Raw genomic sequence first — 288,358 nt, forward strand, 5'->3', positions numbered from 1 at the left:
AATAGGCTGTTTCTACTTGGCAATTTCTGTGCCATTATATTTTTCTTACTCTGTGCGTGTGTGTGTGTGTGTGTGTGTGTATAAGAAGATGCCAGAGAGCATAGAAAAGTTACTACAAGTACCTAAACATGGTACGCTTTCATCTATTACAGAGAGGAATGGAATCTTACATGTAAGGTACTTAGAGAATGAGAAAAACAAAACCTTATGAAGGTAACATTTTTTATAATACAAATTAGATGTTTTCTGCTTCCAAATAAATATTACCATTTTCGTTTAATTTCTATCAAGTTGCTATATGCTAAAAATTACATTCAAATAAAAATAAGTATTCAATTTTTAAAATTTATTTGTAAGTTAGTGAGGACATTTATCTTGGATAATTAATAGGATTAAATAAATAGCAAAATATTGAGTGAAGCAGTGTTTGTTTTAGTTCAATAGCCTTATTATCAGGATATATAGAAGACTTTTTTTCCTTAAGATATATTCACTCTGTTTTCTTTATTGTGCCTAATTTTGTTGTTTACTACCATGCTTATTAAGATGAAAATATTGCCATACATTTTTGACTTGTGGAATGATTAGTGACCTATTCTTGCTCTCCTATTTTATGTTTTTCCTATTTTGTAAATAATTTCAGATTTTTCAGACATTACAATATATACTACAAGTAATTGTTTACTATATTATTTTATTATTTGTTGCTTTCTATTTATCCATTTGTTGTTTCTCTGTCTCCCCAATTCCTGGGGATGTAGTAAATATTAAAGTCTTAAAACTAATCTTCCCCGATTACGCAAAGGGGAAAAACAACAAAAACCAAAGGCCCACTTAATTTCAGATAAATAATGTATTCATTTTCAGTATAAATATGTCCCGTGCAGTATTTGACACCTGCATGATTTTTTTAAAATTATTGTCTAAATTTAAAATTTAACTCAATGTCTTGAGTTTTTCCTGGCAATCCTAAATGATATGGAAGGCCCCTCAAGTCTTCAATGTATCACTCTTTCCTTGTATGACCCCCACCAAATTTTGCCTGGTTTCTCTGTCCCTCTCAGTGGCCCTGTGCCTGGGCCCAGCTTAGATCCACAGCTTCTGGTCAATAATCAAAACAGACAATTAGAAGAGGCAGAACAGAAACTTCAAATTTCTTTCCATGTAAATAAAAATTGTATATGGGCATAGTGACTTAACCTTCTGTAAATATCAAATCCAAACGGACAGTGATACTCTCTACCTATCCTTTTACATAGAGTTTTTTGTGAATGTGAATAACTGGGAAGTAAATTTGGTTAAAACTGTTTAAATTTTATACCTACCTAAAGAATATATTTTTCCCTAGGATGCATTCCACAAAAAACAAGAAGAAAACTAGTGTCAACCCTGTGATTTTAGCAAATGTAAGAAGCAAATATGTGCTGCGATTCTTATAGCACACATTTGTTGTATTATAAATGCATTTGGTAGGTTTGAAATTAAAAATCCATATATTTGAGTAACTAATGTAAGACTTTGGCTGCAGTAAAGTAAAAATCACTAGGAAAAAAAAAAAAGAGGCAGACTGCTTCTAAAGAAAGCTACAATACACCACCTCATTCTTTCTATGGAGGTTTATATGCTTAAATCTTCATTAATGCTTTGGCAATCTATTGCCTTTAAATAAAAAAATTTTCTAATTTGTACAGATTTTTGTTTGTTCTCAATGGGACGGTTGGTCGATTGCAATCTATTCCATACTGTTCAACATCCAATATGATTTTGTATGAGCTATATTTTATTAACTTTTAGCTTAAAATATTTTCTTAATTTTATTATAGCTTCTTGTTTGACCCACAGGTTACTTCAAAGTGCACTTTCAAAATATTTGATATTTTAACACTTTTATATTTAAATATTTGTATGTTATTGAGTTATAACTTAATTATATTTTGGTCAGAGGATATATTCCATAATATTTCGATGTTTGAAACTTTGCATTTTCTTCATGACTCATTACTTGGTCTGGTTTTGTTAATGTTCCATGTGTGTTTAAAATAAATAACTATTTTGCACATCATTTATTCAGTATTCTATATGTCCGTGAGTCAAATATATTCATTAAATTGTTCAAATATTCTACACAAATACAGATTTTGTTTGTTCAATGAATAACAAAAACCAAATTTATAATTTAGTATGCCTTTCCTTTTAATTCTATCAAACTCAATTTAATACAAAATTGAAGCCAAGGTATTAAGTGTAAACCAAATTAAATGTATTATATACTTCTCATTAAGTAAAACTTAATCACTATAAATTGGCCTTCTATATAATTATTTTTTTTTTTTGCCTTATAGTTTTTGTTATACTTGAAGCTGGCTTATCGATATTAAGTATAACAAAAATTATACCTAATTTGCCTGGTATGTTAATTTTTACCTTTTTACTTGACTCTTCTTGTTTCTTAATACTGTAAATATTTTTCTTATATTGCTAGATATGTTTAGCCAGACTGACAATCTATCTTGTAAATGAAGCATTACACATATATTGTATGTATTTTATTTATAGATATAATTGAATATAACAACAGTGTTTTGTTTGATGTCTACAATTTGTTCTTTCACTTTTTTCCCCACTGCTAATTTGCTTTATTTTGTATTTTTTAAAACTATTCCACACATTTCCTTGTATTCATTTGGTAGGTAAAAAGCTCTTTCTATTTCTTTTAGAAATTGACCTACACACTAATCATGAACATTTAACCTATCGAGATCTTATTTAATTGGAATCTTTCATATCTTGTTGAATAATATGAAGATGTTAGAATACTTCATTTACTCCATAAAGACTTTTGTGCCATTATTACTTTAAAATTCTTACTTTTAAATTTAAGTTTATTATTGTTTTACTGTATTATTAATTTTGTTTAGCCAAGCTTTGGTTAATTTTATTTAGGTATGCTTACTTACCACTTTCTAGCTCTTTATTCCTTCTGTATCTCAGGACTTACACATGAGATTATTTTCTTCTTGAATTACATGTCAATAATATCCATCAATGAGAATCTACTTGTGTAAGACCATCTTAGATTTTAGGGTCTGAAAATGACAGGGCATATTATTTTCCTTGAGAACACTGAAAACATCACATCACATAATTTGGCTTTCATGGTTTCCAATGAGGTGTCAGTTTTTGGTTTGCCACTGATTAAAAGTAATATCTTTTTTTTTTTTTTCCAGCTAATTCTAATATCACTGTTTTATGTAGTATTTTGTGATTTCACTATGATATATTCATCTTTGGTTTCCCTTTTATTTATTCTGTTGGCATTTTGTAGTATTCTTTTTATTTTTGATCTGTGGAATTTAGGTGGGTATAATCAAGTAGCATCATAAAACACCAAATATGTAGGAATACATCTAACAAATGATGCACAAAACTTCTGAAAAATAAACTACATGACAATACAGTATTCTAATATCTTTATTCAACAAGGTATGAAAGATACTAATTAAATGAGATTTTAATAGGTTAAACATTCATGAATAGTGTATAAGTCAACTTCTAAAAGCAATATTAACATTAAAATGATCCAAATACGTAGCAGTATATGCCACTAATATAGACTAGAAGACTCAATATTACAAAGATGTGGTTAGTTTTTCTCAAATTGAATTATGTAATGAACATGTCCCCAAAGTCTTCAGGCTTTGTGATAAATGAAAAAATGTCAAACTGATTTAAGTATTTCTATGGAATGCAGTAGGACAAAAATATGTGTTAGGATTTAAAGAAATATGACAAACTTAGGACTTATGCTTCTACATTAAAGTTTACTATAAAAGTACAGTAATAAAGTCAAGATACTACTGGTCAAAAAGAAACAAATGGGCATAAAACCTAATAGGGAATACAAAAACTAACCCACATATGGTCACTGAATTTATGAGTATAGTCCTATAGTAATCAGTGAAAAAAGTATGTTCTTTGAGTACGTGTTGTTGAATCAGGCTAAGACATTATCTTAGCCCATATGTGTTAGTACAATGAAATACCTGAAACTTGGTAATTTATAAAGAATAAAATTTTATTATTTTACAATTTTGGAGGCTAAGAAGTCCAAGACAAAGGCACCGGTATCTGCCTTCTTGCTGTATCATCCCATGCTGGAAGATAGAAAGACAAGAGACAGCAAGAGGTGGCTGAATTTGCCCTTTTATAACTACACCAGTCCTACCTGTGAGCTGAGAACCCTGTGGCCCAATCACCTCTTAAGAGTCTAACTTGTTAATACTGTAACAATGGCAATTGAATATCAACGTAAGTTTTTTAGGGGACAGACATTCAGACTGTAACAACAGTCAAAGTGGGGGGAAATAATCTTGACTCCTAACATATAAGAAATCCAGATGGGTCATAAATCTAAATAAGAAAGGTATAACAATATATCTTCTAAAAAGAACAAAAAACAGGACAGTATCTTTTTATTCTTAGGGAAGGCAAATATTTTTTAAACATCACCCCAAATGTACTAACCACAAAAGAACCTATTGATTAATTTGACTTTATTCAAATTAATAACTTCTGTTAATCAAAAGATCCATTAAGAGATGGTATTACAGAGAAAAAGTTATTTGTAATGCCTATCTATGACAAAGGAGTACTATGAAGAATATGTAAATAACTTCTATAGAGCAATAGAAAGCATCAGGGAACTCTATAAAAAAAATGAGCAAATATTTGAACATTAATTATTTTAAGAGGATATTCTAAATTGATGAATGAGAACAATGTATATTATTCAGGTGATTCATAACCTAAAGATCCTGACTTGACCATTACACAATCTATGCCTGTAATGAAATTGCACTTATACCCCATAAATTTACATAAATATATAGGTATATAAAAAGGTATTCATAACCTTTTTATACATTTATATATAGCAAGCATTGATGAACTGTGAACCAATTTTATCTCTCGTATACTATTTGTAAAACTATAAACGAGTGAAATCACTTACTAAAACTTTTTAACAGTATCCACTAAGGCAGATGCCTTTCCTATGAATAAAAACATTATATATATATTTTATATAGAGAGAGAGAGAATCATGTATCACATAATGACATTTTGGTCAATGATGAACTGCATACATGACAGTCACCCCAAAAGGCTATAATATTAAATTTTTCCTGTTTCATTTCTATGTTTAAATCTATTCAGATACACAAATACTTATTATTTGTTACCATTGCCTACAACTTACAGTATTCAGTACAATAATATGCATAGAGGTTTGTAACCTAGGAACAATAGACTATACCATATGGCTTGGGTGTACAGTAGGCTATACTATCTAGGCTTGTGTAAGTCCAGTCTATGATCACTCAATGACAAAATCAGCTAATGACACATTTCCCAGAACATATCTTCATTGTTAAGTGATGAATGACTGTATTTATATTTACAAATATGTATGAGTGCACCAAAAGAAATGAAATATATATAAGAATTTTCATAACATCATTTATTAGTTCATTCTCAATGTTCATCAATTATAGAAGGGATACAGTGGTCCCAGCTTCTCCATGGAGGATATGTTTCAAGACCTCCAGTTAATGCCTGAAACCATGGATAGTATCAAACCCTATGTATACTATGTTTTTTTTCTATATGGATTTTACCTATGATAAACTTTAGTTTTTAAATTAGGCACAATAAGAATTTAACAACATAGTTAATAATTAAAATAGAAGTATTATTACAATATACTGTAATAAATATTATGTGAATGTCATCTCTGTTTTCCTCTATTTAAATACTGTAATATTTCCAGACTATGATTGGCCACAGGTAACTGAGACTGCAGAACGCAAAACATCAGATAAAGTAGGTACTGCTACATATAAATTGTGGTTTTTTCATACATGAAAGAGTATATAACAACAAGAAATAACCAATTACATTTACAGACAACAGGAATAAAATTCACACACATAATATTAAAGAAAGAATCCATACTCAAATGTGTATCTCTTGTTAAAGCATTTTTGATAAAGTTAGAAAACAACTGTGGTGAAGTAAGCCAGGATGATGGTTATGTCTGGAGAGTGAAGTAACTGGGAAAGGGCATGAGTAGGCTCTGGGTGCTGATAACACTTGATATCTTGATCTGGGTATTAGTTGTGCCAATGTGTTTGAGTTGAGAACAGTCATTGAGCTCTACATTTATGAACTGTGCACTTTTCTGTTTGTAGATTGTAATTATTTTTAAAGGATTTTTAAAGTAAATTAAATGCATAGAAATTACAAATGCATTAAAAAATGAGTAAAACAAATCCTTGACTCAGTAAACATTGCATCAAAATATTGCAAAACATCAGATTCTGAGTTGTTGAAAAATCAAAGACATAAAACAATATTTGTTATGTCATACAGGAATTAGGAAGCCTTACACATTTGTGCCACTCAGCTACTTTGTTTACAAGAATTCTGACATGCCTACACATGTACGCTTTCGAGCATGCCTGAAGAAAATGCCTTTTCAGAAGCTAATTCTTAGTGCCATATCATGATGCAAAGATACCAATAAAGTATCAAATCTGTATTATAAAAATTACCGTAAAATAAAAAGGTTATTTAACTGAAAGTTATTTTTCATCTTCATTTTCTATAATTCATTTATTTTATTGTGAAGTATTTGTTAAGAGGAAACTACTTATTTTCTTCATTAAATATAAACCAGGCATGCACAATTTCACACCTTTGTAATAATGGTTGTGATTCCAGTAGAAAAAATATCAAGACTAAGACAGGAATATATAATGTTAGCGTGCATTTTCTTCTCCGTTAAAGAACATGCTGAACTTGTTTATTTTCAAAACAGTTACTGATCACGGGGTTACAGTATTTGAAATGGACACATCATTAGAACGCATTCCATGTTCTTTTTCCTGAAAAGATCAATAGTGAAAGGAAAAATCTCAGAAATGGGAGTCAAGGTGTCTCCTTGCCTTATTATGGTTTCTAACTATATGAGTTCTGAATGTCATTTGTAATTCTAAAAAGTATAAGAATATAATTTTTCAAAATATTAATATTCTTATAATAAGCATTTCCATTTTAAAGAATTTCAAGTTTATTAAAATGGAAATCTTAGAAGTTTTAAAAATAGCAGCATAAGAATAAATATCATGCAATTTGATAATATGCACGAAAAATATTAAAGTACTCCATGAATGAGAATAAAGGACACATAAATAATTAAATTTTTAAATTATCTTTAATACATATTATTAAAATGAATTTAATTTAAAAGAATGTCTAACAGATACAAGTATAATGAAAATGGAAACCAGAAACAGCAGGGGTTGCAATCCTAGTCTCTGATAAAACAGACTTTAAACCAACAATGATCAAAGAAGAATAATTATGTTTATAGAATATGGCTAGTGCCTTCCAAAATAAGATATTTATTTACTTTATCTTTTGTTATTTTCATGGAATTGCAGCTAAAGAATGCTAAGAAAATTATATTTCTGCTCAGTTCTGAGATTACAAAGAAATTATTTCAATTACATTCTACAAAATAGAACTTCTGAGGTTAATGTAGGACTACAACACTGAATTTGTAAAAAGGCAAATCTGAACAAAATTGTAGTCATTAAAGAAACATTTATTTATGGCTTATGTAGTTAATGTTTTTTTAAGATGGAGACAGTAGTGCTTGAGGTTAAAATAATTCACTGAATTATTGTAACTCCAATATGTATATAGAAGTGAAAACTACAATTTTTTGGCATTTTATTGATTAAGCTGAGAAGAGGAGCTGAAAAGAAATCCCATAATTATATGAGAAGTGTGATAAACTTCAAAGCTTAGAGGAAGGGACAGGGTTCTTTAAGGCAATTTTTATGTGTTTGGCAGCTTTCATTTAAACTTTTCCCTTCCTTTTTCATTTTTTTTCATTTTGATATCTTGCAAAGAAATCTACATGACCACAGTGTTTTGAGTGGTTGTAATTGTTGCGGAAAAAGGAGAAAAAAAAAAAAGTGAACTTAATCTAACAAACGATGCAGCTAAAAAAATTATAAATGATACCATGGCATGTTAACTGAATAAAGAATTTTTGATAATTTGAATGCAGAAAAGCAGTCATATAACTAATTCAATATACAACTGTAGACATATTAATATTTCAAAAAACACATATACCTTTGGGACCATATCATATTCTTGGGGCAGGTAGTGATTAAATTTCAGTAAGCATCCACTGTCACATCAATATGGTAAATTTGAAAGTATTGATTTTGGAACTTTAGTTATCTTCAATACATATCATTAAAATAAGCTGAATTTTAAAAGAATGTCTAACAGATATAAATGGTTGCATGCCATTAAGTAATTACATCTTTAGAATATGATTTGTAGAATTTGTCGTTACAGATAGCCTGCTACCAGACAACATCCCAATTTCTCCACTTCCAATAACAGCGGAATTGTGATGAAGCTTCATGAAAATAGAAGGTATTTTCCATGGCGATACAAATATTAATAGTATTGCATTTTTTGAAAGATCTGTGTCTACCCTGCCCTGAAAATTTCTCAGTAAGCATTTAACATATGCTACAGCCCAGAATGCTAGACTTGCTCGCGTGCTCTCTCTGTCTCTTATTCTTTTCTGACTCCCTTCTTTTTCTTCATCTTGCTGTTCATTCTCTCAATTTAATGTTTTGGTTAATGAGTTATTGCTCTCTCTGTCTCTTTGCTTCCTTCAAGTTCAAGCCATTGGTGGGAGTAAGGATATCTAATTTTCCATACATACACCCTTTACAAAGAGGCATACTATGGGCATTTACACCACAGTGTTTTCTCAGTAAGAAGCTGTATCTAGTTTTTTTAAAAGAACATATTTCCACAGTAATTTACTGCTTGGAATAGTTCATAAATTTTATGAATTAGTTTAGAAGATTTAATACTTTTATATATAAACATATGTTAGTTAATAACTAATCAAGGAAAATACGGGAGCAAATCTTAGCAATGCAAGTTAACTAAACAGTTCTGAACAGTTTATGGATCAACAAAATCTTTTACGAATCTGATAAAATCTATGGACATCCAATAAGGACTCCACAATGCAAACTTTTGGTCTAGATCAATGTCAGGTGTCTTCAAACTCTGTTGTTCTAAGTTTATGAGTTATATAAACTTCACACTGCTTAAATTATTTTTATTCTTATAGTGGCAAAACCATAATACCATTATAGTGGACATGAAAATAAAATCCAAATTAAAAAGTAGCCTCAAATTACTAAGCAATTCCTTTTTCATATTAATAGACTTTATTTTTTTAGGTCAGTTCAATACTCACACAAAAACCAGGCAGATAATTCCTGTCCCACTACAGTTTCACCTACTAATATCATCTTACTTTGGTATGGCACATTTGTTATAATTAATGACCCAATATTGATACATCGTTTTTAACTACAGTCCATAGTTTATTTAGATTCCCTTATTCAGTTTCTGGATCCTATCTAAAATATGCTACCACATTTAGTTGTTACCTCTTCTTTGGCTCATTATGGCCATTATAATTTCTCATACTCTGGATCCTATCTAAAATATGCTACCACATTTAGTTGTTACCTCTTCTTTGGCTCATTATGGCCATTATAATTTCTCATACTCACACATTTTTGTTGACCTTGAGAGTTTTGAGTAATGCTGGATCATATCTTTTATACAAGGCCTTCTATTAGAATTTGTCTGAATCTTTTCTCATTATTAGACTGGGAATATGGGCTTAGGGAAGAAAGATAACAGAGGTAAAATGCCAATTTCATCATGTCATATATAAGGTACATACTATTAATGTGATTTATGACTGTTAATATTGACTCTGATATCTGGCTGCCATAGTGGTTGTCCAGTTTCTTCATGATAAAGTTATATTCTCTCCTGCCCTTTCCAGCTTGTACTCTTTGAAAGAAAGTCACTATTGCAGCCTACATTTAAGGAGTGAGGGATCTATACTCCCACCTAATTAAGATAGAATATCTAGAATATCTACATAATTTATCTGAAATTCTTTTGTACTTGATATTGGTCTCTTCCTCTTTAGTAATTTATTCAATCATTTATTTATATTAGAATGAACCCATCATATTTATTGTATACTATGGGTTATAATCCAATACTACTATTGCATTCATTTTCTTGCTCAAATTATTCTAGTTTGGTCCATTGGTGGCTCTTTCACTTGGCTCCTGTATTACTTTGATATAACCCTGTCACTATAGGGGGTTATTTTGTTAAATTACTTTTAATCAAACATACTTTTTATGAGTGTAGAATCTGGTCTTGTTCTTGTTTAAACACACATACATGTAAACACACAGAAAAGAGTGAGGGGAGAGAGAAAGTACAAGGAGAGATTTTCATCATAATAGATAGGTTTTTTGTTTGTTTGTTTGTTTAATCCAGGGATTTAAATCCCTGGATAAAAATTTTATCAATTTTGACTTTAAAACTTTACTCAGATAGTCAGAAATACAAACAGTGTTCAAGTAAGGGATGTAAAACCAACTCAAGTTCTATTACTATAATACATGAGATACTTTCGAATGGCTATAAATTTTGTACTTCTATGTGTGAATGAGTACTCACAGCGATGAGATGAAAAGAGAAATTACCAATTTTAATCTTGCAAATAATTTTATCATACATCATCTCTAAGCTTCAGAGTCAAAGAATTCAGAATCACTCCTTGTGCACTTAAGGGTTTTGGTTCATTTTTTAAGTCTGACATAAGAGAAGAAAACATAATGTAGAAGCTTTACTCTACTTGTAAACAGGTCACATCAGAATTGACTCACATAGAGTGTCTCTACTGTAATTAAATGCAATGGTTAGTTTCATTTCTCATTAAAGTATAGAAAAGGTAACACTGAGATAAATATTTTTACCCTTTTTTTGGTCACTTCTACTTCCTGGTCATTCCTATAAGATACTTAATTATTCTAGCAGTTTTAATAAAAGACTTAAAAATATAGCCTTTCAAATAATGAAGAAGAATGCAGATCATTTCATTAATATCCCTTGGCAGCAAATATCAAGTCAAATGCTCATGTGGATATAAAATATTTTCACATTTTTCTGAATTATATACTTCTGAGTATCAGTTATCATCAATAAAATATTTGCGAAATGTAACTCAGTAGTCAGTATGTCACTGAAATAATGTCATATTGTTTCAAAGAAGCAGCAAACATGGGCTACTTTCCTGAAATAAACAAATGTTCCTCAACTGTATTATAGAAACTTTACATATTTTTTGGCTGTGTGTGTGTATCTATATCAATATGAAAAAAGTCTCATTCTTGGAAAAGATAACAAATTAAACTATTGTTTAATTTTGTTTCATTCTGTTGTATTTCCACCCTTTCAAACCTACAATTATTCTTTATTTATTGCTCTGCTATTCATATGCTGCTACCAAGTGCTCAGAATATCCAGTAGTGATAAATTTCAAGAATTTCTCTATTGCCCCCCAAATCATCATGTCCAGAGAAGTCCAATATTTTGGCTTTATAGTATACTATTTAGGAGCCCAAAGTTTTAAGTCAGATAAGCCTGGCTCAAGAACTTACATTGTAATCTTTTCTAAGTAATCTTATTTAACCTTTCAACACTCCAGTTTATTTGCCTGTTAAACGGCCTCATTAGGAGTTTTATAAGGATTAAATGCAGTAATCTGTGCAAAGCACATAATGCAATGCCAGAAACCTTCATTGTAAAACTCTCTATGGGAAGTCAGCCATGTATAGAAAGTGAGTGATAGATGGTAGTTATTGTTCTTATCATCAGCATCATTATTATTGAAAACACTCTGGTCAGCTACTCACAAATATAACATACAGTTCTTGGGAAGAACATTTCTCAAATTTTGCTTCCAACTATATGATCACCTTATACTACAGAGAAAATAAAAGGTTCTTATTCAATTTTCTAGGCTGCTTTAGAAATCTAAAATCAGAGGCTGAAGTGAAGAAATGATGAATTGCCAAGTAAGACCCTTAAACTTTTAGAAGACTTTCAGTACCTAACCTGAGTCACTGCAGTTTTAGTACAGGATTTTAGTACAGCTCAGCAGGTATAAATAGGTAGACAAAAGTAGACAAGGAAATCTCTACATAATTTTTATACATGTATTATCCCTGACAAACTCTACAAAGATGAGCATTCATGAAAGATGGTATTTCATGTGCTCATATCTAAAATATTAACCTTCTGTCTGAAGCTTAATACCCAAACTGCAGAATCAACCAGAGGATGACTTATCAAGATACAAGAATATTAGTTAGGTAATATACTAGGATTGAAGCCCTAAAATTAAGAATAGCTTCACAAATAGAAAGAAGGGAAAATTGTAGGTTAAGTAATCAAATATTATTAGGGTATAGTTCCAGTTTAGAGGTAAATGAGAGCATATAATACATTTCATGAGGCAACAGCAATAGCTGTTTAGAATTTGACAAATCTAGTTAGATGTCCCATGCCGATTTCACTTCCATTTATTAATATGTGTCTTCAGTATATATAAAAAAATAGTAATCAGCTTTTTAGAGACACATATAAAATTAAAATTAAAATTAAATAATTAAACTAAATAAATATTTAGGAGGAAAGTGACACAAAGAAACTGAACTTGGGGGAGAATGTTGAAAGTGGAAAAGAGAAGATAAACTATGGTAGCCAGGAGTCAATTTCAAAAGAACACCAAAATATCTTACTAAGTGAGTAGGTATCTAGAGGTTAGTATGTTAAGCCTGTCCTGAAACAGCTGACCACATAAGCAAGCATGAAATAGATAAGGTAATAGTGGATTGAAAGTCTAACCATCATGAAGGCAAAGATCAAAAGATTAGACTTCAGGAGAAACACAATTGGCAGCTGCTTCAGTATAATGACAAAGAAGGTCATGTTGCTTTGAAGGAAATAATTCCAGTTGCTTAGAGTTAAATAAATTGGATAGGAGAGAGGTTGAAAACAAGGCTCTACCTTGAAGGCTGTCTCATTAGCCCTGGCACAAGGTAAATGAATTCTAGATAAAGACTGTGGCAGTGTGAATAATGAGTGTACCTCAACGATGTCCCAAAGGGCAAAGTGACAGGATCGTGATGGACTGAATGACAAAGTCAAAAGAGAAAGTGAGAAATCAAACATCATTTTACTCCTATGGCTCTCAGACCTGTTAACTTGCTGGTATTAGAAAGTTTCTCTAAAAAGTTTACTGAACTAAAAGCTCTGCTTTTGTCCAGAGGGATATCTATCAGATCCTGGTAAACATGGAGTGCTAGAACATGAGAAGCAAAGTAACTTCAGGTAAAGTAACATTAGTAGATGAGCTTCTGGAAATGCTAATAGAAAAGCAGAAGATTGTAAACATGTAAAAAAAAAAAAAAAAAAAAAGAGACTTCTGTAAATTTTAGTATTCTAGGGATACTATGCATATGAACTCATCTTCACTTTATGATAATTGAATTAACTCCTGGACTAATAGAATAGTCCTTCCCATGTGATGACAAGCTCAGTGTTTGGTACATAAAAGCTGCTCAAAAGTGCTTGTTAATAAAGACCAGTATAACCTTTGTCTTTAATGTGAAATATTGAACAAATTATTGAGTAATTAGATTGAATAAGATGTGTAAGTTAAAGTGTGTGTGTGTGTCTTACTAAAAAGAAGAGAATGAAACAGAAAATTAACTTTTAAGATTGGGTACAATTATTCTCCTAATTATCAACTTGAAAGTGTTTCTCTGTTAGGCAAATGTGACCATTGACTAAAATAGTTGTGTTTTCCTTCTCATCCTAAAGTCAGTTAAATAAGTTAGGTGAGCTAAAATTCAATGTTTTTTCAGAATCAATACTGTTTATCTAGAACATATTGTATATTTATTTCACAGTTTGAAAAAAATAGTTTTCATTTTTTGTTTCATTTAATAGGAAAATGTAGGCATTCACACTTTAAAAACATTGTGAGGATCAATTAACATCAAAAAGTACAATTTTGGATGCTTGGATTGTGAGAGGCAAGACAATTTATATTTTGTAGTAGTGTGCTTTCTTTAAATATTTCTGATTTCTCTTTCAGTGTACTTACTGTGTTCCAAAAGAGTGAAAGGGTGATAGGACAGTTATTTTGATCTCATTTGTAAAGGCCTCTGTCCCAAGGGAATTGAAACAGGAGTTCCTGAGAATGTTCATTCCTTTCTATCATTAAAATTATGTTTGCAAATCAACATAGGGCCCATCCCTGCAAATACATTGTATTTGATGTGAAAATTAAAATACTATTCCACGCTCTTTTGAAATGTTTTGATCAAAGTGTGACACAACTTTACTACACACAAAAAAATGCATATCTTTGAAATTTTTACCATTATTTCCAGTAAAGGGGAAAAAATATTCCATAATAATTAATTTTGTTATTGGTCTATTTACCAGTCACATGAAATAATGTTAGTATGTCAAAATCTAGATCTTACTCTCACAAAACTACTTCATATAGCTCAAGAAATAATCTGTTTTAAATAAAGCTAGTTATGGCAGAAAACCACCTGAAATTTGTGACTCAATTTAGGCAGGTGGAAAAAAAAATCAAAGATCTCAACATACCTCTCCCAGTGGCTTTCTAAAAAGAATTTTATTCCGTAAAAACTAAATTTTCCACCAGACCACTTTGTTTCCACTGCTTCAGTTCTCAGTGAACTTTTGTATCCAATTATCTCCCCTCGTTTCTTCCACCTAGGCATGATAATGCCTTTCCAGTATTCTTGCTGCTGTCTTAACTGACTGCATATCTGCCAATGGTAGTTTCTATCATTGAATCTGTCTGGATCCTGAATGAAACAGTGGTTCATACCGGAGTAGCCTCAGGAAATAGATCCTTGAGATAGTTTTCAGGTACAGGATTTTACATATACGTATTTGAGATAAACATGGATAGTTTTCTTGTTAGGGAGATATGTAGTGCTGGTAATATATGACAATCGCAGTATCATTTGGATTTCAAATATTATTATTTTCTAAGAAAAAGCTCATATTTTTCTATAGCAAATTTTCTCCAAAATTTCAAACGTCCCATTTTCCTCATAGCATAAATCTTAATCAGTGTATCTATCACAAAGCAGGTAGTGAGAAGCTATTATTTTTAAAGAATTCTATTTCCTATTTTGATGGAGTAAGAAAGCACAAGACAAAAGCCATCCAAATAGACAGATATCCAAGTTTTAAAACTAGAGGTAGTTAAAAATCCAGAAAATTATTAGGTCAAAATAGCAATATGCATAAATAGTATACTGTTGAATTTGTATGTGTGTATTTTTGTGTGTGTGTGTCTGTGTGTGTGTGTGTTTCTCTTCATGATTCCTATGGCAAGAGCTATCTTTGACAGGTTGAAAGTATATATTATTTATTTATTCTTTTAAAAGCATTGATTTAAATGTATAACCTTCCTGATGATTAGGCATGTAGTTAAAATGGGAATAAGCAAAAGAACAGAGCCCAAAGGCAAGGTTTGTAGGTAAGATAAGATAAGGAGAGTTAAGCTGTTCTGCAAGATAAGTTGGCAGCAGATGAATGTGTGTTAGGAGAAGAAGGATGAACCATGACAGCTGAACAGGAGAGATGAACAAGGTTTTAACCAGTGGAATACTAGAAGGAATCTATTTCCCTTTGCTTCATGTGTTCATAATAAGAAGGAAAATGTAGGTCAAAATTAAGTTGAATAAAAGTAAAGTAAAAGCAATGTTAAAATATAGAAAAAGAGAAATCAGACTAAAGACAAATCTTAAAATATATTTATTTCTATATAATATTTATAATTGTTATTCTGTTTAAAATTATAATTAGAATCTCATTAGGGGAGTAAGTTGAGAAAGAAACTTTTCAAAGAAAACACCAAATGCAATTGAAGTTTATATGTACTCAATGTACATATTTAAACACAAATGTCTACATATATTAAAATGTTATATATACACGAATATGTATATGTATGTATCTTTTCACATATATGTGTATGTATACAAAGATATGCATATATATACATAAATATGCATACATTTTTACACATATATACACATAAATGTTTATATATTACACACATATATGTATAATTTTACATGTATATGTATATATACACACCTATGTGTACATATGTGTATATATATGCATATATGTATGAAAATTTTCCACTATATATAAGACATTAAGTAAGCTAGGCACTTTTGGTGACTCAATTAAATGTAAGTACAGTTGTTTAAAGAGGTTCTGACTAAATTCTAGTATCATTTTACAATTTTGTGTTCTGTGAGAGTGCTTGAGTTTCAGATTATTTATTATCCTATCTTATGATATTAAATGTAACCCAAATAAAACTGTCTTCTTGCTCTCATGTTAAATCTAGTTTCAGCATATCTTCCACATAAAAAAGTGCCCTCTTTCAAAAGTACTGAAAAGCTATAGAAATCTTTACTGAAGTTTTGTCAGTACACTAAGGAGAACATGACATAACACATCACAAATCATACCTTCTTAAAAAATATTATTAAGGCTGGGCATGGTGACTCATGCCTGTAATTCCAGCACTTTGGGAGGCCGAGGCAGGTGGATTATGAGCTCAGGAAATTGAGACCATCCTGGCTAACAGGGTGAAACCCTCTCTCTACTAAAAATACAAAAAATAAGCCAGGCGTGGTGGTGGGCACCTATAGTCACAGCTACCCGGGAGATTGAGGCAGGAGAATGGAATGAACTCGGGAGGCAGAGCTTGCAGTGAGTCAAGATCCCGCCACTGTGCTCCAGTCTACTGGGCGACAGAGCGAGACTCCATCTCAAAAAAAAAAAAAAAAAAAAAAGAAAGAAAAAAAAATATATATATATATATAATTAAATATTGTCTCTTCTCACCCAAATTCCACCCATTATGGCAGCCTCTTAACTCTCTCTGATCTCCATCTTCCCTTCTCACTCAACCTTATTCATTGGCCTGCCTTTTCTGTCAGATGTACTTGTTTCTTCCATTTCTTTCCCAGTATTTCTCATCTATCTTTTCTCACATACAGAAGCATAAGGTCTCTCAGTTACTCAAATTCTATTTGCCTACCCACTAGGCTGCCCAGGCAAATAGAAACATAGCAGCTGAGCAGAACAGTATCCTCCTTAGAAAAGGATGTTTTGCTTTTCTATTGTATAATTAACTACCCCCAAACTTAGTGAATTGAAATAATAATTTACTTAATTATACATTGTGTGGACCAGTATTTCAGACAGGGTTTGGCTGGGTGATTCTTTAGTTTTGCGAGTTTCCACCTGGAGGCTACACAGTGATATTCTGCTAGTGTTTAGTGTAGTCTGCAGGGTCTAGGAAGACTTTGCTTACATATATGTCATTCCCCAGCAGCAATGGTTGGAAGACTCAGCGGAGCTGAAATCCTTTGCTTCTCAGGGCCTCTTCATTTGTTCTAGCTGGGAAGTCAATTCAGGAATTTAAGGTCAAGCGTTTCTAGAGATTCAAGAGAAAGCTCAAGTCCTCTTACAATCTAACTACAAAAATCCCAAAAATGTCACTTCTGCCTCATTCTATTGGTCAAGCAAGTCGCTAAGATCAATGCAGTTCAAGGTAAAAAGAATTGCACTCCATCATTCAATGGGAGGAATAGCAAAAAAAAAAAAAAAAAAAAAAAAAAAGGTTAAATTACCAGAGAAGGTAAAGAAAAATGGATGGAAATACTCACACTTTAGTATGTTATGCCCATTTTACACAATACAAGTTCTGAACTACCTGGAGATTTATAAAGCAAGAATGATTATACAGCATATCCCACACATCATGGTGAATGAATTGAGGAGACTGGAAAGGGAATAAAATATTATGTTCCAAGATGAATAAAATTATATTTATATTCTTAAAGTGGAGCAAACAATGGGTCATGACAGCATTACAAGAGTTAAAAACTGAAATCTACTGTAAAGGAAACAAAAATATGAAGCTTATTTCCTTAGATTAGCACATTGTCAACTTTAAATATTATATGAGCCCCACCTGTAATTTAAAATTTTCTAGTAACCACAATAAAACTAGAAAAATATGGGTGAAATTAATTTAACAAATGTATTTTATTTAGCTCAATATATTTAAGAATGTTATCTAGTCAACATACAATGAACATCAAATTATAAACATTTTTCTGCTTTTTTTAGTGAGGTTATTTGTTTTTATCTTGTTGACCTGTTTGGGTTTCTTGTAGATTCTGAATGTTAGTCCTTCGTCAGATGCATAGGCAGCAAATATTCTCTGTCATTCTGCATGCGGTATTATTACTCTGTTGATTGTTTCTTTTGCAGTGTAAAAGCTTTTTAGTTTATTTAAGTCCTATTTGTCTATTTTTTTGTTTAACTCTGATTTGAGGCTTCATCATAAATTATTTGCCCAGGCCAATGTCCAGAAGAGATTTTCCTAGGTTTTCTTCCAAGATATTAATAGTTTGGGGGCCTTAAGTTGATTTAAGTCTCTAAACAATGTTGACTTAATTTTTGTATATGGTGAGAACGAAAGGTCCAGTTTGATTCTTTTACATATGACTATCCAGTTTTCCTAGCATCATTCAATTTATAAGGTGTCTTTTTCTTAGTGAATATTTGTATTGACTTTGTTAAAGATCAGTTTGTTGTAGGTATGTGACTTTATTTTTGAGTTCATTATTTTGTTCCATTAATCTATGTGTCTGTTTTGTATCAGAATTATATTGCTTTGGTTATAGCCTTGTATTATAGTGTGAAGTCAGGTAATGTTGTGTCTCCAGATTTGTTCACTTTGCTAAGAATTGCCTTGACTATTTGGGCACTTTTGGTTTTATATGAATTTTCAAATTATTTTGTAATTCTGTGAAAAATGATGCTAATAATTTGATGAAGTGTATTCAGTCTGCACATTTATTTTGGCAGTATTTTCATTATAATGATATTGATTCTTCCAATCTATGAGTGACGATTGGAAGTTATCTACAATTCTAAATTATCTACACTTTAGATAATTTAAATAATCTATCTAAATTGTCTACAATTTTTTTGTCAGTGTTTTGTAGTTCTCCTTGTAGACATATTTCAAATCCTTGGTTAAATGTATGTCTAGATGTTTGGAATTTTTTACTTTGTAGCTGTTGTAGATGGGATTGAGTTCTTGGTTTGGGTCTCAGTTTCATTATTATTCATATATAGAAATGCTACTGATATTTGATCATTGATTTTGTGTCCTGAAACCTTACTGAGGGCATTTATTAAATCTAAAAATCTTTTGGAAGAGTCTTTGGGATTTTCTAGGTACAAGATCATATCCTTAGCAAACAGAGATAATTTGACTTACTCTTTTTCAGTTTGAATGCCTTTTATTTCTTTGTCTTGCTTGATTGCTCTGGTTAAGACTGCCAGTGCTATGTTGATTACCAGTTAGGAGGGCTTCTTGTAAACAGTGTAGGGTTAGAACCTTTTTTTATCCATTCTACCAAACTATAACTTTTCAGTGGAGTATTTAGTTGATTTACATTCAAAGTTAATATTGATATATGAGATTTTGTTTTGTCATAATACTAATTGTTACCTCATTGATTAGCATTATCAATTTTGTAATTGCTTTATAAGACATGTGAGTTTTATACTGTCATGTTTTTATGATGCTGGGTATTAACCTTCCATTTCCAGATTTAGAACTCTCTGAGCATTTCTTATAAGGATGGTCTAGTGGTGATGAATTTTCTTAGGCTATATTTGCATGGGAAAACTTTTAATTATCCTTCCATTATGAAGCCTAGTTTAGCAGAATACAAAATTCATGGCTGATAGTTTTTCTGATTAAGAAGACTGAAAATAGGACCCCGATCTTTTCTGACTTTTTAGGTTTCTGCTGAAAAGTCTGCTGTTAAAGTCTAATTTCCTTTATAGCTGATTAGACACTTTTTCTTGCTGCTTTTAGGATTTTTTTCCACATTTACTTTAGATGGTCTGATGACTATATGCCTTGGTGAAGTTTTCCCTGCTACGTATCTTCCAGTAGCTTCTTGTCTAAATCTCTACCAAGACCAGGGAAGTTTTCCTAAATTATTCCCTCAAATAGATTTTCTAACTTTTTCACTTTTTCTTCTCCCTCAGAAATATCATGACTCATAGGCTTGGATGCTTTACACAATCCCATATTTCTCAAAGGCTTTGTTCATTTTCAAAAATTCTTCTTTGATTTTGCCCGACTGAATTAATTTGAAATATATGTCTTTAAGCTCTGAAATTCTCTCTTCTGTTTGTTCTAGTCTATGTTAAAGCTTTCAATTGTATTTTGTAATCCCTTCAATTAATTTTTTTATTTCCAGAATTGTTTGCTTTTCAAATATGTATCTGTTTAGTAAATTTTTCATTCATATTATCAATTATTTTTCTGTTATATATGTGTTGGCTTTCAACTTCTCTTAGATCTCACTGAGCTTCCTTACAATCCATATTTTGATTTCTTTATCTGGTATTTCAAGAATATATATGGTGAGGATGTCTTGCTGAGAGATAGTGTGATCCTTTATAATTGTCATAACACCCTCTTTTACATACTATCAAGATTCTAGTACTTTCTGACTTGAAGAAGCTATCACTTCCTATTTTTGAATTCACTTTCATGTGAATGAGACTTTTGTTTTTTTCCTTGAGGGTATGATTGTAATGTATGTTGAGCAAGGATGTTTGGTTTTGCTTCTGGGTACTTTCAAGGGGCCAAGTCTCTGTATGAATTCCTTGGAATCTATTAACTAAAGTTATAGATAGCTTGGATATGGCTGTTTTCTCAAATGCTGATTGTGGTCATGGTGTAGTAGACCTATGCATAAGAAGGCAGAGTCTTGAGGAAACCCATCTCATTCCCAACCACTGTGCATTTAAGTCCATAGATTTTGTACTGGGCTGTGCATTTTGACCTTTAGGCCAGTAGGTAGTGCTTGCAAGTGAGAGCTAGCTGCAGTGGTAACAGTAAGGTACATGTTAGATCTATGTTTTCTTGGAGAAGCTTTCTGATTCCTCAGGCCATGGGCTAGGCTCCTCAGGCCAATAAATTCCACAGTGGCCTGGGCTCTACTTTCAGCCTGAGATGGGGTAAAGTTGGGTAGAGCTGTGCCAGACTGACCCACCCTCAGTCCTCCAATGGTGGGTGCAAGCACCAGCCCTGTTGGAGGTGGCAGAGGAGTGACATAGACTCTCTACAATTTATTTGGTCATACTCTGTTTCTCTCTTACTAGCTTCCCTCTTACTATTTCTCTCTTAACTAGCTTCTCTGTTGTTGTATTGCAGCCAGATATTTAAGCCTTCTTTCAATTTTTTATATAAGTCAGACTCTCTTGTACTTTCAAGTTTTTACATTCATCTCATCAACTCTACCATCTGCTGCTATACTCTGATAGCAGTGTGGTAGCTTCCTCCAAATCCTGTTGCAGTAGTAATCTACTGGGTGGGTGACCAGGCTCAGAGTTTCCTGAATCTGTGGAGTGTTTTGGGGGATGGTAGTAGCTGCTGTCACACAATGCTTGTCTCCTCCCTGAGCACTGTGCAGTTGTGTCTGCAAATGTTGTAATGGGCTATGCAGACTGAACTACTGGCCAGTAGGTGGCACTTTCAGGACAGAGCCAGCTGAGGTGGTGGGATTTGGGCTTAACCTGGTGAAGTGCCCTGATGTCCCTGGCAATGGGTAGGGCTAGGGAAATCCCAAGGCTATCTGTCCCATGTTCTGTCAACAAAGAGGGTGGGGAGCAAACTGGGTGGGAATGGGTCCAAAGAGCCTGTGTTCAGGCTCTCTAATGGTGAGCACAAGCTTGGACCCCAAGGGGGAATCATAGGGTGACTTCTAGGCTGCGAATGAAGTGCTCCGGGGACAAGCAGAACTACCTTCACTGCCGAAAGAGCCTGCGCAAAGAGAGAAGGGCGGCTCAAGCTCCACACGCCAGCAGGCAATAGTGACAGCCACCCAACTCCTATGACCTTGACCCAGTGGACTGCTGCGGGCAGCAAGCTGAAGCAGCCAGTGGAGTCCCAAGCAGCCCACACTAAGATCTTGTGACTTCTGCTCAACATCACAAGACTCACATCCTAGGAAAAAACAAAAAGCAAAAAAACAAAAACCAAAAAAACCCTGCAGCTCCCAGATCACATTTCTACTGGTCCATATTCACAAAATGGGGGTGCCCAATTTCTTCACCCACAGCAAGAGCCCACTCCCTGCACCACCTCTCAGTTCTGGCCATGGTGCTTCATTTCTGCTTGAGATTAGGTTGCAAATCTCAGTCAGGAGCCTTTCCCAACCCGTGACCGCTGCGCTAGTTGGTTGATAGATTTCTGTGAAGTCCTCCATTAATTAGGATCGGAAATGGCTTCCTTTTATTGGCACCAGGGTCTGGCAGTGCACACAAAACATCCCCTAGAGCCTCTTCTCACAGACTCGCCTCCCCTCACCAAGTCAGATCCAGCACTGGGTAGGCTTGAGGAGCTCCCCCAGTGGCCCAGTTCACCAGGTTCCCCAGTGGGAATGTGTATCACGGAGGTAGACAGTTCACCAGGTTCCCCAGTGGGAATGTGTATCACAGAGGTAGACTCTCCCCCTCTTTCATGCGCTGAAGACTTCCACTTTTCCACTGAATCCCCAGTGGAGGCTGATGCCCACCAGACCATTCAAAGTATCCAGAGATTCTTTTGCTTTTTCTGTTGAGACAGTGTGAATCTCTACACACTGTTTTCCTCTTTCCAAGTGGATGAGGTATGCCAACAAAGCCTCCAATCTACCATCTTAAAAAAAAAAAAAAAAAAGATATACAGTCTAGATCATACAATAACTAACACTTAGTTGCCACATCAGAAGCTTAGGGGCCTTTTTTTATGCTGCTCCTTTTCTTTATGCGTGAAGTCTTAGTGATCTTGTAAATAATTTTTAACATCTAAGGCCTGTCTCAACTATTGCCTTTCAACTTGTCTAATATTCCCTTCTACTCCCCTCCTATCTACTCTCTATAAAATAATAGAAACCAGAATGACTGAAAGGCCATGGCATTTTCTCCAGTGCATAGGTGGTAGATCTATCCATGCAGTAAGCAGAAGTCTAAGTTGTTCCCCAAGATTACCACCGCCAGTGTATATGCCTTGTATAATTTTCTTCTCTTTCAGTGTGACACCTTTATCTTTCTTTTAAATATGATAAAACTACGAGATACCACTCCATGATATAACATTATATGGCAAAGGTGAGGGGATTTTGCATGAGTAATTTCTATTTTTCATCAGTTTGCTATAGGATGATAGCAGGGAGATTACCTTGAATAGGCCTAACCTAATCAGGTGCCCTTTAAAAGACAGATACTCTCTTGCTGGCCAAGTAGATACAAGCAGCTGTTATAAACTACAGTGATGCAGTAGCCTGAGAGCCTCTGGGAGTTAATGGCCTCAGTCCTAAAACTCTGAGGGACTCAATTCTGGCAACATCTTGAATGAGTTGAGTAGAAGAGCTCTAGCCCCAGATTCAAAGTGTGGGCAACATTCTGATTTCAGCCCTGTGAGACCCTGATCAGAGAGGAACCAGCAAAGCAAAGCTTGAACGCCTGATTCATGAAATGTGTGAAATAATACATGCATGATATCTTAACAGGGGAAGTTCTAGTCAGACCAGTTGTCTGCTCTCGAACCCTGTTTCCTGTTGAGATGTTTATCAAGACAATGCATGCCCGGGGGACAAGGAACCTCATCAGTAATTCCTATTTCCCCTTCTGCCTTGTGATCTTGTATTGCCCTCTGAAGCATGTGATCCCTGTGACCTACTCCCTATTCGTACACCCCTCCCCTTTTGAAATACCTAATAAAAACTTGCTGGTTTTGCAGCTCAAGTGGACATCACAGAACCTACCAATAGGTGATGTCACCCCCGGAGGCCCAGCTGTAAAATTTCTCTCTTTTGTACTCTTTCTCTTTATTTCTCAGACCAACTGATACTTAGGGAAAATAGAAAATAACCTATGTTGAAATATTGGGGGCTGGCTCCCCCCGATATCAGTGGGTTCACAGCAACCTCAGCATAAAATCTTCAGTATGGCCTATAAAGCTCTTCATAAAGTAAGCTTTGTCACTCTGTGCAGCCTTCTCTCTTACTAGCTTCCCTTTTGTTGCATTGGAGCCAGATATTTAAGCCTTCTTTCAAATTTGTATATAAGTCAGATTCTCTTGTACCTTCAAGTTTTTACATTCATCTCATCAAATCTGTCATCTACCGCTATCACTCTGATAAAAGCTACAGTCATATTTTTCCTGAATTCCTGGAATAACCTTCTCATTAATCTCCTTGCCCTTACCCCTTTCCCTTTCACCATAGCCTATGCCTGACAGGGCAGTTAGACTAAAACTATTAATGTGTAAGTCAGATAAAGATTCTATTCTGCTCAGAACTTCATAGAGTCTCCTGATTCTCTTTTGTCTTTTACTCTGGAAAAAAAAAAAAAAAATCTTCAAAATGGCTTCAAAGGCCATGCATAGTCTGATCCCCTATGATTTTTCTAATCTCATTTTCCTTCTGCTTTTCCACTAGCTCACTCAACTCCAGTCTGAGTCCTTTTCTGCTTCTTTTTACCCTGTAGCTTCTTCCACCTGAGAGCTCAGCTGTTCTTTCTGCCTGAAATATTTTTTCCCCCAGATACACACATAGCTTACACCCTCACTTGTTTTTAGTCATTCTAATGGTACCTTGTCATCTTGTCTTTGACTACACTGTTTATCATGGTCTTTCATAAGCGCATAGTTGATTTTTTATGCATATCTGCTGTGATGGTTAATACTGAGTGTCAACTGGTTGAAGGATGCAATTGATCCTGGGTGTGTCTGGATCCTGCGTGTGTCTGTGAGAGTGTTTCCAAAGGAGATTAACATTTGAGGCAGTGGGCTGGGAAAGGCAGACCCACCCTTAATCTGGGTGGGCACCATCTAATCAGCTTCTGGTGTGACTAGGATATAAAGCAGGCAGAAAAATGTGAAAAGGCTAGACTAGCTTAGCCCCCCAGCCTACATCTTTCTCCCATGCTGGATACTTTCCTGCCCTCAAACACAGGACTTCAGTTTCTTCAGTTTTGGTACTAAGACTGGCTTCCTTGCTCCTCAGCTTGCAGATGGCCTATTGTGTGAACTTGAGATCATGTGAGTTTAACACTCCTTAATAAACTCCCCGTATGTATGACATATATGGATATATATACCCATATGTATATATTCTATTAGTTCTGTCCTTCTAGAGAACCCTGACTAATACATCTGCTGACTAGAGTGTAACTCCCATGAAGGCATGGATTCTTCTCCCCTTTATTGCTGTGTCCTTAGTGCCTAGACCAGTGGCTGGTGCATAGTAGAAAGTAAATAAATAATTGTAAAATTATTAGTTGTAAAAAAAGTATGGTTTGTTCTCTCCAATAAACTCTCCTCTACCTTCTATCTCCCCTACCCAACACTCAAGAAGCACTTTTTTTTCTCCTAATAAGATCATATGTATCCCCATGTTCATAGAATAAGTAATATGTCTCCACAAAACATTTTCATAGAACCTTGTATATAGTCCAATTATAATGATACTTGTATTTAACTACTACAGTTATAAATGTGCTGTCAGTTTCAATTGCTGAATGTGCATTCTTAAATAGAGGGAAGCTCTATTATTCACTAGTTTGTCTCTTGTGAGTAGCACTGTATCTCCATCACCATACGCACTGCCTGGGTATCTGTTGTAAGCAGTAAGGCATATAGTACGTAGAATACAAAAGCAAATCAAGTGAATCTTTCTTCTTTGCATCAATTCTTACCTTGACCGTTTTGCTCAGCAGAATGTCAACCATATAATTAGTACTTGATGCAAATTTCTTGATTGATTCATTAATTGATTTGAAGATCTTATGAGTGTAGTTATCTACATAAAGGTAATGAGTTTGAGACATCATCCAGTCTTGTAAAACTAAATACATAAACATATTCAGCACTGGGAAAGTAACTGACTGCCTGAAGTACAACAATAATACTTAGGAATCAGTAATTAGAACTAAAGAGAAATGGCTGAATTAACCATGGAGTAATGAGGTGGAGCCATAGATTTCAGCTAGGACTGACATAAGTGGACACCTCCATTACCAAAAACCTCTCCCTGCAATTGTCATCTGGGGAATATAAGGTCTCCTTAATATCTAAATACAAAAATTAAACCTTACTCAATACATTATCCCTTTGAAAGTAACTTTGCATGACATTAATGCTTTCCAAGGTCAATCAGATTATTCTGAGATTTAAAATGAGAGAATATGTATGTATGTGTGTATCTCCAGTAAATGTGTTTGTTAGATTTTTAAATTATAATCATAACCTTAGTATAATGTAGTTTTTATCCAACATGATTTTAAATTGCATTTTACTTTTATGTATGTTTTTTATAAATCAGTAAATAACTGTTTTTTACTCAAAGGCTTAAGTAGCAATTGTCACTGCACTTAAAACAAATGTGACATCTTTACTTATAAACACTTTGCCACACACACTTCCCTTATTTGTAGAGTCATGAAGCACAGTGTTCCTGGACAAAGCTTAATCTCTCCATTGCTGACCTCTGTCATAAATCTTTTCATTAAAATCTCTCTTTCAGCAAAAAAGAAATGTTTTGCTGTTTGCATTCTTGATTGCAGGTTTATTTAGATTCCTTCAACATTATATAACTCTTATAATAATTTAAATAAACGATTTAACCCTTTAATAGCCATTTCATAAATAGTTTAAATAACTGAATCTTTCCATCTATACTTCTACTTTTTTCATTCCAATGTTTAACCTATCCAACTAAGAAAAAACCCAAATGTTCTTAATGGCTACATGAATACAAAAATTATAGTTTATCATTTTACAATAAGTATGTTTACTATTTTACTTTTCTAACTGAAGAAATTTACGGATATTTATGCGCTTAGTATACATATTGTAGTTTTATAAATTCCCCGTAATATATTATGCACTTATATTTAGTTGAACACTATTTTCTAACATACTTTAATAGCTTCATATTGTGGAATATAATTTATTTATTCCAATGTTGTCAGTTTTATAATAGTTCTTGGTGTGTCATTTAGTGGCATACATTCAACATAATGACAGATTATGAAAAAGGAGGACATGAGAATAAATGTTCATAGTAAGAGAAAGTACATATGACAGATTTTTCTTCTTCTCTTAAATCAAAACCTCATTTTCTATATTAAAATCTGTCCCTCTGTCATGAGGTTTTACAAATGAAGGAGTCATGAGTGAATCTGTAAGAATTTAATTTTTCGTTTTACCCTAATGACAGATACTTGATGAAGACAGAAATGCAAGATTATGATTTTGAATAATAAAACCAAACTTATTAGAATGGAAAATAAGCAATTTAATTGTATGTTGTAATTTTTTTCCTACACATTCCTAATTGCACTGTCCCTTCTGCAATTCATGAGGGCCTGAGTTTTCTCACCTAACAAGTAACTGAGTTATCGTTTAGCAGATAATGTACAATAAACTTGAACCCCATATCTACAACTGAGATGGGCAAATGAGCAGTGAGAGGACACTAAAAGCAAATTTACCAAGGGCTACAGAGGCCATTGATTGAGGCTGAGTGGTGTGATCTGTCAGCGTCATAACCATGCTGTTCTTTTGGTGATTGTTATTTTTAGACAAATTTGTACCTCATTGGGGATAAAACAGTACAGCAATAGAAACATCTCCAACCTTCCACTTTGTATAATAAAATGTTTTCATCCATACAACTCAAGAGAAAACTGATATGCATTTTGACTTTGAAATGGCTTGAGGCCCTAGGTCAAAAGAACAGTCTCAATTAAAGTTAAGTACTTTATAGGTCTCATTACTAATGTTTAATCCTTGCTTAAAATTATGATATTGCATTATTACCTGAAATTATGATTTATAAATGATAGCAGTGTAAAAGTGTCACTAATTCATAATTTTAGGAAGTATAGCTCACAGAAATTTTCTCTGATATGTTTTATGAAAGGAAAAATACTCAAGCCCTTTAATTAATAACCTGCCCTGAAAACCATCTTTCTAGAAGAGAACTAAAAAGACTTAAGGATAGCCAATAATAGCCTGACATCCCCTTTTATTTCAAAAGAAATCATTTGCTATTAATAATGATAAGCAGGGTTTCGGGACATTTTATAGGCGCATCATTCCTTTACTTGTCAGTTGGTTTTATGTTGTAGAGAGAAGGGTGATGGGGTGAACCAAGCTTGCAGGCATATATAACATTATGGAAGGTGAAGAATCTATGATGCTTCATCAGACAAGCCATTTCATTTTGTCATTGAGTCATAGCAAAGTCATTGCTATCTGAGGAATTATTGCAGTTATTATTTGCCATCTTAGGTTTTCTGAAATAATTTTACATATATATGTTAATATAAGTTTATAATCACATAATTCAAGAAAAACTTAGATACAAATATTTAAGATATTTTGTTTCCTTTGTAAAAATCAAGTGTATACATAAATTTGAATTATGTCTGAAAAATTAGAAATACGATGATAAAATCTTTTATTGCTTGACATCTCTGCTGGTTGATGAAAATTGTTATAGCTAAACTGCTGATATTCTCTCCTCTTTCTACTCCAAACCCACTCTCTCCCCTGACCGCTGACTATAGTCCACACTTCTACCTTAGGACCATAAGAACAAAGAATCAGGATATAGAACATTTTGGACATAGGTATTAGAATATTTACATAACACTTCCTCTATACCTTGAGAGGCAAAGCCCCTGAACAAATATGATATAGCAAGAGATGAATTCACCAAGATGTTATTAGTGTTAATATTATAAGATAGCTTATCAAATTTACTAATATTATAAATAAATTTATTACATGAGATGTTCATTCATTCAAAACAATGTACTGAAGAGACATTGTTCACTTTGGTGGAAAGGAATGAACATCGTCGTTTCCACTGAGCTATCTTACTATATGACAGATAATGACAAAAATACACATTTAGTTACTGTCTTAAGCAAATACGTTACAAATAGAATGAAGTGAGGAAGAAATAAAACAGAATACTATCATAGAAAGTGAGTTGGGAGAATGAGATTGTACCCATGGGACTATGTTTGTGGAAATCCTTTCCAACATTACATTTAACCAAGACCTGAATTATTCTATTCTGTGAGAATAGAATAATTGCAGCAAGCAATCAGAATAAAAAGCATGTTAGGCAAATAGAACAGTAAAAAGTTTTCTGCTGCCACCTTTGTCCTTAGTTGAGAGATTTCAAGGTCTTGTTATACATTGGCAGCCTCTTAATACTATCAGATCTTCAGACTCCTCCTAAACACTGAATACCTTGGCCTCTTAGACTATCTGCCCATCAATCCTGAACCTCAAGAATGCTGAATTCCTATCATGTTGATAGTGCACTATAAATATTCAAGTACTAGGAGCACTAAAGACAAACTTACACACTCTACCTCCATTAGCAGCCCAGTTAAAAACAAACAAACAAACAAACAAAAAATACAAATATCCAAATACTGAGAATTATTGAGAATTATTTTGCCTTGTAATAGCTCCAGCAGTAGGCAGGCAATGGAATAACATTTGATATTCTCTGCTTCACTTTATTTCAGTTCCACTTTTATTTAATATCTGTCCTCACAATTAATATTATTATATATCAAAAGGAAAAAAGAAAAATCATAATGGGGGAATAAGATAACTTTGTAAAATGTGAATTCATGTCATGAGGAATATCTTGAGGAATCTTAGAAGTTACTTATGACGTATGCATTACTCAGTATGGCAACTTTTGTATAAGAAAATCTGATCCTGAGAGAGGACCAGATAACGAGTACAATTTGGGTTCAAGCTCAAGGTCCAGCACATGCCCTTTATCAATAATATGCCCCACAAATGTCCACAAAATTCCTAAAAGGAGTAGACCAGAAATTCATCTATCTCAATGGACACGATACAGTAATTAGGAGGTGGGAATTGGAGGGAGAAGATTGTTGTGTAGCAATGTCCCTCTTTCAGTATGTTAATGTTTCTACCCACTAAATGTCATTGCAACTACCTACCTAGTCAAAACGGACAAACAGACAAGTAAAAGGTTTCACATATAAACAGATGTCCATTGGGCTAGATAATCTCATTTTAAACCATGCTCCTAATAATATACTCTCTTGTGTGACATTAATTTGTGTTACATTAAAAAATGTGTCATAGGTCAAACATTGTTTTTAGCATATAATGCATCAAATAGTAAAGCAGATTTATTTTTGTAGAAATTTTCTAAACCTTAATATGACAATGAGAACTGCAAATTTCAAAAGAATGAGGATAAAGGATTTATAAAATTTCATAAGCCGAATTCAATCATAAACTATTTTTTCAAGAACCATTTATGAGAAATGGACTAAACAATCTTTAAAATTCACACAAATTACGTTACATATCATATAATTGCCAATTTCATTTATGCTTATTGGGGGGGTTTCCTGGGAAAGACTAAAAAGCCTATAGAAAATAAATCTCTTATGCAAAATATTTTATATACAGTGTCAAATAATCAAATGATAATATGAATGTTTTTACATCAGAAAAGTAAGACAACATAATATATCACTTTCTATATTAAACATTTTTCTTATGCATTCTTTTTTGATAACTATAACAGTCCTACAAGTAAACTAACTATCATTAATCTTCTACTAGAAAAATGGAGACAAAGAGAGGTGATTTGCTCTTCTAGGGTATAGGCTAAGTTGTTGTGGAAGAAAGATCCCAAAATGCTCTACCAAGATTAAAGTCTATTTTTCCTTTATTTTCAAGCAAAACATAGGTGTTTATTCAAGGGTCAGTGCATGGCTTAGATTCACAAAATTGTCTAGAGAGTCACAGTTTTCTTCAATCATATTTTTCTACAATCTCCTAATGTTTCTTTTATTTGCATGGTTGATACTAACTTACTAACACCGTATCTGTATTCCAGCTCTAGGAAAAGGGAAATAATGAGAGGAGGGCAAGCTTTAAATAAAGTTACCTAAAAGTTTCTTCATGCATTACTTCTCTGTAAAGGAATCTGAAAGAAATTAGTCTCCAGCTTGTTCCCTGCTAAAATTTGATGAGGCATGGAAAACATTCTATTACTTAAAAAACATTCTTTTATTTAAAAAAGAGAGAGTGGGCCAGGCACAGTGGCTCACGCCTGTAATCCCAGCACTTTGGGAGGCTGAGGTGGGTGGATCACCTGAAGTTAGGAGTTCGAGACCATCCTGGCCAACATGGTGAAACCCTGTCTCTATTAAAAGTACAAAAATTAGCCAGGTGTGGTGGCGGGTGCCTGTAGTCCCAGCTACTTGGAAGGCTGAGACAGGATAATTATTTGAACCCAGGAGGCGGAGGTTGCAGTGAGCCAAGATCATGCCACTGTACTCCAGCCTGTGTGACACAGTGAGACCCTATCTAAATAAATAAATAAAAGGAGAGTGGATACTGGTGGTGGGAATTTTTCAGTCTGTCAAAAAAAAGAAAGAGTGTATAATATTATGAAATACATATTATAGATTTTGTCCACAGTTTCTGAATCACAGCTCTTACAAATTTTGTAATTTCCTAAACGACTAAAGCAATAGAAGAATCTTTTGTTCTAATGTTTGGTCTCTGTCCCAGTTCCTGAGCCAGAACTCCAAATTCTGTAGAAGATAAGGGTACCAGAATAATCTCTTATTCTAATATTTAGTTTTGACCCTGGTTCCTGGCACAGAATTCCTAAATCCCTTGGGATTTCCTGGGTGATAGAAGCATCTTTTGTTATGATTCTTGGTGGGTTGCTAGATAGGAGCTGGTCAACAGAAAGACAAAGCAACGATTATAATCTTAGAACTTTCATTCCCACACTCCATTCTTTGGAGAGGGAGAAGGGCTGGAAATGAAATTAATAATCAATCACACCTACACAATGAAGCCTCCATTAACATTTCTCAACTTGAGTTTGAAGAGCTTCCAGGTTGGCAAACATATCGTTTTTTTTTATATAAAAAGAGGATGATGTGCCCAATTCCACTTTGTGGGAGTTCTTGGACTCAGGAACACCTCAAACCTTGCCCTATGTATCTCTTCATCTATCTGTTCATCTGTATTCTTTATTATATCTTTTATTAATAAACCAGTAAATGTAAGTATACAGTTTACCAAAGTTCCGGGATCTGCTTTAGCAAATTAACTGAACTCAAAGAGGGGGTAATATGAATCCCAATTTATGGCCAGCAAGTCAGTTAAGCGCATGTCACTATCTGCTTGCAACTGGCATCTGAAAATGGAGGGAAGTCTCGTGGGACTGAATACACAGCCTATGAAGTCTGACACCATCTGCAGGTAAATAGTGTCAGAACTGAACTGAATTGCTCGACACCCAGTTGATGTCCACTTGAGAATTGATTGGTGTGTGAAGAAACAACCTTCACACATTTGGGGCCACAGAAGTGTTCTGCTTACTTTGTAAGAATGTTTTTTCCTCCACCTCTATAGAGGGAGAGAGAGAAAAAACAAAACAAAGAAAAGACCTATTTACACTGACATACAGTGTCCTTCAATAAACATTCGATACTGCATAATAATGATAATAATTATATCAAACTTTTTTAAAAAAAACTAACTATATGCCACACACTGTTCTAAATATTTGCATACATATATTAATTTATTTCTCACAATAACCCTATGGTATGAGTGCTTTATATTATTTCTACCTTACAGATGACAAAATGGAAGCAAAAATTTGCAAAGACACACACTAAAAAGCAGTGAACCAGAAATTCTAAAACAGACTGTCTAACTTGAATTTGTTCTTTTCAGTGTCCTGTTCTGCTGGTTCTCCATTACCATTTTTAAGAATAGAAGGGTTCTTTATGTAATTGTATTATTTCTATGTGCTTGATTATACTGTGATCTAAACTCACAGTGGTTTTATTAGAAAAAAGTAGATAGATTTAAGTCTTTAATAAATATCTTTCTTCTTTTTATATTATGGTAGAAATAGTAAGAAATGAGTTTTATCTTATCTAGATCTACATGACACCACGCCATATTAAACTTCAGTAGCTATTATAGTGTGCTATTTCAACATCATTTGGTTTCAAAATTCAATGTGATTTGTCTCAGCTTAGAAAATCACCAGTCAGAGCATATCTATTATTACAGACTCTTCATATTAAATGTATAAACACATCTGGGTTCTTAGTTTTTTTATTTTTTTTCTTCAAAAACACTTTAAGTGGAACATAAGTACATAATAATTTGAGATATATGCAAATGCCCTGAATATCTGGCATGGTGCCAGTAGATCTTATGTGATTCTATCTTGATGATCACTAATTGTGCCTGAATTGTGTAGTTCTGAGAGTATCTTGTTCCTATTTCAAAGCAGAAGATAGGGAATGGAGACTATGAGCCAATGACTTGCTTCAGTGTTGCTATCATGCACCATGACTGTGGTTCTATACCACACAACACTCTGCTAATTTACTCAGGGATCCTAATTAGAAGAACCAGTTTAATGAAAAATTTATGTACACAGAAGTATATGATTTTTCTGATTATTTCTAATGTAAATTTTCCCCTATCCATGCCCCATCCAGAGCCTGAATTAGCTAGTTAAATATACCATTTAACACATACTACTGACAAAACAACTGTAAAGTGGTTCTTTATTCATTAATGAGTCTCCAAAAATAAAGTGTTAGGTTTGAATTTCTAAGCCCAGAGGTGATTTTTTAAAGCTTCATTAAGCCGTTAGAAGATCTCTAAATTGTTCAGCTAGATATCTTTCAGTTCTAGCTGTCTTTCCCCCACCCAGTTATTTGTGCTCATAAGAGCCCTAAATTGTTTTGTATTAAAACGCTAAACTTGCTTTGCATTCAACACTGCCTGAGAAATAAAACTTCTTTCACAAATGTGGGGTAAAAATATGTCTTTAAAATCTTAAATAGAATACAAATATTTTCTCCTTTTTAAGTGAGATACTCCTAAATGTGACAGCTGTAAACAGATACATGTTCTAAGTATGAATATTTTTTTTCTCATATTTACAAGTTATTTCTTTCCACAGGAGAGGTGCAAGAGGGTTTTTATATCTCTTGAATCTCATTATTTTTCCTGTTTGACCTAAAGTCCATGAGCAAATTAAAACCACACAAACTTTAGTGATTTCTTCTTTGATTTTAGGTTTAACTTTATCATAATCCATCCCTGTAAACATTACAAAATAAACTCTATTCTCTTCTCTTCTTAATTCTCTCCACCCCACCATCACCTCCCTTCCTCCTCCCTAGTTCAATCAATATTAATTGACCCACATTCCTCTCAGGAACCAAATACCCTTTTATAATGGTCTTTTAGTGCTTTCTCCAAGAATATCATTTACAACCAAGGTTAATCTAGCATCAGTCCGATTTTCAGGCCAGTATACTTAGGGTATCTGTGTATTTGAAACACTCTTAAAATCTTCTAACAAAGGTACTTGTTGTAAAAATATAATTTGCAAAATCGAAACAAAAAGGATGGGAAAACTTGGCAGTCAAAGGTCATTTGAAGAATGCAGTAGTTAGTCACTCAAGAAAGAATATAGGAAGGAGATCATTAAGTTAGATTAAGAACCAGTTAGAAACCTCAGGGAAATAGAACCATAAATAACTCGGATTCTTTTTTGTTTTGTTTTGTTTTGTTTTGTTTTCCACCAGAAAGAAATTATTTGAACCTCTACAGACTAAAATCAACAACTGCATACTATCTGTTCCCTAATCAGTGATAAATAGCAAGTCAAACAAAGCTAAATTTTGCTGGACAATTAAATAATCTTTGAATGGGTCTGTTTATCAATGCTCTAGAATAACATTGAATAGACACACAGAGATCCTTTTGTTTGTATCTCCTTGTTTCTGGTAATTTTCCTTAACATTATACTTCCACCCTTTAATGAGAATGGGCTACCTCTCTTATAATTAAGCCTTATTAGTATAACTAACAACAACCCGGTTTAAATATATATTTGCCTTCAGTGGAGATTTAAAAAAGTAAAACTTCTAGAGTAAGTTAAATATAATTTTTAAGACATGAGCATTGACAAGACAGAAAAGAGGTATCAGCTTCCCACAGACAGCAGTATAATTTCATTTAGAGTTTTTGAAGATTATTACGATTTCATATAATGTTATTTTTAAATAAAGTTCGCTTTTATAACATTTTGTTAGATTCTTTTAAAATCATTTACAGATACTTTTATATAAAGAAATATACATATTATAAAAAATACACTATATGAAATTTGTTCTGATTTTTGCTCTTTAAATAAAAGTATCCAATTGTTAAGTAAAGCTACTTGTTTAGGCACAAGGTATTTATTGAACACTTACTATGAGTAGGGTAGTAAGGAGGATGAAAATATAAATAAAGGCTCTTTGTACTAAGAAGATTACTATCTAGATGATGCATGAAAATGCTGAGTTATAATATATTTAAGACTGTGCACAGTATTTAAGAGAACTGAACAAAGGATTATACTGGAGCACAAGAGGGAGAAGTCTGTTTTAACGATCAGGAACAGGTCTAATTTGGGTCATGAATGAACAGTGAGATTCAACATGTTGAGATAAAGCAGTGGGCAAAGGCAGGGTATCAGGAAGATCAAGACCAAAGCATGGAATGACAAGAAGAAATTTCCCAGGAATTTCAGATATTTGACTTGAGGATATGATACATGTGCAAAGAAGACTACAATGAATTATGCATGAAGAGCTAAGATTAAGGCAGTTTTTCTTTCATCCTAAAAATTCTGTTTCTATAGAATATGAGAGTAATGTGTTTAATCACTTGGAGAGAATAATTATAAACATTTTACGAGTTATCTGCAAAGTACAAATGAATGAGATTATCTCAATTAATTCTTTTATTTAAAAATTATACCGTTTAACTCATGAGATGGCCTGTGTTTAAGCTGTTTTAAAATATAACTTATTAATATGTTCTAGCAGTGCAGTCTACAAAGAACACTGGGAGTTATAAAAAATCAAATTTGAAAGTCTATATAGTAGACACCTAGGTTGAAAGAAAGTCTTAACACAAATTCAATTTAGCAGAGTTTATTAGAGAAAAGAAATAACTCATGAATTGGGTGGTATCCTGAGACAGTAAATGTTCAAGAGAGCTTCACTTGGCAGTATGGGCAGACAATATTTGTAGATGAAAAAGGAAGTGACATATAGAAATAGCCTAATTGGTTATAGCTAGGGGTTTGCCTTATTGAAACTTATTCAAGCAGTTTGTAGCCTGTGATTGGCTGAAAGCTTGGCTGCTATGATTGGGTGAGGCTTGGTTACCTGTTACAAGAATATTCTCTCAAGTTGGTTTGCAGTTTGTTTACATATAAAGTTAGATTACTTATAGAGGCAGCTTTGAGCCAAATTTAACACCTGGGAACTACTGATAATTTTCTGTTGAAGAGCATGACATAATCACCTAATACACAAGGGTAAACTGCTCTGGTCACAACAGAATGAATTGGATAAAGACAGAAAGAAGTTGGTGAAACAAAAGTTCTTAGAGGTAAAGTAATGAAAAAGAAGCAATTCTGTTCAATATGAGGAGAAAGAACTTGACATAGAACAAAGCAAGAACATGAAGTTGATATTAATTTAGAATTGCTATCCATTATGAATTGTTCACTTACTCTGAATCAAAACAGCCACAATTTACCTATAGTATAATATAACACTTCGCCTCTTATTTTGATAAAGTGTGAACTATTTTTGTCACTATGGATTGACTGACGACTGCTGTGTACTTAGATGTAGCATTATTTAAATTATTAATAATCAAGGTATTAAAATAGAACTCTGATGGAGACAGATACCCAAATGTAGAATGAATACAGCAGAAAAGATACCCCTTTTTGTTTAATAAATTTGCAGATGCAGAATAGTGAAATAATAGAGAGCAGCAACCTCATTTGACTATGACAAGTCACGAAACATATCTAACACATATTCTAGACTCACTAAATATTTACTAGCAATAATGAGTGAGCAGTGATTGTATAAACTATTAATTTGTTCATAAAGGAGACGCACATAGTATGGAAATATGTAAGTGAAATAATGCTTATCAGATATGCATTGAGAGGATTATTAAAATGTTCTATAATGTATTCTATCTATTGAAATATATTTATTTATTCTTACCTCTGGCAGTTAATATGAGGTGCAGTGCTTAATAATTACATATTGGAATGTTCTAATTGTGTATAAAAATGATTGTGACCTTACATAATTAAAAATATAATCTACAAGTACCAAGATGTAAGAAATAATATTACATAATAATATCAATAGTAACATTTCTTAACTTATGATAGTGGAGTTCAACTGGAGAAAAATCCCCTGCCTTCTGGCCAAGGGATATTTGCAATGCCTGAGACATTTATGTTGTTATAATGGTGGAATGGCCAGGAAGCTACTAGCAACTAGTGGATCGAAGCTAGTGATGCTGAAAAATATCTTACCATGCAAAGGGCAATGCTCCAGCCCTGCAACAAAGAATTATCTTGCACAAAATAGAAATATTGTCAAGGTTGAGAAACCCTAACTTATAGTAAAGTTTCAAATTTGAAGCTGTAGAAAACAAATTTACTTAATGCACTTACACATAGTTATATCTTGATGGGTGACAAATAGGTTGTAAAGATTAAATAACATTCTATATGCATCAAAATTTGTCTTAATTCACTTGAAGCTCTTTTTTTAGATATACATAAGAATGTGGTGACTGAAAATTTCTATTCTCTGTTTATATGAAAGTTAAGATGCAGTAAAACACTCTCCTACTTGTTTTCTGTGAGTATAAATACTTAAATACTATTTTTTACAATGAAAATTTCTTTATATTTACCAACTAAAAGAATTTTATTAACCAATCATTAGTACAAAACTAAAATTACTATCAAAGAACAAAGAAAATACAAAACTAAAATAGAAAGGATACTGCTTTGTAAGATGGTAAGGCTCAATTTTCATCAATTTGAAATCATGACAATGGAGAACCCAGAATTCTGAAAACTTTAGGTCAGAATGTCCTTAGTGCTTATAGATCTATCCCTAATTTTATTTTCCTTAAAGGGAATTTCAGATCTGGCATGCAGTTTCATCTCTACTCATGTAAATTTCATACTTTCCACCCACACATTTTACATCTTTTAGAAACCAGTTATAGGAAAGCATAGAAGAAGTTTAATTTACTGTTACCAGGCCAATGATAAGCAATAACAGACAATAAAATGAGTGCAACTAGATAGATAGATCTATAACCAACAGATATTTGTTAGATTATTTCTGGGTTAGTGGCAATCATGCAAAACCTTGTAGCTTTTCGTTAGGAGTTTCAAGAAATGTTTTGAAGTATGTATCCAGCAATTTTTTTGATAGTGACTGCTATAGTTTGGTTCTGTGTCCCCACTGAAATCTCACTTTGAATTGTGATGATCCCCACGTGTTAAGGGTGGATAAAGGGGAGATAATGGAATCATGGGGGTGGTTTCCCCCATACTGTTCTCATGATAGTGAGTGAGCTCTCACCAGATGATGGTTTGATAAAGGATTTCCTCCGTTGCTCCGCCCTCATTCTCTCTCCTGCCACCCTGTGATGAGGTGCCTTTTACCATGATTGTAAATTTCCTGAGGCCTCCCCAGCCATGCAGAACTGTGAGTCAGTTAACCCTCTTTTCTTTATAAATTACCCAGTCTCAGGTACTTCTTAATAGCAGTGTGAGAACGGACTAATACAGTGATCATAAAAGATAATATCATATAATTATATCAGATAACAGAGCTCGCAGATCTTTTCAGGATGGAACTCAATTAAAAATGAACCAGTTCTTGTAGGATTCTATAGAATAAAGTAGAATGTAAAGTAATAAACTCTTCAACGAGGTATGGAAAAACAGTTGAAGGCAATAGGCAAACAATAAAAATGGAAGACTGGTAATGAAGATCTATGAGATAAGCATCCAAAATTTAGTAATACTTCAAGCTACCAGAAGCATTAATGGGAAATGCCAAGAACTTAGAAAGGTTTTGAGGAACAATCACAAAAACTACAGTATAAAACACAGTACACAGATAAAGATATTAGTATGCTCCTAATGAAAGAGGGAAGAGTGCAATAAAATTTAACAATAATATGGGTAAAAACTTACTTTTACACAATTCTCATAGTAATGTGAATTGATACAGCCATCTGGGAAAATAGTCTGGCAGCACCATTTAAAATTTTAAAAGCATGTCTTATAACTTGTTGTTAACTAAGTCATAATAGTGATAGTTCCAAAGATAAATATGGGAGTAGATGTGATATGCATATTTAATTAATTAATATCAATAAAAATTATATTACAAATGTTGTAATTTAACCACAATATTTGTACAAATGCATTGCCCAAGGAAGGCCTCTTAGAGAAGGTAAATTTTTAATATTTCACAGTCTATAAACCTCAGGAATTTGTTTCTATCTCACTATAATGTAGTCAGTTGGAATAATCATAGTGAAATAATATCATTTTTTCTCAAATTTGTTAGCCATGTCCTTTATAAGAAATCTAAGGTTTTACATTACTGTTAGTTAATATTTCAGTATAAATCAGAAAAAAACCGTCTAAAAATAGAGGTATCCCCAACTATTATTTAGATAGGCACTCAGGTGAGAATACTTCTGTTTGTATCACAACAAACTTTCTAATACTACTAGAGATTTGTTTAATGCATGTATCTGATGACCAAATAATAAGATTTCTGCTCATGCAATAATGATACAGTAACTTATTTGTGTAGACTACGTCATCACAACAACTCATTCAACAAATTAGTTCTTTAAATATTTTTTAAGCTAGCTAAAGTGTACAAAATATTTATCTATGGGCTAAGGATCAGTTAATGCTTTTTTTTTTCTTTTTCTTTTTTTTTTTTTTCTTTTCATAGAGAACAGGTTCTCACTATATTACCCGGACAGGTCTCAAACTCCTGGACTGAGCTATCCTCCCACCTCTGCCTCCCTAAGAGCTGGGATTGCAGGCATGAACCACCACACCCCATCAAGGATCAGTATTAAAAATTTCTATCTCTGTGAAGTTTACAATTCTAGTAAGAAAAGTATTCAATCTGTCACTGACGGGCATTTTGGTTGAGGCCAATGTTTTTGCTATTGTAAATAGTGCTGCCATGAACATTCACATGCCTGAGTCTTTATGGTAGAATGATTTATATTCCTCTGGGTATATGCCAAGCAATGGGATTGCTGCATCAAATGGTAATTCTGCTTTTAGCTCCTTGAGGTATTGCCATACTGGTTTCCACAATGGTTGAACTAATTTACACTCACACCAATAGTCTATAAGTGTTCCCTTTTCTCCACAGCCTTGACAGCTCTGTGATTTTTTGACTTTTTAATAGTAGCCATTCCAACTGGTATGAGATGATATTTCATTGTGGATTTGGTTTTCATTTCTCTAATGTTAGTGATATTGAGCTTTTATTCATATTCTTGTTGGCTAGATGTATGTCTTTTTTTTTACATGACTGTTCATTGTTCTTTGCCCACTTTTAATGTTTTGTTTAAGTTATTTATAGATTCTTGATATGAGACCTTTGTCAGATTCATAGTTTGAAAATATTTTATCCTATCCTGTAGGTTGTCTGTTCACTCTGTTGATAGTGTCTTTTGCTGTGCAGAAGCTTTTTAGTTTAATCAGATCCCATCAATGGTATACTGGATAAAGAAAGTGTGATATATATACTATGGAATACTACACAGCCATAAAACGAGTGAGATCATGTTTTTTGCAGGAACATAGATGGACCTGGAGGCTATTATCCTTAACAAACTAACCCAGGAACAGAAAACCAAATACCGCATGATCTCACTTATAAGTGGGTACTGGATACTGAGTTTAATTCCCAGGTGATAATCTGTACATCAAATCCCCATGACATAAGTATACCTAGGTAACAAACCTTAACATGTACAACCAAACCTAAAATAAAAGTTAAAAATAAATAAATTCAAGACCCTGAAAAAAATAATAAAAATTTAAACATATACATAATTATCTTAAATTATGATAAGGGGTATGGTGATTAAAAAAAAAAAGGAAAGGGCAATAGTGAGTTCAGGGGCATTGGTAGTAGTGGGTGGGAAATTTTAAATAACATAGTTAAAGAAGGATTCGCAGAAACAATGACATGCAGATATCTGAAGAAGGTTCCCAACCCCAACCCCTCCGCCCCCGAAAATATCCATGTCCTGATCCCTAGAAAGCATGAATATTGCCTTTTATGGAATAAAGAAAAAAGGAAGGAAGAAAGGAAGGAAGGAAGGAAGGAAGGAAGGAAGGAAGGAAGGAAGGAAGGAAGGAAGGAAGGAAGGAAGGAAGGAAGGAGGGAGGGAAGGAAAGAGAGAGAGAAAAAAAAGAGAAAGAAAGAATGAGGGAAAGAGAGTGGTCAGACATATAGATGTGATTAAATTAAGGATCTTGAGATGGAGAGATTATCCTGGACTAGCCAATTGGGCCCTAAACGTTAAAGGCAATTGTGGATGTATTTAGAAGTGATTGTATTCATAAACAGAAGAGGACAAAGTAATATTACCACAGAAGCAGAGGTTGGGTAATGCAATCACAAGCCAAAGAATGCCAGTAGCCACCAGTAGCTGGAAGAAGCCAAGAACGAATTCTCCCCCTGAACCTCCAGAGAGAGTGCAATCTTGTTGACACTTTGATTTTGGCCCAATATTACTTGTTTGAGACTTCCGGCCTCCAGAACTGTGAGAAAATAAATTTGTATTGTCAATCCACTAGGTTGTGGTAATTTGTTACAGCAGCCACTGGGAACTAGTACAGGGAGGGGATGAGGATGCAAGTTATGCAGAGCTGAGGGCCGAAGCTATTTGGAGGGTAAATATCAGGAGCTAGTAAACTTTTGGATATGTTAAGTTTGAGAAGTCTACTAGACATCCAAGTGAGGATGTCCAGGAGATAGTTAAGGGCTCAGGGGAGAGTTCTGGGCTGTCTAGATAAATGTGGAAATTATTGGCATGTAGATTGTAATTAAGCCGTGAGACCAGATGAGGGAGGTATTCAGAAAAAAAAAAAAAAGAAAGTTAAAATGATTGGCTCTGGACTCCTCCAGGATTAGGGATTAGGGATATGAGAAGGAGCCAGAAAAGGAGCCTAAGAGAGGAGTGGTCTTAATGCAAAGAGGAAAATCAGGCAAGTTCAATTCCCTGGGAGTCAGTGAAGAAAGAGTTTCAAGGAAGACGGCATAGTAAACTGTGGTCAACTCTATCAAAAGCTAGAATAATGTGAGAACTATGGAATGTATTGTCTTTTAGTCACAGGATAATTGATTTTTTTTTAAGAATAGCTTCAGTGGATGTGTGGGAGCAAATATCTGATTGAACTGAGTTAAAGAGAAAGTGGAAGAAAAGAAACAAAAGATCATAAATATAGACAACAAATCAAGATAATGTCATTAAAAAGTACATGGAGGAAGTCCTCTTTTATTGACACAATTTAATCTACACATAAAATGAGCTAACAGTAACCACATATAGTAAAATAAAATTGGTCATGCAAATATTTCTCCAGAACGTCTTTAACCAAAGCAACATATGATGGAAATTCATTATGTTTTAGCAATAGTGTTTTCTACATTTCCCATAGAATTGAAATATAAGGTAGTCAGTTGGTATAGAAATAGTAAAGTAATTCTTAGTAATGCCACAGTAAAGATCATACTTTGTCTTCACAGAAACATGTGTGGATATTATAGCTTAAATGTATACTATAAATATTTACATTTATCAATCTCAATGGTTTCTACTCTGTCTTCTTTATGTCATATTTATAATAAATATTTAGGTAAAAGTCAGAAAATTATAAACTTAATAAAAGGAAAAATCATATTTACCTTACCATAACATCCCTATTGTGCAGAACAGCGGCTGTGAATGTGGAAAGTGTTCAACTGGCATTTACTGAATGAAAGAAAAGTTTTCAGTGAAAGACATTTTGGCTGGGTGCGGAGGCTCACGCCTGTAATCTCAGCACTTTGGGAGGACGAGGCGGGTGGATCATGAGGTCAGGAGATTGAGACCATCCTGGCTAACGCGGTAAAACTCCGTCTCACTTAAAAAAAAAAAAAAAAAAAAAAAAGAAAGAAAGAAAGAAAGAAAAATTATCCGGGCTTGGTGGCACGCACCTTTACTCCCAGCTGCTCAGGAGGCTGACGCAGGAGAATGACGTGAACCCCGGAGGCGGAGCTTGCGTGAGCTGAGATTGTGCCACTGCACTCCAGCCTGGGCGACAGAACGAGACTCTGTCTCCAAAAGGAAAAAAAAGAAAGACGTTTCTACTCATCATTGAACTTTCCTTAGATGACCTTAAATGTCAGATTCTGCACCTTGAAAGTAGACATAATTCTACTTTTGTAACAATACTACTGTGAGTATAAGAAGACAATAATAAGAAATAATCCTACTGTTGGAAAATTGTTCAAATATGTTATTCTGAAAAAAGCAGAAGAGTGACTAAAAACCCCTGTGATGTACCTTCATACCATAGTGAAGAGCACTGTTAACTCCATCTGGTTCCTTCAACACTCTTACAAATTCTCATTTAATAATGTTGTTGAAACAGTCAGTAGCCTTTTATACCGCCACTGTTCCAGAACACTGACCCATTCATTTGGCCTTTCGGATTTACTTCACTTTATATCAATTTATCATTAGAATCTTAAGAAGCATTTTAGGCAAATTCATATTCCTAGAGTAACAGCCTGTACTTGAGTTTCCATAAACTAGATTTCTAATATGTTATTGAGCTACAAATTTTGCACCCTCACCTTTGCCATTCTATGTTCTATGGGTCAATTGTTACTTTTATGAATGAGAAATTTCTGCTTTCCTCAGTTAGTTACTTGTATTTCCTCATTGTACTTGTCATATAGCAATATTTTTATTGCTACCATACCAACTAAACTTTGAAGTGATTTGAAAAGATAGTTACATATATAATGTCCAGTAGAATTTTGGCTCTTCGTAAACATTTAATAAATACTTATCAAAAAAACAAATATGTGCATTAATGAATTTGTCCTTAGCAAGTACTTTTATAATTAGTAAAAATATTGCTATCGACATTTTAGAAATGATTTGCCAAAAGCACAGGCTAATTGTTATCAATATTAAGATAACAGTGAAGTTCATGTTCAAGAACCTCAGCCCAGTCCTTTTCATGTAACCAGTTGGAATGATGATAGCCTCTGGAAATATAAAAATATATGTCTAAAAGGCTGGATTAGTCAGAGTGTCTGCTTTCCATATACCTAATGGAAATTGTTTCATTTGTACAGAAAATTTAAGTCAAGTTCATGCATTATAATTATTAGTGATTTTTAAGATATGGTAATAGTGTATCCCAAGGGTGACACCTATTCTGAAGCTGCTTTATTATTACTTTACTTATGACAAGAATTTAGCAATGAAGAACACGTTGCTTTGCACAATGTCTCACTCCTTGAGAGCTGACGATATTAATTCATGAGCTGCAGGCAAGTACATTGATCTTTCCCACCAACCAGAAATAAAATGTCATGTAGAGCAACTACTTCTTCATTGCTATTCTAGCATAGTTTTTTTTCCTCCCTTGAGATTTTTTTTCTCACATTAAGAATAAAAATGTATCCACTCTTTTCTAAGGAAAGATAGCAAATACTAGCACAGGTTTGGAGGTACTCGGTCTCATTAGGGTCCTGTTTGATGAGCATTGCAATATGCCTCAGGTAATAAAAATATGCTACGGTTACCAGTTCCTAGGAAGAAAAGCTCTTTTCATCTCCTTTTGTATTAGATTAGCATCTCCTCATATTGACCCCAAAGAGACCAAGGCTGGGCGTGGACAGATCCTGAGTAATGCGTGTGGTAGAAAATATTGATGAAAGGGCAAAACACACAAGACCTCTCTATGTATCTTTTTTAGCAGAAGTCCTTGAAAATAGACAAGTGAATTAACATGCCACCCGAATTTCCTGTACAAATTATACCCATTTCTACAGAGTCTCAGCATCCTTGTATGTAGCATAATAAGTAGACACACACACACACACAGAGAATATTTGTTTTCACCATCCATATTCCTGCTCACTTGCCACATACAAAATGTTGGGCTGAACAATGCAAAGGAGAGAAAGATGAGCTACAGCGACATAGTCCAGATCACTGAGAAAATGCTCACATAAGTGAGGGTATCAGAAAAAAATGCCAGTTGATCCATATATGCAAAATAATTATGAGCATAAGTAAAGGTATAAATATACAATATGTACCTCTGTTGAATATTCAAGCCCAGAGTACACTTTGCCGTAAAGCTTCCAAACAAAAAAATTACTGGATTTCAGGACATGATGGATTAATATTATAAGTGAGCTTGAGAAAATAGCAAGTATTATAAAAATATTTTGCTTTAATAATTTTTAAAATTATATATTTTGAAGTCAGAGAAATCTGAGATCCAGTCATCCCTGTGTTTAACCACTTAGAGAAAGTATGTGTTTTCCCTAAAGGTATGTATCTTCACATAGAAGTTGTTAAAATAGGCCGGGCGCGGTGGCTCAAGCCTGTAATCTTAGCACTTTGGGAGGCCGAGACGGGTGGATCACAAGGTCAGGAGATCGAGACTATCCTGGCTAACACGGTGAAACCCCATTTCTACTAAAAAATACAAAAAACTAGCCGGGCGAGGTGACGGGCGCCTGTAGTTCCAGCTACTCGGGAGGCTGAGGCAGGAGAATGGCGTGAACCCGGGAGGTGGAGCTTGCAGTGAGCTGAGATCCGGCCTCTGCACTCCAGCCTGGGCGACAGAGCGAGACTCCGTCTCAAAAAAAAAAAAAAGAAGTTGATAAAATAGAAAATATTTTCTCTTTCAAGGAGTTTGCAGATAATTAAATAAGAAAATGTATGTAAAATATGTTATCTGAAACAGATGCTTTCATATATATACACATATACATAATATTATATGTGTACATATATGAAAACAGTATGATGCCATTATTATCAAATTAAATTATCAAGTCAAGATAAGATATAAATTCTGGCTTTGTCATTTTTTAGAATTTGTAACACATTCACCATGTAATTGATCTTCTCTGAGTCTCAGTTCCTTTATCTGTAAAATGAAGTCATAATAGTAACTCTTTCTTATTTGTGCTTCAAAATAGCCCTATGTTTACTTTTTATGATAAAATGTTCCACACCTTATGTAATTACTTTTTTAATTCTCTTCATATACTAGCAGAATAAATGCTTCTGTTTTCAGGTATTGTGTCTTGTATGGCAACACATAGAATTCATCACATAATTATCTATCTATCTATCTATCTATCTATCTATCTATCCATCTACACATAGATTCTTACATGATCTGGGTTCCATATATGTATGCCCTGGATCATTGGCTGAATTAACAATGTATACCTCATATGATTAATGTCTATGGAATGGTATTTAGAAAATAATCATGAAGAGTATTTACAAATTCCCCCCATTTCAGATGCAAATTAATTTTGAAGGACACGAGACAAAATTAATCTAATCTAGAAAGAATAGTTTTAAAAGTAAAAAAAAAAAAAAAAAAATTAAAAAAAAAACAACGATTTTTTTCTTGACAATGTTTAAGGGTGACCTAGGAAATAGAAACAGAATACAAGGATTTTTTGACATAGACACATCCAGGTACTGGATTTAAGAATACAAATGGGTGAAAATGGGGTATATAGAAACTAATTTATTGCTATTAAGCCAGCTCAAATAATTGAGGTTCAGTCCTGTACAAAATCATGAATTTAAAAAACATCAAGAATGTGGTCATTGCAAAATGTTTTATTCAATTTTTTTCACAGTCTTTAATTCCACAACTCCTCTGTGTCAGGCAGCACTCCATAGAGGGGGGAAAAACAAGGTGAATTAATTACTGACCTGTACATGTAAAAGTGATTAAGATGGTGAATATTATGGTACATGTTTTTTACCACAATTAAAAAAGAAAAAGTTGAGCTAGACAGACATTGATTGTTCTGATGGAAATATAGGATGATGTAAATAATTAAAATAAGAAGATATAAAAGAGAACAAACAAAATAGATTGTTATATGTGACATGAATGAAACAAAGAAGGGTTAATAGAATGAAGGTTTCGGGGAAGAGCAACTTTAGATTAGATCGAATGACCAGCTCTTTCTTAATTGGTGACATTGAAAGGCAATCTTAAAAGTTGAGAAGGGGATACCATTCATAAGAAAGAGAAGAGCCCTCAGGAAAGAAGGACAAATATGAAAAAGTCCTAATATCAACAAATATTGACATGTTCAAATAACTGAAAAAAGACTAATCTTTTAAAATAAAAGTGGAGACCGATGAAAATGGCATGAATTTGGAGAGTTCACTCATGTCTGTAATTCATGATCGGCTTGCTATGTACTAGGTGCTGTGTGTAAAGTATGACTTATATGACCAATACAGCTCTCATTGATCTTACACTCTGATAAAGGTGGTTAGATAACACTTAACTAACAAATAGAAAGTTCTATGCCATGCATAAAGTGACAAAGAGAGGAGAGGATACATGGGTGACATTTGTTAGAAAATGTGATGGGGAAGAGAACTGAAAATCTGAAATTGATTTGAAAAGGATAAGGGATTAATACCTAATTTATCTTTCCAAAAATAATCAGCTGCTGCACTGCACATATAGAGAAGCTGTTTATTCTTCCAGGTTGTGACTTCTCCAAGATAGTAGGATGGAGACAGAATGGGGTAGGGAATTGATCATATTCCAATTAATATAATTGAGTCTATTACAATAAATAATAACAATAATGCATCATGTTATTCTGGCTGGACAAATAAAAATCCAGAAAGAGGCTTTGGATAATGAGAATTTGGTGGTTTCAATGCATCAAAAGGCTTTGTGTTATGTCCATAGGTTACTGGAATACACAAGTTCAGAGAATCAATCACCGTGGCAGGAGAGCAGGGTTTTTAAATTTTTCGACTCTGCAGTTTCTAGTGAATAAATCCAACATTAACTATGTAAGTAAATAAGAGAGATGAATTAAACTAGTCACTAAAGTAGAGGAATGGAGGAAGCCAGAAGCTAAGATATTCATCTGAAAAGTGAAGTCAACAAAACTGTCAACATTAAGGGATAGGATCACACTAATGACAAAGATAATCAGAAGGTAAGTGCTTTACATCGTAACACTCAAGTTTGCTTACATTTATCATACTCTTTAAATTTGAGATCATTTAGTAAAAGCTGGTAAAAAAAATTAGGTAATATTTATGATTACAGTAGGAAACTAATTAGAGGTTGTAAGTAAATGTGTGATTACTTATAATATCATATGTAATCATTTAATTGCTATGTAATGTTTATGCAAGTGTAATAGTTGTATTGAAATTTTAAAATATTCAAAGCACTCTTACTCTTTCCCCTAGCTGTTGTAAGAACTTGATAAGAATTAGCTAAATTAATAAACAAAACACATTTCAGTCAACAAATCTCAAGAGGTATTTTCTATAACTTCAAACTGTCTTTCTTAATTTGGAAAAACTATGTGTCTCTTAGGGGAGAGGTTAACTTGAGACATCCTTTGAGAGTGGAATGAATGATAACAACTAGGCTATAACTTATTAATCATGGCTTCATCCAATGACATCCTATCCTAGTTTAAAGGAGGAAAGTCCATTCTTATAGAACAAAATACATTGTTTGGTAGGTATTTACTTGTTTGTGAGCATTATTCATCACGAAACTTCTCTCCCTTCAAAGAAGACAGAGTTGAAAAGCGTATTCTCACATTTCATATTCCCAAAAGGACACTAAATGAAGTCTTTCTTTTTTCCCCATCAAATATTAAGCACTAAGTCACTGAGATTCCAGAGGAACACACAGATAATAATTTCTCCCTACTGAAAGAGTAATAGTGAAAACAATGCATTAGAAGTCAAGCTTAAATTCATGTGTTATTTACTTTACTTGCTATAGTACCTTCAGTTATATATGTAAGCCACTATATCTTAGTTTCTTTTACTCTCTGATAGTAATAACAATATTCTATCATCTTACTCACAAGGAAACTAAAATGAATTAAAATTAAATATCATGTATAGAGAAATAAGCACATGAGCTAGCATGTTATAAAAGCTCAGTAAGTTGTAGCTATTGTTTTTATTGGCAATAACAAAACTTGCTTGTGAGATTGATATTGTTATGCAAATCTTTTTAATTAGTATTTCATATTACAGGATTGGAGGACAAGTCTAACTCAAGAGTTTTATATTTTGGTTTAGGGAATAGAATTTATCTCTGTTACATTGTTTTGAGAGGGTCCCCCAGAAAGTCCATTTTTTATTTTTAAAAAGCCTATATTCTTCAGATAATATAGATGTTGCTCTACTTTATCAAAATTTCAATTCAGAACTTTTCCTTTGGTGGTTGAAACTGAATAACTGAATTGAAACTGTGAGTATTGTTTTATCTGCAGAAAGGAAAAAGAGATCATTACCCAATGTCCTGATTGTATCCTTTGATACTTCTTTTTCAGCTGTTGGTTGATAAGCATGCCAAATTTTACAAGTCAGAAATAAAGTGATGGTTAGACGAGAATACATAGGTGGGTTTTGGGTTTTTTAAATGTGTATTTTTATTTTTACTTTTTGTATTTATCAAGAAACATGTGGAAAATAGGGAAATATTTGTAAGGTCTACCTTAAACAATTTTATTGCTTTGCACATTGTATTCAGACCAAATCTTGTTTAAAAATCATTCAAGTTTTAAAAGGAAAAATATTATACTTAAGGCTACATGGCAATATAATAATACTTCAATATACAATGTAGCCAACTCAAATAACCCAAGAAACTGAAACACAAAAATAAGAAAATCTGCCTATAGATAAGAGGTTACTTAATTACCAATGTATATTGTAAAGCACAAAATAAAGAAAAATTAAGAAGGAAGGAAGGAAGGAAGAAAGGAAGGAAAGAAGGAAGGAAGGAAGGGAGGTAGGTAGAGAGGAGAGAGCGGGAGAAAAGGAGAAAAGCAGGAAAAAGGGGAGAGAGGGAAGGAAATGCTTGTAATTAGGCTTCCTGCTAGGTAAGCTGAACATGGGGAAGTTACTGATGTTTTTAGAATAAGATTCTGAAATGCTGAAAATATATATTGAATAGTATGAAGTAATTTGGTGAATGATGAAAATTTTTATCTTTAAGGATGTTAAATAAAATGTATGAGATATCATTGTTTTGTACTAAGCTGCTGCACTACAGCCCAGCAGACCAGATCAAACCAGAATAGAGTCGCTCGTGCTCGATGCCATGTAATCAAACTGAACTTAGAAACAGGCCAGTTTTTCCAAAAACAGGAGATTCACAGCAACCAATCATAAGGGGCCCAGTCAACCTGAGCCAGCATGATAAGAACATCTTTGTATTCACCCATACAAAGAAAGTAACTTTGAAACAAACAATCAAGGTAAATATTTTAATTTTTAAAAACTAAAATAAATATTAAAAACAGGATGAACGAAATAGCAAATAAATACATTATCAATATTATTAATTTTTCCTTTTGCCTTAGGCTCCAGTATGGCTCAACCTCAAAATTACTTATTGCATTATTCCAAGCTCTGGCTAAAATAAGTTTCATTAGAAGGATATTAGGTGGCTCACAGAATTGTCAGAATTGTCAGGAATTTTAAAAAAAAACAAGTCTCAGGAAATTGGTAAGAAATAAAATTCTAGGCTGCCAATAAATCAATTTATAGGATTATTTTACTTTTTTTCATTGGATACTTAATTAACAAACTCTGAAGTGAATATTTTTTAAATTTTCCTGCATCTTTGTATCACTGCTCTGGGTTCATGTTCTTGGAAGATCAGAGCCCACGACAGATGCTTACGTTTTAGTTGTCAGGGATTAGATAGAAATAAGTCTTACTCTTGCAGTCACCCAATGGAAATTTCATTGAAATAACAAAAATATTTAGGTATTCAATAGTATTAAAATGGTCTATGTCTACTACATCCATTATTATCTGTAACTCTGGAATATATCAAAGTGAAAGTTCATCATTGCCAGTTGTTCAAAGGGAAATACAAAAAATACAGAAACAAACAAATTAAAAATAAAAGAGGTATTATAAAAGCAAGAATAGTCTTTCAACTTGTCATGTAGATTTCTAAATTCAGTAATAACACCAATAATTTCAACTATAACTTAAAAAAAAAAAAGGAATTTAATAGGAAACAAACATATTCCTGAATCATAGACTACTTTTAGGGGGTGTTGAAAATTAGAATCATTCCTGTAGTGCTCAAAAAAACGTTTGCTTGTGTATGTGCAGAAAGGTGTGATACCTTTCATCACCCATCAAAATTATTACAGCTGACACTCCTTCAACAGCAGAAAGGTGAACAACAGAAATGCCTAATAATTTTATTTGATTAAAGTTTTATGTGACAGGGAGCCCTCAGGAATGAAGACCCAAAGACCCAGGAAAAACTATCTGTTTTTCTGCTTAGGTTTTTTAAGGAATAAACAGTCAGGCAGAAATGTAATCAGACAAAAGAGCATAATCTAATGGCAATAGACTGAGGGGCGTGGGGCCCAGCAAAGCTTGGCTGTTCTGATTCTTCTTGGCCTCTCTGTATAGCATTCCTCTCAAGGATGGGGCAAGTACAGGGCAGGGCCCCAGTGGGAATGAGTGCCTTCAAGAAAGAAGGAAGAAGAGAGAAAGTGACTTTCTGGGTTTAATGGCTTGCTTTGGGGGACTAAGAAGGGTGGGCGATAGGAGGGTAGGAGAGGTTCAGAAAGGCCTTCCTTCTGAGGCTTTTCCAATCTCCTCGACTTCAAAGTACTCAGCATCACCATGTGCCACGCTTTGGACTATCATCCTCTGAGTCCCAACACTTACTAGGAAAAACAAACAAATGAAAGCAGATAGATTTAAAGAACTGAAGGGAAGAAATTCAAAGGAAAATACTATATTTTCCAACTATTATAGGTACACTAAATAAGTCATTCTGGAACATGTGTGCATATAAAGCAGATCATTAAAAAGCAACCACTTAATAGTGCACAAATGGTCAGAAATCATGTTCCCCAAAACAAATATATGAGACAAAATTGTCCCCAGATAATCATTTCAAGGCTCTGAGTATTGCTGAAATAATCAGCAAGTTGAGAAGTGTTTACTCATGAAAAACAATTAAAACTTTTTGGAATAAAAGCTGAGTCTGTAGCCTTCTTGCTTAGGCTGCTGTTTTTACCCAAACACAATTGTTTCTGTTGTTTCATGACCTTGCTATGAAAACCAACAGTGCCACTGCCAGAGGGACAAACTTGATTCAGGGTTGAAGGTGAAAATTCATGATTGGTAGCATTGTCAGTAACAGTAATAAATATCACAGGAAATGATGGAGAAAGCTGGAAGCTCTGTTATCCTAAAGTAGCTATCCACACTGGTGTGCAGAGTGGAATCAGCCAAAATTTTAATGGGGAGATCTAGAAATGAGAGAGCCCAAGAAACGCCAGCAATATAAGCTGCCCACACATCTCTGGCTAGGAAATTGCTTTCACGCACAGGGACACCTGGTAGGGTCCAGTGGAAAATAGAAGTCAAGGCATACTTGAATCCTGGATGAATTGTTAATGGCTTTTCAGTCCACAAACAGAGCTATCAGCAGAGCATGAAAACTTTAGAGGCTCAGTTCAAAGTGTTTGAGTACGACCTCTCCCCAAATCACTGGCTGAACAGTAAACAATGCCAGCACATTGGACACTCTTTAGGTTACTAAGCTAAAAAAATAAAAATAATATATGTAAATCTGAGCAGAAACATCAGTGGCTACAACAGAGGAACCAGATGCCTAAGATTAACACAAGGCAAGTTTAAAAAACAAATCATCCTGAATTTGGTATATTATAACTCATCCCATCTAAAATATTCAGGTTTCAACAAAAAATGTCAGGAAATGCATACAAACAATCATCAAACAAACAAAAAAACCCACAGGAAGTTTTAACTCATAGAAAAAAATAGTTGATATAGACTAATTCTGAGCTAGATATTGGACATAGCAAACAAGAACTTCAAATAAGTTATTATTACTGTATTCAAAAAATTACAAGAGTTTTTTAAACAATTAAAAGAAAATATGAGGACACAATAAATGAAGAATTTCAGTACGTTAAACTTAAAAAGTCTAGCGATGAAAAGTACAACAAATAAAAAACCCACTTAGATGGGCTCAAAGGCAGACTTCAGAGGGCAGAAAAAAGAATCGGTAAATTGTAGGAAGAACAATATAAATTATCCTATTTGAATAACAGAGAGAAAAAAATTAAAGAGAAATGAATAGAGCCTCAGAGACCCATGGAACAACATCAAACATGCCAATATGTGTATAATGGGAAGCTGTATGAATTTATTAAAAATCAATGAGCTGCACATATATAATAGACATAGTTTAGTGGTATGTAGACTTCACTTCAATAAGGGTTTTCTTTTTTGTCTTCAATTATTTTTCTTGTTTCTTCTATTAATAACATTTATATTATAGGTTGGTGCAGAATTCATCACGGTTTTTGCTATTACTTTTAATGGCAAAAACTGCAATGAATTTCACACCAACCTTAGGATTAATTAATTTAATTTTCTATATCTATTGCCTATTTTAAACTAAAGAAATATGTGGAGACAATGTTGAAAAAATACACATGATATTTACGGAATTGGTGGGGTCTGAGTTAAATATTAATCGGAATGGCATTGGCCAGGATAATTTCTTTACCAGAAAGAATAAATATAAGTTCCTTAACTGTAACATGAACTTGAATTTTCTGTTTCGGTAAATTTATTTATATTGGCATATGATTATAGAACTTCTACAACCTTGGCTTTACATATAACTGTTCCCCAAAATAAAACTATTTTTTAAGCAAATTTTTTTTCAGATAAACATCAAATGTGAGTTCCATAACCACTTCCAGTTCTCTAGTCTCAGCCACCAGCATTTCCATCTTGCTTCATTGTAACAACTTTCAAATTAATATCTCACCATCTGCTCTGGTGCCACTCTTCTATGTTTGCTTTAAAAATACAAAATCATCTTACTTGATGATTGATCATCTTCTGATTTTAAACCCTTGAATGGCTTTTCAGGTAAAGGCAAAATCGTTTCCATGTTCTGTAGGGCCATGCTTAGTTTTCCAGTCAATGTCACAACATTCATATTCTTGTTCAAACTCTGCTCACTAAAGCCTTTCTGCAATTCTTGGAATTATGCCACAGAGCCTTTGCACCATCCTTTCTCTGCCCAGCACACTTTATACTATGATTTCCCCTGAGTTAATGCCTACTCACACCTCAGATCTCACCACAAATAACCACAATTTGTAAATTAGTTAACGATATTTTTGCTTTATGATATATATTAGCTAATTAAAAGCAACTTTTAAAAGACTGCAGTTGTATTATAATAGTAGTTACTATGATTTGCTTAACATTTTAATTAGGTCAGACCTCTAAGTCCGCAGCACTTAGGTTCTATTGGTTTATCTCTCAACATAAGAAGATAGCTTTCACAACTTACCATCACATCTTTTCATAAGTCCAAAAACCAGGGGAAAGAACAGGGACCACTGGGCAAAAAGAAAATTAGCTTCCTTTATAGTGGAGACTAAAATATTTATTTTTAAAATTTCTAGCATATAACTCCTTTTTTCATTCAACAGAATTCAACAAATGAATACACTAAAATGCAAGTGAGGTAACAAATTAATTTCTGGTAAAGAAGAATATGTGTCATCATCAAATTCGGTATTTTGTCACCCAGAACAGGTTCAAGTTCTCCTAGGAAAGAAGGAAGAAATAGTTATGAGTTGGCAAATAACCCTGTCTGCTATCATTTATCAGCATACATCTGTTTTCATAATAATTTCAGCTCTGTATGTCTTCCTCACGAGACTCTAAGCTCTATGAGGTCAGGGACTGGGGATGAGTTGCTCACTATTATTTCCCCAGTGAAAACAAAATGAAACCTAAGTGTTTTTCTAACTGTAGGCATTGTGAAAATTCAAATTCCACACAGGAATGCCAATAAACATGGAAAAAAAATGTGCTTAACTCACTCAGTTGTTCCTTACAGAGCGTGCCCCAAGAGGGGATAGTTGTGAATGTCCGAAGACCTTTCTGATTGATCACACTGGTGGGAGAAATGCTACTAGCATCCAGTCAGTAGGAGAACAGGGATGCTTCCAAACATACTGCAATGCACAGGCAGCCCCTGCTCAAAGCATTGCCTCACCCAAACTTACATGATGTCTGATCTATGCCAACAATATCAAGGTTAAGAAACCCTAGCCTAAAGTCATTGCACTTTATTTGAAATGTTTTAGAAAAATTAAAAAACAGCGTCAACAACCACTTTTTAAATTTTACCTTCACACTATTTCCCTCCCCATATCGTTCTGTCCTAAAGAAAAATATATAAAATATATGTTGTGTGCAAAAAGACAAAGAATATATACTACATCATTACTCCTGACTGAGGTTGGAAAGTTCAGGACCAACACCTCCAATATGGATCAGACAGGTATTTATGCAAGAAATATTTCATGAGCTGGCAAACAGTTTCTCTTATCTTCTTGCTGGCATTTAGGAACTCATGTTCAAGACAAAGTGAGCACATGTTCTATCTGTAGAATGCATGCTCGAGTCATATTTTCTATCTAAAGAGGTACAAAATAAATTTAATAGAAAAAACACAATTAAGAATAGTGCTTTTGTGTCCTAAGAATCATTAATTTATAAATTATAGGTAATGTTTGTTCATCATCATATTTATCAGTAACAATGAACAAGAATATACCATTTCAAGGCAAGGAATCTTTGGATGGAGGGCCCCATAAGACCAGAAGCCTTGCCAGAAATATCTATGGAATAGATTTTAAACGGTAATTTCAGGCATCCTAAATTGGCTTTCCTGATTATATTAGTTAGCTATGGCTGCCTTGACAAACAATCACAACAGGGTGGTTTAAAACAAGATAAATGTATTCTTTAACTATTCTGTAAGTCAGAAGCCTGAAATCAAGATTATCAGCAGAACTGCACTGCGCCCGGAGGCTCTAGGGGATAATCCTTCTTTGTTTTGTCCAGTTTCTGGTGCCCGTCAGCATTCCTTTCCTTGGTTTTTGGCTCCATGAGTCCAATCTCTGCTTCTGTCTTTTTACCACCTTCTCCTCCGTGTGTCAATTCTCTGTATGTGTCTCTTATAAGGATATTTATTGGAGTCAGGGCCTAGCCTGAAGCTCCGGGATGAACTTACCTCAAGATGCTTAACTTAATTATATCTATAAATACCCTTTTTCAAAAAAAAAGAGGGATTCACAGATTCCAAATATCTTCCGCAAAGTCATTTTTCACTTCACCACGTTGATCATTCATTGTTTAAGATTTTGCTTTCACTTTAAATATTAATTTCTAAAGGATTCTATACTTCAGTCACTTCACCTTAGCAAAGGTAATACGGATTTATAATATGGCTCATATTTATAAGTCTCTACTATTGGTTGTATTGCTGTGGGGATATTTTGCCTTCTGTCATGCAGCTGGCACGAATCATTCATTTTCTATCAATGTCAACTGCATTATTTGTTTTTTGGGGAATTGTTTGTTTGTTTGTTTGTTTGTTTTGAGACAGAATCTCTTTTACTCTGTTGCCCAGGCTGGAGTGCAGTGGCACATCTTGACTCACTGCAGCCTCCACCTCCGGGTTCAAGCGATTCTCCTGCCTTAGCCTTCTGAGTAGCTGGGATTACAGGCACATGCCACCATGCCCAGCTAATTTTTGTATTTTTAGTAGAGACAGAGTTTTGTCATGTTGGCCAGGCTTGTCTCAAACTCCTGACCTCGGGCAATCCACCCTCCCTGAGCTTCCAAAGTGTATTATTTGTTAATAATGACAATATTACGCAGAGTATAAAAATCTAATCTATATCATTATTTTCTGATGTTGAAACCTACTGTGTATCCATACCCACTATGGCAGGTGGGCTATTCCATAAATGTTCTCTGATATTGAAATTTATCTTATTGTTAAAAATTTAAATACTTTTGGAAAATATTTCCGAATATGTTTTCTTTAGGTCTCTCACAACATGTAAAACATTAAGGTGATTTAAAACCTGGTTCCATTTTGTAATTGTCCAAAAGAAAGAAAGTAAATTTTTCCTCATAATCTAAAATATATGAAGCACTGGGAGCACTTTTAATTAATTAATCTTATTACAAGACAGAATATAAATACAAAAAGATTTTATACTTGCACTTACTTTTTTGTGAAAACAAACTTTACTTTTGTAAACTTTAATAAAACATAAAAATAAATAAATGCACATACACATACAATCCTTAGACTACAGATTTTTCAGGGGCGAGTAACAGGAAAGGTTAATTTGAGTTGCATATACAAGACAGCACCTATAAAAGCCAAAAATAGTTTGTTCTGGTTTGTTAGCTTCCAAGCACATATTTTTACCAAAAAAAAAAAAAAAAAAAAAAAAAAAAGTACATTTTTAAATAACTGTGAAGAAGTTACTTGCAAAAATTCGGTTCATGTATAACAGGATTTGTGCTAATACCTCCTACACACTACTTTTAAAACACACCCCTCTCTGGTTTAGAGATTGTTGTCAAAAAAAAGGACTGTGACTTGAAAAGAAATGGATATTTATAGAAAAAAAAAAAACAAAACCTTGTTACCAGCAGAAAACTTTAATACAACTGACAATTTAAAATAATAAATAGAAAGATAAAGAAATGTGCATATATATATGGGCATATGTTCAAATATGTTTATATAAGATATGTTTATATATATCTATCTTATAGATTGCCTTAAAAAAATAAACAAAAACCGAAAAGTAAATGAAGATCGCAGACTTAATGAAATGTTAAAAATATATTATTTACAGTACAATTTTCTATTTAGAGCTCCTGTTTTTCTAAATCTCTTTGCGATATTATATTGGAAAGAAGTCTGATTTATAGGATTTAAGAATACTGGTACAATAAGCTGAATAGTAGTGTATGATCAAGAAAAAGAAACTATATACATTACTATATGCCTAGGCATTTCTTTTTACAAAAGATTAATGATGTCGGGAACAGTATTTTTGTTGAAGAGCCTCTGGTCAAAAGCAAAGGACATTTGATAGCTAAATCTAAGTAGGAGGCAGGAAGTGAATGAGGACAAACAAGAGGAAATAAGTATTTGATTGTGGCTGAAAGACTGGAGCACATAAAACCATGCAGATTAGCAAACCAAAGGTGCCAGCTTTCCTTCTGAGCTGTAATTTCCTGAGAACAAATAGGCATTAACTGGGTACTCTCGATTCACAATGCCTACTAATTGCCAATGAAAAAAATAAGCCTCCTGCTTCTAATCCCCAAACCTCCCACTTTGTTTCTGTGAATACCATTTGTGAATTTGCTCCATTTCTCGTATGATAAAGCATGCCTCGAAGTAGCATAACTGTTTTGTACATTTCTATATTTAAAATTAGATCTAATCAAAACAAGGAACAAATGCCTTAAAAAAAGTTTGTAAGTGTAAAGATTTATTTACATTTTAACTTGTTGACCAGTCATTTAAAATTATGCACCCATAAAGAGACTTTTATTTTAAAAAGTCTATAATTAAACACCTAAGAAGATACCAATATATGCTGTATCAATGCTTAATATTTTGCAAAACGAAGACACCTCATAGTTTTCATTGGAATTTGAAAATAACCGATTTAGAAAGAGGAATGAAATATCCATATGAAGCTGTCTCATTATGTTTCAGGATTATGTGTTTATTACTTGTTAATATTAAACAAAGAATATAATTTATCTGAGTTAATCAACATACTTGTTTATGGTAACAAAATCTGAAGCTAAATTAAACAAAACCAACAAAAATGACAATTTTTAAATCCTTAATATGTGCTCTAAACTCTCGTAGCTGCTACTGGTAAGAATATTTTTATAATCAGGGCTTTGTAAAGACAGCAAAGTCTATACTCTCATTTAGTGATGAGGGAGACCAGAATATGCCACCCCAAAATATGATTCTTTGGCATGAGGATTGTTTTGAGCTGAAATAAATTCAGGAGAAGCATATGCAGGAAGGCTCTTGGCACTCCATCTATTTGCTTAAGAGCAGGTCATAGATTAACAATGACAAAAACTATCACCCCTACCTTGCACCAAGAAAGAGAGAGGATAATCTCTGAAGACAACTTTAAACCTTTATCAGCCTAGAGACCACATCCGTGGAATCTACCTAATGAGATTTGCTAGCCTATCTGCCATTTGTTTGCCTTCTCCCAGTTTGCCAGCCCTAGAGACTTAAAGTTTTTTTTTTTTTTTTTTGGTCTTGTCTTTGTCACTTGTCACCGTAAGCTGAAATGTAAAGCCACCTTTCTGAGAATTACTCATTCCCTGGTTATTGTCCATGTACACTATATGAAACATATGTAATAATAATATTCTGTTTGTTCTTCTCTTATTAATCTGTCTTTTGTTCCAGGGGTCCATTGTAAGTAAGAATTTATGAGGGTTGAGGAAAAAATTATCTTTCCTCTCCTACAGGGAAAACTTGCACTTTTTTTGCACTTTTCTTTTTTATTCCCTCATAACTGACATATTCCTTTTTGGCCTCTGATAAATATCCTGCAATATCTTATTGGTTTCTTTTCCCAATTGCCATATAATTGTTGAATGTTGGCTCACCAAACATCATCAAATATCCTGTTAATAAGATAAAGTTGAGCTAATTGCTTATAAAGGTAAAGGAGAACACCACTTCTGGGAAGCTTTGGCAGTGTCTGGAAGGGGAAAAGACAAGATCTGAATGTATTGAGAGGTGGAAGCTTGGCTTAAGGAGGATCTCTTAATGTGAAGAGGAGGGTGGAGTTGATTGGGCAGTCAATGCAGTCAACTATAATCAACAACGGGATCAGTGAAAACTGCAAGATGAGTATTTTGAGGTGAGAGATTCAAAAGATTTTAGGGCACGACCTGTCTGATTATCCATTTGTCAATGGAATAAAGACAAAGTTCATAAATTTGGAAAGGAGAGCTGTATTTCTCATGAAGAGTTGCAGCCTGCAGGGTGTCCATTCTGATAGGCTGGAAAGCATAACCACCTGGTAAAAGCCAGAAACAGGCACTTCAGGTGTGGAAAGAATAAGACAAGAATTGATGCTGAATGGCATGGCTGAGGATAAGCATTCAATAAGCTACAGGAGGAGTCATAATTTTTAGTGAAAGGAGAAACATGCACGTGTACAATTGAGCTCCATCCCCTTTCCAAGGGTCAAATAGAAGCTTTAGCATGATCCAAAGGTAGAATTTTCGGTCCTGTGAAGTCAAAAGGTGAAGCAGAGGACATGAAGGAACTCAGTGCCCATCCTCCATAGTCTGGCCAGAACCACTCCATGGTCAGTGGTCCCTTATCAGGATGTAATGCTGGTCAGTTGTGTCAAAACAGCAAAATGAAAGGGGCAGCATCAGCAGTGGAGTGAGGATTTCCAAGGGGCTGGTTTCTATTTAACTCTTAGGAAAGAAAGCCTAATGGTGGTTGGTGAGGTAGAGGATATAATGAAGTATGTCAGGGGCTCACTTTTCTATGTTTTTCTGAAGTCCCCTTGGCCAAGAGGGAGTCCATTCAGTTGGGTGGGGGACTTAGAATTTTATTTTTATTTCTACCTTTCCACTGAAGAGTGGATGGAGCATTTGTTAAATTCCTGTCATGAACAATTACAGATATTAATATTATATTTATACATGCTTTTTGACTTGTTTCCTCTGTTTTTGTTTTTCTAATTTTTAATGTTTACTTTTTATTTGAATAGTTTTTGGGGTACAGGTGATTTACAGTTACATGGATAAATTCTTTAGTGGTGATTTCTGCTATTTTAGTGCACCTGCCACCTAAGTAGTGTACCTTGTACCCAGTAGGTAGTCTTTTATCCCTCACTCCCCTTTCACTCTTTTCCGCTGAGTCCCCAAAGCCCATTATATTATTCCGATGCCTTTGCCTCCTCATAGCTTAGCTCCCACTTATAAGTGAGAACATATGATATTTGATTTTCTCAATCCTGAGTTATTTCACTTAGAATGATGTCCTCCAGCTCAATCCAAGTTGCTAAAAAAGTCATGTTTTGTTCCTTTTTGTGGCTCAGTAGTATTTCATGGTGTATATAGACATATTTTCACTATCCACTTGTTGGTTTATGGGCATTTCAATATGAAATATATGGTTCCATATCTTTACAGTTGCAAATTGTGCTGCTATAAACGTGTGTGCATGTGTCTTTTTCATATAATGATTTCTTTTCCTTTGGGTAGATACCCAGTAGTGGGTTTGCTGGATTGAATGATAGTTCTACTTTTAGTTTGTTAAGGAGTCTCCATAAAGTTTTCCATAGTGGTTGTACCTAACTTACATTTCCACCAGCAGTGTAGATGTGTTCCCTTTTCACCATATCCACTCCAACATCGATTGTTCTTTGACTTTTAATTATAGCCATTCTTGCAGCAGTAAGATGATATCTCATTGTGGTTTTAATTTGCATTTCCCTAGTGATTAATGATATTAAGCATTTTTTCATATGCTTGTTGACTGTTTGTATATCTTCTTTTGAGAAATGTCTATTACTGTTCTTTGCCCACTTTGATGGGATTATGTGTTTTTCTTTCTGATTTTAGTTCCTTGCAGATTCCCAATATTAGTGCTTTGATATCTTTAATCAAAAGGCCCCAGTGACTACTATTCAACTTTCCACTTCTGTGAACTCAACATTTTTCCTATTTCTATGAGCTCAATTTTTTCAGATTCCACATAAAAATGAAATAATGTGGTATTTATCTTTCTGTGCCTGGCTTATTTCATTTAGCATAATGCCTTCCAGTTTTATTCATATTGTCACAAATGACAGAATTTCCTTCTATTTTATAGCTAAATAGTATTCGATTGTGTATATATACACCACATTTTTTAATCCATTCACGTCGATGGACACTTAGCTTAACTTCAGGTTTTGGCTATTGTGAATAGTGCTGCAACAAGTAATGGAATGCAGATATCTCTTCAAGTCACTGATTCCATTTTCTTCTTTTTTTTTTTCTTTTAAGGCAGGGTCTGACCCCAACACCAAGGCTAGAGTGCAGTGGAATGATCACAGATCACTGCAGCCTTGACTTCCCTAGCTCAGATGATTCTCCCACTTCAGCCTCCTCAGTAACTGGGACTACAGGCACGCACCCTCTCTTGGCTGATTTTTTGTAGAGACAGGGTTTCACCATGTTGCCCAAGCTGAGATCGAACTCCTGGGTTCAAGAGATGCACCTGCCTCAGCCTCTCAAATTGCTGGTATTACAGATGTGAGTCACCACAGCTGGCCACTGATTCCATTTTGTTTGCATACATATGCAGCAGTGGAATTACTGAATCATATGGTGTTTCTTTTTTTAAGTTTTTTGAGGAAACTCCATGCTGTTTTCTATAATGGCTGTACTAATTTACATTTCCACCAGTAGTGTACAAGGGTTCCTTTTGCACCACAGCCTCACCGACACTTGTTATTTTTCAGCTTTTTAAATAAAAGCTATTCTAGCAGGTGTGAGATGAACTCTCATTGTGGTTTTAATGTGCATTTCCCTGATGCTTAATTATATCCAATTTTTTTATAAACTTGTAGGCCATTTGTTTTTTTCTTTGAAAATTTTTATTCAGGTCCTTTGCTCATTTTAAAAATTGAGGTTATTTCTTTTCTTAGTAGTGAGTTGTTCAAGTTCGTTATCTATTTGCTTATTAACCCCTTGTCAGATGTATGGTTTGCAAATATTTTCTTCCATTCCAATCAATTTTTTCCAATCAATTGCATTCTGTTGATTGCAGTCTTTTCAATAAATGGAATTAGGAAAACTGAATACACATATGCAGAAGGATGAAATTAGTTCCTTATCTCATACTGTATACAAATATAAACTCAAAATGGATTAAAGACAATGTAAGATCTGCAACGATAAAACTACTGAAAGAAAACACAGAGATAAAAGCTTCATGACATTATCTGGCAATTATTTTTTGGATATGACCCTAAAAGCACAGGCAACTAAAAGCAACAATGGACAAGTGGATTACATCAATATAAAAAGCTTCCCCAAAGCAAAAGCAACAATCAATAGAGTAAATACGTAACCTATAACATTATTTTTGCAATTTGTTTTATTTCAGTAACATTTTTAATATAACATGTTTGTTATATTAGTTCGTTCTCACATTGCTAATAAAGACATACCAGAGACTGGCTAATTTATAAAGGAAAGAGGTTTAATTGATTCATCATCAATTAAAGCTGGGGAGGCTTCAGGAAACTTACAATCACGGCAGAAGGGGAAGCAAACAGACCCTTCTTCACATGGCAAAGGCTAGGAGAACTGCCAAGCAAAAGGGGGAAAAGCCCTTTATGAAACCATCAGATTTCGTGAGAACTCACTTAATGATCATAAGAACAGCATAAGAGTAACTGTTCCCATGATCCTATTACCTCCCACCAGGTCCCTCCCATGACACGTGGTGATTATGGAAACTATAATTCAAGATGAGATTTTGGTGGTGACGCAGCCAAACAAAACCATTTGTTTTCTTGTTTTGTAGTTACCCTGACATTTTAACCCTATAAACAAATGTGCAATTAACTGTTTTATCATTGTGCTTGTAAATTTGTATGTATATGCCTGTTTGTTTTTTATATAGTGTATCATTGCTACATAAAATGTATTCATATAGGAGTATTTGGATAGGTTTAGATGAGGTGGCTTTTAAATTTTAGTAGGTTTTACTAGATTATTTTCCCAGAAAGCTCTACAACTTTTTTTTTTTTTTTGAGATGAAGTCTCTCTCTGTTGCCTAGGCTGGAGTGCAGTGGCATAATCTCGACTCACTGCAACCTCTGCCTCCCACGTTCAAGTGATCCTCCTGCCTCAGTCTTCAAGTAGCTGGGACTATAGGCATGTGCCACCACGCCCAGCTAATTTTTGTATTTTTAGTGGAGATGAGGTTTCACCATGTTGGTCAGGCTGGTCTTGAACTCCTGACCTCTTCATCCACCACCCCGGCCTCCTATAGTGCTGGTATTACAGGTGTGAGCCACCGTACCCGGCCCCAACTTTTGATTCCCATCAGTAGTTTGTGAAAATGATTTTTTACCCACATTAATATTAATACTGGATTTTTATTACTGAAACAACAAAAACAACAAAAAACTGAAATCACCTTACTGGTAGTGGTATGGTTTAGATCTGTGTTCCCGCCCGAATTGTAATCCCCAGTGTTGGAGGTGGGGCCTGGTTGGAGGTGACTGGATCATGGGGGCAGAATTCTCGTGAAGGGGTTAGCACCATCTCTTTGTTGCTGTTCTCAGGATAGTGAATGAGTGAGTTATCATGAGATCTGGCTGCTTAAAAGTGTGTAGCACCTCCCCCTCCTCTTCCTCTTACTCGAGTCATGGTAAGATGTACCTGTTTCACCTTTGCCTTGTGCATGATTGTAAGTTTTCCGAGGCCTCCCCAGAAGCTTTTTAGAATCAATATTCAAGTCAAGTTGTTAGGCTCTTTCAATTTCAAATCAATTAATGATGATAGAAAAAGTACTTCAATTTCACACATTACACAGACCAAAAATCCTTCGGCTCTTTGTTGTTTCTTGGTGGGAAGCTTTTTTACCCCCCAAAGTCTCTCTAGGTACTAGAATTACAATCTCCCAACCCTAGGGACCAGGGATAATTTAGTCCTGTAGTGCTATTGCCTGTTTTGTTGTCCAAGGATCTTCAAAACCACATGCTTCACTTCCCTGAGGAGGATTGTAAAGATTACAATACTTCCATCAGTTAATTCTCTAATGTCAATAAATTACACTGCACGTCTCCTCTGAGATTCCTTTGGCTATTAATTTAAACTGTTACACTAACAAAATTTAAAACTGCACACAAAAAAATTTCCAAGTCATAAACTAACATACTAATAGCTATGACCTGTCAAAGATCTATTTAAATGTTTATTATAAACAACGTAGACAATTATAAACAATTCAGTAAACACAAATCAGAGAAAAGAGGAAGAAAATACACCCTTGTACAAATAATACAATCTACTCTCAGTAATTTTAGATCTTTAAGATTCTGCACAGTATATTCTTTCTTTGAAGTTTGAGTCAATTGTAAATCTTACAGTATTTTACCATTCAATTGTCTACTGTCATTCAATTATATATCTATAAATTACATATATGTTGATATATAATGTATATACATATATCCACTTGTATGTGTATTAAACAACACATTATTTTATACTGATATGTGCAACTAAATCTCATTCCCTTGTGAATCATTCCAGCTTTCTCCCCTTTTTGTTGTGACCTCCCACTCCAACAATGAAAATTTGCTTTTCACTATATGAATTCATTTACCTCAATTCCACTATATATATGTATAGTGGTATCAGAGGTCACATAGACTTTCCTTAACGGTTTGTACTTCTGTATTGAAGTTTTGCAGCTAGCATTTAGGTTAAAATACATATTGAGTTATTTTTGTTTAAGGTGTAAGGTATGTCTTTAGGGCTTTCTTTTTCTTTTTTTTTTTCATATAGTCATTCAATTCTTCTAGCATCATTTGTTGAAAAGAAAGGGCTATACTTTCATTATTGAATAGCTTTTTCTTTTTTTTTTGCAATTTTGTTAAAAGCAAGTTGAGTATACCTCAGTGAGTTTATTTCTAGGTTTCTGTTTTTGCCTTTGCTCAATATATCTGTTCCTTTGCCAATCCTATACTGTCTTGATTACCATAACTTCATTAAGTGTTGAAATCAGGAAGTACACTTTATCCAACTTTGTTTTTTAGTTTGTGATGGCCACTATAGGTTATGCCATCCTATACAAATTTTCAAACCATTTAATTGATGTCTATAAAATATCTTACTGAGAATTTATTTGAGATTTTATCAAATCAATAAATAAATCTAGAAGTAATTGACAGTAGCATAATATTGACTCTTCCAATCCATGAACATAGAATATATTTCCATTTATTTGTTTCTTTGACTTTTAATTAATTTTCTACATATATATCATGTATTTATTCTTTTAGTTTTATACCTAAGCATGGGGAGGGGTAATTATTCACATAAATATTGCCATTTTAATCCTTATATTCTTATATCCTGCAACCATTCTATATTTGCTATTAATTGTAAAAGTTTTTTGTTTTTTGTTGATAATTTTTGTGTTTTTGTCTACAGAGGCAATTAATGCAACTGAGAATAAAGACATTTGAATTTCTTCCTTTGTAATCGGAATACCTTGTTTTTTTTTATTGTTACATTGCCATGGCATATAATTCTAGTGTAATGTTAAATGGGAGTGGTAAGAAAAGATATCATTGCTTCATTCTTGATTTTAGGATAAAAGCATCAAGTTTCCCATCATGAAGCATGAATATAGGTTTTTATAGATCATTGTTTTCAAGATAAGGAAGTATTTGTAATAGTTTCCTAGGGATGCTATTATAAATTACCACAAACTGAGTGGCCTTACACAGCAGAAATGTAGTCTCTCAAGTTCTGGAGGCTAGAAGTTCAAAATCAAGGGTCAATGGGACCATGCTTCCTCTGAAGGCTCTAGGAAAGACTCTTTCTTAACCTCTTACTGGCTTCTGGTGATTCCTTCTTATCAGTCTTGTTCAACATCGTACTCTAAAGGCGGTCTAGGTATCTTGTTAGAGGTACACCACTACGGAACTATGTAATTACACAAAAGGGAAGCTGGGACAGGTGCTGGCCAGTAGGGGCTGCTGTCCTTCACACACTGTAAGAGATGGCTGCCGGGAAGGCTGCCTGTACTGCTTGAACAGACCATTTGCAAAGGCACAACACTTTAGGAGATGGAGACTGGAGAAGTTGCATACACTGTAGCCACTTGGCACTGAAGAAGCTCTGTGTGGTTCAAGAGTCACGTGCTGGGGAGATATAAGCACAGAAGGAGCTACATGCTGCAGGGGTACTAGAGAAGCTAATAAAACACAGCAGAACCAGGAAGAGCTCTCTTGTTTCTGCAACATCTCTTCTGTACCTTTTAAAAATAGAGCATAATACCATGCAGACTAGAAAAGAAAGAAAGAAAGAAAGAAAGAAAGAAAGAAAGAAAGAAAGAAAGAAAGAAAGAAAGAAAGAAAGAAAGAAAAGAAAAGAATCAGCTGAATTTTCTTAGAGCAGGCAATGAGGGTGAATTCGCAGAATAGAAAGAATGTTTTATGACTTAATACTGTCTTTTTTTTTGAGACAGTATCTCATTGTGCTGTGCAGGCTAGTGGTACAATCCTAGCTCACTGCAGCCTCGAACTCCTGGGCTCAAGGATCTTCCTGCCTCAGCCTTCCAAAGTGCTGGGATTATAGGTGTGAGCCACTGCACCTGTCCCATTTATCTTAAAACTAAAATGAAGTACAAAGTTATCTAGGTAACTCTCATTTTCTTTTTCTTCTATGTTTAAAAGTAATGTGGTCTTACAATAGCAGCATGAGAAAACAGAATTAAGAGCACTCTCTCTTCTTTCCTTTTATCTTTCCCTCTCTTAGAATAAGTGAGAAAAATATGCATAGTATACAGCTTCATAAGCCATTTTCATTTCTTTTATATCTTCCAATGCAATAACATGATATTTAGGTCTTGACTTTTTGGGTTATTATATGCAACCAGAAATAAAATGCTATCAAAATATAGTAGTTGTATAATTTTAAAATGTGCCACTAAGTTTATATAGCTTGAGCCTATTAAATATCTAGTACCTGAACTTTGGAACTTATTTAAAGTAGAAACGTGGTTTTTAATAATAGTATACTATAATCTCTTCACCAACCCTGTGGCAAGTCAGATTTACCACCTCTGTTCAAAAATATAGATATTTAGTAGGTCAAGTAAGGGGCATGAAATGCATTTTGCTTATCCAGCTTTAGTAGTATTTTATTTTTATTCTTTTATTTTATCTATAGACTTCGATTTTTTTTCTATAGTGGTAGCTATCCATCATAATAATTTTTCCAATAACAAGAGTTCAGCTAATGTCTTAGTAGACTTTATGTCCAACTAATTCTGTATTAAAATAACAACTCTGAATATGAAAATGGATAATAATGACACTAAACAAGACTGTTTGTCCACAGCTTCCATCTGTTAAACTAATTGTGTTTATATAAAAATAATAGAATCACAGAACATCTCCTAGAAGGAGACATTTATATTATTTAAAATCATCATCCTTTCTTATGGCTGAAGAAATGGAAACCTAGGGTATTTTCTCAGAGTGAAAAAGTGCTGGGATTTAGAGTGGGGAATTGAGCATTTCTACTTGTTTTGATAGAGAACTAAAATTAAAAAGAAATTGAAATATATACAAAGTCCCAACTGTCAGTGACTTAACGAGATACAACTTTATTTTGGGTCACATGAAATCCAATACAGACATTTCTGTTTGGGGGGCGGCTTTCGTGTCAATATTCATACATTCTCTTTTGATCTTGTGGCCTGGTTGTTGTTCCCTAGAGCTCAGAAGTCATTTGCTCAATCTTATGATCCTCTCAGGCAGATAGAGTAAGAAATGCACGTGTATTTGACATTAGTAAAGGCTCTATAAACATTAATTTTTTCTGTATAATATTTAATTATACATGAATTTGTATGTTATATATACCTATATTACATTATGTAAGTATATAAGCGTATTTTTTTTCTACATACCTATCTATCTATTTGTAGTACTAATAGTTAACACTAAACTAATATTATTCATTTTGATTGCAAAAATAAGTTTTGGTACAGATTGGCTGTGGTCAACACATACTGAAAGCTATATAATCTTGAAAACTATGTATTAAGCTTACAGGTGCTGACATGCCTAAAACAAAAGTGTTCCTCTTCAATTACAAATTTCTACTATGTTAGGTTGCTGTAGCATCCAATTAATCACTATTTGAGGAACTGGTGAAGTATGTAACATTAAAACTGACATGAAAATAAAACCTTAAGATACTAACACAACAATCTCATATATGTATCCTGATCCCTCTCATATCATTAATTACTTTTTTGCTTTTTATTTTTATATCTGTAAACTGAAATGGGATAGATTTTTATCTGACATAACAAAATAACAAGATAATTTCTGTTAAAAATGATAAAATTTATTATGATAAAATCACAATAAGGCCAAATAGGACCAACATGGACTAATACTTCAAATTGTACAAAGTACATTGGAAGACACCATCAGGTATAACCTCAGAGTTATTAATTAAAGTTCATTTACTATTCTCATTTTAAAGCTGAAGAAGGGGAGGTTCAGAGAGCCAGAGACTTCTCTCTGGTTCAGGTAATAATTAAGCAGTGAAATGGAAACATATACGTAAATTATTTTACTCTAAATCCTATGCACTTAGATTTTTGTCATGCTGATAAAAGCTTGGCCTCCTAAAGTTCACTTTAGTGTCTAAGTTGGAGATTAAAAAAATAATTTCACCCCACTCCTATTTTTCAGAGAAAGAACATGAAACTCAAAGATGTAAGATGATGTGAACAAGCCTCAAAGAAGATTCCTAACATACAGTATTCCAGTAAATTCACCCACTCAATTTTAAACTTGATGCTAACACTAACCTAAACCCTAACGTTGACCATTACCCAAATCTTTAGCTAAAATTAAATCTGTACACAAAATTTCTTAAAAATTATTCTCTAAAAGAGTCAGTAGTTATTCAACATGAAATCAATTCAAGGGACAGTAGTCAATTATTTTGTCAGAGAAAATAATCACATTACTAATAGAAAATTGACTCAGCACTTAAGATTCCTACAGGGTTTTCAAAATAGAAGGAAAAATAATACAAATATATTACTATTTTAAAATAAAATATCCAGATAACATGAGAAAATATCTGTACTTTTTTTACCCAGGTTTGAGACAAATAAGAACTATGTAATAAGTACTATACAACACTATCTTAGAAAAAAAAAATCATTCAGCATATAGTAATTTATCAAATAGCATGTTTAAGTAATATCACCTAAAACTAGCCATAATCAACTTTGTCTTTTTTGTGAAAACTTGAACTGGGGAGAGAACTGTCTTTATATCTAAAGATTTAGGTCCTAACAACAAATACAGAATTTGAGGAAAGTACCTCTTTTAAAACTTAAAAAAAATCACAGGTTTTGAAGTGATTTCTTTATAGTTCTCATTTTTACCCAATTGTGAAATAACAGTTCTTGGTTTTTATTTGACTGCTAAAAGAGAGTAGCCCATGATATTGTCATTCAATAACAAATATTTTGAGTCTCAATCCAAAACTGCATCAATAGAAATTTGATCTTAATCAAAGTTGTGGTTGTCATTTTTTCCAAGTTTTATAATTATTTTAGGCACTAAAGTCAACTGATTACCTTTTCACTGAGTAAAGATTCATTTTTTTTTATTGGGATTAAGATCCAGTGTTTTTAATACTGACACCAATATTTCCTGTAATGAAAGTTAACTATGTTTAAGTATTAATATCACCCTTGTCAATAATTTTAATTCTTATTCCATTTTAGTGGAGAAGGTTATGGCAAAAAGGAAACCAGTTTCACAAATCTGTCTAGATTCTTTCACTTAGCCATACATAGTTCAAATCTAACTGTAGCCACAAAAATTGAAAACAATATAGAGAGTTATTAAAGATTCGAAATGAAATATTACTTCTATCATCTAGGTTTATTTTCTAATATTTAGCTAGGTTGAAAGAAATAAAGAGACTTCCCTATTCTCTTAGTTCACCTAAAGGGAATCACTTTGTGCCCAAACTGAACAGCGTTAGATGAAACCATGCGGAGAAAGTGGATGGATTAAGGCTGAGTCAGCGGACTCCTCTCCCTGCTATTAGAATTCTGTTCTGGTCCTATGCCTTTCAACTTCTTAATCTAATTGTGGCTCTCAGGCACTAACTCCTTCCCCTGAAATTTTAAAGATGGAGACCACATATATAATTGATAGCGTAACAACAACTGCAGGCCTCACAAACAGGACCATCAGATAAAAAGTCACTCCTGAAATTCAGTCAACAAGTAGTTTACTGCAATCAGATCCTGATTGGATTGGGCTAAGGATACATCTCTTCTCCTTGTTGATTAGATTCTGAGAACCCCCAGACCAGTTAGGATTCTGGTATTTACACCTAATATGCAATCCATTTAAATTATGAGACAAAAAATCAGAAGTCAGAGGGATGAAAGTTCTGTGAGTCATTCAGTGAGAGCTAAGAGTTATATTCAGAAGACAATTAGGGGTATAACTAAACATAGTATTATTAAACTTTGCAAGTTTTAAATATGTGGATTTTTTAACTAAATGATAAACAGCGAATAAAATGAAAATATGTCAAAATCATGAGCTTAGAAACATTTACGTCATTTTAACTAGTAACAAAAGATTAATACATTATATTAGTCCATTCTCAAGCTGCTATAAAGAAATACCTGAGACTGGATAATTTATAAAGAAAAGAGGTATAATGGACTCAAAATATATGGCATTTGGACAAACAAGAATGCTTTTCAAAATATTATTTAATATCTTTTAGAAATTAGAGAAATGATATTTGTGTGCAGCATCTGGAAAAAGTTATAATACTCTTAAAGGAATAGTATTTTCTTAATTAAAAGAGAAACAATCAAAACGCTGTGTGACATTAAAATGACTCCAAAAGTAACCAATATTTTAATATTGCACAATTATTTTATGTTTTTGTATGTGAATACATAATACTATTCCTTTAGTAAAGGTTCATTAAAATGCTACATATTTAGTACTTCTGTCACACTATAAAATAGAGCTGTCTGGCTAGAAAAAGCTAAAGACAATTGCTACCCTCTCTGCTTTCTTCAGAAGACTTCATTTCTACTGCTGTATTCTAAGAAGAAGATTATCTATACTGCTCTGAAATTCTAGAATGCATTTATTACTTCCAAAATGTATAATATAGTGTTGATATTTACTAGAAATGAAGGTACAGGGAAATATTCTGGGCAATTAGAAAAACAATCGTTTAGTCAGTGAAAAACAAAGCCATTAGGAAATGTAAAATGTCAAAATTGTTTCTTTTCTTTTCTGTTTTTCAGAGATAGGGTCATACAATATTCCCCAGGCTGGCTTCAAGCCCCTGGGCTTAAGCCTTTCAAGCCTCCCAAGTAGCTGGGACTACAGATGAGTGCCACTCTGCCAAGTTAAGGAATATTTTCTTAATACCACCTTATATAATTTAATTCCACAGTTATGCAAACATATACTAAACTTGCTTCCCCCCAAATCAGAAAAATGAAGAGAAACTGAGATTAATTACAGGAGCAGTGACCATTACTCTTAAAGAAGTTAGACAGCACATGAAAATGGTCAGGTGTGCCAAATGCAGAAATGCAGATATGGAGATTTCTGGGAGTCTAACTGATTACATTAGGATTACATTAGCATTTATCTTACTAGATAGCGGCAGTAGTCTTTAGGGACATCCATGTATGTTCAGATAAAGAGTATAATCTGCAGAACAGAGGTGAAAATTTACTCAGTTGCAAAGGCATCAAGGGTGGAAAACAAGGACAAAGTGAGTTTATGAAATAGGCCTGATTGGATTGGACTAAGGATATCCTCTTCTTACCCTCTAGCTTCTGTTACTTGGCAGGATCTTAATACACTGGTTTCTTCCACTTGGCTCAATGCAGCAGTGAACTCACAGTGTAAGGGGTTAACAGTGAGTGTGAATCGGAAACACTAAGGCAGAGAAGAACTCATTGCATATCTGATCATATGCAAGTACCAATGGGCAGATGGAATCAAAGTTGTCATAACACTAAAAATACTTCCTAGGGATGGGACTATTTATTAAATAAATCCTTTCTCAATCATGTCTCCTCCCTTTTGACCATGAAATCTCTTTGCTTTCCAAATAACTTGTATTACACCATTCTCTCATGGATTTGAAGAAATTTCAGAAATGTGCAGTGGGGAAAGTATACTAACAAAAGAATAGCTGCACAGTGAAACTGCAAATATCTGAAAAGGATTGGGGATATCTTGAAATTTATTCAGAGGACATCAGAGACAAATTATACCTCACCTAGACGTTTTGACTCATAAAGATCTGGTGATGAAATCAGCTAAAAATTGAAATTAAGGTCAGTGAATACAAATGAGGATACCTTTTCAAAATAAGATGGTTTGACTATCAAAAAATTAAGGGAATTCACTGGTAAAATTGTTGAAATAGTTTTTAACATTGATCAAATTGATAGCCAGCTGTAAAAATTATAAAAAGTAAAATTTACTCCTTTTCATTGTAGCATCACATATTTTGTCAAAGAAATACTACCATCAAAAATCTTTTCTTAATATGTTTTTGTGTTAAAGATAAGTGACTAGTTGTAATTTTCGACTATATTCTTTAAAAAGATGTCTTAATTCAAAATTGTGTTTTTCTAATATAAAGTCCCAAAAATTAAAAAATGTTTCATCTGTTTATTTTTTCACCTGGTTTATTCCTTTGTTGAACTGTCTTGTTCTTTTGGGTCACTCTGGATTCCATATGTGGCCTTTTATTCTGATACCAATTACAGAACAATAAGGTACCTTTCGTATCTCACTTTTTATTCTTTATAAAAATGTTCACAAGGCCGGGCACATTGGCTCACACCTGTAATCCCAGCACTTTGGGAGGCTGAGGAGGGTGGATCATGAGGTCAGGAGTTTGAGACCAGTCTAAACAATATGGTGAAACCCTGTCTCTACTAAAAATTACACAAAAATTAGCTGGGCATGGTGGTGCGCCTCTGTAATCCCAGCTATTTGGGAGGCTGAGGCAGGAGAATTGCTTGAACCCAGTAAGTGGAGGTTTCAGTGAGCCAAGATTGCACCACTGCACCCCAGCCTGGGTGACAGAGCGAGACTCCATCTCAACAACAAAAACAAAAAAGTTTCACTAGGTAAGGAAATAATTACATTTGATGTAGGTTTGCTTATGTTTATTTAATTGGAGCCTGGGACAGTTATATATATATACATTTATTAAACTTTTTGACCTTTTTTTTTTTCTTCTTAACTAATGTCATCTACCAGCTCGTTAGAAATGTAGACTATCAGGAGCTACTCCACGTCTATTAACTCAGATTCTCCATTTTAACAACATCGCCAAATGCTTCATGTTGCACTCAGGTATAAAGACTCTAGACCAATAGCTCTCAGCCTGGCTTGCACGCAAGGCAAATCTGAATTCTTGTTAAGTAGGTAGGCATCAGTATTTTTTATATGCTCCTCAGGTGATTCTAATATATAACCAGGGTGTAACCCACTGCAGACAAACTCCGGGAGGCCAAGACCATGTCTTTGTTAATTTTATGACTTTCTCAAGGGCCCAATAAACTCTCTTGGCAAAATAATTGGGTCTTTATCAGACCCAGAATGGCATTTCCTATGCTGCTAGGATATTTGGTTTTATATAACATGAATTACTAGTGGTTAACTGAGTTTTGGGATTTCAATTCTGAAATGCCTTCCTCAGTTATGTTCTAAGGCAAATGCTGTTATGGAAACATAAACCCCAGTGACCATGAATAAAGCATGCCGACCTTGAGTTAGAGCTGACAGTGGCCTTTTCTTTATGAAAATAATAGCTTTTGTCACTCACCTTATAAGGTGAAATCAAAAGAAATAAATAACCAAGAATTCTGCAAATACAAAAATTTTTTATGTAAGAACAAAACTACCACCTCATCAATATTGTTTCATAGAACAAAGTATATATTCACAGATAATAGAAACTAAAATCTACAGAACTATACATATGCAAGGACCCAAAACTGAGTTTTTCTTTGTCCTTAATTTGTACACATTTCTCATCCTTTAGATTACTTTCAATATGCACAATAAAAGTCGCATGTGCTTCTTTGCTTCCTTTCTCTGTAACCTTTCTCACTAAGGTAAATAAAATATCAATTTTAATGTAAGTCAACATAAAAAATTATTATTTCAGATTTAAAAAATCACATAGAAATGCATTAGTTATAATTCACTTAAGTATTATTGGGATGATGTCTTCAGCATAAAACTAGTTAGCTCTAAATTGTCACTTGGCTTTGTAATATACAAACTAATTCATATCATCTTTATATTATACAGCTAGTAATTTCTAAGTATTTGTACATATAGATATCATGGACTTGTAACAAACTCCTTGTAAAAATGTGTGTTGTAATTTTTCCCACAAGTTTCCCCTCTTTAAAAATTCAGAAAATAGCAAATACAGTAATATCTAGGGCTGCCACACTGACATGATTTATGCTTTGCAATCATAAAATATTGTATCTAGTCAACTGAATTTTAAGCAGTTTAATACTAGTCAGAAAATTTTATCCCACTTAGGAATAAGTTCATAGTGACAGAATATATTTCCCTGGTGAGTCCAGACCTTGTCAGTGAGGAAAGGCTTTTGGTTGCTCCCAGTCTGGGCTTGAATCTCTAAAGAAAAAGGCACTTACTAAAACTATTATCTGTGTCACTTAAGATATATGGCTCTGACTACCAGTACTTTCTCTATTTTTCACTTCAAATATGAACAAATAAGAGCTATTCCTCTCCCAGAAAGTCTGGGAATATTTCTTAAAGTGGGAAAAGCTGAAAGAGAGAAAGAAGACCAAGGATCTCTCAATTTTTGTTGGGAGAAGGAGGTCATTTCTTTTGGTTTGAATTTCAAATATTGCTGTCATTTTTGCCACTCAAACATAAGACAAATTTTTCTTTCCATACCGTGTTAATTTTATTTAAAAATCTTGAAATTTACTGGAGATCAGAAAATAAACATTTCATTTGTGTTTCTTTCTGGATTAACACTTTTTCTAGTGGTTTATGGAAGAAAACTGGGCTTCCATTGAGTAGACCCAAAGTGCCCTAAACAAAATGGATATTTATGAACAAACCTCTTAAGGCTACAAATTCATCATTTTGGTTTGTTTCTTTGAGAAGCTCAGGAGAGTTTTGTGATTTACTAGCTGGGGAGTAATTTATTTATTTCTGACAGCTAGGCTCTGAACAAGCTACCAGCACAAATAACAATGTAGAATGGCACTAAATAAAGATTACCGGGATATTATGTCTTTCCCCATGATATTTGGGGGTCAACTAGTGAGAAACTGATTTGAATTAATATTTGATATCAGATCATCACACCTGGAACACCAAGTCTTCGGAGTATTCCAAAAGACCATTGTATCATTTGAAATTCAAAGAAGAAAAAGAGAAAACGTAACACTAGACTGGTTAGTTCTAAAGCTCTGATAACTGCAGGAGGTAAATGATTCTCTTGGAAGACTGAGAATATGAAGAATATTCACACAATTAGAGCACAGTGCAGGTTTACCCTATATAAAGTCTATGTATTAATAAATACAGCTAATGGTATTTGAATGAGAATAAATACAAAAATACTATTAAAACATCATTCTTTACTGCCTTAGCCATAACCCAGGCACAGTTTAAACAGTACACTGCCTTTGCACTTCTGTGATCAGTTTCTAATAAAAAAGTCAACTCCTGTATAACAAGGTCAAAGCTTGCTTCCAGGATGACCCTGAAGTTTTCTGGACCAGAAGCCCTAAATCAAGATATCTGTTGTGTGGACACATCAAGCAAGATACTATATTTTATAAAAATGAAAGACATCAAAATAAAAATACACCATTTGTTATTTTTTAACTTTGTGTTGCTTGTTTACATAGTCACAAGACTTCTTTCAAATATTGTGTGTGAAGGCCCTTATTTTTCTCAAATGGCTATAAAGCAAAAGAAGATCCATTCTATTGTTTTTTCTGTTAATTTCATAATAAAATATATAATTTATTATGTAAAATGTGTGAATTTGATTAAATCAACTCAGTTTCTTCCTAATGATATCAATCACCATTTTTGTTTGTATCTGTTATTGCTAACTTTCTCTGTAAGACACTAGATTTAGCTTCACAGGCTTGAAAACAAGTAAGTAGGAAATACTCAAAACTGAATTCTAGTTTTATATATAAATGTGCAGTTAAACAAATTTGATTTCATTTCCAGTTTTTCCTGTATACATTGTGTGAGCTTAAAATTACTCAACCACAATGATCTTTATTCACCTCATATGTAAAGTATAGATTATTAGAGTTCTCTATTTGATAGCTTTTTATTTTTATTTTGGTAATTAAATTATATAATTTATATGAAGGACTAAATAGAGGTGTATTTGTTCATTTTCACGGTGCTGTGAAGAAATAGCTGAGACTGGGTAATTTATAAAGAAAAGAGGTTTAACTGACTCTAGGTTGCATAACTGGGGAAGTCTCAGAAAACTTAAAATCATGGCAGAGGGGAAGTAAACATGTCCTTCTTCACATGACAGCAGGAGAGAGAAGTGCAGAGTGAAGGGGGGAAAAGCCCCTCATAAAACCATCAGATCTCCTGAGAACTCACTCACTATCATATGAACAGCATAGGGAACCCACACCCATCATCTAATCACTTCTCGCGATGTCCCTCTCCCAACATGTGGGGATTCCAATTTGGTTTACAGTTCAAGATGAGATTTGGGTGGGAACGTAGAGCCAGACCATATCAATAGGGCCTTATTTGTAGAAGTTTAGTAATCTCTTAACTACTAAAAATCTTATTATTGGCACTATAGTTACTACTATCATTAATATGAATGTTGGTATCACTGTTTATTATTGAATAAGTACTTGCTTTGGGCATGGATTACATGCATGTATTTTCGGATATTCACAATGCTTTTTTTTTTTTTTTTTTTTTTTTTTGGAGACTCCTGCTCTGTTGCCCAGGCTGGAGTACAGTGGCATGATCTCGGCCCACTGCAACCTCTGCCTCCTGAGTTCAAATGATTCTCCTGCCTCAGCTTCCTGAGTAGCTGGGATTACAGGTGCCTGGCACCTTGCCCAGCTAATTTTTGTATTTTTAGTATGAAAGGGGTTTCACCATGTTGACCAGGCTGGTCCCAAACTCCTGACCTCAGATGGTCTGACCGTCTTGGACCCCAAAGTGCTGGCACTAGAGGTGTGAACCCCCATGCCCAGCCCACAGTGCTCTTTGATGTGGATACTTTGCCTACAATGAAGACCTGAAGCTTTAAAGAGATTATTAAAGTTTCCAGAAACCTCACAATTACATAATAAGAAAACTGGAACACAATAGTACAAAACTTGAATGTTAAACCTGTTTAACCATACCACCATCCCCTTCCCCAACAACTCATTGGACTTCCTCTCCTGATGTAAATGTCTTTTTCCTAAGATTCTTTTAATACAAACAGTTCTTTCAGGTATTATTAAATGTTTGCGTGTAACTTTCACTGTACATGCAGTTAAAGTAACATTTGCCTTGCAACTATAACTTTCAGAAATGTTGTGTTCAGACTAGAACTCCTAACATATTCATTATTAATAAATGAAAATGAATGAAGAAAATTAGAAACGGGAATTTTATGCTTGTTATTTGATCTCTGCTTCCTTTGAAGACACCAATTAAAACCATTTTTTAAAGTGAATGGGCATCTTGTAATCCAGAAAACATCTCCTTTGTTTTGTCTAAATCACTCCTGTTGGAAATTTTCAGAGCCTTCCCTTCATCTCATTGTATATGTCCTCATATAACAAGGTGTCAGCACCTATTATACATTGTGTGGTGCTCCTAGGGCACCTGTCTCATTGTTAGCACAAAAGAACTATATCCTTGGGGGAAAAAATTAAAATAAACTTAAAACTTGTCAAACAAAGGAGTCCACTCATTTTTCCTTAAAAAAATCTTAGAAGGAGTATCTGTGTAGATATTAATGGATTGAAAAATAAAAATTTTCAAGCATAAAATCAAGGTCTGACACATTGTATCTGTATATTACCTAAAGAATATCAAATATATTGTGTGTTGGAGACTAGGGAGTTGTTTAGAGTTGGGGACAGAAGTTAGTCATGTAACATTTTTGGTCAACACAATGAATGCAGTAATTAAGTCATTGCCATTGTAATTGGATTATAAATAAATCAACTATAAAACAATATAATGAAATAAAAAGTTTGACAGCCATTTTATAAATTAAGAATTACACTTCTTAAGAATATATTAGAAAGTAGTTACCAATCATCTGATACAAATCCCAGTCTGTGTTGACCTAGATATAGCATATAGTAACAAATATCTGAGAATCTATTTTTGGGTAACTCTTCTGTGAGAAGTCCTTACTTAGTTTTGACTTTAAAAAGCCATTATTTTCCAGTGGAGGATACACATAGTAGAGTATTTGGTGTGTACAGAATAATATAAAAAAGAAAATAAATGTGTTTGTAGTTTCCAACAGGAAAACACTCATATTTTGGTCATATACCATTCTTATGTTTTTCTCATATGCATATAAATTCATATTTTATTTTTATGTTATATATAAAATTATATTTTTCATTTGGTAAAAAGCCTTTTAATTCTATATCACAAATATTTGTACCATATTATGAAATATTATCTATGACATAATCTTATGGCCATATATAGCCCAATTGGATACATTATGTCCTTTCATATTAAACATATGACTTACTGTTGGTCATGTAGTTTTTTTAGCCCCCCACAAGCACACTATTTAAAAATGCCTCTAAAATTTTAAAGTCACATAAAACATTTAAAATGAAAAAATTTAAAACTCTTTAAAAATTTACTCTAAGAATATTGGTTAAAATACCTTTAAAGAATGACTGGAAGTTCAATAAACAAAGTTGGACATTATTGGACTTCCATCTTTAAATGTATTTTAAACAATTTTCTTTGATTAAAATTGTGGAAGTAACATTACAGAACCAATGAACATGAATATGTTGAATTCTGTTTAAATTAGAGGCACATTATTCTACAAAATATGCATACATTTAAATTCAACTGTTTTTGTTCTAATTACTTGGCTTTAGGCAGCTTCTGAAAGATAACAAATTGAACAAGATACTATGTCTCTTTGTTGTCCTAAGTATATTTTGATACCTAAGGAATGTATGTGTATACATAAATATCTGTATATATACACATATATAAATGTATATTTATACACATAATATGCAAATATGTATATATTTATACTTAAATATGTATATATATATTTATTTATGTGTATATACAAATATATAAAAATGTATATATACTTATGTGTATATACAGACACGTTCTCCTTTCTTTTAAGATGTATATTATTTTTTCCTCCCTCCATCTTTTCTTCCTTACCTTTCTTTTTCTAGCTCTTTACACTTTCACTTTCCTAGTATTTTATAATATTTTTTAAACATATACAATATTTATAAGTCTTTAGAAGACATACAATAAATGATAGCTTCTTTCAAACTGCTACTTATCTGATACATTAAAATAAATAAAAGTATACATATATTGCAGGTAGAAAGTGATTAGTTCCTTAAAAGAGGATGCATTTTTCCACTTAACCATCTTAAAAACATTTGTTTTATTTTAAATAATGGTTTCAGATAGCATAATAATTTTAGTGAAAACCTTATCAGATATCTAATAGCTGTATAGAGTGATACTAGGTTCTTAACAAGTCACTCCCATCAAAACATAGTCAGGCTGTGTTTGGTGAACACTCTTATTCCTCACCTTGGTGGTCATCTTTAGTGACTGCCATTTTTGCAAGAACTCTATTGTTGTCTCAGTCAGAAATTCAGAATTCATTAAAGTCAATGAGAAAGGATCATTGATTCAGGCCTATTTTCCACTGAGAATGTTACCAAAGATAATTCTTTGTAGAGTAACAAAACAGAAGTATACAGAAACTTCTCTGAAACACTGTATACATTCAGGAAACATAGTATAAGAATTAATATAGCTTAGCCCAACACTTCACAATTAAATAAAAGCAATTATCATACTATTTAGAGTACTCAAATTAAATGTTTGAATTAATTTAAATTTGTACTTTGAGTTAATTATTTTGTAGCTTAACAAAAAGTTTAACTACTTAAGTGATTTGTACTCAATATTTCCCAACGTCTAACTCATACTTGGCAGTAATTCAAGCACTGAGGACAGGAGAATTAATACTGTTATAGAGGTTAACATATGTAATTATTACATCAAACGTCTAAGATAAATATTTCTTACCAGTTGAGAAATGAACTTTGGCAAAATGAAGTGTTTTCTCATAGTTTATGCAGTTGTTAAATGTAAGAATAGTTGGACAAAGTCAATCCCATGACTGAGGCCAAAGTCACTATGAGGAGGGACAACACAAGGACGTAATACAGGGAAGCTTGAATCACTGAAGCACAGTAAAAGTCTGGTATAACTTCTATTTTCTTAATAGATTCAGTATTAATACATTCATAGAACTCCTTATTTAGAGGTTTTTAAATGCTTTACCAAAACATGTTTTTAATCTATTACAACAGTCACAGAGATGTTCATAAGGATTTACTAGTTCCTATGGCTGGAACTATGGAACCACAAAACTTTTTAGATGTTCTTGACTCATATTTATTTATTTATATTTATCACACACTCTTAGTACTCTAAAAAGCACTATGGTAGCTGATAAAACAGATAGGCATATTTTCTGTGCTTATGGATATCAAAAGGATATCAAATAAGAAAAATAATTCTAAAATAAATTTGTGATAACATTGTCATTTTAAAAGTTGTTTATATATAGTTAAACAGCAAAAAGGAAATATGATTAATAGCTTGTGAGATACTTCTAGTGGCTTCAAATTTCTAAAAACAGAAATTGATAAATAAATGAATAAAGTCTTATAGACCATACCTTAATTTTGTTTGAGAGGTTAACATATGTAATTATTATGCTTTCTGTTTTAATCTTGTAAAGTTTGTAGAACTATAAGATTATGTGAACAATGGAGGCATTTATTTTGCAATATAACCATGCAGTTCATCAAAAATTATCATAATCAATGCCTAATAAATATTTGGGGCATACAATTGCATGTGTTAACTGTTCCCCCCAAAATGTCTAGGCTATTAGTGTGGTTCTTTTGATGTCTTTCGTTTCATCATACAACTAAAATAACAGAAGCTTCTTTTAAGAATCATTGATCATATACCTAATCTCATTTCCAGGACCAGTGCAACTTGGCAGTCAAGACACATAATACCAAGTTACATATTCCTCAGTATCAAGGACTCAGAGAGAGAGTTTCGAAAAAGAGTCAATCATAGAATGCTCAAAGGAGAGGTATGGATTTTAATCGAAGCCATAGGTCCAAGCCATAGCAGCAATATAAAAATTATTTCCATGTGTTGAGCTGAGACCTTAAACAAATAAAAAAGTGAGGCCAGAAATTGGGCAAGTTTGAAAATGATTGAGAATTAGAGAGTGAAATAAATTGAAAACATCATTATTAGAATTGCATAACTTTATGATTAAAATGCTTAGGGCAATATTTTTCACATGGCAGGCACCACCTGTGACTTAAACAAAATAATATTCATGGTTCAGGGCATATTTGACAAAAAATATACAAATGGGCTGGGTGTCAAAAATGACCTTATGATTGATTTGATTCATCTCACAGGGAGGGGTAAACATGTCATTTAAAGAAGTCAAGCAGGATTAAACATGACAATCTGTTTTACAGAAATACACTTTCATATCCACATGTTCACATAAGGTCTCATTAATTATAACTCTTTGAGGCCAGAGGTGGTGGTTCATGCCTTTAATCCCAGCACCTTGGGATGCCAAGGCAGGTAGATTAAATGAGGTCAGAAATTGGAGATTAGCCCGACCAACATGGTGAAATCTCATCTCTACTAAAAATACAAAAAATTAGCTGGGCTTGGTGATGTACACCTGTAATCCCAGGTACTTGGGAAGCTGAGGCAGGAGAATTGCTTGAACCCGGGAAGCAGAGGTGCAGTGAGCCGAGATCATGCCAGTGCACTTCAGCCTGGGCAATAGAGTGAGACTCTGTTTTGAAATATATATATATTTATATATATATATATAAAATTTGTCTGTGTCCCCATTGTTTCACAAGTTGGTTGCATCTTCAATCTTTATGTCATCAGACTCCTGACTGCTTGCTTTCAACTTCCGATAATCTATTTGATCATAGTGTCTGTTATTTCTGTTCATTTGTTTTGGTCTACTTTGTTTCTGGTCTATTGCTTGCTTTGTTCTGTCTCTAATAATTCTCTGAATGCTGATTCTTCTTTTGCATCAACATTTTGATTGCTTAGCTCTATCCCTTTACTTTTCCTTTGACTTCTGGCTTCTTTCGTCCACTACTCACTTTCAACTGTTCACCTATTCTATTTTATTTACTTGTTTATTGAAACAGGGTCTTGTTCCTTCACCCAGGTTAGAGTACAGTGGAGAGATCCTGAACTCCTGAGTTCACACACTCCTCTTGCCTCAGCCTCCCAAGTTCCTAGGACTACAGGCCCCCACCAATACCAGACTAATTTTTTTTTTTTTTTTTTTTTTTTTTTTTTTTTGTAGAAACAAAAATGTTGCCCAAGCTGTTCTCAAACTCTTGGACTCAAGCAGTCTTCTCGTTTCAGCCTCCCAAAGTGTTGGGATTATAAGTGAGAGCTGCCACACTCAGCCTATTTATTCACTTTTTAAATTTTTTATCCATAATTTGTAAATACTAACTTATCCTATGCATACATTTTGTTATAGTTGATACATAAATATGATTCATTGCTCTCATAATTCTTAATGTTATTTTGTACATACTTTAAAGAGGTTTTGAGATAGGGGATGACTAAGAAGAGGAAGAAAAAAGAGTGCACAAAGTATCAACTAAGGAAACTTCCAAACAGGAAGAAAACATTTATTTTACGGGAGATAACTTTTCTAAAATACCATCTCTATGCCTTATAAAAAATACAACTTAAAAAGTAGCAAAAGCATAAGTAAGAGGAGTCACAGTTTGGTGACATCCTTTAAAGGGCCTAGAGAAAAATAAGCTGAAATAAGTACAATCTAAGTAGCTGCTTACTTCAAAAAGCATACTGGAGATGAGGAATGTTATAACAACTTTATTACTGTGGCTTTTTTCCTAGTTCTGCACATGTAGGGAAGCTAAATATTACTGACTTTACATGTTGTATGTGGATCATAAAACACCATTGTATGTAGGTCAACAACACAGTTTCATATGATGAAGAAAATACTGTGTTACTTTGGGTGCAACATAAATTATTAAAAAATCGATTGAGCATAATTGGAGATATGTGAATAAGATAATTATCTTCATGTTTTGTTCCTATAAAAATAAATTTTCTGAATGATAAAACTTTATCTCTCAAGTAACTTGTTAACTTAAACTGTAGGTAACAGATGTAGGGAAAATGGCAGTAGTGGCATAATTTTTGAGACTTCCTGAATCCTAACATAAAATCAGAAAGAGAAACAAAACAAAAACACAAACAAAACAAACACACATTTCTGGAGACATTTAAAACAGAACTAAGTGACAGTGAATAAAATAAACTCCAAAATGACAGCTTACTGTCAGAGAGGCACCCATAGCAGAAAGATAGGCATTTGTTGGTTTTAAAGCATGACAGGTGGATTTGAGTACTGCAGTGGCAACTGGGAGAGTTTTCCCCACCCAGCTGGAAAGCAAATGTGAATGCACTGGGGTAGTTTGGACAGGACTGGAACAACCTAACAACCAAAAATCACTTAAACTGAGCTGTTGGAGTTTTTTCCAGGATGGAACAAAACATTGAAGAGAAGTGTCTATGAGTGGAATTAAAACTAAGAAAGATAGGAGAAACAGAGACAAAGAAGGGCCATAGAGCCTCCAGCAGATTCTAGAGAGTAAGCTGCCATATTTTTAAATACTACATGAAACAACAGAAGAGGAAGCTCTCTAAAGTTTGAAAATTACCCAGAGCTATGCCTCTTTCTAAAAGTTCAGAAACTTTTACATGAAAAATGATCAATTGAAAATCCTGAAGGCCAAATTCTATATAAGTTGCTAAAAAAAGAGAATAAGATGCAAAGCAACATCCTTACAGAAAATAAAAGTATGTCATAAAGACATGTTCAAAAATCAGATTATACTTGTAATGTTTTATGTGCTTGAAAATAAAACAGCACATTACATACATTAAGAAATCATATAATGTGAAAGAATAACATTAAATATTTTTTTAAACTCAGAGATAAAATGAGGGAACCCAGGAGATTTTTAGAAATAAAACAATGTAAAAGAAAATAATTTTATAAATGAAAGCTGAACTAGAAGAAACAGAGGAGTGAGTAAATACAACACAATAAAATGCCTATACCTTAAGGTAAGTAGAAGATAGAAAGGAAATATATATTTATTCATATGTGTGTGTATATATATGTGCATTATGTGTGTGTATGTATATACATATGTGCATTATGTATGTGTGTATATATATACACATACACATATGTGCATTATGCGTGTGTATATATATATACACAAAAAAATAAAAAAGAAAATAAATCAAGAGAAAGTAAAAATATTGAATATAGACAATAGGAGATCTTAAAGAAGAGATCCAAAACAATAACCAAATTAATACTTAAAATTACTTTAAAACTTAATTTAAAAAAAGCTTTCCTGAAATTAGTACTAAAGATTTGAAACTACTATACTGAAAGAGCATACTTGGTACCCAAAAATAAAAATTTAGAATGAATAACAAGATATATCCTAGCAAAATGCCTAGATATTAAAGGAAAAGAAAAAAAGTCTTTGTGTCTCTAGACAAAAAAAAATATATGCAATATAAAGAAAATGGCTGAGACACAATGGCCAACACATGGCAATGAGCATTTGTGACTTTGATTCGAAATATTATTTCACATGAAATGCAGTCAGGATTTCTTGGAGGAATGATTCTCACATGTAGAAGATAAACCTGGAACTCTGATATACTACATTGCAAGTCACTATATCCCAAGTGTTTGTTTCGGAGTAGAACATTGCCACAAAACCCACTGGACAGTGAAGTATCTGGCTATGCATCTTTCTTTATTAGAAGTGTTTATTGTCACATTCCTCACAAATTTCAAAAGCACCTGATAGCTATCACATTTCTAAACATCTAATCACTAAATGGCCATTTTAGTATATTTTCTTTCCTTCTTAGTGCCACTTTTTCTTATAAATGTATGTATTCTGAATATATCATATATATCATTTTTCAATTTGTATTTCATGCAACTATTACATTATTCTTAAATATCCTTTGAATATAAAGATTTTGAATTATCACATTGAATCACATTAGACATCACTGTATTTTCTAACTAATCTACTATACTCTACTTGCAAATTGTCCTATTAGAAATCAAGCTTAGAAGAATATTCTTGTCTCTTTGTTGTCTATATAATAGATTTTACCATGTGTTTCAAAAGGATTATGCTATTTTCCTATCAAACAATTATTATATGATATCTCACTGCTATTTCAGTTGCCTATTCCACCATTAAATGAGACTGATTGAAATCAAGATAATGTTAGTGATAATATCTTTAAAATATTCTTCAAGATCCAATGTTATTCCAAGCATCTTATCAGTGAACACAAGCCACTTTAAACTGAATCCTCTGATATGCAACAAGGTTAGAGAGAAAAAAAGAAAGCGAGGAGGACAGGGATGGAAGTCAGAAAGAGATAAAGGTGGAGAGGGGAGGGAGGAAAAGAAAATATTTTTCTGAAAATAAAAAAGAAGTAGGTGAAAGGGATAAACAAGGACAAACAGAAATAGCTAGAGATTAGAACGTGAACCCAAGTGGAGATGGGTCCAAGTTATATAGGAAAATAATAATTCCTAACTTAGATATTACTCATTTCTTGTAACCATGCAAAGCTAATCATACTTACTGCCGCTTCAATAAACAAACAGTGAACACTCATTTCATTCCACCAATATAAAGAGGGATTATCCTTCCATTATTTAGCAAAGACACATAGATAAGAAGTGGTGTTCTTGCCCAAGAACAACTACTCTAACTAAACTGAAGGAACCTTCCCCAAATGTGGAAAAGTTTAATTCTATAATCTACTAATAAATTTATTAATTACAACTTGTATCAGCAATTATATATTTTGGTTTTAGAATGACTTTTAGATGTTTAAAAAATATTGAGGCCTATAAAGAGATGTTGTTCATGTGGGCTATATCTGTTAATATTTTTCATGTTAGAAATAAAAATTGAGCAATTAAAATATTCACTTGTAAAATCATTACAAGACAATAAAACCATTGCATGCTAACATAATTTTTTAATATACAATTCCCAAATAAAACACTTTAGTGAGCAGAATGGCATTGTATTACACACATTCAAATCTCTGTAATGCCTGGTTTACTAGAAGACAGTGTATTTTTCATATTTGCTTCTACATTCAATTTGTAACAATACATTGTTTTGGTTGAGGTAAATTAAAAAAATTCAGTCTCACATGGATAGTTAATTAGATATGTGATAATTGTGGAAATGTGATAATTGCTTGATATTACAATGAAAGTCAACAAACGGTAGCTTCTTAATATTTAGTTGCAATGTGAAATCTAAAATAATCATTACATTCATTTTGCCTTGTGAAATCCATTGAACTGTTTGCTCTTTGAATAGGCCTTTTGCTCATACATTAATTTTACAAAATCAAGCATTGATTATTTGGGACATATTGGTTCATTTAGTTTGGCAAATATTCCAAATGCTTGACATATCTCATTACTCAATAACAAAAAGCCATATTTTTAATATCATATCTGATCTCAACAGTAAAGTATTTTAGTCCTGATGCTTTCAAGCCCCCGGTGGGTAATACAAGTTTTTCAGAATTTTTATTTTCACTTGAAGTTTCAAATTTTATCCTTGACAAAAATACTTTAAGCCTGTAATCCCAGCATTTTGGGAGGTCAATGCAGGCAGATCACTTAAGCCTGGAGCTCAAGACCAGCCTGGGCAATACGGCAAATCCATGTCTATACAAATAATTTTTAAAAATGATTGAGGCATGGTGGCACATGCATGTAGTCCCAATTATTTGGAAGGCTGAGGTACAAAGATTACCTGAGCCTGAGAACATGAGGCTGCAGTGAGCCAAGCCGTAATTGTGCCTCTGCATTACAGCCTGAGCGACAAAGCGAGACTCCGTCTCAAAACAACAATCACCACCACCACTATCACCATAACAACAAAAACCTTTCAATTGTTTTCATTTAAATTATATGCTCTTTATTCGTTGTTGGGAAATGTGTATCAAATTCTTATGTCTGGATAACCATGTTAGTTAACTTTTGGCAGGGGGCATTTGAAAGTAGAAAACAGACAGATGTAGGCATTCGTATGACCTATATGACAATTTGTTAGTTCCTTACCTTATGTTCCCTTCCTTTTCCTAGTCTCTCAAGACTTCTTCCCCATCCCTTACTGAACATATGAGGTTTTACAAAGATATTCTAATTTGGTATTTGGCAAGCCTGATCCTTCTGAAATAAGGAAAATTAAATAACACAGAGAGAGCATAGCAAATCGATCTTATCACTAAGTGAACTGAAAATAAATATTTGATCCAATCCTATATTTTTTAAAGAAAGGAACATCTCCAAATGCATGGAACAGGATTTCAAAATGTTGAAAGGGAAATGTCAAAATATTTTAATCAGTGGGAGATCAAAAGCTGGTTTTAAGAGATGAGGAATGAGTTTTGGAACCACAGAGATAAATCAGTAATATGTAATATTCAAAGATCATGTAAAAAGAGTGTGTGGATCAACAAAGCACTTTGTAGGTAATAATTTTAAACTTCAGGTACTGTATATTTATAACCATAACAACATCAAATGTCGTTAGTATCAAAAATAAATTCAAAAATCACTTTTGTGAGTAAAGTAACATGTCTTTATTTTTAAATTAAACTTTTGACTTTGAGATAATTATAGATTAACATGTAGTTGTGTGAATTAATACAGACAGATCCCTTTTACTCTTTGCCATGCTTCTTTCAATAATAACTTACAAAATTACAATATAATATCACAATCAGGGTATTGACATTGACACAATCTACTAATCTAGTTCAGATTTCTTAAATTTTATTTGTGTGTCTCTGTGTGTATTTATTTCTTGGCAATTTTATCATATATGCAGATTTGCATATATATTACTACGGTTAAGATACTGAACTGTTCCCTCAACAAAAAGATCTTTTTTGTTACTCTTATAACCACACTTACTTCCTGCCAGCCGTATACCACCACTCTGGTCTTTACCTCTGTGTGATTGTAAATTTTATGTGTCAGCGTGGCTAAGTCAAGGTGCTCATATATGTGGGCAAACACTATTTTGTGTGTTTCTGTAAAGGTGATATGAATGAGATTAACATTTAACTTGGTGGATTTTGAGTCAAGCAAATTGTCCCTCATTATGTGGATGACCCTCCTCTAATTAGCTGAAAGCTGAAATAGAAAAAAATATATTGACCCCCTTGAGCAACACGGAATTTTGTCAGCAGTCTTTGGACTTGAAGACTTCAACTATATTGTTGGCTTTTTCCAGGTCTCCAGCCTGCCCACCCTGCAGATTTTGGACATGGCAGCTCCATAATCATGTAGGTCAATATCTAAAAATAAAACATATATAAAGGGACTTCACAAAGTTCAGGGAAAATGTAATAAAAAGATAAAAGTTAAAAGTATAAATTTTATTTTTCAACACAAACTTTATCAAGTTCAAAAGATTTTTGTAAGTGACAATACCAGTCATTTAGTTCATTTCTAAAGAACAGAGGGTCCTAAGAATTTAACCATGTGAATACAATATCTTTTTACATTAATAACTGAAGAAAAATGAGTGCCCGTTACAGATTTTTTAATGGTATGAAACAAAAAGAAATGTCAGATGAAGCCAAATCAGAACTATAAAGTGGATGCCTAATGATTTCCCTTTGAAACTCTCACAAAATTGTCCTTGTTTGATGGGAGGAATGAGCAGGAGCATTGTCATGGTGGAGAACTCCCTGGTGAACTTTCTCAGGTGTTCTCTGCTAAAGCTTTTTCTAACTTTCTCAAAACATGCTCATAATAAACATGTTATTGTTCTTTGACTCTCCAGAAACTGAACAAGCAAAATGCCTTCAGCACCTGAAAAAATGGTTGTTATGACCTTTGCTCATGACACTTCTGTTTTTGGTCTGATTGGAGCACTTCCACTTTTTGGTGGCCATTACTTTGATTGTGCTTTGTCTTCAGGATTGTACTGGTAAAAGCATATTTCATCTCCTGTTACAATTCTTTAAAAAAAAAAAAATGCATCAGCACCTTGATTATACTTGCTTTACGTCTTCATTAATAGTTCTGCTCCTGTTTGCAGCTGATCTGGATACAATGATATCAGCACCCATCTAGTGGAAAGTTTGCTCAACTCTAATTTTTTGGTCAGAATTGTGCAGGCTGAAGTAATTGAGAAATAGGTGGTATCGACTATTGTTTCTGCTGTTACTGGTCGGCCCTCTTCAATTAGAGCACAAATAAGATGATTTTTTTTTTTCTTTGCAAATAGATGTGGATTGCCTCCCACTGTGGGTTTTGATTTTCAGTATTTTATTGTCCCATCTTAAAATGGGTTATTTGTAAACTGCTTATCTGCAGCATTGGTCCCATACCATACTGTCTTTTTTTTTTTCATTTCCATAGATTTTGGGGGAACCGGTGGTATTTGGTTACATGAGTAAGTTATTTAGTGGTGATTTGTGAGATGTTGGTGCATCCATCACTCAAACAGTATACACTGAACCCAGCTTGTAGTCTTTATCCCTCACCATCTTCATACCCTTTTCCCCTGAGTCCCCAAATTCCATTGTGTCATTCTTATGCCTTTGCATCCTCATAGCTTAGCTCCCACTTATGAAGGAGAACATATAATGTTTGATTTTCCATTCCTGAGTTATTTCACTTAGAAAATAACTTCCAATTCCATAGAGGTTGTTGCAAATGTCATTAATTCATTCCCTTTTATGGCTGAGTAGTAGTCCACCATATATATATATATATATATATATATACATACATATATGTATCTTGTTTTAATTGCTTTTGCTTTTGGGTTCTTGGTCTTGAAATCCTTGCCTAAGCCAATGTCTAGAAGAGTTTTTCTGATATTATCATCTAGAATTTTTATAGTTTCAGGTCTTAGATTTAAGTCTTTGATCCATCGTTAGTTGATTGTTGTATAAGGTGAGAGACAAGGATCCAGTTTCATTCTCCTACATGTGACTTGCCAATTATCCCAGCGTTTTGATGATGGTGGTGCTTTGATGGGAATTGCATTAACTTTGTAGATGGCTTTTGTCAGTATAGTCATTTTCACAATATTGATGCTACCCATACATGAGCATGTTTCCATTTGTTTGTGTTGTCTATGTTTTGTAGTTTTCCTTGTAGAGTTCTTTCATCTCCTTGGTTAAGTATATTTCTAAGCATTGTAATTTTTTGCAGCTAGTGTAAAAGGAATAGAGTTCTTGATTTGATTCTCAGCTTTGTCGTTGGTGTATAACAGAGCTACTGATTTGTGTACATTAATTTTGTATCCTAAAACTTTGCTTAAGTCATTTATCAGTTTTAGGAGCTTTTTGGAGGAGTTTTTAGATTTTTCTATGTATACAACTATATCATCAGCAAACAGTAACAGTTTGACTTCCTCTTTACTGATTTAGATGTCCTTTATTTCTTTGTCTTCTCTGATTGCTTTGGACAGGACTTCCAGCACTATGTTGAATAGAAGCGGTGAGAATGGGCATTCTTCTCTTGTTCCAGTTCTCAGAGGAAATGCTTTCAACTTTTCCCCATTCAGCATTATATTGGTTGTGGGTTTGTCATAGAAGGCTTTTATTACATTGAGGTGTGTCCCTTGTATGCTGATTTTGCTGAGGGTTTTAATAATAAAGGGAGGATGATTTTTGTCAAATGTTTTTTCTGAGTCTATTAAGATGATCATGTGATATTTTTGTTTATAATTCTGTTTATGTAATATACCACATTTATTGATTGCATATGTTAAACCATCCCTGCATCCATAGTATGAAACCCACTTGATCATGGTGTATTATGTTTTTGATATGTTGTTGGAATCAGTTAACTAGTATATTTTTTTTTTGTTTTGTTTTGTTTTGTTTTTTTGAGGCAGAGTGTAGCTCTGTCGCCCAGGCTGGAGTGCAGTGGCCGGATCTCAGCTCACTGCAAGCTCCGCCTCCCGGGTTCACGCCATTCTCCGGCCTCAGCCTCCCGAGTAGCTGGCACTACAGGCGCCCGCCACCTCGCCCGGCTGGTTTTTTGTATTTTTTAGTAGAGACGGGGTTTCACCGTGTTCGCTAGGATGGTCTCGATCTCCTGACCTCGTGATCCGCCCGTCTCGGCCTCCCAAAGTGCTGGGATTACAGGCTTGAGCCACCGCGCCCGGCCTAACTAGTATATTGTTAAGGATTTTTGCATCTATGTTCATCAGGGATATTGGTCTGTAGTTTTATTTTTTGGGTTATGTTCTTCCCTGGTTTTGGTTTTAGAGTGATACAGGCCTCATAGAGTAATTTAGGGAGAGCTCTCTTTCTTTATCTTGTGGAATAGTGTCAATAACATTGGGACTAATTCTTCTTTGAATGTCTGGTTGAACTCAGCTATGAATCTGTCTGGTCTTGAACTATTTTGTTGTTGTTGGTAATTTTTAAATTACCATTTCAATCTTGCTGTTTGTTTTTGGTCTGTTCATGGTGTCTGATGCTTCCTGATTTATGCTAGGAGGGCTGTATTTTTCCAGGAATATATCCATCACTTCTAAGTTTTCTAGTTTATGTGTGCAAAAGTGTTCATGGTAGCCTTGATTAACTTTTTGTATTTCTATGGTTTTGTTTGTGATATCTCCCTTTTTTTTGTTTTCTCCTCTAATTGAGCTTATTTGTTTTTTCTCTTATTTTCTAGGCTAATATTGCTAATGGTTTATCAATTTTATTTATCTTTTCAAAGAACCAGCTTTTTGTTTCACTTATCTTTTGTATTATTTTGTTTCAATTTTATTTAGTTTTGCTTGGATCTTGGTTATTTCCTTTCTTGTGCGGTGTTTGGGTATGGCTTGTTCTTGTTTCTCTAGTTTCTTGAGAGTGTGACCTTAGGTTGTCTATTTGTTCTCTTTCAGACTTTTGATGTAGGCATTTATGGCTATGAAATTTCCTGTTAGCATCACCTTTGCTGCATCCCAGAGCTTCTGATAGGTTGTGTCACTATTATCATTTGGTTCAAATAACTTTTTAGTTTCTTTTTTTTTTTTTTTTTTTTTTTTTTTAATTTGAGGCGGAGTCTCGCTCTGTCGCCCAGGCTGGAGTGCAGTGGCCGGATCTCAGCTCACTGCAAGCTCCGCCTCCCGGGTTCACGCCATTCTCCTGCCTCAGCCTCCCGAGTAGCTGGGACTACAGGCGCTCACCACTGCGCCCGGCTAGTTTTTTGTATTTTTTAGTAGAGACGGGGTTTCACCGGGTTAGCCAGGATGGTCTCGATCTCCTGACCTTGTGATCCACCCGTCTCGGCCTCCCAAAGTGCTGGGATTACAGGCTTGAGCCACCGCGCCCGGCCTAACTTTTTAGTTTCATCTTGATTTTATTGTTGACCCAGTGATCATTCAGGAGCAGGTTATTTAATTTCCACGTTATTTGCACGGTTATGAAGCTCTCTTTTAAAGCTGATTTCCAGTTTTATTCCACTGTGGTCTGATAGAGTACTTGATATAATTTCAGTTCCATGCACTGATGAATAGAATGTATATTCTGTGGTTGTTGGGTAGAATGTTCTGTAAATATCTGTAAGTCTATTTGTTCTAGGGTACAGTGTAAATCTATTGTTTCTTTTGACTTTCTGTCTTGATGACCTGTCTAGTGCTGTCAGTGGAGTATTGAAGTCCCTCGCTATTAGTGTGTTGCTGTCTATCTCATTTCTTAGGTCTAGTAGTAATTGTTCTATAAATTTTGGGGCTCCAGTGTTAGGTGCATATATATTTAGATTGGTGATATTTTCCTGTTGGACAAGGTTTTATCATTATATAATGTTCCTCTTTGTCATTTCTTTTTATTATTATTATTATACTTTAAGTTCTAGGGTACATGTGCATAAGGTGCAGGTTTGTTACATATGTATACTTGTGCCATGTTGGCGTGCTGCACTCATCAACTCGTCAGCACCCATCAACTCATCATTTACATCAGGTATAACTTCCAATGCAATCCCTCCCCCCTCCCCCCTCCCCCCTCCCCATGATAGGCCCCGGTGTATGATGTTCCCCTTCCCGAGTCCAGGTGATCTCATTGTTCAGTTCCCACCTATGAGTGAGAACATGCGGTGTTTGGTTTTCTGTTCTTGCACTAGTTTGCTGAGAATGATGGTTTCCAGCTGCATCCATGTCCCTACAAAGGACACAAACTCATCCTTTTTTATGGCTGCAGAGTATTCCATGGTGTATATGTGCCACATTTTCTTAATCCAGTCTGTCACTGATGGACATTTGGGTTGCTTCCAAGTCTTTGCTATTGTGAATAGTGCCGCAATAAACATACGTGTGCATGTGTCTTTATAGCAGCATGATTTATACTCCTTTGGGTATATACCCAGTAAAAAGTGGGCAAAGGATATGAACAGTTCTCAAAAGAAGACATTCACACAGCCAACAGACACATGAAAAAATGCTCATCATCACTGGCCATCAGAGAAATGCAAATCAAAACCACAATGAGATACCATCTCACACCAGTTAGAATGGCAATCATTAAAAAGTCAGGAAACAACAGGTGCTGGAAAGGATGTGGAGAAATAGGAACACTTTTACACTGTTGGTGAGATTGTAAACTAGTTCAACCATTATGGAAAACAGTATGGCGATTCCTCAAGGATCTAGAACTAGAAGTACCATATGACCCAGCCTCTTTGCCATTTCTAACTGCTATTGCTTTAAAGTTTGTTTTGTCTGATATAAGAATATCTACTTCTGTTGGCTTTGGGTGTTCTGTGAGATTTTTTGCTTTACAGAGATTCTGTGTTGTTGTGTTTTCAGGATTTGTTTCAAGATTTAGAGCCCCGTTTAGAAATTCTTGTAGTGCTGGCTTGGTAGTGCCAAATTCTCTCAGCATTTGTTTGTCTGAAAAAGGCTGTTATATTTTCTTTGCTTATGAAGTTTAGTTTCACTGGATACAAAATTCTTGGCTGATAATTGTTTTGTTTAAGGAGGCTGAAGATAGGGCCTCAATCCCTTCTAGTTTACAGGTTTCTGCTGAGAATTCTACTGCTAATCTAATAGATTTTTCTTTATAGGTTACCTGGTCCTTTTGTCTAACAGCTCTTTTTTTTTTATTGTTATTATTATACTTTAAGTTCTAGGGTACATGTGCATAGCGTGCAGGTTTGTTACATATGTATACTTGTGCCATGTTGGTGTGCTGCACCCATCAACTCGTCAGCACCCATCAATTCGTCATTTACATCAGGTATAACTCCCAATGCAATCCCTCCCCCCGCCCCCCTCCCCATGATAGGCCCCTGTGTGTGATGTTCCTCTTCCTGAGTCCAAGTGATCTCATTGTTCAGTTCCCACCTATGAGTGAGAACATGCGTCTTTTCTTCATCTTGACTTTAGATAACCTGACGACAGTAGGCGTAGGTGATGATCTTTTTGCAGTGAATTTCCCAGGTGTTCTTTGAGCTTCTTGTAATTGGATGTCTAAGTCTCCAGCAAGGCTGGGGAAGTTTTCCTCGATTATTCCCCCAAATATGTTTTCAAAACTTTTAGATTTCTCTTCTTACAGGAATGCCAATTATTCTTAGGTTTGGTTGCTTTACATAATCCCAAACTTCTTGTTGGCTTTGTTCTTTTTTAATTATTTTTTCTTTGTCTTTATTATTGGGTTAATTCAAAAACCTCGCCTTTGAGCTCTGAAGTTCTTTTTTCTGCTTGTTTTATTCTATTGCTGAGACTTTCTAGAACATTTTGCATTTATCTAAGTGTGTCCTTCATTTCCTGAAGTTGTGGTTGTCTTTTATTCATGCTATGTATTTCACTGAAAATTCCTTCCCTCATTTCTTGTATCATTTTTTAATTTCCTTAAACTGGATTTTATTTTTCTCTGGTTCCTCTTTGATTAGCTTAATAACTGACTTTCTGAATTGCTTTTCATGTAAATCAAGGATTTCTTCTTGGTTTGGCTCTATTGTTGGTGAGCTAGTGTGATATCTGGGGGATTTTAAAGAAACTTATTTTGTCATATTACATGAATTGCTTGTCTGGTTCATTCTCAGTTGCCTACTTGCCGAAGCTATATCAGAGGGAAGGGCTCAAGGCTGCTCTTCAAATTCTTTTTGTCCTACAGGTGTTCCCTTGATGCTGTACTCCTCCCCTTTTCCTAGGGATGTGGCTTCCTGAAAACCAAGCAGCAGTGGTTGTTATCTCTCTTCCGGATCTAGCCACCCAGGAGGTCTGCCAGGCCCTGGGCTGGTACTGAAGGTTATTTGCAGAGTCCTGTGATGTGTGATGTGAACTGTCTGCAGGTCTCTGAGTCATGGATACCAGCACAGTATTTGGGATGTCTTCTGGGTCCCACAGGAGCAATCTGCTTTCTTCAGAGGGTCTGTGGATTCTCTTGGCTTTCCTGGTTTATTCCTGCAGTAGTTTGAGAGTGAAAGTTCATGATGCAATTCTCCACATACTGCTCTGTCTGTCTGAGTGGGAGCTGCAATCTAGCTCTGCCTCCTGTCTGCCATTTTCCCCCTGGTCCTGATTTAATTACCATAGCTCTATAGTAAGCATTACCGTTGAGTAGAGTCATTCCTGTTTGTTTATTTTTCAAGATTGTTTTAAATATTCTAGAACGTGGGCCTTTCTGTAAAAATTTTAGAATAAGATTGCCTATGGTCTATGTCTGCAAAAAAAACCTCTCTGACATTTGTATAGAAATTGAACAATTAGAAAAAAATGAAAATTATAATGTTAAGTCTTTCAATTCATGGACATCATGTATTTTTCTATTTATTTAAATCCTTTGTTTTTTTTTTAAATTTTGTAATATTCATTATACAAATCTTGAACATGTCTTGCTAAGATTATATCTAAGTATCTCATTTTCTCTGGAGCAATTATAAATAATATAGTTTTAAATATAATTTTCTAGAATATGAAACTTTGTTTTATTTGTGTTGACCTTTTATTCTGTGATCATGCTGAATTTACTTATTAGTTCACAGAGGTTACTAAAACTTTTTTGAATTGTCTTTGTTTGTCATCATGTCAGTGAAGATAAGGGTGATTATATTTCTTTCCAATCAGTATACCTTCTTCCTTCTTTCTTCCTTCCTTCTTTTTTTACTTTTAATAGTATCTAAAACTTTTAGTACTATGTCATATAAGAGTGACAAGGGCATACACACTTGCCATAGGATGGATCTTAAAAAACAGTGATTTACTTTTTCAATGCTAACTATGATATTAGCTATATTTTATTTAAGATGACTTTTAGAAAACTGATATAGATCTCTTTTATTACTAACTTACTGAGATTTCTAATCATAAATTGGTATTATGCTGTGTTAAATGCTTTTTTTGTGTGTCATTTGATATGATTATGTAATTTTCCTTCTTTAGCTTGTCCATGTAGTAGATTACATCAAATGATTTTGGAATTTTGAACCAGCCTTGCATACTTGGAGTCACACTTGGCCATGATGCATATTTTTTTTTTTACATTGTTGGGTTGATTTGCTATTTTTTTTTTTTTTTTGAGAATATGGCATCTGAATTCACAAGAGATATTGGCTCATAGTTGTATTAATTTCCTAGGACTGCCATAACAAATTATCCCCAACTGGGTGGCATAAAATAGCAGAAATTTATTCTCTCACAGTTCTGGAGATAAGAAGTTCAAAATCAAGGTGTTGAAAGGGACAGGCTCCCTCTGATAGCTCTAGGGGAATTCTATAAACTAAATCATGTGCCCTGAGCATTCATATATTGGAGTCCTAATCCCAATTTTATGATGTTTTGAGATGATCCCTTTGGGACATAATTAACTTTAGAGGAGATCATAAAGGTGGAGGCCCCCTGCCAATTTTTTCTGTTTTAGTCCAGGAGGACCCATTCCAGATTTCTGAATTTCAAAACTGTAAAATAATACATTTATGTTGTTTTAATCCACAACGTTTGTGGTAATTTGTTACAGCAGCAATAGGAAATTAATACAGTAACTTAAGAATTTGAGGAGGAGGATATTTATATTACAATGTTGATCTTTCTTTCCTAAAGTTCCAGACCTTCTTTTCTTATAATTTTTTTTTTTTTTTCCTGTTTGGAGAGATCCCATTTCTCGTGGGTACATCCACTGGTGACAGTTTTAGTTTTCCAACATCTCAGAATGTCTTTATTTCATTTTCATATCTAAAGTTGAGTTTCACCATATATAAAATTGACAGTTTAGGGTTCTGTTTTTATAGCATTTGAAAAATGTGTCATTTCCTTCTAACCTACATATTTTCAGATTAAAAAAATAGGCTGTCATTCAAACAGGTGTTCACTTACAGATAATCTCTGGCTGCTTTTAGTTATTTATTTTTTTTTTTAGTTTTCAGAAATTTAATTATGATGTATCTTAGCATAAATGTTTTGGGCTTCTCCTATTTAGGATTCATTCACCTTATTCAATTTGTAGTTTTATGTCTTTTGTCAAATTTTTGAAAATTTTAGCCATTATTTCTTGTAATACTTTTTCAACTCATATTACTCTTTCTCCTCCCTTTCTGATATTCCAATAATATGACCTTTGGATATTTTTTATCATCCCCCAGATGCCTGAGGCATTGTTCTTTTTTTTTTCTAGTTTCATTTTTTTTGTTGTTCAGATAAAGCACATTGTTTTCTTGTATTATCAGATTCACTAATTTTATTTTCTGTCTCCACTGTAGTATTGGTCCCATATAATGGCTATTGAGAATTCTATAATTTCCATTCCATTCTTTTAAATAATTTTTATATCGTTGCTAACATTTTCAATTTTTTCATTTATTTCAAGAATATTTTTAATTACTTGTTGAAGGAATTGTATGATGGCTGCCCTAGAAGTGTTGTTAAATAGTTCCAACATCTGATTCAGCTTGCTATTGGCATCAGTTGATTGTTTTCTCTCACATAAGGCATGACTTTTCTGGGATTTGCTATGATATGTGTCTTTCTATTATATTTGGAGCATTTCAAATGTTATATTAGAAGAGTGTTAACTATATTTAAATATTATATTTTAGCAGGTACTCTGTTTAGGTTTGAGTTGTAGGTTCTGATTTTTGTGATCTGTATTCTAATGATGACTTCATTTTCTGAGCACTTGCACTGCTAATCTGGCTTGCTTTTTCTGGCTCTGTATGAGCTCCTTCTGGATTCCTAACGATGCTTCTTTCAGTAAAGGAATTCACTTTTTGATGTTCTGGTCATTTGATATAGGATGCGTTATGACAGACCTGTAGAAGGGATAGCATTTCCCTGGGTCTGTTTTGAGGTCACCTGGTCCTGGTGGGCTCTCAGCTCTATCACTGTTGTACTACTGGTGGATGCAAGCATCTACCTGGGCTAATTTATGTCTGTGTGTGGAAGGCCAGGAGATTAGGAATATAAATGGTTCTCTGCCATTTTATGAAAGGTCAGGAGACCTCAAATCTAAATTACGTTATGTCACTGAGTAGATGGCTATGAAATACTTGGCCTGGGTTTTCTTCTGCCACTCCTGGAAAGCCAGGAGTCACTGGGACTGCATGCATGGCTTTTTGTTGTTGGATGAAAGATTTAAAAATGCCTTTCCTGGAACATATTTTGCCATTCATTGAAGGGTCAGAAGACACTGCATGGTTGGCACTCCTAGTGTGAGTAAAGAGGCTGCTGCTTTCAGTGGAGATAGAGCATAGCGTAGTGGGCCTGTCCCAATTCTGCTGTTGTGTCTGCTGCTGGCAGGTCAGGTCCACTGCTCTCAACAGGCATGGGATGTAATATGGCCTGACTCAAATGAGTTCTGCTGGTACTGCTGCTATAGCCAGATCACCTCTATTTCTAGGTGTGGGTCACTTTACTACATTCCTGGCAAACTTTCTCTCTCCCAGTCTTCTGGCAAAAACAAAACAAGCAAAATAAAAAAACTTTTTTCTCCTTCTCCTTTTCTTTCTCCTTCTACTCCTCTCTTCTTCCTACTCCTCTTCTTCTTCTTCTTCTTCTTCTTCTTCTTCTTCTTCTTCTTCTTCTTCTTCTTCTTCTTCTTCTTCTTCTTCTTCTTCTTTTTCTTCTTCTTCCTCCTCCTCTTCCTCTTCCTCTTCCTCTTTTCCTCCTCCTCTTCTTCTTTCTTCTTCTGTCTATGCCTATTGGCACTTCTAAGTTGCAGAGACTGGAGGAGCTCAATCTAATATATGTGGGAGATTTTAAAAATTCCAGAAAAATTCATTTCAGTGTCATGATATAAGTCCTCAAAGACTAGTCAGTTCACACTTTTTTCACTGTTCACAGTCCTACATAATATCTGTCGAGTTATTTCTAGGGTATTTTGTGTATTCAGAAGCATAAGGAAAAGAGAACCTATGTCATCTTATATCAGAACAAAAAATACCTGAATATTCATTTTTATATTTAATCCTGTATGTATACATATTCTATCTTATATGTGATGGTTTGAATATGTCCCTCAAAGTCTATGTGTTGGAAACTTAATCCTCGATGCAACAGTGTTGAGAGGTGAGATCTTTAAAGGGTGATTACATCATGAAACTTCTGCCCCGATGAGTGGTTTAATGCCATTATCATAGGAATGAGTTAGTTATCTCAAGGGTGGGTCCTGATAGAAGAATAAATTTGAACTGTTTCCATTCTCTCTCTCATGGATGCGCCTTTGCCCTTCTGTCTTTCCACCATAGATGACTCAGCAAGAGGCCCTTGACAGCTGCTGGCACTTTGATATTGGACTTCTTGGCCTTCAGGACTGTGAGAAATATTTTTTTCTTTATAAATAATCCAGTTTGGGGTAGTCTATGAAAGAAATAGAAAACAGGCTAAGACACTACTACATATATTTAATATTAATATTGTATGTTAAATAATTACAAATATGTGTTTTGTGATACAGTATTCTGCATAATGTTAAAAGAACACTAAATATGTCCCATATTTTAAGTAAATTTAGTTACATAATAACAAAAAGGGAAGACTCTTAATACTTGCACTTTGCAGATGAGAAAATTGAGAAACATATATTAAGTTACTTTCCCAAGTTCATGTGATGACTAGTTCATATAGCTAGATAAACTTAGACCAACATGTAGTCTATCCAGTACATTGTTTAACCTATTGTTTCCACATTTTGGAAACAAGAATATGCTGAAAGGTCCTAGAATTAATGAAATTGATTCCAATTTCTTATTTCTTTTTTTTTTTTTTGGGTGGGGGGGGACGGAGTCTCGCTCTGTCGCCCAGGCTGGAGTGCAGTGGCTGGATCTCAGCTCACTACAAGCTCTGCCTCCCGGATTTAGGCCATTCTCCTGCCTCAGCCTCCCAAGTAGGTGGGACTACAGGTGCCCGCCACCACACCCGGCTAGTTTTTTGTATTTTTTTAGTAGAGACGGGGTTTCACCATGTTAGCCAGGATGGTCTCGATCTCCTGACCTCGTGATCCACTCATCTTGGCCTCCGAAAGTGCTGGGATTACAGGCTTGAGCCACTGCGGCCCTCCAATTTCTTATTTCTTAATCAAACTTAGTAGTTGAGTTTTGCCTAGACCAGCTTGGTCAGGGAGACCCTAACCCAGGGGTGCTAGAGGAATTAAAGACACACACACAGAAATACAGAGTATCGAGAGGAGAATCCGGGGACTCACAGCCTTCAGAGTTGAGAGCCCCCGAACAGAGTTTGACCCACATATTTATTGACAGCTAGCTAGTGATAAGCATTATTTCTATAGATTACAGATTAACTAAAAGTATTCCTTACGGAAAACAAAGAGATGGGCCAAAACAAAGGGACGGGCTCTGGTTAGTTATTTGCAACAGGAACATATCCTTAAGGCACAGGTCACTCATGCTATTGTTTGTGGTTTAGGAACACTTTTAAGCGGTTTTCCACCCCGGGTGGGCCGAGTGTTCCTTGCCATCATTCCGGTAAACCCACAACCTTCAGCGTGGGCGTCATGGCCATCACGAACATGTCACAGTGCTGCAGAGATTTTGTTTATGGCCAGTTTTGGGGCCAGTTTATGACCAGATTTGGGGGCCTGTTCCCAACAGAGTTTGTTGTTGTTTTTGCTTGTTGGTTTATTTTCCAAAAACTGGGAAAAGAAAGGTCTAGGTCTAGCATCAGATGGTACTTGCTGGTCAAAGCATTTAAAAAAAGTTTTGATTTTTTATTGGAGATATTAATACTGTTTTTGAAGATAAAAATAGTGCCAGAAGTAGGTTGATCCCAATTTTTATGGATATGCACCCTGGCCAGATTGATAGGATTGATATTAACTCTAACTGTAATGTAAATAATTTGCTCCAATAATATGGATTGAATTTTTTTTAATATTCTAAAATTTAAAGAAATGTGTTTAATTCAACAGAACAATTATAAAAATAAGGACCTTTTAAAATTTTTGCAATACTAAGAAATATTTACAATTATTTGTGAAAATTTGTACACTTCAGAATAATATTTATATATTGAAAGAGAAATAAATAATCTAGCTTTTGAGAAAGTTGCTATTAACACATAGTAAAATATTTAATTCCATGATAGACAGATTCTCTAAATATTACTTCTCAATGTCTTAAATCTGAGCCTATAATGAGGTCACAGGTGACTATACCAATGCTTGTGCAATCTTCATATAGTTAGTTTTCTCTAACTGCATATCTTTGTCATTCATTTGTACTATTTCTCCCTCGGAGCTGACCTGATGTAGAGAGATATTATAATCCACCTCAGTAGGACATTGAAAAATCACTGGCCAGAGGACATGAAAATTAGAGTCAAATGGAATATTTGCTGCTTTCGTTATAATTGCCTAATCAGTGAGGGATGTACTAGAATAATTAGCCTTTAATTAGCTAAATTGGAAGAAGAGCACATAGGATCCTCCCACAACCTTCTTTCTAACAGACTCCACCTGCTAAAACCTCATGAAAGCCAACTAAACCAAACTGGTCTCAAATAATCCTAACAAACAATAATTACAATATATAATTACAATCATATAATTTTGCTTAAATGTCCTTAGTGATTCTGCATAGAATATTACAAATACCTCACAAATCTCAATCTGTCAGTGTTTCCCTACATTTGTAAAGCATCGCACATCCTGTTGGGTACAGAATATAGATTTTCTAGGGGGCATGTCAAAAGTTAAAGCAGCAGAAAAACATTTTTTAACAACTGACTTCACTTATCAAACAGCAGAACCTGAAAAAGGTCTCTGGCACCTGAAATCATTTAATGTTTTTATGGCAGTGATAAAAATCACTTCAGGTGTTGCTGCAGCAACAGCTTTGAAAGCAATAGAGTTCCGACGTCGAGAAGATCCATCAAAAATAAATCAAACCTTGTTTCACTGGTGCCAAAGGAAGTGTGTGTAATGGAAAGTTATTAAGACCAAATCCATGTGCAGGCTTTGGCCCTAGCACAGGGCCCTCTTGCCTGAGTATTCCCCAATCAATCACTACCCCCTCTTTGTTTCTTCTTGATATTATCAGGAGACTCATGGGCTGTAGATTACAAAAGGTAAGTGCTTTAAGGCTCTGGGAGCCTTTTCTAGAGTACCATTTTGCCATCACATTATATATACACACACACACACACACACACACATACACATACACACACACACAGAAAAAGACAGATGAGTAAGAGAGGGAAAGTTGCTGCAAAGAGTTTCATAGAATCTATAAGCCAGGAATGTTTAACGTCTACTAATTTCTAAAATATTTAATGTAAGTAATCTTATTTAATATTCACAAAATCCTAGGTATGATGCTGAAGAAATGTTTTCTTAATCTCATTTTGCATACCAAATAGCAAAGCTCATAGAAGTTATGTGTTTTATAAAATGTACGAAACTAACCAATGATGGAATTAGTTTAATATGCATTCTTCAATGTCATCTTATATATTCCCTCCATTAAACTTTTCTACCTTTAAAGCTAAGTTTAAAAAAAAAAAAACAAAACCTGTGTGTGTGTATTTTTAAAATAGAAATAATTTCATATAAAAGTAATTTTCTTTTCTGAAAAGTGTTGACATTCATTTTTAAAAGTACATTATTATTTAAAACTAAGCATACTCTGTAATAACTTTTAAAAACCATAAAAACAAAGTAAAAAAGAGTATCTGCTGAGAAAAATACAAAATTAAAATGGAGCTCAAGTTAACATGACCGAATGGTCACTAAATTCTAATCATCATTGCTCACAATGTGACTATGTAGCTGATTGCTAATAGGACAAGTTCACTTTGGTTGCATATGCCTAAATCCATGTTTGACTATGTGATATCTCAATTTTCTACCTTTCGTCTCTCTTTGGAATACATGAAACCAGTATTTCTATGTTATGCTGTGGTGTGCCATCAGCGAGCCTTTAGTTTATGTTTGTGAATCTGCCTCTTTTCCTTTTGTATTGTCCCCTGATAAGTAGTTTTACTTGGTTCTAATATGATTCTAAGTACAGATAGTTGTGTAATATTTATTTACAACATAGTCACCAGAAGATACATATGAGGTATACACACATATATTAGAGTGTACATATGCAAAATATGACAAATATAGTCATATATTTTTGTAATTATAACTAAAATGAAAATGTAATATGAGAAAACAAATCTTGAGGGCCTTCAGGCCCCAGAAAATAAATCAGGGAGCAACATCTGTCCACAGATTCCAGTTTGAGAAAATTCTGCAATAAGTTAATGAGAAAATACAGTGACATTTTTTATATCATTTCTTATCAATTTTATCCAAATGCTCAATTTTGCAATTTAATTGGAATTATTACTATAAGTAATCTATTTGATGATCTAGACTTATGGCTATAAACATCATGTCCAGGTGCCCTGTTATGTAATACTAGGTTATTCATCAGAAAGCTACCGTCAATGTGGCTTTCTGTGATCAACTTCTGCCAACTCTCCAGTTTAGAATATTTTCTAGGTGGCGGTCCTAAATGCTGATTTTACATTCAAATAACCTAAAGAGTTTTAAATAACGATCATACTCAAGTCCCATCTTCAAAGATTCTTATTTAATTGGTCACAAGGGGGAACTGGGCATAAGTTTCTTTTAAATAGTTCCCTGAAAATTCTATTGTAAAGTCAGAATTAAGAATAATTGTTCTAGTTAATCAAGAAAAAAAAAAAATCTTTAAAATAAAATATATCATAGAAAGTTTTAAATACCCATCTTTTCTCATGTTATTCATTTTCTTACTTGTGCATACCCATTCTTAGAGGCTAACTTACATATCCCGAAATATTCAGGTCAAATGACAATACCCTGAGACACCTTCCTACAACAATGTAGACTGCATTGATTACTCTCTTTACTTTTCTCATGGCACTTAAAACTAACCAAATAATAAAGCATATATTGTAATATTTTAATCCCTTCTGTATGTATCTGTAATCCAGTAAGTCTGTGACTATAAACTTGGGCCATGTAAGGGGCCATAATTCCAATAACATGTATTAGACATTTGCCAGGGATTTTCCTGAATGACAAACATGGAGAAAATTTTAAAAATCATAAATCAATAAGTATTTTTAAATACCACATTATTTTAATCCAATGTTGTTCTCAGGCTCTACCTGGGGATACAGAGTCATTTGCATCTACATTGAATAGGCAATAGCTACTTTTATCATTGCTTCTGTATATCCTTATTGTTCATTATCGCTTCTCATTAGATCAGCTTTACACAGGCTCTGCCTACATTCTTTAGTACTTTATTTAGTACTACCTACAAGAGAACTAAGTTTGCTAAACTAGCAAATAATTTTACTTTATCAAACTGAAGCTTTTTTGATATAAAAGTATTTGTCGTCAGTGGTATCTATTTTTACATATTACATATGTTATCACTCATTTGCATTTTTTTGCATTCTGTATCATTGAGATGACTAGAAGCCCAGACAGTAGATAAGAGTGTTTTCCTGTGTTACGGTCTTCTCAAATTACCCCTGCTACTAAAAGAAGAAAAGGAAATTCATAGAGAATTCAGAGGCTAGTGCCCAGCCTTATGAAGAACACACAATAGCAAATTCTCTCAATGTCACCTCATCACTGAATTTTTTATATCAGCCTATTTAAAATAGCACTCTCCTACTTTGGTACTCCCTAACCACATTTTGTTTTTTATTTTTCTCTGTAGTTCTCATGATCTTCTATATTGCTTGCCTAGGTCTACCTTAACTAAATACTACCAATTGCATGTTTCAAAGCAACAGAAATTTATTCTTTCACAGTTCTGGAGGCAAGAATTTTAAATCAAGGTGTCAGAAAACTCATGCTTTCCCACTCAAGAATCTAGAAAGAATCCTTCCTTTCTTCTTCCAGCTTCTGTCAGTTCCAGGCAATCCTTGGTGTTCCCTGGTCTGTAAGATGCACCACTCCAAATCTCCCTCCACCTTCAGGTCCTCCTCTGTATGTCCTCCTCCTTACTCATAAGGACACATACCACTGGACTTAGGTCCCCCGGCCAGTCCAGTATTACTTATCTTTACTTGATTACATCAGTCAAGTCCCTATTTCCAAATAAGGTCACATCCTGATGTTTTAGATGGACAAGAATTTATGGGAGATAGTATTCAAACTACTAGACTACCTGATATACGAAGTGTGTTATATATTTACTTACTTGTTGTCTTACCACACTAGAATACATTCATGAGGACAGGGACTTTATTTGTCTTCTTCATTCACGGTAATGTTCCCAGATCCTACAGTGATATTCAGTAAATTATTATTGTTTTCAAATAAAAGGAAACATTGTAATCCTGTAGTCCAAGCATTATTTAGGAATTATATTCCTTTTGTGAGTCAATATTATAAACCATAAATCAGAATTCATACCCATAGGACCAAGTATGTCAGTATAAGACTTTATCAGCATTTTCCCAATTACACTGTGTTATACAGATTGCCCATGCTCAGGAATGATTATCTTAGTTGCTAAATATGCTCATTTACAGAATCTTGACCTTAAATCTTATTATATCAACACTTCCCTTGTTTGCAACACCCTTTTCTCTTTTCCTTTCTTGTATTCTCAAAAATCTCTCATCTCCTATCATTTCCTAGGACCAGCCAGGGTCAAGACCGATCTAAAGAATAAAAGTGAAGTTGAACTTTATCCACAAAATGGGCCAAGTAAATTTCTACACTTCTAAGTCACAGACGACGATATTGAGACACAAATTATTGTGTCTCCTCTCATACTCCCAGTTTGAAAATCTGATTCTAAATATAGGAAAATTTTCTATTCTCATCACTATGACTTTCATTTTAATCAATGTGGTTATCAGCACAGTGGAGCATCTGAAGTAATACATGAATATTTCAATAGGATAAATGAATAAAATAGATTTTTCAAACAAGGCAATTTTAAAACCATTTATTTAACAAAAGAGAAATGATTTTAAGGTTTACATAAAGTGGAATGGTTTCATACTTTTAGTTATTTCTTGTCCCACCACCAATTCAATTAGTTTAACATCCAACTCACAACAATGTATAACATCAAAAGAGAAAAATATCAAATTGGATATTCAAGCGGATTTACACTGAACATATTGCAAATATTGAACAATTCCTTCAAATAACCAACAAGAAACTTAATATTATAAAGGTGTCATATAATATACATATTTAAATATATTATAGAATTCTTAAGAAAAATAGACTATAAAAATATTTCATATGACATCGTTTCTAATCTATGCTAAAGACCACATTGAAAGTCTCAAAAATTTCCTTGCCAGTAGGGAATATTTTAGGTTTTGTATAGAATACAAATAGACCAATTATCTATAGGTATGGAATTTCTCAGATAAACCAGTACAATATTTGCCACCAGATTTCTGAGAGCAGCTTAGCTGGGTGGTTCTGGCTCAAGATTTCTCATGAGATTGCAGTAAAGCTGTTGGCCAGGACTTCAGTCAAATGAATGCTCAACTGGGGCTCAACAAATGCTACAACTCTGCTTCCCATCTCACTCAGACTGCTGTTGGCAGAACTTGTTCCCCTTTGGCTGTTGGGTAGAGACATCAGTTCCTTGACTTGTGAACCTCTTCCTAGTCAGTCCTGAATATCCTTATGACAGCACAGCTGGCTTCCTCCAGAGCAAGTCACGAGATAGAGAGAAAACAAGGGCAACTAAGTGTCTTTTATAGTGTAACCTCAGGAGTAACATATCATTTCTTTTGCCATATACAATTGAACACACAGACCACCCTGGTACAACATGGAGGCTGGAAATATACAAGTGTATGCACACCATGAGTTGGGAGTCTTTCAGGGCCGTCTTAGAGGCTGGCCATCACACACATTAATCTACATTTTGGACAGGACAATTATATATTGCACAGGAATATCCTGTGTATTCAAGGATGTTACTATTTCTGGGGGCTGGGCATGGCAGCTTATATCTGTAATCCAAGCACTTTGGAAGGCCACGGTGTGTGAATCGCTAGAGGTCAGGAGTTCGAGACCAATCTGGCCAACATGGTGAAACCCCATCTCTACTGAAAATACAAAAATCAGCCAATCGTGGTGGTGTACACCTGTAATCCCAGCTACTGGGGAGGCTGAGGCGTGAGAATCACTTGAACTCAGGAGATAGATGTTGCAGTGAGCTGAGACTGTGTCACTGCACTGCAGCCTGTGTTACAGCGTGAAACTCTGTCTCAAAAGAAAAAAAAAGTTACCATTTCTATCCTCTCCATCTCTGTGTTCTTCCCCATGAAATTGAATGACGGTCATTGTAGAAATAAGAAATTCCCTCTGACATTTCCAAAATCTTTTCAGTAGAAAGCGGTATGTGAAATAGGAGCTTCTGTTTGTCTTCAGATGCTGCTTTTTTAAAAAGGAGTCTCTGTGAACCTATTAGAAATGCAAGAGAAGTTTATGTGAATTAGTCAGCAGATCCTTATTTAGAAGCAAGTCAGCCAGCCTGAGCTCCCCACCCCATGTCTAGGTGCATCAGAGTGTTCAGAAAAGTGATTCATTGTGGCAGCAGGAATGTCTAATGATGTGCATAGCTCATTGAATATTTAATAGAATATCCTATACATGAATCGCTGTAAGATATACTCCTATATAACAATGTCTGTGTCTATTTTCCCGTTGTTCTTCATCAAACAACATTAGCGTAGAGTCCCTCAATTCCACCTACTGTAACAAAGCTGTGATTATTAAATCAATAAGTCCTTAGCCTGTTCAAATTCTATTTACAAAAGTCTTTACCACAGTGGTGTCTACAGACTTCAAATTATTTTTCCTTTATAAAACAAATAAAAGTTCGGGGATTACATTTGTTTTCCTCTGTCAGAATAATGAAACAATAAATCATTTATTTCAAATTTATTTTACAAGTAACATACTCATATTCCTTGACATATGCTTGCATGTCAGATGCCAAAGAGCACAATTTTTCAATCACTCACTCACTTCTTCATTTATCCCTAATCAAATACATTTATTTAATAAATAAAATATATTTATTCAATATTCTGACTACTTCAGAACCCCCTGTTAGATACCGACTAGGTTACCAAGATTCATCTCATCTGGATTCTTCCCCCCAAAAGATCTGTACTCTCCTAAAGAATGTCCATAATGTGTCATGATTACAAGGGAATTCATTACATTCTTAATCAAAGGCTAGCTCAGGTAAAATGTAGACAAAAATCATTCTCAGATCTGTATTACCATGAAAGTCCCAAGAGATGTACAACAGAAATTTCTTTAGAGTTTTAAATATTCAGGTATTTGAAATGAAGAAACAAATTATTCATTAATATTGAATGCATAAGAACTACTAGACCAAAGTAAACGTCCTTTTATCAGGAGTTTTTCTTTATGGCACCAGGTTGACTTAAAAGTTGTGTTATTTGAAATGGACAATTTCATGCCTTCTTAGGTAACAACAATGCAGTGCAGTGCTAGAACTAGTATATGTGGCTTACAATACCTAATTGCTGGTTTTTAAAACTCTCGAAGTTGTTTGCTGCTGCATTTATAGCTTGAAATCAACTGTGGTGGGAATAATTACATCATGAAAATGCAGAAATACTACAAACCGCAGCCTCCGAAGTAGCTGGGACTACAGGTGCCTGCCAGCATGCCCAGCTAATTTTTTATTTTTTATTTTTTTTTTGTATTTTCAGTAGAGACGGAGTTTCACCGTGTTAGCCAGGATGATCTCTATCTCCTGACCTCGTGATCCACCCACCTTGGCCTCCCAAAGTGCTGGGATTACAGGCATGAGCCACCGTGCCCGGCCTAAACCAGAGATTTTTAAAAATTCCTTTCAGAGAGCTTGTTGTTAGACATTTACCAGCACACGACTGAAGCAATGTTTCTAGTCTTAAATTTGTGACCAAATGAGATAGGGCCATTCTAGTATCACACTCAATATCATGTCATTTTCTTTAGTTTCATGGCAAGACTATTACCCTCACCAACCAAAAGGATAATAATTTTCAGTCCAAAGGAATAAAGCATTCCAACATCATTCAGGATATATATTTGGGATATATTATACTCCAGAAAATCAATCAGAGTATTCAAGAAAGAAAATTATCAATAAAAGTGTCTCTTTCATTTGTCTTCAGTGTGATAAATACTTCAGTGAAAATAAAAAATACAAAAGAGAAAATAATTCGTGGATGAATATTTGGATAGATCAAATTTTACCACTTCTCTTTTAGGTAGAGAGTAAGGGTTATTATTGCTGCTGCAAATTGGCCTCAAAATACTAGAGAACAAGGAGCTATCGTCATAAAGCCTGTAGTTTTACTATTGTTTTATTAAAATAATAAGTTACTGGGCCCTTGACAGAACCTGTATGTCTTCTGTTAGGTAGTTATAAAATATAAGTTTATGAATGTACATTTATTCAAAACTACCTTCATTTCTCTGAGCAATCAATATCACTATTTTCTTCATATATTTTGAAAATAAAAGAAGGAAAGGAAATGTTTGCCAAAAACTGTATTACTATGATTTTAAGACTTTGATTATGAATACACCTGGGTCAGAAAATTTCAGTTAATGGTTCCCAGAGTGAAAATAGCTCTGGCAAGCTACATGTAGTATATATAAAAAGACATACACGTTAGAGTATATATGCAGTGCCAAAATGCTCCATCTGTGCACAGGGGCAGAGTTACTGTTGCTGCGGGAGATATAACTTTCTAATGTACTTACTTCCATGTCTTTCAAAATTTTACTATACTGAAGACTTTTGTTCTTACAGTTAATATATTTTAATATTGGAAATTTCAAATACAATATAGAAATACTGAATCTAATAAGCTTTTTAATAAAATATTTACCCCTAAACTTACAAATGGATGACCACAGACAAAATAGATAAGTAGAAAATCAAGATATTGAACATGAACACTTCCCACTCATAAAGCATGTAGGAATTTATTTTATATGAAATAAAATACATATAAGATGTTTATCTGTATCCAGAACCTAATTAACAATCTTGAAGTTTCTATTCCAAATAATGACAGAGTTCTTCAATCTATCATTGTCATTTTGAATTTACCATATTTTTAAAAGAATGACTTAAACACTGTGGAGAAGCAATTGCTACTAACTGTAGTGCTGGCATTACATGTAATATTGTTGTCTTACAAATGTTGTTATACCCAAAATTACCTTTCATATTATCACGTTGCATTAAAGTTTTTCTTCATGTAGTTGTCACTCCCCAATAGTTTTTAGGTCCCTTTAAATTAAACAATTTTCATAGTTCACTTTTACTTATTGAGCCCCTAACATCCCCTGATATATAACATTTATAAGCATTTTGATGAAATGTATAAAGTCAGTAATGTAATTTGGGATTTATAGGTTTTTAAAAACCTAGAAATTTTTGAATTCCATATTTATAATCAGTATTTGTGCACTGTAATTATTCATTGTCCTCAGTAGCAGTTCTTGTGAGATAAGTCAGTATCTGTTTATGAACAAAAAAAAAATAAGGTCTATAGGACTTACCTTGGGCAATACGAGCTTGTAGTTGGGGGAAGAAGAAATACATGAGTTTAGTGTCCTTTTTTAGCCATTCATGTACTGGCAGCACTCATTGTTTCCACATAGAAACCTAAAGAATTGGTCATGGGAAAGAATAAGGAAACAAGTAGTTGAGTGAAAAGGGAAAGCATGTTTTCATTTATATATATATATATAGACAGAGAGAGAGAGAGAGAATATATATGTATATACATACATTTACACATATATACACATTATATATGTATGTATGTATGTGTGTGTGTATATATATATAAAAACAGTGAGAGAATGTAGGAAGCCAGAAGCAAGAAGGGTCAGAGAGAAATAAAAAAGCATGCAGGATGCCAAAGCTCTGTAAACTCACTGACCTTAAGGCCTACTTTTAAATTATCATTACTTAATCCAGATAAATGTTCCATTTCTTTCCATCTGGAAATGTTTTCATGAGTTTGTATGGAAAAAATATATGTAACTATAGAAGAGTACACACATGCACATGTACCCACACACACATTATTAGTGTATTCTCGCACTACTATAAATAAATACCAGAGACCGGGTAATTTACTAAGAAAAGAGGTTTCATTGGCTCATGATTCTGTAGTCTGTACAGGAAACATGGCAGGATCTGCTTCTGGAGAGGCCTCAGGAAACTTACAATCACGGCAAAAGATGAAGGGAAAGCAGGCATGTCTTACATGGCAGGAGCAGGAGGAAGAGAGAGAGTTGCGATGTGCCACAAACTTTGAAATGACCAGATCTCATGAACACTCTACTACGAGAACAGCACTAGGAGAAACTGCCACCATGATTCAATCATCTCCCACCAGACCCTGCCTTCAGCATTGGGGATTAATAGTTCAACATGAGATTTGCAGGGGACACAGATCCAAACCATATCATGTGTGTAGTAAATTAAATAGAGTGTATGCCTTCTACCTTTCCATTCCACAGCACATGCTATTAATTGGATGAATGTCAATCCTATCTATAGATTTGGAAGTCAGAAAAACAAGATAACTAAGATATGTCTTTTACTGAATATAATAAATTAGTAAACAAGAAAATAAGTTTCAAAAATCTTTAGTGATTTCTTCTTTTATGAACTTCTGTTGACAGGTAATCACTACACTTAAAACACGCATATGCATGCACACACACACAAATTCCGTGTAAATAAATTTTAGTGAACAATGAACAGAATTACAGTAGCCATAGATTAACATAATGCTAGTTTGTAATTACATCATTGTATTTCAAGATAATCAAATACTATTTACTTTCCTTCAGTAAAATGAAAATTTCTAGATGACCTCATCGTCCTTTTTTTTCAATGTTTTGATCAACACAAATCCCATATTTAAATATTTGATATTTTGACAAGATAATATTTCCTTTTCAGTTTGTTCTAAAACCTTAGATCTAGGTTCTTATAGATTAAGTAGTGACTTTAGAACGACTACACATTGAGATTTAAAAGAACTTTCATCTCCTCTGAGGCATTGGTGAAGTTCATGGATTCTGAAATCAGTTTAGGATTCCCCATCTACAGTTACCCAGTCACGTGGATAACTATCGACAAATTATTTAACTTTTCTGCCTTTAGTTTCCTCTTTGTAAATTGAGAATTATAATGTTACTTATCTCTATGGTTGTAAAGGTCAACTATTTAGATTAGTTCCTCACACATAATAATGAGTCTAAAATATTGCTTTTATCTTTTTTAGTCTTATCTATTACAGTAGCATCAAATTATTTTTGAGAACATAAAGTCAAGAAATAATGAGTAATTTCTGAAAGATTAAAGAATTTATTAGTGGCACAACTAGCACTAGAAACTAGACAATGTATTATCCAGAACTTGGAAAAACAGAAAAAAGAAAGGAGAAATGTAGGAAAGATGTGTACCCATTTTGCTGTTTGTAGTGGTGGTTTCTCATAAGCATGATTTAATCTCATAATTTGAAAATACTTTGTATATACAGGTAGTTTTATTGAGCTTGATGCATAGAGCAAAACTAACAATGCAATAAATAAATAAATATATTTTAAATATATACCTGAGACTTGTAAACTGCAAAAATTGATTTGGGTGAAGAAGATTAAAAATATAGAATCTCTCAGGGGCATTGGTGGCTTTTATACGTATATATTTATCTTTCCAAGGTAAGTTAGGCAACAATGGTCTCTTCTTTGTGTTGGTCAAAATCATCTAAAAATGTTTCTCAAAATCTCTAAGAAACTTATATGACTGGAAGAATCTATTTTCAAAGTTAAAGACATGCTCAATAATGCACTGTTTAAATCCATATCAGTAATGGTCATTTTTGAATTAAAATGTTAAGATATAATTAAACTAAAGAGCTGCTTCTGCACAGCAAAAGAAACTACCATCAGAGTGAACAGGCAACCTACAGAATGGGGGATAATTTTTGCAATCTACTCATCTGACAAAGGGCTAATATCCAGAACCTACAAAGAACTCAAACAAATTTACAAGAAAAAAACAACCCCATCAGAAAGTGGGCAAAGGATATGAACAGACAGTTCTCAAAAGAAGACATGCATACAGCCAACAGACACATGAAAAAATGCTCCTCATCACTGGCCATCAGAGAAATGCAAATCAAAACCACAATGAGATACCATCTCACACCAGTTAGAAAGGCGATCATTCAAAAGTCAGGAAACAACAGGTGCTGGAGAGGATGTGGAGAAATAGGAACACTTTTACACTGTTAGTGGGATTGTAAACTAGTTCAACCATTATGGAAAACAGTATGGCGATTCCTCAAGGATCTAGAACTAGAAGTACCATATGGCCAAGTCATCCCATTACTGGGTATATACCCAAAGGATTATAAATCATGCTGCTATAAAGACACATGCACACGTATGTTTATTGCGGCACTATTCACAATAGCAAAGACTTGGAATCAACCCAAATGTCCATCAGTGACAGACTGGATTAAGAAAATGTGGCACATATACACCATGGAATATTATGCAGTCATAAAGAAGGATGAGTTCGTGTCCTTTGTAGGGACATGGATGCAGCTGGAAACCATCATTCTCAGCAAACTATCGCGAGAACAGAAAACCAAACACCGCAGGTTCTCACTCATAGGTGGGAACTGAACTATGAGATCACTTGGACTCGGGAAGGGGAACATCACACTCCGGGGCCTATTACGGGCAGGGGGAGGGGGGAGAGATTGCATTGGGAGTTATACCTGATATAAATGATGAGTTGGTGGGTGCTGACGAGTTGATGGTTGCAGCACACCAACATGGCACAAGTATACATATGTAACAAACCTGCACGTTATGCACATGTACCCTAGAACTTAAAGTATACTAATAATAAAAAAAAAATGTTAAGATCACTGACTCAAATGACTTGAAAATAGATAACAGCCAAGTAAATAAAATTATTACTGGAAAGATACCTAAGACTGTATTCCATTATACTCTAGACACATACATGTTGAATGCACGATAACAGGTCCAAACATAGCAGACATTCCCAGGTCAATTTCCAGTGGAGGGAAGCCTAATCTTAGTGCCTACTTAAGCCAGTATAGCATTATGTAATGTAAAAATATCAAAATATTTGATAGAAATTTTCTAAAACAGAATACACACGTACACAACCATATACACATGTGTGTCTATGTGTATGTACAGATCTTCATATATGTATATGTGTGTATTTATATGTGTATGTGCATTTGTGCATATATATGCACATATATACACTTATATATATAGGAGGACGGCTACCCAGACAACCTTGCTTGATCCATTTCTTCCCCCTTGTGCTTGTAGTTCTTAGATACAAAAATGCAACATCCTAAGTTAAAGAGAAAGTGCTGGCAAAACCTGAGCTATGTCTTCATTACTCCTAGAACAGGATATACGGCAACACTTGAACTTAGTGATTCAAGAATCACCCAAGTGACCCAAGAAACACCTTAGGATTCAAGAAGCACCCATCCAAGCACCCAAAAACCACTCTATGCTGAAGTTAGAGCCATGCCCTGTCTCAAAAACATTTAAAAATCTGTCCGATAGGTTTTCCCTTTATAAAAAGACAAACAAACAATTGCAGAGCCCGTATAATGTAAAGGAGATCATATTGGAAAATAGAAGGAGAAATGATTTGGTATACCATGAGTTAATCAGTAGATAAAGACCATAAGCACTTTTAAATCCAGTTTAAGTGTAGTGAAAAACATCATTTATATGTGATAGTTACGAAAGGTGTGGAACTCAGTGTGACGTTCTTTACAAATTCATGACCCATGGTGCAAAACGGAGCATGCACAGACCTGCCTTCATAAGCCCTGGGCAGCTTAAGGCACTGGCTCACTTTGGATCCTAGGGGTTATGGTCTGCATGTTTGTTCCCCCTCAAAATTCATATGTTAATACTTAATCCCAATTTAATAGTATTAAGAAGTGGGGACTTTGGCGGGTGGTAGATAATTTTATAGGAATTTTCTAAAACAGAGTACACACATACACATAGGGGGATTAGTGCCTTATGAAAAGGGCCAGAGGGAGCTTGTTTACCTTTTTCAGTATATGAAGACACACAGAAAAGTTGCCATCTTTGAAGCAGAGAGTGAGCCCTCACAAGACATTAAATCTTCTGCTATCTTTATCTTGGATTTCCTATCATCCAGAACTGTGAACCATAAATTTCTGTCATTTATAAGTTACCCAGGCTAAGATATTTTGTTATAGCAGCTCACATGAACTAACGTGCTTCTATTTATTGCCACTCATTTGTGAGTAATATATATGCTTTGCATGACTTGTAGGGGTGTTATGTCTCCCTTGTAGATGTATTGGGTCTTCTTTGTACCCTATAGCTGTTCTCATGATGCTGGCACTGCTAGGGCATCTGGGTCTACTATAAACCTGACCAACATTAAGAATTTTGTAATATACCTACATATTCTCTTAAGAAAGATAAAGTGGGAAATCCTTTTTTCAAATTTTATATTCATTTTTACAAAGGTTTGCATGTTTTGCAAGCTTAAAACAGACAAAACCTTCAATTTTCTATGTCAACAGATAGGAATAGACATCTAGACAATTCAAAGAGTGTTTAGATTTTTTTCTAGTCAGTTTATTTATATAATTATATATTTGTTCATGCTAATATTAGTTGGAATTGTGATTGCCTGGATAAATATTGTCTAGGAGGCAGGAAACAGCTGGAATATATTTGAAATAAGGCATGAATTAAAACTTCACCACTTTTAACTCTCTGCACAGATGATCAAAAGTCAGCAACATTTATTTACCTTCTAGTGTGTGTATGGCTTCTTCTGTGGCCAAATACCTTTAAGGGTTTCCGGTGTTTGGAAGAGAAGTCATTTATTTATTCATTCAACACTCATTTATTGAAATATTTTAGTCATTGGCTTAAGGGATGCACAGATGAATAAGGTACTGATTATATATAAAATGTTATGAAGATTACATAACATTTTAGAAGAACATACAAGAAAATAAATTATAATACAACAAGCAAGTGTTATAAAAGGACAAGAAACAAGTTGGTTTACAGTTTAGATATTGGATTAGTTGATGAGATATGGTGGAAAACATGCTTCACAAAGTTAATTTTAAACTAAAACTTAAAAAATAGCTTCTCAACATCAAAAGGAGGAAATAAAATATGCAAGTAGTTATAGTAATCAAAGGAATGTCTTCATTTAGCAAAGTTTGAGAAGTGTGGAAAGAATGAGGAATAGGTAAATGATAGGAAAACTGAGATGGAGAGAAACATGGAGTCAGACTGGGGAGATAGCATATCCTATGCTACCAGTTAATTTAGTCAGACCTTAATTAACTGGTAGGGTAGGAAAAAGTATTTAAAGTAATCAGTATTTGAAATTCAGCACCATATTTTTTGTTTTTCCAAAGTTTAGTAATATCCTTAATTGCAGTCCTCAGCTCAGCTCTAGATGTTTAGTTTCTACTGATCTTCTATTTGGTACAGCAATTTTAAGGGAATATTTAGAAATATGACTGTTGTTCATTTAGGATGCTAAAGAAAGGAGGAGAATGAAGAGAAAAATATAAGTGGGTGCTGAAGATGAAGTTAGTGAATGGTAGGGAATCAGACCCTCATCCCCACAAAGAGTTTTGCTGAGCCCAGTGCACTCTTCTGCATGTGCTGTAGATTACCTTTCTGAGGAAAGTATTCCACCTCATATTTCTCTCCAGTTTCATGAGACAAGAGCAACTACAACTTTATCATTGGTCTATAAACAGATGTCTTAACACCAAACCATTTTGTCAACAGTTTATGGGTAAGACAATTGCTAAGCACCTGTAGAACCTGAGATCAATGGGAAGTTAGAGTCAGGCACAATACTTCTTGTTATAGGGAAAACAAACAAACAAACAAACAAACAAAACCAAAAAACACCAATTTACTGGGAAGCTAAGGTTAAATGAAACTTATCCTGCTAGTAAAGCAGAATTCCTAGTCCCAAGAAGCTCTCTGTTACAAAAAAATCAAAGTGAGATTCGAGGCCCAGTTCAATGACTCATACTCATAATCCCAGCATTTTCAGAGCCTGAGGAGGAGGACTACTTGAGGCCAGGAGTTTGAGATCAACCTGGGCAACATAGCAAGACCACATATCTGCTAAAAACAAAAAATAAAAAAATAACCAAGTGTAGTGGCATGCACCTATAGTCCTAGCTACTCAGGAGGCTGAGGCAGGAGGATCTCTTGAGCCTAGGAGCTTGAGATTATAGTGAGCAATCCTCTTACTACTACAGTGCAGCCCGGGTGATACAGTGAGACTCCTCTCAAAAAAAAATCAATGAATGAATAATTTAAAAGAATTTTTTAAAAATTTAAGATTTCAAGTTTATTTTCAATCTCCTTATTATATCACGGTGCATTCCCTGATGCTCAATGCTTGTCAAATACGTTCAGTTTATCTGGGGAATTATCCTGTCCCTATATGAAACAGAAAAAAGAGTGATTACTGACAGTGATCTGTTTGCACATCATTATTTCTTGGGGTTCAGATAGGGCGTCAAATATGTTTATATCTAATCAATAAAGATTTTTTGGCCTTTCTCAGGGGGAGAGGCAGATATTTTGTGTCTTTAGAATAATAAGTGACCTTCTTAAGATGTCTATTTTCATAGAGGAATGTTCCTAATTTAGTCTTTTGACTTCTCCTTATGAATCCATAGGTCCTGCTGTCCCCTCATGACTACAGTTATGAAGGACATTGAATAATATTCCACAGGCTGTCATATGGGTGAATGGGTGGCTAATTAATTAACCAATGCACCATGTAGGGGCTTAAAAAAAATCAGATACATGTGAAATGTCACAATGTCTGGGAAGATGATAAATCTCCATCGTCTAATGCCTTCTTGGCTGTGAAAATTATAAGAGGCTTAGTTCTTTATTTTTCTTCATGTAATTGAGTGAGGTCTAATGTGAGGTAGTAAGGAGAGGTTCACTGGGGCTTTGATTCAGAACAAAGTACCATACTGGTTAATCTGGAGAGAGAAGACATGCCTTCCACACTCATAAAATGGATGTGAAGATAATGGTTAAATTCAAAATGCAGTATTGCCATGGAGGCTACAGTCTGGTTTAATAGAAAAGCTACATTTTTCATACCGTTTTTCATGGATATTAATAAACCAAATTTCTTTGAACTTTGTCAGCAACAACAGCGATGGAAAGATGATGCACTAATACAAAACATAGTTGGTCATGAGAGAACATCCAGAAGGAGAATTTCCAGGTTGTGTCAAATAAGCATAGATGATGGTTATAAAGAAATAGAACAAATATTTGGGAAAAATATTTTTAGATACGCGAGGGACGTATAGCACCGGGAAAAAAATGAGTGCAGATTATGTTCTTCTGGGGAGGGGTATATAATTTCCCTTAGAGGTTAGTGCCCCGTGGTTGCCAGTACTTAAGGTGCTGAGCAGCTGTATTTCCCAGCAAAGCCAGTATGCGATTGATACACCAAATCCAGGCCACTGGATAATACGATAATAGTCTGTTTATTTCTCCACTGGCATAAGTATTTCCTCCTTACAAATGAGAGAGAAAAAGATAAAGTCCCTTTCTTGAAAGGCAAACCCAAAACAGATGCCCAACAGAATTCCTTGGTTTCTGTGCAAGAATGAGAATTTAAAAGACTTGAATCTTTATAGTTTACCTGCTGATTCTTTATATTTTTTCCAGTTAAGACTATTCTTAATCCATGTTATATGCACCAGTTCCGAATTCATCTACGGGAACCCACATCGATAATCCCCTTTCTTCTGAAATAGCTCAGGGCCCTTGTTCTTTCTTAGTTATATCTGCAGCTAATTTGAAGCTCATTAGAGGACATATGAAAAGTTTTATACTTTATTCACCTCCAGAACACCTAAAATAGTGATGAATACTTTTAAGTGCGTATACACAAAAAGTATTTGTTGAATAGCTGATAACTGGTTAAGACAAGAAATCCTTGCAGTATTACAAAGTTCATGCTAGTCGCAATGCAGTGAATTTAGAGAACATATACATTTTCAAATTATATTTAATTTAAAATTATAGATGTCCTTACCTTACCAGAGCCTTCACAATTTTGATAATATACCAATATAGCAATTTGTGGATGATTCATTAGCATTTAATATTTTTGGGGAGAAAAAGAGTAGCTAAACAGATAAGATAATATCAAGCATAGCTACTAAAATAATTTCAGAATTAGTATGGCCTATGACTAACTCACAAACTAGTGATACTTATCTCAGTCCCCAGGGAAGAACTAATTCAATTGTAAGTGCACTCTTGAACATTTATTCTTATTTGATTTGCTTTTTAAATGACTTCTACAGGTTTTTAAAAATTACTAAATAAAAGATTTTAGAGATTAACTGGAAAAAATGACTTCCCTTTTACTAATCTCTACTGCTGTAGAAATCTCACTGTTTTAATGCTATAATATATTATATTCATGCAATAAGAGAATATAGATGTAGTTTATTCTAACACAGCTTTTTTCAATACCCCACACAGTGGCCCTACTCAAGCTTCATTAAATTAAAAGGATGGATTTTTTTTTTTTATATTTACACACTATATACAAAAGAAAAATTATGTTGACTATAGAGTAGGTATCTGTTTCTGTTGGTATTCCATTTCTCTTTTTCTGTTGGCATTCCATTTTGACTGAACTTTATTGAAATACCATTTAAAAATAATTAAAATGCACGCATTTTAGTATACACTTTGATGAGTTAACATAGGAGGTCCCCAACCCCTGGGCCACATACCTGTTCTGGCCCATGGTCTGTTAGTAACTGGTGTACACAGCAGGAGTTGAGCGGTGGGCCAGCAGGCACTACTGCCTGAGCTCCACCTCCTGTCAGATCAGTGGTGGCATTAGATTCTCATAGATGTACAAACCCTATTTTGAACTGGACATGCAAGGAATCTAGGTTGCGTGCTTTTTATGAGAATCTAATACTTGATTATCTGAGGCGGAACAGTTTCATCCCAAAACCGTCCTCCCTTCCCCACTGTCTGTGGAAAGATTATCTTCCATGAAACTGATCCCTGGTGCCAAAAATGTTGAGAACTGCTGAGCTCTCAATACATCCACTAGCTTTTAAAGTTACGTTCTGAATTACATAAATTCAAAAACAATGCGTGAACCCAGGAGGCGGAGCTTGCAGTGAGCAGAGATCCGGCCACTGCACTCCAGCCTGGGTGACAGAGCCAGACTCCGTCTCAAAAAAAAAAAAAAAAAACAAAAAACAAAAAAAAAAAAAACAATTTTTCCCTACATATTTGTGATATTTATTTAAATATGTAACTTTGCCAATGTAACTAAAAATCAGATATCATGTACAGTATTGGGAAATTCACAGGGAAATATGTATTTATTTTGTATACTGTGACTAATCTAATTTTTCATTAGGAATAAAATTCATTTTTCTTCCATTACAGAAAATATCTTAGTTTCTTTTGGTGTGTCATATTTTCCTGATTTTTCATAATCATTATGTCCTTACATTTTTTTCTCCAAATTTTATTTTAGGATTGGGGGTACACGTATGGGTTTGTTATATTGGTAACTTATGTGCCACAGGGGTTTTGTGTACAGATTACTTTGTCACCTAGTAATAAAGGTAGTACCTAACAGGTAGTTTTTCAATTGTCATCCTTCTCTTACCTTCCATCCTCAAGTAGGCCCCAGTGTTTGTTGTTACCTTCTTTGTATCCTTGTGTACTCAATGTTTAGCTCCCACTTACAAGTGAAAACCCTAAATATTCTACACACACACACACACACACACACACACCCCGCACAAACACAAATTTGGTAAAATAGCAGAATACAAAATCAACAGGCAAAAATCAATGGGTTTCCATACACTAAACATAAACAACACAAAAACTAAATTAAGAAAGTAATTCAATTTACAATCATATCAAAAGATATTTCAGAATTAACTTCATCGAAGAGGTAAAAGACATGTGAAATGAAAATTACCAAACATTGGTGAAAGAAACTGAAGAATGTACAAATAAATAAAAAACTCATCATATCCAAATCCATTTTAAGGTACATCCTAGGTTATACTTATTTCTACACTGGATGAGTATTATTAATTTCATTGTATTTCTAACTGAAATTATAGATAGTTTTGTATATATAACATTATGCAAGATTTTTGTAAATTATTTCATGGCAAGAATTATGTTATCTACATCATTATTTTCATTTTAGTATTATTACAGGCCTACCATGTAAGTCAATGGAAATTGAATACATGTTTTTTTTTTTTTTTAAACTTTATTGATCATAGTATTGATAAGTAATATCACTGCAGGGTTTTAGCTAGTAGAATTGAGAAGAGAAATAGAAAAGTCATTTCTTCTCTAGGTTGTCCACACATACATCTTTTCAAAAGAATTTTTATGCCACCGGGTGAAAAAGATTTCACTATAAGATTGCATAAGCATAATAAGTATTTGATGATTTTTTAAAAATTCTTTTTATGGTAGATGGCTGCAGGTTTAATGAAACCAGGATTTCCAAGACTACTTTCCTTTTTGACACCAATTTCAAGTTCAGGGGTATTACAAAACCTAAGGTTCAATAATTTGCTAGAAGGAGTCACAGAACTATTATACTCACAGTTTATTTAAGGTAAAAGATACATATTAAAAGCAGCCAAGGGCAGAGATGTATGGAGCAAAGTTCAGAAACGTTCCAAATGTGGAGTTTCCAGTGTCATGAACATTCTTATATTCCTAGGATCAGTGTGTGACAGTATGCACAGAGGATTTTCAACCTGGAAATTTCATCCAAGTCTCCATGTCCAGAGTCTTTCCTGAGGGTCAGTCGTGTAAGCCTGGTTGACTGGCTACCTGGCTGACTTCAGTCTCCAACCCCTTTGGAAGTTAAGCTTGCACCATGGGACCTAAAGCCCCCATTACAAATCACATTGTTAGTATCTGACTGGCTTAAGGCTCCCAGATAAATGAAGACATTTGCTCAGAGCATAGAGATTGCCTCCCCAAAGACAACGGCAAAGGCCAGAACTCTCTTTAGCTGACATTAAATTCTTTATTACATAGAGCACATAATCATAATAGAGCTTTGTTTTCAGTGCTCATTGGACATTATTTTTGTGGCCACATAATATGATATTGTGCCACTCAAGTTGATGGTAAAGCAGATTTATTTTGTCTTGTGTACACAGTAAAAACTTGATTATTGTACATTGGTTATTTCAAAGTTTAAGAACACATTTTTTTGAATTAAGAATACTTTATACTGCCAAAGAAATCGTGGTTGAAAAAGTAACAATCAATTCATCAAAGTTATAATGGCAATAGGTTATAAACCTCAAATAAAAGAAGGTAGAGGGAATCTTTGAATTGGGTGTTAACAGGATCTAGCCAACTTATATTTTAATATTCTTTAAAGAGGAAAATGCTAAAAACTATTTCTGGCACTTATTTCATATTTAACTATGCTCAATTGATATTCTCAATTTTTAAGTACTGCAGCTACCTGTAAAGAACATTATTCCCATTCAAACTTCAAGGAGAAACTAACAAATGTCTTATTAAGGGCTGTATAATACTAACGTATTATCATACATCCCTCAAACTCCTTTAAATCAGTTTAAAATTCCCAACTTTTAACTCTTCCTATTCAAGACAGATAATTCGTAGGAAACTTGTAGCTTGAAAAATCTATTGTTTCATTGTGTCTGAAAGCAAATATTCTTGTTCAAAAAATAAAAGGCTTTGATCTGTAACAGTGAAAAAAAATTTAAAATCACTACATGTCTTTTGTCTAGTCATTAGTATTTTGGATTTAACTTGCTAATTTCCTAGAGGAAATTTAATTAATACAGGAGGTAAGCTGTAATAAGTAATATGGATAAAATTAGATTACATTAATTTTCTCTTATGCTGTTCTAAGGCACTAACTAAATTCACATCTAAACTCAGTTTTAATGAGAAATGACTTTTTTATTTTCTGTTACTCTTGTGGAAACCTTTGTACTCTCACTTTTCAACACATTTGTTCTAATGTTATTATTTTTGGACAGCCTGAACTACTGAAAGTTTTTTCTAGTTTTTTCTAGTGTGCATAGCCATGTATTACTCCCCATTAAAAATATTTTAATGTTCTTGTGCAGTTATAAGGTAACTACACTAAGTATAGAAGCATGTGGATTCACATTTCTATCATAGACATTTTGTGAACCTAATTAATTTGGGAATTTATTAGCTTTACCATAAGGTAATTAATTATGGAATCAAGAATGTATACAGAAACACTGGTATCATTATGAGTCTTAAGTTGCAGACTTATCTGGACACATATATTAAGCTTGATTTTTCTAAATATGGTCAACCATTTAGAGAAATGTAAGGTTTAGATTGAGTCTACACAGAAACTATAGGAGGTTTATGATGAAGAATTAATGGGCACATAATCAGTGAAAATGCCTTCCAGACATTCTTTAGGTAAGATTTCTATAATGCACTCTGATAAAGCAAATTCTGAAGCAGTTCAAACATAGCCAGGTAGAAGGAATCATGTCAGTCATCTCCGAATGTATAAGGAATGCTTCTCTCATTAATTTGTGCTCCAAAGAAAAGAATGGAAGACTAACAAGGGGCCTAATTCCTTGTTCATGATTGAGGATGTTTCTGTTGTATCTGGGAGGAACTTCTATGTAAAAGATGAGTGTAAACTAGAGCTAAATGGTTTGAATTTGGAACTCATTCATGATTTTTAACTTTGTAATATTGATATATGTATGTGTTAGGCTGTTTTTGAGTTACTAAAAATGAACGCCTGAAACTGGATGATTTATATAGAAAAAAGGTTTAATTCATTCTTCATGCTGTACAGGAAGTGTTGTGCTAGCATCTGATTGTAGTGAGAGCCTCAGGAAGCTTACAGTCATGACAGAAGACAAAGGGGGAGCAGGTATGTCACATGATGATAGGAGCAAGAGAGAGAGAAGGAAGTGCCACACTCTTAAGCCACCAGATTTCACATGCACTCACAGTGAGAACACACTCATTACCATGGGGAGGGCACCACACCATTAATGAGGGATCTGCCCTCATGACCGAAACACCTCTTACCTCCAACATTGGGGGTTACATTTCAACATATTTGGAAGGAATAAATATTCAAACCATATTAATGTCTTAATCTGATCAGGCTGCTATAACAAAATACCATAAACTAGGTAGTTTATAAACACTAGATATTATTTCCTACAGTTTTGGAGACTGGGAAGTCCAAGATTAAGACAGATTTGTCTTCTCAGTGTAACATCACATGATAGAAGTGGCTACCTAGCTCTTTTCAGTCTATTTTATAAGGGCACAAATCTTAATCATGAGGGCCATGCCATTTTGTTCTGAAGCACAAAAATTCAGAACATAGCAGTACATTGTTTAACAGATCCAGGTTTCAGGTCCATGTTATATAAAATTTGAATAATTATAACAACATGCCTTATAGATAGTTGTGGTAAAATTTAAGCCAGTTAAACCATGCAATGCTATTGCAACAATGCCTGAAAAAGAGTAACATGCAAAATGTTCAATCATCTTCAGCTGTTGTTGCTACTGGGCTTCATCTCCATGTGGTTTTGATCTAAATTAGTGTTTCTTAAATAATATAGAGATAATGAAACTCAAATATGTGATCAGACTTATTAACTTCCAACCTTGGCAAGAAAGTAAAGTCATGTCTGGTTTTATTGCACTTTATTGAGCTTTGGAGATTTTTAACACTTGTTACAAATTGAAGGTTTGTGGAAGCACTGCCTGGAGCCAGTCTATTGACACAGCTTTCCAACTGCATGTGCTCACTTTGTGTTTCAGTGTCACATTTTGGTAATTCTTACAATATTGCAAACTTTTTTCATTACTGCTATACCTGTTTTAGTGACCTGTAATCACTAATCATAGATATTAGCATTTTAACTGTTTTGAGGCACTATGAAACATGCGCATGTAAGACAGTAAATTTAATCAATGAATGTTGTGTGTGTTCTAACTGCTCCACAACCAGCCATGACCCCGTCTCTTTCACATTATTTAGTTTTCCCTTTTCCCTGAGACACATCAGTATTGAAATTAGGCCAGTTACTAACCCTACAATGGCCTCTACACGGTGAAGTAAAAGAAGGAGTCACACATCTCTTACTTTAAATAAAAAGTTAGAAATTATTAAGCTTAGTGAGAAAGACATGTCAAAATCCTAGAGAGGCTGAAAGCTATATCTCTTGCACCAATCAGTTAGCCAACTGGTTAATGCAAAGCTCTTGAAGGAAATTAAAAGTGCTACTTCAGTGAACGCACAAATCATAAGAAAGAAAAGCAGGCTTATTGCTGATACTGAGGAAGTTTTAGCGGTCTGAATAGAAGATCAAACCAGCCACAACATCCCCTTAAGCCAAAGCCTAATCCAGAACAAGGCCCTAACTCTTTCTAGTTCTAGAGGACCAGGAGAGGTGAAGAAGTTGAAGAAGAAAAGTTTGAAGTCAGCTGGAGTTGGTTCATGAGGTTTAAGAAGCCATCTCTGTATCTTAAAAGTGCAAGGTGAAGCAGCACATGCTGATGTGGAAGCTACAACAAGTTATTCAGGATATTTAGCTAAAATGATTACAATAAAAAACAGTTTTAATGTAGATGAAACAGCCTTCTACTGGAAGAAAATACCATCTAGAACTCTCAAATAAAGAGGAAAAGTCAATACCTGGTTTTATAGCTTCAAAAGACAGGCTGGCACTCTTGTTAGGAACTAATGCAGCTAGTGACTTTAAGTTGAAGACAATACTCATTTACCATTCCATAAATGCTAAGACCCCTAAGAATGATGCTAAATGCACTCTGCCTGTGCTTTATAAATGGAAAAACAAAGACTAGATGAAAGCACATCTGGTTACAGAATGATTTACTGAATATTTTAAGCCTGCTGTTGAGACCTATCTGCTGAGAATTAAAAAAAAAAAAAGATTCTTTTCAAAATAGTACTGCTTATTGACAATGTACCTGGTTACAAAAGAATGGTGATGGAGATTTATAAGGAGATTAATGCTGTTTTCATTCCTGCTAACAGAATATTTATTCTCCAGCCCATGAATCAAAGAGCAATTTCTTACTTTCAAGACTTATTATTAAAGAAATACATTTTAAAAGACTGTAGTTGCCAGAGATAATGATTCCTCCAATGGATGTGGGCAAAGTAAATCAAAAACCAGAATCACCATTGTAGATTCCATTAAGAACATTCATGTTTCATGAGAGGAAGTCACAATATCAACATTAACAGGAGTTTGGAAGAAGTTTATTTCAACTCTCATGGATGACTTTGAGGGGTTCCAGACTTCAGTGAAGGAAGTAACATTAGAAGGTGGTGGGAGTAGAAATGAAACAAGTTAGAAGTAGTCTAAAGCTAAAGATGTGACAAGGTTGCTGCAATCTCATGATTAAACTTTAACGAATGAGGAGTTGCTTTTAAGGATGAGCAAAGAAAATAGTTTCTTGACATGGAAACTACTCATAATAAAAACGCTATGAACATTGTTGAAATAACAAAGGACTTAGAACATTACAAAAACTTAGTTTATAAAGCAGTGACAGAGTTTGAGAACATTGATTCCAATGTTTGAAAGAAGTTCTATTGTGGGTAAAATGCTGTGGGTAAAATAAAAGAGATGGCTGTAGGTGTGTTGCATTATACCTGGGATCTCTATTCTGTTTCATTTTTCTATGTATCTGCTTTTGTACCAGTAACAAGGTGTTTTGGTTATTGTAGCCTTGTAGTATAGTTTGAAGTCAAGTAATATGATGCCTCCAGCTTTGCTATTTGATGTTATTTTGATGCTTAGGATTGCCTTGGCTATTCGGGCTTTTGTTTTGGTTCTATATGAATTTCAAAATAGTTTATTTTTTAATTCTGTCAAGAATGTTACTAATATATTGATAGTAATAGCATTGAATCTATAAAATGCCTTCTAGCTATTCATATCAAACTATCAGTCATTTTAGTAATATTGATCCTTCCTGTCTATGAGCATGGAATGTTTTTCCATGCTCACCTATCCATGAGCATTAAATGTTTTTCCATGCTCATAGATAGGAAGAATCAATATTGATTTGTTTTCAATCAGCTTTAATATGTTTGCATCATCTCTGATTTATTTGAGCAGTGTTTTGTAATTCTCATTTTAGAGATATTTCAACTTCCAGGTCAGCTGTATTCCTATGGATTTTATTCTTTTTGTGGCTATTGTGAATGTGATTGTATTCTTGATTTTGCTCTCAGCTTGGATGTTGTTGTTGTATAAGTGTGCTACCAATGTATTTACACAATTTTGTTTCCTGAAATGTTACAAAATTTCTGTATCAGATCAAGGAGCTTTTGGGCAGAGACTATGGAGTTTTCTTGGTATAGAATCATACCGTCTGCAGACAAGGGTATTTAAAGTTCCCCTCTTCCTATTTCTGTTCTTTTTATTTCTTCCTCTTGCCTGATTGCTCTGGCTAGGACTTCCAGTACTATATTGAACAGCAGTAGTGAGAGAGGGTATCCTCTTCTTATTCTGATTTTCAAGGGGAATGTTTCCAGCTTTTGCCTATTCAGTGTGAGGTTTAGTGTGGGCTTTTCATAGATGGCTCTTGTTATTTTGAAATATATTCTTTCAATGCCTAGGATTTTTTAGTGTTTTTAACATGAAGCAATGTTGATTTTTATCAAAAGCCTTTTCTTTATCTATTGAGATAATCATGTCATTTTTATTTTTTATTCTATTTGTGATGAATCACATTTGTTGATTTGCATATGTTGAGCCAACCTTGCATGCCAGAAGTAAAGCCTAATTGATTGTGGTGGTTTCACTTTTTGATGTGCTGAATTCAGTTTGCTGGTATTTTGTTGAGGATTTTGGTGTCTGTGTTCATCAAGGATATTGGCCTGACATTTTCTTTTTTTGCTGTGTCTGCCAGATTTTGGAATCAAAATGAAGCTTGTCTCATAGAATTAGTTACGGTGGAGTCCCTCCTCGTTTTTTTTGTTTTGTTTTGTTTTGTTTTGTTTTTGTGGGGGGTGTATTTTCAGTAGAAATGGTGCACTCTCTTCTTTATACATCTGGTAGAATTGCAATCCCTGGAGATTTTTGTTTGTTTGTTTGTTTGTATTACTGTGGAGTCAGTGGTAATGTCCCCTTTGTCATTTCTGATTATGGTTATTTGGTTCTTCTCTTTGACAAAGTTGACACAAATAAGAAATAGGAAAGAACTCCTTATTCAATACGTAATGCTGGGATAACTGGATAGCTATATGCAGAGTATTAAAACTGGGCCCTTTCCTTACACCAGATAAAAAAAGCAACTAAAGTTGGATTAGACTTAACTATAAAACCTAAAACTATAAAAACCTTGGAAAATAGCCTCAGAAATACCACTCTGGAAACAGGAACTGGCAAAGTTCATCATTATAATGATGAAGACACCAAAAGCAATTGCAACAAAAGCAAAAATTGACAATGGGACCTAATTAAACTAAAGAGCTTCTGCACATCAGAAGGAACTATCAACAGTGTAAACACAAAACCTACACAATGGGAGAAAATACTTTCATATTGTGAATCTGACAAAGGTTCAATATCTGGAATCTAAAAGGAACTTAAATTTTCAAGCAAAAAACAACAAAATTACTTTAAAGAGTGGGCAATGGACATGAATAGACACCATTCAAAAGACACACACAGAGGCAGGGAGCATACGAAAAAATGCTCAACATGACTAATCATTACATAAATGCAAATGAAAACCACAATAAAATTCCCTCTCACACCTATCAGAATGATACTGGAAAGGTTGTGGAGAGAAGGGAACACTAATACACTGATGTTGGGGATATAAATTAGGTTCAGTCATTGTTAAAATCTGTTTCACAATTTATCAAAGAACTTGATTACTCAAAGAACAGAATTAATTACAAAACAGAATTACTCAAAGAACAGAATTACCACTTGATCCAGCAATCTCATTATTGTTATATACCCAAACGAATATAAATGGTTCTACCATAAAGACACATGCACCTGTATGTTCAATGCAGTACTATTCACATTAGCAAAGACTTGGAATCAACCTAAATGCCCATCAATAGTAGACTTGATAAAGTAAATGTGGTACATTTATACCATGGAATACTATGCAACCATGAAAAAGAATAAACCATGTTCTTTGCAGGAACATGGATAGAGCTGAAAGTCATTCTCCTAAGCAAACTCACCCAGGAGCAGAGAAACAAATACCACGTGTTCTCACTTATAAGTGGGAGCTAAATATCGATTACATATGGTTACAAAGAAGAGAACAAAGGACACCAGCACCTAGTTGAAGGTGAAGCGAGAGAGGAGGGTGATGCTTGGAAAACTACCTATTGGTTTCAGTGCTTATTACCTGGGTGATGAAATAATCTGTACACTAAACCCTCACAATATGCAATTTACCTATATAACAAACCTAAACATGTAATAAAATAAAAGTTTTTTTAATGTTAGCAAATAACATCATATGTTGCAAATAAATCTTGTAGGACAAGATAAGTCAATCAATGCGACAACCTTCAGTGTTGTCAGATTTTAAGAAATGGCCACAGCCACCCCAGTCCTCAGCAATCATCCCCCTGATTCATCAACACACATTGACCTCTAGGCAAGATTCTCCACCAGGAAAATGTTTATGACTTTCTAAATGCTCAGATGATTCTTAGCATTTTTTAACAATACAGTATTTTAATTAACGAGTGTTTTTGGAGACATTGCTATTGTATACTTAATAAACTATAGTGTAACATAACTTTTTATGCACAGGGAAACCAATAAATTAGTGTGACTTGCTTTCTGCGATATTAGTTTTATTGCTGTGATCTGGACCCAAACCCACAATATTTCTGAGGTATGCCTGTCTATCATATTGTATAGACTGAACCTCTTTTCAAAGATGTTAAGATTATTTTATCCCTAAAATCCTCCATTTCTGGTTTACTTTCCATTCTCATACATTATTGTGACATTAAATTACAAATAGTTTTATCCAAGTCCAAAACTCTAGTTTACAAGCAAATAAATAAAAAAGAAAAAAAGTGATTACTTGCTATTCCCATTCTTTTTATGATCCAGGTCAAATTATTTAGGCTTCCTTAGTCTTATTTTTAAAAGTCATATATAAACAATGCTTCCTCTCTTGTAAATTCAGACATGTATTATCTCATCTCAACATTGGGATTGACATTCATCATATTAACAGTAACTCTATAAGGTGGTATTTTTATTCCCAATTTACAAATGAGAAAATTCAGGCCTAGTGAGGTTAAATAATTTTCCCAAGGTTATACAAATAGAAATGGTGGAGTCAAGCTGAGGGTTCCTTTCCTTCTCTCAGCAGGCAAATTCGTAGCAGGCAAATTTACGCACCTCTAATCTAAGATTTTTAACTGTAGCTGCTACCATTTTTTACATACAGGATAATACAAGATATGTGCCAAATTATTACTGGATGTTACATAGGATGAAAATTATGCCAGATATTATATTGAAAATTTAAGTAGTATGAAAATAAAATAGTTTGAGCTGTGAGGAAGCTCAAACTATTCCACCTATGGGGACCTCATGTTAGTGTCTTAATGCTACATAGAGGGAAAGAGATGATATCCAGCCAGCTCCTGGATGCTTTAGTTCTCAGTTGTCTTGTGTTAGGTGACAGCTGGTTACAATCATAAAAACCCAAAATACAACCACCCAACCAAACTCTTCTCATATTCCTGAACCACAAAAATTGTAAGAGATAATAAAACGTTTGTTATTAAGCTAGTGAGTTTGATGGTGGTTTGTTCCAAGGCAACAGATAACTGGAATGTCATTTTTTGCCTGGAAATAATATAATTTATGACCTGTTTGTAATAATCCACTATTGTATCACTTTGTGCTGCTATAAAAAATTGCCATAGACTGGGTGTTTTAAAAACAACAAAAATTTATTTCTCATGGTTTGATTAGCTGGAAGCAAGGTCAGGGTGCCTGCATAGCCAGGTTATGGCGAAAGCCGTCTATTAGAGAACAGACTTCTAGCTGTGTCTTTGCATGGCAGAAAGAGGGCAAGAAAGTGCTTTGGAGTGTCTTTCATAAGGGCACTAATCTCATTCATGAGGGTTTCATTTGCATGATTAATTACCTCCCAAAGGCTGAGCTCCTAATACTGTCACACTGAGGGTTCAAAATTTAGCATATAAATTTTGAGAGGGCACTTATTTAGTCCATTACATCCACGAAGAGATTTTATTGTACCATTTGCCTGGAAGAGCCTGGTTGTAAGACCTGGGAATCTTGTGTGGAATGGCAGGAAATACTTAAAACTGAGACTCAATATTGAGTCTAGTCTCATCTAAACCTATTAAAATTTGAGTTTAGGCTCATTAGAATCTTCTAGGCTGGTATTGCAAACAAAGCAACTGATCGTTTATAATTTTTAGGTCCTTTTTGGAAAATATATTTTTGATAAGCAAAATAGATATATAGACCACTACTTATTACCAGAGGCTTTGTTAAGAACAATTGTGAAACTTAACAATTAGTTTTTCACTAATGAAACAAGAGAAAATGTGTATTGATTGACCAAACATATTGTATAGCATTATGATTATCTCATGAAAAAGGTGTAATAATATCTTACATCTGATTGCCTACACTCTAGTTTGGAGTCTGAAGAGTTTCTGGTCAGAACTGATTATTAGAGGATTATGTTTCATTAGATCCCAACTGGAAAAATATAGTTATATCTTAGCACCAGAATAGTCCTCTACCAGCCTTTTCCAAAAAAAAAAAAAAAAAAAAAAAAGTGATTTGGAAGATTAGAAAGGCAGAAATCAGGAACATCATCAAATCCACAGAACATGACTCTTTTTATTCTTCATTAACATGCTGCCTATCAAATAATATATGGAGTGAGAGTTATGGTTGTCTTCTCCTAAAATCTCATTACCAATAACAGTGAAGTATTAACACATATTAAACTTTAAGTGAAATCTAAGACTTGTGTGTATTAAAATTTTTGACACTATGATAACCTTTCAATATTATTTGTGATATCATTATGTACTCATGGTATTTTATAGATGCACTATGTCTCAACCTTTTGCAATTATTATTATTTTGATAATTAAATTATCACAATCTGACTACTGTCAGGTTGACCTTTCAATCTAGTTCTTGAGTTTCTTGACACAACCAGATTAAAATTCCTTGCTGTCTGCTAAAATAAGATGTGCCAGTATTACCCTGTATATTTCCTCCCCCAAAACATGAAATTGACCATTGCTTCAAGTGGAACGCCATGGTTCCTTTGAGTGACAAATGATAATCTGAACCACAAGAGCATTATGTTAGGTTTGTCCTGGTAAAACGACATCTCTGTTAGATGATTATATTGTACAGAGCTAAAATTAATTCACATTATTTTAAAATCATCAACGAACACTGGTATTTTCAATTTTGTTCCAAAGTGACAGCAGTCCTTCTTCCTTTCTTTGATTTTATACCATATCTTTTGTTCTTTCTATGTGGAAATCCTGATTATTAATAATATAAGTATAATTTCTAATTTATTTTATTCAATGATCTGAAGTTAATTTTGAATAAAGCCAGTATCATTATTAACAATATCATATTAATAATGTACATATAAAATGGCAATGTTCTGTCACAAAATTAATTTTCTTAAGGATACGTAATCAAGACAGCATTTTCCTACTTTTGCTTGGTGCGTTTGTATATCACAGTATATAGTTTCTTTCATCATTCACTTTATTTTCAGTTTGATAGTGCAGAGTGCCAAAAAAGTGAGTTTTAGATTTTAAAAAGAAGGTTATTTTCAGAGATTATTATTTGTGGAGGCAGTTTTAAGCTTCATAAAAATATTTGGGGCAGATGTAGAGTGAGTGCTCCCTGTCCAATTTGATATGGTAGGAAAATTCCAACAACTCAATATCCGAGGTCCTGGGCAAGAGTTTTATTTTAATCACTTGATAATAGCCAATTCTTAACAACGTAATAAGGATATTCAAAAGTTCACAGAACTATTCTAAAAATAATTTTTCTACTTGGGGATTCCTGCTCCAGCAGGGCAGTATAAGTTTGAATTTGCTTTCATGTATTTTATTATTTATTTATTTATTTATATTTGTAGAGACACCGTCTCACTCTGTTACTCAGGCTGGAATGCAATGGCATAATTACAGTTCACTGCAGCCTCAAATCCCTAGGCTCAAGACATCCTACTGCCTCAGCCTCTCAAGTAGCATGTGCCAACACACCTGGCTAATTAAAAAAAAAAAAAAAATTGTGGAGGTGGCATTTAACTATGTTGCACGAGCTAGTGTGAAGTTCTGGTCTCAAGCAATCTTCCCACCTTGGCCTTCCCAATTGCTGGATTACAGATGTGAGCAATCACACCTGGCCACGTTTATGTGTTTTAGATGCTTATCTTTACAATTTATTATGGGGATTTTTTTCCTCTATTCAGAATACAGAAGTGAACCTTCTTGTTCCTAAAGAGTAGTATTCTTATAACTTCCTTTTACTGGGAGCAATTTTTCTGTTGCCCAATTTATAGCATAAAGTATAAAACCTTGTTTCTAATTCTTGCATTGCCATTACATTACCAGCTCTTTTTCTCGAGTTTATATCAGATTGTCATCTGTGGCATCAATTTGAGGGTTGCAATTCTGATTTTAAAATTTCTCTAACCTCCCAAATGTATAAATCCACCCAGATTTGATCAAACTAATCTGCCCTAAATCTCAACAACTTCATCACTGTAAAACTCTGGTTGCCTTCTCTGTAGCCTCACCACCTGTCCAGGTGGCCTAATCTCTACTGTGTCTGCCACAGCCTGAGTTAAGTCAGTGGCTCCTCCTCTGTGTGTGTAGGATCTGACTTCCCTGGCAGTTGCTTGAAGGGGACAGGTATCAAAACCAGGAAATTCAAGGGATCCAGTGCTATGTGCTGTGAGTTTAGGTAAGAAAGAAACCTCTGGCAGATACATTTTTCTCACTTTATTTTTCCTACCACCCGTCTGTCCCAAGTGGGGCGATTCCACACGGCTCCTTCAGAAAATACTGTGACTTAACAACTTGTTTTCTTATGATTGTGTGACTAGCTTAGTAAGACATAGCAATGTATTTGTGTTTCCTCCTTCCTTGCCTCACTTTACTGACTATTTCTGCCTTAATATTTATTTTTTATAAAGTCTTAGCATGTAAATTTGCCCTAAAACAGGCTAAAGCAGTTTTCCATTCCTTTCTGGCATCTACAGATTTATGTATTATAAAATTATACTTGCCTACAATAATTATGATTAGTGAAGTCTGATTTTCACCGGATCTGATGTCGCATTGCTGTGAACGAAAGCTGATTTTGAGGGCAAGTTTTGTGAGAAGTTGGCTCTTTCAGGAACCTGCCCTATAGATGCTGCAAAGCCTAGCTGGTAGTATTTAGGCTAGATTCATCTTAAATGTAGTCATGGAGCCATAAGCAAATATAGAAGTCAATATCCTAGGGCTTTTTATGGATAAAAGCTAGACAAATAAAGATTTTGTATGTTATCTATTGAAATTGGCAGTTTAATCCCTAGAACTGAGTTCCAAAGAAAACCAAAACAACAATAACAGAGAAGCAAAGGCCCTGAAGGGTTAATAATTTTAAAAACAAGAATTAGTGGCACAACTAAATTGAAGATTTTCTGATTCCATTTTGGTACCAGTGACCCTAACAAGTTTTTGGGCATTCCAGGTATTTGCTTGGTGAGTGGTTTAGCTTCATTCATACGAGAAGAAACAAATCAGGTTTGTTGAAAGAGTTTCTATTTGATTTGAAAATACTTTTACTAACTACAGTAAAAACACAAATATGATTGCATTTTCACTTTGTCTAAACTAATGTTGATCCCAGCCAATGGTAAGTGGTGTAGGAGCATCTAAAATTCATTGATTTGATACTATAGAGACAAAGCAAGTACTGACTGACTGAGTGTCCCTTTGCAAGGTGTCATTTTGCCATTAGGTAAACTAGATGTGATTGAAATCATTAATCAAATATGCATTTCAATGGTTTTAGATTTTCTGCATCCTACCACATTACAACATGGAAGCATAATATATTGAGAGGTCTACAGTTAATTGAGGAGCCACAGAATTGAGCAGACCCATTGCAACTAAAACGGGAGAACTTGAGAAAACTGAGAATCTTGTTACCCGCAACAGTATCAATGATAGCATCATTACTTAATGATATAAATATTTTATTGTATTAACAGCTAGTTCATTTCTCCTGTCAATCAGGTCTTTGCTCATCATTGTTTTCCCTTCTTTTCTCAGCAGTAAATGGAAGTTATTCTTATTTTCTAATGAAAACATTTTGGGGAGAGGGGACATGACTTAGATTAGTAGTCTCAGCATCTCCTCTCCTACCTCAAAATATGTATGTAAGCACTTCTTCAGAAAAAAGGCATTTTTCTTTTTAAGAGGACTTCTGGTTCTTCCCTACATTATGTCATTGATTTTTTCTACAGTCTTGGAGAGCAGCTGTTATTACGCTGTTTATTACAAGAGGAAACAAAATAAAATAGTGTGAAGTAATGTTTTGCAAGTTTCCATAGCTGAATAAAAGATACAACTGAAACCATATAAAGCACTTCTAATATTTCCCATTATCCTGAATTTCTGGTCTTCGTATAGTATTCTTCATTTTAAAATAGTCTTCTTTTTTATGAAGAACAAAAATACTAAATATGTGTTTGATAAAACATAAAAATTATAACTACCATTATCATACACTTGTGTATGTCAAATACTGTGTAATCCATTTTCCACCTATTACCTCAATCAATTTTGGCAACAACTGTTTAGTATATACTTTTATTATTATTCCCCTTTGACATGTGCATTTATCCTCTGTTGAGAAGAATCTGAGCCTTACAGAGATGGAATAACATGCTTGAGATTGTACCTTAGTACATTGCCAAACTAGAATAGTTCAAACCCCCGCCTGCATGCAAACCTGTGGTCCTAACCACAATACCATATTGCCACAGTTTCACGTTTGTTGACTGACATAAAAATCTGGATTGCTTCGCAAAGTCCTGAATAGCAAGAAAGACTCTTACATTTGTTTTTACATTTCACTTACTAGCACAGTAGCTTTGTGAGAAATGTTCATTTACTTAAAGAATAAATGAATGTTAAAAATGTTTCAAACATCTAAATGTTCTCATATATTTAAATCATAGCACTGCAGAAAATATTATCTGTTTTCCCTTTAGAATTTGGAAATAAAAGAGAAAATAGAGTATTTAAAAAATATATTGTGCCTCATTTTGTTTTCATGTGCTTTTATCTATCTGAGCATTGTAAAATATAGAAACTGGCCCTTTCTCTTTTCTTAAATTCCAAGTCAGAAGACGCATAAATTATCACTCACTCTTTATAAAAGGAAATTATGAATTCTTGATCAAACATATGAAGTAATGCATTTCTGCCAGCCAACATGTATCTTTAGTCACTTGTAAAATATCAAAATAATCATTAAAGTGTAGCAATTTGAGTTTAAACATTTTACATATTTTACCAAATTTGATATTGTCTAAAATCAAGTGGGGTAGGCAACGCCAGCATAATTTTTATTAACTTTATACATAGAAAAGTTGAAGATTAGAGAATTATCAATGGTTTCCTTACCCACAATTCAAATGTAGCATCCTTGTTTTTTCCCTTTTTCTTTTTAAATTCATCCTCATCCTTCTTTTCTTTTTTATTGGTGATACTAGACTAGTAATTTATATTGCTGTCATGCTAGAGAGCACTAACAACTGATTAAATTTGGCATATAAAATATAGTTTCCTTTTTTCTTTGTATTGAACTATAAGTATTACCTTCAATCTTTCCAAATTTGTTAAGGCTAGTTTTGCAAATTAATATATGATTTATTTCAAAGAATGTTTCATGTGAGCTTGAGAAGAATGTGTATTGTGCTGCCGGTGGGTAGGATGTTCTGTATATGTCCATTAGACCATTTGACCTATAATACTGTTCAAGTCCACAATTTTCTTGTTGATTTTATGTCTGAGTGATCTGTTTATTGGTGAAAGTGTAATGAAGTATCCTGCTCTTATTAAATTGCAGCCTGTCTCACCCATCTGATCTAATAAGATTTGCTTTATATATTTAGGTGCTCCAATTTTGGACGTGTATATATTTAAAATTTTTACAACTCCTTAATGAATTTGACCTCTTTCTCATGATGATTTTCTTTGTTTATTTTTATAGTTTTACATTTAAAGTCTATTTTGTTTAAATATCTACCCCTGTAATCTTTTGGTCACCATTTGCCTACAGTATCTTTTTCTGTCCCTTCACTCTCAGTCTATGTGTGTCCTTATGGTTAAAGTGTGTCTCTTGTAGGCACCATATGTTGAATCTTTTAAAAATCCATTCAGCCAGTCTTTGTCTTTTGATTGGAGAATTTAATCCATTTACATGTAAATTAGTTATTGATAGGTAAGGATTTGCTAGTAATATTTTGTTACTTTTACAAACTGTTCTGTAGTTATCATGTTCTTCTATTCGAGTTTTGCTACTGTATTTTTAATTTGTTGCATTTTTATAGTTGTATGCTTGAATTATTTCTCTTTATCTTTTGTGTATTTACTGGAGGTTTTATTCTTGTGGTTATTACAAGGTTTACATTAAGCATATTATTGTTATAATGAACTAATGTAAGCTGATGTTTCCTTAACTTCAATCACATACAAATACTCTAAATTTTACTTCTTTCCCAACCACTACATTGTACACTTTTAATGTCATACTTTACATCTAATTATATTGTGTTTATTCACCAATTATTTATAGTCAGAGTTGTTTTAATATTTTTTAAACTCTTATACTAAAGTTAAGAATGACTTACATACCACCTTTAAAGTATTCAAGTATTTTAAATTTGACTAGATACATACATTTACAAGGGAGTTTTATACTTTTATATATTTTCATATTTTTATTTGTTATCTTTTTTCAACTTGAAATCTACCTTTAAAATTTCTTTTAAGCAGTTAAGGATCAGACTCATGTAGTGTCTTCTATGTTTGCACAATATGTAGCATAAAATAGCTACTCTATATATATTAAAGGAATGAATAAACTGTGTGTACTTGAAACATATCCCTAATATTATGACATAATAATGAAATTATACATAATTAGTGTGTATTTTCACTGAAATATGACCTGCTCTTCCTTTTGTAAATTCAGTCATGTTAAAACACATAGATATATGTGTGCAATATATATATAAAACACATGTATGTATAAAATATACTATATATTTATAATGTATTATATATTTTATGTATATGTATAAAATGTATAACATATATAAAGTGTATTTTATACAGTATATTTGAATGGATTGTATTTTATACATCTGTGTATAAAATGTGTATGCATATATGTGTTTTATATACATTAATATAATGTATAGATGTTATATAATATAGACATTGATATATGTAAAACACATATATCAATGATCTATAGCATCTAACAGATTTAAACTCCTATTTAGAGTTTATAGAATCACCACTATATTTTTTCTTAAGACAAAATAATCTGTTAGGTGCTATAAATACATATATCAATATCTATATTATATAATATCAATACATTATATTACATATGCATATGTACATATACATTGATATAATGTACACACATACCTATGTGTATATATGTGTTCAGATAGATACATGTATGAGTTTTCACTCATAGAAACCACGCCTGTGAATGTTATGGCAGTAACTAATTACACTATTCTCTTGTGTGTGCATGAAATGTGCCACTGTCTCAGTATAGATGCAAGTTTTAAATAGTTCAAAGGTAGTAAACAAGTGGGGCCTCATGTGTCCTCTTTTGATTGAGCTTTGCATCATTCAGTGTTGCTTTAAACTCCCTCATATACTCTTTTCTCAGTACTTTTCTGCCAGTTTTGCAGCAATATAAATTTCCAGATGACAAAATCTGTTAGATGCTATAAAAACCAAACAAAGCAATGGTACTGAGACTGGGTGAAATGAACATTTTTCTTTGAAACTGAGCACACAGAGTGACTTCTAATAATTCACCATGGACAGCATGAGCTCAGCTATACTGAAATGGTTCAAGAAGCTGGGAAATAATGTCTCTTAGTTTTAGCTGTCAAAGTATAATCACCCCAAGCTCACTTTATTTAATACTTTTCGAAAGTTTGTGGAAGCAACTTTCGGTAATAAGGCTTGACCAACATAGCATAAAATTCTACATTCAGCTTTCAAAATATTGACCTTTTCTCTGCCTCAAGAAAAAATGTAGTGGTGATTCTATAATTAAACTCTAAATAGGACAAGTTAAATGACCTGCTTTGTGGTGCCCCAGAAGCTGATAAGGTCTTGCACATGTTTGTCTGCTCCAAGCTGCTTCAGAGAATAAACTTCAGGTAGCACAGCTGGACTTCCTCTCTCAGGATCCATCATGCTCCTGATCCAACATCTTTCAAGAATTTGCAGGGGCACTTGCAAGAATATTTATAGCTATATTCATCCCCACATGCACCATACCCTAATTATATGTGATCAGATTTCTCTTCTGTGCAAGTAAGATTGGAAGGACCATGCTTATACATGCAGTAATTCCCTCTCATCTGCATCTGCGTATGTATTTATATATATATATATATATCTCCATATATAATATTATATTTATATAAATTAAGAACACTTTTTTTCTATACATACATACCTCTGACAGAGTTTAAATTTATAAATTAGGCACAGTAAGATATAAACAATTATAATAAATAGAACAATTTATTATACAATTATAACAATATGTCAGAACAATTATAACAATATGTCAGCATCACTAATCTTGCATTTAAAGGCTATTATGAAGTAAACTAAGGGTTACTTAAGCACAGGCAATTCAATATCACATCAGTCAATCTGATAACCTAGGTGGTTACTACGTTACTATAGGTAGGTAGCATATACAGTGTGGTTACACCAGACAAAGGGAAGATTTATGTCTAGGGCAGGATGAAGTGGGTGGCATGAGATTTCATCACGTTGCTCAGAATGATGCACAATTTAAAACTGAAGAAATGTTGATATCTGAAATATTTCATTTAATATTTTTGAAGCACAGTTCACCATGATTAACTGAAACACCCAAAGGTGAGACCACGGATAAGGAGGACTACTGTATAGTGCTCGAAATGTGCATATTTAGAAAAACTAATTTATTTATGCTAAAGAATATTTAATATATTATCAAGTAAAAATGACTACCAGATCAAATTGGATCATTTTCTGTTTTTGCTCAACCTTTTCGCCAAGTCTTTTTTGCCTGAAACATACTGACTCCACTCTTTTTGGAGTAAAAATTTCCCTGTTATTTTCTTTATTCAACTGAATTTTTACTTTCTCTAAAAATTTTATTGACCTTGCCTTGAAGTGCAGAGCTTGAATTTGCCCCAGTGTACCATGGCAATTTATTATTGGCAAAAATTATAATTAAATTAATATTTTTTTCATTGGGCTTCTAATTAAATTAACACTAATTAAAGAATTTATACTGCACTTGTTAAATTAAGACAATTCAGATTACAGTGATGACAATCAGCACTTTAAACTTCAGTAGCAAAGGAGACTTAAAATAGTGACCTTCAGTATTAAGCATCCCATATCCCTGTTTGTTAGGAGGAGGCTGTTATTGGAGATAGCAATAAAATAATTTGTAAAGGGGCATCTATTTTTAATAGTACAATGCTGAGTACTGATAAACCTCATTTTAATGCACTTTATTATACTTTACAATTATTGTGTTTTTGCATATTGAAGATTTGTTGCAACTGCTTTGATCAACCCTATTAGCACCATTTTTCCAAAAGCATGTACTTATTATATACATCCACATCAGCATGCTTTAGCAATAAAGTATTTTTAGTTAAGCTATATACATTGTTTAGACATGTTATTGCAAATTTAAGAGTATAACATCATTTTTACATGCACTGAGACACCAAAAACTTTGTGTAACTTGTTTTTTATTGTAGTAGTCTAGCACAGAACCTTTAACATCCCTGAGGTGTTTCTGTACGTAAAAGAATGTCTAAGAAGCATCAGAAATATTCTGTTGGCTACACAGGTTATGAGTTGTTATTGAGTATTAGTTTTCTAGATGGAACACAATCCTGAATGCCAAAGTTCTGCACTTTAAGTATTTAGAAATAATTATATAGAAATAATAGCATTTAATATCTGTTATTATACATTTTCCCCAAGTAATCTTTTGCATAATTCACTTCAAAAAAGTTTGTGCCCTTATTTTGTTTATCTACAAAAGACTATTAGTAGGAATCAAAATTGTATCATAAAAATATTTCAAGGAAACACCCAATTATTGTAATTTTTGTTAGTAGAAATTCAATTCAAAATCTGCCAAAGGGCTTTACTTGTAGATTTTTATTAAAATTAGATGCTATTTTAAGAACTTAAAATATATTTATTGATAAATATGTAAATATATTTATATTATATCTTTATGTATGTGCAATAAAATTAAATGTACATATAACTTTTATATAACATATATTACTATATTTTATTTATATTTACATATTTCCAAGAAAATTAAATATACGTGTAATATGTATTTTAATTAATATATATTTCCAACAAAATGAAGTATATATAAATATAAAAATATTATATTTGTATTTCCAATAAAATTAAAATAAACATATTTTTGAATATATTATTTTAAATATTCTCTATATTATAAAGTATGCTTTCAAAAGTTTTTAGAAATAACATTTTATTTGAAATATTTTCTGTAAACAAAAATAGAGTAATATCTTCGAATCAACAATGCTTTTAATAAAGTTTCACTCAAGGTAATTAAACTCAATTTAGCATAGAAGTTTTTGTATTCATTTTGTATATTATTACAAAATATTACAAACTATTGAACACAATCTACTACATTATAAAAATTATGCTTTAAAAAAAATAAATAAATACATCATGGGAATATGGCCATGGACATTGTGTCTGGAGACCTAAGTTCTGTTTCCATTCTTCAGTAATGAGTCAGCAAGCCTCTTCCAGCTAGTGTATGGAAGAATATGACAGAAAAAAAGCTGGAGAAAAAATATTTTTAAACTTATGCATGAAGTCCTCCACAGAACCCCAGACTGACCCAACATCACTCGTATGCTTGAACCAACTAGAATAAACTATGAAAAGATTGAAGAGTGAGCTATTACTGTGGAATACGGACCAGGTTTTACATTGGCTTCTGGGTAGGATGCAGGCATGGAAGACAAGAATAGCACAACAAAGACTAAAAATTAATTTGGCCTTTGAATCATAGCCCACAAATGTGGGACAGAACATGTTTTCTGAACCCAAACAGATTTTTTTCCTGTGAAAATAGCAGATTTAAAGAGAACATGATTCTCATACCTATAATTTTCAGCATATAATTAATAATTACATATTACACCAAGAACCAGAAAAGTCTTAACTCTTATGAGAAATGAAAATTACCAGATGCCAAGACTGGTACGAGACAGATGTTAGAATATCCAACATGACTTTTAAGACAGCTGTTATAAACATGCTCCCAACAACATTATTTTAAAAACCCTTAAACAAGTTAAAAAGAATAGAAAGCCTCAAAAAACATAGAAGATGTAAAAAAGAAACAAATGGAAATTTCAGAATTAAAAAATATAATAATTGAAATAAAAGAAAACACTCGATGGGCTCAGTAACAAAACGTAGATGACAGAGGAAAAATAAGCAGTGGACTTGAAGATAAATCAATAGAAATGATCCAATTGAAGTAAAATAAAAATATATATATTTAAAAAAATAAACTCAGACCCAGATACCTGTGGGACATTAAAAATTACTTATTTTTCATTTCATTGGCATCGTAGATGAAGAGACAGAGTGTGGAAAAAGCATTTAGAGAAATATTAGCTGAAAACTTTCCAAATTTAGCAAGAGCCATAAGCTTACATATTGAAGAAGCTGAGCACCTCTAAAATAATAAATTTGAAGAAATACGTGCTATGATAGTCACATTTTTAAAAATGAAATAGGAAAAATAATTATTGAAAGCAGCCAAAAGAATTTATTATCAAAGAAAAAAATAATTATTAAAATGACAGCTGATTTCTGGTCAAAAATTATGGAGCAAATAAAAAAGTAGCACAACATTGTTTAAGTGCTACAAGAAATGTATAGTCAAAATTCTGTAGCCAGTGAAAATATTCTTCAGGAATAAAGGTAACATAAAGACATTCTCAGCTAAAAGAAAATTAAGAGAATTTGTCACTAACATACATTTAAGCAAGTTGGTAAAGAAAATTCTTCCAACAGAGAGGAAAGGCTAAAAAGTACAAACTATAAAAATCAGAAATGAAGAAAGAGGAAAAAAGAATAAATACATGGGTAAATATAATACACTATTCTCCTTTATAATTTTTTAAAATTTATTTCACCAAACATTAAAATATATTTTAATTTTAAAAAATAGTTTTTCACCAAAAGAAAAAGATATTAACTGTGTTTAATATTGTTCTCAGTGTTTGTAAAGGAAAGATTTAATACAATTTAATACAGTTATACTATAAAAAGATGAGGGCAAAAGGACCTAAATGCTAATAAAATTTCGATATTCCACTTAAACCAGTAACATGTTGATACTGACAGACTAGAATAAGTAATGTATGTTGAAATGCGAAGAGAATACAATAAAAACAAACAAAATAAATGTACTCAAAGTCACTACAGAAAAATCAAACTTAAAAACATTGTTCAAGTAATTCTAGAAAGGCAGAAGAGAGAAGAAAATAGAAAAAAAAAGAGGAGACAGAAAATAAAATGGAACGCTTACATTCTAATATATCAATAATCACATTAAACATAATTAAACATGGAATATCATTTAAAATTTCCCTAAGGTGAAAAGAAATAAAAAGAAAAAAATCTCTATGAATGAATACCAGGGTGTCATAAACATCAAATTCACATTAACTACAAATGTCTAAATACACCAAGGAAAATATAAGAATTGAAATATTAGATAAAATAAAACATGTCCCAATTATATTCTGTTTAAAAGAAACTTATTTTTTAAACAAATAAATAGATAAGTTACAAGTGAAAAGTAGGGAAATAAAAACTATGCAAACACTATTTCAAGAAAGCTAAACTAGCTATATCAACATCAAATGAACAAAACTTTAGTGCTAGGGAAATTAAAATTGCTAGAAAAATAGAGGGTAATTATATAATGATAAAAACATTGATTCATCAATTTATGAAGAAGACATACAAATTCTAAATGCATATCAACCAAAAAGGGGCAAAAATGGACAGAACTAAAAGAATAAATAAATAAATAAATAAACAAACAAATAAATAAATGCACAATGTTAGCTACAGATTTCAACACCTGAATAAGTTTCTCGTTGTTGTTGTCACAAATTATCACAAATTTAGTAGCTTGCATAAGATAAATTTATTATGTTACAGTTCTGGAAGTCAGAAATCTAAAATTGGTTGATAGGGCTGTGTTCCTTTAGAACATTTTAGTGGAAAATCCAGTTTCTTTTCTTTTCCAGTATTTAGGGATGACTTGCATTCCTTGACTTGTGGTGGTCTCTTGCATCACTCTGACCTTTGCTTCCAATATGACATCTCCTTTTTCTGTCTCTTACCCTCTTTCTTCCCTCTTTTGAGGATCATTGTTAATACATTGAGCCTAGCCACACACCCCAAAATAGTCTCCTTATTTACGGATTGTTAACTTAGTGTGTGGAGACATTTTGCCATGTAAGAAGAAATATTTACAGACTCTTGAAAATAAGACATGACTTTCTTATAGTGGCCATATTCAGTTTACCAAAATATTTATTCATCACTCATTGATAGAGCCATTAAACTGAAAAATTATCAAAAATATAGAACAACTAAATAACACAACCAACTAGCAAAATCTACTGACTATTTATAAAACACTGTATACAACAACAATAGAATACACATTCCTTATAAGCTCGCATAGAACATTTAACAAAATTGCCAATATCCTATTTTATAAAAATTATTAACATATTCCTAAGAATTGAAATCATATGAATCACGTATTTTCACTCATAAAAATGGAATCAATCTATAAAATCGGTGACAGACAGATAATACTAAATACTTGAAAATTCAACATCACATTTGTAAACAATCTGTAAGTTAAAAAAGAAATATCACAGAAAATTAAAATATGTATTTAGCTGAGTTAAATACAAATGAAACTTTAAAATATTACCAATTATAGCTAAAGCAGTGCTTTGAGAAAAAAGATAGCAATAGATGCTGTTATTAAAAAATAAAACGTACTCAAATTAATAACCTAAGTTCTCATTATAAAGAAACCACTAAAAGAGAAGCAAACTAAACCCAGAACAAACAGAAGTAAAAAGGAAAAATAATAGTAACTATTAGAACAGAACTCAATAAAATTGAAAACAGAAAAATAAAAAAGTTAATCAAACAAAAAGAGTCTCTTTGAAAAGACCAGTAAAATAAATAAAATACCAACAAAATCAAAGCTTTAGAAAGATGGACAAATAAAAAAGAAAAAAGACATAAATCACCATTATCCGAAATGAAAGAATGGTAGCCTATAGGACCCACAGTCATTTAAAAGATATGAGGAAATCTTATGCACATATTTTCAGCATTTAGATAAAATAAAGCAACTATTTGTAAACCACAAAGTATCAAAAAGTAATATAAGTAGATAACACAAATAGTTTCATAGCAATTAATGGAATTAAATTTCTAGTAAAATCTTCTTTTTAAAAAATTTTTTTTTATTATTATACTTTAAGTTCTAGGGTACATGTGCATAACGTGCAGGTTTGTTACATACGTATACTTGTGCCATGTTGGTGTGCTGCACCCATCAACTCGTCAGCACCCATCAACTCGTCATTTGCATCACGTAAAACTCTCAATGCAATCCCTCCCCACTACCCCCTTCCCATAATAGGCCCCGATTTGTGATGTTCCCCTTCCCGAGTCCAAGTGATCTCATTGTTCAGTTCCCACCTATGAGTGAGAATATGCAGTGTTTGGTTTTCTGTTCTTGCGATAGTTTGCTGAGAATGATGGTTTCCAGCTGCATCCATGTCCCTACAAAGGACACAAACTCATCCTTTTTTATGGCTGCATAGTATTCCATGGTGTATATGTGCCACATTTTCTTAATCCAGTCTGTCACTGATGGACATTTGGGTTGATTCCAAGTCTTTGCTATTGTGAATAGTGCTGCAATGAACATTGCACTATTCAAAAGGATGAGTTTGTGTCCTTTGTAGGGACATGGATGCAGCTGGAAACCATCATTTTCAGCAAACTATCGCAAGAACAGAAAACCAAACACGGCATGTTCTCACTCATAGGTGGTAACTGAACAGTGAGATCACTTGGACTCGGGAAGGGGAACATCACACATCGGGACCTATTATGGGGAGGGGAGATGGGGGAGGGATTGCATTGGGAGTTATACGTGATGTAAATGACGAGTTGATGGGTGCAGCACACCAACATGGCACAAGTATACATATGTAACAAACCTGCACGTTATACACATGTACCCTAGAACTTAAAGTATAATAATAAAAAATAAAATAAAATAAATAAAAAAATTAAAACACTGACAGTAAATTCTAACAATTTAAAAAATTTGAAAACATTCCCCTACTCTTTGTAGAGTGCCATTCACAAGTAAACTCCATTTTTACTATTTCCTTCATTAATTCAAGAAATATATATTGTACCAGTCTCAGTACATTCCTGGAGTTAAAAATATCCTTATCCAAACAGATCTTCCAGAGTGGAGAAACAATGAGAGACAGGCAGTGAGAAAGGTAGCAAAGAAAGATGGTAATTTGGGAGTTATAATTTTAGAAAAACTGAGTAATGGAATAGAGAATGCCATGGTGCCTGCTTTAGACAGGAGCATCAGAGAAGCCCCTCCAATGCTGACTTCTCAAGTACCTTACAGTGATGCTCAGAACATAGCTGTTCAACTAAAAATCAAGGTTGTTCAACTACAAATCAAGTACATTTTCAATGGGTGAGCAAATAAATCTGTAAATGAAGCATATGAGATACTTTCATAGAAATCAGTCATAGAGTTCTGTTCTGGGAGATGGTTAAGCAGACTCTATATGGCCTATGGAGTTATGTGACTTGTTTGTTTAATGATGTTTGAAAATATTGTCCCCCTCAAAAAAATAAAATAAAACAAAATTGGTATGTATATTCAGTGGAATATTATTCAGCCTTAAAAAAATAAGGAAATACTGCCATTTGCAACAACATGAGTGAACCTAGAAAACATTATGTTAAGTAAAATAAGCCACATACAGAAAGACCAATAGTGCATGATCACACTTACATGTATAATCTAAAAAAGTCAAAATCATAGAAGAAGAAAGTAGAATGGTGGTTGCTAGGGGCTTGAGGGTAAGTAGGGAGACTTTGCTCAGAGTACAAAGTTTCAGTTAGGCAGGATGAATAAATTCTGTAGTTCTATTGTATGGTAACTACAGTTAATGACACTGTATTGTATACTTAAAAATTGTTAGCAAAGTTGATTTTAATGCTTTCACAACACATACACAAACACAGATACACACAAAGGATAAGCATGTGAGGTGATGGATATGTTAGTTTGATTGTGGTAATCATTCCACAAAGTATACACATATATCAAAATATCACATTGTATGCCATAATTACAATATTTATTTGTCAATCATACCTCAGTAAAGCTGGAAAAATTAATGTAAAATACATTTTTAAAAAAGGAAAATAAAAGAGAAGTCCAGAGTGAGGGTCATATTACTCTTTGCTTATAAGAAAAATTTAGTATAAATCAAAAAATGTTTATTATTAAATTAAGTTCAATAAAAGCAAGATTTTTTTATGCATCTTAGTAATAAATGTGCATCATATGTATGTTTAATGATCAGGGAAAATAATAAAAAAATTATTCTTAATGTGACATTGTTTTTAAATCTTATTTGTGCAAAAAACTTTAAAAATTACATTTTCTTATTCTTATATTAACACCTAGCACATTGCTTGGTACAAATCAGATATTCAGTAAAGAAAATGAGTATTAAATGAATTTGAGTGAATGAATATTTAAAAGGGTTTATTACAAAGACATAGTCATTTCTTGGACTCTCATTTTAAGTTGCTCTATACATTCTACATATTTATCTTTTAATAGTAAACTTTTTTACACTTTCCATCATGCCCCAAAAGGCAATTACAAAATTTGTGGAAATGAGTTCATATTTGCAGGGCTTCCTTAGCAATACCTCACCAAGTATTAAAAAATTTAAAAACTAGTGAGTAGTGTATGCAAGTGATATTCAATTACATTGAAGAATAATCAGCTAGGTCCCATTTAAACTAATTTGAAAGTGGCAGAAGAAGTAAGAAGATACAAGGTAAGTTGAAGGGAGAAAAAAATGTAGAAATGCAAAAGCAAAAACAGAATCACTTCAAACCACATGTTTATCTTTAAGTCTTTGTTTTACTTAAAAATTTGAATTTTATATATATTTTTCTAATTAGGCAGGTTAGGAATTATAGTAGTTGTTATTTTCTGTATAGCTGAATTTCATTTGATTTAGAAAATTATAATTAACGACAAGTTAAATTGGATCTCACATTCAATTTTTTCCACTTGTAATATATTTCACTACCAAATAAACCATTCAATCTCAACAGAGTTATCAGCGTCTTTCTGTAACTTTTGCTGTTTTGTACTTAGCTACTTTTCCAGGTTCATTCAAAGCAATTTTAAGGTGGTTTTTATGTGACATACACTAGGTTATTTTCAGGGACACAAAACAAACAAATGTTTTTGTTACCTGAAAAATAATAAATGATTTTATGGAGGAAACAGAAGCAAAATTACTAAATATTCAAGTATTCACACTCTTTTTTGACCACATATTTATATTAGTATTAACATTCTCATGGAAATAAAATATATTTATAAATAAATTAACATTCTTTCAATGACTACAACATATACTAACTAGTTGATATGTATTTCTCATTCTAAAGCGTGACTTGCACAAAGCAAAGATCATATTTTATTATTCTTATGCCCTATGCATAGCATAGCAGAATATGGTTCATAAAAAATGTTCAGAAAGTACTTGCTATATCTACTGGCAAATGGCAATGCTATTAATGGCATTAACACATAGAGAAGCAAGTATAAAGGATGAAAAGAAGTAATATGATGATCTATTTAATTTTGGTATTTTTGTTTAAAATTTGACCTTTGTTTAATACTTATAAATAGCATTAAAGAAAGATAAATACAAATAAAGGTTAATAAGACTGAAAATAAATAATTGAAAACATAGAAAACATTGTATGATATGAGTTAATATGGAATTTTAGTTTTTTACGTTGTTATTTTTAATTTTTGTGGGTACATAGTAGGTGTGTATATTTACAGAGTACATGAGCTACTTGGAAACAGGCTGGCAATGTACAGTAATCACATCATGGAAGATGGGATATCTATTCTCTCAAGAGTTTATCCTTTCTATGAGGTACAAATAATCCACTTGTACTATGTCTGTTAATTTTAAATCTACAGATAATTTATTATTGACTATAGTCTCTCTGTTGTGCTATCACACAGCACTCCACTACCCTTCCCAGCCTCTGATAGCCTTCATTCTGTTCCATCTACAGAAGTTCAATTGTTTTGATTTTTAGATCCCACCGTAAGCTAGGATATGTAATGTCTGTGACTGACTTATTTCACTTCACATAATGACCTCCAGTTCCATCCATGTTAATGCCAATAACTGCATCTCATTTTTTTAATGGTTAAATAGTACTCCATTGTGTACATGAATATTTTCTTTATCCACTAATCTGCTGATGGACACTTAGGTTGCTTCCAAATGGAAGTGCAGATAACTCTTCGATATATTGATTTCCTTACTTTTCAGTATATACTCGGCAGTGGGATTTCTGGATCATATTTTTACTCTATTTTTACTTTTCTGAGGAATCTCCAAAGTGTTCTTCGTAGTGGTTGCACTAATTTACGTTCCCACCAACACTGTACGAAGGTTCCCTTTTTACCACATTTTTTGCCAACATTTCTCATTGCCTATCTTTTGGATGTCAGCCGTTTTAACTGGAGTGAGATAATATCACATTGTAGTTTTGATTTGCATTTCTCTGATGATCGTTGATGATGAGCACCTTTACATATGTTTGTTTGCTTTTTGTTGTCTTCTTTAAAGAAATGTCTACTCAAGTATTTTTCTCATTTAAAAATTAGATGATTAGATTTTTCTCTATAGAGTTGTTTAAGCTCCTTATATGTTCTGGTTATAAAGCCATTGTCAGATGGGTAGTTTGCAAATATTTTCTTCCATTCTGTGGGTTGTCTCTTCACTTCTTGACTGTTTCCCTCACTGTGCTTTTTAAGTTGATGTGATCAAATTTGTCCATTTGTGCTTTGGTTGCCTGTGCTTGTGGAATATTACTCAAGAAATCTTTGTCCAGACCAAGGTCTTGGAGAGTTTACCATCCTTTTCTTACCCATCCTTTTCCTATAATAGTTTCGTATTTTGAGGTCTTCGATTTAATTATTTAATTCACTTTGATTTTTTTATATGCCAAGAGACGGGGGTCTAATTTCATTCTTCTGCATATGAATATCCAGTTTTCCCAGCTCCATTTATTGAAGAGACTGTCCTTTCCCCAGTGTATGTTCTTGGCATCTTTGTCAGAAATGAGTTTACTGTAGGTGTGTGGATATGTTTCTTGATTCTTAATTATGTTCCATTGGTCAGTGTGTCCATTTTTATGCCAGTACCATATTGTTTTGGTTACCATAGCTCTGTCATACAATTTGAAGTCAGGTCATGTGATTCCTCTAGTTTTATCTTTCGACTTCAGGCAACAATGGCTATTATGAATCTTTTGTGGTACCATATAAATTTTAGAATTTTTTTTTTCTATTTCAGTGAAGAAAGTCACTGGCGTTTTGATAGGGATTGCATAAAATCTGCAGATTGTTTTGCACAGTATGGACATTGTAACAATATTGATTTTTACAATCTATTAACATGGAATATTTTTCTATTATTTGGTGTCCTTTTCAATTTCTTTCATCAGTATATTATAGTTTTCATTATAGAGATCTTCTACTTTGTTGGTTAATTCCCATGTATTTAATTTTATGTGTAGCTATTGTAAATGTGATTCCTTTTTAAATTTCTTTTTCACATTGTTCACTGTTGACATACAGAAATGCCACTGATTTTTGAATATTGATTTTGTATCCTGTAATTTGACTGGTTTATCAGTTCTAATACTTTTCTTGTAGAGTTTTTAGGATTTTCCAAATATAAGATCCTATCAGCTTAAAACAAGGATAGTTTGACTTCTTCTTTCCAATTTGGATGCCCTTTATAGCCTTCTCTTTTCTGATTGCTCTAGCTAGGACTGCCAGTAGTATTTTGAATAACGGTGATAAAAATTGGCCTCCTTTTCATGTTCCACTTGTTAAAAGGAAGACTTTTAGTTTTTCCTCATTCAGTATGATACTAGCTGTGGATCTGTCATATATGACTTTTATTATGTTGAATTATATCCCTTCTGTACCTAGATTTTAAGGGTTTTTATCATGAAGGGATGTTAAATTTTTATTAAATGCTTTTTCAGCATCAATTGAAATTATCATATAGTTTTTATTCTTTATTCTATTGATATGATGTATCACACTGATTAATTTGCATATGTTGAATCACTCTTGCATTCCAGGGATAATTCCCACTTGGTCATGATGAATGACCTTTCTAATGCATTGTTGAATTTGATTTGCTAGTAGTGTGCTGATGATATTTACATCTGTATTAATCAAGGATATTGGCCTGTGGTTTTCTGTTTTGATGTTTCATTGTCTGGTTTTGGCAACAGTATAATACTGGCTTTGTAGAATAAGTTTGAAAGTATCCCTTCTTCTATTCTTGAGATACTTTGTGTTACTTTGAGTAGTATTGTTATTAGTTCTTCTTTAAATGTTTTGTAGAATTCAATAGTAAAATTGTATTTGTCCATTCTCTCACTGCTATAAAGACATACATGAGACTCAGTAAATTATAAAGAAAAGAGGTTTAATTTACTCATGGTTCTACAGGCTGTTCAGCAAGCATGGCTGGTGAGACTTCAGGAAACTTACAATCATGTCTGACAATGCCAAGTCTTAGTGTCTCCACTAAGGTCCTCAGTGAAGTACCTGGCTATCAGTGCTGGTTATTCATGGTCTAAGGTCTCTTTCATTAGAAGGTGATGAATCCTGCCAGGGGACTGGGTTATCCCTTTGATGCGGTGGGTTCCCTTCTGGCCCAGAGTGTGTCTATAAATGTCTGGGAGCTAGGGCCTGGAAAAGGGGACTCACAATTCTAACTCGTGCCCTATTTTGCTGTGGCTGAGCTGTTATCCAAGATGCGTAACAAAGTCCTCCCCACTCTTCCATCTCCTCTCCTCAAGTGTAAACAAGGGGTCTTTTTTGCATCCTGAAGTTTGCAGCCTGGGTTAAGGGGAGGAGTGATGCCAGCATTCCCTTAACCACTCCAGCTGGTGTCTCAGTAGGTCACGTGCCCTCCCCACCTCAGTCTACTATCTCTGGGCTGAGTTCAGCCCTAGGATTCACCTAGCTGTTTCAGTTTTTGTGGCCTAGACTGTCTTTTAAGGTTTATTTAGAGCCCTATAGCCCTTTAGGTCATTTTGATGAGGCTTGCAGGAACTCAAGTTCCAGGTGCTGGGATCAGTGATTCCCCTCTGGCTAGGACTGGTTTAAATGCACCCTGCATGGGTAGACATCAGCTGAGTTTTGTCTGGTTTTGCTTTCTGCTATAACAAGGGCAGCACTGAGTTCAATGCCTCACAATTGCTCATTCTCCTTCTCCCTATGGCTCAGAAACACTATGCACCATGCTCCCACTGCCAGGGGATGGTGGAGGGGGGTTCTCCACAATTCAAGACTATTTTTCCTACCTCTTCAGTGCCCCTTTCAGCAATATGAGGTTAAAGCGAAATACTGTTAGTGCTCACCTGAGTTTTGGTTCTTATGAATGTGCTTTTTTATGTGTGTGTAGCTAATTGTTAAACGGGTGTCCTTGCAGGGGCAACAATCAGTGAAGACTTCTGTTCAAACATCTTACTCCAATCCTCCAAACTTTCTAGAATTTGAATTGATTCAAAATGAACATTGTATGAGTTAACTCAAAAGGATGTAATTCCAGTAACCTTTCATATTTGAATGAGCAAGGAGTCATCATTACCTGTTTTAATCTAAATATCTTTCTGTTGCTTTTGTTGTTATGAATAGTAATCAATCACAGTTAAAAACTGTAAATAGCTACTTAGGTAAATTGATAAATTCTTATTAAAGAGTTTATTTAAAATGAGTACAGTAAAACAGACTGGTTTAAAATTATTTGGAAAGTTCAAGAAAAATTTTGGAAAATCCTCATCTTCTTGATAATAATTTCCTTTATAAATATATAAAGGATATAAAGAAACCTTAAAAAAGAAACCCTGACATGATAAATTTATATGTAAATATACATATATATATATATGCCTCCTATTTTTTCCTTCCTCATTTATATATACACACACACACACATATACACTTCATATATATACACACGCATATACACACACATGCACACCATTATCATGGTAAATTTATCTCATATATACAAACATATATATACAAACATATATGCCTCCCATTTTTCTTTCCTCATTTTAAACGGCAGTTGTTCCTATTACAAAGATTACTTTGGTCTGAGTATTTGTCTACTTAAAAAACAAACAAACAAAAACTGTAGTATTAATAATGTCACTCTGCATTCCCTGGGTTTTATTCTGAGGGAGTTACTGAGGAAATTTCAGAACCTATTTTAAATTATGTTTCCAGAATCTAACAAGTTCAAATTTATGTAAAATTAAAGTTCTGTGTATATATAGTTTAACAACCATAAGCCAAAGAAGTTAATACTTGGTTTGCTTGAGTTTCACAAAGTGAAATATAAATAGATTTAATTTAATTTTAAATATACAGAGTTATTTATAAAAAGGTAACAAAACTCTTTTAAATATAATAAAAGTAATATAAAATATTACATGAACCAGATACATTAAGTGAAATAAATGGCAGTTAGTAAATATATCTCAGTTAAAAATAAAGCTAAGGCTTATATGATGCAGATGTTTATATAAGAAATTCTCTCTATAGAGATCATTCAGCTAATGAACCAGCTAATTGATATAGACGTCCTATCATAAGACTCCAAAAAGATATCTTAACCACATTAGATTTTTACAAATGACCATCCATTTCTAATCATACATAAGCTATACAAATAGGTGTTGCCTCCATGAGGCAATACCCATTTAATTACTCACTTATAACAGATGAGAGAAATGAGGTTTAACTTTAAATTTTTTTCTTAAGTTCTCCTAGCTAGTTTTGAACCCAGAAAACCCATTTTGTAACTTCTCCATGAAATTATATTGTAATGGCATATTATGTTGAAATTTGAATCAAATATTTTAAACATTTTACCATAAAGTGTACTTAATAATTTAGATTTTCACATTGTGATCTGTTATTTTTCTCACTTAATCTCTCTTATCTAGAGATTCACTTCTATGTGTATTTTTTCATAAATGTCCTTTTTTTTTTTCCAGAGAGATGAGAATAGAGAGTAATATGAGACAGTAATGTTCCCAGAACCCAATCCATCAAATTTTAGGAACATCTATATACGTTTACAAACTATTTTTCTTGTTGAAAAGTAAAGAAACATTGACATAGTTGAGACAACTATCTGCCCTATTCTCTTTTCTATTCTTTCTCCCTGAAGATAACTGGCTTATGCCTCTGTTTAGCATTTCATATAAGGATATCATTTCCTATGAAATATATATTCATGTATTTATTAAATTTGCATGAATCTAAAAGTGGATTATGGTGCAGCATTTCCAATTTATTTAAACACTTCCATAATGTTCATTCTGTCCTGCAGCTTACTTTTTAAAAAAATTCAGCATTCTGTTTTTGAAAGTTATTCGTGTTTATATATGTAGCTTTCACTTGTTCATCTGTGGCAATACCTTGATTTATGTATTCTACCGTTGAAGGCCATTTGGTTCCCTTCTAATTCGTTACTTTTACAAGCAGCATTGCAATGAATTTCCTTATATATGCTCTCTAGTGTACATGTGGAAAGTTTCTTCTACATCATCAGTCTTAGTACTGTACATTTAGAGGCACATGAATTTTTCCCAAGATAGTTTTAAGGGAAGTAGTTTCCAGATAACCAATATCTGTGTTTACTCTTTCCTGAAACTGATCTACCTGAACAAACAGTGGTAAATTTATCATGCCAGATTTTTTTTCAATTCTTTATTTAAACTCATCTTTCTCCATTTTACAGAATGACAAATTTGTACTGCTAATTTGCCAAGAATTTTTAGATTGGATAGAGATTATCCAATTAGTCATTTTTGATGAATACACTTTTCTATACCTAATGTATGTTTGTGTTTACTTGTAGAAAGATATCTAATATTCTTGACTGAGTTTTGAAAATGTATTATCTAACGTGCTTACTTAATTTCTCATATTTTCTTCAATTATCGTTATGGTATTGGATCTTTCCATAGTTTATATTCTTCTTCTATTTCTTTAATGTTTAATTTTGTCTTATATTTTTTGAAAAATTATCTGATTTGGATAAATATATATATAAAAGAGATGAATGTTTTTTTCAGTTACTAGATTTCAAATCTCTGTAGATTTTATATTGAATGTGTTATTTTGCAGTTTTGTAGAGGGAGAATTTAACTTACATATTTCTGTCTGGTAGCAATACAAAGAATTTCTCTGTGTTAGAAAAAGTAACTCAAAAGTTTACAGTAGATGTCCCTATAATACAAAACCCAGTAATCTTATTTTAAGATTCTTATATTAAATTGCCTATATGTATATACACCCAGTTCCTCAAATGCAGTTTGGACAGTTTTAACATATTAGCACTTCTCCTATTAATTACTGAGTAGAATAGACTTATTTACATTGTATTTATCTTATATTTAAATTATATTGATGGTTTTATCTTTTTAAAAATTATATCTTAATGTCTGAATTTTCATTCTAGATCTTACAAAATGGTCTTCTATTTTCTAAACAAACTTTTGCAAAGAACCAACCTTTAATTTGTTGAACAATACTACATTATATTTTTCTGTTTTATAAATGTTATTTTCTTCTACTTTCTCAAATTAATTTTTTGGTTTATCTTTAATGTTCTTGGATGGCATCAATATTTCCTATTAATTTTCAAACCTTAATATTTCTAAATTTATTATTTAAGGCTAGAGACATATCTCACAAGTTTAGGCTTGTATAATTGTTAATATTATTGTTTTATTTTTAAATTTCAATTATGATTTATCCTTTTCCACATCAATGACTCAGTGGTATCTTTAAATTTAAAATCTATAGAATTTTCAACAGACTGGCAGCATTTTAGTTTTTTATTTTGTTACTATTAACTATTAAGTTTATAGATGAGTTCTGCTTCTCTTTTGTTTCTTCCTTTTTTCTTAGTACTGTAATTGTTGACCCTGAACGAACTTAACAAACTTCCGAAGATATGAGACTTGAACATTGAGAAATGCTTGCTGCTAGAGGAACTAATAGAGAAAGAGTGCCTACTGTCCAAAGAACCCGCTATTGTTTTACGTCTTTGGGCTTACAGATTCCCCTTTTATCTTAAAATGTCAATATTTGAAACACACTAGCCACAGAATGTTCACAACAGAAATACCTATCTCTATGCTGCGCATGGGTAAACAGATTATAACAGATTATCATCTCACAGCATGCTATCTGAAACTGAATTAATTTAACACTTTCTTCTTCATAGCTTGATTAAATAAAGATAAGTTCATATGTCTCATTACAAATGATTTGTTGTTTCTTCTGTGGGCTTAACTGGTGAATAATCTGTTAAAGTATTTGAAAATAGTGGCAATCATTCCATTGGAGCAATGATTTATGCCACTGGAATGTAGAGAGGATGAAATCATTTATTTCACCCTCTTCAGCAGTCTGGAAAGCAGATGCAAGAGGTTCATAAAGAATTTCAAACGTTAACAATAAAACAGAACCCCCACTGCCCATTTCTTTTAAAGACCAGAATATGATTATTTCAAAAAGAAGACCCATGAAACCTCAGTGAATAAAATAATATGAAAAGAAAAAGAATAAAAGAGATTTTCAATAATTAAATTTACTTCACTTAAACAGATAGTAATTGAAAGTCTTTAACCTTATAGAAAAGTGAATTAAGCATTTTATATTTTCATTTCACTCCAGATTAGGCAATGTAAGGTGAAAATCTATATGTTGTGTGTGGGTAAACAGATTGTAACAGATTAACATAATTATTTATGAAATAAATAATTATTATAATGTAGAAGCCCACTATTACAGGCAATATAAATGTAAAAAATTATTCACCTTTGGCTACAATTAGTCTTGCACAGTTTGCTGGAAAAGTAATTTCTTATTTTCACTAATATCTTTATTTTTGTTGTTTTGACTCTAGCTTCCTATTCTATCTTTTATAGCAAAGGGACAAGGTGTAAAGTAGTATTATCCCACACTTCTGATTACATTTTCCTTTTTACATATGTAAAGTCAATAGAACTAATACCGATTATTAATTAGTTCCTTCTCTGATGTTTTATTTTCACTCGTATTATGTAGCAGTTCCACATATGTTTATGTCTGTTTCTTTACTTTCCCTTTTTCTATATTATTTCACTTGTTCTATGTTTAAATTATCTTTTAAGTAAATTCACCTTCTTGTTTCTAGCCTTTAAAAGTTTGCCTCTCTTCACTTGCACTACCTAATTCTGTATAAAAATTTGAGTCAAGTATTAAATTCCTATGAAAAAAATTTCTGGGACTATTACTGGGATTGCATTAACATATGTTTTTATGAAGTGAGATTTGGAATATTCAATTTATCATTTTCTTATTCTTTAAGAGGTTATGTTTTCTGGCATTTCCTCATGTTTGCTTTTATATGGTCTTCAATATTATTTTGAAATGTTATCTTAAAAGATAATTTTAAAACACCTTTGGTTAGACCTATTCCTCTGTAATATTTGTTTTTATTGAGATTCTCAAGCTCTCTAATTTATTATTCATTGTTATAATAAGTTGTTGCTGGTGTACAAGAATGCTATTGATATTCATATGTCCATGATTCCTCCAGCAACCTTAATGAATGGGAGATTAAATAAACAATCATTTTGTCTAGATATATAGGAATAGCCTTTTTCTATGATAAAATACATATTGCTTTGCATTGGTTATAGCAACTTTTACAATGTTGAAATGAAGCAGGGAGTGTCTCACCTGCTTTGTCAACATATTTCTTTGCTAAGGCTGACTTAACAAAGCACCACAGGCTGCATGGCTTAAACAACAGAACTTTATTACAGTTCTGAAGGGTACAAGTCCAAGTTTATGATGAAGGTAGGTTCAGTTTCTTCTAATTTTTCTCTTCTGGGCTTCCAGATGGCCACCCTCCTCTCTGTCCTCACATGGTCTTTCCTCTGTGCCTGACGTACCCTACTGTCTCTGTGTGTTCAAATTTCCTCTTCTTTAAAGGAGACCAGTAAGGTTGGATTAGAGCCCACCCTAAGAGCCTCTTTTTAACTTAATCACACCTTTATAGTTTCTATCTCCAAATACAGACACATTCTGAGGTACTGCTCCTTAGAGCTTTAACATATAAATTTAGGGTACAGCAGGGACACAATTGAGTCTATAATAACCACTAGTGGAAATATTTCTAAAAATTTACTATTAAAGGCCAGGCGTGGTGGCTCACACCTGTAATACCAGCACTTTGGGAGGCCGAGGCAGGTGGATCACGAGGTCAGGAGATCGAGACCATCCTGGCTAACATGGTGAAACCCCGTCTCTACTAAAAATACGAAAAATTAGCCAGGTGTGGTGGTGGGCACCTGTAGTCCCAGCTACTTGGGAGGCAGAGGCAGGAGAATGGCGTAAACCCGGGAGGTGGAGCTTGCTGTGAGCCCAGATCATGCCACTGCACTGAAGCTTGGGTGACAGAGCAAGACTCCATCACACACACACACACACACACACACACACACACACACACACACACACACAAAACCTATTAAATATGATTGTAAAACCTTTATAGGGTCAAGACATTTTTCTTTTTTCCTAGTTTGGTGAAGTTTTATAACAAAAAAAAACTGAATTTTGCAAAAATAATCTGCATATTTTAGGATGAAAATGTGCTTTGTTCACCTTTTGTCTAATGTGGTGAAATGCATGACAGATTTTTGAATGTCTATCTGTAATTCTCAGATTATATCTAATTCATTCATAATACATTTTCTTTAATACATTGCTTAATTAATGTGTTTAGGTTTTGTATAGAATTTTGACATCTGTGTTCATTCTAAAATTTTCATTTTTATACTCTTGTGATGCAGATTTCATATTGAGGTAATTCTGCCTCCTTAGATTTTGTAGCTGACTCTATTTATTTTGTATAATAGAAATAATTTCGAAAAATGTAATAACAGTTTCTGTGAAAACATCTAGACCTGGGGGAGCTGGAATGTTATCCTTTATTTGTGAAATCACATGGAAAGAGATTTCTAGACACTTACTCAACTTGTTTAACATTTTGGGATAAGGAGACTGGGCAGTTTCCCACACTTCCGGCACAGATTCTGCAGTGGAGTATAAAGGATCAGCGAGCGAACTGTGTGCCCCATGTCCCATCACCTCTTCTGCTCCCTGTCAAATGAGGCTGTGAGCTTCAAGTCCCCAGCACATCCTCACTGCCTCCCACTGGAAAACTGCAGCTGTGGTTCTACATTTCTTGGAGAGCACAACTCCCAGAGGTGGTTGACAGGCTCCTTGCAGCTGCTACTGCCACTGCTGCCCCTGTCCCTGCTGGCCCCAGGCCAGGGAGGAAACAAAGATGCCCAGCACCATTTTGTGCCCCTAACAATGAAACCCAGCATTGCATCTGCAGAAGTAAAGTGCAAGTGTCACGCACTTCATAGCTACCAGTCTCCATTGCCCCAGGTAGGCAGCCCTGCCCTTCCCAGTGAAAGGTCCGCAGCACAGCCAACTTGCCACTGCCTGAACATTTCAGCTGCAGTCTAGGGCCCTTCTGAAAGCCTAACACCCACAGGCCTGTGGTCTTCCCCCATGGCCCTAGTACCTGAATGTTCCACCAGATCTGCCTGAGAGTTCTGTTGGTGACCCAGGCACCAGCCCACCCCTCTCCATCTTAGCCAGCACCTGAACTCTGGGCTGACCGAACCCAGAGGACTCATGCAAGCTGTCCAGTGGGCCATCTAGAAGGCCTGGAAACTGAGTATTGACCTAGCCAAGACCAACACTGCTGGCACCTGACACTGCCTCGTGGCCTGAGATCAGGCTAATCCAAACAGCAAGACACCACCACAATTGACACCCACCTGCACATGTCAAAAGGAAGAGCCTACCCTTCACATGAAGCAATAAACTGGAGAGCAGGCAAGTCATAACTCTGTCTGTATCACACTGACTGAAGAGGTTCCACCCTGAATCCACTCCTGTGGAGAGTCGCAAAACAGGCATTATCCATGGTTCATAGCCACATTGTGGCCTGCAGAGAGACAACTTTTTCTTTTAAACTAGAGCCATGAGCTCCAAAACAGGGGTGTGATGGGGATACAGATGGGATTTCAGCCTACCTAGGACATGGAACCAGTTCAACTCCCTCATCTCCCTAAGGTACCTTCGTACATTTCACCACAAGCTCCCTGCCAGCCAACCCCGTCAGAGCTGGTTCCTGTGCCCACCATAAAGGCATTCTTAGTAAAACTAGGGGATCCAGCTGTGCCCAGCTGTATTCCCCTATCTTCCACAGAACAAGAAGTTCAGGGCAGCAGACACTCCTCTGTACTACCTGTCACCTGAAATAATGGAGATCACCTCACAGTAGACAAAGACCAACTACGTATTCATCTGCTTGTGCCATAGCTGGCCTTTACCTGTAAGTATCATATACTTGCCTGCAGGTCAAACTGCACAGTCCAGTATGAAACCTACTATGGAAAGATACAAGACTATAGACGCAAAGCTATAAAATTTCATCCAACATATTCTACAGTCATAACTTCTGGTGGGGAAGGGAATAAAATCATAGAAAGAAAGAAAAAAAAATCCCATCAGACAAAACTAGTGTCAGCCTCTCGATGTATGAAAGAATTGTCATAAAAATTCTGACACCGAGAAAAATCTGAATGTTGTGACACCACTAAAGGGTGACAGTAGTTCGCTAGCAATGAACCCTAACCAAAATGGAAACTAAGATGAAAGATAAAGAATTCAAAGTATTTACTTCAAGAAAGCTCAATGAGATCCAAGATATGGTTGAAAATCAACGCAAAGAAACTGAAAAGTAATCCAGGAAATTAGGAATAATATAAATATAGTTTTTAAAAAATTAAACAGAGATTTTGGAAATAAAAAGTTCACTTAGAGAATTTCCAAATAGAGTTAAAAGATTTAACAATAGACTAGACCAAGCAAAAGAAAGATTTTTAGAGCTTGAAGACTGGCCTCTCAAAATAACCCAGTCAGACAAAAATAAAGAAAAAATAATTTGCAAAAGCAAATAAAACCATCAGGAAATATGGGATTATGTAAAACAACCAAATCTACAACTTAATGGCACTTCTCATAGAGAAAGAGAAAATTAAACAACCTGAAAAACGTATTTGAGGAAATAATTCAGGAATATTTCCCCAATCTCGTAAGCGAGCTCAACATCCAAACACAAGAAATTCAGAAAGCACCTGTGACATACTATACAAGAGGAACATTACCAAAGCATATAGTCATCAGGCTCTGCAAGGTCAATGCTAAAGAAAAAAATTATAAAAGCAGCTAGAAAAAAAAAAAAAGGCCAAATCATCTATAAAGGACAACCAATTACACTAAAACTGGAATTCTCAGCAGAAATCCTAAAGGCCAGAAGAGACTTGAGGACTATGTTTAGCATCCTTAAAGAAAAAATTTAGGCCATGCTCAGTGGTTCACACCTATATTCCCAGAACTTTGGAAGTCTGAGGTGGGAGAGGTTTGCTTGAGCCCAGTAGTTTGAGACCAGTGTAGGCAACATAGTGAGACTCTATCTTTACCAAAAGTTAAAATAATTACCCAGGCATGATAGCACATGCCTGTGGTCCCAGATAATCAGGAGGCTGAGGCAGAAAGATGGCTTGAGCCCTGGAGACTGAGGCTACAGTGGTAAGAATGTGCATCCTTGCCTTCTTCAGAATCTTAAGAAAAAAGCTTTCAATTTTTTACCATGGAATGTTATTTAGTTGTAGGTTTGTCGTGTATGCCCTATTTTGCATTGAGGTACCATTCTTTTTAAATCTAATTTGCTAAACACTTTATTATATAGCAGTGTTCAATTTTGTCAAGTGTTTCTTCCACACTTCACATTGTTTTTGTCCTTCAGCTGTTCTGCATACGTTGTTACAGATCCTTGCATCCCTGAGATAAATTCCACTTCATCATGGTGAATGATCTTTCTAATATGCGATTGAATTCAGTGTTTTCAGGGTTTTGTTAATAGTTTCTCATATATATTTATCAGGGATATTAGACTCTAATTGTTCTTGGTGTTTGCTTGTAAAGTCCCTATCTAGCTTTGTTACGAGGAGAATTTTGACCTCAAAAAATAGGTTAGAAGTATTCCCGCTCCTCAGTTTTTTGGAAGAGTTTAAGAAGAATTGGTGTTAGTTCTTCTTTGAATGTTTGGTAGAATTTCACCATGAAATCACCTGGTTTGGGGCTTTTTTTAATTGGGAAATTTTTATTACTGATTAAGTTTCCCTATTCACTACTGGTTGGCTTAGATTTTCATTCTCTTTCTAATCCACTTTTGATAGATCGTGTCAAGGAATTTATGTATATCTTCTGGATTATACAATTTATTGGCATATAGTTCTTCATAATAGTCTCATGCTTTTGTATTTCTGTGATGTCAGTAGCTATGTATCCTTTTTCTTTTCTAATTTTATTTACGTGAATCTTCTTTTTCACTCTAGCTAAAGGTTTTTCAATGCTATTTTATAAAAAACTTTGTTTTATTAATCGTTTTCATTTTTTTTGTCTTTATTTCATTTGTTTCTGTTCTGGTTTTTATTATTTCCTTTCTTCCACTAATTTTGGGCTTAGTTTGTTCTTGTTTTTCAAGTTTCTTGAGGTGCAGCATTAGCTTGTTTATTTATCTTTCTTCTTTTGTGATGCAGGCATTCATTGCTATATACCTCTTGGTAGAACTGCTTTTGGTGCATCCCAAATTTGGGTATGATGTATTTTCATGTTTATTTGTCTCAAAGTACTTATAAATTCTTTGTAAATTTTTTTATCGACTATTTGTTGTTTAGGAGCATGTTGTTTCATTTCCATGTATTTTTGAATTTTCTAAAGTTCTTCCTGTTAGTTTCTAGCTTTACACTTTTTAATATGATGGTCAGAAAAGATACTTAATGTGATTTCAGGCTCTTAAAATTTGTTAAAACTAGGTTTGTGCTTCACAGATGATCTATTCTGGAGAATTTTCTTTGTATGCTTGAGAAAAATATATATCCTGCAGCTGTTGGATGAAATATTCTGTATACATCTTTTAGGTTTATTTTGTCTAGAGCATAGTTTAAATTTAATGTTTCTTTATTAATTTTCTGTCTGAATGATCTGTCCATGACTGAGTGTAGAGTGCTGGAGTCCCCTAGTCTTATTGTATTGCAGTCTCCATCTCCTTTCATATCTATTAATACTTGTTTTCTATATTTAGGTCCTCTAGTGTTAGTTTTATATATGTGTACAGTTACATTCTTGCTACACTGACCTTTTTGTCATTATTTATTTACCTTATTTGACTCTATCATTTTTGACTTAAAGTCTATTTTATCTAATAAAAGCATAGCTCCTCCTGCTCTTTCTTGCTTTCCATTTGGATGGAATGTCTTTTTCCATTCCTTCACTTTCAGTCTATGTGAAAGCAACTGAAGGGGGCTGAGTTTCCTGCAGGGAGCATTCAGTGGGGTCTTGTTTTTTTATTGCTGTTGTGGACTTTTTGTTTCTTTTGCTTTTTAAAAAATCCTTTTATCCACTCTGTCTTTTGATTGAATAATTTAATTCATTTTCTTTCAAGATAATTATTACTAATAGGTAAAGACTTACTACTGCTATTTTTGCTAATTGTTTTCTAGTTGTATAGTATATCAGTTGTTACTTTCTTCCTCTCTTTTTATCATCCTTTCTGGCTAAGTAATTTTTTTTGTCTAGTGACATGTATTGATCCCTTACTTTTTGTTTTTATGTATTTACTACAGACTTTTTGTTTGTGGTTAACATGCAGCTTAGAAAAAATATCTAATAGTTATAACAGGTTGTTTTAATATAACAATTTAAATTAATCAAAATATACAATCACCATGCTTTCAACCCACTCCACCCATCGTATATTTTTAATTTTTGATATCCAGTTTATAACATTTTATATTGCATATTCCCTACTAAATTGTTGTAGTTATTACTATTCATAATTTTTTTGTCTTTTAATCTTCATACTGAAGACATAACTGACTTATCATCATTACAGTATTAGAGTATTTTAAAGTTGACTATGTGTCACTGTTTTATACTTTCAGATATTTTTTGTTACACATTAGTGTCTTTTTATTCATCTTGAATAACTTTATTTCTTGTCAGACAGGTCTGGTGGTGAAAAACTTTTTCAGCTTTTATTTGTCTGAGAAAGTCATTAATTCTTCTTCATTTCTGAAAAAAAATAAATCTATGCTGGTATAGTATTCCTGATTAGCAGGGTTTTTGTTTTAGCACTTTGAATATATCATACCACTGTCTTCAGTCTTGTAATGTTTCTGTGAAGAAGTCTGCTGCTTTCTTACATATTAGTCATTTCTTTTCTCCTACTGCTTTTAAGATCTTCTTTTAGGGTTTGACCTTTGACAATTTGATTATAATATGTCTTGCAGCAGAATTATTTGGATTGAATCTGATTGGTAACATTTGACCCTTCTGTACCTAAATATTTATCACTCTCCAGCTAATAAAAGTATTTTGCTTTTAAAAAATAAACTCTTTACTTCATGGTTTCTCTCTTCTTCTTGAACTTTTATGGACTCAAAAAATGCTCTTTTATGCTGTCCCATAAATTCTGTACATTTCCTTTATTCCTTTGTATTCTTTTTTATTTTGTCTTCTCTATATTTTTGAATAGCCCGTCTTTGAATTCATTAATTTTTCTGGTTGGTCAATTCTGCTGTTGTTACTTTCTGTGGCATTTTTATTTTTTTTTTTTCATTGTATTTTTCAGTTCCAGGGTTTATGTTTAATTTTTTTTTTAAATTATTTCAGTCTGTCCTCTAAATTTTTTATTCTCTCTTATTGTTTTCCTCATTTTATTAAACTGTTACTTTGTGATTTCTGGAATGTTATTTGGTTTCATTAAAACAGTTATTTTTAATCATTTTTCAGGTAGTTCCTACATTTTAATTTCTTTAGGGTCAGCCACCGGTACTTTATTTTGTCCATTTGCTGATGCTGTTTCCCTGATTATTTTTGATCTATGTGGTCATGCTTCAACTTCTGTGTGTTTGAAGTAGTTACTTATAATCTTTACAGCCTGGTTTTGCCTGAAAATATCTTTCAACATTAAGCCTATCTAAAGATTCTTTTCCAGCCATCTGGTGTGGTCCCTCAGCTGGAATCACTGTGGCCATTATGGCACTTGAGTGTGTCCTAAGCCTGGGGACACTGTAGCTAGCATGGTACTGCATTGGAATTTTGTGACCATTTAGATTTGTATAGATGTAGAGCTGGTTTGTGCCTAGAGCCCATTTCCACTGAGGCTAGTGCAGTACTGGGGCATAACTGAAGTCCGTAGCTGCCAAAGTTTGCCTGCAGCTGAAGGTTTTCTGGAGTCAAGGACATTATAGTCAACTAGTGGCAATGCAGACTGAAGATTGAGTCCATCTTGCAGAGGTTATGGGTTTCTGCCTGGTGCTGGGGCAGCCTTAGCACTTAGTCCATGAGTACTGTTCTCGAGTCAGGGACTTGGATGTCTGCTCAGTGCTGAGTTTTATTCTGGCATGTCTGGTGTTAGGGTCTAAAGAAAAGTCCTATGCTCATTTTTTTTTTCTTAATCAGAAGGTATCTCTGCCCTTTGCTGCCTAAGGTTGGGGAGAAGCGACACAGGTAATTTGAAACTGTTCAATATGTCTTTTATTATTTTGGTATAGCCTGGAACTGTTATCTTTCACTTTGTTTCCTTAGTTCTTGTGAATGTAATTGTGTGCATGAACAGTTTTTCAAGTTAATGTTTCTGTCAGGGGATGACCACTGGAATGTCCTATTCATCTCTCTTGCTCCATCTTCTTTCTTTATATTTTTTACATTTTTTTTTTAAATTTCTTTACTTGTATGACATTTCTGCACATTTCTGGTTATCAGGCCTGCTTTACCTCCATTCAACAAGTTTTGATCTGTTATCCTTTTGATGTTGTTAGTTTGGGATTTTTTTCAATTTACCCTCTAACTTATGTTTTTAAGATTCTAAATACGTGTGTGTGACTATTTTTATTTTTGCTTTCTGATGGTGTTGTGGTCCATGAAAGTGACTATCTGCTCCTGATTCTTTGGAATTTCTTGAAACTTTGTTAGTAGAAAAGTATAGTCACTTAATAAAATTGTTCCATATATAGTTAGATTAAACATCCGTATACTTAGGAGTGAACAGTGTGTGTATATATTTATATGTAAAATCAAGCTTAGCTTTTTCCAGTCCCTATTTGTAGATGCCCCATCCACACGTTCATATAGGAAGCCTAGTTCTACCACTTCACTATACATAGTGTACTTTTTTTTACTTTATTCAATAGGAGTTACTGTCTTCTAGGGCTGCTTTTCATCTAGGATACCCATAATACAAGGCCATAACTTCTTATTTAGTGCTAAGTATTTCTTTGCCATCTCTCTCCCTAGAGCTGCATGTTTTATGGAAGTATATTTTGTTAGAGGGATAAACAGATTTATATAGTGTTTTGATTATCAGTGTATATTAAATGTTCAATCATTGCAGTGATGATAAAGTTATACATAAATCATCATCATTCTGACTTCCATTTCTGAATATGTTTTATTTTGTTTTATTTGACCTGTTTTTAATATATTAATATATTCATGGGCCTTATTTTTAGATAACGTGAATCAATAGATCAGCATTTTACTTTAAGAATCTAAATTTCTGAAAAATCACATCTGATGGCTCTGATGATAATTCAGCTTCAGGAACCACAGGCTCAATATTTAGATATTTACTTTTTCTATTCTTATCTTCATTTCTTGTAACATGTAATTCATCCTACATCTTAACCACATGAAAAATAATTCAAGTAAAAACTACGGGTTTTTTTTGCTTTAATTTTAGGCTCAAGGGTACCTGTGCAGGTTTGTTATACAGGTGAACTCCATGTCGCAGGGGTTTGGTGTACAAATACGTTTGTCATCGGTATTAAGCATAGTTCCTGATAGGCATATTGTAGACAATCCTGTCTTTTATTTAGCTATATTTATTTATTCCATTGATAGCTCACCACTGATATACATCAATGTCTTCTATGTGCTAGGAGTCACTATTCATACTAAAATAATTATAGATGATCCTTTTCAAAAAGTATTCTAGCATAGTCACTCAGTATGTGAACACTGGAAACAAAGTGCTTTAATTCAAAGCATGGCCTGTCATTCACTAGCAACGTGATGAGAAATTTGCTTAATACTTTTGTGTGTCAATTTACTTATCTTTGAAATAGATTTGATATTGACATTTTCTACATGGTGATATATTAACTTACTGTATCAGTCTGCTCTCACACTGCTATAAAGATACTGCCTAAGACTGCATAATTTATGAAGCAAAGAGGTTTCATCAACTCACACTTCCACATCGCTGTTGAGGCCTCAGGAAACTTACAATCATAACAGAAAGCTAAGGGGAAGCATGGCACATTTTACATGGCAGCAGGCAAGAGACAGAGAGTGTAGAAGAAGCACCAGATACTTATCAAACAACCAGATCTCCTAAGAATTCACTCATTATCATGAGAACAGCATGGGAGAAAACACCCCCATGATTCAATCACCTCCCACCAGGTCCCTCCTTCAACACATAGGAATTACAATTCGGATTGCAATTCAATATGAGATTTGGGAGGGGACACAGAGCTAAACCATATCACTAACCATTTGGAATGGTGTCTGGCACATACGAAGTGCTCAATCAGTGCTTGCCATTGTATTATTGAGTGCTCATCATGTGTCAGACTGTGTTCTAAGAATTGCTGTGCTAATTTATTTAATATTTACAACATATTGTAAGGACATAGAATGTGTGTTATTCATTTTTCTAGTTTCACTATTGAGCACTGAACACTGTAGACCCTCACTAGGCATGTTGATTGAATGAGCTTACAGTGAGTCAAGGATGCATGAAAGACATAAACATTTATCCCAGTCCATTTGAGTGAAGGAAAACTCAAAAAGAGACTGCATGTGAATAAAGATATCACAGACAATTAAGACTGTTTTAAGCCTCTGAAAGGTGACAAGATGAGAGAGAAACTTGTGCAGTGGGAATATGGAAATTACTTATGACCTGAATATCATGAGGACATGGCAAGCAAATTTTCTATATGATAACAGCATATGATATTTATGGGGAATGGCAGAGCATAAAATTGCAGCTAGATTATGATGGGTCACATGAGCCAAGCTAAGGTATTTGACTTTATACTGTATGACAGGGTTCAGTAAACTTCCTTCAAGGACCAGACTGTGAATATGTTAGCCTTTGCTCAACCTATGGTCTTTGTCACAACTACTCAGCTTTGCTGTTGTACTACAAAAGGAGCCACTGGTAATAGTAAATAAATGTGACTGTGTTCTAATAAAACTCTATTTATTAAAACATGGGGCAGGCAATTTTATCCTGAGTATCATAGTTTGCTGAATCGTGTGTTATAAAATAGGTGACCATAACATTATATATTGGTAAATAACCAATTTATTGGCTAAAAGTATTTAAATGCTTAATACGTGCCAAACATTTTGCTTTTCTGCATGATGTCTCATCCTCTCATCCTTACTGTTGTTTTTTTCAACTATGTCAGTACATGAGGTCTGTAAGTTTATTATCCTAATTTTTTAGTTGAACAAAAGAAACATGCTTGGAGGGCTTAAGTTATTTACCCAAGACCATTCAGTTGGTTGATGTCAGACTACAGATCAGCTGTGTTAGGAACATTGGGAAAATAAATTAGAAGTATCATATTATAGAGTCTTTGGACTCCAGAAGTTTTTAATCTAGTGAGGGAAAAGTAATAACATATAAGATAACTTCATGTTAACTAGAAAATTCAATATCTGTCAAAAATAATATAATGATTTTATCTAGGAGTGTTCTCTATCTTTATAGAACATACTACAATTTTAAACATACAATGAAATGTTAAGTTGATTAAATTTTTTCAAAACAACAGAACAGTTAAAAACCAATTTCGATAGTAAAATTCTTGTTTTATAAATAAAAAAGTGTTACTGTTATTTTACATAAAATGTTTTATATTTATAAATGTAATATGTATGTGCAGTGTGGAAAAATTTAAATCATCAAAAATATGTAGTGTTAAATCTGTACAGTCATATCCTGTTATTCTATTGATGAATACATTTTAAGTTTTATAAATCTCTATGTAATTTTCTTATTAAATAAAAATCATATCATATACATATTTTTCTAATCATCTTTGGAATGATAGATTCCAAATATGTTTTCTTTCTATTTTTAAAAATTTAATATTGCAATTGTAGGTAAACTTTAATATAAATATTTGATAAAGACTAAAGGACTGATTAAAACATGTTGACAGTATCTGCTGCCTGTTACTTTCAAACTAGAGGTGACCTTTTCCATCTGAATAGCCCTTTGATATCATGATATTAAAAAGCAATCAGATAAAACACAGCCCCACACACAAAAAAAATAAAAAATTAGTAAATCTTCAATTCTAGAAAAAAAGATGTATCTTTATTAAAGTTTTATATATTAACAATAAAATGTGGCATAACAAGAATATGGCTTTGTTCATAAAACCAACTTCAGTGGAGGTTCTTGTTATGGCTTAAGAAAGATATATGAACACTTTGAAGAAAATCACAGGAGTAAATCTTTCTAGCTACCCCTAAAACTCTGCAGATAGTTACAAACAAGAACACATTAGGGGAAAAAACATTATGAATTGCCCTTGGTTACTGCATCCTCCAGTGAAAAGTCCTGTGAATTTCACTGATAAAATATTAGTGTCATTAACATTTACCTTCATTAAATATTGTAATGTGATAGACATTCTATACAACACAGACCAAACCTTCAAAATCTTCGTAAGCTAAGCACAAAATATAAATTTTAGTAGTCATTTCTGTTGCAGTGACCAAACAGAAGGTATGAAATAATGCCATATGTATCACACCAGTGTTTCTGGAGTATTTCTATGGAGAGGATCCAGCTAGTCTTGAAATTGTTGATTCTAGAAAATTGCTTCCTTCATTACAACTTGCATGATCTTTGGCTCTCTCAATTTCTGGGGAATGGAATTGATGAAACTTGATTTAATGCCATTTTCTTAGATTGTTGTTAGTGCAAATAAGGATGAAAAAGATATATTTCAATCCTGTACAGTTAAACCATATGGATTGATTACCAAATGATTGGCTTTTTGGATTTAATCTTATTTCCATCTCAAATCTGAGCTCTATTTATTGACTTTGTCCTCAATTGAGTTCTAAATGTCCACTTATAATTTCCCTATCCTCTTGTTCATTCTGTTTCTTATTTTGACTCTGGCTAATTGAGGGTTAACCTACATATTAAACTCTGACCCCAAATCAACAAATCCTAGTACTGACAATTCCTGTATCTCTATACTCTCCTGTTTGAAAAAATAAATGATGAAGGAATATAAAGATAGTAAAGGAACACATTTGTCTTGATTTGCCTAGTAGTCTTAGATTAATGGCATAGAGAAATATCTATACCACCATTTGTATCACAGTTGTTGTTGACGTTGACGGAAAGCAGATACAGTACTTCCACTACCCAGTAATAAGTGATAATGGTGATTGTCAAATAATTTAAAAAATAAATAAATATTTTTACCTTAAAATATTTTTTTAAAATTTCTGAGAATTCCAGTTGTGTTTACTTCAAGGGACAATTTTAAGACAGGAACAGCGTTCAGGTTGGACATGATGTGTTTCAATGATGTCTTAACATGACAGAGGCAAAAATTGACCCCTGCTATATGATTTATTAAGATTGATCTATGCCAGAAGTTCCATTTTTAAATTTATAACAATAATGAAGAAAGAGACATCAGATTCAAAGGTAAAAGATGTTATCAGGTACAAGTCAGAAAACCATTCTGAGCCTCACTTATCTCGTCTGTAAATTGTGGATCATATTGCAAGTTCTTCCCTGATCAATATGAAGAAAGCAAAAAAAAAAAAAAAAAAAAAAGGTTTTAAGAAATTACATGAAAATAGTTTAGCTTACAGTTTATAAAGTCAATCCAAAAGGATAGCTAGAGAATGAATTATTTTATATTCCAGACCAGTCATCAGAACTTCTCTCCAAATATGTGTTTCTATGTAAATTATTATTTGCTTTTATTGTACATAAATATATTTTGCAAGAGATGCTTTACACGAGAGTCTTAGATGTACCGTTTTTATTTAGAATGAAGGTGAAAAGAGTAAACTATTATGTATCTTGATGACATGTTTCCAGTAAACTTTCTAAAAAACAGGAAATGGAATAAAAGGTATTTTAAAAAGCAATAAAATATTATTTCTTGCTAGTTTTCGCATTAGTTGTATAAATATGTTATCAAAGCATTTCATGTAATGTCATATTTAATATTAATGACATCTTTTCAAACGACTTGCATTAAAAATATATTTTGCCAACATGTCATACAGTTTGTCTCAAATATACATATGTGTGCAGATATACATTTATTTTTAATCCAAGACAAACAGAAGCTCACCTTTATATGGCTATGACTGTTGTCATTTGCTTTCCAATAACCTACCTGCTGATTTCTTCTTTGCAAGAAGATTAATTGGATCTCTGCCTCTCTATTGTCTGACATGTTATTCCTGCATAGGAGGAGGCAACCTTTGCAATTTCCTAGTTTTAGATTGTGACACATTTCTTTGAGGAAGATAGCAGTATTTCATAAATGTAATCTCTTTGTCAAGTTCATAGCAATCCCAGTCATCTGTCTGAGTAATTCATTTTCAGTAAAAGAAATAAATTTTATGCCATCAATTTGATGCAACTTCTAACTTAGATTTTTAAAAAATTGTTTGTGTAAAGCTCTGGGAAGCATCTGCTTTGATAGTCATTAGCTGTACATCTGGTAAAAAAAAAAAAAAATACTGTCCACATGTTGGTTGCTGGAAAGAAAATTTGCAAAACTATAACCCGTGACTCAATGGAATGTTAGTAAAGTGTTTTAGTTATCCATTGCCATTTAAAATGTCCATACGGGTTTGTCAGTACAGCTTTTGAAATGTAACAAATTAATATCTTTACTTCATCCTAATTTGTGGACAGATGGCACGAACAGGACTGAGTGATGCATTGGGTTATCCCTCAGCTTGTCAAGAATTATTTACAGTGTAGGAACCATTCTCCAATGGCTGATTATCTGCTTCATTTAGTAGGAAGGAAATTAACCTCTGATTTCCATGCTGATGACTCAGCAGGTAATGTACCACTAATGCTAAAAAAACAAAGTCCCGAAAAGGGACTGGTCTTCAAATCTAACAAGATGCATTAAAAAGCTAAATTGGTTTATTGGACCCAGGAGATAAAAGCAATTATTTCAGTCCACTAGTTGGGATAATAAAATTTAGAAAAAGAGTGAAAAGATTTTGTTTCCTGGCAGAATCAAATAAGCAATTGTATTTTAGTAATATTTTCTCCATAATTCTATAAAAATGCATGCCTTGTAATATACCTGGTTTAGAAAAGAAGATTCAGTGCAATAAAGCACTTATTTTAACTTCATATGGTAGATGTCACTTAATTTTTAACTGAAGGTAAAGTCCTCAAAATAGACACTATTAGCTAAAAAGCATTATTTGAAATATAGAAGACCATATGACTTTTTGGTGAAACAAATTCACATTCACTCACAAATTAAACTATGTTTTAGTTTGAATTCCTTTAATAAGAAGCTGTTTTGATTTGTCAATATATATTAATGCTAACAGGGAAAATTTAATGTTATAAGAGATATGCTTGAAGAGATATTTTATTGTATCTTTTGGGACAAAAAATTTAGAAACATTAATACGGTAGCTACATATGATATATGTACATATACAGACACATAGCACAATGGTGCTGGAACAGCTGTACATACACATGCAAAAAATAATCTAGGCACAGATTTTTCATCTTTCACAAAATTTATTTCAAACTAAATCACAGATCTAAATGTAAATGGCAAAACTATACAACTTCTAGAACATAACATAGGAACAAATTTTTTAACTTGTATTTGTCAATGAATTTTCAGATATCCAAAGCATTATCAATAAAATAAGAAAACTGACACATAGAACTTAATAAAATTTAAATTTAGCTTTGAAAAAAAGACACTATTAAGAACAAAAAATTATGAGCAATTGGGAGAAAATACTTAGAAAACATCTATCTGATACAATAAATATTTCTGAACACTCAACATTAGGAAAACAAACAACCCAATTAAAAAATGAGCTAAAGGTCTGAAAGAAGATGTAAAGATGGCATGTGAGCATGTGGAAAGATGTTCAACATCATATGTCATTTAAAAATTGCAAAGTACAGCAACAGCGAGATATTACTACTACACACCTACTAGAACTGATAACACCCAAAACACTGGCAACATGAAATGCTGGTAAAGATGTGTTATTACTTACAAATACTCTCATCCATCACTATTGGAGAAACAAAATGGTATAGCTGAGGCGGGTTAGTAGTCAAGGAGGTGACCATGTCCTTGGGACACAACCTTGAGACTTGCAATGTATGAAAAAGCAAGTACAACTGCTGCACATACACACCAAAAGGACCACTTGAAACATGCTTACTAGTAACACCTCTCCTCATCCCCTTATGAATAATCATGTAAGACTTCCATAATGGAGTCTCCATGGTGCCAGTCTTTGCTGTCTCATCCTTACGTGCAGCCTTCCCTGAAATCTCTCTCAGGCTGTACTGTCTATTCGTACTTAACTATCAAAATATATTTTCTTTTGCAAAACTTACTCTATGCTATATCTCTTTTTCTGTGTGTCTCTTTTTAAAACTATAATAAATTAAGACAAAAACCAAGGTCTCACAACAGCCATAAACATAGCTGCTTTGGAAGACAGCTTGGCAACTTCTTACACAGCTAAATATAATTATACCATATAATCCACTAATCATACTCCTTGGTATATTGGTAAATACCAAGGAGTATGGTATACCAATATTATCAATATACCAAGGAGTATATATCCTTATAAAAACCTGAACTTAAATGTTTGTAACATCTTTATTTATAATTGCAAAAATTTTTAGCAACTCAGATGTCCTGAATGGATAAACTGTGGTATATACAGAGAGTAATGGAACATTATTCAATAATAAAAAGAAATGAACAATGAATCCCTAAATGACATGGAGAAATTTAGCAATATATGCACATTTCTAAGAGAAAAAAAATACCAATCTAAAAAGGTGACATACTGTATGACTCCAACTGTGTCACGTTCCGGTAAAAGCAAAACTAGAGAGACAACAAAAAGGTCAGTGACTGCCAAAGGTTAGACATGATGGAGGGATTAATTGGCACAACAAAGAAAAATTTTATGGCAGTGAAATTGTCGGTATCATATTTTAATGGTAGATACATTTCATTATGTATTTATCAAAATCCACAGAATGTACAACATATAGAGTAAAGTCAAACCATGGCCTTAAGTTAATCATAAATGCATTTATAGTCATTAATTAATGTAACAACTACAACACACTAAATAAAGATGTTAGTAATAGGAGAAAATTGAGGGTGGTGAGGAGAGAGTATATGGGAGTTTTCTGTACTTTCTGTCCAACTTTTCTGTAAACGTAAATCTAATCTAAAAATTAAGTCAATTAATTTTTAAATGTATTAAAGATAAGTAAAATTGAAATTGAATAGAATGGATTTCAATCTAGAGCAATATATGAAAAATAATAAAAAGCGTTTTAAAAAAAGGATTCTTTCACAATTTACATAAAAACTAGGGAGGCTAAGTGATATAGTTTGGCTGTGTCCCCACCCAAATATCATCTCAAATTGTAGTTCTCATAATCCCCATGTGTCGTGGGAGAGACTTAGTGGGAGTTAATTGAGTCATGGGGGCAGTTTCCCTCACATTATTCTCATACTGGGTAAGTTCGCATGAGATCTGATGGTTTTATAAGGGCTTCTTGTTTTTCTCGGTTCTCGTTATCTCTCCTTCACCGGGTGAAGAAGGACATGTTTCCTTCCCCTTCCACCATGAGTGTAAGTTTCCTGAGGCCTCCCCAGCTATGCTGCACTTTAAGTGAATTAAACTTCTTTTCTTTATAAATTACTCAGTCTCAGCATGTCCTTATAGCAGTGGGGGAACAGAATAATACAATAAACTGGTACCAGTAGAGTGAGGTACTGCTGAAAAGTTACCTCAAAATGTGGAAGTGACTTTGGAACTGGGTAACAGGTAGACATTGGAACAGTTTGGAGGGCTCAAAAGAAAACAGGAAAATGTGGGCAAGTTTGGAACTTCCTAGAGACTTTTTGAATGACTTTGACCAAAATGCTGATAGTGATATAAACAATGAAGTTCATGGTGAGGTGGTCTCAGATAGAGATGAGGAACTTGTTGAAAACTGGAGTAAAGGTCAGTTTGCTATGCAAAGGTCCTGGCTGCATTTTTCCCCTGTCCTAGAGATCTGTGGAACTTTGAACTGGAGAGAGATGATTTAGGGTATCTGGCAGAAGAAATTTCTAAGTGGCAAAGCATTCAAGAGGAAGTAGGGCATAAAAGTGTGGAAAATTTGTGATTTGACAATGTGATAGAGAAGAAAATCAAATTTTCTGATGAGAAATTCAAATCAGCTGCAGAAATTTGCATAAGTTACAAGGAGTTGAATGTTAATTACCAAGACAATAGAGAAAATATCTCTAAGGAATCCCAGAGACCTTACTAGTAGTTCCTCCCATCACAGGCCTGGAGACCTTGTTCACAGATGGTTCTGTACAATATACAGATACTACCCAAAAGTAGACAGCTGCAGCACTACAACCCCTTTCCAGAGCATCCCTGAAGGACGGCGGTGAAGGAAAATCTTCACAGTGGGCAGAAGTTCAAGCAGTTCACCTGGTTGTGCACTTTGCATGGATGGAGAAATTGCCAGATGTGCAATTATATACTGATTCATGGGCTGTAACCAATGGTTTGACTGGATGGCAAGGGATTTTGAAGAATAATAATTGGAAAATCGGTGACAAAGAAATTGGGATATAGGTATGTGGATGGATGTCTCTGAGTGGTCAAAAACTGTGAAGATATTTGTATCCCATGTGAGTGCTCACCAAAGGGTAACCTCAGCAGAAGAGGATTTTAGTAATCAAGTGGATAGGATGACCCACTCTGTGGACACCACTTAGCATCTTTCTTCAGCTACCACTGTCATCACCCAAACAACCATGAACGTAGTGGCTATGGTAGCAGAGATGGAGGTTACACATGGGCTCAGCAACATGGACTTTTACTCACCAAGGCTAACCTGGCTACAGCCACTGCTGAGTGCCCAATTTGCCAGCAGCAGAGACCAACACTGAGCCCTCGATATGGCACCATTCCTCGGGGACATCAGCCAGCTACCTGGTGGCAGGTTGATAGTACTGGACCTCTTTCATCATGGAAAGGGCAGAGGTTTGTCTTCACTGGAATAGACACTTACTCTGGATATGGGTTTGCCTATCCTGCATGCAATGCTTCTTCCAAGACTGCCATCCATAGACTCACAGAATGCCTTATCCACTGTCATGGTATTTCACACAGCATTGCCTCTTACCAAGCCACTCACTTTGTGGCTAAAGAAGTGTGGCAGTGGGGTCATGCTAATGGAATTCACTGGTCTTCTGATGTTCCCTATCATCCTGAAGCAGCTGGATTGGTAGAGCAGTTAAATGGCCTTTTGAAGTCACAATTACAATGCCAACTAGGTGACAAGACTTTGCAGGGCTGAGGCAAAGTTTTCCCGAAGGCCATGTATGCTCTGAATCAGCATCCAATATATGGTACTCTTTCTCCCATAGCCAGCATTCACAGGTTCAGGAATCAAGGGGTGTAAGTGTAAATGGCACCACTCACCATCACCCTTAGTGATTACCAGCAAATTTTTTGCTTTCTGTTCCCACAACATTACGTTCTGCTGGCCTAGAGGTCTTAGCTCTGGATGGAGGAATGCTGCCTCTAGGAGACACAACAATAATCCTGTTAAACTGGAAGTTAAGATTTCCACTTGGCCACTTTAGGTTCCTCCTACTCTAAGCCAACAGGCTAAGAAGGGAGTTACAGTGTTGTTTAGGGTGACTTACCCAGACTATCGATGAAATCAGTCTACTGCTCCACAATGGAGGTAGCAAAGAGTAGGCAAGAAATACAGGAGATCTCTTAGGGCATCTCTTAGTATTACCACGCCCTGTGATTAAGGTCAATGGGAATCTACAACAATTCAATCTAGGCAGGATTACAAATGGCTCAAACCCTTCAGGAATGAAGGTTTGGGTCACTCCACAAGTTAAAAAACCACAACCTACTGAGGTGCTTGCTGAAGACAAAGGGAATACAGAATGGGTAGTAGAAGAAGGTAGTCATTGATACCAGCTACTAGCATATGACCAGTTGCAGAAATAAGTACTATAATTGTCATTAAGTATTTTCTCCTTATTTTATTAAGAATATGTTTATGCCTGTATACACTTGTACTAATAAAATATATTCATTGTATTTCCTTCCTTTCTAAAAAATCACGTGACATAAGATTTACTGACATACCAACATTTAAGTGTTGTTAACTTTATGGAATAGCATTTAGATTAAGGATTAATGTTCTTCCAGTTGTACAGAGGATAGTCATATTATGTTAGGCATAATTATGGTATAAATATTGTCTTTATTTAAATATTATGTATGATTTCAGGAGATGTGTATGGGTTCAAATTGACAAAAGTGGACTTGTGTTGATTAATATCGAGTGTCAACTTGATTGGATTGAAGGATGAAAAGTGTTCTTCCTGGCTGTGTCTGTGAGGGTGTTGCCAAAGGAGATTTGACATCTGAGTCAGTAAACCAGGAGAGGAAGACCCACTCTCAATCTGGGTGGGCACCATCTACTCATCTGTCAGCATGGCCAAAAAGAAGCAGGCAAAAAAAGTTGGAAGGAACAGACTTGCTGAGTCTTCTAGCCTTCATCTTTTTCCCTTGATTGATATTTCTTGCCCTCGAACATCAGACTCCAAGTTCTTCAGCTTTTGGACTCTTGGACTTACATGAGTGTTTTGCCAGGAGCTCTTGTATCTTTGGCCACAAACTGAAGACTGCTCTGTTAGCTTCCCTACTTTTGAGATATTGGGACTCAGACTGGGTTCCTTGCTCCTCAGCTTGCAGATGACCTGTTGTGATACTTCACCTTGTGATTGTGTGACTCAGTACTCTGTAATAAATTCCCTTTCACATATACATCTATTTTATTACTCCTCCTCCCGTAGAGAACCCTGAATAACACAGATCTGAGCTTTATTATTATTACTGTTATTTTCTGGAACAGAATCTCACTCTGTCACCCAGGCTGAAGTGCAGTGCCAACATCTTAGCTCACTACAGCCTTGACCTCCCAAACTCAAGCAATCCTCCTACCTCAGCCTCAGAAGTAACTGAGACTACAGGTGTGCACAACCAAGCCTAGCTATTTTGATTGTCATTGTTGTTTATTATTTGCACGATGAGGTCTCACTGTGTTGCCCAGGCTAATCTCACACTCCTGAGCTCAAGTGATCCTTCTGCCTCAGTCTCCCAAATTGCTGAGGTATTAGCTTGTGATCTTTATTATTTTTTACGTCTATCTAATAATTTTGTTTTGTTTACTCTTGCTTTTCTAGCTCCTTGAGGTGCATCATTAATGTGTTTATTTGAAATATTTCTACTTGATGATATGGTCATTTACTGCCATAAACTTCCCTCTTAGCATTGTTTTTGCTGTATTCTGTAGGTGTTGATATGTTGTATTTCCATTTTTATTTGTTTCAAATTTTTTATTTTCATCTATATATTCTGTGATTATAGAAGAGGATGTTCTAAAAGTGTCTGTTAGATCAATTTTGTCTAAATTCCAATTTATTTCCAGTGTTTCAATAGGAATTGCTTTGAATGTGTAGGTTGCTTTAGGCAATAAGGCCATTTTAACAATAGTAATTCGAATACATGTGAGATGTCTTTACATTTGTTTGTGTCATTTCTCTGTTGATCTTCTGTCTTGATAATCTGTCTAGTATTATGAAAGGGGTGTCTAAATCCCCTACTATTATGGTATTGCCATCACTTTCGTTAGGTCTAGTAACGTTTGTTTACACATGTGAGTGCTTTAGTGTTGAGTACATATGTGTTTTAAATTGTTATTTTTCTTTGTGAAGTGATTCCTTTATCATTTTATGGTGACATTCTTTATATTCTTATTTTAACCATTTTGACTTAAAACCTGTTTCATCTAATTCCAGTACAGCTACCCAGTGTGTGTGTGTGTGTGTTTTTTTTTTTTTTTTGTATGGGATATCTTTTTTTGTTTTCTTTACTTTGAGTCTATGTGCATCTTTAGATGTGCAGTGTGTTTCTTGTTGGCAGCATATAGGAAAATGTTGATTCTTTATCCATTTAGCCCATGTCTCTTCTAAGAGCATACCTTAATCATTTTACATTCAAAATTATTAATATGTAAGATTTTGTTCCTGTCATATTGTTGTTTACTCGAATTTTTTTATTTTTTTTCTTTTGTGTTATTAATCATTGATGTTTGGTGGGTTTTTTGGAGTGATAACATTTTAACACTTTGTATTCCTCATTTGTGTGTTTACTCTACCAGTGAGTTGTATACTTTTGTGTGTTTTTATAATGATATATATATATCATTCTTTTGCTTTCAGGTGTAGTACTCCTTAAGCATTTCTTGTAGGTCCAGCCTAGTGGTTATTAATTCTTCAACACTTCCTTATCTGGGAATTTATTTATCCTTCAGTAACAAAGCATAACTCTGCTGGGCATAGTATTCTTAGCTGACAGTATTTTTAAATTTTGTTTTCCTTTTAGTGCTTTGAATTATTGTCTAATTCTCTCCTCACCCTAAGTTTTCTGCTGATAAATCCCCTGTAAGTCTGTCAAAGTTGACTTATATGTAACAAGATGATTTATGTCACTTTTAATGACTTTGACTTTTAACATGTTGACTATAATTTGCTTTAGAGAAGACTTTTCTGGGGTATATCTCCTTGAAAATCTTTGAGCCCCCAGTATTTTAATGTCTAAATCTCTTGCTGGATTTTGAAAGTTTTCAGTTATTATTTTAGAAAATATGTTCTCCATACCTTTGACCTACTCTTTGCCTTCTCAAACATATAATATTTTGTTGGCTTATTTTGATCCATTTGTCATATAGGGTTTTTGCATTCATTTTTATTGTTTATGCTTTTTAAAAACCTGTCTGTTATTGTAAAAGATGTCTTCACATTCTGATACTTTCTTCTGCTAGATTTAGTCTACTATTAAAATTCTTGGTTGCATTTTTAAAATATCTTGATTGAATTCTTTAGTTTCAGTTATTATATATTTATATATGTGCGCATATATATATGCACATATATATAGTGAATTTGCAATTCTTGTCCTGAATTATTTTCCTGATTTCTTTCTTTCATTTATCTGTGTTCTATTGTACATAACTGAGCTTAATATATTTTGAATTCTATTACAGGTATTTTATAATTTTTCCCCCCGCGAATCTTGCTGGAGAATTATTGTGTTTCTTGGGAGGTGTTATATTTTTTTGATTATTCATTTGTATTATGTCCCTTTGTTGATATTAATGTATGTGGTATAACAGTTACATCTTCCAATTTTCTGAATTGGCTTTCATAACAAAATACTTCTCCTAAAGATGTATCTTTGGTGTTGGTTGGTTAGGGCACCTTAGCTTTGATTCTGGGTGCATGCAGTGATGTAATCTTTGTATAATTTCTTTGACTGTAAAAAGCATTAATAGTGCCTAATTTTCTCAGTGGCTTCAGATATGATTGGTAGAAGAGGGTATGGTGAGGCTTTGTTGAAGATAGTTATGCCAGATAGGCCAGTCCTTGTGAGACAGTAGTGGCAGCAGTAGGGTGAACATTCTTGTCCTTGTTACCCTGGGTGGCATACATAGTTCCGTCATCAGGGAGTCAAGGTGGGTGAATTCCTTAACTCCTAAGCAGCTTGAGTAAGTGGTGGCAGTGACAGCTTGGGGTCTGGTAAGTTTGTGGATTCTTGAGCCCCTGACCAGTAGGCATGACATTGGCATGGGAGATGGGCAGAAGTGGTAGTGAGACTACCTTGGGCTCCCAAGCATCACATCCTGGCGTTAGTGATGGCTGTAATAGGTTCAACAGGACAGTCCCCAGTTCCCCAGGTGGTGTGTGCAAGTGGGTGCGGGTAATGATGGTGATGACAGGATGAGCAGGCTCATCTACTGACCTCCAAGGATTCTGCACAGATTCCAGCAGTGGTGGATGGAGCAAGGTGATCTCAAAGCACATCATGTAGCCTGAGAACCAAGAGGAGAGATAATACCAGGCCACGTAGGTCTGCCCTCAGGTTCCCCAGTGGTATTCACAGGTGCAGGCCCTGGTGTGTAGAGTGGGGTGATCACCAAGATCACCAAGCCCCCAGGTGCCATTTTTGGGTGGCAGCAGCAGCAGTAGTGGTGGATGAGGAGAGCCTTTCCTCACAGCATTTGCAAGTGCAGGGCAGTCCTGAAAGAGTGTGTGTGTGTGTATGTGTGTGTGTGTGTGTGTGTTGGGAGTGGAGGCGCTGCTGTCAATTGTAGCAGCACCAGACAGTCAGCTCTTAGGCTCTGAGGAGTGCACACTTTAGCTCCCCTCACCCACACCACTAGTGGTAGCAGCAGTCATAGACAGAGAGTGTCTGGCCTCAAGACATATGAAATTGCATGATAGTCCTGTTGTTAACATGGCCAGGATTGCTGTCAGTGGCAGCAGCCCCAGGTAGGTATCTGTCAGGCTCTCAGCGGCACACACTTTGGCTCTATTTGTCCCACAGGGCAGCTTCCTCTGTTCACTGTCCCACTCACTCCCCCCAGTATAAAAAATGGTATGCACAAGAGTGCTGGAGACTCTACCATACTGCTGAGTTTCACTGACATTTGCCACAACACATAGATCGATGTCAGCGGGCTTCCAGGTATGTGTAGGTGCAGGGGCTGTTTGGCCCCAGGGCAGGATGCAATGTAGTGGGGGCGAGGCTCTCAAAACGTTGATTAGCTGCAGCCGCTTGGGTCTTGGTGGGGTGTGTGGGACCCAGAGTAAGCTCCCTCTCTGGAGTAATGTCACTCTGTGGACTCCACACAGCTCCCTATCTATGCTAGTCTCGGTGCCAGTAAGACTCAAGAGGCTCTACTGTGGCTAGGATTGCAGGAGTCAATGTTGGAAATGTTTGTCACTGAGGATTTCTCTTAATCTTTCCCCACACTGGGGAGCCTCTGTGGGTTACTAGCCAATTACTGCCTGACTTACCTCTCCTTCTGTGCCTCAGGTTTTTCCTGTCACTTTTATGCTGACTTTAAGCATTCTCTTTTTGGTGCTCAATTTGAAGTGTAATTAACTGCTCACTATTTGAGATCTTCTTTTTGAAGAAGGTAAGCAATAAATACATCTTGTCAACCATCTTGAAGCCACTCGAGTATGGAGTTTTCTAAACTAAATAAAATCACAAAAATAAGCAGGCCAGCTACAATAAAAAAACAAATGAAAGTTGTAGAGTTGAAAAGTGTGTGGTTGTGTGTGTGTGTATGTGTGTGTCTATGTTAGAAATAATAGTCACTAAAAATAGTAAATTTGAGAATGTTTTTTAATAACTTAACTTTAATATACAATAATTTAACTAAATTTGATGCAAGATCTCTCTTTTTGGAGACAGAAAGTGTCTGGGATGTTTAGCAGCTAAGTAAACAGTTGAAAAATGGAGAACAAATGAATTCTGGTGGTATATTAAGCATTAGATCACAGAAATTGTCCCCCAAAATTTTACTGCCCGAAAGATTTCTTTCTGAATGCAATATAAAGCAAATGGATCTGAGAACAACTGGTGAATTTGGGCAAGTGTGGAAAAGACAACAGTGTCACAACAAAATCCCTGACGATTTCAGAAGAACCCAACAAAACACATTTTCAGTAGGGCTTAGGACTGTACACAGGAAAATCAGCTGAAGGTAGGATCCAATTTTAAAAAATGGTAGTAAGGTTTCAGAGGACACAGATCTCAGAAAAGAAGGGAAAACTGCACAAATAGGCATAGAGCCACCCAGGCACACTTGCAAATTTCACCTAGGAAACTCTGATTTAAACTAGACTAATATAAAGAAATTTCCAATACCAAAATACTGTAGTAAAAATGAAGAAAATTATCCATCTAAATAATAAAGGCATACTGACAAAAATAAGACAATGGGGAAGAAACATTAGCTTGATACTATAAAACAATCTACTAGAGAAATTAGCTTCAGGTAACCAAAGAATCATAGGAGAAGCTGTGGCATAAGAACAGATAATAATTTGGATATAATTAAGGGTAGCATTAAGAATAGATTATAAAAGTGTATATGCTAAAATAGCATGTAAATGTTATATAATCTGCTATATGAATATAATGCAAGTGTTAAAAATTGGGAAGAATAGTAGAAAAAATAAATATCAATATATATTTTGGAATTTCACTTTACTGGTTATTCTTGGCTTCTTATCTTTTATTTACATTTTAGAATCATATATTTAATATCTTAGAAAAACTCTAGTTTTTGATTGAAAATTTGATTGAAATTGCATTGTATCAATGAATAACTTAGTAGAGTAATAACATATGTATAATATTTAATGTAGCTAGTCATAAAAATATTATGACTCTGCATCAATACTAAATATTTAATGAATTTTAGCGTTTATTTTAAATTGCATAAAATTATTATACATATTTTTGTTGGACTCTGTCTTATGTACCTGCAGTTTTCTTTTTTGGTTGATCTGCAAAATACAACTGAAGATTGTATAACAATTTCTGTCTAATAATCTTGCTAAATGATCTAATTAGTTTGAAAAGTTTAACAGTGTGATCTTTTTGGTTTTTAGTTTAGACAACCATATGATCTCTTAATAAAATCATCAGTGTTTGATAACAGTTTTTTAACATTTTCTCCTAATCATTAAAAGTATTTTGTATAAAGATGAAATAAAATAATAAAAATATAATAGCAGGTAAAGTTAAAACCAGAAAACAGATTGAAATACAAGTCAAATTCAAAGCTAGTTCTGTGAAAAGAGCAACAAAAAAACAAAATTTCAGCAACACTCATCAAAAGAAGTGGGGAGAAAACCATAAATATTCGGAATTATTAGGAGGCATCATTACAGATCTTGAGACATGAAAAGACTAATAAGGGAACATTTGCTAATAAATTTGTATCTTTGATGAAACGAGAAAAATAATTGAAAGATGAAATGTATCAATCTCAAGACTGATATGTAAATGTATAATCTCAAGAGAGATTACCTAATCACATACTCACATACATAAATTAAATATTGTTTAGAAAAAGACCTTTCCAAATGGCTTTACTGGGGTATTCTACCAACATTTGGGCAAGAAATAAATTCATTCTACAGATTCTGCTATATATATATATACACATATATATATATAGCAGAATATATGTGTGTATATATGTATATATATGTGTGTATACATATATATACACACATACATTTTTAGAAAAGGAAACACTTTCTAACTTATTTGAGGCTAATGTCACTGAGATATCAAAACCTGACAAAAACATGAACCAAATGTATAACCACAATTTAATATCCTTTATGAACACAGAAGCAAAACTCCTTAACCAAATATTAGAAAATTGGATCTAGCAATATAAAAAAGAAAATACATTATATTTTTGATATATGAAGCTTTTTTAAATGAAGACTATTATATCATGAGAAAATTATACAAATGTAGTTAACCATAAAGAAGCTTAATACAAGAATAACTACATGATTATTTCTATATATGCAGTAAAGCATTTGAATAAGTCAAAATCAATTCATTATAAAAACTATCAACTGTAGAATAAAAGTGAAAGTCCTCAACTTGAGAAAAATCATTAACAAAAGTATTATACCAAAGTTGTACTTAGCGGTGAAACACTGAATATCGTTCTTCTAAGACTGAAAGCAAGCAAGGATATCCATTTCTATGCAACATGATCCTGAAAGTTTTAGCCAGTATAAACAGCAAGAAAATGAAATAAAAGATAAAAGTTGTACATCTTTGAATATATATCCCTTTATTTGTAAATAATATGCATGATTATTTATGTAGAAAAACCTAAGAAAACTACAATAAATTCCATTTAACTAATAAGTGAATTTACCATGTTTTCAGATACAAGTTCAGTATTTTAAAAACTAAATCTTTTTTATGTAGAAATAAAAACTTGCAGATTAAAATTCAAAAAAATCAATGACTTTAAAATTAGACCAAGAAACCAAAAAATGCTTAGAAATAAATTGAGCAAAATATGTGTGAAACCTATAAAATAAAAATTTAAAATATTGCTTAAAAATGTTAAAGACCTGAATTAATTAAGAAATTTGCCATGTTTGGTGACCAAATGGTTCAGTATTGTTGAAATGTCAAATTTTTTCAAATTAATCTACATTTTCAATGCAATCCCAAGCAGAATCTAATGGGACTTTCTTTTGGAAAAAAAAAAAAATGACAGATTGATTTCGCATTTTCTACAAAAATGCAATCGCACATAAATAGAAAAAGTAATTTTGTAAAAGAAAAAAATGGAGAACTTGAATATGCAAGGTCACTGGTTTTTGACAAATATTCTGTGATGGTAAGCTTTATATCCTAACTTGGCTAGGCTATAGTTTATAATTACTCATTAACACTTACCTAGAAAGTGTAAAATTATTTTGCAAATGTAATTTAAGTTCACTGTCAATTTACTTCAAGTAAGGGAGATTAATGTAAATAATATGGGGTATGCCAGGTTTAATCAGGTAGAAGGATTTAAGAGCAGAATTGAACTTCCCTGAAGAGATCCCATCTGTGGATAACAGATTTGGATCATGCCTGGAGGTTCAGCTTACCCTTCAGGATAACTCCTCTAAGGATTTAGTACTAGCCTTGCCAGCATTCCTAATGACATAAGCCAATTCTTTGCAATAGATCTATTAATATATATCACCTATCAGTTTTGTTTTGATTTGAACCCTGGTTAACATGAATTTTGGTACTGATTACTTGTTCTAGGGAAACAGAATCTTAAAAATGATTTTTCTGAATTGGTTCTGGGTTTTCTAGAGTTGGCTCTCTATTACGATTTAGATCTAAAGGTAATAATTATTGCAATTTCTATGGTAAAGAGGGCATAGTAGTCCATGTCATAATGTGAAAATAGAAATTGGCAAAATATTGTCATTAAATTCCCCAAACCAAATACCTATAGAAGACAAGGTTTTGTGTAACACATATTTGATACCTTAGAACATTTTATTCAAATTAAGAAACCTAATGGGATTCATGCTTTTCAATCCTAACTGCACTAGTGAAAGTGAGGGGAAAAAAGAAGAATAAGCTAGCATTTCAGTGACATGAAAATTTCTGTGTCATATAGATGGATACCTTTATCTCTCTCTATGATTAAATGACTGAGATTTCTGAAAATCAAACCCAGAGTCGCATCCTGAAAATAGCTGATTTACAATGTTAATTGAATCCCCAACCATGCAGCAGGGTTTCTCCTGTAAAATGAGGGCATCAATTGGGAAGTAATAGGTCCTGCAAATGGCAATGGGACCATTAAGGTATATCACAGTGAAGCTGGGGACATTAAAAAATTAAATTCTGCCAACTTTTTATTGTCAGTAGAAGTTGCCCCTCTAACCAGAATAAGTTGATTAGCCCTGCTTTGTCTAAAGAAACTGTAATGGTCTCCCTTGAAGTAGTTAACTTTGCAAGGCTCTACTGATTCTCCTCAAGACTCATATCTGCCACCTCTCTTGGCTTCTGACCTATAAGGAGACTCAAGTTTCAGCAGACCCCAAAGGGTGACATATAAGTGTGACCTTCATGGAGGCACATGCCAAAAGAACAGCATATTTTTTTCAGTTTATATAAAATCATAACATGTGCGAGGATGGATCTTAATGTGAAAGAGAAATAAATCTTGGGACCCCAAAATCACTAAGCCAAAGGGAAAAGTCAAGCTGGGAACTGTTTAGGGCAAACCTGCCTCTCATTCTTTTCCTGAAAAGGGGAGCTACTGACACACACACACACACACACACACACACACACACACACACGAAACAAAACAAAACAAAACAAAACAAACAAAAAAAAACCTACATGCCTCTCTCACAAGGAATTTCCTCATGGAAAAAGGACAGACAGAACTCAAAGTCATCTCTCTGCTCACTGAGATAAATGCATATCTGATTGCCTCCTTTGGAAAGGCTATTCAGAAACTCAAAAGAATGCAGCTGCTTGTTCTTCTCTATTTATGATCTGGAGACCCACTCCTGGCTTTGGGTTGTCCTGTCTTTCTGAACAGAGCCAATGTACATCTTACATATATTGATTGATGTCTCATATCTTCTTAAAATGCATAAAACCAAGCTGTGTCCTGACCACCTTGGCAAATGTCATCAGGACCTCCTGAAACTGTGTAATGGGTGTACATCCTTAATTTTGGTAAAATAAACTTCCTAAATTGACTGAGACCTGTCTCAGATATTTGGGGTTCACTTTAACAATATGTGAATATGGTGGAAGAAACATAAATTGGATCAGGTTGAATTTACTGATATGGGCCCACTAAGCGGAGACTCTGGATTTAACATTTTAGCCCAAGAAGTTAGAAAGGGCTCAAATAGTTTGGTTGGTTGACTTTAAGATGGACCCAAAAGTGGCTTAAAACAAAATGAAGTTAAGTGCTAGGGCCAGGTTGGTATACTGCAGAGAAAGGTATCCTAAGGCTTAGGGAGACTGAAATATTAGAGTGCATTTATCACAGTAGACCTACTCATCCACAACTGTGAGAAATAGATTTTTGAAAGAAATCCCACAATCTTTGAAGAGCTCTGTGGTCACTCTTTCTGTGAGTTGCCAGAGTACATACACTGGATTTTTCTCATCTTCATGGGTTGATGTTCCTTCAAGTTATTGTCCTCTGGATGGACTTTTTAGGCAGTCAGAACTTACACTGAGAACGTCTACCATTGAACTGTGATCCTTAAATGCAGTGGCTTTCCATTCTCGATTCTGGGATAGCAGGGGTCAAGTGGTAGCACTTAATCATCAAAGGCAAAGTGGGTTTGGTTACTGTAATGGAAAACCAGGTCAAGCATAATCAAATGGGACCTCTAAGATGACTGACAGCAGCAGATGCAACCAGAAGGAACATCTACCACTGAGGGATTGGGACATTGGGAAGACTGGTGCACTCCAAGCAGAATTTCAGAGGAAAGACATTGAGAGTGGATGGAGAGAGGATACAGATGTTGGGCTGATAGGGAAAAAAGCTAAAAAGCCTGCATCAGGCTATCATATACAGGGATTTATTCCTGGACCCCAGTGACTCCTGGGGAAGGAAATCAAAGCCAGTCAACTGAACCTGCCTTATAGCACCACCAGTCTTTCCAGGACATCAAAGAGGATTTTTAAGAAATCCTCCAGAGGACAATAACTTCAAGGATTGAAGGAACATCAACTGACAAAAGAAAAAAAAAATCCTCTTAAATTATCTTATTTCTTATTAACGAGTATTTTAGTCATGAACATGTGTTCAGTTTAGCAAATGCTTTTTCTGCATTTACTGAGATAATCATATGATTTGTTTCTCCTTTATTTTGGAAATGTGGTAATCACAGTTTTTAAAATGTTACAACCATTTTGCATTTCTGTCATAAATCCAACTGATATACTGTCATTTTACTGTTTTGTTGGATTCAGTTTGGTAATATTTTAAGAATTTGTCTATGTTTAGGAGAAAGACTGGTGTGTACTTTTCCTTTTTGTGTAATGAACTTACCCTATTTTGGTATTAAGTATACACTAGTGTTACAAAACTAGTTGGGAAGTATTCCCTTTTCTTGTCCAGTTCTCTGGAAGAGTTTGGTATTAGTTATTCCTTAAGCGTTTGGAAGAATTCATCAGTGAAGCCACCCAAAACCAGAATTTTCTCTGTAGGAGAGTTTTAAATTATAAATATTAATAAACATAGACCTATGCAGATTTTTTTAAAAAGTTCTCTTAACTCTGAAAAACAAACATAAAAATCAGCAATAATTCAAACCAAAAAAGCCATACAAACTATTTCAGTCCTCCATCAGTTCAGTTATGCCATCAACTCCTGCTCTGCTTTCTCTTGGGGAGCAATTTTAATGAACACATCCACATTTTAATTAGAGTCCTGGAAGTATTCTCTATAGTCCAATGGCACCATCTCCAAAGTTATCAGAAACCTGCTTTCAAGAGTCCTTTTTGAACTCTTCCCAAAGAAGCAAGCCCTGGACTTTTAGCCACTTTTTGAGAAGAATCAAAGCAAAACAATTGTGACTGACAAAAGTCTTAGGACAGACACACAGAAGACACGATTGACAAGGAAATTTGGTTATTTTCGCAATGTAAACCAAATTTTACCTTTGTATGGTGCATTATTAATGTTACAGCTAATTTTAGCAAAATTTTATAAACAATTTCATAAGGTAAGATTTTTATAAACCTTTTTTTAATATATTTAAGAGCAAGAAAATGCTGACCCTGTATCAGCATGCTTTAAAAAATCTCAGAAATAATTTTATCCTTAAATCAGTCCTTAAAATTTTACATGCCTACTTCTTCCACCATAGTTCCGGGTCCTAGAGAGATTGAATCGTATTAATTTCCAGTCATGTGTCTTACAAAACCAGTTTATTTTGATTGTGACCTTTTCCTAGGTCTGAAGATGAGGTTTTGACTGGTGTCAGTGTTTATGATTTAACAGGATTTGGTGCCTTTTTCACACCCAGTAATCAAAGCTCTGTAACTCAACAGGACAAAGTCTGGGCTGTGTATCAAGCTCAAAACATTTGCTAAAAACAGAATTGCAACTTATTGTAAAATAATAGTTATTCATTTAACCTAAGTGATAATCAAAAGATATTGAAAGCAATACATAAATACAATGATAATAAATGAATATTCTACCCATAATATGTGGATAGAATACTTTGCTATAAAACAAGTTTCCATCTACAATATAAGTGATCAAGCATATTATATGCATTTATGCTAAGAACATAAGCCAATGAATGAAATGTTTAGAGACATGAAAGAGAATATATATATATAAATTAGTAGTTCAGTTTACTATACTGCAGAAAGTCTTATCATTCTCTCCAACATATCACAAATTAAATCGCTGTGATTTGGTGTCCAGTAGTACTGCCTGCAGGGCTTCAACCCACTGTCTTAACAGTGATTAGGTTACTCCTGGTATATGTCTAATTGCTAGCATTTTAGTGACAGAATTGTGACCAAAACCATAAAAAATGTGATAGGTCCTATGCCAACTTTATCCAAGTAAGACAATTAACCTTTTTCTCCATCAAAAAAAAAATGGTAAATGCATATGTTAGTTTTGGAAATTCAGTATGAAAATAAATTATCTTACATATTTAAATACTATATAACAAAACAAGGACAAAGAAAAAGCACCAAATAATTTTTTTCAGCTATCTTAAAAGTGTATCATTACACTTTTTCAAAAACGGATTTTAGATGCAGTATTGACAACTGATTAGGTATCTTTCTTCATATGCATTTTTAAACCATTGCAACACTTATACATATCTTGTTCTGAAGTACAGACATGAAGGGCCAACCATGATAAAAGACATAACCCAATTGCTGTAACAACCAACAAGCCCCAAGAATCTCTTAACTGAAACAGTTGGGATGCTTTCCTCTCTCAATAGGTAGGGGGGTTGTTCAACATGCAAACGGAAATTCCTTCTGAATTTCCCAAATCGAAAGGAGCAGATCTCACTGTTTGATACCCATAAAAGACACTCATCTGTCTGGACACATATGACAAATTTTAAAGGCTGCTCCTCCTAGAAATTGGGAACATGGCTGGAATCTGAAAGAGCAGTGCCAAAGAGAGAGACCCAAATCCATTTCCAGTCAAAAAGCGTCAGGCAGCTGCTTAGGAGGGCTTCTGAAACTCTTCTGGCCCATTGTAGCCAAGCCAAGGAGCAATGTGTTCCCAGTCAGGGAACCAAAATCTGTTACCAAAATGTCAGGAATTCTGTCTGGAGCCCATTGCTTACAGAACAGAAAGCCAATCACTGAGACGATGAGTACTGCCAGAAAAGAAGGCTTTATTTAGGTGCTAAGGAGATGGGAAAGCAATCTCATCTCAAATTCCTCTCCTCAATCAACTAAAATTAGGGGTTTATATAGAAGGCAAAAATGTAACTATATGTGGGAAAACAAGAATTAGGAAGAGGTATGGAAGAGGAGTTGGTCAACAGGAAGCAGGTGGTCAGTTAGGCAATCATGATGGCTGAGGGGTTCTTATGTCTCATTGTCCAGATGTGGTGATCTGGTAAGTTTCAGTTCTTTGATACTGTCTAGGAGGGCTGATAGTTGGTTTCCTGAGAAAGAAACTTAGATAAGACAAATGAAAGTTTTTCAAGTTTTAAAACTTGAAAATTTCTATGTTCATTTTTAAAAACATAAACATCAGTTTCATAGGACAATTGGGCTGATCCCATAACCATTCCATTGAAACTGCCTGTCTAAAGTCTACTCATAAATATTACAATGCCAATGCAGCCATCAGTTATAAGCCCTTATTTTATGTGTACTCTTGGCTCAAGTGAGCACTTCACCAGTTTATCCTTTGTTCCTTCTTAATCTCCTTTGATACTTTACTCTCTTTATCCTACTCTTAATTTTGAAGCGTCTAGTGTCCTCTTTCCTATTTTATGTCATCTTTTTTTTTTTTTTAATCTCATCTGGTATCATGTATTTAATCACAGTTACAGATGGTATAATTGTTAATAATCCGAAAGTTAATGTTACAGCTTAATCCTTGTTTCTAAATTTAAACCTTGCACATACAGTTACCTACTGATGATTTCCCACTTATATCTAATAAACATGTCAAATATAAAATGTTCAGAAGCCTCTTTTGCCCCCCACACTTTCTCTACCACGGACTTCTGGCTACCGCAATTGATTGCTGGTCTACACTGCCACTTCCTCAGGCTTAATCTATGCAGTTATCTCTGCTTATTAGGAAATCTTGTTGGCTCTGTCCCTGAAATACATCCAATATCTGATGAATTTTTACCAATCTCAGTATTGCCATTCTGGCCCAAGCCACCATCTTTTCTGATTTAGATTACAAAATCCTTCAACCAGTTTGCTTTTTCTTTTCTTTTTTTTTCTTTTTACGGAGTTTTGCTCTTGTCACCCAGGCTGGTACGCAATGTCGTGATCTTAGCTCACTGCAACCTCTGCCTCCCGGGTTCAAGCAATGTTCCTGCCTCAGCCTCCCGAATAGCTAGGATTACAGACATGCACCAGCTAATTTTGTATTTTTAATACAGATGGGGTTTCATCAGGTTGGCCAGGTTGGTCTCGAACTCCCGACCTCAGGTAATCTGCCTGCCTCAGCATTCCAAAGTGCTGGAATTACAGGCGCATGACACCACGCCCGGCTAATTTTTATATTTTTAGTAGATATGGGGTTTCACCATGCTTGTCAGGCTGGTCTGGAACTTCTGACCTGGTGATCCGCCCACCTCGGCCTCCCAAAGTGCTGGGAATATAGGCATGAGCCACGGTACCCGGCCTCACTTGGCTTCTTTTATGCTTGCCTTCTTGATGATCCTTGAACACATTTTTACATTATGTTTCCTCTGCCTGGAATACTTTTCCTCCAGAAAGCAACATGGCTAACCTCAGATCTTTAATTCTTTGGTATAATGTCATCTTAGTAAGTCCTACCTTGACTACCTTATTTACAATTTTAAACCATCCCTCAATCAACTAGCATTCCAAATTCCTTATTTTCAAGCTTTAATCCCATCATTTTATCACCCAACCCTATATCCTATAATCTAATTATATATTATGATTATGATTTGCTAGGTTCCCCCTGTAGAGTGTAGGGATTTTTGTTGTTCTTAATTTTTTCCAAAGGTGTGTTTCAAGTGCCAAGAACAGTGACTATTAAGCCCTCAAAAAATATGAATAAGTGTAGAATGCATATACAAATGTTATCAATAACGTCCTACCATAACCCTTTTAAAGTAACCTTTTGTCTCTAGTACATATTTACATATTTAGAACTTTGCTAAATAAGTGCTTAATGTGTGCTACAATTTCCACTAGCATGATTTATTATGAACCCAATAGCTTTAGATTTCTGACACTCCTACAGCAAATGACAGACTACTCTGTCATTTGCCTGCTGATATGAGATTTTTCTTTTCCTTCACAAAAAGGCAGTTACTCCTCCTGTGGCGCCTCCCATTACCACTTCACCAGAGAGTGTGTAAACCTGCACACACTCAGCTCTCTACCATTGATAGGTGACAAAGTGCTAACAGTTCTCACTCTCAGCGCCTCCTTGGCCTCAGCGTCCACTCTGGCGGCGCTTTGAGGGGGCCCTTCAGCCTGCCATGGCACCGTAGGAGCCACTCTCTTGGCTGGCTGAGGCCGGAGCCCCCTCCCTCTGCTTGCGGGGGGTGTGGAGGGATTGGAGTGGGCAGAAACCCGGGCTGCGCGCTGCGCTCTGCGTTCGCCTGCCGGTGTGAGTGCTGGCAGGCGCGGCGCGGCGCGGCGGGCCCCAGCACACGGAGCTGCCCGCCTGCACCGCCGGCCCAGGGCAGTGTGGGGCTTAGCACCCGGGCCAGCAGCTGCGGGCGGATGTGCCGGGTTTGGCTGCCTCCCTGCTGGGCAGGACTGGGGACCTGCAGCCCGCCGTATCTGAGCTCCTCGCCCTGCGGTGGGCTCCTGCGTGGCCTGAGCCTCCCCTACGGGTGCCGCCCCCGGCTCCGCAGCGCCGGGTCCCCTAGACAGCCCAAGGGCTGAGGAGTGCAGGCGCGGCTCGGGACTGGCGGGCAGATCAGCCTGCAGCCCTGGTGCTGGATGCACTGCGTGAAGCCATTTGGCTCCTGAACTGGATGGGGACTTGGAGAACTTTTATATCTAGCCGGAGGATCATAAATGCACCAATCAGCACTCTGTGTCTAGCTCAAGGTTTATAAATACACCAATCATTGCTCTGTGTCTAGCTCAAAGTTTGTAAAGGCACCAACTGGTACTCTGTATCTAGCTAACTCTGTATCTAGCTAACTAGCACTATGTGACTATGTGTCTAGCTCAAGGATTGTAAACGTACCAATCAGCACTCTGTCAAAACGGACCAATCAGCTCTCTGTAAAGTGGACCAATCAGCAGGATATGAGTGGGGCCAGATAAGGGAATAAAAGCAGGCTGCAGAGCCAGCCAAGGGCAACCTGGTTGGTCCCTTCCACGTTGTGTAAGGTTTGTTCTTTTGCTCTTTGCAATACGTTTTGCTGCTGCTCACTCTTTGGGTCCACTCTTAAATATTCCAAATAATCACAGTTCTCTTTTAAAAATCTGATACAAATGACCTCACAAGTATGTTAGAACCCAATAAACGTGTATTCAGATAATTTTTATCACTAATAATTAATCCTAAAATCTGCTAAGTATATGTTTATGCATCCTTTTGTTTACATGCTAGTGAATTTCAAGAAATGGCAAACAAGAGGGTAGAATTAGGTGTGCTTTCAAGCATCTAAGATTTTAACAAATCCTGGTTAGAGGATATCCATTCCTGAGGAAATGTAGGTGGATTGGGCATGGGTGCAGTGAGCAAGCATTAAGAACGTTGTTAAAGTCTAAATCCCAGTGCTTCCTTGTGATTTGGACATTTGTCATGACTTTTTAAGCAGAGCACAGAACATTAAGAATACATTTCAAAATCACAAGTCCCTGGTTGTTAGGGACTAATTCTAATTAAGATGCAGATATCTCTTGAGTGTTGTTATTACGTTCGCCAATCAAGCCAAAAACTCCAAGTTTACATAAATACATTTCTGAATTTCCATAGATTGTTAATAATATTACTGATCTTATTCGTTTGAGATACTATTAACTAATTTTTGCAGATTTAAATTACTTTCATATTTTTGCTCTTAAAAGTATTACTGTAAATACCTGTATCATAGGTCTCTTTTCTTACATTAGCTTCTTAGTATATTTTCTAGGAGTAAAATTGGTGAGTAAAATCAGGTAGGTCTCTGCCTTATGCATTTCATATTAATTATTTCCCTTTCTCTTTTTCAAAAATCTGTCAGACTCCTGAAAAATATATATGTATTTTTCCATTGCTTTAGCAATATATTTAAAAATATGAAATTAGTCTATTAACTGTAGAGTCAAAACTGTGTAATCTATTCATTTCTTTATATTGTGTGTTGCCTCATTTATTGAGTGTTGCCTCTGTTTTAGGAGTGTTATACTTTAGAATGACCACAAACATGTTATGAAGTACATCAATGTATCTATGCTGTTTCTAATATTTTAAGTTCCTTTAGTATAACCCCTTTTATATCTTGGATAATAATTGAACGAAAATTAGTCAAATACATAAAACTTTATGGTAGGTGAGCTATAAGTCCAAAGCTGTTCCAGCATTGCATGCATTAAGCAGATAAAGAATATAACAAGTAGTGAAACCTTAAGAATTCAAACTTCAGCATTTCCTTGCTGAAAATTAATAAGAAAACTTAGATGAAAAGGTTGCTTTTTAAAAATGATTTCAAGAATCAAAAAAAGTATGAAACTTGGAAGGATGATAAATTCAAAATGAATCACAGGCACTGCTTTTTCAGAAACTGACTTTTAATTTATAGCTTAAAATCTATTAGGTGAAAATGACTTATCATTTGGGGAATGTAAATTGTTGTTTTCCTATATTATTACATTATGTTTAAATGTGTGTAGGAAAACATACAAACTACATGTATAGTCTTCTACTTTGTGGAATCTTGTCAAGGCCCCAAGAACTTTATATAAATCAAAGTTGTTGATATGAAAAGACTGAGGATTAGGTGTAATTGATGCAACTGTCCTGCGTAGATCATCTCTGAAGCAGTACTGTCTAACAGAAACTTCAGTGAAAATGGAAACGTTTTGTAAAGGCACTGTCTGATACTATAGCTTCTAGTCACATGTAGCTATTGAGTACTTGAAATGTGACTAGTGAGACTAAGAAACTAATTTTTAATTTTATTTATTTTTCTGATTTGAATTGAACCCTGAACATCTACCTGTGGACTATAGCTATTGATGACCATATTGGAAGTGTAGCTCCCTGTAAGGAATAAAGTCAAAAGAATGTATATTTGTGTGTACAGAAATGTTTCAAAGGTTATCTTTCATTTGTGTACTATATGAAATGATATCTCAACTGATTGAATTGAATCGCATATAACTCTTTAGAGCAGTTAATGGGACTTCTCAGCCACCATAATCATGTGAGCTAACTCTTTATATGCTATTTTCCGAGTTGTATTTGAATTAGTCAAATAACCCTCCCATGCACACATACACACTTGCACACATCTTGCTTATTCACAGTCAGTAATTTCAACTATGAGGTAGAATTACTCATGGATTTTTTTAAACTATTAGTTAATTGAGTTGGGAATTACCTGGTCTCTAATTACTACTAAAAATATCCTTTTAATCTCTGGCAAATTGGGCATATTTTGAATCCCATATACTTCTTAAGAGCAGTATTATATTCTTATTATATCATTTTCTACACCAAACTATCTGCTTAAAATAATTTTCATCTTGAGATATTATGCATACTTATAGTGGGTTTTCACTGATAATTTGTCCTTGCTCACTTCTGAATCCTGTGTTGTATAATAATTGCATTAAAGAAAAATTATGTTGCTGGAGCCACAAGTCTCTGTTGTTACCTCTGGCATGAATTCTAAAATAAACTGAACCATTTTAGATACTCAGTTTGTGGTGATGAATTAAAGTGGCTCCACCTGATGTGCTTAAGGGGTCAAATCTTTGTGTATAGATTTTTCAGTGTAATGTACAAACCAGTTGAATGAGCCTACTATTATTGCTATGATATTATTTGTGTGCCTAAGAGTAATAAATGTTATGTGTATAAAAAGGTACAGAGAACCTTACATAAGCAGATGCAAAATTTAGCAGTGTTATCAACATATAAAACCGGCCTACTGTGGAGTCAAAATCTGAAAAAATACATATAAATTATCTTTTATAGGTTGTTTATTTGTTTGTGTCATGTGGTAAGTTTCTTGGAGTGAACTGAGTTGCAAGAAATGGTTACTCTTCTCATTTCATCATAGATATATATGATGCTTAATTTTATGTAACAGCTTCATCGGGTTGCCGGAAGTCTAGACAGTTGGTTAAACATTATTTCTAAATGTGTCTATAAGGGTGTTTCTTGAAGAGATTAACATTCAATTGATGGACTGAGTAAAGTAAATAGCCCTCCCCAGTGTGGGTGGACATTATCTAATCCCTGAGGGCCCAAATAAAACAAATGTGTAGAGGAAGGTTGAATTCTCTCCTCTCTGCCTGACTGCTTGAGCTGGGACATTAACTTTCTTCTGACAAAGCAACCTTGGTTCTCAGGACATCAGACTCAGACTGGATGAAATCGACCATTGACCTTCTAGCTCTCAGGCCTTTGAATTATACTACAGAACTTCCTGTTCCTTCAGCTTGCAGATGGCAGATCGTGGAACTTCTCAGCCTCCTTCGTCATCATATGAGCCACTTCCTTTGAGTAAATGTTGTTATACATTTCCTAATCGTTTGTTTTTTCTGAAAAACCCTAAGTAATAAAGGAATATAGTTTGCATTGTATATTTCACTCATTGGTTTATTGTGGTGTAATTGATTCCCAAATATATTCTGTGCATATTTACATTTCATTTAAAGTATAAACTCTAGAATGACACAAACTGAGTCTCAAATTTATTAGGGGTTTCAATTGTTGGTATAGTATTATTTGAATTTATGCATTCATTTAGATAAACATAATTTTGTCAACATTTGTTGAGAAAATATTATTTGTACCTGATGATTTTGAAAGAGGGACTATAAATAAATATATGGTGAATGAGGAACAAATGCTAAGCACTATTTAGGCACTGGGTACATAGGAGTGAGCTACACAAGTGTGATCTTATTCTTTACTAAGTTATGATGTAGTATAGAATACAGCATTAAATAAATAATCACATAATAATTTTTATAAGAGTTATTTTGTGACTCCCTTTTTGTGTTGCTATAAAGAGATACCTGAGGTTGCATAGCTTATAAAAAGAAGAGGTTTTTATTTTGGCTCATGGTTCTGTAGGTTGTACATGAAGGATAGTGCTGGCATCTGCTTCTGGTAGAGCCTCATGAAGTTTATAATCATAGCAGAAGGCAAAGGAAAGCCTGCATATCACATGGCAAGCAAGGGAGACAAGAAAGAAGGAGGAAGTGCCAAATTCTTTTAAACAACCAGATCTTGTGCAGACTAAGAGTGAGAACTCATCGGTATTATGAGAGCAGCACCAAGACATTTATAAGGGATTTGCCTCCGTGACTCAGACACTTCACACTAGGCCCACCTCCAACATTGGAGGTCATGTTTTTATATAAGATTTGGAGAGGACAAAACATCCAAATCATATAAGCTATGACTATAACATATAAGATGCTACAAGAGTATATAAAAAAGAATAAGCTAGGCTAGGTAGGTGTGAAAAAAAGTGGGGCAAAAGATGTTCAGAGATAGCTTTTTAATGTGGACATTTAAGACAGGAATGAGATAAAGGGAATGTTAACTGCAAAAGAGGGAATGGTGAAACAATATACCAGAGAGAACAAAAACATATACTAAACAAAGGGGTAGAAAGATGAGATGATGCTTAAAAAAAAAAGGCTGTTAAACCTCAGCACTATGCAGGACCTTACAGGTCATGGTAGGGATTTTTAAATTTATGCTAAAGAAAGAAAAAGCAACCAAAGTATTTGAGCCTAGAAATGACAAATCCAGCATATATGATTAAAAAGTTATTTTTATAGTGTAAAAGTGCTTGAGAGATCTTTTACTAAGCAATTGCAGCATGCTGGTAAGAGGAGATAATAGCTGGGGCAAAGCTCCATTGTCATGAGTAGTGGAGCAATTTGAATGGTCCTAGAATATATTTCAGAATAAGAAATGGCAAGACTTGATAGTTAGCTAAATGTCATCAGTGAAAGGAAGATTTCAAACATGACTCTAATGCTTCTGGTATGAATAACTGGGTAAATGGCAGTGCCATCTACTGCAATGGAAGAAGATTGAAAATGAAAAAAAAAGATGTGGAAAATATCATGAACTCAGTGTTCCAGTAGAGATTAAAAGGTAAAAGTTTTATATACAGAGTGTAGAAGAGGAGACTAAGATGAAAACAATTGATATCATACTTGGTGTAAAAACAACATAGGAGCCCAAAAGAGTTGAAAGTATTGCTTATAAGGAGAACATAGGACAAAGAGTAGAGTACCTAGTACCAAGCCTAGATGAATTCCAATATTTCATCAGTTAGGACAAGGAAAGGACAGCAAAGGTGAATACAATAAAATAGAGAAATAGCATCAGTTTGTTTATCGTAGTACCATGGAAACTGAGGGATGAGTGTTTAAAAAATATTGACTAAAACTTTTTGATGATGTCATGACATTCAGTAAGATGATGACTGGAAAATACTTACTGGATTAAGTAACATATTGATGGTGACTTTAGTAATTGTTGTTTTACAGAGTAGAGAAAATAATAACTCAAACTGCAATAAAATGCATGATTAGGAGGTATAGAATTAGAAAAATGATGTGTAAACTATTTTTAAGAATGTTATTTCTAAAGGAAAACAAATTTCTGACTGTGGAATCCACTTTTAAGATGGGCAAGACTAGAAAAAGGGTAGAAAAATGTCTATTAAGGAAGATAAGGTTGAAAAACAGTAAAGAGAAATTAATATTGCAAGACTTAAAGATTGTAGGAAGGAATATAACATTGAAGATCTAGGAGAATGAGTGCACTATGGGCATATAATTAATACAGAATAGAGAAGTGCATAAATGGGCTTCATTGTACTTAATATGGGACACTAGGGATACATCACAGAATGCCACTTGTATAAGGTTAAAAAGAAGAATGAAAGAGGGAGAGAAATGGAGTAAAGCAGCAAGGCAGCAGAAAGAAATAAGGAGATGTTGTGAGGGAGAGGAGAGAGAGAAGGAAGGAAGAACAGAGAGAGAAAAGGAAGGAAGGGAGGGAGGGAGGGAGGGAGGGAGGAAGGAAGGAAGGAAGGAAGGAAGGAAGGAAGGAAGGAAGGAAGGAAGGAAGGAAGGAAGGAACTAGAAACTAGCAGACTAAATTGAATCAGTGAAAGAGGTATTCATCTTTTTCCTGACTATGGGTGTCTTCTAGGACAGCTGGAATCCAGTTGTTTTGTTTTGTTTTGTTTTGTTTTATATTTGTATACTATCTATAAAAAACAATGTTTTTTCTCTCACATCCATTTGGAACACCACAGCTCAAAATTTTAACCTGGTTTCTCCTTTAACTCTAGATTTTCTATTAAGATTTCAGAAAGAAAATTAGAATACTATAAGGGCCAAGGGAAAACTTCCCTTTCACCCTCATAGTTTCCCTGAAACCAACTGATGAAAGACAGAGTAATAGAAGAAAAGACATACAACATTTATTTTAGAATAGAATGAGGAAATTGCAGGAGAGTGATTACCCAATGACCCAATGGGATAAGGAAGCATATATATCTTCTTAGGAGAGGTGGGGAAATTGGCAATGTAGACAATTCTTTTGAGGAGCAGTAAATGATTATTAAGAAAAAATGAATGGACCTGGGAGACAGAAATTAACTTGTAAATGATTCGCTGTGAAATTTGAATGAGGCTGAGAGGCAGGCATTATCTTGTGAAAAAGAACATCCAGATATGGTTACATTCCTCAGTCTTCTTTTCTGTGATAGATAATGAGATTTTAGGAAGGAGATAGGAAGGCAATTGTGTTCCTCTTTGAGGAGTCTGGTTTCTAGGTGGATAAGGAAACTTCAGAACACAGCTGTCATTCTATACTTTGGAAGCTTTGAGAAAGAGAAGGTAGGCAGTGGGGTCAGAGAGTCTTTAAGTTTACTTCCCTAGTTCAGCCATATTTCAGGGTGAAATATTCTGGTTTTTTTTAATACTCCTGCAGTGGATTAAATGGTGCCCCTCCCCACCAAAAAAATAATATGCCTAAAGCATAAGCCTGTTGTAGTAGGTAGTCAGGCAGACATAAGCAGGATAGGAGAGGGCACCTCCCAACCAGGAATATCAGGCCACTATCCGGTGATGGTCAGTCAGCTGTTAACGGTCTCTAAAATAATAATTGGTGGCAGCCTACTCCAGGGAAAGGCAGTCTCCTTACAGGTGGGAGAAACCGTAAATCATTGATCATTAGCTTTCTGATTAGATCCCAGGAGTTGGGTCACCAGGCTCACACATGGGCACTAAGAGGCAAAATGACAGAGATTAACTGGCATGTGACCTTTTGGGGGAATTCCACCAATGAAGGGAAGAGCACGTGTACAACTCAGTAAACACATACTCCCCTCCCAAGTGCTAGCAATACACATGTGAACAACTCACCCCAAGGGAAGAACCATGGGAGAAGGGATGCAAGACTCTGGAAATATGTCAACATATAAACCCCCAAGTCAAAAGGTCAAACTGTTACCAGTGGAAACTCTTGAATATAAGTTGTCCAAGTTCTTGGCATTTTGAGCAAATCATTGGACAAAACACACAAACAAAGCAATGAAAGAATGAAGCAATAAAAGGACAGATTTATTGAAATGAAATGCACTGTACAGAGTGGGAGCAGGCTCAAGCAAATAACTCAAGAGCTCTGGTTATAGAATTTTCTGGTTTTTAAATACCCTATAGAGGTTTCCCATCGGTTACTTGATATACACCCTATGTAAATGAAGAAGTGGCAGGTGACCAAAGGCTAACCAGTCAGAGGATGGAGTGAAGTTCCAAAGTTATTCCCCTATGCAGATGAAGACTAGGCCCACGACCAGTCTGACTGGTTGTGTAAGGGGCCAATCAGAGGTACTTTCCATTTGTCACCTGTGATGCAGAACGTTGATGGGGGACTGGTTGCAAAGGGAGCAGCCTCTGATCCCTTTGTAATTTGGGAATAGAAAGTTGGGGTTTTCCTTTTGATTTAGTTCTAGGAAGTCAGTGTGAATCGGTCTTAGACTTCTTGCCTTCAGACCCTATTCTTTTGCCTCAAAACCTGACAGTTGTCCTTCAAGTTGCCCGCTTGGACCTCTTCCAAATGTACTTTCCTTCCTTTGTTCCAGCTTTCAAGTTTTTTAATAAATGTTCATTTCTGCACTAAAAGCTGCCTCAGTCTCTTTTTCTGCCTTATGCCCCTTAGTTGAATTATTTCTTTTGAGGAGGCAAGAACTGAGGTTGCTGCAGACAAGTACAGATTTGCCACTGAATACCTGCCACCAGTAACAAGCCCAGATACCTGTTAATTCCTCATTTGGAAATACAATCTTTGCAGATGTGTCTAAGTTAAGGATCTCATGATGATATCATTTTGGATTTGGGGGGACCCTAATTCTTTTTTTTAAAGATATTTATTCAGCATCACAATCAGACTATTACATTTAGCAATCAATAGCATGGGTGCAATTAAAAAAAAAAAAGATCTACATTAAAACCCTTTGTTGGAATGCTTTACACTTTCCACAGAACAGAAACTAAAATAACCTGTTATACAATTATTCACAAATACAGCCCTTGAGTTTTTTGCCCATATGCATGAGTATTTGTCTAAAACATATCTTCTTTGTAGTAGCTAGGCCCTGCCACCACGGTGTTTGGCTGAGTTCACAAATCTGTTGTAATCTGTAGCTTCCCTGTCACTTCTCTGGCTGTCCTCTCCTGCTAAGCTTTGTTCCTAGTTAAAATCTTCTGCAACTGCCATAGCTACCACTGCTACTAGAACCGCCATAAGCACCTTGGTTTCATGGTTTGGCCAAATGTTGGCCTCCACCATCATAGAGGCCACAGCTTCTGCCTCCAGAGTTTCCTTCCTTCATGGATCCAAAATTTGAAGACTGTTGTAACTGCCAAAATCACTGTAGCTTCCACCACCTCAAAAATCGTTTCCATCATTACCAAATCCATTATAGCCATCCCCACTGCCACCATATCCACCACAACCAGCACGGCTGCCACCAAAGCCACCATGACCACTAAAGTCTCCTCCATGGTAAATGCTATAATTCCCACCAAAACCACCTGCATGATCACCACCAAAGTTTCCAGAACCCCTTTGACCTCTTGGCTGGAAGAAGCACTAGCAGCCTCTAATGAGTGGTGAGAGAGATTTGACATAAAATCTCTCACAAAAGCGTGAGAGAGATTTGACACAAAGAGACTCAGGAAAGAAGGCTATATGAAGATCGAGGCAAAGATTCAAGTTGTGCTGCTACAAGCTACTGTTTCAGTGATAGTATTTTGTTTTCAACAATAAAATGCTGTCTGGAAAAGACATATTATCATGAAAAACAGTAGTGAAAAACAGGAAACTAAAAAAAAAATTAATATGCATTAAGTCATTATTCCTGAGAGTATTACCTCATAATTTTGGGTTATATATTATTGTAAACAATTCCTATAAACAATATTTGTAGGAAAACACAGTAAGTGGCTTTGAGGTGAAGAACATGGGAAAAAATTTTAAAACACCATACACATACACAAACAAACAAAAAACCCTACCGTATGATCTGAGAAACCTCAGTAGTTGCCCCTATATCAAATAAGACAGGCCATAAGTTTAAAGAAACAAACTTACTTATAGTAAGGGTTCAGGGCCCTGCTGGCAAAATAAATTTCTAAATTGCAATGGCACAAAAACAAACAAACAAAAACAAAACAAAAACAGCACTTGCTAAGCTCCCTAGCCATAGAAGCTGTTAGATCCTTCCTAACTCTGATTACAAGCCTGACAACTGCAACTCTGATTCAACAGATAACTGACCTTACAAACTTTTCTTTCTGATAAGTAATTGCAGAGCTTAAGCCAGTTTCAAGCAGCTTATACAGGCTGCACACAAAATGTCTTTGTGTTCTGTAGTTCACCTTTTGAAGTAAAGAGCCAAATTCCACCATGTTTTAATGCTAAAGCCCCACTCCAAAGTGAACATGGGATGTACCTTACATATATGTGCATATATTGTGCATTCTCTCAACTCCCCTCAAAAATACGTATAACTTTTCTGCAAGCTGCTGAATATGTATGACTATATTGGGTATGTAGACCTTCTAAGGCATAAAAACCAAACCTTCCCCTTCCCTTCTCAAAGAGAGAGCACATTTGTCCCACCCCAGATACTTTCTCTTCCCAGTTTGCAAACCGATATCATGAATAAAGTTCTCCTTTCTACTAACTAGTCATCGTGCTAGTGTTTTGGATGACAAGTGTATATTACAGTATATGAATGGAATACCCATGCAATTATTAGTCTCATAGATACTTTTATTAGAGGAGTTATTAAAAAATTATTTTAGGCAGATAGAAAAGGTAAAGTGTCTTTGGTAAAGTTTTTTTTTTTTTCTTTCAATAAAAGCAGCTCCCCAAACATTTCTTTATTAACAGAGAAGTGACTTGAAAAGCCAGGCTGGCAAGCATTGATATGGAAATGCCAGAGATTAGAAACCAGTTCACCCAAAATAGCAGTTCCCACCCTCTTCTTGTCACCACATGTGTCAGGTGTCATGACCACCTCCAGAAGGCTAGGGTGGGAGAACTACTTTTTTCACTGGCTACACAAATGGCACACCTGGTCAAACCAATTCCCTGGGCTCTATGCAAATCAGACACTGCCTCCTCCATCTTCATAGTATAACTGACTGTCTTGCACTGCACCCGGGTTTTTTCTCCCTGCTTGGAACTCCCTCTCTCTGTCTCTGTACGGGGGAGATTTTTTTCTTCTTTCTTGCTTATTAAACTCTCTGCTCCTTAAAACCACTCTATGTGTGTCCTTGTCTTGTACCTAATTGCTGCAAGACAAAGAACCCTGTTGTTTCTCCAGTCATCAGAGCAGTATCATTTTTGGTGGATTTCCTGGGAATCCAAGGTGCAACATTCATTGGAGTGGTAAGTATAGGAGCAGACCCCTTCACTTTCATTTCTGAGACATGTTTTGATTCTTTCAAAAAGCTAAAAAAACAAAAAACAAAAAACAAACAAACAAACAAAAAATGGTTGGGGGGGGCCATCTGATGGCTAACTAATGAACCACAAGGGCTAGTCACTTGTTTTAAAGACTCAGATGTGAGGCTTGTGAGGCTTGTGGGGAGGACTTAGTCAATCCCCAACTGCCCTCAGGGTGCTAGGAATGTTGACTCTGTCCAAACTCGTCTCCTTTCACAGGGAATCCTCACCATCGTTCAAGACTGGGAAAAGTTATGAGGCATCTGAGAATTTCTGGCCAGGGTACACCCTGGCATTATTCAAGGACTCCTGGGCTGGATCCAGCCTCCAACAGCCTATTTTGGGTGTTGACAGAGAATCCCCAGCTATACTGTCACAAAACTTTCCGTCTTTTTTATCCATAGTCTCTTACTCTTTTGTGTGTGTGTGTGTGTGTGTGTGTGTGTGTGTGTGTGTGTGCCGAATGTGTGGGAATTTAATAACCAGGAGGATAGCTCAAGAATACCATTGCCATTTTCTAGGAACAGAGGGTCCCGCCCCACACAGTGAGCATCTCTCTTTCTCTCTCTCTCTGTCTCTCTCTCTCTCTCTCTCTCTCTCTTTGCCATGGTCAAGAGACCACATAGTATTTCTTAGCCAACATCAACCTCTCTCTCTCTTTGCCATGGTCAAGAGACCACATAGTATTTCTAAGCCAACATCAACACCTAGTGAAAATAGATACCCTCTTCATGAGGCACATTTTTTCCTTTTTTTTTTTTTTTTTTAATGACAACACTGCAGCTTCCTTTCACACAGCTAGCAGTAACCCTCTACCCTTCTGTGAACAGGAAAGTTCTGTTTTCAACAGTTGGGAGTTAAATGTCTTCCATGGCCAAATTTTAGTCCCAATGCTGTTCTATCAGTGGGGAAATCTGTTCAGGAAAATAAAATCAGGAAAGGGGATTTTAAGTCCATAAGTTAACTGAAACCATTTGTCTCAGGGTAAAAGTTTTAGCATAGGCCATACTAGCAAGCAGTCTAGCACATTTCATCCATTAAAGGAGCCTTGCCTTTTATATAATGTTTACCAATTTTTTTTTTTTTTTTTTTTTTTTTTGGAGGCATACAGGTCACACAAGTTTAGGAAGTCAAATGAGAAGAATAGGCCGATGACTATGGTTACTTGGCTAAGCGTGACTAGGCCTAGAAGTCTAGTTTCTCTGGTGCCATGGCTTGGGGCATCACCCCTGTAGCCATATGTAGCACGTTTAACAGGGTGCCAGGACCCAGAAATTAGGGAGGGAAAATAGTCAGGGGGACGCCCCCACTATTTTCTTCTCCACTCTGATTGTCACATATGGAAAGGAAGGAGACTAAAGGGATGCCTTCTCTCATTTCTCTTTCTAGACGGGAAGCAGATTGTCTTCACCATGCACTCCCCTAGAGGGTATTTTCAAGCACTGGGATTCCTTTGACCATGAGACTTTGAAGGAAGAGTGCCTCATATTCTATTGCACAAGGGCATGGCCTTCTTACCATCTTCAAGACAGACAAGCGTGCCTGCTGGGGGGACCTTTGATTTTAATATTATCCAACAGCCAGATCTTTTCCGCAGACAGAAAGGCAAATGGACTGAGGTCCCCTATGTACAGACTTCCTTTGTCTTGTGAGACAACCCAGACCTTTACAAGTTCTATAAAATTGACCCAGTTCTTTTAGTTGTCATGGCAGGCAAGTCCACAGGGAATAGATCTACAGAGATAAAGCAGGTTCCAGAGGAACAATCTGAGAGAGCTATTGAATGTCCCAACCCTTTCAGTCCCCCTCCAATTGTAACATCAACTCTTCTAGCTCCACTATCTCAATTATTACCTATTCTTCCCTGCTTTGCTCTTACCTTTGCAGGAAATGTCTAATGGAAATACTGCCATGAGGTTCAAGTTCTCTTCTCATTACAAGAACTTAAGCAAACAAAGGGAGACTTAGGCAAATTTTTTGATGATGCTGAAAGGAATATAGAAATTTTTGAAAATTTAACTTAAGTGTTTGACCTCACATGGAGGGATGTTATGTTTCTCATGGAGGGATGTTATATTTCTTCTAAGTCAGTCCCTCACTGCAGCTGAAAAGCAGGCAGTTCTGCAGGCAGCAGAAAAATAGGGAAATGAGCAACATGCATCCTATAGAAGACCAAGGAGAAAAAGAGGAGTTAGGGAAGGTGAGGAGGAAGTGGAAACTCCATTCCCACTAGGAAGAGAAGCAGTTCTGGTAGACAACCCTGATAGGAATCCCAATAACTCAAGAGATCAATGGAAATGGAAGAACTTTTTAAGGTGCATATTAGAGGGCCTACAAAAAACAAGAACCAACCCTCTTAATTACTCTAAAGTGTCCACAATAGAACAAAACCAGATGAGAATCGCAACCTTTATAAAAAGGTTGAGAGAGGCACTAATAAAACACACCTGTTTATCCCTTGATTCAGTTGAGGGAAAGCTCATCCTCAAGGACAAGTTTATTACACAGGCAGCTCCCAATGTTAGAAGAAAACTACCGAAGCAAGCTATAGGACCAGATAGCACCCTAGAAAACCTGCTGAGATTAGCTACTATGGTCTTTTACAATTAGGATCAGAAGGAGGCCCAAGAAAAGGAGAGGAAATACAAGAGAAGAACAGAGGCTCTAGTAGCAGTCTTGCAAGCTTGCAAAGTCCAGGATCCCTGAGGTGCATCCACTAGCTGTTATCAATGTCACAAGTCAAGGCATTGTAAGAAGGAATGCCAAGACAGCAAGACAAAACCACCTTGACACTGTCCAGCCTGTGGCAGAAACCACTAGCGATGAATCTGTCCCAGGAGATGGAGGTCACTGGGTTCAGAACAAGTCTCATAAATGGTCCTTCAAGACTGACAGGTCCTGGGGCTCAAATCACCAGCTACAGCAACTCAGATTGCTATTGTAGCACAGGAGCCCTGGTGATTCTGGAAGTAAAAGGAAGGAAGGTAGATATCCTTCTGAATACTCGAGCCAGTCTTTTTTTTCTCCTCTCTAATTCAGGCCTCCCCTCTTCCCATAGCATGACCATAAAAGGTGTCTCAGGAAAAACTCTAACCTGATATTTTTCTCAATCTCTTAGCTGCAGATGGGGGAACTTACTATTTACACATGCCTTTTTAATTATGCCTGAAAGTCCCACTCCTTTATTAGGTAGAGATATTCTAGCTCACATGGGGGCCAGCATCCATATAGCCCCAGGACAAACTCTTTGTCTCCCCCTGATGGAAACTAACATTAATTTAGAAGTGTGGGAAACTCAAGGAAGAATAGGCTAAGCTACAACCACTAGGCCATACAGATCTGTCTTAAGGATCCCACTTCTTTTCTTAACCAAAGACAGTATCCCCTAAGGCCAGAGGCTAGGAAAAGGCTGGAAGCCATTATTAATAACCTAAAGGTTTCAGAGCCTCCTCAAACCCTGTAATAGCCCCTGCAACATCCCAATATTAGGAGTGCAGAAACCCAATGGAGGCTAGTTGAGGATCTTCCCTTCATTATGAAGCTGTAATTTCAATCCATCCAGTGGTACCTAATCCCTATACCCTGTTAACTCAAATACCTGAGGGAACTAAATGGTTTACAGTCCTAGATTTAAAGGATGCCTTTTTCTGCATACCATTACATCCTGACTTTCAATACCTGTTTGCCTTCAAAGATCCCTCTGGCCAAACTGCCCAGTTAACATAGATGGTGCTGCCTCAGGAATTTCAAGATAGTCGTCATCTTTTGGACAGACACTGTCAAAAGACCTCTCTGAGTTATCTTATCCTCAAGTTAGGGTCTTGCAGAACATTGATAATATTCTGCTCTGTGTCATAACTGAGGAGGCTTTTCAGGAAAGCACTGAAGCTCTTCTCAACTTCTTAGCTAACAGAGGATATAAGGTTTCAAAACCTAAGGCCAAGCTTTGTAAAACCTTAGTGAAGTACCTAGGCTTAGTGCTGTCTGAGGGGACCACAGCATTAGGAGAAGAAAGAATTAAGCCTATTTCCTCCTTCTCCCTCCCCTAAACCCTCAAGCAACTAAGATAATTTGGGGGCATTACAGGATTTTGTAGACCATGGATACCTGGGTATGGTGAAATAGCCCATCCATTACATAACCTCATAAAAGAAACTCAGAAAGCTAAAGCCCATCTTTTAACCTGGGAACCTGAAGCTCAAAAGGCTCTCCTCAAAACTCAGGAGATTTGACCAGCTGAAACAAGTTTTGCTTAAGGCACCAGCTCTCAGCCTTCCTGTAGGGAAGTCCTTCAATTTCTGTGTATCAGAAAGGAAGGAAATGACCCTGGGAGTTTTAACACAGGTACAAGGACCAGCTAAACAGCCAGTGGGTTACCTAAGTAAGGAACTTGATTTGGTGGCTAAATCAAGTGCCTCCAAGCTATTTCCTTCATGGCTCTACTCATCCCAGAAGCCTCCAAGTTAACCCTAGGAAATGATTTAATTATTTATACCCCACATAATGTGGCAGGACTACTGTCCTCTATGGGGATACTTTGGCTGCAGATTGCCAACTCCTTAAATTGTATGCCCTGCAGTTAGAGGGTTCCAACAGCCAAATAAAGACTTGTTCTTGCCTAAATCCAGCCACCTTCTTTCCTGAGGAAACTGGAACATGAGCATGGCTGTGAACAAGTTAAAATACAGACTTACGCAGCCAGGGAAGATCTCAGGAAAACTCCCCTGGAGAAGCAAGACTGGACCCTCTTCACAGGTGGAAGCTCTTTTGTAGAACAAGGGATCCATAAGGTAGAATATGCAGTTGTCACTCTAAATGACATCATTAAAAGTGCCTCTCTCCCTCCAGGCTCAATTAGCTGAACTAATAGCTCTTACAAGAGCAATTGAATTAAGCAAAGGAAAGGTAGCTAACATTTACACTGACTCCAACTATGTTTTCCTGGTTCTCCATGCTCATGCTGCCATTTGGAAGGAAAGGCATTTTCTTACCACCAATGAATCTCCTATAAAATATCACCAGGAAATTAACAGGTTATTATCTTCAGTTTTCCTTCCACAAGAAAGAGCAGTGATACTTTGTAGAGGACATCAAAAGGGAACAGTTGAGGTAGCCAAAGAATATAGATTAGGTGATCAGGCAGCTAAATCAGTGGAAGGGAAGCCTCAAGACATCAACACACTTCAAGCCTCTCTAATCTGGGAAGGCTCCATAAGAGAAATTAAGCCTCAGTACTCCCCTACAGAAATAGAATGGGCCACCTCTCAAGGGTATACCTTTCAGTGCTCAGGTTGGCTACAGTTAGAGATGGCAAACTCCACTTGCCTGCCTCTAGTCAATGGAAAGTCCTTAAAATCCTTTACCAAGCTTTTCACTTGGGAAAGGACAAAATTTATCAATGTGCCCAGAGATTGTTTTCAATAGAGAACTTACTAAAAACAGTCAAGCAAGTTGTTGATCCTTGTGAAGTCTGTCTTAAAAGCAATCGCCTGAACAGGCAACTCCTTCCTCCTCAAACCCAAACAATAGAAAGTTATCCAGGGGAAGACTGGCAGACAGATTTCAACCACATGCCAAAGGCAAAGGGCATTCAATATCTGTTGGTATGGGTAGATACCTTCACTAACTGGGTAGAAGCACTTCTATGCCAGACAGGAAAGTCCCTGAGGTAATAAAAGTGTTAGTTAATGAAATAACTCCCTGCTTCAGTCTACCTAAATGCCTTCAAAGTGACAATGGGTCCTCATTTAAGGCATCTGTCACACAAGGGGTCTCAAAAGCACTAGGCATAAAATATCATCTCCATTGTGCTTGGAGACCCCAATCCTCAGGAAATGTAGAGAAAACTAATAATATTATCAAGAGACATCTCAGAAAATTATTCCAAGAAACTCACCTTCCTTGTGTCACTATACTTCCTATGATCTTACTATGAATAAGAAATATCCCTTTCAAAATTAAGTCTTAGGCCTTTTGAGTTGCTCTACGGACAAACTTGTCTTACCAATGATTTTTTATTAGATCAGGAAACCTCTGAGCTAGTTAAGTACATAATCTCTCTGGCTCACTTCCAACAGGAATTAGCACAATTAGCAAAAGCCCAACCCCAGGAAATGGGACCACCTCTATTTAACCCAGGAGATTTTGTATTGATAAAAGTTCTCCTTTCTCTCTCTCCCTCCCCTAGCCCAAGATGGGAAGGGCCTTGCACTGTTCTTCTTTCAAATCCCTCATCAGTAAAAGTTATAGGAGTCGACTGCTGGATACATCACACTTGAGTCAAAACCTGGAGAGCTGAGGGAGTGATCCCTGACAGCCAAGAGGAGCATCCTGAATTTCAATGTGAAGAAATAGGAGATCTTAAGCTGAATATCACAAAAGGTAAATAACCGAGTGAGAACTACTCATCTTACTCAGTCTCATCCCTACTTCACCAAATACTTTTTCTCATTCCTACTTCTCTTTTTAAAATTTGTTGCCAAATATTAGAACTTCTTTTTGATGAAAATTATTTACTACGCTACCCTTGTGGGAATTCTTATACTCCCTCTACTATTTGCAGTAGGACTGTAGCACCTCAGGGTGGAATATTGAACAGAGAATCTCAATTACTGTAGCATTTTGCTTAATTATTATCCTTATAGCAGGAATAACAGTTACTAACAAAGTAAACATAAGTGTTTTACTATCACTAAGTCTGATAGGACTTTATTTTTTTGAGACCGAGTCTTGCTCTGTCGCCCAGGCTGAAATGCAGTGGTGCGATCTCCACTCACTGCAAGCTCCGCCTCCTGGGTTCACGCCATTCTCCTGCCTCACCCTCCGAGTAGCTGGGACTACAGGCGCCCGCCACCTTGCCCGGCTAATTTTTTTTTTAGTAGAGACGGGGTTTCATCGTGTTAGCCATGATGGTCTCGATTTCCTGACCTCCTGGTGATCCGCCCGTCTCGGCCTCCCAAAATGCTGGGATTACAGGCATGAGCCACCACTCCTGGCCAGATAGAACTTTTTTATCAGACTTAGTAATACATCACACCCTTTAGGTCCTACAATATCAGCCATGGCCCATTTGTACAAGACTCATGTTGGGTCTGTCCTAAGCGGTTTGCTCAGTTCAGTGACACCAAGGAAACTTTCAGTTACCCAGAACTCACCATCTTAGGGTTTCTTTGTTAGCTCTACCTTTAATTAACCCTTAAAGACTTATCACGCATAAATGGGACATGGTAGGGGGGAACTTTCTACTAGGCAACTAAGTCCTCTCAGGAAAACACTCTGCCCCAGTGCCAAAGAACACTCTCCCCAAAGCTAAGCTTCACACGCACACCCTCAGGCTGGGAAAAGTTGACCAGGCAATAGCAAATGCCTCCCTCTGCTTTAAAAGCAGTGAGAAAGGACCATCCTTGGGAGATCTTAGATATTGTAACATCGCACTTGTAATTGCTGATAATTCAAAGATTAGGGGAAGGAAGCACAACAAGGGTGATATAAAAGGATCAGAAACCCTAGTGGGCTAGATTTCACAATCCAGCCTCTCCTTCTGATTGGAAGTCCCGATGGGAGTGGCATGCTCTAAGCAACCACCTTAATTGTAATGTAAAGAATAACACATGGGCCTTTCCGAATATGCCCCCTCATGGAATTGCAGACCATTGTATGATGTTTGCTAATAGTAGGGGCCTACAAATCTGGGGGATAACTGAAGACATCTAGACTGACAGCCCTTGCCACAAGGATCATCTGAGATATTGGCCAGGGTATATTATGTCTCCAATTTTTTGTAACTCCGTTTATCATGTGGATCCTTCTCACTTGGCATGTCGAAGTCCAACTGGCATCATAAATGACTATCCTAAATATAGATATCCTTATCCCAAGGATGTTACTCTTCAGGATTTCTGTTCAGAATCAGAATTGTTTTGACTGAAAGGATTGTTTTAATGTAATTACTTCTTGTGTCTCCATGTTTATGGACTAAATACCTTCCTCATCTGAATTTCTAATTGGTCAGAGGAAAGAATTAAATGTGCATCTAAAATCTTTACTGAAACTTCATACTGAGGTCTCTGAAAACCTAATGTATCTGATAGTGTCTGAAGCAAATGGATCCCATCACAAGAGTAAATGAACAAGAAAATAAATAAGGAGGTGAATCAATGGGGTTATAAAAATATGTGAAGAATAGATGTTCTATAGTATATTCCAATGCTGTCAGTTTCTTCACTGTGTTCATTGTGTGAAGCATTTTATTTATTGTCTGAGGCCATTCAAAACATTGCAGGAAGTGTAAGTTTACTCCTATCCCCACTTTGCCATAACATGCCAGTAGCTTTGAAAATACCCCTTCCCCAGTTATCATCACAACAAAACAGGTACTTTGACATTTATTAAACCACAAGGTAGGTTGGGCTTATTAAGCTAGAATGAGAACTTTCTGTTTATTCTCCATCATGTGGGAGGCAGAAATGCAGTTCTGTATACCATATTTTCTGTAGAGAGATATTAATATTTGTTTTATAAAAATTGATGTGGACTTTACTGAGTCTATATGTTACTATTTATTCTTGAGCAAGTAGGTGTTTTTGTTTGAGTTCCTCCTCACAGGAGATAAGAACCTAAAAGGAAGGTGGAGTGTATATGGACTTCTCTACATTGCAGGTCAGTAACATAGAACTAGAAGCTTCCAATTCAAAAATAGGTGATTGAAACATTTGAACCAGGCTCCCTCCCACAGTATCACTAACCTAATTAAGTACATGTAAAAAGAGGAATAACAGCTACATTAATTACTTCAAGTGTTCAAGTATTCAAATAACAGAATAAAAATAGAAGAAAAAGAAAAACAAAATGAAACTAAAAAAATAAAAAGGAATTAATAAAGTAAAACTTTCATTTAATTCACTTCAAAACATAAATTCTGATCTCAGCTATGCTGGGAAAAATTAAATTAAAAAATTGTGCTTCAGCTTGCATTAATGACCAGAAGCACCCTGTGACCACATGAGTAGCAGCACAATCTTATTTCTGAAATTACAGAAAACTGTTTTTGCTTGCTTCTGTTAATAAAGATTAGAGATAGAGATTAAAGCCTAGCAGGACAGGGAGCAGACATTCTGATATGGAGTAAGAGGTGAATGGGAAAGACGATCTTCACTAGTGTGGATGCAGAAATAACTAGGTAAGACTAATGACAGCAAGGGTGGCTGAGCACACTGAAGTTTTGAATGCAAGCAGCGAGGAACTCAGAGAATCAATATTTGGAGTATTAGAACAAATAATGGCATCACCTGTACTGATTGGCTGATTGTAATGAGACTGAAAGGGTGAGAAGCAAAAGTAAATTAAGTGACATAAACATATTATGCTTCAAACTGGATTGGGTCAAACATACAATGAGATGGGGCCCTTATGGAAAAATCAGTAGATCTAATAGAAAAATCTGCCAACACAAACTCAGGGAAAAAAAGGAGCAAGGAGTTATAGGATAATGATACATACAGGGTTTATTGGCAATCTGAAATGTTTATACATTTAATAGTTTCCTTATTATATAATATATTTAATGGATGGGTGAAAATGTTCAAACGTTGATATTAACATCTCTCAAAAGTTTAAGTCAAGTTTGTAGATACATTTATTCCACATAGACACAGTCACTGAGAATGTATATGCAGCACATATTCTCTAAGATATATTAAAGGATATAAATGCTGCATAGAATAAAATATGCAGTAAAAATTTCAATAAGTTTAATTTTATTGATACACTGAAATACACACACACACGCGCGCGCGCGCACACACACACACAGAGGAAAATTTACAGAAAACTAAAAGTCTGGAAGTCCAGACCTGTCTGTTTGCTCATTTTAACAAATATGTTAAGTGTAGGAAAAGTTCATATTTTTCAAAATGAAAATTCAAGATGCACTTATTGTCTAGTTTTTGTTTCCAGTGTCTCTTTATTTACATTATCTCTATATAATTTCACATTAAAACTCATGTTTTAAATGAGCAAAAAGAAGAACAAGTGTACGGTTTTTTTTAGGAACGCCTTTGAAGTCTTATTCTTTTAAACCTATACCAATGTTTTGCCTGACAAATGGACATAATTCTATATACTAAGATTAATCAAAGATATAGCAAGTGAAATGTGTTAACTGGAGGGTTTGCAATTTGCCTTATACAATTCAATGTTGGTTTTATGTGACTGTCATTTCAACTAATGGATTAGAATATGTAGAGATAACCTAGCATTATTGTCATAACTTTCAAGGCAAAAACCTCAGTTACTTTTGTACCAACCTAATACATATCGTTTAAAAAAGCAATTACCCAGCATGCATCTCAGAAAGACTGTTCTTTCACCTAAAATATCACATAAACCAAGTTAAAGCTTGTTCAAATAGTAAAAGCAACCCAGTTCATAAAATTCAGGAAAAAACACATTAGTATGTACCTGTCTTCAAGATCACATGCCCTTATTTGTATTGGTTATACACGTATGTAAAGAGTTGACTTCTCTTTGATAGCAGTGTCAATGTTATTCTTTTCTGTGAGTATTAATTCATTTGCATGTCTTATATAAATATATATTTTAAAATCTTTTATTCAGTAATTTATTTAGTTTTAACTCTAAGAATGAAACTGTGGTAGAACTCAATGTACTGAAATCCAACTGCACAAGAAAATGGGGAAAAGTTGCTTAGCATCAGCGTGTGTAAAAATAAAAGAAAAAAAAATCACCTTTGGGATTTTAGGCAAGAGTACACTCAGTGGTTAGGCATGGTTATATATTCTCCCAGACCAACAAATGTCCTAGACTACATTAAGAGAATTATCATTTTAAGAACAAAGGAGGAAACAGGCCAAGCCATTCTATTCACTTTGCCCTCATATATGAACAATTTAATGCATGTCCTTTTACCTTAGCAAAGTAAGGGATTGCAGACTTTTATATTGTGATAGCATGGCCTTTTGAACATATTCTAGGAATGGTCTCATGAAATGGCTGAAGCTATTGTTGAATCTCATGTGGAAAAACAAACTATTAATTCTTCAAGGGTGTAGAGTACACAGTATTAATATTTTTGTGCTTTAATGGCTTAATACAGATTTGTAATACATATCCAGTAAATATTGACTCAAAAATTATTAATTTATTTAACATACTAAGGAACGAATATACATTAAACTGAAGTCAAAAATATCACACAGCTGTATTTTGCATGTTATTTAACAATTACACATATCTAATTATTTGCATTTTATCTTGCAGATGTGTTTCCTTGGAGGGCTCATTGCTAGGAAGTGATGCTCAAAATTGAATGTTATAAGAGCTAGTTTCTTATACTGGCCATTAGGCAACTGCACTTTCAAAATTCTTCCAGATCAAGGATGTAAGTCCAACGCATTGAACACTGAAATTTTCCCTTGAAGACATCCAGATTTACTGCTAAAAAATTGAGGAGTTCCTACAGGCAATCCCACAATCTACAGCTGGATTGAACAAAAATGAAATGTAATTTGAATTTATAACTAATATGTCAGACACCATAGAAAGTAATACCATTCATAGCATTTCTGGGGAGATAAATATTATTACTTCCATTTCTTCAGTGGTTAAGGAAGTGTATTTCAAAGGTACTAAGTAACTTGCCAACTTATACACCTAGAAAATGGCAGAACTAGAACACCAAATATTGTGTCTGATTCACTCAGGCTTTCCCAGAAGTCCTCTGGATCGTCCAACAGAGAGAATCAATATTTAACCAATACTGGGAATGAGATTAATTTTCTGACAAGAGAGATCTAGAGATAATGAATACACTTGGTCTAAACTACACTACCCACAGAACATTCACCACTATTACAAGGGTCAGGAAAAGATCTAGACACAATCTCAGAGACTCACCTCCCTCATGTTTTCTGCCCATATCACCACTCATAAGAAAACTCCTAATACTTATAGCCTGTCCATCAGCTTCTTCATTGCCTCCACAGGTATTAATCATATAATTCTCACTGTTTTAGGGGTCATCTAAGACAAAATTCACAAGCAAAATGGAAACATTCATGTATTCCCTCATCTACACTTCAATTTTCTAAGACTCTGTGTATTCCCTAACCTATCCCATTCTCCCACTCCTGTTTAACTCTAGAAACTCTAATTCATGGTCTATCACTTGCAAAATTCCCTGTAATCTCAACCTCATCTTGAAATTTCTTTTCACCTTATTGCTCTAAACCCAACTCACCTTATAAAAGGTTTTGTTTTGCAATCCTCTCAACTGGTGATTTTTACCTCCCACACTCTATATATTACTTGGACTAGAGGTAGATGTTCTACACCTGACTGCAGATTCCATGTCTTTCTCCCCTGCTACTCTCTAATAATGCTCATTTTTGAAAGAAACAGTTACGTATTTGTCCTGGATTACTGACACTCTCTTCAACACTGCAACTAACATAACTCTTAATATTTTAATATACACATTCAAGATTTGTCCATTATTCTGACCTCTTAATTTATAAACTGTTCTCAAAATAGCTTTTGTTTTTGCCAGTGTCATGGAGAAGGAAAATCTTTCCTTTTGCCCTCTGCATGTTCACCGAAATTTACTAGCAAGAGGTAGATTAATAGGTGAAAAAGGCATACAGCTGTATTTGATCATAGTTCTATGTGGCATGAAAACCTTCAAAATGAAGACCCAAAGATACAGAGAAAATTGCCCATTTTTATGTTTAGGTTCAACAAAGTATAAACAGCTATATAGAAATATGATTGGACAAAAAGTGTATAATCTAATGCTAATAGATTGAGTGAGAAAACACAAAAAGCTCTGTCTGCCTATATTTTTCTTGGCCCTCTCTGAGCATGTATTTTTTCTTTCTGAGTATGGGGCAGAACCCAGTCTGACATAGGGGTCTTATGACCTACACCCAAGCCAGGTAGGCCAGATAATTTCTTTATAGACTGTTTTAGCAAAGAAAGGTGTGGGAAAGTTAGAGCAATATCTTTAGGTTTCATGGGTTGACTTTAGGAAAAATAAGTTCAGTTTCTGTGACTTGCCTTGGGAATGGGGGATTCTAGTTTCTATGATTTACATTGAGGGAGAATGGGACTGAGAGAGAGGAGGGCAAGTAAAAGTCAGAGAAAAACTTTGACTTCTGAAGCTACTTCTGAGGCTTTGATACTTGGATATTGTTTGCTGAGTCCCAACATTCCCCAGTCTGAAATTTTTCCAAGAAATTTTATAGTCCAGAAACTGGACAAGTGGGTTGTCTTATAAGCCACTGAACCAGTCTATCAGTCCTGAGAATAGGCCAGACCAGGTAAACAGTTATAGATAAGGTTGCTGTAATGATGCTTTTTTTTCCAAAGTTTATACTAAGTTATCTAGCTTTAGCTTGTAGAACTTCTGGGAAAAGCAGTTTTAATTTCAGTTATTCTAATAAAGATTTTTTTTTTAAATGAAAGCATTCGTTTAGAGACTTGTAGTCAGGAAATAATTAAGGATTCTGTCTAAATTGTGAGAAAATAATAAAAAATCAAAAACAAAGGGCAAGGTGAAATATCATTTTCTTTTGAAACACATTTTTTCCTCCAATACCCGATTCTACCAAAGGCAAAACACAATTGAACAAATTTATATGTAAAATGCTTTTAGTTTCATTATACTTGGTCTGATTATTTGCATAAAGTACAACAAGAGTAGTGACTTGCTGTATAAGCTCTTTTTAAATTTGCTTTCTTGGAACTTCTTTATACGGTTAAGTTTGCTTTCTTGGAACTTCTTTATACGGAATCTCATATTAGACTTTTTTTTATTTTTATTTATTTTTATTTTTATTTTTTATTATACTTTGAGTTCTAGGGTACATGTGCATAACGTGCAGGTTTGTTACATATGTATACTTGTGCCATGTTGGTGTGCTGCACCCATCAACTCGTCAGCACCCATCAACTCGTCATTTACATCAGGTATAACTCCCAATGCAATCCCTCCCCCCTCCCCCCACCCCATGATAGGCCCCGGTGCACATATACACCATGGAATACTATGCAGCCATAAAAAAGGATGAGTTTGTGTCCTTTGTAGGGACATGGATGCAGCTGGAAACCATCATTCTTAGCAAACTATCACAAGAACAGAAAACCAAACACCGCATGTTCTCACTCATAGGTGGGAACTGAACAATGAGATCACTTGGACTCGGGAAGGGGAACATCATATTAGACTTTTAAAAGCCTTAAGGCTAGGAAACCAAGCCAAGGATTTGTAATTAAACTATGCTTATAATATAAATTGGATTAATTCCTCTCTTCTCAAGGTTCAAAAATATCTTGAGGTTCCTGTGTATGCCAGGAAGTGACATTCTTTACTATATCAGGTCAAGAACCTTGTGAAGGAACCATGAAGAAAAGATATAAGGACAATCTTTATGAGGGGCTTTTCATTTGCTATATAAAGTTAACCATAATTTTTCAAGCCAATCTGGTCATATCTGAAAATATGCCATTCCAATCAAAACCTTGGTAAAATAACCAGTATCTCCAATTTTGTCCTGTTACAAATAAAAGCAGATACTAATTGAATTTATGCAAATAATAATATTGTCATAAATTAAGATTTATCCTGAATAATTTCCAAATTATGGAGAAATTGGATAGAGAAGAATATAAATGTTTCAGTTTGCTCACAAAAGTATATTTTACTCAATTTTTGTAAACTACAAATAGTCTAAAAGAAAAATGCTTTCTTGACTCTGGAAAACAGAATATAAAAATAATCATCAATGCTTTAAACAAAAAGATCATCATAAAAATCATTTTAATATTCTGGTAGTTCAGTCCCATATCATAAACTCCTGTTCTGTGTGATCTTGGATTGGCAATCTTTAGGAACACATTAGTTTTTTATTTAGAATACTTGAAGGTTTTACCCATTCCAGTGATATGATCTCAACGTTATCATTAACGTGTATTTGAGAGCATTTGTCAGAGTTCTTTTCACTAATTTCCTTAAAGAAGTAAATTTGGACTGTTGCTGATTATAAACTACTTTGTGAGAAGTATCAAAGTAAAGCAATAATTGTCTGTGTAAGGCATGTAGACCAATGGAACAGACTAGAGAGCCCAGAAATAAAGCTGCACTTCTATGACCATCTGATCTTCAAAAAAGCCGAGAAAAACAAGCAATGGGGAAAATGGGGAAAACACTATTAATAAATGATGCTGGGATAAGCGGCTAGCCATATGCAGAAGATTAAAGCTGAGCCCCTTTTTTACACCATACACAAAGATCAACTCAAGATATATTAAAGACTTAAATGTAAAACCTAAAACTATTAAAAAACCTGGAAGATGACCTAGGCAATTCCATCCCAGATGTAGGAACAACAAGGATTTCAAGACAAAGACAAAAAAAGCAGTCACAACAAAAGCAAAAATTGACAAGTGGAATCTTATTAAACTTAAGAGCTTCTGCACAGTAAAAGAAAATATCAACAGAGTAAACAGACAACCTACAGAACAGAAGAAAATATTTGCAAACTATGCATCTGACAAAGGTCTAATATCCAGAATTTATAAGGAACGTAAACAAATTGACAAGAGAAAAACAATCTATTAAAAAGTGGGCAAAGTGCATGAACAGACACTTCTCAAAAGAAGACGTACATGAGGCCAAAAACATATTAAAAAAACCCTCAGTATCACCAATCATTAGAGAAATGCAAATCAAAACCACAATCAGGTACCATCTCACGCTGGTCCGAATGGCTATTACAAAAAAGTCAAAAAATTATAGATGCTGTCAAGGTTGTGGAGAAAAGGGAACATTTATACATTGTTGGTGGGAGTGTAAATTCGTTCTACCATTGTGGGACGCAGTACGGTGATTCCTCAAAGAGCTGAAAGCAGAACTATCATTCAACCCAACAATCCCATTATTGAGTATATGCCCAGAAGAATATAAATCATTCTACCATAAAGATACACACATGTGAATGTTCATTGCAGCACTATTCACAACAGCAAAGATACAGAATCAACCTAAATGCATATCAGTGACTAGCTGGATAAATAAAATGTGATACATATACACCATAGAATACTATGCAGCCACATAAAAGAACAAGAGTAGGTCTTTTGCAAGAACACGAATGGAGCTACAAGCTATTATTCTTAGCAAACTAATGCAGTGACAGAAAACCAAAAACTGAATGTTCACACTTATAAGTGGGGTTAAATGATAAGAACATATGAACACAAAGAAAGAAACTATTGACACTGGGGTCTACTTGATGGGGGAGGGTGGGAGAAGGAAGAGGAGCTGAAAAGGTAACTACTGGGTACTGTGCTTAGTACCTGGGTGATGAATTAATATGTACAACAAAGCCTCATTACACATGTTTATCTATGTAACAAACCTTCACATGTACCCCAAAAGCTAAAATAAAAGTTAAAAGGAGCAATAAATAAGTAATAAAAAAAGAAAAGAAAAAGATTTTTAAAAATTGTCTGTGTATAACAAAAGTCTTAGAAATGGTTAAAGACAAAATGGATAAGGAAATGTCCTGAGCATGCATTCCTTCTTTCTGGGTGTGGGGCAGGACCCTTTCTGGAATGGAGGTCTTGTGACCTGTCTCAAAATAGGTCAGATGATTTCTTTATGGCCAGTTTTGACAAAGAAAGGTGGGGAAAAGTTATAGTAATATCTTTAGGTTTTATGGCTGGCTTTGAGGAAAATGGATTCTGGTTTCTATGACCTGCCTTGGGAAAGGGGGATTTTAATATCTATAATTAGCATTGGGGGAGAAGCCTTGAAAGACAGGAGGGCAGAGATCAGATAAAACCTTTTGCTTCTGAAGCTATTTCTGAGGCTTTGATTTTCGGTATTGTTTCTGAGTACCAACATCATCCTCCCTCTTTCATTCATCCAGTGAGCATGGCTAGACCATGTAATGACAAAACACACACACATAAACACACACACACACACACATTAAAAACAAATCCAAGTTGCAACCCTTTCATAGTCTCAACTTGATTCAAATCCACTCATAATTTATTTCATAGCTTACCTTATAAGCCACCCTCTTTCTTATGCTTCCTTCAACCATAACCTAACCATGTAAGGGTATCTATACACCTTACTAACTTTAAATGGTATGTTATCCTCTTGATATCCTTTATTTTTATTCCATTTGAATTTTGAATCAATTATTATTATTACTTTCTTGACTCTTGCATCTAACTTGCTTGTAAAATGCAGTATCCCAGTAAATCCAGCTTTGCTTCTTCCATTTTCTGAACCTGTGCAGCTGAATGTAGCTGGAAAATATATAGCCATACCGATTAAACTCACTTTAAATTTATGACAAATAATGCTTCCGGCAAGTGTACTTTATACCTCAAATCAGGGAGCCATGCTCTTTTCAAAAGCAAATCTTTCCACTTGTGCACTAAATCCATTTCCCTCTCTCTTTTTAAGGCTTTGCTCCAGCAGTTCTCCCCTGTCACTCATAAAGCATGAAATTTTCATTTTCTATATTTCCCATTAACTTAAAATGATATTATCACTACCATATTTTAAAAATTACCTCTTGATTATTATTTCTGCTTCTTTCCTTCCCTTTGTAACAAAATTTATTGAAAGAGTAATTTGTGTTTGCTCTTTATTTCTTGTCAACCTATGCTCTATAAAACCCATTTCAGTCATGCTTGCCCCCTCAACTCCAATGTGCAAATATATGTTTCTCCTTAGAGCTTTCCTAAAGTTGCAACATGTAATATGTTCCCCCATCTTTCTTACCTGCAGATATCTGCTCAGTATAATTCTTATCTTCTTTTAGTTTTACCCAAATTTTGATTTCTCAATGAGGTTTACTGTGATTCATTTCATTAAATATTGAAACTTCCTGTTCCCACCCATACCTGTCTTAATTAACTTCACTTTTAGTATCACCATAGCATTTACTTTGCATTTCAGCATGCTTATGGTGATTGTCTGTATCTCCTGATAGAAAGCCCAATAATATCAAGAATCTTTGCCTGTTTTATTTAGTGATATATCTAATGGACTTAGAAGAGCCTGAGGTACATAATTAGCACTCAATAAGTATATGATGACCAAGCAAATCATTCTATCTTGCATGTATACACACTAAAATAATATATCAATTAAAAAAGGCAAACAAAAATATTTGTGTTTTTTAAATAATAAAATATTGTTCTCTAGTCTAAACAGCTGGTATCAATAAGACAAATATGGTCATAAATATCTCTTGCCACAAACAAGAGGAAAATCAGTAAAAATATGAAAACATGTAAAAAGAAGACCAAGCCCTTTTGCTCATGCTTGTAATCTCAGCAATTTGGGAGGCCAAGGCAAGCAGATCACTTGAGCCCAGAAGTTTAAGATCAGTCTGGACAACATGGTGACACCTTGTCTTTACAAATAATACAAAGAATTAGCTGGGCATGGTGGCATATGCCTGAAACTACTTGAGAGACTGAGGTGGAGGATTGCTTGAGCCTGGGAAGAGGAGGCTGCTGCACTGCAGCCTAGGTGACAGGGTGAGACCTTGTCTCCAAAAATAAAAATTAAAAAAAAATCAAGAATATACAAATAAAACTCAGTTAAGACACTGGATAACCAGGAGGTCAGGATTGTGGTTACTGAAAGAAGGGAAACAAACAAGGTGAACCCATGACTGTCCCACTTTTCTGCCAGAATGCACTTTATGAAATGTGGCCAGAGAGATGAAACCCACATAAATAACATTCTGAGTTGTAGAGATAAGGATCAAAGTTGAAAGGTGACATAGCTGTAATTTAAGAAGTAAAGTACCAGAGATGTGTGAGCTATGGAAACAAAACATTATGAAAAACTTCAGAGGAATTCCCTTGAGATTTTGCAAAATACTAAGTTTTGTGCACGTTGGATCAATTTCAATAAATCCATAAAATATTAATTAATTTTAAAAATCCCAGAGCAATTACAGGTTTGAGAGATATTTATGTTCTGAGAAGCCTACAGGGATTGACATATTTGAACACTTGTAGAATTTAGTAGAAACCATAGAACCACCTCTGTTTTCTTTTTAGAACTACCTCTTAATAGGAGAACTAAATTAATCCTAGAGTAAAGAATGAAACTTTTAAAATAAATCTTAAAAAGAGCAGATAAATATGTAATTAATTAAGTCACATGTTAAAGTTAAATATTCTAATATAAATGAAAAGAAAATTCATATATGATTGTCACAGTGCCTAGCATTGAACAAAAGAACTAGATATGCAAACAAGAAAAAAAGTCACAATTAAGCAAAAAAATCAAAATTCAAAATACTCTGTTGAAACATATGTCAAAGTAAAAAAAAATAATGGAATTTATATAATAAATACAGTGTATACTATTTGGGTGATGGTTACACAAGCCCAGACTTTACCAGTATGCAATATACCTTTGGTATACAATTTTTGTTGGTATACAATATACCAACAAAACTGCCCTTGTACCCCTTAAATTTATACAAATTTTAAAAATTATGGAATTCACAGACAAAATCTGAAAAACCAGATGTAAAATTGCTAAAAAAATTTTGAAAGAACGCATAACAATAGTGAAAAGAAAACGGAAGATATAAGAAAGAACAATATAGAGCTTGTAGAGATAAATTACCTAAAATTTAAAAACAAATCACTGGATGGCCTAAACAACAGATTCAACCTTTCAAAAGACAGATTAGTGAATTTAAAGATATAGCAATAGAAAATTTGAAAAGCACAGCATGGAAAGAAGAAAGGCTGAAACAATTAACAAGGTATTGGTGTTTTGTAATACCATATCACTAAATCAAACGTGCATAATTTCAATTCAATACATGTTTGAGTGTAGCTAAAAAAAGATATTTGAAAATAAAATTGCTTCCAATTTTTTACAAATGTCTTAATTTAATTAAACTACAAATTTATGTATACACAATGCTCATTACATGGCAAACAAGATATCCACAAAGCAACATAAGAATCAAATTATTGAAAAACAGTAATAAATAAAAATTCTAAAAGCAGCAATATGTTTAAAAAGACTCCTACAGGGCAACAAGTGTAAGAATAACAGCTGACATTTTATCATAAACAATGTAAGTAGGCAAACAATGGAAATAATATCATTAAAGTGTTAATAGAAAGTAATTTTAACTTGGATCTAGATCCCTCCATGCACACCCCACAAAACGAAACAAAAAAAACAAAACTAAACTGTAGACCACATGAATAAATGTTCAGGAAACAAAACCACAAAATTGATAACTATGTGTACGGCATTACTAGAAATATTAAAATAAAATTATGAACTATGAAGGGCAATAATACCGGAAGAAAACTCAGAATAAAGAACACTAAAAATAATATATATCTGAGAAATAAAAATAACTTTTATACTCTTATTTAGAAATTGTTAGAAATTAATGAATTGTTCAATCAATAATAATATGGGGTTGTAAATACATAAATGTAATATATATGACAATAATTGTATGGAAAACCCATGAAGAAAATGAAAGTTCTTGAATTTTATAAGGTGATACGTTATTATTTTAAGACAGTCTGTGATAAGATAGAAGTGCATATTTCAACCTCTGATTTAAACACTAGAAGAAAGGTATAGCTAACATAAAAGAAATAATAAAATGACTAAATTCATTCAGAAGAAGAGAGAAAAAAGGAATAGATGGGACAAAGAGGAAGCATACATAAGATGGTAGGCCTGAATGCAATTTTGTTACATTTAGAGATAATATTAAATGTTAGAAAATTTAATGTTAAATTTAAATGTTCTTAACACATCATTTAAATAATATTTTGTGAGTAGATTTTAAAAGTAAGATACAACTACATACTGTGTAAAAATATTAAATGTGAAAGCACAGATTAAGGTAAAAAATAGAATAATCTATAACATAAAAAGTCAACTCTAAAAGTGCCAGAGTGGCTACATCAATGTTACTCAAAGTGTACTTCAATACCAGGGATAATGCTGGTTATTATAAAATAACAAAAAGATCAACTCATTAAAAAAGCATAATGTTCATAAGAATACCCTTAAAGTTTCAAAATACATAAAGTTTTATAACACTATAAGAAATAACTTAAAATGTAATTAAAATAAAAATATAAGAAACAAATAAAATAAAATACTTAAAAACAAGCAAAATATGTGCAAAACTTTGCACTAAAAAATCAATATTGAAATAAGTTTTCAAAAATCTAAAGACATATACCATGTTTATGCATTTGATGACTTAGTATTGTTAATGTATCAATTCTCCATAATTTATATAAATTCAATGAAATTCAAAATCAATGTCTAAGCAAGTAATATTTTTATAAAATTTGATAAACTTATAAAATGTATATGGAAATTTAAAGAACCAGAAATTGATAAAACAATTTTTAACATGGAAAGCAAAGTTAGAGGACTCAGGATAATTTTAAGACAACATAAAGCTATAATAACCAAAATAATGTGATATTGTGTAAGGTTAATCCTGTCAATAGACCAATATTCCAGGATACAGAATAGAGCCCACATGTAGACCCACTGATGTATGTCAACTGAGTTTTAACAAAGGTTCCAGGTCAATTTGCTGCAAAGGAGATAGTCATTTCAATAAACAATAGTAAGTGATAGCATGTTCATTGGGAAATTCTATGTTTCACCTCAATATTATACCATGAACAGAAGTTAACTCAACATTGATTGTAGACATGGATCAAGGACTTAAACTAAAACCAAACTTATCTAAGAAAATGTAGAATTCTTTTTCCAGCTTGAAAGTTGCAAAGATATCTTACGTCATGTAAAATCAAGATACTTCAAAGATAAAATGCTGTTAATTTCACTTCGTCAAACTAAATAAAAATAAAATCATACTCTTCAGAAGTAACATATTATAAGAAATAAAAATGCAAGTCACATACCAGCAGAAAGTATATGCAACACATATATCTGAAGTATTAGTCTGTTCTTATGCTACTATAAGAACATACCTGAGACACTGGATAATTTACAAAGAAAAGAGGTTTAATTGACTCATAGAGCACCATGGCTGGGGAGACCTCAGGAAACTTACAACCATGGTGGAAGGAGAAGCTGACACAACCATCTTCACATGGCAGCAGGGAGAAAAAGAATGAGTTCCCAACAAATGAGGAAGACCCTTATAAACCATCAGACCATGTAAGACTTATTCACTATAGTGAGAATAGCATGGGAAAAACTGTCCCCATAATTCAATTACCTACCACTGGGTCCCTTCTGTGACATGTGGTGATTATGGAAACTATAATTCAATATGAGAGTTGGGTGGGGACACAGAGTCAAACCATATCATTCCACCCTTGGCCCCTTCCAAATCTCATGTTCTCACAATTCAAAACATAATCATGCCCTTCCAACAGTTCCCTAAAGTCTATTATTCCAGCATTAATTCAAAAGTCCAATTCCAAAATCTCATCTGAGACAGGGTCCCTTCCCCTATGAGCCTATCAAATTAAGAGCAAGTTAGTTACTTCCTAAACAAAATGGGGGTACAGACATCTGGTCAATACACTTATTCCAAATGGGAGAAATTGGTGAAAACAAAAGGGCTTACGGGCCCCATACAAGTCCAAAATCCAATAGGGCAGTTATTAAATCTTAAAGTTCCAAAATATTCTCCTTTGACTCTATGTCTCACATCCAGTTCATGCTGATCCAAGAGATGGGCTCCCACAGTCTTGAGCAGCTCCACCTCTGTGGCTTTGCAGGGTACAGTCTCCCTCCCACCTGCTTTCATGAGCTGGTGTTGAGTGTCTGTGGCATTTCCAGAAGCACAGTGCAAGCTGTCCATGGATCTACCATTCTGGGGATCTGGAAGACAATGGCCCTCTTTCCACATCTCCACCAGTCTGTGCCCCAGTGGGGACTCTGTGTGGGAGCTCTGACCCTTCCTTTCCCTCTGCACTGCCCTAGCAGAGGTTCTCTATGACGGTTCTACCCCTCCAGCAAACTTATGCCTGGACACCTAGGCATTTCACATAGCCTCTGAAATCTAGGGTGAGCTTCCCAAACCTCAATTCTTGACTTCTGTGCACCCACAGGCCCAACATCATGAGGAAGTTGCCAAGGCTTGGGGCTTGTACCTCTGAAGCAATGGCCTGAGCTGTATGGTGGCCCTTTTTAGCCATGGCTGGAGCTGAAGCAGCTGGGATGCAGGGCACCATGTCCTGAGGCTGCATATAGAAGAGGGGCCATGGTCCTGGCCCACAAAATCACTTTTCCTTCCTAGTCCTCAGGGCCAATGATGGAGGGGCTCCCAGGAAGGTCTCTGACATGCCCTGGAGACATTTTCTCTATTGTCTTGGTGATTAACATTCAGTTCCATGTTACTTATACAAATTTCTGCAGGAGGCTTTAAATTCTCCCCAAAACATTGGTTTTTCTTTTCTATTGCATTGTCAGGCTTCAAAGTTTTCACACTTTTATGCTCTGCTTCCTATTGAACACTTTGTCACTTAGAAATTTCTTCCACCACATACTCTAAACCATCTCTCTCTGGTTCAAAGTTCCGCAGATCTCTAGGGCAGGAGCAAAATGCCACCAGTCTCTTTGTATAGCAAGAGTGACCTTTACTCCAGTTTCCAACAAGTTCTTCATCTCCATCTGAGATCACCTCAGCCTGGACTTCATTGTCCACATCGCCATCAGCATTTTGGTCAAAGTCATTCAACAAGTCTCAAGGAAGATCCAAACCTTCCCACATTTTCCTGTCTTCTTCTGAGTCTTCTAAACTGCTATACCCTCTATTTGTTACCCAGTTCCAAAGTCGCTTCACATTTTGGGGTATCCTTATAGTAGCACCTTGCTTTACTGCTACCAGTTTATTGTATTAGTCTGTTCTGATGCTGTTATAAGGACATATCAGAGACTGGGTGATTTATAAAGAAAAGTGGTTTAATTGATTCAGTGCAGCATGGCTAGAAAGGCCTCAGGAAACTTACAGTCACGGTGGAGGGAGAAGTCAATACATCCTTCTTCACACGTCAGTGGAAAGAAAAATGGGGCCCCACCAAAGGGGCAAGATCCTTATAAAACTGTCATATCTGGAGCAAACTTACTCACTATCACACAAGAATAGCATGAGGAAAACTGCCCCCATGATTCAGTTACCTCCCACTGGGTCCTCTCATGACATAGGAAGATTATGGGAACTAAAATTCAAGATGAGATTTTGGGGGAGACACAGTCAAACCATATTATCTAGCAAGAGACTGGAATGAAATCTATGTAAACCCTTATAGGATGAGAGTATATCGACCCAGTAAAAATTGAGCAAAATGTCTGAAAAAAGAAATTTTCTTAATAGCCAATAGGGGATATAAAACATGAGAATATGATAAGTATCATTAGATAACAGGTAGATAAAAATTTCAATCCTCAGAAACTACTATACACCTATTAGAATAAAAAGACATAATACAAAATGCTGAAAATAATGTGTAACAACTGAGAAACACATCCATTGGCGGTAGAAATGTGAAACGATTTGGAAAATAGGTTTGTTAGTTAAAACTGCATTTACCTACAATCTACCAATTCCATTCTCCAATATTTACTCAATACAAATAAGGACAAGGACATGTAAATTAATATACATAGCAACTTTATTCATGAGTGTTCCAAATTGAAAACAAAATGAGTCTATTAGCTGATGGCCATGTCTTTAATTTATGTAAGCTTTCATTTTCCCCAATTTAAAAATATATTATTGTACTACTTCAAAATCTGTTGTAGAGTTAAAGTGGGTTTAGCAGCATCTGTGTCATCAGATTGGTCTTATATATTTGCCCCTTCACTTAATTTTAGGCTACTTAGTCTTTCTGTGCCTCAATTTCTTACCTGTAAAATGAGGATCATAATACATGTATATGTCGTAAGTTCTTGTAAGGATTGAATTACTATGTAAATAACAGAATGATACCAGAAACAAAATACAAAACATGAAAAATGTAATTTACTTAATGAATTCAATAATAGTCCTATAATTTAATTTGAATGGTTGGAAAATGCTGATGTTTCTAAAAATCTAACATTTGTAAGAACTTCTTCATTATTTAAAACATAGACCTAGAAATAAATGTGCTGAAACTAGATTTTACTGGCTTTCAAGAGGTGATTGGGCACATCACTGTCCAACTCTGCATTCAGTGTTGTCACATTAGTAGCTTACAACTGTCTATCATGAGTATGTTTAATGTGACGATTGGTAAATGTGGCAAATAAGAATTTTTATTTGTTTATTTGTTTACTATCAGAAAATAGAGATCTATGAAACACAGATTAATATGAAAACAAATGAGAGTTAGATAAGAGGCAACTAAAAAGTGTTATTAGACCAGTCTGCTCAAAAGAAAAATGATACTGTTTAAAAAGCATAAGAATTTATCTAAAAACCCTTGTAATGTTATTTTCAGTTACAATTATAGGAAATGCTTCTCTTTTGGAAATAGAGATAGATTTCCTTTACTGAAGTGAATTCATGCCTACGTAAGGTTTCTTTTCTTTTACTCATTTATTCCAAGCAGTTAAAAATATACAGTCTTTCCAGAAAATAATGTGGAAAATTCATTTCATTTTAAATCTGTGTTCATGTAGTACTTGTCTACTGTTCAGCAAATCACGTTAGTCTTGGTTTATAAGTGCACAGAGAATGAGAAAATTGAAGTCAAATCAAGGTTATTAAGGACAAGACAATGGTTAAATAGAATTTTCTTTAATGACTATTGACATTAAAAATATCATCAGAAAATTGCCTGTCTGCTTTTTAAAAAAGATTCTAAAATCTTATTAATTACCCAAGCTAAAATAATATATTCACATGATTATTTTGAGGGATATCATTCAAATATTAGCATTTGCTTCCCAATTTTAATTAAATACTATGACAATAATAGTTTTATTATATTTGTCATATCAAATGAGTGATATACTGCTTTTTAATGGCAAAATATTAGTTAAAACGAATAAATAAATGCATCTCTTCTCCAGTGCAGTTGGACATACATCCCTACAATGTGCTGGGATCCATTTGATTGGTTTTTGAATAAAGTTTAATTGAATTAAACATTTGCTTTTTTGTTTCCTAGTCATATAACGCTATTTTAAATTATGAAATTTCTTATGTGCTATGATTAAGTACTTTTATTAAGCTTTCTAGACATTGATTCCAGCAATTGTTTCAAAAATGTTTATTTGTAGTCCTTTATATTACAGCAAGAAGATATTTTAAAAGTACATTTTATGTGTTAAAATTAGGTAAAGTAATGAAGTATTAGGCACATGCCATCAAATAATCTTTTATCAAGCTGGAAGCTATGTAGTGATTGGGTTTAGCAGCTCCAGAGTTAGACAGGTTTTGACTCCTGACTGCTATTTACTCTCTGTATGGCTTAGGAATATTTATCTGTTCTCTTAGATGCTTACGTTCTTTATCTTTAAAATAAGAAAAATAACAGTATTTCTGTAGCAGACATAATTGATGTCCCATTTCTTCATCCCCTGGGTCTACCCGAGTTCACCTGCACTCGTGAGCATTTCTGGCACCATTCCAGGTTTTCTTCCTCGATGCCTGTGCCTGAATCTCTTCTTTTCTGACTAAGAACTTGATCTGGCATCATGGGAGCTTGCTCAGCTGCTCACATATTTCACAAGTGTGGGATTGCTGAAGCATGGTGGAGTGCAATTCTCAACTAATGGGGAAAGAGAATCAGTGGGTGAATGTCTGATCTCCATTTCCTGTGGTTTACAATTGTCTATTAACTACAGAGCACCCAGTTAAATTTGAATTTTAGATAAACAACAATTTTTTTTTTTTTTACTGTAAGTATTTACCATCAAGCGTTCGTTTATTTGCAATTCAAATTTAACTGGGCATCCTCTACAGTTGCTACATCTGGCAATCCTGAGTTGATAATTCTCAGTTATTTTCAGTATAGGAATCTCCACTCTTTTTATTATTTTAAAAGTATTTTACAAGTTCCTTCATGGAAGTGAGCTCTAGCTTACTAAGTAGCAGTTTTTCATGAACGCATAGAGGATAATGATTGCTTCTGTCTCAGTTCTTCACGTCGGCTTCCTGGCATCACTTCCCTATTAACAACATGAAACCAAGTTTTTGTCTCTGGTTCTACTTTGGGTACAGCATAAGTTTAGAAAACTTGATAGGAATTTGGAGAGGATTAATTAGATAATACACTGAAAGTGTCTGGAAACTAACTGATGCTCAAGAAATAATAACACATTATTGTTATTATTAAAGGTGAATGAACACTAGGATTAAAAGAAATGGGAACAAAATCCAAAAAGATAAATATAAAAATAAATATGTGAACCAAATCAGAATCTTGAAGGAATTGTACAAAAGGAGGCATCCCTGTAGGCTGCTATACAGTCTTTCCAAAATGTGCTATCTATTCTTGCTCTGTGCATATTATTGAATTATATAAAAACATCTTCCAATTGAAAATAAATAAAGGCATGAAAGAAAAGAGACACTTTGAATACACTCCCTATGTATATCTGACACTAGTGCTTTTACATATATCATGTATGTTTCACAACAATGCCGGGAAGGAGGTATTGTTAACTCATTTTACCATTTAGGAAAGTGGAAGTCTAGAGATTAAGAAATTTGCTCATGAGTGTCTCAATTTATGTGACAGAGACAGGACCTATGCAAATAAGTGTATAAGTAATTTCAAAATAAAACACCGCTTCCTTCAGAAATAATGCTGGGAAAATTAAAAAATGAACTCACCAGAAGTTACTTATAAGATAGACTCCAAAATGTTTCCTTAAAATCAATCGTTTAAAAGTTGCAAAAAAGGTATAACTAAGAAGCTATTAGATAAACTTTAAAATGTAATCAAATAATACAAAGGAAAGTAGAAAAGATAAACAGAGGAACAAAAGAAGAAAGAGAGAAAAAGAAGGAAAGGAGGTAGTAAAGGAGTATGGAAGGAAGGAAGGAAGGAAGGGAGGGAGGGAGGGAGGGAGGGGAAGAGAAAGACTTACAAACAGCAAATAAATACTAAAATTGTAGGTCTAAATCCAACCATAACACAAATTTTGGTGGAATAAATATTCCATTTAAAAGAAAAAACTTTCACGATGGATAAAAAAATGTAAGACCCTGGCCAGGCGCAGTGGCTCACGCCTGTAATACCAGCATTTTAGGAGGCTGAGGCGGGCAGATCACCTGAAGACAGGAGTTCAAGACCAGCCTGGCCAACATGGTGAAACTCTGTCTCTATTAAAAATACAAAAATTAACTGGGCATGGTAGCAGGCGCCTGTAATCCCAGCTACTTGGGAGGCTGAGGCAAGAGAATCGCTTGAACCCGGGAGGCAGAGGTTGCAGTGAGCCGAGATCACGCCATCACACTTCAGCGATTTTTCTTCAAAAAAAAAACAAAAAACAAAAACAAAAAAAGATCCACTATACGTTGTCTAACAGAGATAATCTATGAAACAACAACAACAAATTATTTTATTAAAAGAAATAGAAAAACATGAGGACTGATCTTTTTGAACACAGGGTTTGTTGAACTGTTTATTTTTATTTTTATTTAGCTCAAGCTAGTACTTAAAATTCTAAGTTTTGAAAAACACTAAGTAACTTTCAAAGGACAGGTAGGGATTACATGGCTACCATTAGAAAAGTAATTATATTTTAACCAATGACTGTTCATGCATCTTCTCCTGACATAAATGTTTCATCTATGGTTACTATATTTCTAATTTAATCCCCCACTTTTAAGTTTTTCTTTCTACATGAAAGCTAACTATGGTAGCAATGAATTAAATCACTTGCCCAATTTTATATAACTATAGGCATGATATAATATAGCTTTTCCCTTATATTTAAATAAATTAAAAATAGGGTCTAGGACTAGTCATATTTCCAAAGACACATAGTCTATTAGCAGCAGAAAATTGTTTCAGCTTTATATCTATATTGAAGTTTTTCTATATGGTAGAGAAATAATAATAATATTCCCCCAATCTACTGAGGGAAACTAGCAGCACACAGAAGAGCTTAACTGATTTTCCCAAAGGTGTATCTGGCAAAGTTGGAAAAACAATATGGATCCGTGTGGCTCGAAATAAGAATCAACCTGTCAAATTGAGAATAATAATGATGATTTCCATTTCTGGGTTCAATTTATTAGGTCTGCCACATCTTCCTTTCTTCTTATGTTTACTGTTAGGAAGTCAAATTTATTTCTACAATCGAAACCGCATATTATTTTGACTTCATTACATTTAGGATTTATTCACCTGGTACTAACAAAAAATAACAAACAAAATGTAGATATTATAATTTTTGCCTTTAGTAATGAATGAATGAATAAGAATGTATATGGGTCTGTAACCATGATCTGTTCTGTCACAATCTGGACAGGTTAATTAAAGGGCTAAAAATATGAAAGTAATGGTTAGTAGCAACAAAAGTAGTAATATCTAGATCTGTTTCATAGGGTTCTTAATTTTATTACACAAGCGATATTTACAAAGTTGGGTAACAATACAGAAAAAGTAACTGATTTTGGAACAAAAATGACCTGAGTTATAGTTTGTATTAGTTTTCTATTGCTGTGTAATAAGTGACAAAATCTAGAGGTTTAAAATAATACAAATGCATTATCTCATAGTTTTTCCAACTTAGGAGTCCAGGTATAAGTTAGCTGGGCAGTCCACTCAGGGTCTTATCAGGCTGAAGTCAATGTGTCAGCTATGTCTGCAGCCTCATCTGATGCTTGGTCTGGGGTCACTTTCACCTCCTGGGGGCTGCCTTCCAGTTCATTCTACATGAATTTCTCCATAGGCGGTTTACAACATAGTTGCTTTGTTCTTCAAAGCCAGGAGTAGAGTTTTGTTGTTTCTATTATCTCTGACTTATTTTACCTCTGACTTCTAGATCTTCTTTTAAAATGAGCTTATGATATTTGGTCACGTCCATGAAAGAAAATTTTCCATTTGATTAGCTCAACACAATTTATTAGGGATCTGAATTTGTAGCTCCAAAAAAATATATAATCCCTTGACTTTTGCCATATATTGTGACCTAATCATGGAAGTTATATCCCATTATTTCACTCACCCATACTCAAAGGGAGGGAATTATTCAAAGCATGAACATTAGGAGGTAGGAATCTTGGAGACCATCTTTGAATTCTACTCACCATATCATCCAACATCCATTATGTTTTATCTTTGTAACACTGATCCATTTACTTATCTTGCCCTCTGTCTTCCCACCTGTAAAATTAGGCAATTGCACTAAATAATTCCACTAGGAAACTTCCAGATTTAACATTCTAAAATTCTATGAAGGGGAGAGAGCCTAAAATTATTAACAGTAATAAAGGTTACACACATAAATTTTTGGCAGCTTACAATGTCCTCTGATTAGAAACAGTATCAGAAGCTTGCATCAGATTAGAGAGTAGAAGCAAAACAAGTAAATAAAGGCATCAAATGTAAGCATTATATTATATATCTATATAGTTGTGTTTTTTTTTTTTGTTTTTTTTTTTTTGTTTGTTTTTTTGAGATGGGGTTTCAATCTTGTGCCTCAGGCTGGAGTGCAGTGGCACGAACTCAGCTCACTGCAACCTCCGCCTCCTAGGCTCAAGTGAATCTCCTGTCTCAGGCTCCCGAGTAGCTGGGATTACAGGCATGCACCACCATGCCCGGCTAATTTTTGTATTTTTAGTAGAGATGGGGTTTCACCGTGTTGGCCAGTCTGGTCTCAAACTCCTGACCTCAAGTGATCAGCCCACTTTGGCCTCCCAAAGTGAAGTAAGCATTATATTTAAACGAACTCAGGGCGCACATTTACTGACTATTATATCCTCATTCAACCACTGTGGGATTCAAAGCAGAACATGGAACATTATTCATTGAATTATAATCATTATGGAAATTTAGAAAGTTAAGAGGTTTGACAAAGCAGATAGTAAAACTGACTAAAACTGTAAAGTTCAGGTAATTTTAATGGTCTCTCATCTCAAATGATGAGTTAATATTGCTATGTAATCTGTCATATTACAAAATTGTATTTCTAGGCCAATAAAATGGTTTGTAAAACCTGACTTGAAATATATTAGTAGTAGTAATATATTTCAATGTATATTATAATAATATACATTGTGTATATATATACAAGTAGTAATATATTTCAAGTAATGTTAGAAAGATGCAAAAATACATAAAACATAGATGTAACAAACTTCTTTAGAGAAATTTTAGCAGTTCTGATAGAAAACAGATTCTTCAGTAAATTTCAGATAGCAGAAAGCTCTCACAGGGAAGGAAGCAAGATGGAATGTGGGAGTAGGGTTTCCTCTTCTATTACAATCTCATTTAGAGTGTTCTCAACTTGATTTGAAATACCAGAAGTGGTCTTAACAAACGTCTCTGAAAACATGACAGTGTGATCCTTTCATTTTACATGGTGTTCCACATAACTGTTTTTCAAATGGTTTCTGAAAATCTTTTGTGAGATTAACTAACTGAAGACAACGTGGCACTGTATGGTACTTAAATTCACAGGTGTGATCCTGGGACAACAGATTTCATTCAATCTGGGTAGATTCATAGCCAAAAAGAAAGTACAAATCTTTCAGTAATATAAAGAAAATGGTAGTAATGATCAGCTGGGAGGTCTTTGAGGAACTTAAGTGGTAACCTGGCAGCTAGCTTTTGTCAGAGTGAAAAGCTGATCCCCTAGGGCTGAATAAGAGCTACTAGAAAGATCCTGAGCCACTTTAAAGTATTGTTCTATTTATAAGGCAATGTTAAGCAGAGAAGAAGATGTGCACATAAAGGTGATGCACTTGCTAGGTAGATAGGCATAATGGTGACTTCCTTTATTCAGGTTCCAGCAGGTTGATTCTCAAAAGGGAATTGCTATCTGACTTACTGACTGACTGCCAAATTTACTGGTCTTGCTGCCAGATGTGTTTTGGCTCACAGTAAAGCAGAAAGCTTAAAATGCCTTACAAGTGCAGTGCAACACTTAGAAAAGGCAGGCAGTCACATAATGTCAGAAGTACAGGACTGAGCTCAGACTTCTAAAGTTACCCAAACCTCAGTCACTTAACTGAGCAAAATAATTCAGAAAAAGTGTATGAGCTCTCACCGCAGTGCTATCCAAGGATCTCTAGACTTTCCATTGCTAAAACCGAAGCCAATTCAGTAACTTCAGTATCCCCCTTTTCAATCTAATTGGTGAAACTATAGTTGAGTGGAGAAGAAAATGATATTTTAAAAAAGAAGGTCTATGTAAAATTGGTTCTGTGGCAAGACTACACACTTGGCAGTTTGTAAACTATATTGACAATAACAGGGAGTCACAATAGTAGGCAATCTGAATTTAAACATGTGCTCTTCTAGGTACTGTATGACCTGGGGCAAATTAATTTACCTGCTCTCAACCTTGGCTTCAATAATAATAATAATCTAGCAAATATTATTATATCTTGCAAATCTATAATCTGGCAAAATCATCACATATTTTCTAACGAGGAATAATATCCTTTACATTTCTGCTAAAATTATAACCCACTCAGTGCTCCGTATCACTCTTACCATCTTTGCTTTTCTCCATAGCTCTTATCATAATAACATACAATAAAGAATTTGTGTAAGTATTTTGTTTATGTTTGGTTTTCTGTCTCCAAAAAGATGTACGCTCCATCAGGAGAGGTGTTTTTGCTTGTTTTACCAACAGCTTTATCTCCAGGGCCTAAAATATTACTTAACACATAGTAAGGGATCATATTTATGTTTGTTAAAGAAATAAGTTCCTCTTTCAAAGGTTGTTGGAGGAATAAAATGAAATGAGTTATGTGTAGAATCAAGAATCAAGTCAATAGCACAAAATTAATATTAGTTCCCTTTTTCATACTATCAGTAGTCTTGTCTTTTTAAGAGTATATATGCATCTACCTGCTTGTCAGATTGTGAGTTCTGATAATGTAGGTACTTATTTTTTCTCTACATATTCTCCACCTACTGGCTTGGCACAGTAGTAATCAGAATCTATTTAATTAATTAATAGGTGAATAATATTGAAATAGGCACATGATCAATAAATAATTGAAACAAAGAAAAGCAACTGAGCTAAATCAGAAGGCATACATTGCATATTCTGAATGAACAAAGTAATGATCATATACTTTCTTAAAAAATTTATGTACTTCAATTTTAGATACTGATTCAGAGGAAGGCAATGCAGTATATTTTATAAGTTTCTTTAATCTTCATTTAGCCTAATTTTTCCAAAATTTACAATGCATTATGTTCCTTTTATGTCGAGTCCATAAATATTTATCACAGTCACTTATATACAGTAGATGTTTTCCATATATGAGACGTTATTAATATATATATTTATCTGGGGACCTACTCTTTTTTTCTTTAAAACCAGTCTCCTAGAAATCAAACTAGTGAATCAACATTGTTTTATGACTCTACACATAATAAATTTTATTTATGAAAAAGATAATCATGTGGTTTTTGTTTTTGGTTCTGTTTATGTGATGAATCATATTTATTGGTTTGTGTATGTCGAACCAGCCTTGCATCTCAGATACAAAGCCTACTTGATTGTGGTGGATTAACTTTTTGATGTGTTGTTGGATTTGCTTTGCTAGTATTTTTTTGAGGATTTTTGCATCTGTGTTCATCAAGAATATTGTTCTGAAGTTTTTGTGTGTGTGTGTCTCTGTGAGGTTTTGGTATCAGAATGATACTGGCCTCATAGAATGAGTTAGGGAGGTGTATCCCTCCTCCTCAATTTGTTGAAATAGTTTCAGTAGGAATGGTACCAGTTCTTTGTACATCTGGTAGAATTTGGCTGTGAATCCAACGGTTCCTGAGCTTTTTCTGGTTGGTAAGCTTTTTATTTCTGATTCTGTCTTGAAACTTGTTATTGTTCTGCTCAGGGATTCGATTTCTTCCTGGTTCAGCCTTGGGAGGTTATATCTTTCTGGGAACTTTTTCATTTCTTTTAGATTTTTCTAGTTTGTGTACATAGACTTGTCTGTTGTAGTCGCTGAGGAGTTTTTGTATTTCTGTTGGATCAGTGGTAATGTCCCCTTTGTCATTTCTGAGTGTGTTCATTTGGATCTTCTCTCTTTTTTCTTTATTAGCCTAGCTAGCCATCTATCTATCTATATATTTATTATTTCCAAGAACCAACTTCTGGATTTGTTGATTTTTTATATGGTTTCTCACATGTTGATTTCCTTTAGTTCAGCCCTGATTTTGGTTATTTCTTGTCTTCTGCTAGCTTTGGGGTTGATTTTCTATGTTTTTCTTGTTCCTCTAATCATGATGGTAGGTTGTTAATTTGAGATCTTTCTGACTTTTCAATGTGGGCATTTAGCACTGTAAATTACCCTCTTAACACTGCTTTAGCTGTGTCCCAGAGATTCTGGTATGTTGTATCTTTGTTTTCATTAATTTTAAATAATTTTTTGATTTCTGCCTTAATTTCACTGTTTACCTAAAGGTTATTTAAGAACATGATAATTTCCATGTAATTGTGTGGTTTTGAGCAATTTTCTTAGTATTGATTTCTATTTTTATTGTGCTGTGGTCCAAGAGTGCGGTGGCATTATTTCAGTTTATTTGAATTTGCTGAGGATTGTTTATGTCCAATTGTGTGGTCAATTTTAGAGTATGTGCCATGTGCAGATGAGAAGAACATATATTCTGTCATTCTTGGATGGAGAGTTCTGTAGTTGTCTATTAGGTCAAGTGTTGAGTTCAGGTTCTAAATATGTTAGTTTCTACCTTGAGGACCTGTCTGATACTGTCAGTGGGGTATTGAAGTCTCACACTATTATCATGTGGAAATCTAAGAAAAATCTGAAATCTAAAAAAAAAAAAAAATCTGAAATCTAAGAAAAAAACTAAAGGGCCATGGTTTAAGCTAGATTTATCTCTTTGCTTAAGATATACACTAGAGGACTTTCACATTCTCAGCTATAGTTGCTGAGAGAAAATTCAAAACAGAAAAAAATATAGATTCTGAAGACTAAGGCAACATAGCTGGTATTCCAGATTGTCTTGCATACAAGGTATATTAATATAATTAGTCCAGCATTAAGATAAGTCAAGACTAGTATCTCTAAAAGTTTTTATGATTTGGACAATTGGTATCAGTACAATCTAACAAGGCTTGGAGAACTGGTAAACAGTGAAGTTTAATATCCATTAACTAGAATGTTATCTGAGTGCAGAAATCTATTTTGCATGGAGTATGGGGTTAAGAGGCTGTAGTACATTAGAGAAGTAAATTTGAAAGGTAACAATATTATGTCAATTGTAGAAGTATCGAAATTCTAGACAGTTCTCCAAGAAAGGAAACGAGTACAGAAAAACAAAGGAAAATTCAGTTGTCAGGATAGAAATTTCAACTCAACAGGGGTGATCGTACTGATTACAAAGTGTTCTTCAAGTTTATGAATATTTCACACCAAATTCAGTGCTAGCAAGAAGTTGAAATGGGAATAAAATGGTCACAGCTTTAGAACAGACTTAATGTTAATCAAGACCCCTAAAATGGGAGGTCCAGCAAGTTTAAGACATATGTCTAGTCTTACATATATAATTAGTGATAAACAGAACTGGACCTGAATTCTCAGTGGATCACTGCAAGAAAAAGTTTAATACTATCAATTTAAATTTTGTGAGAACATATGCATAAGAATTACGTCCTTTTAATTCAAAAGATAATATTTTATTTTGAAACAAAAATTATCTTTTCCAAACTAAAAACAAGTTGCAAAATTAATACTAACATTTTTTCTTGAGACATTTGTGAGTAAGCTACTAACCTGATGTCCTACCATCATCTAATATGTTAATGTGTAAATTCTACACACAAGGATATTATTTTATGTGTACCATGAAAATCAGAAAATTAACTTTGATATATTATTACTACTTAATTCATTGACTTTGTTCAAATATTGACAATAATTTCAATTAGGATGTTTAAAGAAAAGTGAGTTGATTTCAGACCACGTGTTGCCTTTATTTCTCATGACTCTTTATTATACTCCAATCTCACCCAGTTCTTCATCCGTTCCTTGATGTTCATGATCTTTAGACATTTGAGTTATTTTGAAAATATACCTTAATTTTGACATCATAATTATTAGTTTTATGTCATGCATTATGGCATATTTATCACAGGTATGATGCTTTAGTTTTTACCTGCATCTTACCAGATGCCATGTGATTTCAATTTCTTCCATTATTTGAGATGCTAAGTCTTTCACTTGATTAAATTGGTCTTTACCAATCTTTTCCTTTGTAATGATACTACTTTTCCCATTTGTAGTATTTTGAAGACTTCATATATATTCTGTTTCTTAAACTTTTACCTCTATTAAATTTTCTTAATTGAAGTAATCATTTAATATGATGGTTGCCTAGCAGTACTTTTATAATCCCATAATTTCTTCTGCATTTATCTGTTGCATGTTCACTGTAAGGAATAGCTTTATATGTTTTTATTTTATTTTGTTTTGTTTTATTTTATTTTATTATTTTTTTCCTACAGGGTCTCACTCTGTTGCCCAGGCTGGAGTGCAGTGGTGTGATCTTGGCTCACTGCAACCACTGCATCCTGGGTTCAAGTGATTCTCCTGCCTCAGCTTCCCAAGTAGCTGGGATTACATGTGAAGAACATCACGTCCGGCTAATATTTTTTTATTTTTAGTAGAGACAGGGTTTAACCATGTTGGCAAGCCTGGTCTCGAGCTCCTGACCTCAGGTGATCCACTCGCCTTGACCTCCCAAAATGCTGAAATGACAGGCTTGAGCCACTGCGCCCAACCAGGAATAGCTTTCTGTGAAGTAATGCATTCATTAATTCAATCATGTATTCATTTATACCTGTATGAACTCAAGAGTTACCATTTTATTTAATATGTAATTTATTTGAATGTAAAACTTGTTGAAGGTTTTGTTCAGTAGGAGCATCTTCAAGCTTGATTCTGTGACTTTTTTACATATTTCCTTTATTCTTCGATCTGTCTTTTCTCCAAGAATCCCTGCTTCCTTTTTGCGGGGAGCCATATTTGGAAACCAAATACAGTGGTAGTTACTCACCAGTTTGGGGCAGAGCTGGAGAATATATGTATAGATAAATACACAAATAGTGTTGCATATATTTTATTTCTCTCTACGTATTTATATATTGAAACCAAGAGTTCACACCAGCACTTCTAATTATAATCCAATACCACAGGGTTTATCTTAGTTGTTCCCCTCTTTGTATTTGTATCTTTCTCTGAAAATGAGAAGGCCTCAGAGTATATAACCAACTTCTAACTGCTCTCAGTGCCCCCATCTCCCATCCTCTTCTTTTTTAACTCCCTGCCTGAATTCTGACGCCATCTGCTGGGCTTTGTTTGCTCCTCACCCTTCACCTTCTCACTCAACCCTCCCTATGTAGGTGGATGCCTGTCTGTCTTAGCCCTCACCTAATGGGTTTTTGTCTAAATTATTGGAAGGAAGGAAGGAAGGGAGGGAGGGAGGGAGGGAGGGAGGGGAAGCTTTTTAAAATATAATGTTGCTATCTTATGTAATCTGGTTTACTCTAAACTAATTTTTAAACAATAAGAATTTAAATACATAGCTATAATGCTTTTCTACCTAAAATTGTTCTTTACCCAGCCAAAATGTAGAGATTCTGAGAAACCTTAGCTGTCCTTGTGAGAGTTTCATTTCTTTAACTTACCTTCTTAAATGAGAAGTATTTTTCCTCATAATCAATACGGAACCATCATTCTATATTAATTAAAATGTTATCTTTCCCTTGTACTACTACTGAAAACTGGACAAGCCAGGTCACACAAGATTCTATTACAGGTCACACTTTCTGAAGTGCTATTCCATTTGTCTATCAAAAACATATTCACTTTTCTGTACTACCTCTCTCTAAGGTGTGAAATCTTTACTAGATTGCTCATTTTGTTTATGCCCCATTTTTCTTGGGATTTCCGATTAAGAGTGAGTTAAAAATTAGGATTGTCATTCTTCAATTGTGATGATGAATTTTCTCAAAAGAGGAGGTGACCACAAAGCCTAGCTAATGCAAGCATAGAAAACACATCCTTAAACTCTGAGCAAAAGTCTTATCTACCACATCCAAAAAGAGTTTCTCTAAGAACCATTAAGGCTTTATACACAGAAATACACACACATGTACACATCCTAACATTCAAACACCTATATGGCTACAGAGTAGTTTTGCTGCTTTCTATATCACTAATGCATGAAGCCCTCACCTTATTCACTAGAGTACAATCCTGTCTGTTACCTTCTGTAACTTTTTCATTATATAAAAGTTTCAAATTAAATATGGTTTCATCATTCTCTGGTTACTTGAAATATTTTGGCACTGCTAAAAGCCAACACTTTGAAATATTGTCATATGACATCCGTCCTCAATGGATAGCATTGCTCCAAAGAGGAAAAAACTGGTTCTTATGATGTAAACAAATATATAGAGAGAATATGTCTATAGTATTAGATTCATGAGGAAAAGGTGATTGGAAAATGTATAATTAAAGACTTTTTAGAAGGACAATAAATAAAAGTTTTGAGACACACTGCTATATGTCTATCATTTTGAGAAAAATTCTCTGACATCATCAATGAAATATAATACCATCTTGGTTGGAAATTCACTGATGGTCTGTGGCCTCTTGGCTCTGCTCCCATGTCACAGGAGATTCTTTGAAGTGTCTCTGTGAGTTACAGGTCATTTGATTATTTCATAGGTATAGGACTAAACTTTAGATATTATAGCTATCAAAATCATACTTCATCTGGGTAATCTGATAGCATCACAACTCTTCAAGAGGCGCTTCTGTGTTAAAACCTTATGATTCACTAAATACAGAGATCAAAAGTTAACTACTTATCTAATTATTTATTTCATCATTTAGTTTGTTTACTCATATATTTATGTGTTTAATAGATAATGGCGGCCGGGCGCCGGTGGCTCACGCCTGTAATCCCTGCACTTTGGGAGGCCGAGGCGGGCGGATCACGAGGTCAGGAGATCGAGACCATCCTGGCTAACACGGTGAAACCCCGTCTCTACTAAAATACAAAAAAAAAATTAGCCGGGCACGGTGGCGGGCGCCTGTAGTCCCAGCTACTCGGGAGGCTGAGGCAGGAGAATGGCACGAACCCGGGAGCGGAGCTTGCAGTGAGCCGAGATGGTGCCACTGCACTCCAGCCTGGGCGACAGAGTGAAGACTCTGCCTCAAAAAAAAAAAAAAAAAAAAAAAAAAAAAATAGATAATGGCTTGATGCGAGCATAGCTAAAGATTATATCAAACTTGAAGTCTCAAATTCTCCTAAAACCTATGATTTGAATAGTAAAAGTTAGTAGCAAATCAGGTGATAATCTTATCAACATTCTAATTGTCTTCCCTTTATTATAGAAATTCTACCAGGCACTAAGCCAGGCTATGTGATTACAGCTTTAAATAACACACAGTTCCTGCTTTCAGGTCTCTACCATATAACAATAGGTACTACACAAAGGAAACAAACAATTGCTCATTACCTACATGAACTGACCAATATATTCCTGCATGATATATAGAATAATAAAATGTAATTTCATTACTATCTGTCCTTATTGTAATTAGTTTACATTATATTTTCCTACAGTATTATATTTACTGCCTTATAGAAAATGGAATGGAATTTACATTTTAATAATGTGGAATGGAAGAGTATACTGTATTTTTGTTTACAAACATCTATGTTATGATACCTCTGGTCAGAGTATCATAGAATTTTGTAGCTAGAAAGGATACTGCTTAGTCTATTCACAGTGTGAAGTATTTTGTCTTTAAAAATGTTTCCTTACAACACTATAAGGAACTATTTGCTGAAAAATCCATCAAACCAGTGTCTGTACTAGAGCAAAAATAAAAGATAGGTTGGCAGGAACAGTTTTCTGGGCCAATTTTGGGAAAAAAAAGAAATAGAATTGTATACTGCACTAAGATTAAAGTAATATATAATAATATACAATAATCTAATAACTTCTGGATCTAAAACAATGCTGGGCTAAATAATAAATATATTATTGTCATTTTTCAGAGTCTAAGAGATTATGATAAATATAGGACTCACAGATCCAAAATATGTTGAACTTTTGGTGGCTGAAACGCATTTCTCAAAACATAGTGTGAACTACGTGAGTCAATAAAGACTTGAGGCATATAGTTCCTCAAGATAATACGATTTATTAAATTGTTTCATCTCTTGACTTACTGTTTTGGGACACAATAAAAAATAAAGGAATATGAAGTATGCACAAAAAGTTATTTTTCCCTCTATATTGTTTCCTTAGATCTGTGTCTGTTAAAGTTTATATATTTTTATTGATAATTCAAAATTATATAATATTATGCAGAAGAAAAAATTTTGATCTGTAAATCTACTAAATGGAGAATGGAGTGAAACGGAATAGTGAACACTTGGCCAATGCAAGGTAAATGGCATCTAAGAAAGCATCATTTTAAGCATGTTAAGCATATGTGATTGGAATCTGATTTTCAAGGCTTTTCAGTCCCATGAAATTTCACTCTGTTTTAGGTAAATAAATGGTGCTATAGGTATTAATAAATTTACAGAACAGCTTTTTATTCCTGCATAAAGTAACAGCATTGCAACTCTTCAAGAGGTGACTCTGTGTTAAAAGCTTATAATTAACTACATAGGGAGATCAAAAGTTAACTAGCTATTTATTTATTTCTTCATTTAGTTTGTTTATTCATGTATTTATATGACTAATAGATAATGGCTTGATGGGAGAGCATGACTACTACTTAAAAACTTTTATTAAACAAGGTGGAACATGAATAAATGTATTGCCAAAATAATTAATTAATTAACAAAAAGACAAGAGAGTTATAATCACTGAAAATTGGTAAATTCCTATATTTTATTATACATATATATACACACATATATAATAAAATACCTTTTAACACAGAATCACCTCTTGAAGAGTTGCAATGCTGTTACTTTATTCAGTAATATAAAGCTGTTTTGTGAATTTGTTAATACCTACAGCACCATTCATTTACCTAAAACAGAGTGAAATTTCATGGGACTGAAAAGTCTTGATAAAATCAGATTCCAATCACATATGCTTAACATGACTAAAATGATGATTTCTTAGATTCCATTTACCTTGCATTGTCAAAGTGTTAACTATTCTGTTTCACTGCATTCTCCATTTAGTAGATTTAAATGGAGAATGTAAATATATACACACATACATATATAATAAAAAATATATATGTGTGTGTATGTATATATGTATGTGTGTATCTACCTTTCTCTCTATATATAAAGAGATGGAGAAAAAAAAGAAAAGACAATTCTTATATTCATAGGAAATGTATTGACTCCTGAAATTGGTGATTATCAAAAGGATGAGATTCTGCAAACTTTGAAGGAGAAAGGTCATCCCTTTTCAAAGGGCTCTCCAAATGTTATCAGATTCATTTTTCTAAGTTCAGGGTCTTCTTAAACACTTAACAACATGTTAACTGAGTGCTTACATTACTACTGTAAGTTTAATTTCTGTAACTCTTAAATAACTTTAGCCTTATTATAAGCAATTTTGGAAACTGTTTCTATCCAGACATAGCGGCTCATGCCTGTAATCCCAGCATTTTGGGAGGCCAAGGCGAACGGATCACGAGGTCAAGAGATCAAGACCCTCCTGGCCAACATGGTAAAACCCCGTCTCTACTAAAAATACAAAAATTAGCTGGGTGTGGTGTCATGGGCCTGTAGTCCCAGCTACTCAGGAGGCTGAGGCAGGAGAATCACTTGAACCCGGGAGGCGGAGGTTGCAGTGAGCTGCAAAAGCACCACTGCACTCCAGCCTGGCAACAGAAATAGAGCAAAATCAGGATGTTAAGTTAGAGGTAGTAAGAGGACCTAGAGCTTCACTACATAAAGACAAAAGTGAAGAATAAGGCCAAAACAATAACAAAAAAGTCCTCCATCCACCACCCTAGCAGTAGGAATGTTTGCCGTCTTTTATGACTTAAGGTGAAAATTGTTATCCTTGAAAAACTGGGGCCTCCTGCTAGCAACTTGCTGAAAGGTCTAAATTCACACTACTGAAGCAGTGAGAGGACACCAGCTGAGAAGCAGTATAAACGCTCATACAGGCCCATAGGGCTCTGGCAACAGTGAATGCTAAACTGTCTTCTAGAGTTCAGCCCACAGTCCAGAACCCACAGGGCTTCCATGGAAGCAATGCCTTTTGAGGCTGCACTCAGACTCAAGACTTAAAAACATAACAAAGAAATGAACTATCACAGAGAATGAAGGATGAAAATAAATGGGTATCTTGAATCTTAAAGGCTAGACATTAGAAGACAATCTAAAAGGAACTTCAAAATAAGGTAGGCTATTATGTTCAAAGAGAAAGAAAAATACAGGCAGATTTGACAAGAGAACCAAATATAAAGTTTAGAAATAAAAACTGTAGTTATTGAAATTAGCAATAAAATAAAATATCAATGTACGGTTTGAATTGTTGACTAGCCATAGTTGTATGAATAATTAATAAACTATAAACAATTCGAGCTCACACGGAAGAAGCAACTAATAATATAAATAACTTAGATATGAGAAAAAGAAAGCGCTAACAGAAGGAGAAAATAAAAAGAATGGAGCAAAACATATTCCCAGTGATCAATGACTTCAAACTTAGGTATTCCTTTAAGATGATAGTAATGATTTACCGGGGAAAATAGATCAAAGGATTATTTTAAGATCATTCAAATTGAATTTGAGGAAAAGCAAAATGCCTTCCACATGCTTCTAATATTTTTAATTGACTTTGTCTTTCTATATTATTAAAACAATCATGTCCATCATCTCTAAAGCTTGTACCATATTCCAGGCACTTAACCAATAATTTTACTCTTGTTTATTTCCTCCAATCCCAGTAACACCGATGTGAGAGAGGTCCCATTTGTCTTCCTTTACTGTTAATGAAACCAGAGTTTAGAAGGGTTAAGCAACTTGGAAAAATGTAGATGATTCTTAAGCAGAGTCTGAATTCCAGTTCTGGTTAACTGGCCTGATCCCATTCACTTAACAACTCTCCAATACCACACTTCAAAAAATAAAAAGAAAAAAAGAAAGAAAATTGCAGATTTAAATAGTCACAAGAAAAAATATTTTGAAGGAAATAAAAAAGAAATAAAACCTCCTAGTCACATTTTCTTTCTGACAAAATATTTTAAACCAATTCTCTTTAGAATACAGATATCCTCTCCAAACCACTGTAGTTTTCATGTGTCTTTCTTACCAGACATCTGAAGCTCTCAATATGTAATCCTGAGTCACCACTTTAAAACTATCTGATAACCTTGCTGATTGGAATGGACTAATGTTTTTATTGTAACAGATCTAAAAACCTCTTAAATTCTGCACTTGTTACTTCTCTTCTAAAACTCTCTGTTTTCCACCTGCTTCCAGGACCCTGGAATAATGTATTTCAGTTGTACCTTGACTTCTTTCAGTTTTCAAGGTTTACATTATCAATTTACTCTCAGGACAAAATAAATTATGAGAATAATGAATTTTAAACCATACAATAAAATAACTATGGATCTAAATAACATAAAAATAATTGAATAAATGAACAAATGTGGGAGAAAGGATATTTCTTCCTTGTAGTGGAATTCCCAAATGACCATTAGGCAGACAGCAAAGTACTAATTGTCACAGGCAAAAATCATCAATGAGTGGTAAATTATTGTGTTAACAAATATGCAATGGAATGTTTGCACAGTCTCAAAGTATTTTTTTAACAAGATACTTAGACATCATAAGAGGAAAAATAGTAACTTTACAGTGGAAAAATGCAGAAAAAAACTACTTTAGACATGTCACGATGTTAACATCACCAGCATTAAGATTCATGGACATCATGTTCTTCCTGGTATGAAGCACTGAGAAAAGCATCAATCACTTCTAGGGTATTCTTGCCCCCACAAAAATACTGAACTTTAACCTAATCATGAGACAGCATGAAACAAACCAAAACTGATGGACATTTTACAAAATAATTGGCCAGTACTCTCCAACAGCGTCAAGGTCCTGAAAAGCAAAGGCTGAGGAACTATCACAAATTGAGTAATAAGAAAAAATGCTAAGTAAATAGTCTGGGACCTGGAATTAAATTCTGGGACCAAGAAAAGAGCATTAGTGAATAATTCTGACATTGTCTGTAGATTAGTAAATAGTATTTAATTAATGTTAATTTTCTTATTTCAGTAGTTATACTATGGTCATACAATATATTTGCTGTAAATCTAAATTATTTCTTTATAAAAAGTTAGTAAAGGATAATAATGTATGTCTTGGCTCACATTTAGTTGGATAATACTTGGTATATGCTAGAAAATTCTTTCTCCCGTATGAACCTGTAAACTTTCAATTCTTCACTAACTTTCTTTGTGATGAAATACACATAAGTGCATACATACATACAAACAATTATAGCTATCCTGACATATCTTTTCTGAAAGATATTTTATTAAACTTTATTAAATAACCTATTCATTTTAAATTATGACTACATATGAAGTTGCTTACATGAGAAGCAGATTGATTTAAATCTACGTTTATAGGTATTCTGGCACAGTGGTTTTCAACTGGGGTAAATTTTGTCCTACAGAGGATATTTGACAGTTTTTGGAGACATTTTATTACAACCAGGGAAAAGCACTACTGGCACCTAGCAATGCTGTTACAAACTTTACAATTCTCATGACAGTCCCCACAGCAAAGATTTACCCAGTCCAAAATGTCAATAATACGGTGGCTGAGAAATTCTGCTCTAGCCAATGACCGCTTAACTCTTTGAGGTATCCCATGGGGCTCCAAAACTGAATATAGCATTATATGCATCCATTATTTTATGTCATGCTGGAACAGTAGGGAATACACTGGGTACCGGCAGACAAGAGACACAGTAAGCAAGATTCCAATGGGCCTCATTCCCCTAAGGTCTTGCCTCCCTTAACCAGCAGACCCAAGTCCTATAGCAGAAAGCTGTTTGCTCCTAACTTGGCCGGCCAGACCAAATTCCTAACCATAAAAAGAAGAACTTAACCGTTTATCTAACTGAGTGATGTCTTCCACGGTTGCTGAAGTGGGCTCTGCCATTACCGATAAGAACCTCATCAGATCCAGCTGGCGGCCAACAAGATGGTCTCTAGCGCTGACCGGCTTTCCCCGCAAGGCGTGGTTCATTCATTATTTTCTGCGGGTGGGACGCCTGTTAGGAACTGATGCCCCACTCCAAAGGCGCAAACCTAATCATGCCTGAACGCCATGCCACTCTTTTTTCCATCCTAGTTTCCTTAAAATGACAAGAGAGCCGAGCCCTTTGGGGAACTAGCACCAGGGCTCCTTTTCCCGTTCGCCGCTCCCTTCTGCTGCTTCTCAGCCTGTTAAACCTTGACTGAGAAAAATTTGTTTGGCCTGATGCTAATTTCTACATCTGCCAGAGTCAAAGAATTGAGGTCCAGGGTATTGTAACAATGCCATCTCAAATATATTTGCCAAACTTGATGAAAAACATACAGCTCTTTTGTGTGGTGTGGAAACAGAAAACATGAATAAAATTGTGTTAAACAAAGAATACAGTGTGTAACTTAGCATGCAGAGATATTTCATTTTTATCTTTGTTCTTTTCCTCTTTTCTTTTTTTTAATTTTATTTTTTATTTTTTCATAGCAGACTCATTGCATTTCAGTAAATACAATGTTATAAACCAACATGATGAATGCTTCATTCAGAGAAGAGGGCAAAACACTGGTCCCAACTTCACTATCTCCAAGTCAGTAACTATTGGAATTTTGCTTACTAGCAACAGTCCAACTCTTTTAGAGGTTTTTGATAAACTTGAATGTATGCTTTTCCAATGCAAACCCAAGTAGTTCTTTAAAATTGATCCTCTCAGAGGGCAGCAAAACACAGTCATTGTAATCATGGTTTGTGGAGTAAGAATCCCTGGGTTCATATTCTGACTTTACTGTCCATTAGCTGTACGTCCGTGGGAAAATAAGCTTTTGTGCTATATTTTCCTCATATGTAATATTAGAAGTAAGAATTCTCACCTCCTAAAGTTGTTGTGCAGATTAACTATGGAACACTTAGAATACTGCCTGGTACATTAAAAGCTCTCTGTACCTGTAATCCCAGCACTTTGGGAGGCCAAGACTGGTGGATCACGAGGTCAGGAGATTGAGACCATCCTGGCTAACACAGTGACACCCCGTCTCTACTAAAAAATACAAAAAAAAAAAAACTAGCCGGGCGAGGTGGCGGGCGCCTGTAGTCCCAGCTACTCGGGAGGCTGAGGCAGGAGAATAGCATAAACCCGGGAGGCGGAGCTTGCAGCGAGCTGAGATCTGGCCACTGCACTCCAGCCTGGGCGACAGAGCGAGACTCCGTCTCAAAAAAAAAAAAAAAAAAAAAAAAAAAAAAAAGGCTCTCTGTAAGTCACTGCTGCTCTATCATTATTACTATTATTTAAAAGGAGGCTACTCCTTGCAGAGTAGCAAGGATTGGACTCAATGCCCAAAGACTCTCTTAAGAGTCTGTTTCATCAGCAATGTCCTTCTGTAGACCACCCAGGCAAACATGCAAAGCTGGTATGTCTTTTGTCAGGTTATGTGCGTGCATCCCTATCTTATCTTTGTTCCCATGAGAATTTTGAATCAGCTTTTCTTATTCTCTGCAGGTTCCTAAAGTTCAGATTTCCTGGAGACCTAGTCATGGACTTCCCAGGGCCTTTCCTACTGGTGGATTACAAACACATAGTCACTAACGTTAGATAATGCCATTTTGATGGTTACAGCTAAAAAAGCACCCTGACTATGAAGACAATTTTGGATTGTATGCATAATTTCATGAATTTTTAAGACTTGTTCTCAAATTTATAGCTTCATAAAATTTGAACCACAAAAGATGTTTAAAGTTTTATTCCCATATTATTTTGTATTTATTTCAAAGCTGTCCATCTGGGATTCTCCTCCTGCTAGAAATAACCTCCATTTACCCAATTCCAAGATGAGACAATTATTAAAACCTTTGCTTGGGCAACCTGAGTCTCTAAAATGTGATCTTGTTTTAAATGCCAAAATTAAAATGTAATTATTCTGTCCAAAATGGGATATATTAACTAAATGAATGTACTTTTGTTCTATATGTTACATCCAGGATAAAATCAAAACTCACTTTTTAAATCCAAACCCCTTTCTATGTTTGTAGCTTAAAAAGTATTATTTTCTTTACATTCTGACTTGCTTATGCTATATAAACTGATAGACTATAATGACTATCATTTCCATTAGTAATTTGGAGAATTATATAACTTAAAATATTTTGTTAAGTTAGACACAGGATTTTGAAGCTTATTGAAAGGAATTTTTAAAAATTTTATTTCAGTTTGTTTTTTTTTGGTCTTGTGTACAACAGGGATTAAAGCAGAAGGAGAGTGTAGTAGACATGAAACAAATACCGCAATTACTACCTTCATAGGACACAAATAAAGGGGATACTCTTTTTAGTGCGGACTATCAAAAAAGGCTTAAATATGCCACCTAAGATACATGTTATGCAAAATAACCTGATGGGACACAGTTTTCTTCGCTATCAACTTAAATAGTGGAGCCAGAAAAAGTCTAACTAGTGTTAATAAGAAAAAGCAGATTGTTTGAGGTTTGGTATTTTTCTTACGTGCTCAGCTCAGTAACAAATAGGTCATCACTAGAGGTACAATTTTCTTGTAACAGATATAATACTTCTTTTCAATATTTTGTATTTGTTTCCAACCTCCTGATTGGGCAGTTTGTGCATAGTTTCTGAAACTATTTCTGAAAGTTATAAAGAACAAAGAAATAAAATGAACCCAAGTGTCTATCATTCTATCTAATTTGTCTGATTTAATTTTATAGAGCACTCATTGGAATGCCTGTGTAGCCACATGCTTTTTCTCTATGTATAAGCCTCTTTCTGACAGTAGTAAGGAGCTTGTGCCACATTTGTAGCATACATAGCTGCCCTCTTCATGTTATTTATTGGTCTAGGTGTATGTTCTAATTTGATGTGTTCAAATACAATAATTAAGGCACACACCTAAACATCAAGGTAAGCTTTTTAAATAATCATTAACATTCATTTTTGAATGAATACTAAGACCAATACTAAATGGTAAGTAGGTATTCTTTTCATTCTGCTTTATGACAGAGAGGCTAAGTCAGTTGCCAATAGCTAGGAACTGGCAGAACAAAGTAATAAATTCGGGAATACAGCCCTAGAGTCTTTGCTTTTAGCCACCACAAAATGGGTTGCTTCTCTGGAATTTGACAATGCTAATACAAACAGCACTTTTCTCTCAACTAAGTCTTAAAGTAAAGGTTATTTTGACCAGTTGGGATAGAGAAGACCCCAGCATTATTTTTCAACACACTTTCCCTATTTAGTGTGGAAGGAAAGGAATTCATAGAATATCCTAGTTGATAATGTTGCCATAGTTTATGCAAAGCAGAGCCCTCTATTCACCTCACCATCTAATAAAATAAAATTGACAACTGAAGAGCATGAACTCAGATTAGCTAAAAATAAATAAATAAATAAATAAATCCATAAAAAATTTCCAGCTTGAATAAAGCCAGCAACCTCTGAATGTAGACTACAAAATCTGTAAGGATATAATGACGGAATCTTCTGCAAGGACCCATTCTAAAGCGAGGGTCAGATAATGGAATCTGACAATGCTCCCAGGACATAACATACAGCTTGTGGACTACTTTTCATTTTGACTAAAGTGTTATTTAAAATAGTATTTGTAAAATATTAAACCCTTAGAATTCTTTACTTGCACTTTCAATATTAACCTTTCATTAGAATTTGTGTTCTGTATCATCCTAATCTCTGTGAAGGCCAAATTATAAAAGAATAGAAGGCATCTGAAAATAATTCACATAATCTTCAAATTGAAACTATCATTTTTGAAATCTCCACAGAAATATTTTCAGAATTTTCTACAATTTGTTTTATTATTCAAATTCAATTTTGAATAATTAATCTAATCAACCTAATTCAATTTTATAGAACACTCTTTAGAATCCCTGTGTAGCCATATGGTTTTTCTCTATGAGTAATCTTCTCTCTGGCAGTAGGAAGGAGCTTGTGCCACATTTATAGAGTACATAGCCGCCCTATTCATGTCATTTATTGGTCTAGGTTTTGCAGGGAGGAACAGCAAGGACATGGTTCTATTATTAACACAAGCTCCATTAATTTTCAAATAATGGAATAATTTTGTCAAAATATAAAATACACTCACATATATTTGATCACAGATTAAATTATTTTTAGTAAAAACAAAAAGATAAAAAAGTAAGAAAAGGAATAAATTGTGCTGAACAAGACCATATAATCAATTAAAAATATATATTATCAGTAAATAATACTTATACTATGCAAGCTGTAAGTATAGTCTGTGTGTCAAAAAAAGTTCCTTAGACAATATGTATCAAACAATAAAAAATATTCAACAAAAAGGGAAAATGTAAAGCCAAGTGAAATAAGAAAGAGCATTCCCATAAAACACTTAAGGATAAACCAAAAATCTACAGAAACATTTTGTGAATTAGAAATTATAAATCTATAGCACAAATCTGCACTATGGGTGAAAATATCATGCTATCTTGGTTGAAATGACTAGTGGTCAATTTAACAAGAGTATGCTTGGGAGAAAGTTAATTTGAACTCTCTGGAAAGTACATTATTCATCATTAGTGAACATGCTTGATACAGAATGAAGGCATTATTGATATCTCAACAAAGAGGCAAATCAAAAGATAAAAATTCAAAAGGTTCCTTTTCAAAGAGAAGAGAATAACAGATGAGTAAAATAATTATGAAACAACGAAAATATTAAATGAAGACATCCTTCAAAATTGAACTCTAAAGAGCACATTCATTGAGTACGTTTTATATGAAAAAGTCAGTGTTCTGTGGTATCAGACATACACACACGCAGAGTAATCGCTGCCTTTCGTGAGATTATAATCAAGTTCTGTAATAATTCAGAACATTTCTATATTTAGAAGAAAAAAATTCACTTTTAAACAACTACTTTATGAAAGACTGATATATTCAAATTTACAGTTATTGTGGGTTTGCAATGAAGAGCTTGTCAAAGTAAAAGACTATACACACATATTTATATATATTATATGTATATATTATATATAACACATAATATGTATATATCATACATATTATGGATATATAATGTGTGTGCATTATATATGTGTATATATAATTATATGTATAAGAATACTTAAGGGTCATTTAATCCAAATTACAAGTTATAGTAGAAATATATTCTACAACATTCCTGGTATACAACTTTCAAAATTTAATTTTTAAGCATTCATCTTCTTCATTAAGTTATTCATCCTCTTGTTACATAATCTTCTTTTTAAAAAAGTTATATACTCTGTTGAAGTAAAGTAAGTTTATTTTCATCTATAAATGCTGGTTCCTTTTTGTGAACATTAAAATCAACACACTAAAAAATAGCTCTTCTCCATGACAGCTCTTCAAATACTTGAGACAGCTATCAAGTAATCATTTAGTCATTCCTTTGTCAAACAAACTATTTCCTCATGTTCAGACATTTCTTATAGAACATAATTTTCAGACATACAAAACAGGAAAAATGTTATTGTTAGCAAGACTGATATTTTTAACTGTAACTTCAATAGAAATTTGTCTAAAGATGACCTTACATATCAGACACACAATAAAATCATTATATTTAAAAGTTAGACATGTTTAACTATTCAATTCAATAAATATTGACTTCTGAAAAATACCAGGGAAGAGAAAATTGCTTAGGATAAAAAATATACATAGGTCTTACCACACAAGTTCTCATAATCTAATACAGAAGGCAGACTATAATGAATGCTAAAAACTATGATGAAGATAGTTCAGGATGATTTAGAGACAAAATAAAAACTGCAAACGAGTCTGGGGAGAATAATGGAAAGGGATATATCAGCAGATGCTTGAGTCATTAATACAGGCTTTCTAGGTTAATAAAGAAGAAATGGGAGTTAAGGGCTGCTTAAGGAAAAATAATGCCTCATGCAAAGATACGGAAATACATATGATAGAAAAAAATGTTGCAAGAAACCACAAGTAGTTTGTATTGCAAAACTAATTAGTGTTTTCTTCTTTTTTTTTTTTGAGACGGAGTCTTGTTCAGTCGCCCAGGCTGTAGTGCGGTGGCGCGGTCTCGGCTCACTGCAAGCTCCGCCTCCCGGGTTCAGGCCATTCTCCTGCCTCAGCCTCCCGAGTAACTGGGATTACAGGCGCCTGCCACCACGCCCAGCTAATTTTTTGTATTTTTAGTAGAGACGGGGTTTCACCATGTTAGCCAGGATGGTCTCGATCTCCTGACTTCGTGATCCGCCTGCCTCAGCCTCCCAAAGTTCTGGGATTACAGGTGTGAGCCACTGCGCCCGGCCTAGTGATTTTTTTTTTAATATATAAATAGCAAGAAGTAATGACTAAACAGAGGTCAAGTAATGAAATACAGATGTGGCCTAATAGAAAACTTAAAATGTTACTGGTAAACTATGGATGGATATAAAAGGGTATGTAGATGAAAAGAGAAACTATCATATTTGAGTTTTCTAAAATTTACTCTGAGAATATTTCACAGGATAGGCAGATTAATTGGAAGAAATCCACCAGGAGTCATAGAAAAAAATTAAAAGCCTCTTGAGATTACTTGGGATAAAAAGAATTATAACCAGGACAGAAGTAATGAAAACAGAGAGGAACAGATCTATTCAAGAGATATCTATCAGTAAAATTGAAAAAAATTATGAACATTTTGACTGGAAATGTGATGCAGAAGATCATTTCACATTTTCTCATTTGGTTGGTGGTGCTTTTCCTTGAAATGGGATATATTATAGGATGACCAAGTTTACAGGAAAAATGATGAAGTATAATTTAGGTATTGAGTTTATACTGATGATAAAGCCAACTGTAATTAAAGTCTGGTTATGTGGAGCTGGAGCTTGAGAGACAGGTCTGGACTAAGAATAAATTTTGAGAAACAGTATGTAGGCAGGACTTGAAGCCATGAGAGAGCTGAAGATTTTTAAATCATCAGAGTAAAAGAAATCCGGTGAAGAGAAGTAGTCATAGAGCTAGAAGAGACACTAGAAAATAGAAGGTATCCTACAATCCAAAGGAGAATTGTGTTTCCCAAGAAGTATAGACACAGTAAATATTGAATTATCTCTATTGACTAGGGTAAACATTGAAAGATTGGTAATGATTGTAGCAAAAACGATTTTAATGGAACAAAGGATATTCAGCTTTCAGGCAATATTAAGAATTAAAGTAGTAAAATAAGTGTATAATTTTCTTTTAAGTTATATGTTTTTAAAATTTAAAAAACACAACTGGTAGGTTAGAGGTACCACCAGAGAAGGGCCCATTTTCTCCAAGGCTCCACAGGGTTGTATCCACTGGGTACTGGGTCAATCTGTCATAGTCAATGGGTTGATAATCAGCCTCTTTTTAAATTAGAAAATAGATTTTAGATTGAGTAAGGCTAAATTCTGCTATTCAAACTACTAGTAGGTTGGCATATATATGAATGTATTAGGGTTCCCTAGAGGGACAGATACATTTATATATAAAATAGAATTTATTAAGTATTAACTCACACAGTCACAAGGTCCCGCAATAGGTCGTCTGCAAGTCGAGGAGTAAGGATAACCAGTCCAAGTAACAAAACTGAAGAACTCGGAGTTGGATGTTCAAGAGCAGGAAGCATCCAGCATGGGAGAGAGATGTAGGCTGGGAGGCTAGGCCAGTCTCATCTTTTCATATTTTTCTGCCTGCTTTTTATGTTCCAGCTTCACAGGCAGCTGATTGTGCCCACCCAGATCAAGTATGGGTCTGCATTTCCCAGCCCACTGACTCAAATGTTAATCTCCTTTGGCAACAACCTCACAGACACACCCAGGAACAATACTTTGTATCCTTCAATCCAATCAAGTTGATAGCCAATATTAACCATCACATACACACATCAACTAATAGATTTATAAGCAGTGCCACAAGTATGTCATATTTTCCTGATTCTTCTCCAATTCTGATTTAAGTACCTTCTTCTTGCCCTATTTGTGTCCCCCCAAAACCCTATGTTTTTACCATGTATAAGCACTTAGCACAGCTATCATTTTTTCACATTTTATTTTATTATAGAATATATCAGGCAAAGAAAAGAATACAAAAAGTAATATAGCACACACTTAAGTGCATGACACTCAGGTTTATCAATTCTAATTTTTAAACAATTTTGCCTAAGGAAGTGAAACATCCATGTCATTTGGACAGAATTTCCTAGTTTTAGTGGAGAAATTTACAGTGAAAATCATGCCTCTGTTACTTCTTCCTGTTCCCTACTTTTTATTGCTATCCAGCCCTCTTCTTTGATAAATTCACTCCAAAGACAGATAATAGGTATTACTTTGCTTTAAGAAACAATCATCAATACAAGATGTCTTTGCATTTCTGCTATTAGTGTTATTGGTTAAATTGTTTCCCCCCAAAATTATGTTGAAGTCCTAACCCCTAGTATGTAAGAATGTGACTTTATTTGAAATAGAATCATACTTGATATAATAGTTGATTTAAAATGAGGTCATACTGGAATAGGGTGGACCCTTAATCCCATATGACCAGTATGCCAATAAGAAATGATGTGAAGACACGGAAAGCAGCCACGTGAAAGAGGCAGAGATTGGAGTGATGCATCTATAAACCAAGGAATGCCAAGGATTGCTTGTGTCACCAGAAGATGTTAAGAGGCAAAGAAATATTCTACCCTAGAGATTTCAAGAGAGCAGGACCCTGCTAACACCTTAATTTCAGACTTCTAGATTCTGGAACTGTGAGACAATATGTTTCTGTTATTTTTAAACCATCCAGTTTGGAGGCCTTTGTTATGACAGCCCTAAGAAATGAATACATTCGTTCATTCAAGTATTTGCTTAGTTCTATCTGATTTCCAGACATAAAGCTAGAAGCTAGAAATATGAAAAGTATACATAGTTTATATGATTATGGGGCTTATAATAAATAAGATGCAAATACCTGTTATTATAAATTGTGGTAAGTACTTTGAAGTGAAAATTTAGGTATAATTAAGTGACAACAATAGGGGTTACCTTATTAAAATTGGGGTGATCAAAAAACATCATCCTGAAAAAAATACAGTGAAGGTTGAGAATGATATCACCTGGAAAAGTGTGAGGGCGATAAATTCTGGCTGAAGATTTAGCAATAATTAGTTGAGTCAGCTGTAGCATACTATGTAAATATTTGCTGTGATGAGATCATGGCTCTATGAAGGCTCTATTGGTTCTTGTATTAGTTTCTTGTTTCTATTCAACAACTTATCATAAGTTTAGTAGTTTAAAAAAACTCACAATTTATCATCTTACTGTTACAGAGGTCTTGAATTTTAAATTCAGGGTATCAACAAGGACTATGTTCCTTCTGAAAGCTTGAAGGGAGAACCCATTTACTTGGCTTTTCCAGCTTCTAGAGGCCATATGCATTCCATGGCTCATGGGCTTTTCCTTCATCTTCAAAGCTATCAACCTAGTATCTCAAATCAATTTTTTTCTTTCTCCTAATTTCCACACCTCCCTACCCCATTTCTCTCTCTCTCTCTCTCTCTCTTTCACTCTCTCGTTCCTTCTCTTCCTTCCCTCTCCGTCATTCTTGCCTATGCTTCTCATCACATTTCCTTTTCTGACTTTCATCCTCTTGCTTCCCTCTTGAAAGGACTCTTCTTATAGTAGGTCCATCCAGATAATCTAGGATAATCTCCTCATTTTAAGATCCTTAACTAATCATACCTGCCAAGTCTGTTTTGCTATTGAAAGTTACATATTCACAGATTCTTGGGATTATGTTGGGTTTGGGCTGGGGCGGGGGGAGGGGGTGGTCAGGGAGCACTAGTATGTCTACCACAGTTTCTGACTGATTTCCAAATCTGAAGGATCGTGAAGATCCCCCTCCCAGAACCCAAGTGCCCTTTTTCTAGTGCTTATATTGAGCATTGCATATTTCTGTTGTTTGAAATAAAGAATCTTGAATAGCAGAGAGTGGAAGCCAAAGAAAAGTTGAATAATCAATACAGAAAGTGAAAGAACAAGCTTAATAAATAACTAAAAAAGTTTACCAGCTAATGTGCAGTACTTACTGGAAGTTGAAGTCAATGAATGTAGAGTGACACCAAACTGACTGGGTGGTTTCATATTCTTAGGAATATTTTAATGCATTGGTATAGATGTAAAATAAGAGATAGCTATGCTTTTCCAGGTTACAATTCTGATATCCCAGTGAAATGAATAGTTGAGCTCTCAGAAGAAAACTCTATTTCCAAGTGTAACAGGATGTCAGGTGTAATTTTTATTGATGTTCTAGAATTTTCAACTGGAGTCCATAGCTAGGAACCAAGAGGTGCTTATTAACCCAGAGTTTAAAGAAAGTTACAAATACTTGCACTTTCATCAGTTTGATAAACTAGGTATTCTTAGGTGATCTGACCACCTCAAATGAATGGATACTGAACATAACAATTATTTCAGTGAATAAATGGATATCTATAAATAATTATATTTATAAATATGTTGAAAAGTGGAAATAATTGTGATTTTAAAAACTGGAAAATTAAATTGAAAAATGTCATCAACAATACCATAAAAATAAAATATCTATTATAGGAAAGAAGAATGAGGATAAAAATGACATAACTTTATTTGTATCTGATTATAATTCTCATATTGCTTTCTGTCACACTGGACTAGTGGACCATGCCCTTGAGCACATATTGGGAAGACAATCCACTTTATCCATGGAAAATTCAAGCTCTCTGGCTACACCAATGACTGGCTTTTGGCCCCTCATTCTCTTTGGTCTGCTGTATATCTTGCATTCTCATCTATATTTATCTAGTCAGTTAGATGGTAAAAAAGCTCACAAACACTGACTTTCTCCACAGAACATTACAACTCATTTTGCTCACTCTCTCCAATGACGTTTAGTTAGTCTGAATGGAAAATAGGTCATGTTGTGACTGCTGTCTATGTTTTACTCAGTTTAAACCTAATATTTGATAATATAAAAAATATATGGAATCCTGCTTCTTGGCAGAATACAGTAGTATATGGCAAGTTAATGCCTCCACTGCATCAGCTATAAAATAGATGGATAAATATTAATATTATATTTTGAAATCATATTAGTAACCTGTGGAATTGAAGTACTAAAGGAACTAAAAATTCAGAAATGTTAAAGCTTCCCTTTGTTTTTCAGATATGAGTAGACAAATACAGGAGTATTTATTACAAACCAGGCAAGGTCACACTTGAGTCCTGGCTCATATGTTTATAGTTTAGTTTATAGTTGAGAAACTAGGTATATCTTGGTGGGTAAAACATAGGGAGGAATAGGATATTGTGATTAACAATAGGGAAGAGTTTGAGTTGGTTCCTCAAGACAACAGAGACAGGTAAATATCATCTATCCAATTGAAATGGATAAAGAATTATAATAATAAACTGAAAATTGAGTTACTTTTAAAACTCAAATCCCCATTAGACACATAAATAATATGTAATTATAATAACACACATAAATAATATGTAATGAGTGTGCATTTACAAAACATAAATTTGTATCTCAAATTTGCTTTTTTATAAGTATAAGAACTTGAGAAAGTCACTTAATTTTTACAAGTTTCTTAACTCTAAACATAATTCTAATTCTGATTTGTTAGGATTATATTTTATTTATGAAAGAGATCTAATATCTGTCCTATGTTATACAAGTGTTTCTGAAGATTAAAATAAGATTATATTTGTAAAAGTGTTTGGTTGCTTATCTTGTAAAGCATAATTCACACATATTACATGTATTCATATATGAGAAAAAATCAGATAAAAGTATATGTAAAACATTATAGAAAAATTTAACATTTGAGAATTTTTAACTTTTAGTAATGAATGATTAAGATAAAAAATCATCTTTGTTTATCCCTTATTAATGGCATTATTATAAATACTTTACATGCTTTACCTCACTTTATGCAGCAAATTCATGAGGTATTTTTATTATGATTTCCATATTACATATAAGGTTTAAAGAGCAGTACAAAGAACTTAATAAGATTAAATAAATAGAAAGTGACAGAACTGAAACTGGGACTCAGGTATTCTAAAACCAGAACCCCACTGTTTTAGTTATAAAAACGGAGATCAAATAGTTACAAATTTAGGGGGCATTTTTTATTATAGAAATATATTAGGTTTCATCTCAAAAAAGAAAAAATAAGCCTATTACATGTATCTTAACGTAGAATAAGTTGTGTTTATGAAACAGCATATAAGTATTTTCAGATGAACCCATTATGTATAAAACTGATTTGTGTGAAAAATCAGATTAACATTTTATGAAGATTTGCTAATATTTAATAGAGGCATGATGCCTCTAACATATTACAAGCCCAGAGTAATAAATTGAAAAATTTTCTGGATAACTCTGACAAAAAAGTAAATAAATTAATAAAATAGTCCCACCATATGCTTCTGCTTTTGCTTCAGTGCTCTAGATAATTAACAAGACACATTTATATAACTTTAAAATTATTAATTTTTTTTGCAAATTTGCATGCACTTTAAATAGGCATGCAAATCTCTCATCAAAATACTCTTTGACACACTATATATCAGTATAAATGTCATAAGTGAACGAATAAAGACAGCCATTAGATTTTTTTCTCTGTGATGTGCCTAATAAATTAACGTGGTACTTTTCAAAGAGTTAGCCATGACTTGTCATTCTACAAATGATCCGGTCTTGGGAGAATTTTCCTGCTTGTTATGTTGGAATTAGCTGAAGCTTAAGCCTTCATAAAGCCGTATCTTGGCACTTAACCGACTGGACACTTTTCCAGGTGGAAGGGCGATTGATTGATCAGAATAGTAAATGTCTTTTCTGGGCAGTAGATTTCCTAGGAGAACCAAAACAATCATCTGGTCAGCAGCCAACTTAACCAGATCAGATTGGCTGCTCAGCACTTTTATCCATGGTTCTGTTGTAAACTTTTCAACCGTGTTATAAAACTAAATTGCCTTTCATTGAGGTTGATTTGGTGCACATCATTTTCATAACCAAGGTGAAATTTTTCAAAATAAAATTCAAATTAAGTCTAAAAAATAACATTAAAAAATAAACAGGTAATTGATTTTAAAAGTGTTTTCCTTGGGGCTTGAATTATAATGTAATTGTTTCTATCCTTTCGTACAAAGAAATATCATTAAGCTATCAGAAAAATGGAGACTGGAACATCCACAACAAAAGTCTTTTTTAATTGTCCTCATAGCAATTTTTTTTTTCTCTCTGGATAGGATTGCCACTGTGGTAATCACTCAGAAATCTGTGTTAGTAATTAGAATGCGTTACAGAGGCAGAGAACACTCTCCTCTGCAGGAAGATGAACCACAGACTTTCTAAAAGGGTTGTGTTGTTAAAAGAAGTTTAGTGAATCAGTTTATTGTCAAATGTCATTCTTTTTATTTTCATGCTGTCACTGGCCTATTTACATTTCGCATTCATTATTCAATAGCTAAATTGTGAAATATTGCAAGAAATAAGTTACCAAGAAAGATATGTACTCCTAGGTATTCTTCTTTTTTATACACTACATAATCAAATTCAATAACATGGGGATGTATAACCTAATTAAATTTGACAGTACATACTAAAATTAATGTACAATTTTACTGGCTTTGAAATGTGTCAACCTTATGTATTGAGATTTGTTTTTACATTTTCACTACAGAATCAAAGTAATATGTTTTAAATATTAAGGTAATATTTGTTAAAATACTATAATTTGAAAGCTGAATCAATATAGGTAAAGTCAAGAGGGAAGTCATATTTTGAGCTAGATACTACAAATTGTTAGTATAACACAAATGTAGCCATCTTCGACTTTCTGTTTATTCTCAACGATTCATGGGAATATTAAGCAGTAATGATTTGTAGACAACCAATGTAAGGAGATTGATTTTAGGTCGATTGATAATTATAAGTAAGAAGTAAAAAGTTTTGACTTAAAGTTAATTTTTAAAAGTGATTATTAGAATTTTATATGTAACCAAAATTTAATCAAAACTCAAAATCAGTTTTCAGTCTTTGAATTTACTGTTGAATTTCACTCATGAATAGGCAAATGCAATTAACTGGATTTGAAATATAGAAAAATTGTATTACCAAATATAAAATTTGTTTACATATAAAACTTTAAAAATTATTATTTTTTATATATTAGGAATAGCAAAACTTTGCACAATGTGTAAGTTATATGAGTTAAATTCCCAACTGCCTCGTCTTGTTGTTTTAAGTAATATAATATCCTGAAAGCCTCTGTTTCAGTAACTATCTTTTCTTGTAAATGGCAAACACTTTGAGGGCAGGATCTGTATCAGTTATTAAGCTATTGTCTGTCAACTCCAGATCTACTTTTCTATATTTTAGTGATGCTATGGCCGGTACCCTGCAAGTTACATTTCTCCTGTGTCAGCTACCTTCTAGATAGATTCTGCCAGCAAGTAACACTATAGGAAGTTTGGAAGGTAGATGAAGGAAGAAGGAAACAGTTACCTCCCTTTTTGGAGGCTAGCTGTCCTAGGAATGGCCTTTCACTCTTGGTCCACTCTCCAGCTTATTTTGGCACTGTCAGAGCTAACTGCATAGCACTTCTCAGAGGTGTCAGCAGTTGCCCCAGCAGCCTCCTCTTCTCAGAAGTGTGAGCTGCAGCTCTGTGGGGTCACTCCTTCATGGTACCAGCAGAAACTGGACTACATCCCCTCCTTAAAAGCCTGAGTGCCAGCTTCACAAGAAGTATCATCTCCAAAGGGCTCACCTTTCTCTTTTGATTCTTCACCCCTAGAAGTTGTAGTTACTTCTCATGGTTATTATTTCTTTGTTACTTCAAATTTCCATTTTGCCTTCTCAGTCTTGCAACACTAATGCCCCACCTCCCTAAAGTAAATTCTCTGTATTAAAAAACATCATGGAGTTTCTATTTTGCTACTAGACTGATTGATGCACAGCACATATTTATGCTTATTTATGTTGCTTAGGTATCCTTTCTATCCACCTTAGATAAGGCTTTATATGAAAGTCTTTAGGTAGATAGAAAGGACACCTAAGCAAAATTTAATTCTCATCAGGTTCAGGTTTTTTAAAACAATTAAATGTCCAAAGAATCAGAACCTATTACTGAGCTGAAAATGCTGAAGATTTTTTTTTTGCCTCAATATAAACTAGACTTCATTTAAGCAAGTATTCTTAACAACAAGCTCTCTAGGATTCTGAACTTTCTTTGTCTAATTTTGCCTCTAACCCATAGTCCTGTTTCTTCCCCTTCTAACTGTGAATTCAACTGATAGGAACTTTCTGACCTGATCTGTTTCTGGTTCTAACTACCATGCAGCTTGACAAGTTGTCCAGTATGAGTGAAAAAATACACTTCTACTATTCAGACTTGCTCATTAAATCCCAGTGCTGCGATTCCCAAAACATGAGAGAAATATAACATGACAAAAATTAAAAGAGAATCAGAACAATTCCTGGAATGTATATCTTTAACATTTAGCAGAAACCGTGTCCAGTGTCCTTCGTTTGTAGGGAAAATTCCTTACCTGTTTGATATTGTTTTGATTCAAATTTTATTTTTAGCCTAAGATTGCAAGTAGAATTTTCTTGAAGAACATTTTTGAGAGCTATATAGACTGCCTCAAGTATAACATTTTGTCGCCTTCATGTACAAATATCAAGTAGTTTGAATATAGAATTTAATGTCACATTTTTTCCCTTTGTTGCTCTATAAGCATGATTTTATTATACCATTCAGGAATATATAGGAAAAGTCGAAAAGCAATCCAATTTTTTTCTTTTTTGTATAACATCACTTTTAATTCCTTGGATTATTTCTCTATATATGCAGAATTTGAAAAACCTTGCTGAAATATTTATTTTGGTATGGATTTGTTTAGTATAGGTTTTTGAAAACATGATTCAGGTTCTACATTTTCATACCATGCTGTTTATTTTTTGTTTTTGTTGGTTTTGTTGCTGTTTTATATCAGTAATGGTTTTTACTGTTATTTCTTAATTACCATTTCTTCTTCATTTATTCCTAGTCTGTTCTTCATATCAGTCTTTTTTCACTATAAACATTACTTTATTCTTTTATCTAAATTTGTAGACAATTTTTCCATATATCTCTTACTACTGCAATATGATTTTCTATGCCATTTAAACTTCTACCTCATGCTGACATTGTGATTTTAATCTGTACATTATTCTTTGTTTTACTTGAAATTTTTTTGATTTCAAAATATTTCATATTTCATATGTACACTTTAATCTTATTTAAGCAACATCTTTAGTTTTGTTCAGAACCAAATCTAACACATTCTGGGTTTTTTTAAAGGACTTTAGTTCAAATGAATATATTTTCATTTCCTTAAAGTTGTTCCCAGGTTCTGGGTATTATGATATTTTCTAAGATATTATAATTTTTCCCTCTGTTTGTACATTTCTAAACAGAGATGTATTCACTCACCCTATATATCCTATATGTCCTTGATCTGAGTTGTTCTGGAGCTGATTTCTGTAAGACTTTGTTGTAGATTCTTTCCTGATTTTTTAAAAAGTAGAATCTTTAAGTTCTAAGGATGCTTTACTTATTTATAGAGTTGTTTTATATATTTTAATAAAAGAGCCTGGTAGGACAGGTAGTGGCAGATGAAAGACGGATGAATACTTTTTCAAAGTTAGAGATTTTATCTCTCTCTCTGACATAAACATGGAACAAGCATCATTGGGAAAATATCCACTTTCCATCCCCAGATTACAGCATTGGGGCATATCTGGCAGCTGGAGGAAAACGTACATTATTGGAAAATATTATTCCTCCTAAGTGACGACCCTACTGAATTGTATATGACACTGCAGAAACAGGCTTTTGCTTGTTTACTTTTGCTTCAGACTTCAACCTGGAAGTGATGTTTTGCCAACAAGTGCATCCTCCTCTCCCCATTGCTTTGTGTTTGGGGTAGGGATGAGGGAGCTAGTGTCAGAAAAAGAGAGTAGGAATGTGTAGGAGCAAAAATGAACTTCCAGGGAACCAAAATAAATGAATGATTGACACTTAAAACCAAAATAATAAGCAAAGTCAAATTCATTTCAAGTCTGCCAATAACTACAAAGTTAGGAGGTTGCCTACAATGAAAATGGTACAAGTTTGAGAACAAGCAAGAGAGAAATAGGTTTATGAGAATATGTGTGAGGAAGTTGAATACAGTTAGTCAAATAGGAATGAGAAAGACCCAAGTTACTTCAGAAAGGATATTTTTATATTGCTTTATATAAACCAGACAGAAGAGGAGTCACAGAAAGTTGGCCTGATTTTAAGGGCAAGGAGAACAGTGGGGCAACAGAACAGGATATGCCAGCATTTTGGCAGTTTTCCTTGAAAACACACAACATTAGCACACCTACAGCATGAATCAGCCGCTGCCACAGTTTAAATTCAAGTTTACATATGGAGGCAAAATTTTGCTTATACATTAGGTAAAGAAAGGCTAGGTGACTTGATTAAAGTCTCTTCAATAATTAAATACTATTAATGAAATTATTAATTAACTTTGCTATAAGTTAATGTTACTCATTAGTTTCTATTACCCTGATAAATCCAGTGTTAATTGTGATTGCACTGAGACCTTATTTCTCACATAGGAAATCAAAATTAAATTAATATTTATTTTTCCCTATCAATGGTTATGTCTTTGTTCCTGAACAGTAGGCTGAGCTTTTATAACACAGGATAAAATTTTCTAAATAAAATGCTTTTTACAGAACTTAAGAAATCAGAAAGGCAAAATATAAATGTAGTTGTTTAAATGTGGTATTGCTATTATTTCCCCATTTGGGATGAAGCACATTAATAATTCCCATCATTATTATTCATATGACTTTATTCCAATTGTCTCTGAAAATTCCTAACTAGATTAAAAGCATAGAATTAGTTCACTAAAGTCCATTCTAAATAGTTTACTTTTACAACTACAGAGAGAGGAAATCAATGCCAAGGACAAAATTTCATAAGACATTGGCCCAGAAGGAAGAAAACATTTTAAAAATGGAACACACACAGTTGTTTGTTTAAGCAACAGGGTAACCCTCGAATGGTCAAGATTATTTTAGTCCATGATCATGACCTGTCAATTTTGGAATAATGAAGTGAAGCAAAGGTCCAATTTATAAAAGATAGGCTGAGAGGAGTGATGCAGCTATAATAATCCTATTATCCTCCTCAACTTTAATTTCATTTTATTGAGCTCAACAATGTGAGGGTGAAAGGGTAACTGCATTCTTTTTGCCAACACCCATGTAGCTACCATCCCCAGAGCATGGCTTTATATTTAAAACCTACAGTAATTGCATTAGTAAAGAAAGTGTATTGTCCAAACTATCATTGCCTTCTCATATACATTGCAGACATAAGCTAAAATGGTTAGGAACTATTCGTTTAACTCTTCCTGACTTTTTATGTTATTTTTCTTTTGCTTGTACCTTTATACCTAACTAAATATTTCATTTCCTTCCTTGTATCCTGTCTGTCTTGGTCCGTTGGGTTGCTATAACAAAATAACATAGCTTAGGGAGCTTATAAACAATAGAAATTTTTGTCTCATAGTTCTGCAGCCTGAGAATTCCAAGATCATAGCACCTGCTGATTCAGTGTCTGATAAGGTCCCAGTTCCTGGATCCTAGACAGGTGCCTGCTCTCTGTATTTTCACATGGCAGAAGGGGCAAAGGGATTTCTCTGAAATAAAAAGTATTAGCTTATCCAGGTGCAGTGTCTCAAGCCTATAACTTCAGCTACTCAGGAGTCCAAGGCAGGATAATCACTTGAGGCCAGTTTGAGACCAGCCTGGGCAACATAGCAAGACCCTCTCTCTTAATTTTTTTTTAAAATCAGTTGAGTGTGGTTTTGCCAGCCTGTAATCCCAGTTACTCGGGAGGCTGAGACAGGAGGATGCTTGAATCCCAGTGTTCAAAGCTGAAGTGAGCTATGATTGAGCCACTGCACTCCAGTGTGGGCAACAGTGAGACCTCATCTCTTAAAAAAAGGAATCCATCTTTATATAGACCTGTTTTATATTTAGTAATGACAGGCAAACCCCCTATATTCGAACCAGCTTACTTGTCCATTAAATGTCTACATTTTTCAAAGCAACTAGCTGAAAGCATACACATCGTGAGCCGAGATCACACCACTGCACTCCAGCCCCGTCAACAGAGTAAGACTCCATCTCAAAAAAAAAAAAAAAAGATAAGAATCTCAAATGTATTTCTGATGCAAGAGTACTTGAATTTATAATACTCAGATCGTGACCATACCTGTCAAGTGAGGATAAAATTAATGTCACCTCTATACTTTGATTAGAGGAATTTAAAGAAGGTCGTGACCTTACATTCTTTCTCAGTTAGATCAAAATACCTGAATCTCAATCAGAATTGGTGGATTTGTTATTTTTTATGATGTTTGTCATCTAGAACCTATACCGAAAGACACACACACACAGGCACACACACACATATATATAAATGCAATGTTCTACTGAAGTGAAAATATCTTCCCTCTCCATTTACTAAATCAATTTTACTTTTCTCCCTAATACATTTTACTACTTCACATTAAATTATGTTAACCTTTGCAACTGCTAAACAAAGAAAAGTGTTGAGATTTACTGTGTCTTTTACACTACTGTAGCCCTGGCACTTAGAACAGTATCTGGCACACAGTATATGCTGAATATATGTTTGTTATTGAATAAATACTTATTACAGATAAATACACTTTAAAGGTAGCTTGAAGTAATCTTTAAGGTGTAAGATTACCAAAACTCTAAGTTTTTCCCCTGACTTTTGGTTTTTAAGTGTCAATAAACCTGCTTGTACCACATAGGACAAAAACATATACATCCCTTCTGCCTCAACCAAATAACTGATTAGTGTTCACTTATAGTTCAACAGTGGCTGATATCAGAGAAGGGTTGGGGAGTTGAGGGTGGTGTTGGGAAAAGGGACGTGTTAGTCAAAGGGTGCAAAGTTTCAGTTAGACAGAAGAAGAGACAGAAGAAGTGATCTATTGGACAGCATGGTAACTTTAGTTAATAATGATGTATTACATACTTCAGAATTGCTAAAAGAGTAGATTTTAATTGTTCTTACCACAAATAAATGGCCAATATGTAAGGTGATATATATGTTAATTAGCCTGATTCCATTATTCTATAATGTGTACATGTATCATAATATCACATTGTACTCCTTAAATATATACAATTATTATTTGTCATTTAAAAATAAATAAAATAAGAATAGCACGTGAAAGATCATCTAGTTTTCAAATTCAACCTGTCTAGAACTAATTCAATTATTTGCAAACACCTCCTTCTTCTCTGTCAAATTTAGATCCATTTCTCCACTTTGCATGTCAAAATTTTAGAGTAATATGGAAGTCTTTCCACCTCCCTGTTTGAATATAAGTCCTCAATTCCTGTCAACTAGGTCTTCATCATATTTCCTTTCTCTGTGCTGAGTTTTTGGCCACCATCCTGAATCAAGAGCCATTTTTTTTTTCTCAAATTTTCCATAGTTAGCCAACTGGCATCTCTGTCCCAAATATCACTACCTTTGAAATTAAAACATCAATATCACTTTCATCCATCATAATCGTTCACACACAATTTCTCCCTCAGTCTGGCAGTGAAGTCTTCCCAAAATCTGTCCCAATGAGTCTTTTCCAGCTTTACATTCCATTACTCCCACATGATCCAGAAAGTGTTCCAACAATTACTCAAACATGCCATTACCTTTTCCACCTGTTTATCTTTATTCATAACATTTATTTTTCCTCCTCGCATGCCTACTGACATTCTTCCCATTCTCTGAGATCCACTCAAAGGTCACTTTTTCAGTGATGCCCTGTATGATTTTCTAAGCATAACATAATCAGTGATTTTCTTTAGCACCTCCAAGCCATTTCATTACAGCACATTTCACACATGCTTTTGAATTGTTGTTACTTATGCTATCTTGCCTCTCCTACTGAACTATAAGCAATCTATGTACAATATAGTGCAGTATCTGTCATCGTTGCCCCCAGAATACATTGTACTTCACGGGATGTCAACATACGTTTATCAAATAAATGAATAATTGCTATAAAATTGACTTACTGAGTTTCTCAAAAGTTATAACAGAAAACAAAAGAATCAAATAGGTGTGTGTAAACAAAAAGAGAAAGAAGAGGAAAAAGACAGACAGTAGAGATTATATGAACCTAAATAAGTCGCTTACCCTTTCTGAATGCAGATTATCTTTATGTAAAGAAAAACGTTGGCCTAGATGATTGCTGAGGTGCTCCTTGTGCTAACATTCTATAATTTCATGATTCACTAGAGACTATCACAACTCAATGCAAGCAATAACACATGCCTCTAGCTCCCAGCTGCACTCTCCACTTTTTTCGATCCTCTCCAGCTATGATCCTATGACAGAAAGTCAAAGTGATGAAGTAGTTTAATTCAGCATGCAAATTAGTGCAGCTCTGAGCCTAAAAGAAATCATGTCGTGGGCAGGTAAAGAAAATTGGAAAGCTGATCCACAACTCGACAACGTGTTGGTTTGGAGTAAGTAATTTTCTTATATGTTAGATGCATAATCTTTAGTATCTGAAGTAAGGAAAAATAGACAGGTTAAGAAATTATTTTAATATGTATATATATATTACATAAATACATTCATATTCCCTTATTATGTTTTTATTTATTACTGTTTACTATATGCCTTTAAAACTAACAACATGGCCGGGCGTGGTGGCTCAAGCCTGTAATCCCAGCACTTTGGGAGGCAGAGGCGGGTGGATCACGAGGTCAGGAGATCGAGACCATCCTGGCTAACGCGATGAAACCCCGTCTCTACTAAAAAATACAAAAAACTAGCCGAGCGAGGTGGCGGGCGCCTGTAGTCCCAGCTACTCGGGAGGCTGAGGCAGGAGAATGGCATGAACCCGGGAGGCGGGGCTTGCAGTGAGCTGAGATCCGGCCACTACACTCTAGCCTGGGTGACAGAGCGAGATTCCGTCTAAAATATATATATAGATAGATAGATAGATAGATAGATAGATAGATAGATATAAATATATATATAAAATAGTTTTATTCCCAGTCTTCACATACACATTTAAAAGTAATTGGCATGTGTCATTGTATATGAAAACTTAGATTCATTATAGGCAAGGGAAACACAGACTTTGTGGGGTGGTGTGTTGTTACTCTATTTCAATAAGACTCCAATTATTCATCATTCAAAGTATAACAGAATTCTTTAGTAAATTGGCTGGAATAAATCCCCAAACTGCCTTGAGTTTCTCTTGAAAACATTTTGAAACCTTTAATGCTATATATATCAAAATATCACAAAACAAAGCTCAATGGGCTTAACCATTTTATCCCAGCAGCTCTAACCTTCATTTTTCTACATTTTCTTGCAGAAACACACATTTGGAATATATTTTTCTACTTCTGGTTTATGCTTTTTCATGTCAGAAAAGATTACCTTTTATCATTCACTCAACTGTATAAACCAGGTATCAAGATTTATCCTTAACTCTTCTTTCTTCCTTAAGTCATACTTACAAGAATTGATATTTATCTTACCAATTGTACTTTATAAACATCTCAAGTTCATCTATGTTTCTCTTTCTTCTGCTTTTATTTTATTTCAGGTTGATATCACCTCTTGCCTAGAACAGTGTACACCAAGCTTTTATTGATCATGAATATATATTAGTAAGAAACATTCCGCAACAATTTCCAAAATGTGTATATTTATTTTGTTTCTAAATTATGCAAGAAACTTTGGCCAATCATATGCTTCACAATTAGAAAACAGTGCAGCAGAATGTACAACACAAGAAGTTACAAATGAATAGATAGTTCAAATATTGTCTTTCTACGCCAGTGTTATTGGTCCTATTTATCCCTAGGTGGCATGTGCTTTACTTGGAGAACCTCTGTCCCAGGTTCCATTAACAGTTCCCCTGCCTGGTTAAAAGCTTTGAGTCTTAACCTCCACAATGCACTATTTTAAAAATGTAAGTGCTTTCACATCCTTCCCCAATTAAAGCACTTCTATGTCTTTCTATTTTTTCTAAGACTGAGATATAAACTCTTTAAGATGCTTCACACAGCCCCATTATGACCTGGCTATTTTCTTGTTATCCGGTTTCATTTCTTGTTATTCCTGTCCCACTTTTCTCCTGCCTCAAATATGCACCTTGTCTATGTTGAAGTATTTTCAGAATCAAATGTCGGTGACCATGCTTTATCTCCTCACTAAGACTTTGTCTATCCATTTAATTCTGCTGAGAACATTTTCTCCTTTCTCCTACCCACTGCATCTGATTAAGTCCTACTCATCCTTGATATGTCATTTTAGACTTTATTTCATCTGGAAAATGCCTCTCCTATAAGGTACTCTGGTGCACAAAATTCATGCTTACGCTATTCCATGCCAGTGAATTTTAATTGTCAGTTTGTCTTTTATATTGGCTTAGTGATTATTACACAATGGGGTAATCTAAATCACTTAGAAACTTTCCTTAAGTCCTATTTTTTCAACCTCATCCATAGATATTTTGATGCTATGCATCCAGGATAGAGCCCAGGGATGTGCATTTTTAAAGCACCAGGGTGATTCTTATGCACATATTTGCACTAGAATGGATGCTTATTTATTGCTATATCTTCAGTATCTTTTAGGAATCTTGGCACATAATAGGTGCTTAATAAATATTTTTTGAAAAAATAAATGACAGGGATATAATTGATTGAAAATATAACTGATTTTTGAGGCAGAGGTAACAGTATAAACAAGAAAATGAATGCATAAAATCTCAAAATTTGCTGAGATACCTTTAAATATAATTTTTGTCTTTCTTGCTCTCCAAAATGCAAGTCTTCAGTGACAGAGAGGTAGCATACTTACAATGAATGGGCCAGCTTGATGTTGTCCTCCTATCTGTGCAACAACTAGTGGAGAAGCTTCTGACAGGTAAAAATTGTCTTTCATATGGGTTTTGGTAAAAGACAAAGGAATTGGTTGGGTTAGAGGTTGTGGTTGGGTAGCCAAGAGGAAGAGGAAAAGCTGAAGCCAAAAAACACAGGTTTATAGATTGTATTGAATAGTTCGGACTTCATTCTAAAGATGTCATCCCGGTCCTTAAGGAATATTGATTTAACTCAGAACACTGACTAAACCAAAACATGGAGTATTAGCAGATACCAAACCTTTAAAAGCTAAGGATCCCTTTCTGCCACCTGACTTTACCATGCGGAGAGCCCTATGCTTTATGATCAGTTGCTCCTCCCTGCCCACTCTCACTTAGAGTTTACAGAGGCTCTGTTCACTGGCAAATATTACCACCACTGCAGACCAGAAGCAAAGACAAACCTGACTCCTCAGCCAACTTGCTTCCTAAATCTTCCAAATCTCCAGTAAATTCTGTTAGGTCCATGTGACCACTATCTTCTAGGATTTTATGCTGATTCTCTTGGTGGCATTTTCCTGAAGTCAAACTCACTCTTCTCTCATCCTTCCTAAGGTGCATATTGATTGGTTTGTTCTTTGCTAGTCCTTTGTTTTTGTTTTAGTTTTTCATTACCCTTTTGTTCTTGGAATTTGAGAATACAAATAGTGCTCTCCTCATCCCCAAATTTGTAAAAAAAAAAAAAAAAAAAAAAAAAAAAAAAAGACAAACATATGAGTCCCAATATTAAGTCTATAAGAGCTAGTTTGGAGAATATGGGTCTTAGCTGGAGGTCCCAATATTAGGTTTATAAGAGCACGTTTGGAGAATATGGAGCTTAGATATTCAGGCAAGAGAGTTTGCTAACATTGCACCTCAGAATTAGCCATACACCTTCTAATCACACATTGAGCTCTACAACTGCATGTTTCTGACCAAGGACCTGTTCCCTGAAACTTACTATACAGAGAAACAAAGCAGACCATGACACATCTTCTATGCAGTGAGGAAGATCCCTCAAACAAGAGGTGTGGAGGGTCTACCCAAGCCACACATGCCCAGCTCATTTCCAGCCTCTGCACTCAGTGAAGTCAGTCCACTACGTAGGAAGGAGTAAATAAGATGGGTAGAGAGACCAGAATTGTTATTCTGAAAAACGTCTCTGTCTATGGGAATGTGAGTCAGGAATAAGTCATCTGCCCACAGACCATAACCATTTCACTAAGCATTACTTCACCTCTTCACTTTTAGTGTAAACTCTCTTTCCCCAATTGCTTTCTCAACTTAACGTAGTTATTTTCTCAAACCCATCTGCAGATATCATGAGTTGGAATCCACGCTCTCAATCAACATCCCTAATGCCATTTCTAATTTTTTACTCCCTCACCTTCTGGTAAAAATCTCTAACTTTCAGAAGCTTTTATCACTTGTGTCTATCACCATCTAACTAGTACTTCTCATTGTTATAGCTTTCATTTTGCAAAGTATTTGTGTTTGGCTCTCAGGAGTAAGTCCTGATGAAATGTTATGAACTGAGTAATTCATTGATAATTTCTGCACTGCACCTAAACTATTTACATCCTTAGGCACATCACACATACACAGTTTCATCTCTAAAATCATGAATTGAGGCATGCCACTCTGCAAATACTTCCTTTACATACTTACATTGCTTATCCTCATTGGATCTTCCCCCACATTTATCACCTCTAAATTTTAAAATCCACGAGGCCCTCCAGCCTTAAATCCTTCTCCATTTCAGTTTAGAGGTAATGTTACATCATGTCAAACAGTATCCTAAAGATATCTTTAGCTTTCTTTACCTACTGTCCTCAGGCCACATCCACTGACAACATTCCAAACCCTGGATAAGCCCTTCTTTACCCTCTCCTATACCTGTGTTCAAATCGATGAGTGCAGTTAAGCACATCACACAATTGGAGAAAAGTTCTATAATAAATTCACTTATACAAATTTTTTTCTGGCCCTCAACATTGGCCGGCAATTAATAGGACTAGGTTTTTAAAATTAATTTACTTCTCAATTATCCAAAGGTTGAATAATTTCTGAGTGAGTCAAGCCTCTAAAAATTAACCTCTCTGCCGGGCACGGTGGCTCAAGCCTGTAATCCCAGCACTTTGGGAGGCCGAGAGGGGCGGATCACGAGGTCAGGAGATCCAGACCATACTGGTTAGCACGGTGAAACCCCGTCTCTACTAAAAAATACAAAAAACCAGCTGGGCGAGGGGGCGGGCCCCTGTAGTTCCAGCTACGTGGGAGGCTGAGGCAGGAGAATGGCGTAAACCCAGGAGGCGGAGCTTGCAGTGAGCTGAGAACTGGCCACTGCACCCCAGCCTAGGCGACAGAGCCAGACTCCGTCTCAAAAAAAAAAAAAAAAAAAAAATTAACCTCTCTCTTTCTGTGTGTGTGTGAGTACTCATGAATGTAGCAGAGAAACAGAAATAATTATTTATACTTTATTTTTATTCTTAAAATTAGTCATCAAAAGGTGGCATATTTCAATTGCAAGCAAACTCATCGATGGAGACAGACTCTGTGTTTCTCAGATAGATACTGCCAGCTAGTAATTCTGCACTTAAAATGGGCTTAGAATAACATGTCTGAAATACTGAATATGTGTTTACAAATAAAGAGCAACAGGACTTCTTTCTAAAGTCTGTATGTCAATTAAAATGAAGAAAAAGTTATAAGGGCCTAAGCATGATAATAGTTTATCCTATTTCATTATTGGTATTTAATTCTTACATTTTAATAAATAATTTCTTCCACTTGGATACATTTGTTTACCTAGTTTATATTTTAAGGATGCAATTAGACATAAACATCTAATTTATTTATCTTGTAAAGTCAAAATTATTTTCTTAGTGCAATCTCAGAATTTATCTATACTATGAAAAAAAGGGAATAAAAATCCATGTTAGAATCATTATATCAGGGAACAGTCAGTCAAGTTCTCCCACTTTTTAAGTTCAATTTTATATTTAGTAGACTCTTCTAGATGATATTCTAGCAGTAAGCCCTAGCCATGTCATTTAAAGTTATAAAAGAGTAATTGACTGTATTATATGACAGCCAAAAACATTCTCCTCTTTTTTAGACAATAGAAATCAGAGGTTGGATATAATTTCTAAAATAAGATATAAAGTAAATGACAGACTTGCAGCCAACAAACTTTAATCAATTATATAATCATTAAAAAGAGACTAAATATTCATATTATTTACCTGTACCATTGTCTTAAAGAAGTCACTTCAACTCTGAGCCTCAGACATTCATTGAAATGGTGATAATGATACCAATTTATAAAATTATTACAAGACTTAAATTAGTTAATATATATGAATGTATCCCTTTTGTAGCACTTAAAGTTCTACAGACCACTGAGTTTTATTATTACCACACAAAAATAATATAAATAAAATAAATATTTTCTGTACGTAAATATATAAAGGTATGTGTATATAACTTGTTGATTTGTAACAGAAAAATCATTGGTGTTAGTATAATTCTGGGAATTATATTTTTTCAGATTATAAATTCCAATTTTCTCATGAAATCAAAGTTGACGGAAGAAAATATATGTCAAAAGCTTCTATTTGGGGGCTAATCTGAAATATTTGTTTTTTGGAACCAAAACAATTATGGTTCTATATCAATTTGGAGAATTATAAAACTAAATGATACAAGAAAAATTAACCCCCAGGTTATATCTAACTATTCCCAAATAATACAATCTCAAGTAACATTTTCTATTATTTTTGATATTGGAGTGGAAGTAAGGAACCACGACTTATGCTTTCCTCAGAATCTGTTAACAGAAATCAATTTCTTTCAACAGGCTTTAACGATCTACTCAACTGGAAAATATCATGAATACAATTTATGTTGTTATGTTTTCTGGCAATAAAAGAGAGCTAAGAAATTACTATTTATCTCGTTATATAGATAATATTAGATAGTACATGTGAAAACCTGTGAAAACTACAGAACGATTATTGAAAGCCAAAATAGGAAGTTACATGAAAATAAGAAGGTATAAAGAAAATAAAACAATATATCAGGAAAAATTAAGAATTACAAAACTTTAGTGAACATTATAATTTCCTTTTAAAAAATATTTTGCTGAAGTTGCTTGTCTCAGGATACAAAATTAATGTGCAAAAATCACAAGCATTCTTATACACCAGTAACAGACAAACAGAGAGCCAAATCATGAATGAACTTCCATTCACAATTGCTTCAAAGAGAATAAAATACCTAGGAATCCAACTTATAAGGGATGTAAAGGCCCTCTTCAAGGAGAACTACAAACCACTGCTCAGTGGAATAAAAGAGGACATAAACAAATGGAAGAACATACCATGCTCATAGATAGGAAGAATCAATATCATGAAAATGGCCATACTGCCCAAGGTAATTTGCAGATTCAATGCCATCCCCATCAACCTACCAATGAGTTTCTTCACAGAATTGGAAAAAAACTGCTTTAAAGTTCATATGGAACCAAAAAAGAGCCCGCATTGCCAAGACAATCCTAAGTCAAAAGAACAGAGCTGGAGGCATCACGCTACCTGACTTCAAACTATACTACAAGGCTACAGTAACCAAAACGGCATGGTACTGGCACCAAAACAGAGATAGAGACCAATGGAACAGAACAGAGTCCTCAGAAATAATACCACACATCTACAGCCATCTGATCTTTGACAAACCTGAGAAAAACAAGAAATGGGGAAAGGATTCCCTATTTAATAAATGGTGCTGGGAAAATTGGCTAGCCATAAGTAGAAAGCTGAAACTGGATCCTTTCCCTACTCCTTATACGAAAATTAATTCAAGATGGATTAGAGACTTAAATGTTAGACCTAATGCCATAAAAACCCTGGAAGAAAACCTGGGTAATACTATTCAGGACATAGGCATAGGCAAGGACTTCATGTCTAAAACACCAAAAGCAACAGCGACAAAGGCCAAAATTGACAAATGGGATCTAATTAAACTAAAGAGCGTCTGCACAGCAAAAGAAACTACCATCAGAGTGAACAGGCAACCTACAGAATGGGAGAAAACTTTTGCAATCTACTCATCTGACAAAGGGCTAAAATCCAGAACCTACAAAGAACTCAAACAAATTTACAAGAAAAAAACAAACAACCCCATCAAAAAGTGGGCAAAGGATATGAACAGACATTTCTCAAAAGAAGACATTCATGCAGCCAACAGACACATGAAAAAATGCTCATCATTACTGGTCATCAGAGAAATGCAAATCAAAACCACAATGAGATACCATCTCACACCAGTTAGAATGGCAATCATTAAAAAGTCAGGAAACAACAGGTGCTGGAGAGGATGTGGAGAAATAGGAACACTTTTACACTGTTGGTGGGACTGTAAACTAGTTCAACCATTATGGAAAACAGTATGGCGATTCCTCAAGGATCTAGAACTAGAAGTACCATATGGCCCAGCCATCCCATTACTGGGTATATACCCAAAGGATTCTAAATCATGCTGCTATCAAGACACATGCACACGTATGTTTATTGTGACACTATTCACAATAGCAAAGACTTGGAATCAACCCAAATTTCCATCAGTGACAGACTGGATTAAGAAAATGTGGCACTTATGTACCATGGAATACTATGCAGCCACAAAAAAGGATGAGTTTTTGTCCTTTGTAGGGACATGAATGCAGCTGGAAACCATCATTCTCAGCAAACTATCACAAGGACCAAAAACCAAACACCGCATGTTCTCACTCATAGGTGGGAACTGAACAATGAGATCACTTGGACTCGGGAAGGGGAACATCACACATTGGGGCCTATCATGGGGAGGGGGGAGGGCGGAGGGATTGCACTGGGAGTTATACCTGATGTAAATGATGAGTTGATGGGTGCTGACGAGTTGATGGGTGCAGCACACCAACATGGCACGAGTATACATATGTAACAAACCTGCACGTTATGCACATGTACCCTAGAACTTAAAGTATGTTAATAATAAAAAAAAAATCGCTGTAAAAAAAAATTTCCTTTACTCAAAGAGACACTGATTCAATAGATCAATGGTCCAATGCAGACAGTTGGCTATGGTGTATTTCTTTCTCTAGTACCTCAATTGATTTTAGTGAAATTGGTTCCTGGACCCTGGGTAATGTTTAGAAATACCACTCTGGATGATAAATTTGCTAACTATTAACTCTTAAAAGAGTCATAACTTAACTCTTCGTTCTCTGTCTGGTATGTGCAAACAAGCACACACACGTAAGATGTAGACATATTTTTCCTTCAATTTTATATGTACATCTTTTCTCTAGGTATCAAGTTAATGGTATAGAATAAAACAACTAAGTGACCCATAGTACAAAGTATAATGCAAGTAAGATTTTTATCTTATAATTTTATTTTTGTATATCAATAATTGTTAAATATATAGCTCTGATTACATGTAATGTAATAATGACCACGATTGTAAATAATTTCATTAGAAAATAACAAAATATGACTGGGCGTCGTGGCTCACGCCTGTAATCCCAGCACTTTCGGACGCTGAGGCAGGTGGATCATGAGGTCAGGAGATCAGGACCATCCTGGCTAACATGGTGAAACCCCACCTCTACTAAAAATACAACAAATTAGCCGGGCATGGTGGCTGGCACCTGTAGTCCCAGCTACTTGGGAGGCTGAGGCAGGAGAATGGCGTGAACCGGGGGGTGGAGTTTGCAGTGAGCCAAGATCATGCCACTGCACTCCAGCCGGGGTGACAGTGCAAGACTCTGTCTCAAAAAAAAAAAAAAAAAAAAAAAAGAAAGTAACCATATATGATGAGGTAGTATTTCAATGTAACATTTTTTACAATAAAATCATCTATCATCAGTATAGTCAACATTTTATCAAGAGCAAAATAAATTTTCAGAATATTTATTTTAATTTCACTTATTGCGAACATATTTATGGATATAATTACATATATTTATAAAAATATAACAATTAAATGTAGACTTTATTATCTTTTTATTATTTGTTAGGCACCTTCAATGTCATTAGTACTTACAAGAAACAACTACTACTATTATTTTTTTCTGTATTATACTTTAAGTTCTAGTGTACATGTCACAACGTGCAGGTTTGTTATATATGTATACATGTGCCATGTTGGTGTGCTCTAACCATTAACTCGTCATTTACATTAGGTATATCTCCTAATGCTATCCCTCCCTCCTCCCCCTGCCTCACAACAGGTCCTGGTGTGTGATGCAACCCTTCCTGTGTCCAAATGATCTCATTGTTCAATTCCCACCTATGAATGAGAACATGTGGTGTTTGGTTTTCTATTGTTGTGATAGTTTGCTCAGAATGATGGTTTCCAGCTGCATCCATGTCCCTACAAAGGACATGAACTCATCCTTTTTTATGGCTGCATAGTATTCCATGGTATATATGTGCCACATTTTCTTAATCTAGTCTGTCATTGATGGACATTTGGGTTGGTTCCAAGTCTTTCCTACTGTGAATAGTGCCACGATAAACATACATGTGCATGTGTCTTTATAGCAGCATGATTTAGAATCCTTTGGGTATATACCCAGTAATGGGATGGCTGGGTCAAATGGTATTTCTAGTTCTAGATCCTTGAGGAATCACCACACTGTCTTCCAAAATGATTGAACTAGTTTACAGTCCCACCAAAAGTGTAAAAGTGTTCCTATTTCTCCACATCCTCTCCAGCACATGTTTTTTCCTGACTTTTTAATGGTCGCCATTCTAACTGGTGTGAGATGGTATCTCATTGTGGTTTTGATCTGCATTTCTCTGATGGCGAGTGATGATGAGCATTTTTTCATGTGTCTGTTGGCTGCATAAATGTCTTCTTTTGAGAAGTGTCTGTTCATATCCTTTGCCAACTTTTTGACGGGATTTTTTTTTTTCTTATAAATGTGTTTGAGTTCTTTGTAGGTTCTGGATATTAGCCCTTTGTCAGATGAGTAGATTGCAAAAATTTTCTCCCATTCTGTAGGTTGCCTGTTCACTCTGATGGTAGTTTCTTTTGCTGTGCAGACGCTCTTTAGTTTAATTAGATCCCATTTGTCAATTTTGGCTTTTGTTGCCATTGCTTTTGGTGTTTTAGACATGAAGTCCTTGCCTATGCCTAAGTCCTGAATGGTATTGCCTAGGTTTTCTTCCAGGGTTTTTATGGCATTAGGTCTAACATTTAAGTCTCTAATCCATCTTGAAATTAATTTTCGTATAAAGAGTAAGGAAGGGATCCAGTTTCTGCTTTCTACTTATGGCTAGCCAATTTTCCCAGCACCATTTATTAAATAGGGAATCGTTTTACATTTCTTGTTTTGGTCAGGTTTGTCAAAGATGAGATGGTTGTAGATGTGTGGTATTATTTCTGAGGACTCTGTTCTGTTCCATTGGTCTCTATCTCTGTTTTGGTACCAGTACCATGCTGTTTTGGTTACTGTAGCCTTGTAGTATAGTTTGAAGTCAGGTAGCGTGATCCCTCCAGCTTTGTTCTTTTAACTAAGGATTGTCTTGGCAATGCAGGCTCTTTTTTTTTGGTTCCACATGAACTTTAAAGTAGTTTTTTCCAATTCTGTGAAGAAACTCATTGGTAGCTTGATGGGGATGGCACTGAATCTATAAATAACCTTGGGCAGTATGGCCATTTTCATGATATTGATTCTTCCTATCCATGAGCATGGTATGTTCTTCCATTTGTTTGTGTCCTCTTTTACTTCATTGAGCTGTGGTTTGTAGTTCTTGAAGAAATCCTTCACATCCCTTGTAAGTTGGATTCCTAGGTATTTTATTCTCTTTGAAGCAATTGTGAATGGGAGTTCAATCATTATTTGGCCATTTGTGTTATTGATGTATAAGAATGCTTGTGATTTTTGCATATTGATTTTGTATCCTGAGACTTTGCTGAAGTTGCTTGCCAGCTATAGGAGATTTTGGGCAGAGACGATGGGGTTTTCTAAATATACAATCATGTCATCTGTAAACAGGGACGATTTAACTTCTTCTTTTTCTAACTGAATAAACTTTATTTCTTTCTCTTGCCTGATTGCCCTGGCCAGAACTTCCAACACTATGTTGAATAGGAGTGGTGAGAGAGAGCACCCTGTCTTGTGCCAGTTTTTAAGGGGAATACTTCCAGTTTTTGCCCATTCAGGGTGATATTGGCTGTGGGTTTGTCATAAATAACTCTTATTATTTTGAGATACGTTCCATCAATACCAAATTTATTGAGAGTTTTCAGCATGAAGGGCTGTTGCATTTTGTCAAAGGCCTTTTCTGCATCTATTGAGATAATCATGTGGTTTTTGTCTTTGGTTCCGTTTATATGTTGGATTATATTTATTGATTTGTGTATGTTGAACCAGCCTTGCATCCCAGGGACGAAGCCCACTTGATCATGGTGGATAAGCTTTTCAATGTGCTGCTGGATTCGGTTTGCCAGTATTTTATTGAGGATTTTTGCATCGATGTTCATCAGGGATACTGGTCTAAAATTCTCTCTTTTTGTTGTGTCTCTGCCAGGCTTTGGTGTCAGGATGATGTTGGCCTCATAAAATGAGTTAGCGAGGATTCCCTCTTTTTCTATTGATTGGAATAGTTTCAGAAGGAATGGTACCAGCTCTTCCTTGTACCCCTGGTAGAATTTGGGAATTCGGCTGTGAATCCATCTGGTCCTGGACTTTTTTGGTTGGTAGGCTATTAATTATTGCCTCAATTTCAGAGCCTGCTATTGTTCTATTTGGGGATTCAACTTCTTCCTACTTACTACTACAACTACTTCCTTCTTACTACTAATTTTTATATTTTCACCACCTACTATGTATGAACCAGAAATCATATTTTGTTTTATTTCTTTTTAATCACCATTTGGAGGCATAATTTACACACATTTAAATTCACCCAGTTTAAGGAAACAATTCTATGTGTTTTGACAAATGTGTATTATCATGTAATCATCATCACAATCAAGATATAGAATATTTCTATCAGTCATAAAAAATGTATCATGCCTCTTATAAAATTATTTTCCCCTAATCTGGTTTAGCAACTGTCAATCTGAAATTGGTCACTATTGCTTTGCCT

This window comes from Chlorocebus sabaeus, chromosome 11 (assembly GCF_047675955.1).
Source record: "Chlorocebus sabaeus isolate Y175 chromosome 11, mChlSab1.0.hap1, whole genome shotgun sequence".
NCBI lineage: Eukaryota > Metazoa > Chordata > Mammalia > Primates > Cercopithecidae > Chlorocebus > Chlorocebus sabaeus.